The 224,009-nt window shown below is 37.6% G+C and overlaps 3 protein-coding genes and 1 pseudogene across 9 annotated transcripts; 2 read left to right on the top strand and 2 right to left on the bottom strand.

Moving 5' to 3' along the window:
• Positions 1-35,037: 35,037 nt before the first annotated feature.
• On the bottom strand, positions 35,038-62,300 carry LOC102521229 (cytochrome b reductase 1). Of its 2 annotated transcripts, XM_006195334.3 has the most exons (4): positions 61,978-62,292; positions 49,887-50,095; positions 39,005-39,159; positions 35,038-38,447 (listed from the first exon to the last, which is right to left on the bottom strand). In XM_006195334.3, the coding sequence occupies exons 1-4, from the start codon at positions 62,168-62,170 to the stop codon at positions 38,147-38,149; spliced, it is 858 nt and encodes a 285-aa protein (XP_006195396.1). In that variant the 5' UTR covers positions 62,171-62,292; the 3' UTR covers positions 35,038-38,146. The 2 variants fall into 2 exon arrangements, with proteins under 2 accessions (XP_006195396.1, XP_014423747.1); XM_014568261.2 differs by lacking the exon at positions 49,887-50,095 and having other exon boundaries at positions 38,181-38,447; positions 61,978-62,300.
• Positions 62,301-83,795: 21,495 nt separating this feature from the next.
• LOC106730178 lies at positions 83,796-87,110 on the top strand (annotated as a pseudogene).
• Positions 87,111-95,692: 8,582 nt separating this feature from the next.
• Positions 95,693-130,770, bottom strand: DCAF17 (DDB1 and CUL4 associated factor 17). Of its 3 annotated transcripts, none has more exons than XM_032479675.1 (14): positions 130,676-130,770; positions 129,728-129,831; positions 123,844-123,934; positions 121,070-121,206; positions 120,211-120,289; positions 119,516-119,605; positions 117,229-117,333; positions 116,821-116,926; positions 109,646-109,788; positions 105,736-105,845; positions 103,084-103,174; positions 102,285-102,368; positions 100,224-100,379; positions 95,693-99,453 (listed from the first exon to the last, which is right to left on the bottom strand). In XM_032479675.1, the coding sequence occupies exons 3-14, from the start codon at positions 123,901-123,903 to the stop codon at positions 99,286-99,288; spliced, it is 1,329 nt and encodes a 442-aa protein (XP_032335566.1). In that variant the 5' UTR covers positions 123,904-123,934; positions 129,728-129,831; positions 130,676-130,770; the 3' UTR covers positions 95,693-99,285. The 3 variants fall into 3 exon arrangements, with proteins under 3 accessions (XP_032335566.1, XP_032335564.1, XP_032335565.1); XM_032479673.1 differs by lacking the exon at positions 130,676-130,770 and adding an exon at positions 130,248-130,508; XM_032479674.1 differs by lacking the exons at positions 109,646-109,788; positions 116,821-116,926; positions 130,676-130,770 and adding an exon at positions 130,248-130,508.
• A 352-nt stretch (positions 130,771-131,122) lies between these two features.
• Positions 131,123-207,270, top strand: METTL8 (methyltransferase like 8). Of its 4 annotated transcripts, XM_032479678.1 has the most exons (16): positions 131,123-131,402; positions 157,154-157,320; positions 160,084-160,238; positions 166,343-166,480; positions 170,079-170,170; positions 179,058-179,428; positions 180,812-180,861; positions 185,487-185,550; positions 186,775-186,914; positions 190,737-190,843; positions 190,990-191,055; positions 191,843-192,480; positions 198,631-198,886; positions 199,756-200,104; positions 205,883-206,000; positions 206,312-207,263. In XM_032479678.1, exons 2-12 carry the CDS (start codon positions 157,309-157,311, stop codon positions 191,977-191,979), a joined length of 1,332 nt encoding a protein of 443 aa, XP_032335569.1. In that variant the 5' UTR covers positions 131,123-131,402; positions 157,154-157,308; the 3' UTR covers positions 191,980-192,480; positions 198,631-198,886; positions 199,756-200,104; positions 205,883-206,000; positions 206,312-207,263. The 4 variants fall into 4 exon arrangements, with proteins under 4 accessions (XP_032335569.1, XP_032335568.1, XP_032335567.1 ...); XM_032479677.1 differs by having other exon boundaries at positions 205,883-207,270; XM_032479676.1 differs by lacking the exons at positions 199,756-200,104; positions 205,883-206,000; positions 206,312-207,263 and having other exon boundaries at positions 198,631-199,009.
• The last annotated feature ends 16,739 nt before the right edge of the window (positions 207,271-224,009 follow it).

The following is a 224,009-nucleotide window of genomic DNA, read 5'->3' as shown; positions in this document are numbered from 1 at the left end:
GAGTCACATCACTTATTCGGCCTCCCTCACTGAGTTGTTGTGAGGATTAAAGTAACATGGAACCTTATACTTGGAAAATGAGTTTTATTGTCCCTATATTATCAGTCATACTGGAATGGTTACTACTGTCATTTTTGGTGTGGAAGAACTTCTATGCACTATTCAACAAAATACATCTCCTGAAGTTATACTGGGTATACTGAAATGTGGACACATAAATATGACGTAAATAAGTGCCTTCACAGGTTTTTCATTGGTCTAATGAGAATAATCGTTTATATAGCATTTGCTAGTTTTCCACCAATGTGGGGTTGACAGGGTTAATGGGCTTAGAGCTTTTTGAAAGTAGGTTGCTTCCTAAACACAAATATAAATCTCAGTTGTTATTATTACTATCATTATAGCCGATGTTTCTCTTTTAACACATTAACTTCCCTCCACTGAGCAAACTGCTCAATTGTTGGGAGGACGTGTCGTCATTTGTCTCTTCTCGATGTGTCTCGCTGCTGTTGAGCTAAACAATTCTTTAGCTCCCAGGGTGCTTATTTAATAAATGATGCTGTGAAGTTCCCAAAGAAAGACTTTCAATTTTCCTCTTGTGTGATGGCTGTGATCAAGCGCCAACACCCCATGGTCTGGTTCAATGAGAATGTATACTTGAAACTCATTCACTAACTTGCTTGTTGTATTTAATCTGTTAAGTTCTTCAAACTGTAGAAGTACCTAATGCTTTTCTTCTTCTCTTGACAATTTTCTCCTTTACTTTCCCCCAAACTTGGGGGTCAAAAAAAGGTTAATTGCTCTGTATTTTTGAGCTAACTTTCTTTGACTTTTATAAGCCACTGCGAAATAAGAAGGTTATCAATATTTTATGCATCTCTTAAAATGCATACACACGCACACACAGACACACAATACATCCTGGCTAGAAGTTGATTGGAAATAATGGTTGATGCACTGAAATTGCAGAATCATGGAGTTATCAGAGACTTTGAGATCAGGTTCAAATTCTTCATTTCACAGATGAAGGAACCAAGGTTCAGAGAGTTTACATGATGAAGCCAAGATCTTATGACAAAGGCAGCACTGAAAGGTGACCTGAGGACCAAATCCAGCCTACCACTGCCTGTTCCTGGAAATAAAGTTTGATTCCAGCACAACCACACCCATTCATTATATTGCCCGTGGCTGCATTTGTGCTACAATGAGATGAGTAGTTTCTTTTTATTGTTGTTGTTTTGTTTCTAATTTTATTTAGTAATAGATTATTTTTTACTGAGGTATGATTGACATTCAACATTGTATTAGTTTCAGGTGTACAACATAATGTTATGATATTTGTATATATTGCAGAGTTGAGTGCTTTCAACAAAGACTTCCTGGCTTGCAAAATCTAAAATATTTACTGTCTGGTTCTTCACATAAAAGACCATCCACCTCTGTCTAGACCTTCGGGAGTCGTCTGCCTCCAGCTGGCAGAAGGGGAGTAAGCATGAAGTACATATGAAGTAGGGGCTGGGGAAGAGGCGGGGACAGCCAGGCCTGGGGGTGGGGCACGTCATTCCTGCTCACATCCCGTTGGCAAGCACTCCTCGTACGGTCCCACACAGATACAAGGAGGGCTGGGAAACGTAGTCCTGAGTAGCCAAATCCCATTGCAGATGCTGCCCTAAGGAAGTGGGATCATGACTTTTGATGGCTAGCCAGCTGTCTGTGCCACAAGTGGTCAGAACCTGCTGGTCTCCTGTAGCGAGCATAGCAGACACAGTTGGTGGATATCTGCTCAACACATGGCCCCACCTCTGAGAACTTTAGCCTCCCAGAGGGTGCGCCTCTTTGGCCATGTCTTCAGTAACTAATCTCACCATTTATCATATATTATAATTGAATTAAAGGATAACACTTGGCCCAAAACAGACTTCTAGAGATTTTGATCAGATATTGAAAAATGGTAGTCTCTGTGGGTTTTTTTTTTTTAATGTTTTTATTTACTAAACATTTTAACTAAAGTGATATATGCAGACTCTCAGTAGGGGCCACGTTTTGTTTTAAATCTATTCTGAATGTTATATATTTCTGGACCTATAAAAATAATACATGTAGGTTTTTTGACTAAGATAGGAGTACAGCATCACAAAGATAAAAATTGCTAATTAGTTATATAAAATGCACAAAGTGGAAAGGCATAAGGTTTCACATTAATTAGGAACTGGGAGCCTTAGCCATGGATACCTTAGTTTGCAGGACAAACATCTGACTACGGTCAATAATCTAGAGAGACCCATTCTCATTCTAGGATGTTAAGGTCCCAAGAGAAGCCCTGACATGTTTTCTCACAGTGACACAGGTGCCTACAGAGGTGGCCTAGGGAGAGGGGATCAAAGGAATCAGGGAAACTCTGGGGAATCTGACAGAGGCAACTCAAGTCCCTGGGAAAGTTCTGTGTTGTGTTGTCTCTCCTCTCAGAATGTTAGCTATAAACCAACACAAGTGGGTGTATGTGTCCTAAATATGTAACCACTCCACCTCCCACTTTGATTTTCTCTAGCCAAGATTTATTCAAAGGTTAAGGTACATGGGCTGTACATAGGAATATTGGGAAAGATGTTTGCCAAAGTAGAAACCGTGGCTATTTCTAGGCAGTGGGAATTCAGGTGGTTCTTATCTTCATAATTTTTTAATTTGATTTTTTTTCAGTGAGCATGTATTAGTTACAAAATCAAAAACTACCTCACTATAATTTAAAAATAGTTGTGCATATGAATACTTTAAAAGTGCATGTGAGATGGTAAACAAAATAATAACAAATGTTTGAGATGGTGTTGAATAGCAGCCCAGTCCATTAATTAAGATTCCTTTGTTCTCTGTAGCTGACTATTCTACAGTGAAGTAAGTCAAGAATAAAGACAGGGGAAAGGGGGGCCTGTGGCTCTCCAACAAGAAGTTTTATTTTCTCTCTCTTCCCTTCCTACCTCTCAAATCTGAGGATGAGGAGGAAGGGAGAGAGGAGGTGAGTCAGAGGAGGAGAAGAAGTGGGAGGCAGCCCGCTGGGTTCAGGGTGTGGCTGAGATCCTGGGCAGCCAGCAGAGGGATTTGTTGGAAGACAGATGGAGAGCTGGAATACTCCAAGTCTATAAAGGGGTTTGCTGAGATTTTTATTTACTCATCAAGTGTGGTTAAAACAAAGGGTATTGTATTAATAAATAAATGATTTGATTATACGATATCACTTATATGTGGAATCTAAAGAAAATGATACAAAGGAACTTATTTACAAGACAGAAAGAGACTCACAGACGTAGAAAACAAACTATGGTTACCAAAGGGGGAGGGGGAGATAAATTAGGAATTTGGAATTAACAGATACACACTACTCTATATAAAATAGCAAACAATAAGGACCTACTGTATGACACAGGGAACTAGATCCAATTTCTTGTAATAACATACAATGGGAAAAAATCTGAAAAGAAAATACATATATGTATATATGTATAACTGAATCACTTTGCTGTACATCTGAAACTAACACTGTGACTGTAAATCAACTAGACTTCAATAAAATATTAAAAATAAAATAAAATGCTGTGGTGGATTTCAGAGCACATCGGTCACTGGGGCCCTCCAATCAGTTGCACTCCCTGTAGTTACAGACCTACGAGGTCCATTTTCATGGCTACCACACATGAAGTTCAACCACAAGTGTATTCTTGGTGCCAACCATGTTAATAGTTACCTAAAATGCATTACATGCAGCCCTGAGCAGAGTAATGGACTAACTTATTTCCCCCAAATGATTTCTTTTCCCAGGATTCAGTACATGCATGGTCCTGAATTTCTCACTGAAAATATATGAGTTTTGATGTTCCTATTTCACTACTGCAATCATCTGGATTCAGAGAGAGCAAAGGATATATCAGCAGAAAGTATAAAACAGTTTCAGATCTACTTTGTGATCCTAAAAAAAATAAAAAGAAGTACGAAACAACTTGGCATTTTCAACTGCTGACCAGACCCACACTTACGTGAACTGTCATTGGGACGTTACTGCCATCATCCTCACTTTGGGCAAATCAAAGGGAAAAAAGGAAGGATGGGACAAGTCCTGCCAAAATAAGATGGGAGTGCTTGTGACTCAAGCTAAAGGGTAATTTTTTTTAATTCCAGATTTACTAGACGAAGTGGAAGATAAGCCAAAATCTAATTCTGAAAGATTTCGCAGAGAGATAGAAGGGACAAAAGGAGAGACTAGTGAAAGAAGCCAGACATTTCTGAAATTTCTTTACTCAGATGCTTGACTTTGGAAAGATGTAAACGTTTTATATAACTAAAATAAAATAACTGAAAATAAAAAATGAAATCAATAAGCCCAATTGTGGATTGAGTGCATGGTTTAACTACACAGAGAACTGTTTCAAGGTATTTTAAAACATAATAATTTGACTGAGATGTACCCTAAGACAAAAAGAAATGCAAAAACAAACCTGAATTTTTTCCAGTAGTCATATTCCTAGTAATGAGCTTGGTAGAGTTATTCTAAACTGTTATATACATAATAGGATAAAGCAAATAAGCAATTCTGTTAATTCATTAGGAACCAGGATTTTCAACATAAAAGAGTTACAAACATAAAACCAGAGACGTTAAGTAAAAAACATGTAATCCTAAATTTGAATTAGAAGTATAAATACATGATGCATTTTCTATGAAAAAATATTTCCTAGTTCTATCTACTGGAAAGGCCTAGGAACAATGGTGAACCCAGTCTCACTGATCCACCCTAGCGCCTAAACTGGGGTCTCTAAGTACAACTTCCCACCAAAAGGAACCAGGGCCTCTTGGGGAAATAATTAACTGGGGCAGGAAATGACTATGACAAGCTTGGAACTTGTCCAAGTTGTCCAACTATCCCACGCTCATTACTAGCAATATGACCACTGCAAGAAAATACCTTGTCATATTAGAAAATAATGAAGCGATGAAAAACTACTGAAGTCATGACCAAAGGATTCAGAAGCCAATTTGAAGAGGCTCCCATGGGCCAAAAACTGGGACAATTCAAGCATCAAGATTAATAACTGCAATGAAATGAAACGCACCAAAACCAATGAGCTTCATGTTTGGAGAATGTTAAGGAATCAAATCATTTTTCTGAAAAAGAAAGAAGCATTTATTCTACTTCTCCTGTATAAATTTTACTTCAGGACAAACTGTTGATGAGAGGAAGTTTCTCTTGATAGATTTAGGCTAATAAATGAAGAAGGAATGATGTAAGTAGAATACGATCATTTTGCGATCCTCTAATGAATTAATGGATATAGACAAGGATCATCAATGGGAGGGCTGCGAACATTACAGAGACCAGCAGACATTTTTCGCCCCCTAGTGGAAGCTCACCATTATAACATATTCTTGACAAACAAGCAAATCTGAATCCAATACAGTAGCAACATGTGCCTATTTCACTTTCAATTGACATAATTCAAATTTAAATTGATCTCTATATGTTGTCCAGTATGGTAGGCACTAGCCACTTGTGGCTACGCAAATTTAAAGAAATTAAAACAAAATAAAATAATTCAGTCCTTCAGTCACACTCATGCAACAGCCACATGTGCAGATACAGAACTTCCTATCATTACAGAAAATTCTGCTGGACCTGGGTGAAAATGTAACTACTGGTTTACAGGAAGTACAGGGAGCTGAAGAACATGATTCACACAGTGAATCACCAAATCCAGGATGTGGGAAACTCTATTGGACAAATGATCCAGGTTTTTCAACAAATAAATTACAAGGGGAAAAAAGGAGGGAGTGAGAACCTATGGTTTTAAAGAAATTTAAGAAAAACAATAACCAAATTCAAAGTATGGATCTCGTCTGAATACTGACTGGATATTTGATGATACTATGAAAGTAGTAGTACTTTTTAGTGATAGTGATGCTATGGTTAAATCATATATGTGTATATAAAATTATCTTTTAGAGATATATCCTGAAATGTTCCCAGAAGGAATGACATGATGTCTAGATTTAGCCTTAAAGTAATCCACTAGGGAGAGAAAGGTAGACAAGGGTATAAATGACAGAAGATTTGCCATATGTTGATAACTCTTGAAGTTAGAGATTCCATTAAAGCACTGTCTCTATTTTTTTGTATAGGTCTGAAGTCTTCCATTAAAAAAAGTTTAAAAAGTAACTGGCTTAACTTTTAGGTTCATGAAGCAAGCCTGAAACCATCTGGTATCTTATGCTGTCATATCTTTTTTATTCTCCACATCAGAATGTTTGGAACATAGAAATGGTGGCATCACATAGTGCCACTGTGTTCTCTGACAAACTCTCTCACCCTTTGATAAGCTACGTGAACTTGCTTTCTCATTACTTTAGCGGTAAGACCACTCGGGTAGGTGTCCAGTAGCCATGTAATATTCAATGTACACTACGAAGTAACCATGGCATCCAAAGAACCATGGAAGATGCTAGATGTACAATGATGGATAAAGTACAGTCTTAACTTCAGGGAGCTTCTACTCTCATGAGGAGGTGATCCTATAACTTGTAATAAATAAATTACTAAAATAAAATAGTCACAAAGTTTAGAGAAGCCTGAAGAAAAGACTGGTCTATTATATCTCGGGCTGGTGTTGAAGAAAGGCTTCCTATTATAGAAGGTAGACTTTGCACAACATTTTGGAAACATGAAAATGTGCTTTTCAAGTTAACAGCATGAGCAAAGACAGACAGGCATGGAAGAGGATGGCATGTTTAAGAGATTGCATGCAGTGAGCCTCACTGCTCCGGGGTGTTCATTAGTAAAATTCCTGTGCATTTCAAGTAATTATGGTCTTATTAATTGGAAATTTCAATTTAATTCAGTAAATTCAATTCAGTAAACTTGCAGTTCAATTTAATGAATACGTAGCAAAGCAAATGAATAACTGAAAATATTCTGTCATTTAAGTAGTTTCTGTGCATTTAACACTTCCCCAGAGTCTGTGGAGGGTCCAAAATAAAAATAGGAAAAACTTCTAAAGGATTTTCTGGCCTTGGTAGAGAAGTAGGGTTATATGTGTGGAATAATTACAGAGAATGATTAGAGAATTCCTGAGGAAGGAAAAAAAGCAGAGTTTCAAAGAGACTTAGGAAAAAAAAATAGGCCAGGGTTTGGCTAATTTTGTTGGTAATGACAGCCAATACTGAGGGCTCCAGTACATGTCAGGTCCTGTGTGAAGCACTCACACACCACCTCGTTAAAGCTCATATTCATGAACATAAAAATCTAGGTCCCAGTGTCTTGTATAATGGATATTTTTCTTCCATTAAAATTTTTTATTGAAGTATAATTGATTTGCAATGTTTCAGCTGTACAGCAAAGTGATTCACATATATGCATATGCATGTATGTGTGTGCGCACGCGCGCACACACACACACACTCTTTTTCAGATTCTTTTCCATTATAGGTTACTACAAGATATTGAATATAGTTCCCTCTGCTACATGTCTCCCGTATTTTAACTGTAGATACTGGGAACATCATCCCCCAAGTATGCCCCACTCAGCTTTAACTGGTCTTCACGTGTACCTGTGCGCCTGCACGAGGGTCAGGGAATGCGGTGGGTTGGGAGGTGTCCCATGGGATGAGACTAATACAGGGAAGTCTTTGGGCTGCGTAACTATGATGAGCGTTGGTGTGAACAGATGAGCTCTGCCAATGTGATTCCTTCTCTAGGCAAACTGGTCTGCAAACAGAAAGAATCGGCTAGTTGGAAGAAGAGAGAAGGGAGAAGGGAGCAAATACATGAAGAGCAAGACGGTGAGTCACATTAATGGCCAAACACCAATGAGGGCCCAGGCACTGCCCTTTCTGTCCAGGGAGCCCCCCACCCCACAAAATGCTAGCTTTCATGTAACAATGTGCACTCTGCCACATATGATTTGGCCAGGCTGAATGAAACCCAAGTCCGCGATGAGTTCTTCTAGAATCATCTTTTCCATCCCCTGCTCAAAATTCACCTTTGAAAGACAAGCAACCTGCTCTGTGTGTTCACGCATGCTTCTCCTCTCTGGGGGTTGTTGCATCATGTTCTCAGTACTGAGCCCTTTCAGGGAACACAATCTCTCTTGATCGGTCTGGCTCCTGCATTAGAAAATTTACTTCCAAGACTAGTTTTATTTCTTGTCTTAATTTTAAGAATCTAAGTTGGAACTCAAAGGTGAACAATGATTTCTTTGTTCTTGCCTTCATATAGTCTCTTCCTAAAGACAGTGAGCATACAAAGTTGCCTGCCATCTGAAAGGGAGAAGGAATATAACAGTTACAAGAAAGCTTAAGGAGAAAACCTTAATGGATATTACAAAACGTTATGTGCTATATAATAATACTTAAGTATCTTGGAATTTCTTACAACCTGTGCAACACAACACCAGAATCTTCTTTAAAATGCTGATATTTGCACTCCAGGATAATTTAGGGTATAGATTTTCTGAGTTACAGTGCTAGATTTACATGACATCATCCTGTCCACAAGAAACAAGCCAACCCACCATACAACCAATCCTTGAAATAGCTCCATTACTAGATTTTTCTACATAACTAATTCTTTCAATTTTACATGTAAGATACACAAAATCCACAATAATCTACTCACCTCATTTTTTTCACCATTATCTCCAACATCAATCTAAACACATTTTTTTTTAAGGGCATGAGTAATTATATCTAGTAAAATACTTAGAACACTAGTTTGGAGTTTTTATTTCTTTTCCAACCCTTGAGGAAGATACTAAGGAAAAGAGAAAAGGAAAAAAGGCAGGATATGATAAAACGGTAGGGATTTAAAAAACCCAGTCCATTTGGAAGAATTATTATTATTATGACCATACTACATAAAGCAATCTACAGATTAAATGTAGTCCCTATCAAAATACCCAGGACATGTTTCATAAAACTAGAACAATCCTAAGATTTTATATGGAACCACAAAAGACCCCAAATTGTCAAAGTAATCCTGAGAAAAAAGAACAAAAATGGAGGTATAAACCTCCCAGACTTCAGACTACACTACTAAGTTACAGTAATCCAAACAGTGTGGTATTGTCACCCAAAAAGACACATAGATCAATGGAACAGAATGGAGAGCCCAGAAATAAACTCACACACATACCGTCAATTAATCTGTGACAAAGGAGGCAACAATATACAATGGAGAAAAGCTAATCTGTTCAACAAGTGGTTGGGAAAACTGGACAGCTACATGTAAAACAATGAGATTAGAACATTCCTTCACATCATACAAAAATAAGCTCAAAATGGTTTAAAAACCTAAACATAAACCTGAAACCATAAAACTCCTGGAGAGAACAGAGATGGAACACTCTTCAACATAAATCATAGCAATATTTTCTAGGTTCAATCTCCTAAAGTGAAAGAAATAAGAGCAAAAATAAACAAATGGGACCAAATTAAACTTAAAAGCTTTTGCACAGCAAAGGGAACCATTGACAAAATGAGAAGACAATCTATAGACTAGGGAAAAATATTTGCGAATGATGCAACCGACAAGGGGTTAATATCTAAAATATACGAACAGTTCATACAACTCAATATTGAAAAAACAAAAAATCCAATTAAAAAAATGGGCAGATCTGAATAGACATTTTTCCAAAGAAGACATACAGATGACTAGTAGGCACACGAAAAGATGCTCAACATTGCTAATTATTAGAGAAATGCAAGTCAAAACTACAATGAGTTATCACCTCACACTGGGCAGAATGGCTATCATTAAACAGTCTACAAATAACATACACTGGAGAGGATGTGGAGAAAAGGGAACCCTTGTACACCACTGGTGGGAATGTAAATTGATACAGCCACCATAGAAAACAGTATAGAAGTTCCTTAAAAAACTGAAAATAGAACTACCATATTATCCAGAACTAGCATATGAGCAATTCCATTCTTGGGTATATATATAAAAAATGAAAGCACTAATTTGAAAAGTTACAGGCACCCCAACGTTCACAGCAGCACTATTATGATAGCCAAAACATGGAAGCAACCCAAGGGCCCATCAACAGACAATTGGATTAAAAAGATGTGGTATATATACATATACAGTGGAATACTACTCAGACATAAAAAAGGACACAGTGCCATTTGCAGCAATGTGGATGGACCTAGAGAATATTATGCTTAGTGAAATAAGTCAGACAGGGAAAGACAAATACTACGTGATATCACTTATATGTGGAATCTAAAAATAATACAAATGAATCTGTATGCAAAACAGAAACAGACTCAGACATAGAAAACAAATTTGTGGTTACCAAAGGGGAGAAGGGAAGGGGAGAGGGACAAAGTAAAGGTATGGGGTTAACAAACTACTCTGTATGAAATACATAAGCAATAAGGATATACGTATGGTACAGGGAACGATACCCAGTATCTTGTAATAACCTACTGAAATATAATCTGCAAAAATACTAAACTACTATGCTGTACACCTGAAACCAACACAATACTGTAAATCAACTATATGTCAATAAATACAATACAAATTTCAAAAACTCAAACCATGCTAGGATTACAACTATGTGAAATGAATGCATATAAATTCAGTGCATAAAGGAAACCTGGAAATGGAAACCAGCTGACTTTTTAATGAGTCGGGATTGTGATTTTTTTAAATCTTTAAAAAAATTTAGGAAATATTGTGTTAAGTAGAGGAAACATTCTAAAGCACACAGTGCTTTCACCAGAAAGATCACTGTTAAAGGTTGAGAGGAAATGGGAGAGAGAGTAGAAAAATAAGGTCTAAATAATCTTTAAACCTTGGTGAATTCTAATTAACCAATTCTCTTTGCCTGGGAAGAAATGACAAGAAATCTATGAAATTTAAAAATCACATTAAAACAAAGCTAGTCCATCTCTGACATGTAGGCTTTGGGTAATTCATTTCGTTAAATGGGTGTGCAGAAAGGAGACAGTTTCCCTCAAACTGAACAATTTAGATGTCTAATTTGAGGTCAGATCCCTTTTTGCAGAAGACGTTTTTCTGTCTGGTGAATACAGCAAACGCCCAGCCTCTCCTACTTGTCCTCTCTCTAGATTATTTGCTTACTCTGGGAAATGAAAGGATGGCATGGTGTGTGAATCAGGAGCTGTTATTCTTTGCCAGTGTATCATGTTGGCTTTTTTTTTTTGTAAGAAAAATCACAAGAATATATAAAAGTTTTTTGATGAATAGAACCCTTTATTTTTAGGAGAAAATGGATGGAACAGTTTGGGCTTTGGGGCCGCCTGTTGCTCTTGTGTGAGCACCTCCCACTGCCTTGACTTTTTATTCTGCCGTGTACTTGTGCCAAGATTTACATGGCCGCGGTGGGGAAGAACTGGGTTTAGCATAAGTAAGAATAACTGCTTTTCCCCTGGGGAGAGACAACAAGGATAAGTGCACAAGGTGCAGAGACAATATTATCGGGAGTTCTATTCCTGTTCAGCTCTTTATTCACTCTGAATCTTGGATTCTGTTGCAAATAATAAAAGCAAGAAGCCAGTTGGCTTGGAGCCAAGGTCTGGGATAAGCAGAACAGACTATTTTATTTGAGGCTAAAAATATGTTTGCCAGTGATGGTTCTATACATTACAAATATGGCCATTTGGATTAAAAATTGTGGGTCCCTCCCCCCACAAATTGAGGTATTGCCAGGAAAGCACAAGTTATTCACGACTTGAATTAGACAGGGGAAGACAGGTTTCTATGAGTGCCTGGGTTCGTGCACACCTGTTAACAGTTTGCCACACTTGCTCAGCTTGCACCACGTTCTCTCAGTTTGGGTTGGATTGTTGTTATTCTCTTAATAACCTGTGTCTTGTTCTCTCCCTTCATTCAAATTGTGAGATACTTTTTACTCTAATACTCTAAAATCAAATGATGTTAATTTTTCCTTTTCACCCTCATTTCAAATATCTCCCCTTCTTCCCCCATAAAATACATCAAATGAATTGCAAAAACTTATTTTGAATTCAGGCAAACCTGGGTGAGAATCCTAGTTTCCCTGCATGCTACTTGACTTTGTGGTCCTAGGGAAATTAATTTTTCTCCACCTTCAGTTTCCTCATTGATAAAATGAGGAATAATAATAGTACACATCTCCTTGGGCTTTGTGAAGATCAATGAAATAATACATAAAGAGCATTTCACATCCCACCTCTGCAGTAGTAATGCTGCTAGTAATGGTGAACACTTACCATTTTATTGTTTATTGTGGGGTAAAGTGGTATTCAGAGGGAAATTTATAGCTTAAAAATATAAAAAATAAGAAAGCCTCAAAAAATGAGATAAGCATTCAACTTTAAAAGTTAGGAAAAGACAAAGAAAATGTTTATGGTACAAATACGATGACTTCCGTTTCTGGTTATCTGGAAGATCATGTCCAGAGAAGTCTTCCAGCATGGAATTAAAATTTTTGGATAAAACATAATTTAAAAAATCTTTTTAAAATACTTGGCTGGCCTACTGGGAAAAGAAGGCATATCCTTGCCATAGATAATAAGACAGTAAAAATTCAGAGATGGGGGTGTTTGCCATGGAGGTGTCTGGCTATGTCAGTCAGCCATACTCTGGGAAGACAGACAAAAACATGAAGCTTGTAACAGTGAGAAAACATCTGCATGAAGCCAGAATTCCAGAGAGGTTATACCAGGTACATTTAAGAGCACTGACCTGGTGAGGGTGGGGTGCCCCAGAGAGAGACAAGGAGGCATTTACCTATTGTCCTCAGATCTAAATGAAAAGTAACAGTGGGGGAAAATACTTGGAGAAGAACCACAATTTTGTTATCACATGTGTTTGGGGCCAGAATTTATACTATCTGTGTTACCCATCCCCCCCAATCAATCTGAGCCGATTATTTGGTTAAAATTGTTCCCACGTATTTGGTTAACAAGAACAGAATATCACAAATAAATAAAGATTAAGAAAGTAGAAGGATGGAAATCATGACAGAAAAAATTAATGAAATAGAAAGTAAAGGAACAGTAAAGGACATCTTTTGAAAAGATTAATAGTAGTGACAAACCTTCAGACAGCTTGACCAAGAAAAATACAAACAATATTAACAACGTTAAGAGGATATAATTTGCCAATAAATTTGAAAATAGGTGAAATGCACAAACTCCTACAACAGTTTCTCAAACTTCAGCGTGTATCAGAATCACCTGGAAGCCTTTTAAGGACACAGATTGCTGGGATTCACCCCTAGCGTACCTGACTTAGTCGGTCTGAGATGGAATCTGAAAATTTGCATTTTTAGTTAAGTTTCCAGGTGATGGAAGTTTTGAGACCACCGTCCTAGGAAATATAAATTACCAAAACACTCTAGAGGAAATAAAGTTATTTTGTAATCCAGTGCCTTCCTACCTTTTTTCACATCATGATACATACACACAAAACGCAATTATCTTGTGTAGCACACTGGGGTAAACAGATGAGCCTGCTCTTGGCTGAGGATAACATGCTCTTGAATTCTGCTTATTCCGGCCCGCCTTGACCTTACCTGTTCTTGGCAGCCCCAGTGATCCAAGGAGCAACATCTGGGTTCACCTGTAATCCATACTCCGCATACCAGTGTGCTATGGTTCACCTGCTGGGAAGCACTGTGCCAGGATTCACACTCAAATGTAATAATGACCGATTGCAGCATTAAAAATTATCCCCAATATAAACAGCTTAAAACAACATACATTTATTATCTCACAGTTTCTATGGGTCAGGAATCCAGACGTGGCTTAGCTGGGCCCTCTGGCTCTGGGCTCCAATGAGGTTGCTATCACGACGTGGCTAGGTGCTGCAGTCATCTTCTGGGGAAGAATCCGCTTCCAAGCCCACTCACTTTGTGGCTGGGAGGAGTCGTTTCCTCCTGCGCTGTTTGGCTGCAGGCTCAGCTCCTCCCTGCGTGTTGACTGCAGCCCGCAGTTCCGCGCCACGCAGGTCCGCGTAGGTGCAGCGGGCCTTAACAGCTTGCTTCTCGCGAGAAAGCAAGAAGCGACAGAGAACGAGAGCTGGGCGGGTGGAAGTCAGATTTCGGAAACCTACTCCCAGAGGAGGAGCCCCATCATTTTTGCTGTATTCTATTAGAAGCAAGGTGCAGGCCCCCCTTCGGGGGAGGGAATTACACAGGGGCATGAAAACTAGGAGGTGGAGATCTTTGGGAGCCATCTTAGAAGTCTGCTTACTACACGGGAGGAGGTCACGGGTGGCAGGGTTAGTGCGCATGTCCAGCGGTACCGGATTGCTCCCCAACACTGTATGATAGTCGCCGTTATTGCAGATTCTCACCAACACTCGCAATTGTTAAGCTTGTTAATTTTTGTCAATCTGGTGCGTATAAAACAGGGATTCGTGTTTCCCTAGTAACTAATGAGGCGGAGCATATTCTCATGTTTATTTACCACGCAAATGCGATCTCCTGTACACAGATGTTCCTACTGACCCATTTTTATATTAGAATTTTATCTTTTTCTTATTGATTTTAAGGAGCTCCTCTGTCTGGTTACCAACCCCGTGTCTACTATATGTGTAATAAGGATCTTCCTCCAGTTTTTGGCTTCTGTTCTCACTCTCTTATACCTTGATATCCTTTGAGGACCAGCAGTTTTATTATTTTAATGCAGTTGAATTTATGTTTCCAGTTTTATATTAAGAAATCCTTTGTTAACTCAAAACTAGAAAGATAATATTCTACATATTCTTCTAAAGTGTTAAAGTTTTGTCTTTAAGCTCTCTGTCTAGAATTGATATTTATGTACGGTGTGAGGCAAGAGTTCACTCAAGTTTTTCTATCATATGGCTAATCAGTTAACACTTACAGAAGAGTCTGTCTCCCTCTTCCTAACCTGCAATGCCAGAGATAAGTTTTCCTTACACTCATCTATTCATGGTTCTTATCCTGGCCTCTGTTTTGGTCCATTGATCTGTCTCTGAACGGATCACATATTCTTAAATTAAAGAATATTATTCTGATAGTCTGTTCTTGTTAACCAAATATTTGGGAGCACTTTTAACCAAATAATTGACTCAGATTGATTGAGGGGTGGGTAACACAGATGGTATAAATTCTGGTCCCAAACACATACTTCTGCAAAACGGGATTGAAAAAGAATCTGATTCATAAAATTGTTATGAGGATTAAATGAGTTAATCAAAGTTAGGCAACAGAACGATACCAGGTAAACAGTAAGTGTTTAATTACTGCTAGTTGGTTTCCTTCCTCTTCCTTATACTTAAGACTTTGTATTCCCCTTCTGCAGGCTCACCCTGAGGCCCTAGGCTATCAGCAATAGTTTTGACCTTTTTTGGGTCTTACACTCATTTTAGATCATGAGAGAAGCTTTGGATCATTACCCCAGGAAAATGCAAAAATGCCTGATTTTGCATCTAATTTGAGGAAGGCCAAGATCCCCTTGTCTATGTGCTTGGATCTTCCCCTGCCTCCAAAAGATTTATAGAACCAGGTTGAAAATCCTGCTGTAGAACAATCCTCCTGGTTTCCTAGGGGGCTTTAAACTGTTCTAGTGGGATGCCCTGTGGATTTGGAATTCATTTACTTTGTTCCTAGTCTGACTCTGATACTGTGCCCCCGTTCTGATAAATGGGATTCAGTCCTGCTCCTCTGACCTGCAGCCCAGCTTTGGTAATCAGGGCCAGGTCTTTCCTTCTTGAGCCTGTGCCCTGGCAGACAGCTCGGGACCCCTGACATCTCTGAAATAGGGGGCCCTGCCCTGTTAATGTTAGTCTCTAAGGCAGGGTTTGTCCACATTGGCACTATTGACATTTTATGCAAGACAATTTTCTATTGCATATGTCTGTGTGGAGTGGCTGCTCTGTGCATTGTAGAATGTTGAGTGGCATCCTTGGCCTCTCCTCGTTAGATGCCATTAGCATCTCCCAATTATAACAATTAAAAATGTCTCCACACATTGCCACATGTCCCTTAGAGAAATAAAATCGCCTCCAGGTGAGAATCACTATTCTAGGGCCCAAAGTCCTGTCCTTAAACTTCTGCCTGTTGCTTGGAGACCTGCTGACAGACCTCCCTAATACCAGCTACAAGCCGAGTTCTCCAAATACAGCTTGCTCCTGGATTTCCCAGTGCCATGTTCTGCCTTCCTATAAAGAGGCGCCTGGTGCCAACAGCTTGTCTGGACTACCAGTTGTTCTGTTTCAAGATATAATTTTCTTTGACTTGAGTGAATGCCTCTCCACCCCCTACACCTGCTAGTTTTCCTGCAGGCCTGGGGTGGGGCTGATTTCAGCCTTTGGATCCAGTTGAGATCCGTTTAGATTCTTCCAAGAGTGGCTGTATCATGAGATACGGCAGTGAGAATTTGTTTGTTTTCCTTACGGAAGTAATCTTCCCAGTGGTTTTATGTGAGAGAGTCTGTCCTTTTCCCATGTAAGTGGAGATAGAGTTTTCTGAAGGCAATAAATTGCCCCATTCTACTCTGCAACAAGTCAGCCGACAATGAGCAGCAAAACTACAGAATTGCAGCCTTAATAGATGCCAGCAGCAAAAGGTGGTGAGCTTAATAACAGAGCCTTGGAGAGAGTGAGAAAGATTGATTGATTGACCGAACGCCTAGAGGAGAGAACAGAATGAGACAAAGAACATTGTGTAATGCTTTTCAAAGAGAACTTATCTAAGAACCACAGGAGAGAGAGAGAGCAGAGAAAGAAAGTACAGAACAAATTGTACCTGGCAGTACCCTAAACCTGCCCTCGTTAATGACAGTGGGGCAGGGGGCACTGGGAGGGCTCAGAGCCTCGCAGGTACTCCAAGGGCTGACACAGATATTGACATTGGGAGAAAATCCGCTCAAGAGGGAAGAAATGGTATCCAATGGCTTTAACAAGTTAGGTGATATCTCTCTCTTGTCAAAGGATGGTGGCTTTCCTGTGCAAAGTAATCACGGGCCCAGGTATTTTTCCCTCTTGATGCTCTGTCATCTTTTGGATGTTGCCCTCTTCTTGATGATCAGGATGGTGCATTCCCCGCCCATATTCCTGCTAGCAGAAAGAGGGAAAGAAGGGAAAACACACCCCTTCCTCTTAAAGGCTTCACCCAGAAGTTGCACACATTATTTTGGCTCACAACCCATTTGCCAGAACTTAGTCATATGGCCACACCATATGGTCACACCTAGCTGCAAAGGAAGCTAGAAATTCTGGAAGGTCATGTGCCCAGATAAAAATCAGGGGTTCTCTCTGAGCAATTTCTCTACCACCACTACCCTGGGTGCTTCTTGGACTCAGTCTTTTCTCCAAGTTCTGTTTCCCAAATGCCCCATGAACCTGTCTGGCAGGTCCATCCTTAGAAGACAGAGGTTGGAAAGGAAAAACGTGGACAAAGATGGAGTCCTCTTTAACTCAAAGGGTTTGCTAAGCACTGAGATTTTGTTTAACTCCTAAAAGAAAAGCAACTTTTAAGTTTAATGCCATCAGGCAGGCAAAGTGATCTTATCTGGTGCTAGGGCCCCACGTCTACCAGAAGAGTTGCTGGCTGGTAGTCGTTGTGAAATTCCAGAGAGGACTGAGGCAATGCTGTGGGCTCTTGGACAGTGAGGGGCCCATGCTTATTGAATTGGGATCTGAAAAACACCCAGTGTTCTAAGGCAATCATCCCCAGTCATGCTCATCTTCCCAAGGAGAGAAATTTTAAGTTGTGGATGCCAGCACATTTCTGAGACTGACAGAGTTAGAAACCTAGAGCAGAAACGTGCCTTTGGCACTCTGGCAAAGATGCCTCAATATACTGAGAGACTCTGGATTACGTGGGATGTGGTCTGTTGGCTGGAAAATCCCAGCCCTCTTGTCTTCAACATCAGGAGGACTGGAGGCCTGTGGTTATAGGACATCACAGGATTGTAAAGTGGTCAAGGCAGAAACAGAAATTAGGAAAGAACTATATATACAAAAGGTATTTTGATATGATGTGTGTAATTTTATGAGATTGTCTTTTAACATTTAAATAAACTTTTTTCAAAACAGTTTTAGATTTACAGAAAAACTGAAAAGATAGTACAGAGTCCTCATACATATCTTATACTTTAATTTTATTTTATTTTCAGAGATAAAGGAATTTATTATAACACAGCAAGAAGCGTGAACAGCTGCATATTTATATCATATTTTTACATGAAAGCTTTTTTATCCTGCATATTTTAACAAGGAAATTAAGAACAAAAATTGGTCAGTAATAAAAAATCAAAAAAGGTACCGTTTTCTCTGTTTGGCTACTCCCTGAATGTGAGATTTTTTTTTTTAGCAAATCAATATCTTTGAGCCTCAGTTTTGCCACTTATAAAACAAATAAAACTAACGTTTCATAGAGTTGCTATGGTGACAACATAATGAAGTACATTTGAAATGTCTGTATGTGGACCTATTGTAAAATCTGAAACACTCACCAAATCATAGTCCTAGTAATTGTTCTGCAGTACCCTATGATATTTTAAATGATTGAACACAGTATGTGAGCTGACACACAGGGGTTAATGTATTTAATTAACTTGTCATGGTGTGGGCTGCTGACTCAAGGAAGGGTTGCTAAACTGATGTTGGAAAAAAGTTAAAATCATTCTACAATTAAATTTCCACTTGTGAAAGTTTTCACTATGAAAATAAATATAATATTTTAGATGAGCTAATAATAATTTTCCCCAAATAAAACATATTTAATATGACTGATGAAGGATGTGAAGAAGAAACAGTTCTTAAGTGTCTCAGATTTACTGTGCCTACCTCCTAGGATAAGGAGCAGGAAAAATGGACAGGATTTGTGTCCTAAGTGGTTGTATGAACCAGAGAGGAAGTGACGATTTTCCTAACTTACTGAGGTTTTACCAAGTACAAGCTCATTCTGCTCACCTCTGGAAGGCCAGTAAATTGAGAGATGAGTTGTTGGGGCAAGGAATAGCGACTTCATTCAGAATGCCAGCTCACCAAGAAGATGGTGGGTTACTGTCCCTAAGAATTCTTACTCAAGTCAGAATTCAGGCTCCTTTTATAAAACCAAAAAGGGGAGGAAGTATGGTTGGTTGTTGCAAACATCTTGGTGTCAGGAACCTTTGTTCTTGCAGCTGTCCATGTAGGTCAGGTCAGGACATTCCTGTAAACCTCCAACAGAACAATGCTGTTTTCTGTTCTGAAGCTTTTTATCTCCATATGAATGAGAAGGTGTTACACCTTAAAAGGTCAGAGCTTTGAGAGTGAGCTATCCTGTATATTTCAAGCTATAGGCAATATTCTTTTACAAAAGGTGCAGAACCAGCACGACTAAGCACAGAAAACAGAGCACAGAGTTAAAGGAACAGATCTAATATCGAGTCAGATTTGTTCTTCCCAACTACAGAGGTATTTGGGGATGTTTATAATGGATTATTATCAATGGCTATATCTAGGTGATTGGATTTAGGGGTAAATTTTTTTCCTGCCTTTTAATCTGTCCAAATTTCCTACAATATTCAAAGTAGATGGTGGGTTACCTTACCTTGTCAAAACCAAAACTGTGAACCGTTTATTTAGTTATTTCTGGTTAAAAAACAGTGTTTCCTGGAAAACCCAACCAACTACTAAGCATGTTCTTTACACTTTGCGTTTCCAAGATAAGCCACACATGAAGGTGGAAAGATTCCTATAATGCGTGGACGACAGGGTAGGTTACCTTATTCACTTTAGGATCTGTGGTATCTCATCAGTCTCAGCTATAAAACCTTGAATTATCTCTTTAATATAATTATTAATATTGAAAGAAAAGCTGCCTAACATTCACCTGGAAATTAGAGACAGCACTGAAAATAAAGAGCAAAAAAATTTTTGTTTCTTTCAAAAGCAAGGTCCAAATGAACTGGCTTGAATAAACACAGTATTGAAAGTAGATATTCACTTCAACCCTGCCCTTTATTTGTGAAGTCATTGTGTTTTGTATAACTGGGAAGCTCCAAGAGGAGACACAAGTGTACTCAGTAATGGGGATGTAATTTTGGTCTTTGCTACTATGCAAGTGTGGTCCACGGACCAGCAGTTATCAGCTTAATCTGGGAGCCTGTTCAATAGAATCTCAGCCTTCACCTGAGATCTGCATTTTGACAACCTCTACATTTGACACCTGATTCATATGCACATTAAGCTCTGAGAACCACTGGTCTATTGACTGCTTGGTTAATTTTGAGCTGCTCTACCTGACAGTATTGGCTAGGAGGTCCAGCTGTTCCAGAGGTACTTGGGGAATGTGGCTGTAGGTCATTGGTGTCAGCACTTCCAAGAAGCTCATCTTGTTCATTGATTGGTCTAGAAACCTGCCCAAACTGGTCAGGAGTAAAGTTGAAAGGTGGAGTAATTATTCAAAGAAATTATCAGAGCTTTGTGAAAAAAAAAATTACAAGCATTCATTGTAATATTTTTAATAATAATTGAATAATTGAAAACAGTCTAATGTTAAACAATAAGAGATTAAAGAAATTATGGGGCAAATAATAGCCACAGAGTAGCCATTAAACACTATGTCACAGAAGAAAGTTTATTGGCATGGGAAAATGTCCACACTGTATTCTTGAGTGAACAAAGTTGACTACAAAACACAGCCTGATTCCATTTTCTTTTTTTTCCCCACCCTTTAATGGAGACACTGCGGATTGAACCCAGAATCCTGTGCACAGCAAGCACATGGTCTACCACTGAGCTATACCACCACCCTCCCCCTCCTTTTTCTTTTTCTTTTTCTTTTTTGTGAGGAGGTAATTAGATCTCTTCTTTTCTTTTCTTTTCTTTTCTTTTCTTTTCTTTTCTTTTCTTTTCTTTCTTTTTTTCTTTCAGTGTTGGTACTGGGGATTGAACCCAGTTGCTCATGCATGCTAAGCATGCACTCTACCACTGAGCTATACCCTCCCCCTAGCCTGACTCCATTTTCATATTTCAAACATACAAAAATGAACAAGAAGAAAACCTGCAAGAACATGCTTTACAGATTTAGAGTGACTTTTTTTTTGTTTTATTTTCACTGTGCTTTTCACATTTTCTGCATCAAAGCAATATTTATTTTGTACAAAGAGAAAGAGTACGTGTTATAACAAAAGAAAGTGATCAAGACCCAACCTTGTATTTCTGGCCATAAATGGTAGCAATTTTTTTCAACTAGAAACTCATTTCTTCTCTGATTCAATTATAGCCAATATTCAATAATGACACTAAGTTACTTTTCACCAGAGCCATGGATTTCAATCCTGGCTTCATGTTATTATCACCTACGGAGCGTCAAACAACCAAACAATAACACAAAACCAATAGCTGGTTTCTACCCCAAAAAGCCTAGGCACTGGGAATTTGAAAAAGCTTCTCAGAGTTAAGAACTACTGCTGAGTATGGATAGAAGGATATTCATAGTTCATTTCTGAAAACCATGACTACACTATCTGTGTTAGTTATAAAACCCTATGTGTACATATTTTGGGTTGTTTATTGAAGTACAGTTTTTAAAATCCTCCTACATCATTTTATTTAACACTATTCAACAGACATTTATTGAGTATCTTGATATTTTGTCCCATTTGAGCCTCACAGTAACCCAAGAGGTGAGTAGGAGAAGTATTAAGTCCATTCCACGGAAGAGATAGCTCAGATCCCACAGTTCTTCAAGGAAAGGGCTCAAATCTGTGTTCCCAGATGCCAAAGCCAATGTACTTTCTGTCACCACATTGTTCCTAGTGTTCCACAATGTTTAGTTTGGAGAAGGCACTTTTCTAGGTAATGGTTCTTTTCCTTTATACACCTCAAGCATACTTAGCATGTTTACATCTGAGAAATTGCACGAGTTTTCCTTTACACTGAACATTAGGCAGTGTCAGCTCAGAAATTTCTGAGAACCACCGTATAATCATTTTGTTGGGATCCTTGCTCAAAACCCACCAACTATCACCTTTAACAGGAGTTAACATAAATCTTTAGGTCACAAAGTCTGGAGATAAGACAGGAAGCTATAGAAGAGAAAAACAAAAACCAAACTGAACCAGCTAGAACCAAGATGGGGACGAATCTGACCTCCAACAGACCCTGAGTCTCATTACACACTGATTTTACTACATTGATATATTAAATGACACACCTACCAGTGGCCATGACTGGAAGTCAAGGACCAGAAAAGGATAAAAAGAAGGTGGCACCCACTCCCTCGGAAAGCCCTGCCCCTTCCCCAGCACACTGAAGTATATGCCTCCCCATCGTTAGCCTCGCTCCTCCTCCCTTTGTCTTTACTCTTTAAAATCAAATCCCTCTTCCAACATGGGTGAGAAGTTGATCTGTGAACTAAGTTCCCACTTCTCCATTCTCTGGCCATTGAATAAGGCTTGTGATGTTTCAATTTCGGCTTTAGTTTCATTTTTGGTTGCACAAACCCAAATGGAAAAAGAACCTTCTCTACTGAGGCAGAGGGCCTTGGCTGGGTTAAGGCCTGAGCAGAGTCAATACGACTTAATTTGGTAGCACTTTAGGGGGCTCAGGTACGCAGGAGTTCAGAGATTCCAAATCTGGGTACTGTAAGATCGAATAAGAAAACTAGAGACTTGATGTGAATTTCCCAGATGAATCTGGATTTTAGCAAAAGTGTCCTACAAGAAGAGGCCACTGGAACCAGCTGTAATTTACCAGCTGTCAATAAATCATTCTGCCCTTTATAAAATGCAAACTGTTTGAAAGATGGTTTCTCTGAATATTGTAGCTATTGACTTGCACTGTACCTTCACAATAGATACGTATGTCTAATTATTTAAAATTATTCACATGGCCACTACACTTTGGGAAACAGGTTTTAAAATAATAAAGCATATCACCAAGTATATTGAAAAAAGGGGGAAAGAAAAGGAAAGAAGAGAATGTGCGGCTGTTTTTACCAGATATCAAACTATTGTTTGTTAGTTGCGATTAAACCTGAATAATTTTTAATTGAAAATGATCACAAGGTTTTTCTAAATCCCAGCATAAAAAGAAACAACCAAATCTGACTTTGAAACCATGACTGCCCTGTTGGTGATGATGAAGTCAAGGGGGGGGGGGGTGTCTCAGCTGCCCTTGGAGGCCACTGGTTGACAGCCGTGATGTTGCTGCCACCTTGTGGTTAGTCCAGATAGCGCAGCCAGGGAGGCGGCCTGGCCACGCAAGGGAGCAAGTGCGCCACAGCCCAGCTAGTCAGTCACACTTTGATAATGCTTCAGCTGAGCTCACTTATTGCCTGGGAAGACGGAGGGCCTATGCGGCTTATTACGGGCTTGTGGTATTTATTAATCCACAACAGTATTGTTTTTGATAGACAACCTAAGATTAAGGCTAATAAAGGACTCTGGGAATGTGGACTCAATAATTTTGTTGGCTTGAGAACAAAGAAGAAAGTCAGTAAATAGTACCTGGATCCTCCAGTAATTACTCCATCTTGTAAATTACTGTTTTCTCTTATTCCAGCCCACCACCTGTCATTCTAAAAAGTATGATATATTAATTTTTAGCTAAGCAATAACCACAGGGAGTAATCAGAGTTGGCCCCGTACAGGTGTTTTTCCAATGAAAAAGGTTACTATTGGAATTATTTATAAACGACATCAGAACACTGAATATTAACAAAGTGATTTTCATCTGCTTATTAAATACCCGGAGATACGTATGCACTAAATCATGTTGTTCTGGCTGACATTTGAAAGGTCGTGCGTCATCTGGGAAAGAAAAGCCCCAACTTCAGGTTGTCCTTGACCTTCTTTCTTGTCCTTTTTCTTTTTCCTTGTACATTTTATTTTAAATTTAATTATTATTAAATAGCTAAGCCCTCCACAACGATATAAAAATATGATATTGATCATGCTTGACCTCACCACTCAGCTTAAGAAACACAACGATGGGGGGAGCGTATAGCTTAGTGGTAGAGCACATGCTTAGCATGCCCCAGGTCCTGGGTTCCATCCCTAGTACCTCCATTAAAAAATAAATAAATAAACCTAATTACCTTCCCCTACAAAAAAAAAAAAAAAAAAGAGAAACAAACAAACAAAATGTTATCAACACAGGTGAGGCCCTCTGTGAACCCCCATTGTGGCCCCTTCCTTCCCACTGAGTCATGGTTTCCACTGCCCTAAATTTGGTGTTTCATTCTCACTGTCTCTTTATGCTTTTATCAATATAGATGTATCTATAAATAATATAAAGTATCACTGTTCATGTTTTTAAGAACTTTATTTAAATCTTTTTTTCCTATAACTTGAATTTTTTCCTCCAATGTTATGATATGTGAGATTCATCTGTTGCATTACTTTCTGAGGGCTGCCATAACATATTACCACAAAGTTGGTGGCTTAAACAACAGAAAGGTAGTCTCTCACTTGTTCTGAGTGCTAGAAGCTATAATCAGGGTGTCCTCAGGGCTGTCCTCCCTCTGGGGCTCTAAGGGAGGATCTGTTCTCTGCCTCTTCCAGCTTCTCGTGGCTCCAGACAGTCCTTGGTTGGTGGCTGCATAGCTCCAGTCTCTGCCCCATCTTCACATGGCCTTCTGCTCTCTGTCTGTGCCATTGGATTTAGGGTCCATGTGTGTAATCCAGGAGGATCTCCTCTTAAGATCATTACTTACATCTGCAAAGAGCCTAGATAATACATGGGGGAGGCGGGTTTCCAACCCATGCATTTTGACCGACTGCCCTGATCACTGGATTACATGCCTGTAAGCTCAGATATCTGCGACTTCCGATTATTCAAATGAAGGGCATTTCATGTGGCCTTAGTTCTAATGCTTAGCCCATGTAGGTGAAAACTAACTGGTATTGAGAGGTTACAGGTGGAAGAGATGGTGCACTTGCTGGGGAGGCAAGAAATCTGGGTGCTGGAGTCAATCTTCTGTTGGCCCCAAACTCCAATGGACAGGATGCTGTTTTGTCCCTGTTCCTCTTCCAAATCATTTACCTGATTTAACCAGCTGGGAGGTTGACAAGAAATAACAACTAACTCACTCCCTGAGTTTGGGCTGGGAGTGCACAATGGGATTTTTGAAAATACATTCTTCTATTACTAAAGTAAATAATCCTATAGAAATTTGGAAAATGGAAGGAAAAAATTAATTTTAAGGCCACTAATCCATCTATTTCTCATGTGCACATTTTTACAGTTGTAATCATTGAATCTAGTTTTATAATCTACAATATATCATTATTTTCCTTGTTGCTCTATAATCTTCATAAATGAATTTTTTTTTAAGACAAGTATTTTCATCTCCATTTTACAGTTGCAGAAACTGAAGCTCAGGAGACTGACTTGCTAAAGGTTCCAGAGCTAGTAAGTGATAAAGCTGAGGACCATGAAGAAATTGTCATTTGTAATGCTTATCATGTTGTGAGTGTTACCAGGTTGTATTTACATATGTGGCTTTTTCCTTGTAACCGTTTGCACATCAGCATCCAGTTATCTGTTGCCACATAACAAATCACCCTGAAATATAGTGCCTTAAAGCAGTGATTGCATTTATTTTGTCATTTGGGCAGGGCTCGCAAGGACAGTTTATTTTTGCTCCCTGTGGCATATCTGGGGTGGCTTGAAACTGGTGGCTGGGACCATCTGAATACTCGCTGACTCACAGGTTGCCGGGTGCTGCTGGCTGGGAGCCAGGACCTCAGCTGCGCTGTGGCCAGAACACCTACACACGGCCCTTCCCCGTGGCTGCTTGGCTGCCTCCCACAATGGTGGCTGGGTTCCAAAGGCAAACATGCCAGGAGAAGAGAAACAAGGCAAAAGCTGCCTCCCCTTTTGTGATCTTGTCTGAAATCACAGGATCGCTTCTGCCGTATTCTACTTGTTAGAAGCAAGTCACGGAGGCCAGTCATTTTCAAAGGGAGGGGAATTAGGCTCTATCTTTTGTAAGGGAAGAATATTAAAGAATTTGTGAACATATTTTAAGACCATCACAATTGGCCCATTGGACATGAATTATTTACATTTCCCCCTACGTGTAAGATATACTCACTCCCCTCCTCCATGTCCCTCAAACATTGTACCTCTGGTAGCATCAGGGTGAAGGTCCATGATCTGGACATGTAAATCAGGTCCAGGAGTGCCTGAGGCTCCTTGGGTACTGCCCTCTGAGTGCATCTCCTCCCAATCTGAAGGCCTGTGAATCAAGAGACAAGCCATCTGCCCACCACACCCAATACCCACTTGTGGGACAAGCTGTAGACACTTATGTTCAAAAGGAGAAAAACAGGAAGCACACAGCACCCCCTGTCCACAGCAGTTCTGAAATCCGCCTGAGTGCGTGCTGCTGCTTCCCTGATCAGGACTCTATCCTCCTTCCTGGAAGCCATTCACCATAGCTGGACCTTTGATTTCACCCTTTGAGTCATTTTTTTCTTTTCCACTAACAGTAGCCTCTCTTTCCAACTGAGTAGTTCTCTTAGATCGCTTCCTGCACTTTGGGAATTCAAAGGCCTGAATGTCTCTTGTTTTAGGTTGATTATAATGCTTTAAAAAAACCCCCAAAACTTCGTAGGCTTCTCATGAATCAGTTTATAACCAACTCCGTGAGGCAAAAGCCACACCCACAGATCTCATTTAGCCTTTCTCTGTCTTAGTCTCTCCAAAACTGCTGGCTGAGAATGTCTTTATGGGTTGCAGGTCTTTTGTAAGAAAGAGTCTATGCAGCAATACCTTAAAACTTCCTGGAGTCTTAACAAAGAGTTTTATACTCACGAGCCTGGCTTCACCTTCGGGCCGTGTCTCATGACCACTCTGGATTGGAGCTTCACCTGGAAGCCACTTCTTTTGCTATATAGAGAGTTGAGGAAGGGAAACCATTACAGGGTCCAAACTCTTTCTCCTTGCTGCACGACAGGCCAAGAAATCCGGAGACAAGGTGTTGGGGCAAGGAATAACGACTTTATTTGGAAACCAGTAGACTGAGAAGATGACAGGCTAATGTCCTGGAGAACCATCTTCCCCAAGTCAGCGTTCAGGCTCCTTTTATACTAAAAGGGGAGGAGATGTGGTTGGTTGTTGCAACTTCTTGGTGTCAGAAGCCTTTGTTCTTGCAGCTGTCCAGGGAGGTCAGGTCAGGATGCTCCTGTAAACCTCCAACAAGACCAATGTTATTCTCTGTTCTACAACTTTTTATCTTTGTATGAATGGAAAAGTGTTGTTATACCCTTAAAGTCAAAGCCTTGAGAATGGGCCATCCTGTATATTTCAGGCTCTAGGTGACATTCTTTTGCAAAAGGTGCAGAACCAGCATGACTAAGCACAGGAAACAGAGCACAGGGTTAGAGCAAAAGGAACAGATCTAGTATGGACTCAGATTTGTTCTTCTCTGTTAGAGAATTGTTACTTCAAACCTAGCAACGCCTGTGTATTTAACAGTGCTTTCTTTAGTTTCTCTCTCTTGCATTTTACTGTAGACGATGAGAATAACCAGGCAGCACCAGCAATGATCTCCCCAAAAATCTCCTTCGATAGGTCTTTCAGGTAATTTGGTATATTTCCTTTCTTCCATGTTACCATCGGTCACACACGCAACTTCCTACCACTGTGTGACAGCTCCCAGTAACACTGCCTCACATTCCTGTCAGCCTGAACCAATCACTTCTTTAAGAACTATGAGGTTTCCTTCAACAGTCCCTTGAAGCCCCTGCCTATTTCTGCCTGCTGGCCAGTTCTGAAGTCACTGCCACATGTTTTCATTTTTTTGTTATGGTACCAAAATCTGTTCCAGTTAGCTGTTGCTGCATAACCAATCACCCACAAACTTAATGGCTTAAAATAGTAATGACAGCTATTTGCTCATTAATCTACACTTTTTGGGAAGAATTTAGAGAAGACAATTTCTGCTGCACTCAGAGTCAGCTGGGCTGGCTCAAAGATTGGGGGCTAGAATATTCTGAAATCTCACCCACTCACATGTCTGGTGGCTGATGTTGGCTGTCCCCAGGAGCTCATCCCTCACTGTTGTTGGAATATCTACACGTGACCTTTCTGTGAAACAGCTTGATTTTTTCATCAAATGGTGAAGTGATTAGGCTCCGAGAGTAAGCATTCCAAGAGAGAGAGAGTCAGGGGGAAACTCATCTCCCAGGCCACACAGTATTATTTCTGTCACATTCCATTCTTTAGATGTGAGTCACTGAGTTTGGCTCACACATAAAGGGAGAGGAATTGGAAGCTACCATTTAATGGGAGGAGTGTCAAAGAATTTGAGGACCTGTTTTTAAACCACCAGTAAAAAGGCATTCTTACCCCCATTTTTTACAGATGTAGAAGCTGTAATTCAGAGAGACTGACCTGCTGACGATCTTACAATTAGTCAGTGATAAGATGTGGAACCACAGAGCTTACTTTCCATATTTAATAACATAATATGTAAGGTACAATCTGTAAAGCACTACAATGCCACAACATTTGACTAGGAAAGCCAAGCTCTAGACATGTGAGGGAGAGGGAGGCAAAGGCAGAAGCTTTAGTAGGTCTTGGCACACATAAAATTGTCCAGTAATGTTAGAATATACACAGAGCATGTGTCTATCCTTGTAATATCTGGAAAAATCCTCAAATGGCACATTTCTGGATTAATATGATCCCAGTTATTAATTGAGTGACATTAAGATGATCTTAATTGAGCTTTTCTAGCTTCTTAACATGAGGAGGAGAACCCATCAGCCATGTGTGATATGAATTGAAGAACTTTATTATTTGTATGTGGAATGAAACTTGAGCTTACTTTGATGCTCATGGTCTTTTAATGAATTAAACTGTCAAAATAGCCAGAAACATCTTCAGTCCCGACTTCAGAGCACCTAACTAGGGTCTACATCCCCATCAACCACCCTCTAGTTCGACACACAATGCACTTTTACCTGACGGGCCCCAGATTTGGCTAAGGCAACTGAGCAGAGGGGAGTCCTTTAAAGCTGCATGACACTGGACTCTTTGAATTCTCCTAAAGAAGGAATGCATCCATCAACTTTTGCCCAAAGGTATTTTTGGTCTCACAGTTAAAATTCTTAGATAGCATTTTTCCATGTCTGTTTGTGTGTGTTTGAACACAAGCGCATGTCTTTATGTGAGTGTGTTCCAACTAGTTTGTTTTCCCATTGTTTAATGCTGATAGGCCTTTGAATTTTCTTGGTATGCATGCTGTTGTGCAATAACGAAAAACAATCCAGTTATAATATACCAAAACCAAAATATAATGCTGTGTCTAGTAATGTGTCTAAATACCTTCTGAGAAGGGTAAAAAGAACTTTTCCCGACGCTATTCTGTCCTTTGTGATCATGTTTAGTCTGTGTAGTTTTTCTAGAACAAAACACCAGTGTCTATTGATGTGGGCGCATGGTCCCTATAGTTGTGAAAACCAGTGATCTTAACCATTAGGTTCAGTATTAAATCTCCAAGGACAAAGATGTTTAGCTTAATCTCTCCCTCTCCTGCCATAACAGCAAACAAATCAGCATTGTTTGGTTCAGGCTGTGGTTGCCTGAAAAGACTAGTGAGTTGTACATTGAGGAAAATAAGGCATTTAGACAATCAGGCTTAGGAACTTGCCACCATGATCTGCACCTTTCCCCACCACTTTTGCTCAGAGGCTCTCCACGTTGCCTGCTTCCTCCAAGCTGTTCTCAGCCACGTGGATTCGGTTCTGGTCCATCCCTCTTTCCTTTGTTTAGCCCTTACCCCAGTCTTGCCTCTTACATCATCTTTACAAGGACCACTAACTTTCTCTTATTTCTAGAGCCTTCAATACCTAGATCACAAAAGGTTTACTCCATTCTTAAATCTTGAGAATTCTAGATAATTCTCTGCTGTAAGATGGGAATGGTGGTGTAAATTAAATTGGGTAAGATTCTGTGAAATAACAGGCTCAAAGCATCCCAGCCTGAACCTCGGGCAGTGCCTGTGCACACAGGAGCGCCTCAGTGAGTGAGTGGTGAGTGAATAAGAAAGGCCTGTTTTTGTAGAGGATACTAGATCAAGTGACCTGTTTGAAGTTACACTCCTGGATGGTGGCAGAGTTCTTACCAGAATCTAGATCTTCCTGTGTTATCCAGTGCTCTGGATTCCACTTGGCTCGGTTTCCAGGACTCTGCATTACATTTGGAAGACTTGCGCAAGTCTATGCCTCCAGAGATGGGGATCCACAGTGCTGCAAAGCAAGCGGTTCCTGGGGCCACCTGGGTGACTGACCAAGTTGGGTTCTTGGCAGATGCTCTGGTCTCTCATTCCTGGTGTTAAGAAAGTATTTATTTTGGTTTTTAAAATATTGTCTTTGAGTTCTTGTTAATTTAAACTGAACAAGGTTTTGGACACTTTCAACTAGGCAGAGTTCTTGGGTTCTTTAATCAATGGAGATTGATAAGGGGCCAGACGAGAAATTCAGGCGAGGCTTTATTGCAACTTCTGCTGCAGCAGGAGGGAGTGAAAACAAGCAACAGCTGCTCTTGCTCGCTCTCCGAAGCGGTGGGACCTGAGCCGGCCCCTTAAATGGGGTGAGGGTAGGGGTGGGTCCGTGGGTCTGGGCAGAGGAGTTGTTTAGATGATCTGCCCACAGCCTTGGTGGTGCTGTGAGCAAGGATCCTCCATAGTACCCTGCTTTTGCTCCCAGCACTTCCGAAGTGGCAGTTGGACTTTGGCCTTTTTATATTTTTTTGTTCATAATTCACCCCAACTGTGCATGCATGCAGTTAAGTTTTAGTCCTTTATAGTTTCTTTTTATTCTGTTGCTGGAGGAGACATTTGTCCAGGTGCAAGCACTCCAGTAAATAGTCCCAGGTCTCAGGTCCCAGCCTGTCTCAATAACATATAATTTTAAGTACTTGTAAATGTTTATGTTAGTACAAATTAATACATATTAATTATAGGAAATACAGATAAAACAAAAAGAGGGAAATTTAAAATGTCCATTATCCTACTCTGCCCCAAAGAGAAACACTATTAACTAATTAACTATATGATACATTATGTTTCCAGTTATGTGTATATGCATATGTATTATATATATTCACATCCACAATTACAAATTGTTTTATACATTGTTTATTTTACTTACTAATATTTTATGAACATATTTCCATATTGCTAACTACCTATAACATAATTTTTGACAACATAAGTTTTTAGTAGTATGACATTGTATTTGTCCACTCTCTTTCTACTGGACATTTTTTCCAAAGACAAGAAATCTTTAAAGATAATTTGCAGAGGGAAAGTATAGCTCAGTGGTAGAGTGCATGCTTAGCATGCATGAGGCCCTGGGTTCAATCCCCAGTACCTCCATTAAAATAAATTAATAAATAAAAACTTAATTACCCCCCAAAATTAATAAAGATGATTTTCCATACAGCCAATTATTTCCAAATTAAAAGCTTTTTCTTCTTTTTTTAGGTAGAAGAGGGACTATAGAAATGTAAAATGATTTGAACTCTTGTTAACTAAAAAATGTATATAATTTTAAAAAATGAACAGAGCCTCAGTGATCTGGGAACAATATTATAAGCTCAAACACATTGTACACAGAGTTTTAGTATGAGAAGAGAGAATGGGGCAGAAAAATATTTTATGATACAATGGCTAAAAATTTCCCAAATTTGATAAAGAATACATTCAAGAAGCTCAGAAAACCCAAAGCACGATTTTTTTTTTTAAAAAAAGCTTACACCCAGGTATATTTTAATTAAACTGCTAAAAACCAAAGCTAAAAAGAAAATCTTGAAAGCAGCCAGAAGCAAAGGACACATTACACACAAGGGAACAATAAACAACTGATTACTGTCTTAACATTAGAAATTATTAAGGCCAAAACACAATAGAATGACATCTTTAAGGTGCCAGAATTAAAAATCTGTCAGCCCAGAATTCTACCTCCAGTGAACATATCCTTCAAAACTGAAAATTATATACGTATTTCAGGAAAATGAAAGTAAGAAGAATCTATCATTAGCAGACCTGCTGTAATGAACTGTCAAGGGAAGTTGTTCAGGATGAGGGTAAATAATGCCAGATGGAAACTTAGACTTCAGGAGGGGATGAGGAACACCGGGAAAGTAAATATGTGGGTAAATTTTAATAAAAGGCTATTTTTTAACTTCTGCATTTCCTTTGTCTTCCCTTCTTTTTTCACTTACTTGGTAAGAAGATTTTTTAATTTACAATATGGGCTGAGTATGTCTTCATTTCTTTAAAATACATATGACTATATAAAGCAAAATTTTTAACACTATATTTTGGTTTATAACATATGTAGTTGTAATACAGATGACAGAGTGCAAATTTGGTTCAATATTCATAAACCAATCAATATATTCTACCATATTAACAGAATTAAGGAGAAAAACAATATGATTGTTTTGGTAGATACAGAAGTCATTAGACACAATTTAATAATTCAATTCATGACTCTTTAAAAAACTCAACAAATTAAAGTTCCTCAGTCTGATGAAGGTTGTATATGATACATGTAATGATAAAATATTGAATATTTTCCCTCTGTGACAGTGAACAAACTAAGAATGTCCACCTGTACTAATTTACTATTGTTTGTAATGTATAAAAATTTTTGAAATGTATAAAAATTTAAGATTGAATATTTGATGAATAAAGGGGTGGATACATGGATAGAAATGTGATAAAGCAAATGTAGCAAATTGTTAATTATAGACTCTATGGGGTAGGTATGTGCATGTTTACTCTGTAATTCTTCCCATTTCTCTGTATGCTTGAAAATGTTCATAACGAGATGTTGGAGGGAAAAGTTTGCAAAGTTCTACATTAGAGAAACCTGTTTAACTTTCTTTAACCCTGTTTCCAAAATTTCTTTTTTCATCAAAACAAAATAAAACCCCTAAGGAAAATGTAATAAACCCTGCAGAACATACTCTGGAAAACACTTTATATTTAGATTGAGTCTACACCCATTTAGATTTTTAAAGTAAGAATGATGTATCACATCCACCGCTGTGTAACAAACTACCACAAAACACAGTGACTTAAGGACAATGTTCTATTTCTCATGATTCTGTAGGCTGACTGGAACTCAGCTGGGTAGTTCTGCTGATCTCACTTGGAATCTCTCATACATGTGAGCTCATCTGAAGCTTGAACATCCAAGGGGACTTCTCACCCTCCAGGGTCTCTCTCCAGGTAGCCTTCAGGTGTTCTGGTCTAGCTTTCCTCACCAGCATGATGGCTCAGCTCCACTGTCCACTGTGTTTCCTGTCATCAACTACCAATTCTTCCTCTTTCCCATCAGCATTTTCTCTTTATTACATAATTCTTGATTTCTCACCATTTCAGCCTACCATGAACTATCACGGCCCTACCTCACGGTCTAGACCAGGGACTGGCAAAATTTGGCCTGTGGGCCCAATGTGGTCTGCAGTGCCTTTGTAAATAAAACTTTTTTGGGACATAGTCATACTCATTCATTTACTATTATCTGTGGCATCTACTGGCTACAAGGGCAGAGCTGAGTAGTTGCAACAGAAACTGTGATCCACAAAATCTATTTGGCTCTTTATAGACTTTTTCCTGATCCCTTATGGCTTGTGTCTCCAGACGTTCATTTAGCTTCTGTTCTCACTGACTTATGCTTGAAGTATTTTCCAGTCTGAGTTCCTAGAAGAGAGAGAACCAAAATCCTCTGAAATCCTTATTCATCAATCTGGAATGAAATGAAAGAGGACATTCTCATTTCATGCCAGGCCACTGCACGGTGTGTTGGCCAGCTATGAAGAGGCGGAATGTGGGCGATGTGTTCTCTCCCCACCTTATCCGACTAGCTGTGGCTGAGGAAATGTGGGTAATGCACAGGCAGTAAAACGGAGCTGCCTGGATGGGTCGGGGCATCGTGGGCACTATATGTCTAGCGCAATTGCAAATCAAACTGAATGAGCTAATATATTTAAAATTACATGATACTGTGTGTGAGCCATATATTACAAAATGTCGAAAGTACTTGTCATCATCTTTTGAGACTCCAGTGAAGTCTGTTAAGTGTCCATTCACTGGTCATAAACAAGAATCTAATGTATTAAGGACGTTTCCATCTATGCTTTTCATTCACAATAATGCTTTTAGAAGTACTTAAGCTTGCTTAGGTATTGTTCAATCTATGAATGCATTAATTATATCGCTCTGTCTAATCAACCTCACAGAACTGAAAACCAACCTTTAAAAGAATTTTTTTTGTAGGAAGATGTGAAAATTAATATAGCATGTAGGTGCTGTTTGTTCTAATTAAAATCAATATCTGTCCTTAAAAAAAAGGACTTATCAATTAAGATCAATTTGAAGTTAAATACAGTACCCTTGAAATTAATAATATAAATCAGTGACAAAGTATGATGTAACTTATACAAATCCAGTTCGCATAAAATATTATAGCTCTATTGCATAATAGGACATATAATATTATAGTGTTATTATGCCTGCACAACATAATATACCACTAACCCTTCCCAGGAGACAAAAAGTAGGTGAAAAAAAGACTACATGAGCAATTAAACTAAGACTGGGTGAGTACTACTTAGATACTAATTGTTCTTCTTATTTGAAAAAAATCCAATAGTTCATCCAGTATGAATTACGCACTTTCTCAAGGATAAGTTACTGTAATCACAGAGTTGTAATAAGCAGCACTTTTAACAGGTTCTTCTTCCGTGCTTTTCCAACTTAAACTTCATCAGCTTTGGTTGCCTACATCTTGCCTCCCTTCCACACTACAGATGGCTCCAGTTCAGATCTTATATGGAGGAGAACACCCTGACAATCCTGAAACTGTCCTCAGATCCTTCTAGCAGTGTAAAAGGTATGGTACTAGAGTACACTTTATGGAGAGATCTGACAGCATTTTCAATAAACAAACTTCAAAAAAAATTTTCCCCACTGAAAAACAAACAAACAAAACATGGGAAAGAGACTTTCAGAACAATGCCTACAAATTCTTGCCTGGACAAATTGTAACACACACAAATAGCTTCCAAAATAACTTTTATTACTATATAAAAACAAGCCAAGAAAAAAAAATAGATGTATATTTTTTCTACAAAATTATAAAATATTCAGGCTATTTAATATTTTTCCATAAATGTGTTGAGACAAAAAGGCAAATTTAAACATAGAAATCTTTTCCACTTAAAAGTTTTCAGGTACCTTGTAAGGGATAAATAGTTTTCGTTCTTCTATACTTTCCTATGCAGCTCTAAGCAGTTACAGTTTTCTGTCAGTTATCTAAAAAAGGACATACAAAGATAAAAATGCCACCATGTTGCAATAAAATTAGCAAAAAGCTTTATTTTTTCCTTTGGGCTTTCAGATTCGGCAGTTGTAGTCAACTGGTATTGCACTGGAATTTCCAACCCAGCAGGGAAAAGAGCCTAATTAAAAGTGAGACATCTTTATTTTGTCCTTTAGAAAACAGGAGCCACTTGTCAGTATTTCTTAAAAAGGGCAATTACCTTCTTTGTCATTTGATTGTAAGATCTAAGATACTGTTTCTAACCCACACAACTTAAATGAGACCACGCAAAGAAAGGGAAGAAGGACTTGGGAGGGTGGATTTAGTTGGACACGAGGCAAACGGGAAGCTGTACACATTTGATAACATTAATTTAAAAAGGATATTCCTTTGAGTTTCTCAATAAACCCTTTGAGACAAAAGGCTTTAGTGTTGATTTAGACAAGTGTTAAAATAAGGCTTTTTTTCTTCTGAAATTAGATTATGGGGTAAGCCAAGCCAGGCTATCTCTGCAGATGATATAAGCTATAATTATTTGGGAAGATTTCAATCACTGTTTTGGAATTGATACTTAAGGCTTTCTTCTCTCCTATTCTTTTTGTGGGCTTTTTAATGAGATATTTTTGGGGGAGATACTTTAGGTAGGAAATCTCAGCTTTTGAAAGATAAAGGTACAATTATCATTAGAATAAAAAAAGCCCATTAAAAGAAAAGTCTCAAGCAGAAAGGTTTCCTAGATATATTTTACTATGCATTGTTTTCATAAAGGTTGAGAAAGAAAGAGAAGTTCCTATAATATCTGTAAGATTACCCTCACATTAGCCCACAAGAAGGATAAAATAAAGGGCTGAGGTGAGGGGTGCTCAAAGTCTTCTCAATGGAGCAGAAAAGTCTAGAGCCAAATCCAGAATTAACTGTTCACTAATAACCTCCTTCTTGGCCTACATGAAATGGAATGGCAGCTTCTATCCTTGGGGCTGTCACCAATCCCTTCCCCTCAGAAAACTCTGGAATTTTGTGCACCTCTATGTAATGAAACATCCATTTACCAAAATACATCTGTGTGTGATGATACAATTACTCCTTCCACTTAACACCAAAATTGCAGCATGCTCCACTTATACTGAATTTACTTCCTACTGCATGCCAGGCACTGGGCTGGACACTGGGAATCATTACGACACTACTGACAATTTGGGAAATAGAATTAAATAAGAAGAAAACAGTATTTTGGCCAGAGACTCTTCAATGGTTATCCATGAAGCTTAAGGGACCTTATGGAGTGTAGCTCATACTCAGTCTATGGAAGTAATTACCAGTTACCCTAAAAGGAAATTCACTAAGCACCAAAAATGTTAAGTTTATTTGGTATAAACTGTAAGGTTTTTAATCAACATTAAAATGCTCCAGTATAAAATTGCAGGGAAACCAAAAATCAACCCCAAAATGAAAAGCATCATTTCAGCATAGGCACTGTTCTAGGTTTTAATTTAAGTCAGTCCAGAGCCTAGACAGAGGTCTCCATGCAGGAAAGTTGTCATCTCTAAGTCTCCATCCAAAACTCAAGATATCCCCTAAAATTCCACCAAAATCAGGAAAGACCCTAGCTCTTGCCCCTAGGGAAAGGCAGACTATGAAGTCAGTCTTTCCTATCTCGAAACCCAAAGCTGTTCAGCAGCTAAGATCCTGAAGAACAAAAATTGAAATTGAGGAATCTTGGATGCTATGGATATTCTTGCCTAATCCTTTCTTTGTCACCAAGACACAACTTAAAGATCAAAGAGGCATCAAGGTAGACACTTTGGCAGTGGCAGGGTGCCCATGATGAATTTCCTGGCCAAGCTCATAAGTGGTGGAACTGAATCTCAGTTCCACCACTTATGAGCTGTGTGACCTTCAGGCAAGTGACAGCTCTCCAAGCCTCACATCTCTCATCTGTAAAACAGATTTTAACAGTACATACTGCATAAGTTTTGTCTGGGGATTTAATGAGCTAAGGTTTACAAAGTGCTTAGAACAGTGTCTGGCACATAGTAAGTTCCATGTATAAACAAAACCCCAGAAACTTGGAGTAAAGTACTCTTTGAGATTTGTTAAGTGGTTTATACTGCTTAAGCATTCATGCATATTCTCATTCTAATTAAGTTTGGAATCTGGATCATAAAGTACACTGAACCCAAGTAAGCCTTGAGACTAAGTCGGTTTTGGAAAAACTTCCAGGACCAGCTGGAGATTTCTTCAGCTACCTACAACCCAGTCACTGCTCCAAAATACCCTAATACAAACCCTGGTCCCCAGGGCCAACCTAAGGCCAAACCGGCCAGGGAGGGAGCAGAGGGCAGGCACAGGGTAAAGGGAACCAGTTACTTTCCTACATTTTTTTCTGTACTCTAGTCATGATATCTGTGGAGCATAAACCCTGTCCCAGATATTCATGACCTCATTCTAAAACTTCAAGACTGGACTCCCAGAATTAACAGAAAATGACTGCAAGACAAGAGGCCAGGGATAGTTTAGTTTATCAAATTTACCAACCAACAGACACATTTTGATTGTATGTTCTATCATATGTTCAAGGCACTGTGCTAAATGCTTTGGTCCTCAACCAGGGAGAGGTAACATCACCACAATTTATATCCACTATTATTTACTTTGATCATCTCCTTTCTAATTCAGGTAAGTTCATAGGCCTCAATCAATACAAATGCATTCAAGATATTCTGCTTTATGATTAGAATAAATATGGACTCAGTGGAGCCCAACCATCTTAGGGCTAAATACGAGAAGCTAAACTGTAGAGCTGGTTTTTTAAAGTGAAGTTACGTGGCTATATCTCTACCCCGTTTTACATGGTGGATCTCTGTCCAGCCTCGTCAAGGGTGAAGTTCCTTTTCCTCGCTGCTGCTTCACTGTTTAACTCTGAATCTGATTTGTCCACATTGCCAAAGTTCATTGCCATGGAACTTTCCACTCCCTCTGGAGCACCTCCATTTGGCTGAAGAAGGACAGAATTTGGTTCTTTAGGGCGTTTCCACTGTGGTCTGGTGACTATCCAAAAAATGAGAGCCCCATACAGTAGAATCAGAAGGCTGAGGGTATTTGTGAAAACACCTTCTGGCGGGAATGTACTGTATGCAGGATCTTTCCTACAAAAAAGGAGAGAGTGTGTCCAGTTACAAATAGGGTGATAACAGCGACATGGCAAACTGTCTTGAATTTATCTGCTCAAAACACACATTGGCAGAACTTCAGTGTAAATTCCCTTAAAGCTTGATATTAAGGAGAAATTTAAGTAATGTTTATAATTCACTCAAAGGAATTGTATGAAATACTGTAAGTATGAAAACAATATAGCATCTGGAACACCCGTATCACTTAAAAATTGAAAAAAGGATAACACAAAATGTACGTACACTACAATTATAGTTACTATAAAAATATGCACATCAACATGGCTGAAAGGGCATGTATAACTTCAAGAGTTGTTTTGTAAGAGTGGTACAATTTGTTGGACTTTTTGGTTCTTCTTCCAAGCATTATTAATGGTACATTACATGTATAATAGTCTTCATTTGCAAAAATAAATATCCAAACTTTTTATTTTCAACATTTAAAAAATGTTATTACATTTTCCCAATGGAACAAGTATTTAACATTATACAGTTTAAGAATTGAAAAGTATTAGGAAAACTATGCAACTTACAGGGCAAAAATCAGTTTCTCGGTCACTCCCATAAGTACTGTCGCAATCACTGTCCCAAAGATGAGAAGCCCAGAATAAACATGCAGGGGTATGAGAAGTGCTCGGAGAGAGAGTGGAGCCCAAGGAAGCAGAAAGACGAAAAAACCTAGGAGAAGCTAAACATCAAAAAGTTCAAAGGTTATCATTTAATTTTAAGTTTTAACTGATTTTAAAATTATTATTATAAAAGCAATATGTACAAAATGAGAAAACATGTCATATAGATCCAAAGGCATAAAATGAAGTTTCCCCACTTCGGTTCCACTCAAAAGTAACACCTATTATCACTTTCTCAAGTCCTTCCAGAAAATTTCTATGATGAAATAGGTATAGGTGCATGTGTGTGTAAAGAGAGAGAGGAGGAGAGGTTTTAAAAGCAGTAGTGGGTTTTACTATACGTATTTGTTCTGCATATTGCTTTTTTTCCCCTGAATAGTGTATCTTGGAGATCTCTGCATGTCAACACATGCTTACCTAGTTTATCCTTTTTCATGGCTAATATTCTAATTTAAGATGGTAACATAAATTATTCAGTTCCCTATTAATGAATGCTTCTGTGTCCAGTTTTTTGCTATTGTTAACAAGGCTACAGTGAACATTCTGATACATACTTGTTTGTTTTTATCAATGTCCCCAAGGTTGCCAAGTAGGAAGGGAAGTAAAAGATTCTTAAGTCACTACATCCAAAAACAATAGGACACATTTAGTCAGTTCACCCTAAAAAATTATGTGGAAAAAAGTTGGCAATTTTGTTTTAGGAGGAAGAAGTGAGTTCTGCAGAAAAGTTCTCTCCATTTCCTTGATAATTAAATCCCTAGTGGGATAATTCTCTGCAGAGAAGACAAGATTCCTAGGTAAACTATTCCGCTAATGATTTCGCAGTTTTGTTTTTATTACCCCACACCCGCTGCCTGTTAAGTAGTCTGTTCTCCTCAAGAAAATGAAGATGACTTAGTGACCATTAAGTTACTGAGTTTAAAGGGACTTTTTTTTAGGTATCTCTTTGGGATCTACCACCCTAACAAAGCAACTAGGAGCAGATAGGAGAATGAAGAGAAAACGCTAACATCATGTTCACTATTCCTGGTTGAGAACAAAGGCTTAACGGGGGATAGAGAAGAATGAAGGCTGAAGGGGAGTGATGCCCTAAAACACATTTAGAATCAGCTTACAGGCAATGGTGATGAATGGAAAGTAATTGAAAATGCATTCGATAGGCAGGTTTGCATGTTTTATCGTCCTTTAATACCACAAATACCTGAATAGATTAGAAATGGTTCAGAGAGTCCCCCCTGGTGTTTCAGAATGTTCCTAATTCTCCTTCAGTGAACTTTGGTGATTCTATTAGTATCCACGGGCCAGCATCCTCATGTACAGGCTGTGCTTTCTATACAAAAATGGGGCTCAGGTGAGTGGCTGCCTAGGATTTAGCACAAATATATTTCTATGAGTAAGTCACCATATCTTTTCTGTGACTTACCTATCGAAAAATATATTTTCCTTATTTCTGTTCTCCTGCCTCTTTTCATTGCTAAGAGTCTTACTGTTCTGAATGATTCTTGTTTTCTCTTCTTTCAGGATTTATCATGTGTGTCTCTTGTAATCCTGTAGAGTTCAATGATCTAAGCAGATGGGACATCAGAAATTTGCTTATAGGAGCAACCTACTTAATTTGCCTAAATGTCACTTTCACAATTAAAAAATTTTCTTCAAAAAATTAAAAATAAATAAATTTTTTTTCAACAAAGGAAAATCACTTTAAAAGGAAAGGAAAAAACTATAGAATGCTTAACTTTGATTGTAAGTGTTCCAAATGATGCAAACTTATAATTTATAAAACTTTATAGTTTATAATAATCACTCTTTATTTCCTTTTAATCATCTTAACCTTACCATCTTAGAAGTAATATGTCAACTTAAAATCTAGTGGACTGAATATTACAAAATCCCTTAGCCCCTTTAAGTTAGTGGTTCCTGAAGTATTGTTCATAGAAAACCTGCACCAGAAACACAAGATTTTATTTAAAGAGACCCCTGGGCCACATCCAAATCTGCTAACTCAGAATTTCTGGAAGCAGGGTCCAGGAATCTGCATTTTGACAGAATGTCAGGGTGATTCTTAACACATACTGAAGTCTAAAGACCACTGCTTTTGAGTCATTCAAATTATTTTGGAGATACAGGTTAACTGCAGTCTGGAAAATACCTAAAAGTGAAGGCAGTAGAATCTTCCATTCTGTTCAATCTAAAACACTAAGTGCCAACTATGTGCAAAGTGCTCCAGTGTTTAGGAACCATCACCTACAGAAAACTGTTCTTCATCAAAATGGAGTTCTTATGAGAGCTAAAGAAAAGTAAAATCTCATTTAAAAAGTTATTTTTTAGATATGAAAGTGAAAATGTAGTATGATCCTATTATACTTAAAATTTTCTAAAACTATGTATTCATAAACATAGTAAAAACCTGAAGGAAATAAACAAAATACTATGACATCTCTAGATAATGGCATTATCAATGTTTTGCAGGGTTTTCTTTATATTTTTCAGATTTTGTGAATTTTTCAATAAATGTATATTACTTTTATAATTAAAAACAGACAATAAAAGTTTAGTCTTAAAGTTCCCGTGTTAAATACCTGGGCTTTTCTGAGTTAATTATTATTGTCTTTTAAAGATACAAATGTACTTTACTTTGACAATTTTATCTTACTTTATGAAACTGATGAGTTAAAAAAAGATATGTGTAAATTTTTAGACATAACAAAAAGTTTTCTTTGCAAAAGTCATTAATGAGATCAGGAAACATGCCTAGCTAGCTTTTGTTTTGGGTATGATATGCTTTTTTTTTTTTAAAAGATAGAGGTGGTTTTAATGAGCAATCAAGGGATTTACAGATTATTATATGAAGGCTCCTCCCAGCTCCTCTTCATTTTTCTGCGATGTATACACAGTCAGCATGGATTCAAACAACTGCAGACTGAAAATATTTTTTAAAATTCCAAAAATTTCCAAAAAACAAGACTTGAATGTCAGGCAATTATTTACATAGCATTTACATTGTATTTACAACTGTTTACATAGCATTTACATTGTGTTAGGTATTGTAAGTAACCTAGACATGACAAAGTATACAGGAGGATGTGAACAGAATATATGCAAATACTACACCATTTTATATAAGGGACTTGAACATCCTTGGATACTATGGGGGGTCCTGGAAGATATCCCTCGCAGGTACTGTACTCACTCATCCCTTCATTAAATCACATATTTCTGGTCCCCATCTGTAGAGTTTCTGACTCAGTAGCTCTAGAGTAGAACCTATCTGAGGCTCTGTATTTCTAACACCCCTGATGATGCTAATGTTACTGTTCTAGGAACCACACTTTGAGAAGCTCTGTCTTAGGTCATTTGCAAGTTGTGTTCTTCAAACATGGCTGGTCGGAACCAGCTAGAATATGTCCATAGTTTTTTATAAAAAGAAATGACAGACATTCAAATTGGACACTGTCTCCAATATCCTACATCTTCTTGCTGCACTGTCTTTCATCAAGTGCACCTGGGAATACCTCAGCCTGGCTTAGCCACCCTCAGGACTACCCCTGGTCTGCTAGGCACCAGTGGAGTAGATCATGCAATCAAGGAGATTAGCACTGCTATAAATGGGTGGTTATGATGCTCACGGTTACAAGCACTTCAGCGCTGATCAACAATCCTTCTATTGTCTGATTTATCAACTGGTCCTCCATGCTACCCCATACTCACAATTCTGGCTCTCCTGGGTGCCTCCCCACTATTGGCAGATGACCCTACAACCACTGCATGGGAAAAACAGAGGCAACTTCAGAGAACAGCCTCAATTATCTGCCACCAAACAAACCAAAAAATCATCCCAAGCCAATAATTCTTTGCCTTCTTGGATTCCAATGGAGTTGGTGGCCTCCAATTTTCTAGCAGTCTCAGAAACCTGCTTCTCGAAGACACAGCTATGATTATTGCACCTCTCCAGGATTCACAACCTTTCCTTCTCTACTGATGCAAAGTCAAAAAAAAAAAAAAAAAATTGCACCCAAACATCTGCCATGACTCTTGTCTCTGACCAGTACTACCCACTTTATCCTCCCCTTCTTACCCAAACCTCTTGATTGAATTGTCTCTATTTTCTCACTGTAAGCAAAGGAGCATTTTTTCTCAACATCCAATTCTGCAAGGATTAACCTGCTGTGGTCACTGACCAACAGTGCACTCTGTGCTTCAGACAGAGGAAATGAAGACAAAAACAGGATGCTCTGTGCTTTGGACAAATAGTCCCCTTAGATATTTAGATGTGTGTCTCAAGGATTCTAGTCAACCCAGATTCTCGCATCTTCTCATATATTAGAAAAACACTAAAATCATAAACTTGAAATATATGTTCTTTGTGACTAGCAGTAATCTTTTACCAAGATGAATACTTGACTGCAGTTATTTTCTGGCCCCAAATGACATATATACTGGCTTCTTCCCTACTTTGTCAGAGCAGTTTACTCAGAGCTACTGAGTGGATGTCTCTCAGGCTACAGTTCTTAGTAAGACCCAGAATAAAACCTAAATTTACAGCCCTCACGTTGTGCATTTTTCTATCAGTCGACAGTTTTGGCAACCATGAAGGGACCCAGAGCAGACTTCTCTCCTTCACCTGAATGCTGCAAGGATCCAGAGCCTTGGTACCAGCAAGGGACCAGACCCTTGTGCCCGCTGTCTCTTTGGAGAGTCCAGATGACCAAGTGAGTCTCTTCAGGGTCTTGGATCTCCCATCTTGGTTGAGAATCAGGAGTTTTATTGGTGATGGATAAACTCACTATGAGGTACAGGTTTTCCTTGAACTTAAGGCAGTTCAGGAAGAGGTACCTGAATTCTCAGTTGAAAGTCACTAAGAAGGTTTGGACTGGGCAATTAGGTAAGGAAGGGGCTGACCTGGCATCTTTTCTTGAATTGGCTACTTTAACAGAGTTTGTTGGACTAAAAGTGAAGATACCATATGAGAGCTGTTAGCTCTGAAGATAAGGGACAATAGCTCCTGGCCAGCTAAGACTCTGTCAAGCAACTGAGAAACTTGTGGAAGTCCTCTTATCACGCAGCAGTCCCACAGAAAAACCCATGCACGGATTAAACACCATTTGTCCAGGGTTGCACATCGAAAGATTAGCCAGTGCTCTGTGTGCCAGAGGTGGTGTTAGACTGCTGAAAGGGAAGCTGAGACACATAAAAGGACTAAAACTACTCTAGGGTGACACCTAAAGGAATTAAGCTCACAAACAGCACACTGACCTAACACAGTTTTCAATAGCAATTTTATCCTTACAAACAGACTTTAAAATAGGGGGAAAGCCTCCCAAACAGAAGAAGGAGTACCAGATGATCAACCTCTGACTAACACACCGGCCAGGTTTATGTACATATGAAGCTTATACTTGCAAGTACTAACTGAGATGGGAAAACTATGCTAAAGAAGATCTCACCCTGAAATGGCCAAGATGGAGCTCTTTTGACATCCCCAGATTGGCTTTGTGTACACAACTAGTAAAGCTGGTTTGGAACACACACACACACACACACACCTTTTCAAAATTCTGACTTTAAGGGAACAAAAGTCTATCTTAGGAGGAGCTTACATTTATCTCCCTGTGCCTCTGAGACGTAAACGTTTTACCAGGTCTTCTCAGGAAACTCTTATCTAGACTATTTTTTAACTGAGACTGATGGGGGAACAAATGGGAAAAGAAACCTTTTTAAACTCAGGTGAGTAAACTTAATTTATTCCAACTGTTATAAACTAGTGAGTTTTATATTGTAATATCTGATTCATGACTAAGTTTTAAAATGAAGCTATGAGATCTCTGGTAGTGTCTGCCTATATGCCCATCTGTACATTATAGTATGATGTGTTTCTGCTTTTGGATGATATTATCAAAATTAGTTTGTAAAAAAGCTCTTTAATTGGCTTAAAAGTAATTGCTTATAAATTAAATATTTCTAAATGTAATAGAAACTAACCCCAATTTTTCCAAGATCATGTGATCTAGGATTAAAACAAGTTTAAGTTTGTTAGTTTAACAGGACTATCTTTAAAGTTAACAGCATTAAATGTAAAACTTTTATTGTATCTAGGTTTATTAAAAGTCAAATAAGTTCATGTTATCTCTGTTACAAAATCTGTCAGTAAGAAAAATAATTGGCATGATGATATTTTCATAAGTAAATTATCTGTAAGAGATAAGAGTGTGTAGGTGAACTCTTTAAGAGTAACTATGTTTTACGATATGTCCACTTAAAAATAGTTTCTTCAAATCTTTTTGGTAACTTGAAACTTTAGAATTTTGCTATGTTAAGTTAAATGATGGGAATTCATTGACTGTCGAGATCATTTCCAAATAAGATAAAATACTGAAAAATTAATTATTAAGCAAGTCTAAATTTACCTACTTTTGTCTTCTTATTAGAGACAAATGAAAGATGTTTGGATTTTTTACACACATATCTTGTACCACATTGAGGAAAGAAATTATGCTATGGGGAAATGTATGTTTCTAGAAATTATACAATGCGTCCCTAAGTTTGCCAATCTGGAAATGCTGGTGCAACAGGCAGTTCATAATTGCGCATATCACATCATGAACTAAACTTGCATCCAGATGAATTAAGTACTTAAATAACAAAGACAAAACTTTAATACTCTTAATAGAAACCATAGGAGAAATTAGGATTTCCAGTAGTATGACTGTAGTGTAACCTGTTGGCTATTTACAGGCTTTTCTCTTAGGCCAATTGTTCTCAAACATCAGAGTGTATCTGAATCACCTGCAGGGCCTGGGAAAGCACTTACTGCTGGGCCCCACCCTCAGGGTTTCTGATCCTGCTGGTCTGGAGTACAACTGAGAATCTGGTTTGTTTTGACCTCAGGGTAGGGGAGGATTTCATAAACAAGTCATCAAAACAAAACAAAAAATAATAACCTTAAAGGAAAAGATGATTAATTTGTTTCATTAAAATTAAGAATTTCTATTTATCAAGAAATACTAACAAAAGAGAGAAAATACAAGCTCCAAAATGGAAAATGTAAGCAATATATATAAATGAGAAGGAATTTAACACAACTCCCACAAATCTTGAAGAAAAAGAAAAACAAACTCATTTCTTACACGGACAAGAGACATGAATGCAGTGCCAACAGGTGCCTGCTAAGGCCCTGTGGCCCCCAAACTTCCACCCTTAGGCATCTGCCTGCTCCTCTTCCAGAGATAAACTCCCGACACGTGTTCGCCTTCACAGAATGAACAGCCCTGGGAAATGACAGCCTCACTGCAGCTCAGGCTGACTTGTCTCAGCCCACATCTCCTCCTTATCAGGGTCATAAATTCCACTGCCTTACTTGTGTCAGCCCATGTCTCCATCTTACTGGAGTCCTAAATCCACTATCCTCCCACATACCGAAGCCCCTTACCTCACTTACAGCCAATCAGAAATCTGTTCCCCCATCCCTTTGTGTTCACAGCGCCTTTCTCAATAAACGACCCTGCACATTCCCACTCGGTGGACATGCAGCCACCTCTGGTCTGTGTGGCCTGCTGTTGCCGGTGGCAACGTACCTATTAAACTTTTCTTTGTTCTTAAACTTCTCCCTTTCTGGTAAATTCTTCTTACCAACCCATGTCACTGGCCCTGCCAAGTGTCCCCCAATCCTCTGCAGATACAGAAAGATGACTAACTTTTTAAAAATTTTATGTAGGCAAATACGTCTTTCTCTTCCTTTCTTGTTAACTTTATGGTCTCCCCTACTTCTGATTATACACTTCTTAACATTCTTTTTCTCTTCATTGACTTAGAGATTTTTATACTCATATCTTTAATCTATCCGGAATCTTCTTTCTTCCTTTGTGTGATGTACAGAGTCTTTTTGTTTGTTTGGTTTCTTCCAAACAGATAGTCAATTATGATGGTAACATTTGTTAAATAAACATTCTTTCCCCAGTGAATTGAAATACCATAGTGTCACAGAAAAAGCTTTCAGACACACCTGTGCTTTTTCTGTACTCTCTATTCTTTCCATGAATGTATTTTGTTTATTCCTGTGTTAATAACTTGTTTTGAATAAAGCAGGGCTCCCTTCACTACTTTGTTCAAAATTTTCTTGGTTATCCTTGGGCAGTTGTTTCTCTGCATAAAGTTTAAGACTCCCGTTGGGTTTAAAGTGAGAATTATATTAAACATAAATATTAGTTGAAGAGGGAAGGATGTCTCCATATGAGATTTTCTTTCAGTAACGTGGTATCGCTCTAATCATACCATGTTGTCTGTTTTTCAGTAAGATTTTATAGTACTGTACTCTAAGATTTATAGGATTCTACTTTCTATGGGCAAAAGATACTGAATGGCTATCTTATATCCAGCCACTTTTCCAAGTTCTCTCTTTATTCTAGTCATCTCTTGGGTTTCTAGACATACATTATATGATCTGCAAACAGAAAAAAAAAACTCACAAATTTTCTATTATTTATACAGATTTCTTCATTATCTTGTATATTAGCTAAAACTGCTAAAACAAATTTGAAAGACAAATGGTAGCAAGCATCAATATCTTACTTATTGAATGGAAAGGTCCTCAGTATTTTAGAGTTTAGGCTGATGTTTGTTGCTGGATGTTGGTAGAGATGTTTACCATCAGAGCCGCCACCTTAGATGTGAAGTATGGTACACATTGGGCCACATCTCAGAGGAGTTTGTTTCCTCCCAGTGTATTGGAACAGCTTAAAGCATCTGTTCCTAAAGGTTAAAACAATCTGGACTTGATGCCTTTTTTAGTGATAGACTTCAAATGACCTTACCAATTTCTTCTAATGTTATTGGTCTTTTTAGGTTTTCTAATTCCTCTTGGATCAAATTTTGTAGTTTATATTCAGCAAGAAAATAATCCTTTTTCTTTCTTTAAGATTTTTTTAAAGAATATTATCATATTAAAATCTAATAATCTGTCCTTACTTTAAAATATTATTTGTATTTATGATTATATTTCTTTCTTATTCTGAATGTTGTATATTTAATTTTTTCTCAGTCAGGTTTGCAAGGGTTTACCTATTGTAGTCTATTTTTTTTTAAAGTTTTTTTGGGGGGTGGGTAATTATGTTTGTTTATTTGTTTGTTTGTTTATAGAAGAGGTATTGGGGATTGAAACATGTGCTAAGCACGTGCTCTACCACTTGAGCTATACCTTCCTCCCCCTTTTTTTAAAAAAAAAGAATCAACTTTTCATTTTACTTATAGTTTTGATTTATAGTTGTGATAGGTTAAATTATCCAACCCTAGAATCTGGCCCTAGAATCCCACATTCTGGAGCGGTGCAGAGGAAGTGAGGCAAAGTGAGGGTAACAGACCAATGAAAGCAGAACAGTGGGCTGAGAAAAAGTCCCCAAGAGATGCCAGTAGGCCAAGGGGATCCCCAAAGCAACTGGCAGCATCTCAACAGCCCCTGCTCTTACCATCTGACTCTCTGAAGGGGGAGGGTCCATCAGCGGGCAGTGGAGGAGGAAGCTGCCTCCCAGATGAGAACACCGAGGGAAAGTCAACTTTGAGGACAGGAGAGCTGAGCTCGGCTCAGACACCCAATATGAGATAGTCTTCTTGTTCATTCTTGATCAGGAAGATCATGTTTGACACAGGATCTGCCCTGTGCTCCCCTCATGTCTGGCACCTTTCAACTCCCCAGTCCCTACCTCCAGGCATGCTAAGGCAAACTTAAATAATCAATCATATCTAGATATAAACTTTTATTTGATTAAAATTCAAAGAGACTTAAGGCTTTAAAAGTCTTACTTTAAGAAGAAAAATCACAAATTAATGTCTGCTAAGAGGTCCTTTTTTAAAGAGGTCGTACACTCATATATTGTAAGCTATGCCTTGGGGTTTTGTGGATTCACTCCAGTTTCTTACTCTCCTATGACTACAGAAAAGTAAAGTTAAGTGATGTCCTGATCAGGAGTTTGTATATGTACTGACTAAAGAAAGGAAGTGAATCGACATAGTTTACAGATTTTTCAACAAAGTGGTTAACACCAAAAACTTTAAAAATTAACCTTAGATAAATAACAAGGGATATCCCACTGTACAGCACAGGGAGCTATATTCCATGTCTTGCAATAACACATATTGAAAAAGACTATGAAAAGGAATATACATATATATATAACTGAATCACTATACTGTACATCAGAAACTAACACAACATCGTAAATCGACTATACTTCAATTAAAAAAAATTTTTTTAATTAAAAAGTTAATGAAAATACAAAATTAACTTTACTCTAGTGACCTAGAACAGCCAAACTCCTATCTCACTCCATTAATTTACATTCAAAGACAGTGCTCTCAAGAGTATGTGTTTTTAATAAATGAAGACGGGAGGAAAATAAAATAAATACCAATTCTTCAAAATCTAACAAAGAGATAAAAAGTCACCTCCTTACTCATAAAGTTAAACTTAGGAAATAGAAGTGTCAGAAAATATGGGGAAGAAACCTAGAGCTCTTGCCTGTGTTAGTTTATCCAGCACATGGAATGTAAAGTCCAATCAATGGCAGCTTAGATGTTATGAGATGGCAATTTCCCTCCACCCATGTGTCTATATTTAAAACCTCACATTCAAGCAAATTCTGCAGTTCCAGGGCCCCCTCAGGGGAAAATACAAATAATGGAAACAAATGGAACAATGACCAGTGGGAATGAAATGATTTCTAAGAAACTACGAATGAATAGTATCTAAATTGTTTCACTTTTTACATCTCACTTATAAATACGCTGAGATACTGACCTGTAAGATGTAGAAAATGACAGCTATCAGACCAACCCAGCTGTGCAGACTGTACATATTGGGGATGTTCCTGGAATTGTGGAAATCAAAAACGGCCACCAGAGCAATAATGGCGAGAATGGTAGCAACCGTGTGTAAGCCCGCGTGGATGGATTTCATCAGGAGCTTGCTGCATTTCCAGGTCCATGGCAGTCTGTATACAATGATGGCTAGAGAGACAAGAGGGGACAGAACATTTGGGGTTTTTCTGAATCAACATAAGATGAACAGTGTGACACACTGAACACTCCCTATCGTGAAATCCTTTTCTCCTGGCTTCTCCTTCTCCCTTCTTCCCTGCCTCTCAGTGGTTCCATCTTGGGCTGTTTGCTGGCATCTCATTTACTCCCAACTTATGAACAAATCTTGGTGCCCCTCAGGCTCAGTCCTAGGACTTTTCCCTCCCTCTGCATGCTCTATGGGTGATCTCATTCACTATTTCACTGAAATGCAACCCACATGGCAGGGACTCCAAAATTCTCATCTCCAGCCCAGAACTTTCTTCTAAACTCCAGACTCACATAATCCAATGGCTTCTCAACATCTCCATATAGATGCCTCTCAAATATCTCAAACTGAACACATCCAAAACTAAATTCTGAATCTTACAATCTGGTTTCTTCATCTAAGTGTCTTTGTTTGATAAGAAAAAGACTAAAGAATAGAAAAATATGCACAAAGATTTAAATAGACGAAAGAGTATGTCCAAGTTTTTCACAAAAGAGAATATCCAAGTGGCTAATAGACATAACAAAGATATCAACTTCATGAGTCAACAGAGAAATGAGAATAACTCAGCCACATATGTGAGTGGCTAAACATGGAAAAATACTGAGTACTGGAGAGGTTGTGAAGCAATCAGAACCCATGTTTTGCTGGTAAGAGTTTAAATGACAACAAACACCTTGGAAAACTAGCAGTATCTACTTAAGCTAAACTTATGTATACCTTATGATCCAGCAATTCTACTCCTGGGTATATAACTCAAAGAAATATGTACTTATGTTCACCATAAGAATATTATTAGCAGCACCATTTGTTGTGACCAAAACCTGGAAATTTCCCAAATGACCATCATTAATAGAATGAATTAAATAAATTGTGATATATTGATAGTATGTTATAATATATAGCAAAGAGAACGAATGATCTAAAAGTAGAACTTCACCCAAAGATATGGACCAAGCTATAATGTCAGTGCCAAGAACCCAGACATATACAAGTATATACTGTATGATTCAATTGACATGAAGTATAAAAACAGGCAAGACTCTTCAATAAGAAGTCAGGATAGTGGATGCCCTTGTGAGCGTACAGCAACTGGAAAGGAATGTACAAGAGATTTTTAGGCTTCTGCTAATATTCTGATTTTCAATCTACGTGCTGGTTACGTGGGAGATCACTGAAGGAAGAGTCATCAAGCTATATATTTATATGTACGCTTTTCTGCGTGTACATTAAGCTTCAACAAAAAGATTTTTGAAAATCTTTTCTTTTCATTTTTTTTAAGTGTCCTGGTTTAGGTAGTAGATTATATGGCCACCCTAACCAGCATGCAATTAGTTTTGGTTCTGAAAACAGTCTCCTGCCCCATCCACCTTCATCCTACTCCTTCAGTCCATGTCAGGGAAAATTCAGATAGCTGGAAATGTATGGCAGATGGTAAAAGTTTAAAGGCTGCTTTCTTGGAAGATGGATTCCATTATATCAGCAGTGAATCATCTGTATTTCTTAGTGCCAGAAAAGAAGGAGAGGAGGATGAAGCAGCAGCAGCAGCCTCTCCCCACTAAAGACATAATTTGGATGTATGAAATTTCATTGGATCATAAAAATATAGATTACCTAGTCCATTTTCAGGCAGAAACACAAAAAACCTACAAAGACAAATGTGAATTCAGCCTCTTTAAAGCTTTCAGTGCAAGATGTCAGCCTTCCTGTTCCTTGGCTTCATTCCAACACTAGAGATCCCTCACCATGAGGACAGAATTCCTTTTATCTAATCCAAATTCTAAACGATCACTACTTACTAATTTTAGTGCACAAATAGGTGTCTTATAAATGTTGATTGATTATATTTCCTTGAGGACATGGAGACTTTGTAGATAATCATTTCTATATTCAGTAAATCTTTTCAAACCATTTAATGCAATACCTTAATAGGTATATTTTTAAAAGCTAATTCAAGGGCCCTTCTCATCCCTACTTCATCCTCTCTGAGGGCAGGAAAGTGTCTTGCTGTTTCTCCTTGTATCTCCAGGGCCCAGGACAGCCCTGGGCTCAAAATATGTATGAAGCTCCGTAAGTATTTTTTAAGTCTTATTTTGAGATAACTGTAGATTTCTATACAGTTGTAAGAAATAATGCAGAGAGATCCCACATACTCTTCACATAGTTTCCCCCAATGGCAACACGTTACATAACTACAGTACAGTACTACTACAGGAAATTGACATCAATGTAATCCACTGACCTCATTCAGATTTCATTAGTTTTATCTGTGTTCATGAGATCCTTAAGTATTTTTTAAATAAATAAATGTAAAAGCACTTTCTGCAGACTGATCGAAGTTCAGAAATCAAATTGATGGCAACTCCAACTTTACAGTTTCCCCTCCTCATGCTTTTTCTCCTCTGATGATTCAGAGGCACACCCTCCTTGTGTCTCTAGTGGGTTTTTTGCTCTGTTTTTTGCATTTTAAAATTATTTTTATGCTTAAACTTATATCACAAACATTGCACACATCGTTAAATTATCTTTGAAAACATGAATTCAGAGTGTTACTATATTCTCATACACATTTGATTTTCTAGGTAATAGACTAAACAATAGTATATTATTGAAATGTAATTGACATATAGATTATTTCCAATATTTACTAAAATAAATTTCATTGTCATAACTATATCATTCTCTAGTTTTTAAAGAAAGCAAATGTATCTTCACCCAATGGCTTAGTGATCTTTTATCCAAACAGTCAAGCCTTTTACAATCTGTGTGATCAGGCAGCAGTAAAATAAAAATGGGCAAAATATTAAAACCTAATGATACATCTCCCTTTCTCCTGGTTTAGCCTCATTTAACACATGCGCGCGCAAACACACACACACACACACACACACACACACACAAATACCTGAGTCCTTGCAAGGTGTAGGTACCATGCTAAATGCTCTACATGTTTACATAATTCTCAAGTCTGTGAGGAAGGTGTGATTATTATCACCATTATACCAAGGAGGGAGCTGAGGCACAGAGAGGAGAAGTACCTTGTTCAATCTCAATTAGTGTTTTAAAATCAGTACCATTGTTGTTATCATCACCATCACCATATCATCCAGGCACTGCCCCAGGGGAAGGACTCTTAGACGGGGAACTTGAACATCTACATGTGAAAAGGAAATACTCAGGATGTGCGCTTGAAAAGCAAATCATGAACAGTAAGTCCCAACAGCTTTTCCTCCTCAATCTGGACTGTATTATACCAAAAGTTTCCAAAATCAAAACTAATCTCAGATGTTAGAACTCAGGAATAGTCATCGTGACTGAGGAGAGTTACAGGTGTTACCAGGGGGTTCCGGGGTGCCTGGAATGTTGTTTCATGATTGGTACATGAGTGTTCATGTGATGAAAACACATCACTTATAATTTAGGTACTTTTCCGCATGTATGTGGTTCTTCAATAAAAAGTTTACCTAAAAAAGTGTTGCCCAAAATGCAAAGACAACTATGTTCCCAGTAAAGAATTTTCACTCTTGTCAGTACTATGGGCACCACAGAGAAATGTGTTAAACTTCTCATAAAACTGCAGTCTACCCACTGTGAGTGTCAAAATTTGACTTTTAAGCCTTTCACATTTACTCAAATGTTTTTCAGATTGGTTGCACACTAGCTTTCCTTCTCCAACAGTAGCATGAATGGAACACAATTTAATTTTTTATTGACGATTTTGGGTTATCAATAAAACATACTATCCTATTACAATAAGGGAAAGCCCCTAGGGACTTCTGAAGCAGGAGAGGTCCCTGCCTCTGATCCCAAGGGGCCCAGACAATTGTGAGTTTTTAGTCCCCGGGTCTAATTTAGAGTTTTTCTATTTCTCTTTTAGTTTCTTGCTCACATTAGGGTGCCTGCCTCCAACCTCTCCCCTCCATCATCCTGCATTATCTTTTATTCCTATCAGCTTGGCTTGTCAATTTTTATGATGGCAAAAATCTTACCATCTGTTAAACCTGGGTGGTGAGTACGTGGGTATCTGTTATATTACTTTCTGTATGGTTGAAAGAGTTCATAATAGCCTTAAAGTTAGAACAATGTTTTTGTAAGCTTGCAAACCCCAGAGCCAATTAGTCTCAACTCTTAAGCAGGCAGCTTGTGGAAATCTGAGGGGCTCTCACATGAGTGAGGCAGTTTTCAGCCCATACCCTGGCGACAGAGAAATCCTGCTGGATAGCTGAACAGGCTTCAGAACACTCTCTGGATAAACGAAGGAAAACCGCAAAATGGTGCATTTGCATAAGGTGTTTACATGCTTTTAAAAATGTATAAATAACCAAAATATGGTGGACTTCAGGAGAAAGGGGCAACCTTAACAAATCAACCGCATTTCTTAAACAAGAAGCTCTTCTCAACAGTTGTAAAAACCGCCTGGAGAGCGGAATTTAAGTAATTCCTGCTTCTTTGGCTTGGCACTCACCTAGACATCATTCCTGAGGCTCAGTGAGAAGGAAGAAAAAGGTCCCACGAGCCCATGAGGAGGGGAAATGGTATCAAACAGCTGCTTGGGATGGAAACAAGGGTTTTCTGTTAGATGCGCTAGTTGGCAAGACCATTTTTGCCCAGAAAATGAGTGGAAACATCAACACATATATGGGAAAAATACATTTTAAAACTTTTTAAATGAAAAATTATTGGTGGTGAAACATGCTACTGTTGATAAACTTAGAAAGAAAGGGAGGAAGGAAAGAAAAAGAAATCCACACCTGTGTACAGTTATTCTTTCGACAATGAAGGGAAATATGAAGTCACTTGAATTGAATTGAATTATTAGAAAATTTCTTGGGGGAAGAGTGTAGCTCAAGTGGCAGAGTGTGCGCTTAGCATGCATAGATCCTGGGTTCAATCCCAGTACCTCCATTAATAAGTAAAAATAAATAAAAACTTAATTACCTACCCCACAAAAAAAGTTAAAAATACATAAATAAATTAAAAAATTTTTTAAATTACCTCCTCTCCAAAAGTATAAAAATTTAAAAAAAGAAAGAAAATCTCTCCCTTCCTAGCAGCATAATCAACTCAGGAATATGTGAAATACATATTCTCTAAGATGTAATCTCAGGGTTGACACCAGCCTTGTATCCACATACGATTACAAAACTATCCACAGACACCAGTTTGTCTCACAGCAGGCAATGCAAATACAGAATTTGTCAAAGTGTATGTGGGGAGAAGGGCATTTGCAGGGAATGACATAGAAAACAATTTGACTCTAGTTCTGTGTTTAAATCTTGTGCTTCAAGAAGGTAGCAGCATGTCTGTCTTGCCTATTGTCACCTCCCAGCATTTAGCACGGAGCCTGACACATACTAGGAATTCAGTATGTGTTGAATAAATAAATCTTAATAAAGTACAGTAATTCATTCAGTATTTCCCAGCAAACGAGCAGATCCTCTTTTAGAATACATGAACTAAAAAATAAGATAATTTGTAGCGCTGACCCAAGTGTTAGCTCACATAGAACCAAATGGTCTCCTTCACATAAGTAAAAAGTATTCTGCACTTGGATCCATGTAACAGCTTTAGGGAAGCTTTAAATGAACCCCCAAATAAAATAAGAGTAAGTTTCTGAGTTTGAAGTATATTAGAATTTTAAGACACTTATAATCTACTGAACTATGGTGTGCCCATTACACTTTTCTTCACTCTTTGAAAAAGGTATTATTTTGATCTCCTTGGTAGAGTGTTCAGAGCAGGATGATCAAGATTTATAACTAATTTCCCTGTGCACCTGAGAATCTACCAGACTCAATCCAGAGGACCTCAAGTTTAAATGGAAAAGCAGAGAACCCTCTTTAAATACACTCCTTGAAAAGATTCCTGCAGTGGCTATCAATGGGAATCTGAGCTTTGAAACACGCCTGTGAGGTCAGACTGTCTCATGGAGAAGTATCATGAAACTGAAAACCTTTGGAGAATTGAAATGAGGGAAGTGATTTGGGTGGTTTGGAAGATTTGTTTTAGCATCTTGGCTATAGAAGCATCTCTTTGAAGTGACTGAAATCCTCACAAAGGCAGCTACTTGGTAACAAATAGTGTATGAAAAGAGAAAGATTCAATTAATTGACTAGATGTTTACAAATACCAAGAAATGTTGTGTTGTTAGAGACACTGGCTATATTTTCTTGTGCTGCATATCAGTATTATGACAGATTAGAAATACTATTGGCTCTGACATCATCTGATGGTCTAATCCTGGTCAGGCATTTGATCTCTAAAATTAGGAGGTGAACTTCAAATCCTAGACAGCTCTGAATATTTAGGGCTCCGGTTTCCTAGAAGAAACCATAGCTCAGCTCTAACAAACTCTGATGGGAACAGCTTGTAGACAGGGCTATAGATTACTCACTTGTTTTACAGTGTCTGGCATATAGTAAGTGCTTAATAAATGTATGTTAGTTTCCTTGTAGGTAGGGCCCCTGGCTTAAAGGACTGGCCAAGCTTTCACTAATTTAGTAAATATTTATTAAATGCCGACTATGTGTTAGGTAATTTTCTATACGCCATGAATACAATACAGCAGTGAAGAAACAGACAAGGGAGCCTACACTCTAGTAGAAGACAGACAATGAATGAATAAATAATGAAAATAGTCAGTGGTCAGAATTTGGATAATACTATATTTTGAATCTGGAGTCTATATGATTTTCTGATGGGTTGGATGAGAAACATGGAAGAGGAGGAGGAATGAAAGACAACTGTACAGACGACTATTCTGTCATGATCCAGAAGGATGAAGTTGCCATTTACAGAAACAGGGAAACCTGGGGGAGGAGTGGTTTTGGGGATGTGAGGAAGATGGAGAGCTGAAATTTGGACATGCCTATTTGACGCCCAAGTAAAGAGTCTGAGTAGACAGATGGGTCTGGAGTTTAGGGGAGAAGTCCAGGCTGAAGATATAAATATAGGAGGATTCAGTGAATACATGGTGTTTAAAGCCACGAGACTGGATGAGATCACCAAGGGGATGAGTGCATCGGGAAAGGAGAAGTGGTCAGAAGACTGGCCCTTGGGCTGTCTGTCTTAAGCAATCAAGGAAATGAGGAAGAACCGGCAAGGGATACTGAAAGGAGTAGGCAATGAGGAGAAAAGAGCCAAGAGTGTCCAGTGTCCTGGAAGCCAAGTGAAGAAGCATCCCAGGGAGGAGTAAGGGGTCGGTTACACCAAAAGCTGCTTTCTGGTCCAGCAAGGTAAGGACTGAGAATTGATGAGGACTGGAATTAGCCATGTGGAGGCCATTGATACTATGTTAAGAGCAATTTTGGAGGAGTAGTGGAGTAAAGCCTGACTGCAGTGGGTTCAAGAGAGAACAGGAGGAGAGGAATTGGAGACAGCAAGTACTGACAAAAATTTCTAAAAGTTTTCTGGTATAGCAAGCAGAGAATTGAAGGAGGAGCTGAAGGGGGAATATGGGGTCAAGAGTGTGGTTGTTTTTAAGATGATATAAATTATAACATATTGGACATAATCCAATTGGGGAGAAACTTGATGCACAAGGAGAAAGGGAGAGTTGATGACATGATGTCCTTAGGTAGGCAAAAGGGGACACAAAGAGTAGTCAGGCAAGTAGCATTCTAATGAGCTTGAGGCCTTAAGAATAAAGATGCATTTCCAATATAGTATCATCATGCCCTTTCTTCCCTGAGGTTGATGGAATCAGTGCTTTCAAACTGGCTCTCAACAGGAGAATCACTGAGGGCAGAGGAGGGCGCTTTTACTTTAGATCCTTACCATTGTCACCACAAATGAACGGCTGTAAAATTGCATTTTGTTAACTCACAATTAACGATGGTACCGGAATAAGCACTCATTCATTCAACAACTATTTACTGGATGACTTTATGCCAGTGCTAGGTGTTATTCCAGATGCTGTGGATATAATCGTGAGCAAAACAATCATGCCTAAAACATTTTTAATAGTTACATTAAAAAGAGATCTGCACGTACTTACTTATAACAAAAAAATGTGTTTCGGGTCGCCTTGAACGCTGTCTTTATGCTTTGTAAAAAACCCTTGTTTCTTTTAGATTAATAGGTTTCATTATCTATGGTGTCCCAAAGGATGGTTTTGGAGTAGGTATTTGGGGCACCTTGTCCATTATCTTCTTTGCCAGGTTTTACCCCAATAGCCTTTTAAAATATATTCTTGAAATTTGGTCACTTTTAGAGACATTAATAGGATCTCGCATTTGGCTTTCATGAACCATTCTTAATTTCTTTTAAATGTTACTTAAATGAAGTTATATTCTCTCACAAAACCAACCTGAGATCATTATACTATTGAATTTCTCCTCCTTCAGTTTATACAGTGACGAGTTCTACGTGTGGAAAAGTAAGGAGTACAGAATTGCCGAGACTTCTTTTCACTAAATTTATATCCTTGAATTTCCTACTTTTTACTAAAGAACACATTCCACCTTGCTGAACCTTTTAAAAGGTCAACAGCCACTTTGAGAGCCTTTATTTGTTTCAGTCTTTTCTGTGGCCTTTTCAAGTTCTGTTTCTCTGATTTCCTGGCAGTATACTTATTTCATGGGAAACATTCCTTCTAGAGAAGCACAAAGCCTCTTCTAAAGTTCTCTTTGGAACTTCCTCATTCATGTTTGCTAGATTTCCGACTAGCTTAAAGTTTTATTTCACTTTTAGATATCCTATAGTCTGTTAGATGTTATTTTAGAATATTTATGTTTTCCAAAATACAGACACAGATACTTACTTTATTCCTTCTATGTCAGCCTTGCTTTCTTCAGCGCTTACTTCTGAAAGGTGTTTCAAGGGGCACATACTTGTTCTCATTTAGTTTTAAATATTGTTTACTGTTTGCATTTGTAAAGCATTTTATGCTTAGGGTAATAACTAAAGGTACTTTAGCCTTCCCTTCTCATCTCTAAACAGTTGTGTATCACAGAAGAACTCAATTACATCATGTTCATTATTAGAGATCTGAAACAGCATAGCCTAAAAATTTGCAATTGAAGCAATTACACACAGGAAAAAAGCTTTTATAACATGGCTAGTCTGTAACATGTGTGTTTTCCACATGGTCTATAAAGTCAAATATTTACTCCTAGTCCTTCTGGAGGCTTCAGTACTGCTGGATGTGAGGGGGTGCAGGTGGGCCAAGACTTGCAAGAACTCATAAGTGCTATGTATCTGTATCTATGTATGAAAACATTTATAATCATGCCTATTAAATGTATTATCTGATTAAATCTGGAATCCAAACAGGATGAGTAATGTTGACAGGACAAACATTCCAAAATTAATACAAACACAGTAGCTAAGCTTAAATAAAAGCAGCAGATGAAAATTTCCAAAATACCCATTTACACATTTTTGCCGCAAAGTGAATATAAGCAGATTAGGAACAGTCTAAAGTTCAGAGAAATCAGAAATTCTTTTAGGAAAACTATAATGGACTCTAAGTTTCAAAGTGTATTTTAGATGGCTTTTGCTTCTCTAAAAAGGATATTTTGCAGAAAATCAGCATATTGCCATAAAAGCAGAGAAATGAACCTCGAAAATAAAGCCACTGAAAACATTTCTACTACTTGTGTGGGTAAGTTGCTGACCTGCTCCGGTCCTCAGTTTACTCTTAAATATCTGTGAAATGATGAATTTAGTGGGCACACCAAAGGCACTCAATAAATGGTAGACTGTCTCCTCATAACAAGGATTATCATCTATGTTTCCCTTACCCTCAGTCATGAGAAGGTATTCCAGTCCCTCTGCAGTTTCTTAGTATTAGGAGCTGCTCTGAAGAATTGGTAGAGAGATGAAGAGACTGTTCCTACCGCTTTGAGCAAACAGAAAGTGTTGACAGCTCTGGCCAATCTTAAGAGCCCCACCTCGAAGGAAAGAGTGCTTCTGCTGACAGTGACTTTGGAACTTGAGTATGTTTTTCTCATTTTAGTGGTGAAATAACTGGGACTTACGCAACAAAATAACTCAGCTGGCCAGTGGTACTCACACCCGGGTGCCAATCTCACAACCAGGAAGCCTCCCAACCACAGCTGGACATTAGCAAAGGCTTCCACTACCTCCCAGAGTGTGAGGATGCTGGCCAGGCCAGCCAAGGCGGCTGCCCAAGGTTTGAACGGAAACAAAAATCTTTTCTTTAGGAATGAGGTCGGCGCTTTTTTGTTCTCATTTGTTTGTGGAAAGTTAAATGCTGGTGGAGAAAAGGCAGCCTTGCTTAGAGGCAAGGCCAGAAGTTTCAGCCTATGGGCACCTCTACCCTAGCCGTTTCCACTCTTCTTTATTTTCTGCGACATTAACCCCAGTCCACCACTTTCTACCTTTACCTAATTACTTTCTCCGCCAAGCCCTTGAGTTCACTTTTTGGAAAGCGGTTACAAAGAAATGGTGTTTGCACCACTAACCAGAGGTTCCTCCAGCCCAATAGCAGCTGAAGGAAAGGAAACTGTGAGGACATTGTGAGCAGCACTACACAATGACAACAAAAACTGCCATTGTGTGGCCGGGGGAAGGGGGCAGGTGAAATGGGTGAAGGTGGTCGGAAGGTGCAGCCTTCCAGTTATAAGTCCTGGGGATGTGATGTACAGCATGGTGATTACAGTTAATAATAGTATATCCCGTATCTGAACGGATCTTAAAAATTCTCATCCCAAGGGGGAAATTTTTTTTAAGTCTGTGAGGTGATGGATGTTAACTAAACATTGAGGTGATTATTTCCATATATAATCATGTCACACACCTGAAATTAATGTCAATTATATCTCCAAAAACAAACTTTCATCGACTGAGTCCTCCTCCCTCCGTGCCAATCTCATCCCAGAGAATGCAGGCCCGCAGCTGGCTCACCCGAGCCAAACGCCGACACGGCAAACCCGAAAGATGTCCTAAGTAGAAGCATCTCTTGGATCCAGGCAGCCGCGGGTCCCCTGCGGGCATCTCTGGCCCTGCGTTCCGGGCCAGCGCCCAACAGGAAGCCCCGCAGGGGAACTCTGGCCAGTTCGCAGCCACAAAAACAAGTCGGGCTCAAGACTGTCCAATGACCAGGCAAGGCAGCGAAACACCCTTTTGAGTCCTGGCAGCTTCTCGGGCTCTACTGCGTTTAACGCTCTAGGAGTGAAACCAGGGCTGATGCTGCCTTCATTCACCCCGGCCACCGGCAGCCTGGCCCCTTCACTCAGGGGTGTGGATAAGACAAGAAGCAAATTGTTGCCCCTCCATTTTCCCTTGCTGCCTTCTCCTAACCGGTAGCTTCAAGCAAGTTTCATGAAAGGCCTCCCCTAAAGAGATCTCTGCGCCCCTGATTGCATAAGATCGGCCCACTGGGGGCGATTTTCGGGGGCTCGTGGTCTGCCGAGGTACACCGCGCTCCCGCATCTCTCCTCCACTCCCGCGTCCGGCGTCGCTGGCGCGCCTCAAGTGGCGTCCCAGCCACTCGCACCAAAGAGTTAACCAAGTGGGGCCGTAGCGCCCAGGCTGGCCCTCCCCGCCGTAGCAGTGCCTAACCGACCCCGCTACGCGTCTCGCTGCGAACCCCGGCCCCGCGCGCCCCTCCGCCCCGCCCCAGCGCCGCGGCTCCCCCGCTCGCCCACGACCGCCCTGCCCGCGGCCCGCGGCCCGCGGCCCGGGGAGCCCGCCCTCCTCCCCTTCCCGCGCCGTGCCGCGCCCCGCCGACTCGACTCCCAGGCTCCGCCGCCCGCGCTCTGCTCCCTCACCCCCTCCCTCGCCCAGCCCCACTCGGTTGGAACTGAGTCGGGAACCCCTGGCCCCTCCCTCCCCGCCGCCTCCCAGGAGGTGCCAGTACCTATGCCCTGGATGAAGACGAAGCCGGTGACCATGAGCACCGGGTGCCAGTTAAACTCGAGCGCGGTCCCGTCCCAGCCAAGCCCCTCCCGGTAGTGGAGGACCCAGATGAGGGTGAAGATCACGGACAGGAAGCCGACGAGCAGCGCCGACACCAGCAGCCCCAGGAAGCCCCTGTAGCCCTCCATGGCCATCTGCGCCCATACTCCGCGCGATGGCAGCCGCAGGAACTCGGCGAGGCGGCGGCAGCCTCTGGGTACTACTCGGGCCCGCGGCGGGACGCGGCGTCTACTTCTAGGAGTCGTCTCCGCCCGGGGGAGGGGCTTTCTCGCGGGCCTGTCCCGGACGTGGGGCCTCCACGGGGTGGGCAGCTGGCCCTTGTTCAGAGACGAGCCCCACCCTCGGGATCTCGTGGTCGCCTAGAGCTCTTGCTCCGCGGTGGCCGCCCCTGGCCCGCATCTGAGCTTGCAGAGAGCTCGAGATACCGATCCGGTTAGTTGTTCAGAATGACAGCCCGGAATAGTCCATACCCACCATTTTCTTTTAACTCTTCCCGTGTCTCTTATTTGTGCACACTCTCGGTCAACAGAAGAGGGGGGTCCTTTGGGTGGCGACGTGTGAGTGATTTTGACTCACGGACCCTCCTGAGCCGCAGTCCTAGAGGACTGGCGGTCTTTGATGCCAAGGATGTGCCAAGGAGGAACTTGGGGGACAGTATGGGCTTGGCCTTACCTAGCAAGGAAACTGCTTGCAGTTTGCGCTTTAGAGGGAAGGCAGACACATCCTGAACCCTGGGCTGGCCATATAGTGTGATAAAAATGGATCTTAAAAGAGCCCACCTGCCCAAACCTATTTGGACTAAAGCCCCACCTTGGTGGAGTGAAGCTCTCTCACTCCCTGCCCTCTTTCCAACATTAATTTCACCCTTCTCCATTGGACTTTGAAAAGTGTCAGTGTTATCTGTCGCTGTTAGAGAAAACAGTCCTCTGGCTCTTAGGGTTCCTAAAATGCATTTGGGAAGGTTCACTTCTAGCCCTCTCCTGTAGCTTATCTCCAAGGACTAGTTTATTATATTGTCTTGTTGCCATTTTGAAACACCTGAGAATGTGCAGGAAGTATACGTACCAGTGTCAAGCACTGGTAGTGGGGCAAGATTAAGGCTTAAGGGTAAGAGGCTGCAGACTTTACTGGTGTCATTTTTCACTTGATAGGGAAAAAGAAAGGGAGAGAAAACAAATGGAAAATTAGGACCCCTCCCCACAGTATAAGGCTTTCTATGGTCTGGCCCAGCCTCGGCCCCTACTCTAATCCTCTACCACAACCTGACTGGCCCTGATGTCCATTGCTTCTCTCCCAGCTCCTGAATAACTCCCTACTCATGTGTCTGCATCTACATTTGACTGACCCCATCTCCACTAAGAAACCTCCCTGAGCCTGCCTATGCCCCTGGCTATTTCACATCTCTACCCACCTCACTTCCAGTGCCTCTCTGCATCACTTACCAGGATGTGATATAACCATCTGTCCCTGTGGCTATCTCCACTTCCCAGATAGGGTGGTAACCGTCTAATTTATCACTTTATTCTTCCTTGACATATAGTAGTTACTCAGTGAGTGTTTGTTGGGAGAAAAATGAGATCGAGTGTGTCAGTCAGGATCCTGACAGGAAACAGATGGCTCATTCCAGCTGGGCAATTTAATAACGAACTGAACTATTTACAAAGTTGTGGGAAGGGTGTGGGGAACCACAAGGGTTTTGCAGTGCCCAGGCCTGAATGGGAGAGGGTCACTGAAATCCAGAGAGAGAGAGTGAGCAAGCAAGCTGTGTAGAGAGGGCAGTCAACTGGGGCTGTGACCTTGAGTTGAGGGATGCAGCCAGACTGCAGGGACCCCACAGGGAAGAAGAGTGGGAGGCTGCATGAATATTCTAGCCTTTCTCTCTTCCCCTCCAATCTCTTGCCTGCCTGGTCCCACATGGCTGAACATAATCTGAAACCCATAGGAAAGATGATATAGCTCGTATAGGTCCCTCCAGGACACAGCAGAGTGGAGAAGGGTAAGAGTAGATCCCTAGGAATAAACCAAAACTATCACTGACTCTTCCAGTTATATTTTTTCAGACTTTTAGGTTCCTGAGTGCTACAAAGTTTCCCTGTTTAAATTTATGCTGTTTCTCTTCCTCTTCGACCTTTAGCTAGTAATTCTTTAACAACAATGTCATTGTGTCCCTAATCTTCTCCCTAAAAGTATCTAGTCCTTGTCCCCAGTTACCTTCTTCACCCCCTTAATCCAACACCTTCACTCTGCTCTTGGTTGATTTTGCTCTGCAGCAGCAGCAAAGAAGAATCTTGGGGATTCCAGACTCCATTTAACAAAACACCTCAGGAGAATGAAAACACAGCCAAATAGTATGGATGGTGTCGAATCATCCTGAAGTTATAAGCTAAACTGAGAGAATTTCAACATTTAAGCTGTCCTCTAAGGACCTAACTTTGATAAAACGTGTCACTTGAAAGAGGAAATTTTTAAATAAATATTGTTGTTATTAAGAACTTTTGAAAACGGAGTTGTTAAATAATATTAGTTTCCCTTGGGGTGGTAAACAGTTTGTCACTGAAGTAGTTACTAAAGTACTTGGTATAGTAATCAAGTACTTTACTCAAGTACTTGTTACTTCAGTGCTATCAAAGGGCTTCCTGATGTGTGAGGGGAGGACAGGGGCCAGGGTGGAGGCATTGAACGATAGCCTTCCTAAAGACCTTTGATTCTAGAAACATGTACATATTGACACAGAATTTTTTTGAGATTTTTCTTTTTTTTTGAGGAAGGCCTGGATCACTATGAACTTCCATCTTAGTACTGCTTTTGCTGCATCGCATAGATTTTGTGTGGTTGTGTTTTCATTGGTATTTGTCTCAAGGTATTTTTTAATTTCCTGTTTGATTTCATCATTGACCCATTGTTTTTTAGTAGCATGTTGTTTAGCCTATGCAGTCATTCTTTTCTCATTTCTCTTTGTGTGGCTGATGTCTAGTTTCATGCCATTATGGTCAGAAAAGATGCTTGAAATAATTTCTATCCTCTTAAATTTGTTGAGGATGGTTTTGTGACTGAGTACATGGTCTATCCTGAGAATGCTCTGACACAGATATTTTTTGTCCCTGATAGACACAAGATGCAGAGTAAGGAGATAGGGTGTGAAGCGATGTGGAGAAAAAAGTCCAAACCCCACCCATCATGGGATCAGGAACCAGGTACCCAGTATACTATTTATCTATTAAACTTGCATGAGGCAGTGTCGCCTTTCTTTTGGTGCATAGGGTCCAGTATTCTAATGTAAAATATAATAAGTTGTACATAGCGGTTTGCTTTATGGGATGAGTGGACCATGTTTTCAATTTTCTAATGCTGACTGTGTGTTGGTTACTCTACATTTGCCCCTCCATTCTCCACCCTGCTTGGCCTCGTCCTGTGCCCTGGCAAGCTCCTTGTCTTCCGGCTTCCAATTGACTCTGGCCAGTAGGTGGCGCTGGAAAGAGATCAGAGGAGTCATGGACCTATTTACAACCCTGCACCCTCTTGCCAGACCACCGTCTTTACAATGGTTGTGTTCCTGTTTGTCATGGTGACTTTCAAGTGTCCCTTCTTCTATTGCTTCTCAGCCTTTTGACCAAGATCAAGTGTAGAGTGTCCCTTCTTCCCCAGCTACAACTCTCCCTGGGTCCAGTAACACCATGGCCCCTCACTTCTGCAGGCCTGCATGTGGCATCGGCTACCTGCTCCTGCTTGTCCCTGGTCTTCATTCCTTGATGGGTTCTTAACTCAAACAGACTTAAGAAACTGTTTGCACCCATGTAAAAAGTCCCTTTATTAGACTCCCTTAATTAAAGCCTTTGTGTAGACCAGCTGTTTCCTGACGGAGTTAAGTAGAAAAATACTCTTGCCTAATACTGCCCTTTCCCCAGCCCCCTCCAGTCATCTATGCCTTCTTAGGACGTACCGTGAAGGAAGAATATATGAAGCAAGAAGAAGTCACAGGCAGGAGGAGTAGCTCACACATCTTCCTGTCCTCTCTCCCACTAGACAAGAGGGTTGGGGATCAGAAAGCTGTTTCAGGTGACTAAGATAAAGCGCCTCACAGCTGACACCCTGACTCACACTGTGAGCCAAGCCCAGGCCGTGGTCAAAGGACCTTAGCAGACCAAAGCAAGGGTTACGGTTTTGAAAAGAATAAAATCAAACCTATGTTAATAAGAGGAATATACTTTCCTCATGTGAGGGTAGACTGTGTGGTGTCCTCAGGGCAAAAAGCACATGTCTGCTTTGCTGAGGTGCTTCTCCTCGGAGGAGATGAGCCCCAGCTCTGGCTGTGGGGAGCCCGGCTGTGGAGCCTCCCTGACCCCAGGCTCTCAGAGTCCCGCTGCCCTAACAGGGCAGTGAGGAAAGATTTCATTTGTATCTGGCACAGCCTGAGGAACCCCAGGGTGGCCAGAGGTGGGAAGTAACCCTCTTCCTGAGGAGGCAGGCCCAGGAGAGGAGGAAGGTGTCTGGGGAGAGCCTAGGGAGCGAGGAGAGTGTGTTGAGGGGTACCTAGGCGAAAGGCCTAAGGCCTAACTCGACAGAACTTCTTCCCCATGTCGGGGGAGGGGAGAGTTCAGACCAAGGCATTGCTTTTGTTCCTGCCCCCCTCCGCTGCTTTGTAAAATCTACCTCACCTTTTGTGGAATGTTTGAAATTGCTTACATTATCATCTCATCCCAGTTTGGTGGAGCAGGAAGCACTTAGGAAAGAGACTGGTGACTCTTCCTAATTGTCTGGCAAGATAAAATCAGAATGACCCTGTCCTGGCCCTGTTTCCTCAGCCCAGATATTAGTAGGTGGCATCTAGTCCAAGCAGAGTCTGGCCCTCACCCACGTGGACAAAAAATTAATCAGTCGATCTAAAAAGAAATGGAAAATTTTATTCGAGCAAAATTTGAGGATTATAACCCATGAAGAGCATCTCAGAAAGCTCTGAGAATTGTTCCACTGGTTAGAAATCAAGGCACAGTTTTATAAGTTTTTTTGAGACACAGTGTTGTACGTAAAATGTACTGACAGTTTATGTATTCCAGATCTAAGTGTCATCCTGGCAGGTCATTTGACCCCTTACAAGATCTAGAAGGAATGTGATCTTTTAAGGAGCTGTCTTGATGCTAGGAGAATGCTGCTCTTTATGGTTGAGCAGGTGTCCCTGCTGATGGGGGAGGCTTGATCGCTGCACAGTGCAGATGCACAATGCACAGTAGGGGGAGAGAGGAGGTCAAAGGGCAGAGAAGAATTTTTTATGTTTAAATTTGTTCTTGTCTGGCCATAAAATAGAAATTTTATTTCACACCCAGGCAGAAGAGAAATAGGATAAATTCCTCGACAGTCCAATTTTCTTTTAGTACCTTTACCCCGTAGGTTAGCAGGAAATACCCAGGTGAAGAAGAAAAGAATGGGACTTGACTGCACACAGGTTCTGTTTATTCCAGAGCCCTCCTCCCCATGCAAATGTATAAGCCCTGGATTGCAATATAAACTCTGTCAGGGTGAGGATTTGGTCTGTCTCATTTGCTGCTGTTCTTCCAAGGCCAATGTTCTAAAAATGTGCTGGGATTTGTTTTGAGCAAGTGTAGCATGACACACAGACACAAAAACGATTGCCATGAAGAAAGCTCTTTTTTTTTTTTTTTGGTAGTCACAGTTCCCTAGGAGCAGGAGGCAGGGCTCACCCTGCAGGGCTGGCTTCACAGGGAAGCACCAAAATGGGATGAGCAAAGAGAGAGGGCAACTGCATTGTGGTTTCTGAGCAGAGGAATGGGCCAAGCAAGTTAAGCAGGTGGAACGAATTTACAATTGGTTCGTTTGGGTAATGTCGGCCGCCCTGGTTATAGGGGTGTCCTCGGTTGTCCGGCACCTGGCCCTGTAGTGATGGGGTAGGGGTTGGTGTCCTAGACTAGGAAAGTCTCGTAAAAGAAGCCCAGTGGGGGAGATAGACTTCAAAGTGGTCGGTCTGAATATCAAAGGCGTGCTGGCGGGCAAATTATCTCTAGGAATCAGTTAACCCTGGAAGGGTGGGTCCTGGTCAACAAGGCCCCAAAGGCCAGAGCATGAAGAATACTGAAAAGAATGCAAACTTGCAACTGTAAGATAAATAAAGACTAGAGATGTATGTACAACATGATAAATAGAATGAACACTGCTGTGTGTTATCTATGAAAGTTAAGAGAGCAAATCCTAGGAGTTCTCATCACAAGAAAAAAAACTTTTTTCTATTTAATTTGGTATCTATATGACATGATCAATGCTCACTAGACTTATTGTGTTAATCATTTCATGATGTATGTAAGTCAAATCATTGTGCTGCACACCTTAAACTTATACAGGCTGTGTGTTAATTATATCTCAATGAAACTGGAGGAAAAATATGGAAAGGAAGAAAATATAGTTAATACAGCCTAGAACAGACCTTGACGAGAAAAGGCATTTAAAAAAGCATTCCTAGACTGACTACCTGACTGACCAGAAGCCTAAAATCAAGTCAGAGAACTAGCAAGTGAAGGAATGCTCTGGAACATTTTTCTTAAGACCAAGCTTTCTTCTACATAAATCAAATTTTATAAGCACTTTGGACTATTTGGATGAGACATCATAGTGTGAGACGAACTGGGTTATACTATCATTAATGGGTAGCCAAAAACATCATTTACTTTTGGAGAATTTTTAGTGGATGCTTCCTTGTACGGCTTTGTAGTAACAGGAATAAGTGGTCTAATTACAGTCCTCTTTGTCATTGTGCATTTTTTAAAGGGTGTTCACAGACAGAGTGTCTCAGAAATACATTTCCAGAATTTTGGCTCACAGATGTCAAGATTGTATTAAAGTACAAAGGAATTGTGGATTTCCAAAAAAGAACTCTGAAGGTAGACCAGAGAGGCTTTCTTAATTGGCCAGATATTTGACTAAATAAATTTTATCTGCAAACAGCTTAGACAGATCTCATGGAATCTTGGGAAGCCTTGATAATTTCTGTTAGCAGGTAAAACTCTTTTTTAAAGAGAAAACCAAATGGTGTTAAGTCCAAATTTTACTTTTGGTCCAAATTTTACTTTTGTTCCAAAATAATTTAGCATGGCTCCTGTCATTTATATGTTTCTCCAAGCCTAGATCCCTGAGATTCCGGTCAACAGGAAGCAGTCTGGAATAAAAAAACATACATTGTTCCAAGATTTCAATCTGCTACCAGCTCGCTGTATAACCAGACAGTTTATAGGAGCCAAAAACCAAGAGGCAGTTTGATAATCTGTGACAGGACAGCTTCAGACTAGATCAGGGTATTTTTTTTTTTTTTAATTAAAGAATAGTTGGTTTACAATATGTTAGTTTCTGGTGTACAGATAGTGATTCAATTATACTGTATATTTCATATTCTTTTTCATTATAGGTTATTACAAGATATTGAAGGAGAAGATGGAGAAGATGGCGGAGTAGAAGGACGCTCGCAGGTCACCCTCTCCCACAAATACACCAAGACCCACATCTACAGACCCACTCAGCCAACCAGAGCACCTGTGGAACTCCGACAGAACATTGCCCTCTTCAAAAGACAAAGACGCCAAAAATCTGGTAGGAGAAAAGGAAAAAAGAAAGAAGGAGGGAGCGGCAAAGGAGGACTGGCGCTCGCTCGCTGGGTCTCTCCTCTCCAACTGAGAGGCCAGCGGGACGGATGGGGAGCCTCCGAGGCTCGGATCTGTACAGAGCAGCCCTTGACTAACAGAACTAAGTTAAACGGGCACAGAGCGTCCCCCCGACACCCAGCCTGAGACGCGGGCCGGCAGCGGCGGGCAGGGCCGGGCTGCACAAGCCGGGCGGAGGACGGAAGTGTCTGCACGGAGGCAGCCCTGGGGGAACGCAAGGGGCTGCGCGCCGTGGCTGTGGGTGCACAGGGCAGAACAACCTGGGCCCTCCATAAAACAGCAAGGTTGATGTGCTCTCGGGGGAAGGGTGCACACCCCCATCTCTGAAAACCCGCGGAAAGTTTTCGGGGGAAGAGAGGCGGGGCTCAGGCACAGCCGCCGTATCCTCCGCGCTTAGCACTCAGGCGGGGGCGGGCGCGAAACCTGCATCCGCACGGAAGGGCTTAGCAGCCTCAAAGGCCAGACTGAGACTGGCCTGCAGCCCGGGGCAGATAGGATCCTTCCATCCTGGTCCCTCAGAGAACTTGCTCCACAAAGACAAACAAGGAGCTGGGTTTTGGCTCGGAGCAGGGACAGGGCTGTCCCTCGGTCTTCCCTGAGCCAACCTGCGGAGCGCCGACCAGGGCGGAGCGCGCAGCCGCACAGAGAGCGGAACTACCCGCAGCGCAGGTAGAGCGAGAGCGGCTCCCCGCCTTTCGGGCAGGAACACAGCACCTGACCGAGGTGCTGGGAGGGGGCACGACCCGCCCTCCTACCCGGCCAGTCTGCAACATCTGACTGCGGCATCTGGAGGGGCAGCGAACCGCCCGCCCACAGCAGAGAGCTGCACCTGACCCAGTGTTAGGAGGAGGCGCGATCTGCTTGCCGACAGGTGCTGGGAGCAGCACAGAAGAGGGCGCCAACGGAGGGCCTCTGAAAACAGCAAGCTGAGCTTCCAAAACAGGACGAAGACAGAAAGACTTCACATTAAAAGCACACAGACTCCAGGAGAACACCGACAAACCGCCCCCCCCCCTTTTTTAAAATCTATTTTTATCTGTTCTATTTTCTATTACTCTTTAATCTTTACTTCTTAATTCATTTCTATTTCTCTTGGGTTTTGATGTCCTGCTATTGATTAGACACAGGTTTCAAATACATCTATTCATCTCCCCCCCCCCTTTTTTTGTAAAGGTTTTAAAAGGACGTCTCAACCCGATTAATACTCTGCTTCAACTCACTCTTCTATTATTCATTATACACTGTTTTCAAACCCTCTTTCTCCCTTCTTTTAAAATTCTTTCTCTCTCTCTCTCATTTTTTTTTTCTTTTTTTCCTAAGTTCTATTCCTAAATAGGCATCAGATAGATAAAATCCTTAAGGACCAAAATAAACAACTGATACTCCATAAACCACAGTGCCAAAGAGGTATGAGCAAGATGAAGAAGCAGAAAAACCTTTCCCAATTAAAAGAACAAGAGAAATCCCCTGAAAGAAAGATCAACGAAATAGACATCGATAGCCTACTAGATCAAGATTTCAAAAAAGGGGTGATCGAATTGCTGAAGGAATTAAAAGAGATAGTGTTTAGAGATATAAAATATGTCAAAAATGAAATTGAAGCTAGAAAGAAGAGCCAAGTAGAATGGGTAAACTCATTGACAGAGATGAGGAATGATCTAATAGCTGTGCAAAGCTGACTAGATAATGCAGAGGAACGAATTAGTGATCTAGAAGACAGGGCAATAGAAAGCACCCATTCAGAAGAACTACAAGAGAAGCAAATAAAAAATAATGAAAATAGCATAAGGGACCTATGGGATAATATAAAGCGTCCCAATCTTCGCATAATAGGGGTCCCAGAAGGAGAAGAAAGATCAAAGGGGATTGAAAAGGTTTTTGAAGAAATCATGACTGAAAACTTCCCAAACTTAAAGAAGGAATCAGATATCCAAGTACAGGAAGCTCAGAGGGTCCCAAACAGGAAGAACCCAAATAGACCCACACCAAGACATATCATAATCAAGATGGCCAGAGTCAAGGATAAAGAAATGATTCTAAAGGCAGCAAGAGAAAAGCAAAGAGTAAGTTACAAGGGAACCCCCATAAGGCTCTCAGCTGATTTCTCTACACAAACACTACAGGCCAGAAGGGAGTGGCAAGATATATTCAAAGCCCTGAATGAAAAAAAGATGCAGCCTAGGATCCTTTATCCAGCAAGGCTATCCTTGAGGATAGAAGGAGAAATAAAGAGTTTCACAGACAAAAAAAAGCTGCAGGAGTTTAGCAACACTAAACCCATGCTAAAAGAAATATTGAAAGGGCTATTCTAAATAGAAAAGCAGCAGGATGCTACAGAAATGAGAAACACACAACTGGAAAGGTGATAACTCATGAATTACAAATAAAGTAAACATGAAATTATAAAAGAAGACATACAAATCACTGAGAGTGGGAGAGGGAGGCAGGGAAATATAGAATATTTTTTTCTTTCTTTTTTAATTTTTTTTAACAGTAGGATGGGTTTGAGATCATGTTACTATCAGTTTAATAAAAACGGTTATAGTAATGGGTTGATAGATTTACAAAAAAGGATAACCACAAGCCAAAAATTTACAAAGGAGTCACAAAAATTAAATAAAATCCATGATAATACAAAGGAAAATTACCAAACCACAAAAGGAAGAAGAAAGGAACAAAGAGGATATACCAATTCAACTGCAAAGATAAGTTCAAAATGGCAATAAACACACATCTATCATTAATTACTGTAAATGTTAATGGACTAAAAGCTCCAGTCAAAAGAGACAGAGTGGCAAACTGGATAATAAAGCAAGAACCTTCAATATGCTGCATACAAGAGACCCACTTTAGGGAGAAGGACACATATAGATTGAGAGTGAAAGGATGGAAAAGGATAGTCCATGCAAATGGAAAAGCCAAAAAAGCAGGAGTTGCAGTACTGATTTCAGACAAAATAGACTTTAAAACAAAGGCCATAAAGAAAGATAAAGAAGGACATTTTATAATGATTAAAGGAGTGATACGAGATGAGGATATTACACTCGTTAATATATATGCACCCAATATAGGAGCACCTAAGTACATACAAGAATTACTAACAGAGATAAAGGAGATATTGATGGGAATACAATCATAGTTGGAGATTTTAACACTGCATTAACATCACTAGACAGATCTTCCAGACAGAAAATAAACAAGGCAACAGAGAAATTAAATACTACAATAGAAAAACTAGATTTGGTGGATATTTTCAGAGCATTACACCCCCCAAAAATAGGATATACATTCTTTTCAAGTGCACATGGAACATTTTCCAGGATCGATCATGTACTTGGGCACAAAAGAAACCTCAACAATTTTAAGAAGATAGAAATTATCTCAAGCATCTTTACTGACCACAATGCCATGAAACTGGAAATCAACAACAGAGAAACAAAGGAGAAAAAAAGGAAAGCATGGAGATTAAACAATATGCTATTGAAAAAACAATGGATCAATGAGGAAATCAAAGCTGAAATTAAAAAATACCTTGAGACAAATGAGAATGAAAGCACAACCACTCAAAACCTATGGGACACAGCAAAGGCAGTGCTAAGAGGGAAGTTTATAGCGATACAGGCCTTCCTCAAAAAAGAAGAACAATCTCAAATAAACAATTTAACCCACCACCTGAATGAATTAGAAAAAGAAGAACAAAAAGCCCCAAAAAGCAGCAGAAGGAAGGAAATAATAAAGATCAGAGAGGAATTAAATACAATAGAGATTAACTAGACCATAGAAAAAAATCAACCAAACCAATAGCTGGTTTTTTGAAAAAGTAAATAAAATCGACAAACCTCTGGCCAAACTCACAAAGAAGAAAAAAGAGAGAGCACAAATTAGCAAAATAAGAAAGGAAAATGGAGAAATTACAACAAACAAAATAGAAATACAGAATATCATATGAGAATATTATGAAAAACTATATGGAACCAAACCGGATAACCTAGAGGAGATGGACAAGTTTCTGGAAACATACTGTCCACCAAAACTGAATCAAGAAGAATCTGAACACTTGAACAATCAGATCACTAGAAAGGAAATAGAAATAGCAATTAGAAACCTCCCTACAAATAAAAGTCCAGGACCGGACGGCTTCACCGGGGAATTCTACCAAACATACAAAGAAGAACTCATACCAGTCCTTCTCAAACTCTTCCAGATGATCGAAAAGGAGGGAATACTCCCAAACTCATTCTATGAAGCCACCATCACCCTGATACCAAAACCAGGCAAAGACACTACAAAAAAAGAGAATTATAGGCCAATATCACTGATGAACATAGACGCCAAAATCCTCACCAAAATTTTAGCAAATAGAATCCAACAACACATAAAAAAGATTATACATCATGACCAAGTGGGGTTCATCCCAGGGACACAAGGCTGGTTCAACATACGCAAATCAATCAGTGTAATACATCACATCAACAAGAGAAAGGACAAAAACCACATGATCATCTCAATCGATGCAGAAAAAGCATTTGATAAAATTCAACACCCATTTATGACAAAAACTCTCGCCAAAGTGGGTATAGAGGGAACATATCTCAAGATAATAAAAGCTATATATGACAAACCTACAGCCAGCATAGTACTCAACGGTGAAAAACTCAAAAGCTTCCCACTAAAATCTGGGACAAGACAAGGATGCCCACTATCACCACTCCTATTCAACATAGTCCTGGAAGTCCTAGCCACAGCAGTCAGGCAAGAGAAAGAAATAAAAGGGATCCAAATTGGAAAAGAAGAGGTAAAAGTGTCATTATATGCTGATGACATGTTACTATATATAGAAAACCCTAAAAGGTCCACACAAAAGCTACTAGAGCTGATTGAAGAATTCAGCAAGGTAGCAGGTTACAAAATTAACGTTCAAAAATCAGTTGCATTTCTTTACACTAACGATAAATCAACAGAAGAAGAAAGTAAAGAAACAATCCCCTTTAAAATAGCACCCAAAGTAATAAAATATCTGGGAATAAATCTAACCGAGGAGGTGAAAGAATTATACATAGACAACTATAAACCATGGATGAAGGAAATTAAAGAAGACTTTAAAAAATGGAAAGATATTCCATGCTCTTGGATTGGAAGAATCAATATTGTTAAAATGGTCACACTGCCCAAGGCAATCTACAGATTTAATGCAATCCCTATCCAATTACCCAGGACATATTTCACAGAACTAGAAAAAATCATAATAAAATTCATATGGAACCATCAAAGACCTAGAATTGCCAAAGCATTACTGAAGAGAAAGAAAGAGGCTGGAGGAATAACTCTCCCAGACTTCAGACAATACTATAGAGCTACAGTCATCAAGACAGCATGGTATTGGTACCAAAACAGACATATAGACCAATGGAACAGAATAGAGAGTCCAGAAATGAACCCACAAAATTTTGGTCAACTCATCTTCGACAAAGGAGGCAAGAATATACATTGGAATAAAGACAGTCTCTTCAGCAAATGGTGTTGGGAAAACTGGACAGCAGCATGTAAAACAATGAAGCTAGAACACTCCATTACACCATATACAAAAATCAACTCAAAATGGATTAAAGACTTAAACATAAGACAAGATACAATAAACCTCCTAGAGGAAAACATAGGGAAAACATTATCTGACATACATTTAAAAAATTTTCTCCTAGAAGAAATAAAAGCAAGAATAAACAAATGGGACCTAATGAAACTTACAAGCTTCTGCACAGCAAAGGAAACCAGAAATAAAACAAGAAGAAAACCTACGGAATGGGAGAAAATTTTTGCAAGTGAAACCGACAAAGGCTTGATCTCCAGAATATATAAGCAGCTCATACGACTCAATAAGAAAAAAATAAACAACCCAATCCAAAAATGGGCAGAAGACCTAAACAAGCAATTCTCCAAGGAAGACATACAAATGATCAAAAAGCACATGAAAAAATGCTCAATATCACTAATTATCAGAGAAATGCAAATCAAAACTACAATGAGGTATCACCTCACACCAGTCAGAATGGCCGTCATTCAAAAGTCCACAAATGACAAATGCTGGAGAGGCTGTGGAGAAAGGGGAACCCTCCTACACTGCTGGTGGGAATGCAGTTTGGTGCAGCCACTATGGAAAACAGTGTGGAGATTCCTCAAAAGACTAGGAATAGACTTACCATATGACCCAGGAATCCCACTCCTGGGCTTGTATCCAGAAGGAAATCTACTTCAGGATGACACCTGCACCCCAATGTTCATAGCAGCACTATTTACAATAGCCAAAACATGGAAACAGCCTAAATGTCCATCAACAGGTGACTGGATAAAGAAGAGGTGGTATATTTATACAATGGAATACTACTCAGCCATAAAAACCGACAACGTAATGCCATTTGCAGCAACATGGATGCTCCTGGAGAATGTCATTCTAAGTGAAGTAAGCCAGAAAGAGAAAGAAAAATACCATATGAGATGCCTCATATGTGGAATCTAAAAAACAAAAACAGAAACAAAAACAAACAAACAAACAAAAACAAAGCGTAAATAAAGGACAGAAATAGACTCACAGACAGAGAATACAGACTTGTGGTTACCAGGGGGGTGGAGGGTGGGAAGGGATAGACTGGGATTTCAAAATTGTAGAATAGACTACACTGTATAGCACAGGGAAATATACACAAAATGTTATGATAACTCACAGAGAAAAAAATGTGACAATGAGTGTGTATATGTCCATGAATAACTGAAAAATTGTGCTGAACACTGGAATTTGACACAACATTGTAAAATGATTATAAATCAATAAAAAAAGTTAAAAAAAAGATATTGAATATAGGTCCCTGTGCTATACAGTAGGACCTTGTTGTTTATCTGTTTTACATTTAGTAGTTTTTATCTGCTAATCCCAAACTCCAAGTTTATCCCTCCCCGCTTTCCCCTTTGATAACCATAAGTTTGTTTTCTATGTCTGTGAATCTGTTTTTATTTTATAAATAAGTTCATTTGTATCATTTTCTAGAATCCACTTATAAGTGACATCATATGATATTTGTCTTTGTCTTGACTTAGGTCACTTGTATGATAACCTCTAGGTCCCTCTATGTTGCTGCAAATGGCATTATTTCATTCTTTTTTATGGCTGAGTAATATTCCAGCCATAAAAAAGATTTTATATATATATATATATATATATATGCCACATCTTTTGAAGTCCAGTTTTCTGTCAGTGGACATTTAGGTTGCTTCCATGTCTTGGTTATTGTAAATAGTGCTGCTATGAATGTTGGGGTGCATGTATCTTTTCAAATTAGAGTTTTTTCCAGATATATGCCCAGGAATGGGATTGCTGGATCGTACGGTAACTCTATTTTTAGTTTTTTAAGGAACCTCCATACTGTTTTTGATAATGGCTGCACCAAACTACATTCCCACCAACAGTGTAGGAGGGTTCCTTTTTCTCCACACCCTCTCCAACATTTATTGTTTGTGGATGTTTTTATCATGGATATTCTGACCATTGTGAGGCATAGATCAGGGTTCTTAACCTGATGTCTATGGATAGAACCTGAATAGGAGTAAAATTGCACCCTTATTTTCATTAACTTCTAACTGAAATCTCACAACTTCATTAATCATGAATGCAGACAAGCAGCTCCACTGGTGTTTGCAGTGGTTATGATTTTGTCACCAGTAGAAATCAGTGATATGCTCACGTCCCATGGAGAGTTCTTGCAGATATCTTAACTTATCATTTGTGCTCAGCACCTCTTCAGAGTCACAACAGTTAGTAAGCCTGCAGCTGGATCCTATAATGCATCAATAATGAAGCACAAATACTGTTGTATCACAATTTAAAAAAATTTTTGATAACTCCTCTTTGGTGTAATTGGTTTCCTTTTTAATCCCATGTTTTAAAAAAATTGTATGCATTTTAAAGCAATATTTGGAGAAGTCCATAGACCTTATTAGCCTGTGAAAGGAGTCCATGACACACAGAGGTTGAGAATCCCTGAGCTCAGTGACCTCTAAGGCTTATCCCTTACCTTTAAATCTATCCTTTGAACAGCTGAATCCAGAAATCCAGGAGAAGGCTGTCAACTAAATTAACCTCACATCGTACAAAGTGCAGTCACCATCCTACCTCGATAGGAATGTAAACACTTGAAGTTGATAGGTCTCTTGGAAAACCAACCTAGAAAAACCTTATTATCTTAATCCAGAGTCATTGTTAAATGCTGAGTTGTCCTGAGTGTCATACTTCCTCAAGAATAAAAAGCCTGTCTCCTGATTGCTTAATCTTTGTCTACTGATGGTCTGATAGATGTGTTCTCTAAGCACAGCCAGGTGAGGCAAGACTGTCAGACCCTGCTTATCGTGAATATATTGCTGCCCCTCTTTCTACACCTCTCTCCCCTACCTTGGCTCTTCTCCCTCCCAGCAGCCACATTTTGGACAAGAACCCCCAACACTCAGACCTGCCTATCACCACCAAGGTCCCAGATGGAGACTTAACCTCCTTCACCCTCTATCAATACAGAGTGATTACAGGTCTCTTTTGTGCTAAGTATTATGGTCAATGGTTATACTAAGCATGAAAATTATTAATACTATGATCACTTAGTATATGCCAGGCACAGTTCTGTGAACTCTCCAGGTATTTATTAATTTAATTCTTACAACAACCCCATTTTATAGATAGGAAAACTGAGCCACACAGAAGGTACAAAGTTCCCAGGGCATGGAAGGAGTAGGACTGGGTTTCAAACTCAAGTACTCTGGCTCTGGAGCCCTCACTCATAGATACTGTGCTAAACTGACATGATTTCTTTAATAAATTCTCTATCTGTTGGTATTGGCATTTATGTTTATGGTTTTTCACTACTAGAAAATTGCCTTCATGAATGTCTTTATACGTAAATAATTTTACACATTTCTGGTTGTTTCTTTAAGGCAAATTTCTACAAGTTAAACTGCTAGGTTAAAATTTTTTAAATAATTTACTAAATTACCGCACAAAAGATTGTAGCAATTTGACCAGAACTGTATGATCCTGCCTCTTCACACCATTGCCAATAAAGGGTATTATTGTTCTGTATTTTAAAAATGTTTGCCAACCTGGTAGACATCACATGATGTCTCACTATAATTTGCATCATAGGATGCAACGTTTTTCGTGTATCAATTGGTCATTTGTATTTCTTCTTTTGACATTGCTTATTCTTTCTTTTGACTATTTTCTTATTTCTTTTGTAATAAATTCTTAACATAGTGCTTTGGAAAGATTTAACCAAAAATAATAAATGCTTGTTCTGTGGATGGACCTAGAGAATATTAATGCTTAGTGAAATAAGTCAGGGAAAGACAAATATCGTATGGTATCACTTAGATGTGGAATCTAGGAAATAATACAAATAAGTGTATATGCAAAACAGATACAGACTCACAGACATAGAAAGCAAGCCAGTGGTTACCAAAGGGGAGAGGAAAGTGGGAGGGGCAAATTAGGGGTATGGAATTAAGAGATACAAACTACTACATATAAAATAGATAAGCACTGGTTTGAGGACTATGATTTGGCTGGTAATTTCCACTATAACAGCAGATAGAACCTGCCAACTATAAAATGAGCTAGGGTATTTTCCATGTTTCCCATCTTTGTTCTGACTCACGTCTTGCCCATACTTGTCTGTGTGGCAATAGTCTTTATTTGGGGGCACTGATGACTTTTTTTTTTTTTTTAATTTGCATGATTCTCCCAGGTTAAACTCATGGGAAGGTGTTCTGTGGAAATGTATAATGATCTAAAGTCCAGCCTTAGTGTTCTGGTTTGACATAGACATTGAAACCGAGAAGAATACATTCCTATACGCTGCCCTTAAATAGTTTTCCAAGATTAAATTTAGAATACTTTACATTGATTCTAGAGTGGTGTGGCTTCAGGAGCAAGGATATTTGCCATCATCCTTAAATTTTTAGTGGGAGCCTTTGATTTGATACTTCTCCATAAGCACTAGAATGACTACTTTAGTTGTTCAGAATGTCCTCTTTATTACTAAAATCCAGCTGTAAAGAATGAGAGGTTATTTTCTTTGGATGGTCTCCTTTCATACATCAAAAGTGAAACTTAGAATGGAATGATAATTCTATTAATATCCTGGAAGCAGACTTAATCAAAAAGTTTTGTATATTTGAGCTACTTTTATCTGTTGGGCAAACCACAATCTCTCTGTGCCTCACTTTTTACTTAGGGTGAATTAGGGGAATAATCGAGGTATTCAAAATTCCTCTAATCCTAAAATAACTTAATCTTTTAAAATCGGTATTTACTTGTGGCTCAAATGTTTAAAATGGTTATTAGTATTTTCCAAGGGCAAGTGCTAAAGAGCACATATGTTGCAAGATTAATAACTTGAGATTAACCGTCAAACTTTCTAACCACAGGGTTAAGGCTATATGCTTAGTTTGGATATATTCTGAAGTAGAATTGTCAAATTCTTTTGCAGTTTAATCAAATATAATTTAATCAGTGGCTCAAACATAGGAAGTATAAGAATATATTCTGTTGGTCAAATACACAAAATTATTGGGCCCCCAAAGACTTAAAACTCTTTAAAGTGATGTGAGTATGAACTAGCTTTACTTTGAAAACAGTCTACCTTAGATACTCTAGGGTCCTAAATTGAAAAACCTGGATGACATAAAAATCTTTTGCCCTTGTTTGCTTTCAAAGGAATTTACTACTATAATTCTAAAACAAGAACAGAGTTCAGTTCAATTAACAATGTACTAAGTTAATGATTAGTGTTTATATTCTTAAGGTTTAGCTATATTTAAGTTTATGAATGCTGAAGAAACTGGGCTAATTGTCTATCATCAAAGTATCACTGGAAAGTGCTATTAGCTTTAAGGGCAGAGGAAATAAGATAATGGATCTGTTACCCATTTTAGCTGCATACCTTCAAGTCCATGACATCTAATCTATTATAGGACTTCAGACTTGTATGCTTATTTAAATTAATTTAACTAAATGATTCACAAGGTAATTGACTAGATTAAAAGTTCGACAGTAATAAATCTTTGTAAAGTTTGGTTCTTTATAGAGAAAGAAAAAGAAAGCCTTTCATATGTAAAGAATAACACTTGGGACACTTGAGAGTTGCTTTATGGTAAGCATTTGACCAGTTTTGCTTAATATTCTATGTGTACTTTTAAAACTCTACTTTTTATCCAAACTCCATAAAATCTCCTTTTTTAATGGCTCACTAAAATATTTAAATTGCAATCACTGCATCTATTCTTTGTCAAAAAACCACTGTGGTATATTTCTTTAAAACTGCATAAAGCAAATATTCTATCTTTATTTCAGATTTATAAACAATATTCTTTGAACAGAAATACGGCAGTAAGGCAACAAGACCTTGCAAACTTTAGGATTTTTAAAAAATTACACGGAAAATACAATAGAAAAAAAAAGACAAAGACTAGGAATATAACAGTTCACAGAAAAGGGAATATAAATTTATCTTAGATGTATAAAAAGGCATTCAATCTCACCCATGGTGAAAAAATACAAAATGAAATTAACAAAATATCAATTTCAACTATTAGATGGATAAACATAAAAGTTCTATAATGCACTTAGTGACAATGTGGAAATTTAGGCATTCTCCTACATTTCTGGAATTTCAACTGATACAAACTCTAGGCTGGGAGTGGGGGGTGGGGCATGTAATCCAGTAATTCTATTTCTAGGAATTTATAATATAGACAAACTCACATAGATGTGAAATGGCCCTGCAACATTGTAATAATAAATAATTGGATAGAATCTAAAGGTCCACCATTGGGACTGGTTAAATTTTATATAATAGATTATCATTTTTCATTATAAAAGAATGAAAGTCTCTGTATGTACTGATCTGAAGCAATATGCAAAATATATTGTTAAAGACTTCCAAATTATATTATGGCTGATTAGGTGCACAGAGGGACCCTTCTGCTAAGGAACTAGACCTTGGATAGAACACATCTGTTTGAGGCATTGTTGGTCTCTCAAGAGATAGGGGAGGTCTCTGAAGACCCTTTCCCTTCAAAAACTGAAATAAAACCAGAGTTATTCTAAGGGAAATAATAGTGACACTGCTATCAGGGTACTTAGGTTTTGGCCAACACAGGCTTGGGAAGGATGAACTGAGCCAAGACCTGGAAGTCGTCCCAGAATGATGGCATCTTTGGTTATAGACAGAAGGAGAAATAAATCCTGTCTGGAGGAGAGCTTTCCCAGTTTGGGACTATGGGACTCTCACAGATTAAGATCAAGAAATGGCTCATAATCAAGATCATCAAGCTTATGAAAAGGCAAGGCAAGGTACCATCAGTGAGAATCTGCACAAACAATAAACAAAATATAGAAAAACAATGATTAAGGTGTTTAAGAACACAAAATCCAGTCCTAGGTAGATTAAAGCCTAGATAAGAAAGGCAAAACTATACTGCTCTTAGAAAAGAATGGAGGAGAGTATCTTCATGGCCCCAGGACAGTAATGAATTTACAAAAGGAGATACAAACAATAACAACTATAAAATAAAAGACTGATAAGTTTAACCACATTAAAATTAAGAACTTCTGTTCCTCAAAAGACTCCATTATTATTAGGTATTATTAGAGTTAAAAAAGAAAGAAAAAAGACAGGAGAAGGTATTTGCAATACATATACTATGTATTTGCAATACATATTAGGAAAGCCTAATAAGCATTACTATTACAAACTGATGGCAAAACAGCCAAAAAGGAAAATGGGTAAGAGACTTTAATAGGTACTACACAAAAGGTGATATCCAAATGACCAGTAAACAGACATTCCCTTTAGTAGTTAGGGACGTACACATTAAAACCAAAACAGGGATGCACACCTATCAGACTGGAAAATAAATTACAAGTCTGACAATATTAAGTGTTGGAGAGAAAATGGAGAAGGAGGAACATCCAAACAAAGCTGGTGAGATGGCAAATTGGTATAATATTTCTGAAAGATCAGGTGGCATCCAGGAAAGTTGAACATATATGTAACCTTTGACCCAACACTTTAAATCCAAGATCTATATGTTAAAGAAGTACTTGCAGATGTGTATCTGGATGTATGTATAAGAACATTCAACCGTGGTATTGTTAGTAATTGGCCCAAACGGGAAACAACCCAAATGCCCACCAACAGTAGAATGGATAAATATATTTTGATACAACTGAGTATTATACAGTAATAAAAATCAGCTGAAATGCAACAAAAGGAACAAGCTGCAGATACATACAACAACACAAATGAATCTTACTTATCTAATGTTGAATGAAAAACAGGACACAAAACAATATGTACAATGTGATTATATCTTTAAAGTTCAAAAAGAGGCAAAGTAAGCCCTTTTGTTTAGAGATGCATACGGAGGTAGTACATTTATAGAGGAAAACAGGGAAGTTACTATATGTTAGGGCAATAGTTACATCTTAGGGGAGAGATAGACTTGTGATCAGAAAGGCATACACATGTGGCTTTTCCAGTGCTAATAATATTCTATTTCTTGACCTAGAAGATGGGTTATGTGGTTGTTTTGTGGTTATTTTTTGAATTATGTTTTTTTCCACAATGCATGTTATATTTCACAGTTTAATTTTTTAAAAAAGGAAATCACCACTAAGATAAACAAGCCACAAGAGAGTACCAGGAATGAACAGGAAAATTTGGGGGAAAAGTAGAACTTTTCAAGTGTACATGGAGAATTAAGCAAAATTAACCAAATACTGGACCACAAAGCAAGTCTCAACAAATTTCAAAGAACTAACATGATATGGAGCATATTCTCTGACCATAGGAGAATCAAGCCAGAAATAAATAAAATTAGAAGTAGAAAATTCACACGTTTGTAAATTAAGAAGTATATTTCTAAATAGTCCATTTTTCAAACAAGAAATCATTAAGGATATTAGAAAATTTTTATAACAGATCAATATTAAAAATACAACCTGTCACCACTTGTGAGATGCAATAAAAGCCATGCTGAGAGGGAAATTTATAGCATAAAATACACGTATTAGGAAAGAAGGAAGACTGAAAAACTTATGATCTAAAAATCTATCTCATGAAATTAGAAAAACTGCAGAGGCAAGCGTGGAGCATGGGGGGTCAGGGGACAAGCACATCATTCCCAGAGGCCAGTGGCAGCCAGGAGAGGTCAAGATGCCCCCAAGAGGTCCTCAGCATAGGGTGACACTGAGGAGACTTCAACTTGTTCAAGGCCTGATGGGCAAAAGAAAGGAAGATTTCTTCTTTCCAGAAAAAGCCAAAGACCAAAACAAGGGTTGGAGGATCTTGACAAAGATGGTGATGTAATGCAGTTTCTTTCACTAATGGTACTTCTAACTTTGCACAGAAGTTGGAATAATTGAGAATTTTCAGCTAAGAAACTGCATGGGTCCTTCAATGCTTGGATCCCTTAAATTTGGCTCCAATGCCAATCTGCTTGTTGGCAACAGTGAAACTCAGCAGACACCTCAGTAACATTAAGGAACAGCAGAGGTGATGTCTATAGAATAAATGTGTCCAATGACTCTATAACTGTGCAACATCCCACCAGCATGGATGAAGTTGATGTTATACACTAAAACATGAAACGGGAGCCATGGTTTCTAGTAAGAGAGAAGAGCTGATAGCAGTTCTCCATCATTTTAGCAGATGGATACACGGTCCCTGTTTTAACACAAGAGATGAACAACCAGCTCTTGCTGCTTAAAACTGAGGGAGACAAATACAAATTCTCCATGAAAACAACCCAACTTGAACAGTTGAAGGAAGATTATTTATACATTATGGAAACAAAAGAAAAAACAAAGGAGTAGATAAGTCAAGGAGAAGAACAACTTACTGAACTAAAGCACCACTGTTTAGAGAAAAAAGAATGTTTTCAAAGTATTGCTGGTTTAAATACGATGAAAGTTAATTTAGAATACTTGAAACGTGAAATGGCTTGGGCAGTGGTCAATGAAATTGAAAAACAATTGAATACTATCAGAGATAATATAAAAATTGGAGAAGATCATGCTGCTAGACTTAAGTGGAAGAACAGCAGGTCAAGCGTAATGAAGCAGAAAAAAATACAAGGATATTCAAGATAAAATAGAAAAGATAAGTCAAGAGACAAATGCATGAACACCAGAATGTATGGGATTGAAAGCAGATGTTACTCCTAAGAAAAGGGCCTGTAATGAAGCTAAAGTTTTATATAAACATTTCCTAAAGGCGTAGAGAGCATTAAAGAAAGGTGATGAGCAGCAGCTTTGCAAAAGAATTGAAGAATTAAAGAAATAAGTACCAATCAATCTTTGGAACCTGAGCATCTGGAAAGGAAAAAAAAAAAACAAACCTTAAAAAAAGATGGTTAAAAGAGGGTATAAAGGCCTTACATGATCAAGAAAATTGTCAATCAAGAGATGGAACAGTTTTAGCAAGCCATAAAAAGGGACAAAGAAGAACATACCAGAATTAAGAGAGAAGACTTAGATGTGAAGCACATGCTGAACTATAATCAGAGGCAACTGAAAGATAACTAATACTGATGGACAAAACAGATTTGGCCCTCGTGTTCCAGCTCTTCTTGAAGCCATAGAGGATGCTTGTAGATATGGACATTTAACTCACAGACCTGTAGGCCCTCCAGGAGCTTGCATTCATCTTCGGGACCCTGAGCTTGCTTCGGCTGCTGAATTTTGCTTGAAACGACTTCTGCAAACCTATTGTTGCCAACAGTCATGCTGATGAACAAATACTTCAGGCACTGATGAAAAGGTTTTATCCACCAAGGACCTCACAGCCACAGATAATAGTTTCTGAGTTTTGGAATAAGATGTCTGATGTTAGACACAGAGCTGCTTATCATCCAGAGTTTCCAACAGTTCTGACAGCTTTAGAAATAGAAAATGCAGAGGTTGCAAAGAGCCTAACTGATATGCAAGGCATGGAGACAGTGCTACTAATCAAAAACAATTGTGTAGCTCATGCAGTAATGAAGTCCCAAAGCCATCCAAGAAGCTTTTACTGCTGATGGTGATCAAGTTTTTGCAGGATGTTATTATTCATCTGAAAATACAAGACTTAAGTTTCTAAGCAGAGATGTGGATTTATTTCAAAGTGACTTGGAGAAGGAGATTGAAAATAAACCCAGATATTAAATCTTTAGCAACATTTGTCTGTCCTTGAAAAGGATATTAAATACAATGAAAATTTTCTTAGAAGGAGCCAACTACATTATAAGGAGTTAAAAGTGAAAATTAAAAAAAAAGTAATTCTAAAATTTGGGAACTTGAGAATGTAGAAGAATATAAGTTTATAGATATTGCAACCTTGGAAGATGAGGCTCAGGAAAATAAGATAAAAATGAAAATGGTTGAGAAAAATATGGAACGTCTTAAACATCTGAAAATAGAAGCAGAAAACAAGTATGATGCATTTAAAATGAAAAATAATCAGCTAGCAGATCCACTTAAGGATGAATTAAACCTTGCTGATTTTGAACTGGATAACCAAAACAAGGGAAATGGCATTATAAAGAAGAACAAAAAGAACACTTGGATACTTTAAATAAAAAGAAATGAGAACTAGGTATGGAAGAAAAAGAACTAGAGGATAAAATGTCACAAGAAAGGAAGACAAATCTGCCCAGAGCGGACAGAAGAAAAAAGTTTAGCATCAATTCTAGATAAAGACATTAATAGATTAAGACAAAAGATGAAGGTAGACTATGCTGATCATGGAGATCAAGAGGAAATGATGAGACAGTACTAGGGAGTAAGAGAAACCTATCTTGACCTGGATAATTAAGGGCTTTTAAAAGGTTTATTAAATTACTGGAAGACGTAAGGACACATCAGCAATGTAGGTGTTTGACTTTACAATACAGATTGTACTTGGACAAGTTACTGTCTTAGCAGGCCTATTGTGGAAAAATAAATTTTGATCACAAGAATGAAACCTTTATTATATCAGTTCAGTCTGGAGAGGGAAACAAAGCTGCTTTCAATGGCACGAGGGCCTTATCTGGAGGTGAGTGTTCTTTTTCCATGGTTTGCTTCATTCTTCCTCTGTGGCCTATTGCTGAATTTTCTTTCAGATGCTGGCTGAGTTGGATGTCCACATGATATGCTTAACCAAAGAACTGTAATGGACATGATACTCAAGATGGCAGATTCCCAATGTTTCAGACAGTTTATCTTGCTTACTCCACCAAAGCATAAGCTCACTTCCGTCAAGAACTGATTAGAAGTCTTCAAATGTCTGATCCTGAAATAGGACAAATCACATTGCCTTTCTGACCTGTGACTTGAGAGGAAGAAGACTGGAGTTGATTTGTAACTTAAATGCCATGTCCTCAATGAAAGATTTGTAAAGGGAAAAAAATTCAGGACTATTCAATGAAATAAAATGAAACTGAAGATATTCTAAAATAAAAGGAACGCCTTTATATATCTGACCACAATAAAATATGTAAATAAGCCTAGAAAACTAACTACAATCAGCAATTTTAAATTACTATTTCTTTACTTCGAGGAAATCAATTTCATAGTACCAATTTTAAACCTTTTTTTAACTGTCTACTTTCATAGATTCTTTTTCAGAAGTAAAATTTTGTAAATATGTACATATATGTATCTGTTTAGTTTGGGTTTATTTCTATCGTATTTTGTGGGAATTAAAAGTTTGAACACCTAAAAAAAAGAAAAAAGAAAAATAGCAGAAATAAAACCCAAAGAAAGTGGAAGAAAGGAGAACATAAAGATAAAAGGAGAAATTAATGCAATAAAAACATACATATGATGGAGAAAATCAAAGATACATCTTTGAAAAAAGCTAATGAACATAATAAACTTCCTATGAGACTAATCAAGGGAAAAAGTAAAAATATCTCATATTACCACAGCCTGGACCACCTGTGAACTGAACTTCCAGGTGCTTCACATGTGCTTGCCTTTATTATAAATCCTTTAGATGTTAAACGATCACAAAAGGATATTATAAAACAACTTTGTAACTTTAAAATTTTAGAGGAGAGGGACAGATTTCTAGCAAGGCCTAACTCTCCAAAATTGACACAAGAAGAGAGAGAAAACCAGATAATTCAAAAATTCTTAAGCAAATTGAATCTGTAATTTAAAACCTTCTCAATGAAAGGATGAGTTTGCTTCTATTATTAGTATTTTCTCTTGGTCATTGGTCACCTTTTTCTTCTTTACATGTCTAATAATCTTTTATTATATGACAGACTGTGTGTGTAAAAGAAGAAAGCTCCTGCTGATATCTCCCATAGTGAAGGGTCCCCCTTTCCTCAGTTAGGCAGATAGAGTGACAGACAGATCGGCTCAATCCAGTCAGTGATTGAACTGGGTTAGGGTTTTTGAGTTTGTAAGGTCTGTTTCCTTAGCCCTGTAGCTCCATCCTTTAGAGGTTTGAGTTATCTTTTTAGCATCCAACCCCATTATCATGGCCTAAATTGTGTGTCCCCCCCTCTATTTATATGTTGATGTCCTAACCCCCGGTATCTCAGAATGTGACTGTAGCTGGAAATAGGGTTTTTAAAGAGAGGTAATTAAGTTAAAATGAGTTCATTAGCATGAGCCCTATCCAACATGAAGGGTGTCCTTATAAGAGATTAGGACACAAATGCACACAGAGGGAAGACCATGTGAAGACACAGGGAGAAGACCACCATCCAAGGAAAGAGACCTCAGAAAAAAGACCACCATCCAAGGAAAGAGACCTTAGAAAAAAACAACCCTGCTGACACCTTGATCTTGGACGTCTGTCCTCCAGAACTGTGAGAAAACAAACTTTTTTTCTAGGCTGCCCAGTCTGTGGTACTTGGTTATGGCAGCCCTAGCAAACTTGTACACCCACATACATACACCTGAGGAGGAGACTAGCTGTGAATTTGTGAAAGGCTTCTTTCCCCTAGTAGGATTTTTTCCTTTGAGTACCACAAGACAGTGGGTGATCACAATCTACCTTTCTGGCCCAGCACCCAGCTTCAGACATCACTCTCAGGCAATATCTCACAGGGAAAACCAGCCTTGCATTTGGGCTCCTCGAGTTTCTAATAGGTCACACCAGCCCTGTATTATTATTAAAAGTTCTGCTGGCTTCTTTTTCTTCTAGTATGGTCTCTGCCTAAGTCAAGCCCACCAGGGAAGAAAACAAAGACAATTATTAGTTCACCTAGGAAGGATTCTTACTGTTCTGGAATTTCAGTTCACCTGAAATTTGATTTCTTCTGTATAGCACAGGGAACTATATTCAATGTCTTATAATAACCTTTCATGAAAAAGAATATGAAAAAGAATATGTGTGTGTGTGTGTGTGTGTGTGTATACACACATGACTGGGACATTATGTTGTACACCAGAAATTGACACATTGTAACTGACTATATACTTCAATTAAAAAAATGAAATTTGAAAAATACCATTTATAATAACACCAAAACATATCAAACATCTAGTAATTAATTGAAAGAAAGATAAGCAATGCATCTATACAGGAAACTTGAAAACATTTTTAGAGAAATTGAAAATGACCTAAATAAATGGCAGGATTTATTCTGTCAATATTTTAGAAGACTCAAAAATAGTGAAGATGTCATTCTTCCCTAGATTTCTCTATATAGAATCAATGTAATCCTAATCAAAATTGCAGCGAATTAATTTTTTGTGGAATTGACAAGTGGATTCTAAACTGTAAGAGTAAAGAATACGTCAAGGGTCAAGAATGACTTTGTAAGCCCCCTTTGCCTGCCCACACCACCCCTTACCATCTCACGCTATAAACGAAATTCAAGTTCAGGTGGATTGTAGCTCTAAATGTAAAAGATTAGGATCAGAAAATGATTGCCCAGAAAAGACCCAGGAAAGGAGTGAGAGAGGGATTTACTTCTCACTGTTGAACATTTAAAATTTTGTACCTGAAATGGAAATGTGAGGAGTCCAGTTACAATATATCGAAGTGACACTGAAGATATAGTGGCTAACAGTAACTGGTGTTTTAAAGAGATCTAGACTCCTTTCTTGAAATGCAGACCCAAACTTGGGAGGGACACCATCAGAAATCATTTCAAACTAAGTTTCTCCCTTTGTGATAAGGACCTTGAGGTCCTTAGCTTTGATTCCCAGGTTTCCTATCCTCAGTAATATCCCAAATGGGACATTTCCATCTGCCTTCCAACACCCTGGATACATTAAGGACATCCTCATAGTCCTTTATGAGACTGGGCTGTTCTGCTGCTAAAAAAAACAACTTGGCAAATTCCCCTCCATTGTGATTAATCTGTTAATTCTCCTTGGATCACCAATATATTTTTCAAAACTTCAAAGATGAGTAAATGTCCTAGGTATTAAAAAACACACTAACTGTAGCACTATACCCCAAATGACATTGTTTATTAGAATGACTGTCAGAGACCATGCACTTTTGAATTCACCTACATGTAGCATTATCACTCATCAGAATTTTAGAATAACATCAGCAGACACACAAATTCTTCAGGATTTTTTTTTTAATTTTCGTTTGTTTTGGGGGGTAATTAGGTTTATTTATTTATTCTTAATGGAGGTACTAGGGATTGAACCCAGGACCTTGTACGTGCTAGGCAGGCACTCTACCACTGCACTGTACTCTCCCCTTAAAGTGTTACTTCATTAATCTGTATGTAATTTTAGTATTCATTAACACGGACATTTTATTACTAGTTGCACTTCCTTGCATAACATACGTTTCTTCTAGCAGGCATCAATAGTTATTAAAATGCATCTTGTTTTATTCCTGTGTCATTAAAGGCACAATTAGCAGTGCTGTTCTTTGAAGACAGAGCACCTAATGAGTTCAATGATCAAACGCATGAGCCGGTCACAGAGGTTGCTGTGTCTAAATGTTTCAGTCTTTATAGGCAGGAACGTCCCTACAATGACTCAAAAGCATTCTTGGGCATTTCTGTGTAGTCTATTAAGTTCAAAATGGGCAACAAATATTTATTATAGCACATTATCAAAATTCTAAGATAGATTCTGAGACAGAAAAAGTGAGTACTTGCTCAGAAAGTCATACAAGCTTGTAACAGGGCACTTGTGTAGTGTTTTAAAATCAGAATTAAGGGCCACCATTTAAAAATTAGAATACTTAACATAAGTTAAGATTTGTACCCTTAAAAACATCGTAAGACCTGGCAACACTGATTCTTGTAGAAACATCTCAGATATGTATGAAATCTGGGCCTGCTGAGGGATGTCAAACCCAGGGAACTGACCTTCTCTTTACCTCGTCTCACAGTAGAAACCAAGGAATATGCTGGGTCTGCTTTGTACTGGTTGTACCTGGTTAACAGGAGGCACAGAGCCAGAGTCTCCAGAATCAGGAAAGTATAAAATTCCCCATGACAAGGCAAAATTGAGTGGCTCATGCCTGGAGGAAACTCACGTGCATAAGTGGTATCTTCATCAGCTGTACATCCTTGTGAAAATTTGTAAAGCCTGTACCTTCAGCATGCTTTGTGGTCCCCTGCATTTTGGAGGTAATCTCTGTAAATTTTCACACACTTTTCTATTACAAAACTTTTGTATCCTCTAACTCTCTCTGTTGGTATCTTTGTATCACTTTTCTGTCTGATGATACAGCTTGATGTCAGAAATGGGACTGACAGAAAGACCCTAGACCTTAAAATGGCTGGGTTGATTTGAGGGAGACATAGGCAAATTGGAACACAAAATACCCTGGAATACAAGGGAACAACAGGACCATCTTTGGCATAGGGAACTGTAAATGGTTTGTAGATGAAAATGAGAAAATGTTTCAACGGAGTGTGTCTATTACCTCCTTGATTATGAGAAGCTGGCGTTCTAGTTGAAAAGAAAATACAATATAGAAACAGGCAGATTTATAATTTCCTGGTTACTTCTATTAGATCTGGGTAGGGGGACCATGCTCCCAAGAGGTTTATGCCTGTTGTCCAGGAATGATTAGTAATGTTTCCTTTCACTCTCAAAAGTGTCTGTGTTTGGACAATAGGCTATATGATCACTCTAACTCCAGATAAAGTGGCAGAGGCACCTGAGACTTTCCAGAAGAAACAGAAATGGAAACCAGTGGACCAGGAATCTAGCTGGTAAGAGAGACCAAGAAAAACTCTGGGAATGGGACATATGGGATGTTATATTAGATGAGGTAGTGGGCCCAAGGACCTCTTCAGGTTCACACCAGATTCTCAGTCAGCTCATCTTCAAGGAGCTATTCTATAATACGTGAGATTTTAAATGTGGGGAGGGGCCTGGCTGGGAAATGCTTTAACTCTTACTGGCTTTGCTCTCTAAAGAGAGAAAGACAAATTACAGACTGTAAAGTTAAGTGTTAGAATAGCTTTTAAACGAATTCTTCAACATGCTTTAACCAGTCTTGTTGCTCTTACAGATAAAACTTGAAAAATTATGCCCTTGAAGCCTGTGATTTTCAAAGAAAAAAAAAGGTGTTTAAAATAGAAGGATTCAGAAATGACAGTCTGTTGAGCACATGCCCTTCTAAGAAAAAAGACTTTAATTGAGCTATAAAACTTATTGGTAAAAGAATTAGTAAAGAAATTATTCGTAAATAATTTTCTTTTAAAAATTTCATTTGAGACATCAATTTAGGGATGCTGATTACCTGAGCAGGTAGAGTGACTTCAATATGAATCCTTTCACTGATTTTCTCTTTATGGATTCAGTTAACTGCAAATTTTTATCACTTCTGTAGTGGACCTAAGTTTCAAATTGACCTAAAATGGGTTCAAAACAACAACTGAGGTCACAGCAGCAGGTATTAACTGACTTTTCTACTCCAGATATAATTTTATTTAGTGTATGAACTTTCTAGACTGAGATAAGACAGGAAGAGTTTGGCAACATGCCCAGAGCGTCTCCAAATTAGGTTAAGTCTTAACTTGCTAATAAATTCTGTTTATGTGAGAATAAAACCTCTAGCAAAGGGCCAAAAAAAATCTGGAAATTATTTGTAAAAGCAGAATGTCATCTAAATGTAAAGAACTTGAAATCATTCATGTGTACCATAGTACAAATGTGATGGTCAATTTTATGAATTCATTATTTTTCACATAATATGAAACAATGGAACTGCAGATATTGTCTGACTTAAAATATGGTTAGAAATTTAGAGGTCTCTGGTGGGTTTATCCCAAGAATTCAAGGTTTGTTTTAACATTCACAATCAACCAAGGCAACTTACCATATTAATAGACTGAAATAGGAAAACCATTTGATCATCTCACTAGATGCAGAAAAAGTATTTAAGACTCCAACATCTATATCCAATAAAAAAATCAGAAAATAAGGACTAAAAGGGAACTTCCTCAAGTTGCTAAAGGCCATCTATGAACCACCTACAGCTAATATCATACTTAATGGTGAAAGACCGAACGCTATCCCTCATGCATTCAGTACCCATATGCAGAAAAGACCACTGGCCCACACCTTGTGCCATATACAAAAATGAACAAAAATTGGGTCACAGGTCTAAACGCAAAACCTAAACTTAATGGCTAAGATTAAAAAACTGACCATATTAAGTGTTGCCAAAGATATGGGGCAACTGGAACTCTCCCATACTGATGATAGAAATTTAAAATGGTACAGCCATTTTGGAAAAACAGTTTGGAAGCTTCTTAACAAGTTAAGCTTATACCTAACATATGACTCAGCCATTCCCTCCTTGGTATTTACGAAGCAGAAATAATGCATATGTCCATACAAATTGGTCCACATATATTCATAGTAGTTTTATTTGTAGTAGCCAAATGTACATTAACCAGTAAATGTATTAACAAATTGTGATTATATACATATAATGAAGTACTACTCAGCAATAAAAAGAAATGAGCTATTGACACATGCAACACAGATGGACCTAAAAATAACAACACCAAGTGAAAGGAGTCAGAAAAAAAAGTACTTGCCATGTGACTCCATTTAAATAAAATTCTAGAAAATTCAAACTAATCTTAAGTGACAGAAACAGATTAGTGGTTGCCTTGGGAAATGGGATGAGAGACAGGCAGGAGGAAGGGATTACAAAGGAGCAAGAGGAAACTTTTTGGGGTGATGGATGTATTCATTATCTTGATTGTGGTGATGGTTTCGTGGGTGCATACATGTCACAATTATCAAACTGTACAGTTTAAATATGTGTAGTTTATTGTATGTACATTATACCTCAATAAATTTAAGAAAATTAAAAATTTACACATAGCAAGTAAACACATGAAAATGTGCTTACTATCATTAGTTAATAAGGAAATATAAATTAAAACCACAGGGAGATCTAATATAGTTCTTGGGGAAAGCAGAAAGCTTGTTTAATATGCTTTCATATTAGCATAAAAAATTCACCTGGTTTAGAAATAACATTAACTCATCATCTTTATAGGAAGTCATGTTCTGCTTTTATTGCAGTGTTTTACGTAGCCTCTTGTCTGGGGCCATCCTGTCCAGCTCTAGCACTCATGTGGATCAGACTAACATGTCCCCTTAGCAACCCCGGTTTTTTCTTAGATGCTGATCTCCATTAAAGGAAATAGGGTTCCTTGGTGAGCAATGCACTCCATGTTTGAGAAAGAATAACTCAAGCTGAGTTTTGAGTTATCTTAACTATTATTACAAAGAAAGAATGTTTTCAGCAGTTCCTGGTGGGAGATGGTGTTAAAAAGGAGAAGGGGTCGACCTGACAAGAGGGCTTGAGAGGCACAAGTAGAAACAATCAAAGTATCAACTGGAAATGATTACACACCCACCGTAAGTACTAAGACAAAAAAGATCAACAACCACAAATGTTGGAGAAAATGTGGAACAACTGGAAGTCCCCATTGTTGCAGGCATGTAAAATGGTACAATCCTCTGGAAAAAAGGTCTGGCAGTTTTTTTATTAAACTAAATATATACCTCCCCGAGGACCCTATGATTCCATCCTTAAATGTTTACCCAGGGGAAACAGAGACATGTGTTCAATTAAAAAAAATTTGTACAAGAATGTTCACAGCAGCTTTATTCATAATAGTAAAAAAAAAAAAAAAAAAAGGAAACAGCCCAGTCCATCAACATGAAAATGGAAAAAACAAACTGTGATATTCATGTAAGAGAATATTTAGCAATAAGAGGAATAAATCACTGATACAGGAAACATGAATTAATCTCAAAAACATGTTGAGTGAAAGAAGCATTATGCTTTGTATTATTTCATATATGAAGTTTTAGAATAGGTAGATTTAATCTTTGGCAAAATAGAACAGTAGCTACATCTGAGAGGTGGGGTGGAGATGACTGGGAAGGGCATGAGGAAACACTCTGGGATGGTTGCAATCTTCTAAATTTTGAGAAGGGTTTGGGTTACACAGGTGTGTGGATTTATGAAAAATCAGCAAATTTACACTTAACATTTATGCATTACAGTGCATATAAATACACACTAAAAATTAAAAAACTAAACCATAATAAACTTTATAAACAATATGCATTTTAAAGTATTAGGGGGATGTATACTGACGCCTGCAATTTATTTTGAAATGAGTCAAAAAATAACATGGATAGATAAGTAATAAAACTTGTAGACTAAAATGTAGAATCCACGTGGTTGGTATTTGGGCATTTACTGTAAAGTTCTGTCAACTTTGCTGTATGCTTGAAAATTTTCATAATAAAATGATGGGGAAAAGTTCCCAGTTGGTCTTATCTATTTTATATCCTTTGCCTGAAATAAACTATTCTTTCTGTAGAAACACAGGGACCAGAAATTAGCCCCTGCGTTCTCTCTGGGATTCTAAAAGGTAGATGATACATGTAAACATTGTAAGAAAGATAAGAAAATAAAAGTTATTGAAAAGGAAGCCAAGTTACATTAAGAGTAATTACTAATACTGGTGTTTATTATCACCACAACAAGATGAGAGTACCTTTGTTGTACCTTTTTAAAAAATGACTTTTTTAAACCATTGATTGAAGAACCATCTTTTATGTCAAGATATATACATGAATAAGTCAACTGTGTCTCATCCAAACTTCGTCCAAAATTTAGACATCCCATCATCATTTAAAAAACAATTCTAAGCATTTTCCTACATATCCAATATTATCATTGTTAATATTCTATATATGGGATAAAATAACATCCTTTGCCTTTTGAGAACTTTAGAAGAAATGTGGCATAAGTTTGTGTCAAACGCTGTACTTCAATTAAAAAAAAGTTTGTGTCAAATGAATCTGAGTATCTCTGCACTTATTAGTTGTAGGACCTTGGGCAAATGAACTTCTGTAAGCCCACTTTCCTCACTGGTAAATGAGGAAGGATGATGGTAGTTCATACCTCATACTTGGTAATTTTTAAACATTAAGTGAGATAATTCATTTTACATGTATGACAATAATTAGCAGATAGAAAGCAATTAATAAACATGTTATCATTAAGAAAAAGTATGTACAAGAAATGAAACATTCAATTAATGGAAGAATGTGTAATACCTTAATTTGTTTAAATAGAACCGTATCATCCTCACAAGGTAGCACAGATAGCAGCTATGATAGGATTTGTCCTGTATTCTCTCAGAGTTGTGAGAAATGTTCTAGGAAGTCAAAGAACAATAATCTAGCTGGACTGATACTGTGAGAATACGGAATCTTAGATCAAGGAGCGAAATACAGAAACACACCTCTTGTCAGCTTACTATCGGGACCTGCTGAAAGAAGCTGCCCTGCTTCACCCAAACCTGCATTAAACACTCAGAAACGTTACCCATGATGTTTTATGCCTGTCACTAGCACCTGTTAAGTAGGTGGGCACACAAAGCTCTAAAATAGTCAGGGGGTGGGGGTAAGGTGGGCAGGAGGATATTAACTACCACTTCCCTCCACATTAAGAGAGCGGCAGTCTCTTGGCCGGCAGGTGGCAGAATGAGGAGTGCATGCCACTGTGGGGAACTGGGGAGCCCATTATTTGGGGGGAAGCACGCTGCACTATCTCCTGCAATGTGTGTTATTTATACATCTCCCACACTCTTTGCCGCCTTCTTTATCTTTTGGCATCTTTTGATTAACCTTTCTATTAACAACCATGCAGACCACATTCCCATATCATTTTATAATTGGCGGAAGCTAAGTAGTAAGCAGCTTGTCCTTTTACTAGGGACGCAGCTCTCCGGATAGTTTATATTGCCCGCAACTCCCTATTGTCTTTCACACGAGGTGCATTTCCTGCCTGACCCATATGGCACGTGGATCCTGGTCCAGTCTGATTTTGGCAGCGGTGAGACATTAGGAGTTTCTTAGTGGTCAGTTTCCATCCAGACTAGAAGTATTCCACCCACCCTGCCCCCACCAAAAAAGCAGCTAGGAATCTCATATAGTTCTCAGGTGCCTTTCTGAATAGATGAGTTCCTTTCTATCATTTCATCAAAAGAAGGCAATGACTTAGAGGAGAAGAGGAAGCTCAGTAAACCTCTTTTTAAAAAAATCTGACAGGATTAAAGTCTTAACACATCTTTTTCTGAAAGATGTTTGGAAATGGAGAGCAGGCTTATACACAGCACTACATCTGCTTTGAAATCCACACACACTGGGTTCTTTTCTCTGGTATTTTTGATCTGTTCCCTCTTACTGGACTTGTTTTTCAAGATATAAATTCCCTGGGCAGGATTGTTTAGATATAGCTAGGGTCCAGTTGGAAGTTTGGTGCAATATCCAGAAAATCACAACTACTGAACTGCTTTTTAATCACAATCATGTCTCCAAAATATCTGAAAGCTTCAAATATTAAATATTATATTAAATAATACTATTAAATGTGCATAAAACAAGAATGGATTTTTCAATTAGTAGATATAAAAGTATTAGAATTTAATGTATGAAGGTAGTCTTATCATCCTGCTCATAAGGTAATCACATTTATTACTTTCCCAAATGGTTAGTATACATAGGAACAGATTCAGATTTATTTTAAGCCCACATATAAATATTTTCCCTTATTCTAAAATGTTAGCAATCTTTTCTATTGTACAAAAGACAGTTTTAGGTTTGTTCCCTTTATTTCTTTTAAATTTATGGACTCAGCTACTAATTTCTTGACTTAGAATAGCTAACACCTTTCTCTCATCAGCCTTGTTGAACATAATAAGGTTGAAATTTATCTGCAAACTTCCAGGGCAGAACAGGCAGAATTCACATTGTACTTAACATAGCATCAAGCAAAAACTGAAGGAAAAACTGGAGGATTTTAATGTAAATCATCCAGGCTAAAATCCCATATTTTAACCTTGAATTTGAATCAGCAATGATTTTTATTGCTGTTTCCTCCCCTTTTATTTTTACTAGGTGTTCTTTTGAGCCCGATTCTGAGAAATGTGCTAAACATGTGGATTGTAAGCAACTGGATTTCTCGAATAGGAAGCACAAAGAAACATTTTCTCCCTTTACTTAGGCTGCTTTTATTTAACATTCTGAAGAATGATTATCTGAGTTCAAGGATCATATTTAGATTGGTTCTAACAAAGAAGAAAAAAACTACTCATTTCACAACTAAGATAGAGCCAAAAGGTTTTTCCAGCCAAGCAGTTTCCAAGTTAGTAAGAACTCCTGGGACTTTATCTACTCTTCCACAGGGAGCAGAGCTGGTGCAACCCAGGATACATTTATCTTATTGCTTAGGTATGAAAACACTGCCTAAGCAGAAATGGAAGACTCACCAAATAAACAGAATAGTGAAGTGAGTACAACATTCTTAGAGGTATTAACAGGGAAACAGGCTACATATCAGAAAAACAAAATTCACTTAAAGTTTGCCTGGGATCTTTCATATTAGACTAATAGAAACACAAAAAAAACCAATGGAACCATCAAGCCAAAAGAATAAAACTAAGGGAGAAAAGATAATTTAGAAACGATACAGCCAATTCCCGATACTACACGCAAATACAAAACATATATACATATAAAAGATTTTTTAAAAACTGTGATGACACATTTTTGGGTGAAAGTATGCTTTCATATTATAGATCTCATTTTCCATCCTTAAGCAAAGTTTGGTTTAGAGGATATAGGATTTCTGTCTGTATCTTTTGTATCTTTCTTTTTGCCTCTCCCTCCTAGTTTTACTAATCAAAATTCCATGCCATTCTTTAACAACCATGTTAAACACCTTCTTGTCAATGACCCTCTCCCAATGATTGGAACTAACCTGTCCTTCTCCGTCCAATCTTTTATATTTGGATCACCACCCACCTAAAAGCTTCAAAATGTTAGACTTCTTGGGATGTCATTCTAAAAACCTTGGCATAAAATGAAAGTCCTTACCCTGTTGTATGGCAAGAATTTTAAAAAAGGAATCATAGTCATCTGAAGTCAACACAAGACCCTTTCTGGAAAACATCAGAGATATGCTATACAGATAATAAAAAAGGAGGACTGGACATGAACACTGGGATGTTTGGCTAGAAGTCTCTTAAGTTACATCTCAATATTTAATATTATCTCCATCTTTCTTATAACTTCTGTTTATGGTTTCTTCTTCTTCCCCAGGGTCACATACCATTTGGTAAACATAGCAGCTGAAGACCCTGCTGGGTTTCTGTTCTATGTGTAGTACCAAGTCTCTGTCAAAGTAGACTTCATGGCTATATGTCTGTAATGAAAACACAGGCAAATGAAATCTCTTCACAAAAACATATTCACTATTGTGTCATTAAAATGTCACAGCATGCTAGGGATGTTCAAATATACACTTGGAGGCAAAATAATTCCCAGAAATAGTTTATTTTTCATTATTTGTGGATATGTGGGTTACTTATGAAAAAGAAGCATTACACAAACTGTTGAGAATGAAAAGAGCCCTGGACTTAGGGGTCTGAACACCCAGATTCTACTGCCAGCACTGCCACTATTTCACTTGTGACCATGGTCAAGTTGCTAAACCTTTCAGGTTCTCTATTGATAAAACAATGATTGGATAAAATAATGCCTACTGTTATAAATTTTATATTCCATAATACTCAGAAGAGCAGACAAACACTTCCAAGAGTGCTTGAAAATCCTACATGTTTAGCTTTGTCATTATTAAATAACTTTGGGGATCCAAATAGTATATTTTATTTTTAAAAACATTATCAAACATAAAATGGGAGAAAACCAGACTACAGTAAGGAAATGGACAGCATGACTCAGGAAGAAATACAAAGCTTGATCTTCAAGGTCATTGCAAGGAGGCATCCTCTACTGCCTAGTGGAGGGAGGCTAAAGAAGTACTCATTTTGTCCTGCATGTAGGATGATTCCCTCTTTCACGTGGTCACTGGTGTAGGTGAACCTGGACTGACCTGAACACAATAACAACTGTTCCAATAAATGTCACCTATAAAGAAACCTCTTACAACTTGGTATTCTATGGACTACTCACCACATCCCATGACTCCACAAGTGGAATGCTTTTAAGTAAAGTTCCATATTCATTACAGTGGAAATCCAGGTGAGCTTTTCCTTCGGCATCTATTTGAGTAACAGCTACCACAGAAAGCAAATCCAACTCATCTTCATAGTCCACAATTTTGAAAGTCTTGGGGAATACAGGGATAAAGCAGAGGAAAAGACAGGGCAAAATCCAGTTAGGATTATTTTCACATTTGCTGCTTACCTGTTCTATTACTTATAAAAATATATAGAAAGGAAAACAAATGGGTAGGAGCATAGATGGAAATGTGCCTCTACTTACATGTCTAATTAAACATCAGTCCCAAGATTTTCAAGACTCAAGCAGTATCCTACAGATTTTGATGAACAGAATCAAGTCTATGCAGATCTCAGCTGAAGTATAACTGAAATTCTCTATTATGCCAGCAAACTAGAGCTTCTCCAAGTTCAAAAGAGGTTTTCACTGCTGCTGCTGACCTGTGTGTTCACTGGTTTCCAGACAGGACTAAACAGATGAGGCTCAGTTCTGAAACACGAAGCTGCCCACTGTGCTCAGAAGCTTCTTACACCAGAAAACAGAAGTCATTTCAAGACGAACTGATAGCCCATCATACACTATACATGACTCTATCTGCCATCCTTTTTTTTTTTTTTTTAAACCCTTTTTGGTTCCCTAAAGAAACTAAAAATGGCTGCTTATACTTGAGGGAGAATATTAGGAACTGAAATCCAACCCACAGAACAGGACTGGGATAAGAGACGTTAGCCAGGAATGATTAATGATGGTAGACGTAAGACAGAAAATTCTAACCCCAGAACTCTGTCTCAAGAAGAAAATCTGGGACTTCAACAGCCTCATGGGCAAGCAGATCTGTGCACACCCACCCAGGGATGGCACGTCTTGGCAGGCATAGGAGGTTTCTCTTAATCACCAAACACTCAGCTTTCACTCACATTTGGTCAAACTGCTTTTTAATCTACATATATTTTCTGCTTTTACCACCTATGACATAAAAATTTACATAAATTTATTATCAGTGATTTCTTTTTATTTACTCTTTTGCCTTAATCTTACCTTGGTCAAACTTCAAAGGGTGACTTCTTGCCTGAATGTCAATGATTTTACAGATTTTAGTCATAACCCCTTTCAACTTTTCCTTTACAGGTGAAAAGTTATTGTTTTCCAATCTCACAATGTAGAGTATCTTTCTCTTTACTATTACCTTTTCCCTTCTTAATTATTCTTACTACCATTTAGTAATTTTGGTATGTTTTTTCTGAATACAGTTTTATATACACAGTAGGAAGCTTTCTGCTTCATTCTGAATAAATTTCTATGGTCCAAAAGAATATATATACTTTTTTTTTTTGAGAGTAGCTATATATTGGGCCACCTCCAACCTACTTTAGAAGATTTCAAAAACCGTCCTTAGAGGGCTACTCTAATATTTCTACTTAGAAATGGTCACACAAACAATTCAGGCTTACAAATGGATTTAGTATTTCTGCAATGGCTATATATTTGAAGCACAATCACTTTCAGCTGATTTCCTAAGTACTGTTAATGCTTTTTTTTAAAAGAAAAGGCTAAAAATGTATTGCTCAGGGACTGGCAAGGTCAAGTTGAGGCCAAAGGCTGAACTGATTTACCACACCCTCGTACCTTCTTCCTCTGGCTCATGAAAATTAACAAATATATTTATATCTAGTAAGTGAAAAATAAGGCAAAAGCCACAGTCATCAGGATATAACTCAAGAATTTTCTAATAAAAGATTTCTCTAGGAAGTGTGGACATCAACAAAACAATAAGCCAATAATAGTATTTTCAAATTATTTCAGTACTCTGAACTCTCCTGCAAACAAAATTTTATGAACAATTTCAATATGAAAAGAGAGGATAATGGGGATGCACTGGTTCAAAAAGCATGCACAATTCTTCAAAGGCTGCATGGAGCTCCCAACCTCTACTCCAGGGTCTGGGAAACATAATTTAAAAACCACAGGCAAGTTCACACTAGCTTGGTTTATTATTTCTGGCTTAAATAATACCTCTTGTTCCGGGTCATCATCCAGAAGGTTAAAACTCTTTTTTACCACCCGTCCAGAAGCTGTAACAGTGGGTAAGTTTTCATTCTATCATATGGAGAGAAATAAAAAGATGTGACAAGTCCTATTACATGCAGTCAATGGCAAAATTGTACTAACAAATTCGTTAAAACTATCCAACCTTTCTCTAACATTCACAATTCTTTCCTTACCTGAGAAAATTCTGGCTCAGATTTCAAATCCTCCAATTAGTAAAAATATTTTATTAAAAGTTTTAAATGGATAAAATAGCAAAAAGGCAAAAATAAATGCAAAGGTTACAAATTTGCTACTTCACTCGCCTTTCTGATTTTTGCCTTAGTATTGGACAGCAAATAAAGAGTGGATCTGCTTTTGGAAATTTCCCTCTGTATGATTTTCTTCATGTTCTTAATTTGTATGCTAAAGAACCTTTTGAAATTAAAGAATGGAGTGTGATTTTTTAAAAGTTTGTATATACCCCAACTTACCATAAGTTTGCATAATTAATTAAACTCAAAGGTTGATAATTCATCAATAAAAACTTAAAAAGAAACCCAGAGAGGAAACAGAAATAAGCAAAAGATAAATTCAACATAATCTACTCTCTCAAATTTCATAGGTACATGGGGCTAAGACCGGCTGCCATGTAGACAAAATGAACAGACTTCTTAGGACTGTGCTGTTCTTTTCAGACACACTAAAAGGCAAAAACATTTGGATATTATATTCTTACACAGAAATACAGTGATATACAAAGAATTTTAAAGGACTCCCGACTTACTTTGTTCTTCTCCCTGTTGGCCAAAATGACAAAATCTTCAGAGATCTGATGCTGGGCACTATTATTTTCTATTTCACTTAGCTTTAAAACTCTGAAAAGGTAAAAAGGATTCTAAAAACCTAAGACCTCAACACACCATCAAAGTGTCAAAGTTGAACTACTGAAAAGAAACTCAACAAAGAAATATTATAGTAACAATACAGAGTTAGTTCTCTTTTCCCAATTAGTCCAAAATATTAATGTCTGATAATCTAAAGTGTCCATAAATTTCTTCAAATTTAGAGATTCTGTTAAACAGAAAAACATAGGAAAGGTGATAACAGGTGCTGCTGAAGCAGGCACTGCAGCAGCTTGCTGAGGCTCACGCCGCTATCCCCTAGGGCGGCTTAGTCAAAGTTACTCTAAAGCGCCTCCTCTCTGCCATGCTGCGGCAGGTCTTCAATGCTTTCGCTTTGACAATGGTATTGATATCCGCATTTTCACTTCTGAAGATCGAATGAGGTATCAATGAACAACACTTAGAGTTAACTATAATACAGATTGGATTAGAAACGAAGCCTAGACTAAGAGTTTCCATGATAGAGCAATATTTAAAAACTGCAAATAACTTAACACTTTTCTTTTTCTTAGGATTGTATTTAAAGATTTGGGTTTTTCTGAGTGCAAATGGCCTCAGGGATCAAGCTTATTAAGAAAGAGAAAATAATTTGCTCACTAGCCACACAAATCTGTTCAAAGTCTTAACAAGCATCAAAAGTACAATGTCCTCAAAGCTTAAAGTCTCAAATGCAGGCCAAGAGGACAGCAGAGAGAAGCAGCCACTGTGGCCAGGGAGAGCTGGAGGCCTTAGAGTTTGCCAGAGACAAAGAAATCAGATTATATTTTAATCTTAATTAGTTATCTTCATTAGTACCAATATTTAAAAGTGCCTACCTTTTAAAACCTGGCTAAAAGGCACATTCTGTTTGTGGACCTTATTTCCTTAAACTCAAATGGATATAAAAGATGGTGAGTAACAAACATTAAGAATAAGATTAACTAGAGCTGAACCACAGTTTTCATGAATTTCTGTAAATCATTCAGTCCTTTCATCCTCCTTATAATCCATTCAGAGTAGACTAATTATCATGAAGCATACAAAATAAAGAAGGCAGGCAACGCCCTTCTTATTCAACAAATACTGAGTTCCTATTCTGTGCTAAGCCCTGTGCTCAGTGCCAGGGTTATAGTGTCAGCAAACAGACTCTTTCCCAGTCATTATGGAGCTCATGATTCTAAAGCTAGATATTTAAACAGATAATCACTCAGATAATTTAAACTGCTGTAAGTACTATAAAAGATTACACAGTGGGTGCAATGAAAATACGATAGGGGAGCTAATCTAATGAGGGGTATCAGGGAAGGACTCTGTGAAAAGGGACATTTAAGGGGGCATAAAATATGAATAGAAATTAGGCAGGAGAACAGATAGGGAAAACACTAAACAGAGAGAATAGGTCCTCAGCTTTCTGAACAGATAGCATGACTGAACTAAATAAATTGAGTGGGAGGAGTCTTTCAGACCAGCTAAGTATGCCTTTCTTTATGTTAGGTGCAATAGGAAGTCATAAAAAGATTAAAGCAGATTTCACTAGGTTTTTGTGTTTGTTACTGTTTCAAAAAATCACTCTAGCTGCTGGGAAGAAAACAGACTTAAAGAGTAAAAGTGGATTCTTGGAGTCCTATAAGTAGGCTATTACTATAGTCCAGGCTACTGATGACAATGGCTTGACTAAGATGGTGACAGTGGCCAAGAGCAGAAAGAAGGAAGATGTAAGAGATATTTAGTAGTAAAATAAATTGGATTGACAGGATATACGGGGGGTGTGTGTCTGTGTGTGAGAAAAGAGAGAGAGAATGCAAGTGAGTGTTTAAGTACACATACACTGATGAAAGACAAGATGGTAAGAAAGTGTCGAGAATGATTCCAGATTTCTGACATAAACTTAGATTAGAGGAGTGGGCTACAAAACAACTTTTGGAGTTTGGGTGCACACATGATCTTTTTGAAGCCAAGGGCATTAATAGAAGAATCATGCAGAAAGGGAATGAAGAATGAGGAAAGAGGTCTAAGTTCTAAGAGCATTCAGTCAGGAAAGAAGAGGAAGAGCATGAAAAGATACTAAGAAAGACTGCTCAGAAAGGGAGGAAACTGTTCAGGAGCACTGTGGTGTCAGGGAAGCCAAATGAAGTATGTTTCAAGGAAGGAGAGGTCAATTGTGTGGAAGACGTGGCTAAACTACATAAAACAAGGTTTACATCAAACAACCTGCTACTTCTCTGGTAGTAAGGCTGCCTTTTGGAACAAAGATAAATCAATCTCTCTCATTAATCCTGGAGAATGAATTATAACCTGACAAATCAATGTGTAATCTCCTTTCACTCATACATCATCTATCATCCACCAAAGAATTTATACAAGTGTAATGTTTCAAACAGTAATGATGAGCTTGAAAGAATAAAGTCAGGTTTTCTAAATGCCAGTCTGAGGAAGCACCCTACAAGCTGATTATCTCCACAATTGGCTCAGTAGTTAGCTGGCAAAAATAAAGATGCCCCAAAGTACCACCAAAAGCTACTTTTAACTTTAAAGTAACTAAGGAAAATACTCACTTGACCTGATTTGGACCAACGTGTATTATTCTACCAGAAGCATCAGGATGAAAATAGATCCAGTCAGATTCTAGAGAACAACACTCCATTTCTTGGATCCCATTTTTTGCCTGAAATTGGGAAAAAATATTGAAAATAAACATTAAGGGAAAACAAAATAGTTTTTTCAAACCTAACATCAGTGATAGATCAGTAAGTCAAAAGTAAAGGGAAGAGAAAATATTAACCAGCTGAACTGGGGTGTGTATTAACGCTGAATTAGGACACTCAAACTTGAGATATCCGGAACACTTAAATTCAGAAATTTCATAGATTTACCATGTACCATATATTATAGTTCACAGGTAATAACTTAAGTCACCATATCTCAAGCACCTAATTTGTGTCTGGCACTGCAGTAGATGTTTTTATTTATTATTTCTTTTGGTCTTAGCAAATATCAAAGCATACATGGTTATCTCCATTTTATGGATAAGGAAACTGATATGCAAAGAGGATAAATCATTTGCTCAATGTTCTGCACCTACTAAGCAGCAGTTTAGACTCCAAAGTCCATAGACTTTCCATTATTTAACTCTGCCATAATTATGTAATGTAATCCCCTACAATTTCTTCCTCCCTCCCCCATCTCCAACAAACTGTCAATCAGAACAGGGATGGATTCATACTAAGTGAAGCAAGTCAAAAAGAAAAAGACAAATACCATATGAAATCACTTATATGTGGAATCTAAAAAAATGACACAAATGAACTTACTTATAAAACAGAAATAGACACAGACATAAGAAACAAACTTATAGTTACCAAAGTGAGAGGGATAAATTGGGAGTTTGGGATTTGCAGATACTAACTACTATATATAAAATAGATAAACAATGAAGTCCTACTGTACAGTACAGTCAACTATATTCAATGTCTTATAATAGTCTATAGTGAAAAAGAATGTGAAAAGGAATATATATATATATATAAATAAAACTAAATCACTATGCTGTACACCAGAAACTAACACAACATTGTAAATCGACTACACTTCAATTAAAAAAAAAAAAAAGAGTGGATAGCTCAAAAATAAACATGCAACCAAACAGGTCACATAATCTCCTTGGATAAATCAGATATTAAACTCTAATGCTGAGGAAATGGTCTAATATTGCTTAGTATTTAAGGTAAGTAGAGATTTATTTCACAGTAGTATATTTAGACATTAAAATAAAGAAAAAGATACTTCCATATGTGATTATATATGTAATAAATGTTTTACCTTATACACAGGGGCACTGGGGACTAATACAGCACAGATACATTAACTTCGCTTTATCCAAGTCATTTAATTTCTCCAATGTAAAAGGAAATGATACCATCTTTCCTATTGGATATTCATTAAAGTTTCTGACATACAAAATTATTAATTTCATTAGCATATACTGACAGGACACTATGTTTAAGGTATCACACTAGGTGTCCATACCTGACATGCATTAAATATAATACTTGTCATTGAGGAGCTCATATTCAAGAAGGGATACAGAAACAGAAACAGAGAATAAGGCAGTGTAGAAAACAAGGTGGTCAAGCCATGCACAGGATATTATCAAGCATCCAACCCCAGTAAGCAGAATTTCAGGAAGAAAAAAAGCTCGAGTTCAGCCTTGAAAAGAGAAGAAAATGGCTAGAAAGAAGAAACAAAATCAAAAGCACAGAAGTGTTAATCCATATAGCATGTATGTGTGTAAACATGAGTAGCCCACACAATTAAACTGAGAACTGGAGTGTCCATCCACGAGACTAGAGAGGTAGGCTGGGGCTGTATCACAAGTGCTTTGTATGACGTGCTTTTTTTAAAAATTGGAATTTAACATATTTTATGTATCAAGTTAATGTATGAGTTTTAATTTTTCAAGGATTTTAATAAGTATCCTAATAATTTCTAATAGAAATGGTGGTATTACTACATTCTACATATAAGAAAATCAATGCAATGAAACATCTTGTTGCAACCATTGAAAATAATGTGTCCATTTTGGCATTAGCTCCAAAAGCTCCTTTGTTTAATATAAAACTTTTTTTATACTCTTGTGTGTGTGTGTGTGTGTGTGTGTGTGTGTGTGCGTGCGCACGTGTGTGTATACACACACAAGAGATCTTTCTTTAGGAGACTATTCTCTTTATTATGATATCTAAACATATCTGCAAAAGAAACATCTCTTTTTGTGTTAAGCACTAGGCAGCATTATTAGCAGCTTCTGTAGTTTCTATTATTTGCTCAAATGCTAGTTTAAAGCTCAGTTTAAGAGAAAGCTATGAGTCATTTTCTGAATTCTTCAGTGTGGCTGCATATGTGTTTTGGGGTTACCTACTCTTCTGACCGACAGGTGAGGAGGTAATGGGCATACGCATCATTATGGTAGTATCACAGCAAGAGGTGTCCAGCAAAAGGACTGAAAACTTCCCCTGGATTTAGCAGTTATTTATAAATATGTTGAATTACAGACCTGACTAAATGTTACAGTCAGTAATTACAGAAGGCCAGCACTTGACAGGCATGCTTGATGTAGATGTTGAAGGCCATTTTATATACACACACAGGAAAGAATATGTATTATCAGTTCTTATAAGAATATACACTAAATGTCCAGAATGTGAACTGTGCAGGGTTTGGATGGAAAAGTTCAGCGAAAAAGAGATGTGACAGGTCCTGGTGGCTGAAGATGTCCACTGGCTGGGAGGTGAAAAATCAAAACACAGACTTGTCACAGTCAGGAACAGTCCCTAGGGAGTCCCTTGTAAAAGAGGATGTCACTGGCCTCAGCCAAACAGGAGCTGCCACATGTGATAGGTTAATGAGAAAATGGAAGGGAACAATGCTCCTACAAAAGAAGAACTAGAAGACACTATACACCACGTCCCCCAGTGGCCATGACATCACGAGAAATGGACAAATGGACCCAAGACTGTGCAGATCTTCAGTGTGGTGGAAGGTGACCTGTGACTCTAAAAGCCACTCGGTGCAACAATGATTAACAGAGCAAGATCCTGGAAAAGAAGGGTGTGGAATAAGCTGAATTTGTCTCAGAAAAAGTAAGTTCATTTGACATATCAAGAGGTTCCAGAAATAAACTAAACTACATCAGCAATACAAAACAAAGACAGAATGCCCCTTCTCTGTGAACTCACTTTTCTGTACTTCTCTCAATCACTGTACTTAATGGACTCCATCTTATTTATCGACATGTTTGCTTTCTTTTGAGAGTATAAGTAACCTGTAGGAAGGGAATGTGTCCCCAGCCAACTGTGACACACAGTAGGCCCTCAATAATGTTTATTAAATGACAGATCAATGCCTAGATCTTTTTAAAAAGAAAAAAAGAGAAAAATTAATTTAAGAGGTAGAAATTTCTACTGTCTTACCATGTACCCTTTCTTTCTATTTTGCCATATATAACTTAAAAATGTCCTGGAAAATTAGAAGTGTTTCAATGCTTATACTGTGACCAAAAGAGTTCTATCTGGTTCTGCTCTGGAAAGCAAGGAGCAACAAAACCATGAAGAAGCAGAACCAACAACACATTCCACCAGTAATTTCAGACGCAGCCTGAATATATTCCATCAACAATTCTCACTATGGGGCTTCAGAGATGTCTTACATGGGATCAAGGAGATTGGTAGGGAAAAAACTAATAAATCTTTAGTGCCCTGAGAATTTTCAAATGTTAATGTTTTAAAATTCTGGATAGTATACACAAGTGTTGCTATATTCTTTGTACTCGTCTGTACTTTACATTGTTCATAAATTATTAATACAAAGAAATAAAAAAGTAATTCTTAGAAATGTTGACCTATTAGAGAAGTAGAGAATAAAGGATTTCTGATATAAATTTACTACTAAAGTCTGATTATTATGATTTACCAAGGAATTGTCCTTTAAGGCACAAATATGGAAAACTCCTCTCTGTTTCTTCTTATTAGGTGTGATGATGTAGTGCCAAGGATGGCCTCCAATCTGAAAAGCATTCTCCAGTGAGGACACCTCAAAGAGCAGTGGTGGTGTGTCTGCAGAGATGGGTAACAAGAATTTATTAGTTTCTTTGTTCTGGTAGTTTCGGAACATTCTTTAACTGAATTCAACCTTTCTTTGCATGCATCACCTATAAATTTCCACTAATGAAAAATTGCTATGTTCAAGGAAATAAAATACAATCAAGAAGGAGGCTTATTACTAAGAAAAGAAAAAGCTGGTAGGAAACAACTGTTAGGCTATGAGTCAATTTTCTAGACATCTGTTTTCAAGGCATATGTGACATGCAGCTGGATGGAGGTAAAAAGTGGGCTGAAGGTGCTGATGATGGCAAAAAATGCCAAAGTACTCCTAATAAAAGCAGCTGCCATTTCCTAGGCACCTGCTTGTCTACAAGACTCTGGGTTAGATACTATTTCCAATTCTCGTAATAACTCAGTAAGGTAATTAGGTCTAATAGTTCCCTCAAACATGAGGAAGAGATCTTTCATATTCTAAGCTACACTTAGCAAACTTTACAAGAGAAGTCTTGCTTAAGATCTCCACTTTAGAAGTGGTATTAGTTATAATGAAAGTAGCCAATTAGGATGGGTCCTATCACAGTGGAGCTTTATCAAAGGATAGCCACTACTACTAGGATAATCATTAGACAACTTAACTTTAAGGTAGTTTAGATACATCCAGTCACTCATTGTCTTTTGGAGACTGACACCATAAAAGAACTATCTGTTGTTTGTGTTTCCTAGTCGTCTTTTTGACGACAATTTTAGGTAGAGTGCAGCAGATTTACTTTTGAACAAATGCATAAATGGAAGGTACTGCTGCTTCAGAAGACCGGAGCTCTTTGGGGCAGCCCTTATTAAACACCACATAGCCTGTGCAGGAAGGTGGCTAATTTATGAGCCCCCTGTTCACCCTCTAACTTGAGAGTTTAATCTCTGGTTTATGAGGCGACCACTGTCAATAAAGGGACTTGTTTTTGGGAGACCATTCACTGAAGAGTCACATGTTTCATATTGAAATGTGAGCCTCATTAGGCCTCTCCATAAGGGCAATTTACTACTTAAAGCCATGTAAAGGAGAAAAACAAGTAATGAAAAGTGAGTTCACAAATTGACAATCTTAAGGAGAAAGAAGAGATAGATGTAAACATATCAAATGTATTTAAAGTGTTTTTTTTTAAACTTTTAAGAAAAGGGTAATATTCTTAATATATAAAGAAGTCTTTTTTAAGTAATAAGAAAACTATGAACACTCCAGTAGAAAAATAAGCAAAGGACATCAGTGGGTAAATTATGAAAGAAATACAAACATCATATGTGATAATATGGTGGCAATGACAGTGGATGAGGAAAAGAAGGATTATAAAAAGAAAAAAATACTGTTAGAGTTTGAATTGGGGGTTAATATTTTAAGGAGGTATGCTGCAGAGCATATAGAATAGGAATTCAAAATAGAAAAAAAAATCAATGTAAAAAGATGTATTTAAAAAGAAGTATTTTTCCCAGAAGTTGCTACAAATGGCCCAAAAGCAGCATCAGGACTCTGCTTACCACAAATCTGATGGGTTCTTGTTAGTCCCAAGATCCCAAATTCTATCTATAATACCATTCTCAATTAAAAAGGCCCAGGAGTTCTCAGAGAATAGCTGATTCCATGTCTTGTGGTAAGGAAACTCTAGGATAGGTCTAGACCATTCAGTTGTTGCTATAAAGAAAGGATATTTAACAAAAATGCCAGAGTAGTGTGAAAAGAGTAAGAGAGCCAGCAAAAGGGGTTCCTACTCGCTAGACTGTGGAGAGACATTAAAAAGAAGGTAATAATAATAATATTAATTATAATGCTTTGAGTCTATGAAAGGTCAATGACACTTCAAAGGAGAGTTTTAATATAAAGTGTACAAAATGAGTGTTATATGGTTTATAAAAGATGAATGGCTAGAATAGGATGATTTTTCTGTGATTTTCAAATATAGAGGATACTTCACCTTATCTATTTCTTCTAGTAAATAAATATTTAAAAACATAGATATATGTTAAGTGAAAATACAAGGTACAGAACAGAGTATATAATATACTACCTTTGATATAAGAAGGGAGGTAATATATAAAGGATACATACATGTATTTGCTTATTTTTACAAAAAGAAACAAGAGAAAGATAACCTAGAAACTAAAAATAATGGTTACTTATGGGGACAGGATGGAATGGTGGGGAGGGAAGTAAAAGAATGGAAGGACCACGTATGGAAGCAGAATTTCTCAGAATATCTTTTTTACATAGTTATGACTTTTGAAATATACACATTTCTCAACTTCAAGGATAAAGTCAAAGGGGAAAAGAAAACCAAAAATTGAAAACAAATTAAAACAATGAACTTAATTGTATAAAAGTGGTAACAAATAACCCTTTGAACACATTACTCTGATAGTACATTTACTGGGCTGTACACTAAGGACAAAAGGAACTGCGGAGAAATCTCAACCTTCACTCCATACTTCACTTTTTAGTAGTAACACTGATGTGACAATTTTAAGACTATCATATACATATTATAGGATAAAGTTTTATTAGGAATCAAGAAGTTCCATGGGAGCTAAAAGAAAAATAAATAAATCAAAGAACAGTTAAATTTAGAAATACGAAAATGAACTAATTGATTTTTGTTTTTATGTATTTCCTAGCTCTGTTCATTGAAAGGGTTTAAAAGGAAAGACTCCCGACTTCAACGTGCATAACTATATCTTGATCTTTGTTCTGGGTTGAACGGTGTCCCTCAAAAAGATATGTTGAAGTCCTAACTCCCAGTATCCGTGAATGTGACTTTATTTGGAAATAGGGTCTCTGCCGATATAATAAATTAAAGTGAGGTCATACTGGATAAGGATGGGCCCTAAATCCAGTAATTGGTGTCCTCATAAGAAGAGAGAAATCTGAAGACACAGAGGGAAGAAGGCCATGTGAAGACAGAGACAGAGATTGGAATTATACTATCACACGCCAAGGGATGCCAAGGATTGCCAGCAACAATCAGAAGCAAGAAGAGGCAAAGAAGGATTCTTTCAGGGTCTTCAGAGGGAGGCTGTTCCTGCCAACACCTGGATTGTGAACTTCTAGCTTCCAAATCTGTGAGAGAATAAATTTCTGTTGTTTAAAGCTACCCAGCTTGTAGTGTTACAGCAGCCCGAGGAAATTAACAGTCGATGAAGACATTCTCTAGTAAAATGGCTCGTTGTCAGATCCAGGACAAGGAAAGTAAATGGTAAGCTTGGGACATAGCATTGTTCCAGAAAGCAAGGAATTTCTCCAAGTCTACTGGGTATGTCAAAATGGAGTTCTCATTGGTCAAATTTGGAACAATTTGAACATCACTAAGAATAATGACTGTAACTATATAATTTTGGATAAATAAAAATCCTTAAGTCAGTTGTGTTTGTATATGTGTGTTTACTTATAAAGTATTTTGCCACTTTTTACTCTGAATATTGGTAATTAAAGGGAAGGAATAAGTATTTACTTTGACTTTTTAGGAGGAATTATAATTCATCCCTAGGTGATTAGTGAAAGCTTTTATTTACAGAAAAATGTCAGTCGTTAAAGGTAGAAGGAATGACAGAATTTTTAAAAATTGCCATCCTGCAACCCATAATGACTTAAGTGAGTCAAGCAAGGATCAATTATAGTTACAGGATATTCTTGTACTATTTATAGTCACAAAAAATTAAAAACAACCTAAGTGTCCAGAGTAGGCTGCTTCAATAAATTTATAGTTCATGCATAAAATGCTACGTAAGTCAAGTTTTAAAACCTCAAGGAGCTTACTGTGTGTGCACATACATACAGGACCAGTTTTTGGCAAAGGTAAGGCAAAGGTAATACAAGCACTGCATTCAAAAAGTATCAGAAGAAATATAATGAAAACCAAGTCTTCCTTTCATCTGTATCCCTCAGAAGTAGCTACTATTATCAGGTTTTTGGGTGTCCAGATATTTCAAGCAATCCCCAAAGCATATGCTCATATATATATACATTTTTAAGATATGAATATGAATACTTAACACAAATGAGGTTTCTTTTATATACATAGTTTTTGCACTCTTTTTTTTTCCACTTACTAATATATATTGGAAATTGGTCTATACCAGTAAAAGAAGAATTCCTGTTTCTTTTTAACAATTAAGTTTATGATATAGCCAAACAATTAAATAATACTGTCGGCACCTATCAATGTACACACTGTTTCCCATTTTTTGCTATTAGAAACAATATTGTAATTGTACATTTGCCATTCTGCACACATGCGAATACATCTGGGAAAAATTCCTAGAAATGGAATTGCTCAAAGAGTATATGCACTTAAAAATTTGATACATATTGACAAGTTGTCCTCCATAAAGGACCCCAACGAGAAATGAAAGTGCCTCTTCTATACTTTTATCAACTTTGTTACCTAACTTTTTATTTAAGAATCTGAAAAGACGTATCTTATGATAATGTTAACTTGTGCTTCTCTTATCAGTGACATTGGGTGTTGTCCTCCCCTAATTAAAAGCCATTTATATTTCCTCTTCTCTTGAACAGTATCCTATGCTCATTCTGTTGCTGTTGTTGTGTTGTCCTTTTTCTCATTGATCTGTATGTAATCATATAATGAGGAAATTACCCCTTTATATGTTGCAAATATGTTCCATGTTTCATTTTTTAGTTGGTTCATGTGTTTTTTGCTCTTTTAATATGTAGCACTTAATTTTTATGTAACCAAATTTAATCAATCCTTTATTTAAAGGCTCTGGGTTTTGTGTCAGAAAAGGTCTTCCCAACTCTGAGATAAAAACATTTTCCAAGTTTTCTTACAGAATTAAAAATCTTTGATCCATCTATTATTTATATTGATGTAAAGTGTGAGACAGGACGCCAATTTTATTGTTTTCACAAGACCACCAATTAAATAATCTAGATGGAAATTAACACTTGTGATGTGTTAACATTTAAAAGTGGGTTAGGCTACAAGTATATGCAACAATATGCAATGAATCTCAAAAATAATATGGTGAGTGAAAGATGCCAGACAAAAGAGTACATATCACATGATTCCATGTAGACTAAACTCTAGAAATGTAGAGTAAAAGGAAGCAGGTTCATTGCTTGCCTAAGTCTGGGGATAGGGAGAGAACTGACTGGGAAGGGCACAGGGGACCATTTTGGAAAGATGAAAAGATTCTAAATCTTGATTGCAGTGGTGGTTTCATGGATAAATATGGCAAAACTCAAACTGTACAGTTAAAATGTGTACATTTAAATGCATGTAAATTATACCTCAACAGAGTTGACATTTTAAAAAGCAAGTTATGAAAGATGACTGTTCTTTAGTTTTAGATACAGAAATACATACATTATAAGATTATGAAAAAAAAAACCAAGGTGATAACTGCTAACTCCTTGCAGGACTATGAGTGTTTTAAACTTTATTTCATTTATCATTATTTCCTAAATTTTCTGTAATGAAAATGAACTGTTTTGCATTAAGGAAAGTTATTTAAAGTTAAAATAAATATTATTTTGCATAGACGTTAATGATCTTAAAAAACAAATCTGGAGAAATAAACAGGATTTCAGTCAATACAGCTTGAAAAAATACTCAAAGTTTCTAATATAATATGCTCCTTTTCTTAGCCAAATGTCCAACAATCATTGCATTGTTTACAGTGGCAAATGATTTCACAGATCATATTTTGAGACATTATTTTGAAGTTGATAAAAGTGAGGCCCACAGAGGTCAAGTAGTTGGTCTATTCTCCATACCACCAGTTAACAGTGGAATTTCACTCTTACTAGTAGAAGCCAAGACTGTGATCCCAAACCCGGTCTTCTCTCTACAAACAAGGATCAAAATAACAGCACAAAGGTTCTATAAGCTTTCTTTATTACTCTGTTCTTTGTTTTACTCTCTTACTATTTTCATTTCAACAAGAACAAAGCTACCATTTGGGGGAATTCTCTAATTCATTTTAGTTACCCGTGGAGCTTATAGTTTTAAAATTCTTAATAGATTCCTGCTAGTGTACTTGTATCAAATACAGGAGGTATTGCTGAGGCTGAGTTTTCACAAAACTGCCTAATTCACCCTGTCCAAGATACCTAAAAACTTGAGTAATTTTTAAAATACTGATTTTGAATTTCTTGGATAACTTAATTGACTATCCTGGACTCTCTCAGTTTTTATAGTTGGTCATTTACTAATAAAAAGGATATCTCCTTTCTCACAATGAAATATTTCATTTGTTTCTTGATCTGTTGATGATATAATGTTAAATAATAATGACAGAAAAAAACCTGTCTTATTCAACCCATATTAGAAAAACTTTTGGTGTTTCAACTAAATATGTGATGTTTATTGGTTAGAAATAAAAAATAAATGTACTTAACATGATAAAGAATAATTCTTAATGAACTAAGAATAAAGATAAACAGGTATTAGGATAAGAAAACACATTTTTTAATTTACTCTTGTGATTTTTATATCTATCTGCATTAAATTAGCACTGTATTTCTGAGATGAACTCTGGTCAGTAATGGTTTATTCAACATACAATGCTCAATTTGAATAACAGTTGATTTCTTTTTTAATAAACTGCTGAATTTGATATGTCAGTTAAATACAGAACAATTTTTATTATATTTACAGAACTGTGAATAATTTTCTTTTTTGTGCCTGTTGATTGTTAAGTTGGGTAAATTTCACACAATTGTAAAATATTAAGTTATAAAGGAGCTAAGATGGTATCATGTACTGCAACTCATTATTTTGCAGATAAGGAAATCAAGACCGGAAAGGTAAAGTAACTTGCCAAAGGTCACAGATCTCTGACCCAGCATACCTAGGCCTTTATCTCAGTAAATAACAAATTTTTGTGGATACCTATTCAAAAGCAAGGAATACTCTGCATTGGAGTAAAATGAATTGAATTTATAATTAAATTATGAGAAAAACATCTGGATGATTATAGTAACTATTAATATGACCACTTGATTTTTAAGGTGAAGAAAGTACTAGATAGTAGCCATACCTGTGATTTTAATATTACAAGGAATGCCAAAAGGAGCCTCTCCTACAGTTCCAGTAGTCCCACCCCATCTGCATGCACACCCTAAGTCAAGTTCCTGTTGCATGAACTAAAAACAAAACAAAACAAAACAAAAATGGTGGCTTTAGCACCTGCTTATTTGCTGTCTGGAGAGAGAAAGAAAATCAAATTCACATGTATTTGACAGAGGAAATGTCTTTATTTATTTGAGGGCTTTTCTGTTTATCTTCCCACCCCTCTTTTAAAGGTTACTTTGTCTTTATGCACTTGTACAGTTTTGCAGAGTTGAAATCTACACAAGTGTCTTACTTTAAAAACATCTCATTAAAGAAATCAGCTCAGTCCAAATCTCAAGTTAATTATAATATGGCAAATTTCAGTTTTCTCTACCTGTTCAGTGATGGCCTCGAAGCTATAAAGTCTGACCAGTCCCGAGCTGTACATCACAATCAGTATTCCATGAGACAAGGTAGCATCTGTAACGTTCCCGAAAATCTGAGGGAAAAGGTAGATATCACCTGAGAAAAGACCAGAAGGCCAATCCTCTGAGTGCTCACAGTGGTTTGTGTATTTGTTTAATATTCAGGACACCACCACAACACGACTGCCTAACAGTATAACTTCATTATAATTTAGAAATGTGAAGCTAAGGTGTTATTACGAGTGGGTAGTAAGCCACCGGAGTCTCAAACTGAAGCACTAAAGGGAGTGTAGCACATCTCTCAAAATAATGCAGCAGCATTCATTTGCTTCATAGTTTTGTCAACATCTTTTAATAACAAATCCTCTTCCTCATGGATAGCAGTGTAAACTGAGTCCATTTAATTCTACTGTATAGGATATGCATGACAGAATAAATATAGGGACCTATTCTTTATGCCAAAACGTTATTTACAAAGAGACATTTTTAGCTAAAGGTGAAAACGTTAGGTCTAAGAAAGTAATTCTAATATGAAACAGCCAACTCCAGAATTTTATCATTACCTTGTTCTTTCAATATCTAATACTGTTTGAATTTTTTTAGTCATATAAAGACCAACTACATACAGAGACATTTAGCCTAGCTGCCCTTGAGTAAAGCTTTGGCTCACTGTTCCCTCTCTGTTTCTGTCCTACACGCTGGATCATGTCATGATTCTCCAGAGCTCTGATAAAGAACTTGATTCTGTGCCTATTTTAAAATTTAACAAAAGCCAACATAGACAAATACTCATAGTGGTGAAAGAACAAGTAGAAATTAAGTGAAAATCTATTTCTGTTTCTACTCAAGACATATGACTTAGCAAAGATTTACTATCCCAACAAATAGCTTAAAAGCACATTCTGAGTCTGGCCCCTGAGCAGTCTTATTGTGCAGGGTAAGTGAAAGATACATTTCAACTCCAAATAAACATAATCAAGATCAACTCCCTCAAACGACTATCTTGAACATGTAGAAATAAACAAAAATGAGTTATGACTTTGCTAAATGTTCATTCTTGTTATCGACTGTAATAAATGTACACAATTACTTAATCCACAAACACAAAGAGAATAGTTAAATTCATGAGTTGTGTTTTTTGTCACCTCTTAAAAGAATAATTATGGTTTGCTTTGTTCTTGACAAACCCATGACTTTTTATTCACTGATCCTCATCCACCATTTTGAAAAGAAGGACTTGTGTAATTCAAACGTATTTTCAAATAATGAGTGTTATAATAAAGTAGCCACTCTATTTTAAAATTTGGTTTAATCTTTGGAATCAAATCTAGGTTCAAATTCCAGCTTCTTCATTTACTCCCTTTAAGATTTGGGTAGCTGCTTAACCTCCTAGTTGAATACCTTATATATTACACTATTATTATATGTTGTAAAATACTCAGAGTGTTTGGCACAAAACAAACAATTAATAAATAACTGACATTATTCTTTAGCCTTTATGCAGTTTAGCATATTATGCTTGTACAATATAAATTCTTAAAACTATACTCCTCTTGTTTGCTAATGAATATTAGTGGACCCTCAGGATCTGGCCTCAAAAATAAGCACCTACCTCATGTGCTTAATTAAAGACCAGTAGAATAGATCAATAAATAACGATTCACCCAGACTAAGTAGCATTTTCTTTTTAAAGGAAAGTAGGAAACTATTGATTCTTTTACTCAAAGGCAACCTGCACTTTCTTTCCTCTCATATAACCACCCCACAAATCAGGAACAATGGCAACAACAATAAAACTCAATACTGAATGAGTTTAAAAACTTGACATTTAATTATAAGACTTGTTTACATATCATAAAACAAGTTTTAGAGCTATACCTTGCAATTTAAACCAGGCACTTTGTTGTGGCTTTCACCTTTCTTTAACGATCATTTTAACAAGCTTTAGAATATTCCCTCTGAAAAAAATACTCATTTCATAATTTTATAGAACAGTGGTTTGTTAATGACCATGGATACTCAACATTATCCACCTGAAAAGCATAAAAACATTCAGAACAGTGAAGGGATAGTTAGGCTCCCTTCCCAAGTCAAATGTTCTCATGTACTTTGATAGAATTAAACTGTATCAGAAAGCATTTTATAGTCAGGGGAACATTTCCAATTCAAACAGCTGATAAAAAATAATTAAACAATGACATTACATCTTATTGTCAAAAAATTAATATGAAAATTAAATCAGAAATAAATTCTTACCTTTTTGTTGATCTCCAGAATCCCTATGAGTGAAAAAGGTAGTACACGGAACACAGCAAGGTACAGCAAAACAGACTGTTGAATGCCTGCCTAAAAGGAAAGACCAAAATTACAGGCAGCTCTCAAGAGAGCTACAAAATGCACATACGAACATCTATAAAAGTAAACAAAACAATAAACATTTCTTAACAACAAAATATATTTTATATATTATACACTAGATTACAATGTAATATAAATTGATGTTTCTGTTATATAAATTATAATTAATATACTGTACTGTAATATATTATCATACAATATAATTTATATCATAAATTGGAATTCTAACAATGAAGGGCCTAATCAAAAGACACGCAGTTTTCATGGTCATATCATTTGAAAACAGCATTACACTGACATGTCTAAGTTAAATATAAAAAATATCAACAATTGGGGCTTGAGTGATTTCTCTGAAAAAGACAGTTCCCTTACTTTGCAGAAAAAGGTTCAGTCAATTTCTTTCCACTATGGAATATAAAATAATTGGTTGTACTTCCTCAAAGTGGACTGAAGGAAGTTTCTTAAATTTGTGGTAAACAACTTTTACAGCATGCTTTAGAAATCAAACATCATTAGTTCTTTCATAAAAAATTTGCAGACAAATTCCTCTGGAACCGAATTCTTCATTTTATTGAATGTTTAAAGATATCTACCTGTCGGGCCAATGCTGAGCCTTTGTTCTGAGCTGACTTGACTGCAATGACTTCTTGAGGAGTGTCCCAGCTCAAGTACCTTTTAAAAGAATGAAGAGAAGTTTATTCATCTGGATCAGTTTCCTTACACTTAAAATAAAAATATAATAGATATTTTATAAATGAACAATTTTTCAGTTACTTAAATTATAAAAGCAAAGTAATTTATTTTAAAAACAAATAACTAGAAGAATTCCCTCCAGATCCTTATATGCATTTATTCCTATTAAAATATAGATGTATAATTTTAATCCTTCTAGAGTTTCAATGAATAAAAACTGTGTTTGATCTAACAGTGTTCAAAATTTAGAAAAACAAAAAACAATTCCTAAAAGAAACTAAAGAAGAAAAAAAAATTCCCGCTTTAAAATGGAATTTACAAAAAGCATTAAAAATGTTACATTCACATTTTGTATGCACCTATTCACTCCAAAAATGTATATGTAATTTATAAAACTACTAGTTAAAATAACAGTTCTCAGATTATATTTGATAGTTAATTTTACTGCACCAGACTAGTCTTCATGAAAACCTACCATAAAATACATCCTACATATAAAATACTATTTGTAGAAGGAAAATTTTTTTAAAAGGGTATCTGTCAACTACTAGAGGTTGGTTACTTATGAGGAATACAAAGATAAATGATAAAGGGTCTCCATCCTCAGATCTTCTCAGGAAAGAGAAAGAAAATAGGTTTATAAATTGAGATCCAGGTATACAATGGAAAACTAAAAAAAAAAAAAACCTTGAAATATCCTGACTTACAAGTCACAAGTTTTTATAATGAAAATTTAAATAATAAAGTCATAGTTAATACCTGAATTTGCAATATGAAGCAAGATATATTTTCTCAAGGATTTCTCCTGTAGCTGCTGATATACGAAGTAGCCAATTATGAGCAGTCAGTGCAATGAGTGAGGATTTATAATCTGATGGATTAGGAAGCATTTCTCCCTAAAAAAATCAGGTATAAAACTGAAATTACTAGGTTATGAACAATCTGCAGTAATGTATGTCCAAAGAAAATAGCTAAAGACTCAAAGAAATAGTCAAGTAAGTTAATTAAAGAAGAAATAGTAAATGTACAAATAAAGAATTAAGACAAGGAAAGATTAAAATTGTGAGTAATTATTATCATCATTAATTTATTAAGTGAGTTTATTCAGAGTGCTTAAACAATACTTGAAATAATGTATTATTACTTATTATTATTTATCATTAAGTATTCAACAAATGTTAGCGAAACATCATCACCGTAACAATGTAATAGGAGTACTACTAATTGGGCTGCTGTGATAACAATGATGGCACAGTAACAGTTCTTAAAACCCTGTAAAATAGCATAAGCAATTAAGAGTCATCACTGGAATAGATGCTTCTTTATTCCAAAACTTATTTTCCTTGCCTCAGTAGGGCAAAAGAGCAAATTATCCCATTATTCACTGTGGCGCTACTCGAACCTAAATGAAAAGCTAAAATCCAGGATCAAGGCAGGCACAGAAGATCAGAGAGGGACCTGGTTTTAAAGATAATGACTGTCACCAATGAATTACTCCCAACAAAGGGAGGGGATAGCTGCTTGGACGTACCTGACACTGAGGAGCTGCCACAAGGTGGAAGTCTAAGGCAGGAAGAGAAAGAAAAGCAAAAGGTTCTACTTTGATTTGTAGAATAAACATGAAGTTACAAGGGGAAAGTTAATATGGAAGTTGAAATTCATCTAATATTCACTTAGGCTGAAAAGTGACTAGAAAAGAATGTAGATGTAGTTATTTTATTTATACTCTTTTAAGATTTGTCTTCTCTTTCAAATGTTAGTGAAAGAAACAAGAGTTTTTTTCTGTTTCTTGGTTTTGTCTGTATGCGTGTGTGTTTTAAGTTTATTAGCTACTGAAGTCTTACACTAAAATCACAGGCAATGGTGTAAATATTTTTATTCTTTGGTGTCTTATGTAAGTATCATCTCATGGAGATTTCGAAGTTTTAAAAATGTACCATTTATACCTTAACTATTTAAAAAAAAAAAGAATTTGAAGTAGCATATGTAATAGGTTTGAGGTATTTTCCTAAACCAAAAGTTGTATTTCACACATTGTCTCAGAAAAGAAGGGTGCCAGTTTTCATATAGTTTCATATCAATATGTTAATATAATGTGCTTTTTAGTTTTTCTTAATGAAAAATCTTGCTACATTTCAAAGAAGAACAAAACGTTCGAAGTGAGAAGAATTAGGTTACTAGAAACTTTATTTTTGCATGATTGCTCTTAATTTTTGTTGTTTTGTACCAGTGTCTTCAAAACTTTTCTCAAGTAAGGAATCTGTCATCCTCCTCCCTTTTCCAATGAAAATGGATTATGAGGCTTTAGATGTTGGGGGCATAACAGTTATGTTTAACTTTCAATAAGGAGCTGGGGAAGAAAATGAAGATTTAAAGCTTTCTGATTTTTAAAAAGGAGATTTCCATGAAAGAGAGTAACTGTCCAGGGAAAAAGAAAGCAGCAGCTCTAGAAAACTAAAATTTTATGTAAAAACAACAGTCTTAATAAAAAGAATTTTGACAGTAAATTCAAAGCAAAGCCTCTTATCCTTTAAACTTTATTTTTAGTCATACATTCTGAGTTCTATTTTTCCTAAAAACACAGCCACATTCAAAGAACTGATTAATTTGTTGCAGTACTTCTTTCTTTGGGGGCGTGGGGGAGGTAATTAGGTTTATTTATTTAATTTTTTTAGAGAAGATACTGGGGATTGAACCAGGACCTTGTGCATGCTAAGCATGTACTCTATCACAGAGCTATACCCTCCCCCTATCCTGTGGCAGTACTCTTAAGTGTGTTTCTTGGAACACTGATTCCATGGAAAACTAATATTTAGAAATATATCTCAAAAAAGGATGTTCCATGATCAAAAAAATCTAGGAAAATGGTTTGAAAAATCACCATGCACATTAGTATTTTCGTAAGTACTATTAGCATTAAAGGTTCTGAGAAGTAATTCTATAAATAAATTTGTTTAATCCTTTAAATAACCCAATTCTCCCAACTCCTCTAGCAAGCATAAGATGTTAAACATTTATAAATACAGTGTTCTGAAAAACACACACCATTGCTGGTCCGATGGAATGAGGTTACCTATTATTTTATTTTTATCTTATTATTTTTCTCACAAGATTCATAGAAGAAACTCTTAAGAATCCACTTTCAAAGAACCATGTTAACATAACTGTTGCCCTAAATAAATATTTTACTCTCCAAATATATTGAGTAGAATGGTTTCTTAAACACTAAGAATGACTATAAACTAGTTTTATTGCTTATAAAACTTTTAATCAGTTCATAACTTTTTCTATTTTCAAGATTTACAAATGGTATCAAAAGTTAAAAAATATTCATAAATATATAATTTTTTAGTAGAAATTATGTCATGAGGAAAAATGATTAATGAAAAGATAGATTCTCTTCTTGATTTCTTTCAAGATTTAAGAATCACTATGATAGTTAAGTTTCATTTCTTTATACAATGTATTAACAATAATCAGTTCTTCTAGGCTAAAAATGCTTTAGAAATAAATGTTCTAAAACTAAATCTTACCACTGGACATTCCCATAATAAAGCATCCTCTATTTTTTCTGATTTGGAACATTTTGGCATTTCATAAAGTTTTCTTGGCTCTGATGCGACACTGGGGAAAAAGAAAAGATTATTCTACTTGATTACTTGATAAATGAGATACTATTTGCTCAGATTTGAGTGATTTTTTTTCAATTCAGAAATCTGGAATATCAGAAATACAACTTGCTACTTTCTTTTCCTTTTCTAATTTTAAATATTTTTTCTCTGATCACACAATTCATAACACATTCATAGAAAAAATTTTAAAATATATACTAAACTAAAATGAGTTATATCACTATGAAACTATCAAAAATAACAATTATTAACATTTTGGTTCATTTCCCTCTAGTTTTTCTTTATATATGTAAACTTACTTGCAGATTATTTTCCAAAATTGGATCATATTGAATTATTTCATTACCCTTGAACATTTATTATGAATATCTCTGTTGAAGTCCATGTTCATAACAGTCATTCCAATATTGTAAAATGAAAATTAGATAAAAAGAGTCCCTTTATATTAGGGTGAAAATTAGATAAAAAAGGAAATACGCTTTAAGGTTTTTTATTCCCAGGTTGCCTTTCAGAAAGGTTGAACGAGTTTATACTCCTGTCACTACTGAGCATTTTTTGATGTGAAAAAGTCTCTTACCTTTAACTTATACTTCCCTGATTACTAGTGAGATGTGATCATAGATATTTTCAATTTTCTAAACTCATCAACTTTAAAATTAAAGTACTATTTAGAAGTAATTTTCAAGGTGACAGTTCTGTTCACCTTTGGTGTTCTCTCACTGATTCAAAGGTTTAAACCAAAATTAAACAGAATTTCACAGGAATGAAAGAAACTTCATATACAATTCTACCTAATGAATAAAATTCTCTTGAATGGCATATTAAAGAACTCCAATACTATTTACCATTGGATCACCAATCAATGCCAGAGACTCTGATTTGGTAAAAAATTTTAATTAAAACAGATACCTCTAAATTGGGAAAGTTACAAAATGGGCATTAAATGATACCAAAGAACTACTGTTAATTTTGCTAGGCATAATAATGACATTATGATCATATAAAGAAATGTCCAGATTTCCACTTCCAAGGAGCACTATGGGCATGCTCCCCAGGAAAATGGTGAAAATTATACAAGGACAACTAATTAAGGCCCTGAAGAGGTCCAGGAGACACAGCAAATAAAGAAACATTTACTCAAGAAAACGTACTAGAGCTCAGTAAGAACAGTGAGAGCCCATGGTGTTTGAAATAGGATGTGCTCCTCCCCACCATTCTTAGCTCAGCAAGATGAAAACGCCACTCCAGACTGGTACAGCCAAGAGCACAGGGTTCCCTCAACCCTTAGCTCCCAGAGGGTTACCTTCCCTGGAAGGGTAGGATGACAGCATTTTTCATCGTGGGTCAGTGCAGCCAAGAGGTAGGACTCCTTTCTTCTGCCTAACCCTTACTCATGGGACGGAGGCTCTACCTTGGGCCTTCCATGCCTAAGAATACCCAAGCCCCAGTTACCTATATCCTACCTCATAAAGCAGTGGTTCCTCACTGAGAGAGGCAAGAAAATCTGAGGCTAATGTCTGCCCCAACTCCTAGTGCTTAGCTTTTAGAGCGGGGGAGTCATTCAGCGGGAAGAGTGCCACTGACATCCCCAACATCACCATCAGCTAGAGAGCCTTGGTCAAAGATTTTGTCTATGGGGAGAAGCAGGCCATAAAGCAGATAGCCCCTTGCCTGTTCTCAGAGGAACTGACTTCATTTGCAAAAGAATGTGGAGAAGTTCTAGCCTAAGAGCACTCTCATAACCAGTGGAGGCTGTGGTGAAAGGTAAATGAGAAGAGATTTGTAGATTCACTGGCCATATAGGCTAAATTGTAGGCTGGCTAATTTGCCAGAAAGGAAAAGGGTGCTGGGAGGAGCCCTTCTGGGATCAAAAAAAATCTCAAGCAGTACCTAAAAAAACCAGTCTCTAACTTCTGGTTTCTGGTCCATCACTCATGTCCTCATGACAAGAAAAAAGCTGAACAAACTGAAAATCAACAACTCTTATTAGTTACATCAGGGAATTGTGGTCACATAGCAAACTGCTGCCCCAAAAACTAGAGTGAGAGATGGACACCAAGAATCGCAGCTTACTAGGAGCAAAAACCCAGGTGCAAGCTGCTGAAGTCGGTACTGGGGAGATAAAAATAAGGACACTAGAGAAAATTTTAGGCTCTGACACGTACAGCTATAGCCAACAACAAACAACGCCTAACTCCTAGTCATATAAACATAAAACCTTGCTCTAAAGACCTATTTACTGCAATTCCTTTTACCAAATGTATCACATACAACTTTCAACAAAAAAATTATAAGGCATGCTAAATGCAAAGTACAAACACTGAAGAGACCTAGCAAGAGTCAGAATCAGACCTTGTTATAGTGGAGATTTTGGAATTCTCAGACTGAGAATTTAAAATAACTATGATTACTACGTTAAGGGCTCTAATTGAAAAAGTGGAAAACATGTAGAAGCAGATGAGTAATTAAGCAGAGATAAAAACCCTAAGAAAAAATCAAAAGGAAATGCTAGAAATCAAAAACACCATAATGCAAATGAAGAATGTCTTTGATGGGCTCATCAGTAGACTGGACGCAGCCAAGGAAAGAATCAGTGAACATGAAGGTATCTCAATAGAAACTTTCCAAACTAGAAAGGAATAATGAATGAAAAAAGCAGATTAGAGTATCTAAGAACTGTGCGATGATTAGAAAATGTGTAATGTACACATACTGGGGATACCAGAGTAAGAACAGAACAGAAGAAATACTTGAAATAATTGGTGAGAATTTTCAAAAATTAATGAAAAACACCAAACCACACATACAGAAAACTTACAGAACACCAAGCATAGTAGATACCAAAAAAATCTATACCTGGCCATATCATATTTTAACTGTAGAAAGTCAAAAACAAAAAGAACATCTTGAAGGAATTCAGAGGGAATAAAAAAGCCCCTTACCTATAAAGGAACAGGATAAGGATTACATTGGACTTCTCTTCAGAAACCATGCAAGCACGTAGAGAGTGCAGTGAAATAGTTAAAGTGATGAAACAAAACAAAACAAAAAACCCCTACCAACCTAGCATTCTGTACCCTGAGGGGTTATCCTTCAAAAGTTGAGGAAAAATAAGACTTTCTCAGACAAACAAAAATTAAGGGAATGTGTTGCCAGTGGACCTGCCTTATAAGAAATGTTCAAGGAAGTTCTCTAAAGAGAAGAAAAATGATATAGGTCAGAAACTCAGATCTACATAAAGAAAAGAACATTGGAGAAGGAATAAATGAAAGTAAAATAAAATCCTTTATTTTTCTTATTCTTTTTTTGTTGTTGAAGTATAGTCAGTTATGAGTCAATTTCTCATATACATATTTTTCTTATTCTTAATTGATTTAGCAGATAAAAATTTGTTCATAATAATAATGATATTCACAACAAGGTATTCAGTGATTATAGCTTATGGATAAGTAAAATGAATGACTGCAATATAAAAGTCAGGAGGGAAGAATTAGAAATACTGATATAAGGTACCTGCACTACCTATGAGGAGCGGAGTGGAAAGTGATTTGAAAGTGACTTAGACTATTGTAAATGTATACTGCAAGTTCTAATGCAACCACTAAAAATTCTGAAAAAGAAATATAATTGATATGCTAAAATGGAAAGAAAATGGAATCATATAGAATGACCAATTAAAACCAGAGAAGGCAGGAAAAGAATGAAAGGGGGGGGAAGGAAACAAATAACAAATGCAATGAATAGCAAATAGTTACAAATATGGGAGGTATCCAACCAACTGTACCAATAATCACGTTTAATGTGAAAGGTCTAAATACACCAGTTAAAAACCAGAGACTGCCAGAGTGGATAAAAAACAAGACCCAAATATATGTTGTGTACAATAAAGCCACTTCAAATATAAAGACATTGGTAAATTAAAAGTGAAGGGATGGAGAAAGTATACCATGCAAATACTAATAAAAGAAAGTTGGAATAGCCATATTAATTTTAGACAAAGCAGACTTCAACAAAGAAAATTATCAGGGGGAAGGGTATAGCTCAGTGGTAGAGCATGAGCTTAGCATGCATGAGGTCCTGGGTTCAATCCCCAGTACCTCCATTAAAAATAAATTAAAAAAAAAAAGAAAATTATCAGGAATAAATAAAATTGTTAGGCATTACATAATGATAAAGGGGTCCCTTCACCAAGAAGATATAAAAATATTTAATGTGTATGTATCTAACAAAAGTGTCAAAATACGTGAGATTATAATGTACAGAACATAAGGAGAAGTAGACAAATCTACTAATAAAGTTGGAGACTTCAGCATAACTTCTTTCAGTAACTGAAAGCAGAGTCAGTACATAATTGGACTGAGCAATACCATCAATCAACTGGATCTAATTGACATCTGTAGACTACTTCATCCAACAATAGGAGAATACACCTTCTCAAGCCTACATGAAACATTCACCAAGATAGACCACACTCTGGGACATAAAATAAACTTCAACAAATTTAAAAAACTGAAATAATATAAATGTTTTCAGACCACAGTGGAATTAGATTAGAAATCAGTAACAGAAAGATAGGTAGCTGGAAAATCCCCAAATACTTGGAGATTAAATACATTAATTAATTACACATGGGTCAAAGAAAAAGTCTTAAAAAGAAATTTTAAAATATTTTTAACGAAATGAAAATATACAATATAGCAACACTTGTGGAATGCAGCAAAAACAGTGCTTACAAGGAAATGTATGGCATTAAATGTATACATTAGAAAAAAAGAGGTGCTTCTGGGTTGGTTGAACACACGGAGATTTAGGGAAAGCAGCATGCTCAGAGAACACAAAAACTCTGTGCTCCTTCCCCCATACCTTGCCCTATGCATCTCTTCCACTGGCTGTTCCTGAGTTATACCCTTTTATAATACACTGGTAATCTACTAAGAAGCCAGTCCCCCCAGAAATCACATTATGTGATTCAATTTATATGAAATGTCCAAAATAGGTAAATCTATTATAGAGACAGAAAATAGACTAGCAGTTGCTTAGGGCTGATGGGGATCAAGGTATTGTGGTGACAACTAAAGGATATAGTGTTTCTTTTGAGGTAATTTTAAGGAACTAAAAATCATTGACTTGTACACTTTAAATGGGTGAATTGTATGGTATGTGAGTTATTTCTTAATAAAGCTGTTAAAAAAAGAAAAATAAAAGGCCCATTTTTTAAGAAAAGCTAACTTAAATACGACATGATGTTTGGAATATGCTTTAAAATATTTAGCAAAGAGGTAAGGGAAAAGGGGACAATGGGATAGATAAACAAATGTGGCAAAATCTTGATCCTTTTTGAATCTAAGTAACAAGTATATGAGGGTTCATTATACTATGCTACTTCAGCAAGTTTGAAATTTTTCTTTTAAAACAAACCAAGGCAAGTACTTCCAAAACAAAACACAGAAATTCTTCTCTAAAACATCACTGAACTACTAGGTAACTGACTCTCTTGACTCTGGTATCTTTTAGGCAGAATAAAATACTACACTGCATTCAGCAATCTATCATTTTACCTGCAATATAAATTCGCTTTAAATTGGTATTTACAAAGATGAAACCTGAAGCTTTAGACTTAACAAGATTTTTAAATTATACACATCTTATCACCTACTCTGATTTTGGATCCATTTTCCATTCTCCTATTTCACTAAGCACTAACGTAGGCATGTGTTTCTATAAAAATTAGAATAAAGATCAACAGTCAAATGAATTACAGCAAAAATTTTCACCAAAAAGATACCTGCTGACACAGCACCGATAATTGTCAAAATATATTCTTCCTCTCTCATAGGCTATAGGTGACTTGGAATGAGTTGTCCAGACATTCTTAAATTTAGTACTTTCCTAAAAGACACAAGGAATTCCGGTTTAGGAAATAACTGATAAGCTCCACTAATTTTAAGTTGGATAGTTAAATTTACAGTTTTTAAAGTAATTTTCAAGTACTTAAAAAAAACATTATGTTCAATTCTTCCTCATTCTGCCCTCACACTTTGGTTTAGGTGGGGGTGACCAATTTTTATAAAAATTGTCTGCATGAAGATACAAGAAGCTTAAAACAAAAAGCATCTGGCGGTGCTATTAATAGCTATTTACTAATCCCCCAGGTTCAAGGCCTGGCTCACCCTGCCCCATCACACGTGATCTCCTTAAAAGGGGGCTGGATTTTGTAAAACTGCACCCCAGCTGGCGACTTGACCTCCCCCCACCCCGCGTCGCCCCGCTGCCCTGGGTCCCGCTCCCGGCCGGCGGGCGGTCACCTGGCACACCAGCGCCCGCAGAATGCCCAGGTTCGTCCTCTGCACCACGCCCGCGTCGCGCGAGAAGAAGCCCAGCGCCCGGCGACTCAGCCGGCGGCACACGTTGGGCCTCTGGGTTGGGCCCATGGAGGCGCGGGCCGGCGCAGAATTGTCTGGACCAAAGAGGGGCGCGCCCCTTACTCCCGCGCCGGGCAGCCGCCGCTGCCTCCGAACCTCCAGGCCCCACCGCCTGGAGGGGCCCAGGAAAAGCCAGCACGAGGAGCCGGGCAGGAGGCGCACGGCGGTGGGGCGAAGGAAGGCAGAGCCGGCGCCGCCCTGAAGCGGAGAAGTAGGAAGGAAAAGAAACCCCCTTCCTGGCTGGCCCTCAAACCCTCTCCGGCTCCGGACCTGACCCCGTTATGCGCGGTCTGTCGCAGCCGTTCCCTCACCGGGAAATGTACTTCCCAGGGCCCTCTCAGGAGCCTGGCTCGTCCCGAGAACTACAATCCCCATCAGGCCGCGGGCAGCCAGCCCTTGCTCCGGCCCCGCCTCCAGCGCGCCGCGGCCCCTCCCATCCTCCCTCCTCTGGCCGCGCGGAGGCTGCGCCGTAGGGCTGGCGCGCCGTTCCGGGTCTGCGCGCGGCGCTGTGGAGAACCCTGGGGGCGCTGTGCTGCCGCCTTTTGGTTTCCGTTCCCTGTGAGCGCCCTGCACTCAGGGATCCGTCCCTGGCCGCCCCGGTACCCCTACGCCTCTCGCTCTCCAACTTTCCCTCTCAGAGGGCCTGGCCGGGGGCAGAGAGGGGCGCTGGTCCTGTGCGACCCGCCCAAGGCAGTGTCCTGTGCTAGAGAAAGGTACGCCCGCGGCTTTCTCTTCAGTCGCATGTTGGACATGGTGGACGAGGTTGTCGGTTAAACATTTTGGGTCCGTAAACACTATGCTTTTGTATTATGAATTAGTGGTGGACGATGCTGCATTCGCACCAAACTATACTTGAATTTTTCTCTTTCCCAGAGGCCCGCCCTTCTGTGGCCTGCGGGGTCATAGGTTGGTTTTGCGATAATTGATGCATTTTTCTTCCTCACGCCTTTTATTTTCACTCCTTGTTGGGAATGAAATATGAAATGTTTACATTCTTATTGGACTGCCTGAGATACTCCACGTTGATTTCTCTAAAAGGTAACTTTATGACTAGCCCTGCCTATAGGGTCAAAATTCCCGCTACATTACATTTTCGGTAATCATGCACCAGATGTGTCTCATTGCTTTGCTTCTAAGTCCCTTGAGGGTGGTGTCTTTGCATCTCTCACGTGGCCTCTAGTTCAGACGTAGGCACGGGAGTGATTGCATCTGACTGACGGAGCAAAAAGTACAATACTGGGTTAGTGCGTTGGGATAAGTGTTTAGTAAAAATTTGTCACATCTCTTTTTAACCTTGCTGAATTTCCTTTAGGGCCTGGGCTTTTGCTGATTTTTCATGACTTATTTACAGCATACTGTGGAGTGCTTTGTATATTTTTAGAGAGCGCTATAATAGTTAATTTGGTAATTCATGAATGCAGCTGTCACTGAGAAAACCGGGACCCAGAACAGCTAACTGGATTTTCTTTGGCTGAAATGAAATTCAAATCATTGCTGAATTGAATTCATCATCTCTTTTTTTCTTTCCCTTTTACCCCGACTTGTTTGTCTTCCAGTGGTCTTTATCTCACCACCAAGTCACCCAAGGGACAGTCATCCTAGAAACACTCTTTTCCCTCACCCTCAACCAAGTACTTTTAATTCTGTTATCCATCCCCTCTTCATATACCCTGGAGTAATTTAGAGCCTCACCATTTTATCACATTATTATGTTAAGTAGCCTCCTTTCTGCCTTACTTAAATACTTTCAATTCCAACCCTCCACACTGCTGCCAGAGTGATTTTTCTAAAGCACAAATCTGTCATTTCTCTATTAAATCTTTCAGTGGCTCCCAGTCACCCAGAGCAGAATTTCTCAAACCTAAGTAGATACCCAGGATTCTCTATTGTTAACTTAAAATATGCTCAGTATGTTAAATATATGCAATGTAAAACCATATATAAACTTATAATATTGTATCTTTTATACAACTATAACACTCAAACAGTTATATGTTAAATGAAGCAAAACTATAAAACAAATTCCGATGAATGCTTATTTGTTGTTCCAACGAGACTGTTTTTGCTGAACCTGTCATGCTCCTAAAAAGTGAACCTTCACTGTTTTCCGGGACATAAATTCCTTATAGAAAGGCCTGTCTATATTACCCTTGTGTTGAGAGATTATTCAGTGACTTCACCTCTTTATTTAAACCACTGTAAAACCTTCCTTTGTTCAATGTGTCATGATTTCACTTGACCCTCACTTCGCAAACATCTGTTACATCTGTTACATCGTCTCTATGTCCCTCATTAACCTGCACCAATGACAAATGGTACCACTTGTTTGCCAGTGCAGCCCTAAGCACAAATATGTGAACTGAAGTCTTGTGACAGTGGTCCATTAAAAGGTGGTCATCCAGATGATCCAGAGTATCCTCTGTTCAAAAAAAGTTTTTGTTTAGATTTTTATCAAATTGAAAGTAACAGGTTTCTCTAGAGAACTCTCATAGCCTTGAGGCTACATTCACAAATCCCAAGAGGTCTGTATAGATATCACATAGGACAAAATCTGAATGCCTTAGTGTAGTATACAGGGCAGTCTATTGTCTGCATTTTGCCCTCTTTTTCAGCCTCATTTTTGCCCAACCTTCACATTTGCTCTTGTGTTTCTGACATGTTGCCTACTTGCTCAAGCCACAGTACCTTTACATTTTAAACTTTCTTTGTCTGGAGCTCCCTTTCTCTCCTCTTATCTGTCTCAAGACTCATCCCAGGTATCTGAGCTCCACTCAGACATTTTTCCTAACCCCTCCATCTTAGTTATAGCTTTGCCTCTTCTCACTTTTACTCTGCATACATTGGTTATGGCACTATATTAGAATTGTTTGTCTGTCTTCCCAAATGTATTGTATTTAGATTAGTCCGTTCATTCATTCAACATACATATGCATTAACTACATTTTAGGTAGTATACCAAGGATGCATATGATGTTTAATGAATGGACTACTCTAAAAACAATGTTCATATAGATTCTGTTATCAGCAACTAAGTACTTTAGACATAGAATCAAATTTAGGCTCCCTTTATTTTTTAAATAAGTAGGAAACCACAATATTAATAAGAAGAAATAACTTAAAAAAATTTCATCCCTAATAGTTCTACCTCTAAAGTAGGTATTTTCTTGTTAAAGGTAAAATGGCATGAACAGCTATCCCTAGCTTAGGATTTGAAAATGACTTCCCTTAATTTCAGGAATAGAACAGACATTGTTTTTTGTTTTTTTTTTTTTTTCATTCTGCGTCTATGTGCTGTTTACAGAGTACTTAACCATTTTTGCCATGATACTTTAAAGACAAGATAGAGGAGATATGACTTCAGATGTTAATAAAATGCTTTTTTGTTAATATACTTTGTTTAAAGAGACATAGTATAACCGAATACATATATAAAACACTCGTTATTAAACCTGAACATTTGTTCAGAGACAAGGAAATCTGAACTAAGGCCACAAGAGGTCATTCATTCAACATGTAACTATTTTATCTACATTTGTGCTAGGAACTATTTGGGCATAGAGTATAACAGTAAACAGGGATTAAGGTCCTCACATGTCGGGGGAGATAGACAATAAACAGATTTTAAAAATATGGTTTTCAGGTAGTGATAAGTGCTGTGAAGAAGGTAAAACAGGGTGATGTGGTTGACAGTGAGTGGTTGGGAGCTGTGCTTTTAGCCAGAACGGTCAGGGAAGGCCTCTCTGAAGAGTGGCCTTTTGAGCTGAGCCCTGAGTGATGAGGATGAGCTGATCTGCACATAACTAAGGTTACAGTAGTTCAGGCAGAGGGTTGCTCCGTACAGGGTCCCCAAGGCAATAACAACCTTGGCTTATTCTAAAGCCATCAGAAGGCTAGTGTGATCCTTTAGTGTGCATGAGGGAGGTGAACCTGGAGAGGTAGGCTGGGACCAAGTCATGTCAGGTGTAAGGAATTTTGGATTTTACTCTGTTGTGCCATAGGACACTTTGAAGAAGGAGAGTGACATGGCCTGATTTGTTATAAGATCATTGTGCCTGTAGGGTGGAGAATGTACTGCAGTGGGGCAAGAATGGAAGCAAGGAGACAGGTGGCTGTTGCATTGGTCCAGGTAAGAGATGATAGTGGACTAGAGTAGTAGCAGAAGAGATGGAAAGAAGGGAGCAGATTCAGGATATACATATTTTGAAAGTAGAGTTGACAGGACTTCTGATGTAGTGGATATTAAAGATGAAGAGAAGAGTCAAGTGAAATCATAATAAAGCAGAACCATGAACAAACATCCCCAAACTCCCCAGAACAAAGGGAAAACAGGGAAATACTCATGATGTGATGTCAGTGAAATGATGCCTAGATTTTATTAAATGTACACATTAGCATTATAAACATTAATGCTGGAGAATGTTAGGATCTGCTCTGAGACTGGATCATGTGGGAAGACAGGAATAAAATCAAGTCACAGAAGTAGGCAGGGGTCAGAGCATGTGGGACCATGGCAATATGATTGAAAAATCTCTAGAGTGATTCGACATTCCCTCTAAGAGATAGTTGGATCAGGAACAAGAGTGAAGTAGAGGGATCAATTAGCAGGTAGTTGCAGTAGTCCAAGTGAGAATAAGTCATTTTTAGAAATATATTTTGAAATTATTGAAGCTTTTGACTATAAATTTGATTCTGCTATTTCCTATTCTTTGTATATTTTAATGATACTGCCTGAATATGTAGCACATTCATTCGTATACAAAATCCAGGAAGATTTAGGTTTAAAGGATTGATAGTAAAGTTTGCAAACTATTTCTCTTATTTAACAAAGTATGTTATTTATTCAAAAGAATATGTATAGATAATATAGCATAATGTGTAAATAATAATTATAAAATGAATACCCAGATCAACTTTAACAAAACAGAACCTTCTTAAACTTTGATGTCTCCTATGTACCCCTCCTGGTTCCTGGCTCTCTCTTTCCTCTCTATATAAATAAAATATTAAGTTTTGAGTGCTTTTGAATGTGGTATAAATTGAATCATATGTATATATGTACTCTCCTACAACTTGTCTAATTTTTCTTCAACATTACACTTGACAAAGTACCTGTAGTTCATTTCATTTATTTTCACTAATATATAGTATTTCATTGTGTGAATTTACTAAAGTTTATTTATCCACTTTCTACTGTCTAGGCTTTTGTTTCTTTTGGACTTTTTATTCCTAGAAAAGTGCTGCTGCAGACCTTAAATTTGTCTTTTTGGTACACATATTAAAGAAGGTGTTCGTTTTCTATTGCTGTGTAACAAATTACCACAAACTAAGCTGCTTAAACTGACACCCATTTATCGTCCGTTATTTTTTTTCTTCACCGACAACTGCTTGTCCCAGGACCATTTATTGAAAGGTCTCTCATTCCTCCACAGATCTGCAGTGCTAACTCTGTTATATACCAAGTTTATATTCATAGTCTATGTTTCAGCTCTGTTTTCTGTTCTGTTGCCCTATTTTTCCATTCCTGGGTTAATGAATACCTCACTACTTCTATGATAAGTCTTGTGAGCTGGTAGAACAAGTCCTCTACCTTATTCCTTTTCTTCAGCAATGTCTTATTTCTCTTTTGCTATTTGCTCTTTCATATACATTTTAAAGTCAGCTTAAGTTCTACGAAAACCTTTTTGGAATTTTGATTGGTATGACATTAAATCTACATATCAATTTGAAGTGAACTGACATCTTTACCATATCAAATTAGCCTATCTCTGAAGACAAAATGTCTCTCCATTTATTTAGATCTTCTCTAGTGTCTTTAAATGAAGCTTTGTAATTATTAATGAATTGCATATTTTGTAACTTCCTAAGTACATTGTATTTCTAGTCAGTGTTGTAAATGGTATATTTTTAAATTAGATTTTCTAGCTATATTTTTGCTAGGATATAAACATGTAATTGTCTTTTCATATGTTGATCTTTTGTTTAGCAATGTTGCCAAACTTTATCTTTAATAGCAATAATTGTCATTTCTAAGGCTTGTGGAATTTTTCTACATAGATAATCATGTCTCAGGAAACTCTGACAGTTTTGTTACTTCCTTCTTGACTCTTCTACCTTTTTTTCTTTCTTTTCTTACTGTACTGGCCAGGACCTCCAGTGCAGTGTTGAATAGAACCAGTGATAGTGGACATCCTTGTCTTATTCATGTTTATAAATGGAATACTTCTAATATTTCACCATTTAGGATGATGTTATAGATTTTTTGATAGGTACCTTTTATCAGGTTAATGAAATTCTCTTCCATTCCTTCTTGTTAATCTTATTTTTTATCATGAATGGGTGGTGAATTTTATCAAGTACTTTCTCTGTATCTGCTGAGGTGATGATATAATTTTTTTCCTGTAATCTAATAATCTGGTAATTATGTAGATATATTTTCTAGTATGTTAAACTAAACTTGAGTTTATTTAGATAAGTTTTTGTGATGTGTTTTGTTTTTTATACACTGTAGGATTTGGGCAGCTGCTGGCTTTGCTCTCTCTGCTCTTTGGACCTTTGCTAGTTTTTGGTCTGTGAGGATTTCTTTCTTGCTTTCTGGCTCACTGATGTATTTACCAAGATATATTTTTTAATATATTTTTCTAGCCTTTTGGGAATATTTTATAGCAGAATGGTTTTGGGGGTATCAGGTTCACCAAATTACCAGAACTATAATTCCACTTCCCATATTTTAAATGTAAAAGCTTCCGTTCATGTAAGATAGGATCAGTTACCACCATTTCTGTTTTCTCTTCTTGTCTCTGTGCACAACCATGCTCCTCCCTGCTGAAAACACAGAAACAGAGTTGTGTGGTAGAAAGAACATCACACCAGGGGTCAAAAGGCACAAGTTGTAGCACTAGCACCACCGCTTAGTGAGATGTTAACCAAGCCACTTATTCTGTCTGAGTTTCAGTCAGTCATCTGCTAAGTGGAAACAGGATTGAAGTGAGAACCACGTGAATTTATAAATGTGAACACTTTGCTGTAGGGAGTTTGGAGAGGAGAGAGGGTTGATTAGGTAGCACAGAGGATTTTTTTTTAGAGTGGAAGAACGATTTCCTGTGATACTGTAATGGTGGGCACATAACACTATACATTTATTAAAACCCACATAGCTTTACAGCACAAATAGTAAGCCTTAATGTACACAAAATTTAAAAAACAAGGGCAAGTAGGGATTCCAAGGTGGAATGCCAAGGGTGACAAAAGACTCTAACTGAATTACAAATGTATGCAGTAACCTCACTGAGAGGGGCCAGGGATAAGATGTTGACCTAAGTAATTTTGAAAATGAGACCGTAAGACTAAAGGCAACAGGAACTATACAAAAGCACAGTACTCAAGTTGATAAAAGTCCCACGGAGGTATGGGTTGACAGTTCTGAAACTACTACACATGTGTGCTGGAATTGAACAGTGAATACTTGCACGGTGGATGATAGGAACCAGGTTTCTTACTATTGGAGTAGGAGGCTATAGACAACCAAGTGGGGAAGGCTAGAATGAGCCATGTGGTAATGGGTTAGTATTAACTCTAGCTTACTATAGATACAGATGGATACCTATGGAAACATTTATAAATATGCTTATATACGTGGTTTAGTATACACGCAAATATTTCCTTGCTTTGTCAGTTGAGAGGGCCTAGAAGCAAGGGCAGCTTGGTAGCAAGGAGCACACCCAGAGCCCAGACCATTCTCCAGTAAAAGGAACAAATACTTTTTAGAGAAATGGCTAATTCTAGAACTGGGTCAAGGAATATACAAGAGCCTACAACATCTTGTAGTGCCGAAAAGTAAGGAGGTGCTCCAGCACACAAGGATAGGAGTATGTGAAAAGGATACAGAAGCCAACCGAAAGAGCTCTTAATGGCCAGCGCAGGAACAATTTGAACAATAAAATAAAGTAGTATTAGGTTATAACCCAAAATTAAAAATATATATATATGAGTCCATACTGATATAAACAAATGATTGAATAAATAAATGGAGGAGAAGAGACAAATCTCTCATGCAAAAAAATTCCAGATAATTTATGCAGATATTCTACCCTTAAAGAAATGGCACATAACTCCCTGCTCGTTAAGTGTTGACCGTGCATAGTGACTTCCTTCTGAAGAATACGGTATGGAAAGCAGGGAGATAACTTTACAGTGGAGAAACCTGTCAGTCACTATGTCAGCCAGTTTATCAAGGTTAACATCAGCAGTGATAAGTCATGTTCATGTCATGTACCCCTGATATGAGGTGGTAAGAATGATACTTTACCTCTGTGGTTTTCCTCCCTAAACTCCAGTCTAATTGTGAGGAAAATATCTGATACATATTTTTTTGAGAGGCATTCTAAAGATACCTTATCAGTACTCCTCAAAACTGTCAAGGTCTTCTGGGAAAACTGGACAGCAGCATGTAAAACAATGAAGCTAGAACACTCCCTTACACCATATACAAAAATCAACTCAAAATGGATTAAAGACTTAAACATAAGACAAGATACAATAAACCTCCTAGAGGAAAACATAGGCAAAACATTATCTGACATACATTTAAAAAATTTTCTCCTAGAAGAAATAAAAGCAAGAATAAACAAATGGGACCTAATGAAACTTACAAGCTTCTGCACAGCAAAGGAAACCAGAAATAAAACAAGAAGAAAACCTACGGAATGGGAGAAAATTTTTGCAAGTGAAACCGACAAAGGCTTGATCTCCAGAATATATAAGCAGCTCATACGACTCAATAAGAAAAAAATAAACAACCCAATCCAAAAATGGGCAGAAGACCTAAACAAGCAATTCTCCAAGGAAGACATACAAATGATCAAAAAGCACATGAAAAAATGCTCAATATCACTAATTATCAGAGAAATGCAAATCAAAACTACAATGAGGTATCACCTCACACCAGTCAGAATGGCCGTCATTCAAAAGTCCACAAATGACAAATGCTGGAGAGGCTGTGGAGAAAGGGGAACCCTCCTACACTGCTGGTGGGAATGCAGTTTGGTGCAGCCACTATGGAAAACAGTGTGGAGATTCCTCAAAAGACTAGGAATAGACTTACCATATGACCCAGGAATCCCACTCCTGGGCTTGTATCCAGAAGGAAATCTACTTCAGGATGACACCTGCACCCCAATGTTCATAGCAGCACTATTTACAATAGCCAAAACATGGAAACAGCCTAAATGTCCATCAACAGGTGACTGGATAAAGAAGAGGTGGTATATTTATACAATGGAATACTACTCAGCCATAAAAACCGACAACGTAATGCCATTTGCAGCAACATGGATGCTCCTGGAGAATGTCATTCTAAGTGAAGTAAGCCAGAAAGAGAAAGAAAAATACCATATGAGATGGCTCATATGTGGAATCTAAAAAACAAAAACAAAAAACAAAAACAAACAAACAAACAAAAACAAAGCGTAAATAAAGGACAGAAATAGACTCACAGACAGAGAATACAGACTTGTGGTTACCAGGGGGGTGGAGGGTGGGAAGGGATAGACTGGGATTTCAAAATTGTAGAATAGACTACACTGTATAGCACAGGGAAATATACACAAAATGTTATGATAACTCACAGAGAAAAAAATGTGACAATGAGTGTGTATATGTCCATGAATAACTGAAAAATTGTGCTGAACACTGGAATTTGACACAACATTGTAAAATGATTATAAATCAATAAAAAATGTTAAAAAAAAAACTGTCAAGGTCTTCAAAAACAAAGGAAGTCTGAGAAACTGTTAGAGCCAAAGAGGAGCCGAAGGAGAGCTGGTAACAGAATGTAATGTGGTGTCCTGGATGGAATCCTGGCAGAGAGAAAGGACATTAGGGAAAAATGAAGGAAATCTGAATAAAGTACAGATGTAAGTTTACAATAATGTATTAATATTGGCTTATTAATTGTGACAAAGATACCATACTTATGTAAGATTTTAATAGTAGGGGAAACTATTGTCAGATGTGGGAGAATTCTCTATACTGTCGGCAACTTTTCTGTAAATCTAAAACCATTCTAAAATTAAAAGTTTTAATTTAAAAACTTTAAAAATGCAACAGGAATATGGTAGATATTACTATTAGAGGCAGCATGGCTTTAGTGCTTAAGAAGATGAACTCAGGTTCATCTGCTTGGGTTCAGATCTCAGCCTCACTACTTACTAGCTGTGTGACTAGTTACCCTAAATAATTAGAATCACAACCTCTGTGTGCCTCAATTTAGGTATCTGTTAAATGGGTTCTTGGGAGGACTAAATGAGTTACTATATATAAAGCACTCAGAGTGATACCTAGCACATAGCCACCCCTACATAATTGTTTGAGTCTATTTATCATTATCTGCTTTGCTTTGCTCTTCAGTTCTGGGGAATCTCTGTGATCACAGCTGGATTTCACTGACTCTCTCTCCTTCAGCACACTGATTTTTAGCTTGGCACTGTGACAAACCAGTATTCATAATGTTTTGTTCATAATGGAGAAGTCATTAAGGTTGTAAAGATTCAAGAGAAAGCAGGACCAGGACTTGAGTATCTCCAACCCCAGTTTCCTGCTACCTATATATAATAGTGGCTAAGTGAATGCAGAAACCACAAAACCCGACAGGATCTACTTTTTATGGGCATAGACGTGTCACACATAGAAGTTCTGAAGTTAACTTTGGTTTTCAGTAGATTCCTTATTAAAATGCCCTTATCCCTTGTTAAACTGTTGTTCTTTTAGGACAAGGCAGTGCAAACCCCTCAGATTTAGAGTTTAGCACGTAAAATCTTGGGGATATTTGAAACAAAATGGAATGAATGTATCATAGAAACATATGTCTTAGGCCTTTTACTTCTCTGCCTAGAATACATACCAACTCTTCAGAAAACCTTTTCTAGATCAGCAGCTTGGATAGAATAGTGTTCTGAGTAGAACGTAGAATTTGGAGTCAGGAGACCTGCTGGGAGCGTGGGCTTTTGCAGCTGTGTGATCGAGACAGCTCATGTGACCCCTCTGAGCCTCAGCTCCCATCTGTAAAATGGTGATAACAAATGCTTGTCCTGCCTTCCTCCCTCGTTTATAGGATTGTGGTTAAGGATTAGGTGTGGAAATGAATATCAGAATTCTTTGTAAGTTGTAAAACCTATACAAATATTATTTGTTATAATAATCTCAGATTTTCAACCAGAGTAAAATTCAAATAGAGCTTTATAGTCATATTAAGTGTTGCAGTCATCTGCACACCTTATTTATTATGTAATAAGCTGAAATCATTTGAATCTAAAATGCTTTTGATGGTGTATTTTCTCACAGGACTTTGGTTTTTACGATGTTTTACTTCGGTATAACAAAGGAAGGCATTGTTTGAATCTGGAAATGTCTCTTTCAGGTGGCAGTTTGAGGAAATGGTTTCCAAACTCTTCACTGAAATTGGCTCAGTAGAGAACACAAGTGTATGCCTGTGACTGGGTAGGCTGTCTCCTGCAGACACAGACCACCTTGTGGTGGTGTGGGGCTGACCAGCAGAGGGTGCACGAGCTTTCCCGGAAGTTAGGCTGGGCTGACCTGGGCTGGTGCCATCTGTGTTTGCTGCCAATGATTAACAAATACTATAAATGAAAAGGTTCTGGCACATCAGAAACACAGTTACCAAATGGAAAGAGAGAGCAGCCATAGCGTCACACAGCAGTGTAGCAAGTACCTGCCCTAGTTAATGAATAGAAAGTTTCTGGATAACTGGAATTTGACATTCTAACATGTCTGTTTTTTACCTCCTCCTGCTACTCTGCCTTTTCCACTAATTTCTCTTTCAGGGTTCTTTGCCCCACCTTCTCAGCATCTGCAATTGTCTGCCTCACCTGGTCTAACAAATTGGGGTCTTTTGAAAACAGCCTTTCTCTGGACTTCTTTGTCACTAAGGTATTTGGGTCCTGAATCCAGCTGGCCACAGCACCCTGTCTGGGTCCCATTAACCAGGCTCTCACAAGCTCCATGGCATCTTTTCCTCCATGGATATGGGGGACCATCAGAAACATTTTGTAACCTTTTAGTGTTACTGTCACTATTGCCCATGTATATCTTTCCCCCTTCCTTCCCAAGCATGGATCCTCTACCCATGAGTATTATATAGAATTATATACTTAGTGGTTTAAAAAATACTTTTATGTTTTCTGATTATAAAGGTAATTTGAATTTACTTGAAAAGAACATTTTGAGACATATTGAGAAAATATAAGGATCTCCTTGAGCCTTTCAATCAGAGGTAACTATTGCAAACTCTTTCAGACTTTCTATGCATACATGTATGTATTGGTATATATATTAATTTTTTTAAATGAGATCATACCATAGGTGCTCTTTTGTACCTTTTTATCCTTACCTAGTAAGTCATAGACTCCATTCCATATCAATAAGTTTAGGTTTTTAACAAATTTTAAGTAGCTACATAATTTTCCTCAATTTGGGTATACAATAATTTAATCAGTCCTCTAAAGATAAGTATTTGGATCGTTTGCAGATTTTCAGTATAATGCTATGGCAAATCCTTAATATATTCTTCTGATTATATTCTTAGGATATATTTCTAGAAGTGCAATTTTCCATCAAATTTCTGATTTAAAAATTTTCATATGTGTTGCCAAATTTCCTCAGGAAAGGTCTCTCAGTACAATCTCCCTGACAATGTGTGAGGATGTTTGTTCCTGCACACCACTGATCGCAACGTTTCACTTTTGCCAAAATGATAGTAAGTAAGTCATTGCGCTGTTTTTTAAAAAATAGGTGGACTTTCCACTCTCCATGTCACCCCAGAAAACTAATCTAAAGCAGTGGTTCTGAAGCTTTTAAATCTCAGGACCCCTTGACACTCAGAAAAGTTACAGAAGCCTCCCAAGAGCTTTTGTTTATGTGGATCATAGTTACTATTACTATATTAGAAATTAAACCTAAGAAAAAATTTGAACATTTACTTAAGTTGTCTTAAAATAACAATAACAAACATATTGCGTATGTTAGCATGAATACCCTTTTTATTAAAAGTATTTTCCAAAAGAAAAAAATTAGAAGAGTGGCATGGTTTTTTACATTTTTGCAAATCCTCCTTAATGTCCGGCCTAAGAGAAGATGACTAGATTCTTGTATTTGCTTGTTATGATATGTTGTTGTGGTTGAAATATATGAAGAAAATCTGATTGTCTGTTATGATATGTTGTTCTGGTTGAAATATATGAAGAAAATCTGATCTCACACAGATATATAAGTAGTTAGAAAGCGGGGGAGTTCTTCAGTAGTCTCTTCATACGAGTGTGAAGAGTCTCCTTTGATACTATGCCAAATCCCAGTAAGTGGTAGTTTCTTAAAGGTTAATTGCAATATAATATTTAGAATCATATCTGTGAACTTTTTATACTCTCTTACATTAAAATCCATTGGTCTGTCTGCACCTTGAGTGGATCTTTTACCCATACATGATTTTGTGATAACCTGTGTTGGCCGTCTGGAAAATATTGGCTCACTGAGTTGTACAGGTCTTCCAAATGTTGACACATTTCATTATACAATATCAAACATACTTGATTCTCATCAGAACAGTCCTTAAGTGTCAGTAAGCTGTTAAGCTCACAATGGAGTACACAGGTTTTCCAAAATTCTGATTTTTGCTTGAAAGCTTGAATTTTATCAATGGCAACAAATACTGTCAGTTATTTTCTTGACAGGTGTACTTTGTTTTTGAGAAAATGCCAAAGTAAAAATGGTGTTCCATGAAAACAGTTTCATTGCTTCATCAAGGATATGCTTAAGTGAAACTGGCTTTTTCTTTTTTTTTCTCCTTCAAATGCGTGGTTGGTGAAGAAGGTAGTGACCTCCTCCTGTAGAGTTTGGTGCCACTGCCCTGATTCAGATCAAGGTGCCAGCAACTTTATCCGCCACTGCCTGTGCACCATCAGTGCAAATGTCACCACAGTAAAAAAAAAAAGAAAAGAAAAGAAAAGAAAAGAAAGCATATAACATGTTGATGGTATTATGAAAATAATTCTGACTTTTTGCAGACCCCCTTAACGTGTGTTAGGAGGTCTCTAGGGATCTGTGGACCACAGTCTGAGAATCTGGTCTAAGGTAATCATAGGAACCCATTCTCTTACCAGAGACTGGTTTAGGAATCATTTGTGATCCAATTCTGGCCGGTGAAATCTGAGAGCAAGTCTATTGAGAAGCTTGTGAGAAAGTTTCCTCCTCTCTGAAAAGAGACATAAGAAACAGATGGTCCTTTTCTTCCTCTGGGTGTTGCCATGTCAGTATGATGCCTGGAACTGCTGCAGCCATTTTGTAACTGGCAAAGTGAACCAACCTTAGAATGAAGGTGATGCTGTGAAGAGCAAGATGGAGAAATGGCATGCAGCTGGGTCCTTGGTAACATAGAACTGAAACCACACCTGGGACTTGCCCAACCTCTGGACTCCCTGTTATGAGAGATAATATTCTCTTATTATTTGAGCCAGTTTGAATAGTGTCTTCTGTTACTTAAAGTCAAAGCATCCCCAAAAGATATTTATTATTAGTGTGATAAACATTTTTAAGTGTTTAGTGGCCATTTGCGTTTCTTTTGTGAATGCTTATTGATGGTATTAACACATTTTCTTCTGAGGTCATTTCTAATTATTTTCTAAACATTCCTTATATATTAATAATATTAACACATTGTAGTATTTTGCATTTATTTCCACAAATGTCTTTTATAATGTATTATCCCATATGTTCTTATAAGCAATCAGTCTTTCTTTTTTCTTTTACACTGTACGGCTTTGGTATTGTGTTTAAAAGAGTCTTTTCAAATTAAAAACTTTAATTCATCTGGAATTTACTTTGGTGTTAGGTGGAGTAGGGATATAACTTTATTTTTTCCAAATAGGTGGCCCCTTTTCTTAAGTCACTTCTTTGAATAGATCAGACTTAATCTACTGATTTGAAATACTAGCTGTATTACAAATGGAATTCTTACATATATTTTTTGACTAGTTTCTGGACTTCCTATTCTGTTCTACTGCTTTGAGTGTATATCCTGGTACTATAGACATGGCTATACTTGTTTTATAGAGTATTATAACGTCTGGAAGAGCCAACACTCCCCGCTCTCCTTAACCCTACTCCACCACAATCAACAACACTCATTTCTCCTCCAGTATTTTCCTGGTACTTACTGCGTGTTTATTCTTCTAGATGAACCTCAAAATTATTTGTTCAGGTTCCCCCAAAACATTTTTGTAACTTTGATTGGTATTACTTTAATTTTATAGATGATTTTGGTGGGAATTAACATTTTTTACAATATTGGATCTTCAGCTCTAGAAACCCATGTAACGTCTTCCTATTTATTGAATTATCTTCTGTGCCCCTCTTAGAGTTGTATAGCTTTCTTCAGATCAGTCCTATACATCTCTGGCTAACTTTACTACTAGGCATTTCATAATTTTTTTGTTATAGTCATAAGAAAGATCTTTCCCCCCTGTATATTTTCTATTTTTGTTATCAATATTAAAAAAACTTAAAAAATTTAGCTCATATTTCCAGATAGTATTGGCTTCTCAAAAAAAAAAAAAAGAATAAACACAAAGGATACTGTCATTATTTGTGGTCATACAGTGTGTACTATGTGGACTTGATTTGTGAGGTATGACTGCTAAAGACTGTTTAAGGAAACAGAACATACCAGAAGCTATCTCTCAATGGATATGATCCTTCCAAGCTGGTTATGTTGAGAATCTATATGTTTATGGCAACAAGAACAACAGCTTACTCTCAAAACCACAGAAGGCATATATCCTAAAGCAAAAAATTTTCCACCACTGAGGATATGAAAAAGAATCAGTTAGCTTGCTAGGAGGACATTATCTGAAAATAATGTTTTCAAGGATACTTTACTATTATTGGAATAAATAGTAGTCTCTTTAGTTGATTTATTTGAAAGGGCAATGCTTATTTTGATGTAAAGGTGTAGGTTTTAGTTAGACATTACTTTATAGACATACCGTATGTTATCAGGTGGCAAAGAGATGGCTGACAGGTTTTACATTTGTTGTTGTTGTTGTTGTTGTTGTTGCTTTAAAAGAATCATTTAATCAGATTGTTTTTGTATTAAATAAGATTCAAGTTGCCCCAGGCATTATGGTGTGGCAGTGTTTCAGCTGTTTGGGAAAATGGAATTTGCCAGTTTTCTAAGATCATTTAAAATAAACAAGCACATTTCTTTTCATCCACATTATGGATTTTAAAAACATGTGTAGACTAGCCTGGTATCTTAATCACCAATTAAAATGTTCCTGTAGAAAATGTGGTTCTGAGCTCTTAGAACTGACTTACACATGGTCTTAGAAATTAGGCTTTTTATAGACTGAAGATTACTAAGATTTCTCTACATAGTGTGGTTCTTGGAAGTTAAGAATATAATCAATATTCTCAATTATTCTAGGTTAGTTTTCTTTAAATGATATTCTACAGGGCAACATATGTCCCTTCTAAAATAAAAAGCAGAACTTAAAAAAAATTCTCAATTATTCTTAGCAACTTGCTGTGACATTATTATTCACGGACTTTTAAAAAAATCATTCTTAAATTTATTGATTTTTTTTAGTTTATATAATTTCTTGGAATAGGTTTATTATATGTTAAGTAAAGAATGCTTGTATTTTTTTTTTTTTTCCTTTGGGTAAGGAGTCAGAATCATATATGTGATCTTTCAGGCCTGACCATAGAAGTTATAAGACTTTTTCTGCAAGGCCTCATCAGGAGAAGCTGCCTTCCACACACTAGAATTGGTGCACAACTAGGGCATTGCAATTTTGGGGAGGAATTGCACCTTCTCCCCCGACCCCCGTGTAGCCATGCTTATGTGTATATCTTGCACTCTGATAAAGTTAATCTGTATATGGGAACCCACAAAATGGATGTCGCCCCAGTGGCCTGGTCCAGGTCACTTTTCTAAACCTTAGATAGCCTGCACTTACGGGAAGCACCTGTCAAGGAAACTACCATACTCCAATCACAATCCTCCAGTCCATTTTTAGCTAGCTCACCTTACACCAGAAACCAGAACCTGCTTGCCCTATAAGGAAGTCCCTGAACACCCAGCCAATCATGTGCTGTTTCCATGTTGCCTCTTCTAATACTCTGTAAAACTTGCTTTTGCCCAAAATCCCTCGGGAAGAGTGCTCCACTGCTTGTGAGTCACTGTACTCTCCCAATCCAAGGGTGGTTTTCCCTTGCGTAAAGGACATCAATGTCATTGCTGAATTGTTTTAGCCTCTTTATCTGACAATTCTAGACCAGATGACTGCATCCAGAGGACTCCTTATTGGGGGCCTCTGCAGAGACACTTTCTCCACTTTGGCTCAGTACCATTCCACTCTTAGCTCTTTCCACCCCCATTACTGCACCCATGAGCCCACAAAAAGACACCAGCCTCTTTGTCAGGGGTCCTGGGCAGTGAGGCAGTTTCCTCCATCTGTATTGCATCCACTTGATCTTGGCCTGGTGACATTCCACAGGGGGAAACAGAACACTGGGGAGCTGGTGCCTCTTTTTGCCTTTTGCTTGCACTGTTTGTTACAGGAAGTAAAAGACTTGATTGTTACTTTCAGTTTGCCTTTTTGTCCTAATCAGCCACCTCAATATCTGATTACTTGACAGTGGGAAGTGGGAATGGTGTTCCTACTTATTTATTTTGTGTGATTTTTTTTTTCCTTTCAAGCTTTAAGGGGGCTCTTTAGAAATGTTTCTGGAATTCACTGAATAATAATTTGACTTTACATTTGTGAAACACTGTGTAGTTTATGCTCTTTGTAAGAACTTTGTGACTTAGGAATTATCTTCATTTTACAAACGAGCCTCAGGGGAAGTAAGTGACTTTTCCAAAAATCATGATTAATAGATCTGGCTGGGACCATAATCTGAACTTGAGTCTTACTGTGTTCTCAGTTCAGCACTGTCTACTAGTCCAGCCCACTTCATTGGTAAATTAGTCTTTAACCTTCTTGGGAAGTTGCGGCTACTTTAGGAGTGTTTAAACTGATAAGCATAGTGGAAGGCTTGATCCTGTGGATTCATGAAGCCCTATGGAAGTTGTAAGAAGAACCAGACTGACTAGTGGTAACAACAAAAATATTAACTAAAGTTTATTGAGCACCTGTGTATCTACCACTGTGCAACATATATGCTAGACAGATGCTAAATAGATCACCTACAGCCTTCCCATATTTTGAAATAATTTTTTTAGTCACATTTTATTGAGGAAAAGTTGAGATTAACAAACAAGTATTATGACAGAGGCTGTGTGGTAGTAAGTGGTAGAGCCTGGATTCAACTCAATTCAAACCCTTTGCCTCTTCACCTGCAATTGTTTTCCAAGGAGAATTGAGGTGATTTTGCCCTTGGAGTATTTCTGCTGCTAAGAAGGAGTGGGAGAAGAATTCTCTGGAACAGAATCTTTTAATAATGTATGTCTTGGAGGGTGGGTAGAGATCAGTGGCAGAGCATCTGCTTGGCATGCACAAGGTCCTGGGTTCAATCCCCAGTACCTCCATTAAAAAAGTAATATTAGAAAAAATATATACTGTATGTCTCAATGTTGAAAAATATATAAACCTCTGTTTAAAGGGAAAAAAATCCTCAGACCCCTGAGTTGACTTAGAATATTTTTCCTATATTATTACACAAATCTAGGTATATTCTTATTTTACATAGAGCTCTTGTTCAACTATAAAATCAAAGTAGGTACAAATACAATCACAAAGCCAATGAAATTTGAATTAACATTATAATGTGACTGCTGATGCTTTACCAAAACTAAATCGCAGCTCTCATTATAAATAAGGTACTGATCACCACCCCACATTTCTTTTGACTGTAGCTCATCTGTACTGTGTGTGCTGTGTGTCTTCTCAATTCCCTCACTGCTTTCTCAATTCACAATGCTGCAGAATCTTTTACAGTGTGTTGTACATTCAGATGCATCATTTCCATCTTATATCTGTGCTGCTTGTTGCCAAGAAGATCATAAATGCACCTACAGGCACTGAAATTAAGTGGTAGTTATACTTTTCCTCTTACTGATTTTATTTTTAAGATGATCATAATAAATATACAATTTAAAAAATTGTCATAGGGCCTGAGATGTGTCCAGTGGGGGGTTGTTCCTGAAGAGCAAAGGATGGAGATTTATTATAATGACCTTCTGAAGGTTACAATGAGGTGGTGGATGGGAGTCCATGTTTCAGCTTTTTGTCCGTGCTGAAAAGTTTTTCATGTCAGGGAGGGTATAACTCAGTGGTAGAGTACATGCTTAGCATGCATGAAGTCCTGGGTTCAATCCCCTGTACCTCAGTTATAAATAAATAAACAAACAAATAAACCTAATTACCTCCCCACCCCATCAAAAAAAATTTTTTTTAAGTTTCTCTTTTCGAGGTGTTAATGGCTTTGTGGTTCTCCTATACTGTAAGAGTCTGTCATTCAAAGTAGGATTTGCTTCTCATTGTTACAGTATTGTTTTTGTTACTGAGTGACATGAGTTAACAAACTCAGAAGGCCTGATTACTAACCAGTACCTTCTGCCTGTCTTTCCTTCCCCTTATTTCTGTTAAGCCCAGACTTTAGCCACATCAAGTCCATCAACCTTCCCCCAACCCCTCCTTCTCGTCTCTCTTCTTTATTTTTTAATTTCTAGCCATTTGGGGCTTACTACTGTGGTCATCAGTTACATTCTCCCTCAGTTCTCAATTCCACATCATAAGTCACTACGACTTCCTATACTACCAGCCTGGACAGGCCTTATCTAGATAAAACCAAATATTTTCCCCCAGACTGCCAAGTGGTAGAGGAAGTCACATAACTGCCATATCAGTTGGTTACTTTTGGTTGGAGATAGCAGGAAACTCAGGCTGGCTTAAACAGTAAAAGGAACATATTGGCTCAGTAGACTGAAAAAGCCAGAGGTGGGACAGACTTCAAATGAGCCTTAATCTAACAGTTAATGGTGGGAGTGAACTTTTTATTTTCCCAATTTTCCTTCTTCAGAGTTGGTTTCATCCTGCCATCATCCGAAGGCCAGACCAGCTCATGACTTCAGGATGGTTTTTGCTATGGACCAGATTGTGTCCCCCCACCAGATTCATATGTTGAAGCCCCAACCCTACCATATGACTGTCTTTGGAGACAGGGCCTTTATGGAGGTAATAAAAGTTAAGTGAGGTCATAAGGGTAGAGCCCTAATCCAACAGAACTGTGTCCTTATCCGAAGAGAAAGAGATACCAGAGATCCCTCTCTCTGCACAGGCATGCAAAATGGAAGGCCATGTGAGGTCACAGGAAGAAGGCAGCAAGAAGGGCCTCAGCAGAAGCCAACCCTGATGTCACCTTGATCTTGGACTTCTAGCTTCCAGAACTATGAGAAAATAAATTTCTATTATTTAAGCCCCACCCCAGCCCAGTCTGTGGTATTTTGTTAAGGCAGCCTGAGCTGACTAATACAGCTTTCAGCAGCTCCAGAGTTTCATGCTTCCTCTTTCATGTGTAGCAGGTATGAGAAATCATCCTTGTCCCCAGATCTCTAGCACTAGACCTAAACATATGCTGTTGGCCAGGTTTAGTCTCATGCCCACCTCTGAAGCAGTCACTCTGCCCACAGGTTTGGAATATGCTGATTGGCTTTGCGTAGATTATGCAGTCCATCTTTGGCTTCAGCCAGGTTCACGTTGCTTCTCTGCAAACTCACCTTGTTTGTTCTCATGTAGAAATTGTATCATTCCTTTGAATTTTGCTTTTCATTTTCTAGTGCCTTTTCTGACTGTGTTGTGCCTCCTGTAGTGTGGTATCAGAATTTTACTTGTTAGTCCATGGTGCAGTTTGCCTTGCTTTTTTGCAAGTTATAACTGATGGTAGTTCTTTAAAATCAAATTTACACACTGCTATAATCTCTGCCTACCTAATCCCACATTCTTGTGAAATTATGGAAATACATTCATTTGGACGCTTTTATTCACTAGTGTTATATTTCAAATTTTTTAATATATAATTGCCATTTATGACTTGAATTTTTTTGTAATATTCCATTTTGTGCCAGGACAGCCTTATTGATACATTAGTCCAAACATCACTGGATAAATCCTTCATACAGGTACAAACATCTACCATCTAGTGTACCTAGGGATAGAGACATTTGCAGTGAACCAGAGAGCAGAAGTCTCATTAAGGGTAGAACTCCATTAACCTTGGCCATGTGAGTTTTTTACTAGAACTTGTAAGGACTGGTAACACGTAAAGTTTGCACGTAACTGAATACCTTTTCTCGGCTCACCAAATCTGATTAATACTTCCAGAAGTTACTACAGTGCACACAAATGTGAAATGCCAAGTGGATGAGTTAAAACAGATTTCATTCTGGTCCAGCATGATGTTTTTGGAGACAACTTCCAGAGCAGTTAGAATAGTATACCCTTCAGATATTTAGGATTAAGGCAGCTTTGCGACGGGTTTACATGAAATCCCTGATGTAATGTGTGAGTCCCAGTAACGTCTTTGTGTGTAAGTACACTGTGACGCCTTTCAGGGTGGTCATAGAGAGCAAATGCAGCATGAGATTCCCATTTCAAAGCTGCAGAGTGGACTGACGTCATAGTGTGATCAAAGAGCTCTGCAAATACTTACTGTAATTATTGTTGTTGTTCTGTTCTTGCTAATAACCTTCTTTATACCCTGAAATTATAATCATCCAAAGAAAGATTAAAACAAGATGTATGAGTTGCCTGAGCTGTTTGCCTTGCAGATGGTCACCCTCGGAGTTCTCTGAAATTGCCAGGGTTAATTGAAGCTTCAGTTTTCACCACGGTGTAGTTGATACTTAAGTGTTTTCTTACCTGTCGGTTTTCACCATCCAGAACAGTACCACAATAGCACTTTAATTTGCTCTCATTAATGGTAGCCTCTCAGGTAATGTTAGTGCGGCTTTATGTAGATGATGTTTGTTCCTCTGAATGAAACCTTTGTACCAGCTTCCCAGCCGAGCAGAAAAGCTAAACAGTTACAAAGGTAAAAACATGAATGTCTCACTAATTTATTTTTTTAAAGGATGCTCAGAACCCAGGAAACATCGAAGGGAAGTTAACTTTTAAACGAAAGGCAGGCACTTAGTGTATGATTAATGACGGTGTCTTTCCCTGAGATTTCAGTGAACTGAGACAACTGGGAATCATTCTTAGGGAGGCAGCTCAGAGCCAGCAAAGTGCTCCAAGGATAATCATTACAGATTCACACAAACAGTACTCTTTGCTCTAGTTCTTTGGTGCTCCTCCAGTAGAATTGAGATGTGAGAAAGCAATCGTAGGCTCAAGCGTAAATGGCAAGGGAAATAAGTCCTTCTGTGCCTCTACTCCTCGGCTGTGTAAAAGTAGACCAGTGGAAAGAACTGTGTGTTCAAATGTTATGTTATTTAGGTGATGCAAGAGCACTTTGCCTGTATCTTGAGATTTGAGTATTGAAAAGAGAATAACTCTGCTCTCCTATGTCTGGGGACTGGTTCCTCCCAGTGGCTTCGCTTGCTTTTTGATTAAAGCCCAAGAGAAAAAAACAGGATTGAGAAAGATGAAGGGAGAGAAGAAATTCTGGGCCTCCTTAAATCAAGTACAACAATTAGCAACCCCAGTAAAGACTGGGGAATCAGTACCATGATCCTTCTTGCATGTGTGGTTTACAAAAGTAGAATGCAAGTTCTATGTAAACGAATAGCAAAGGTGTTAAAAACAAACAAAAAAATACAGCGTGTAGGCTCTCCAGTTAAACTACTTGGGTTCAAACTGAAGCCCCATCAGTTGTTGGTTGGGTAACTTTAAGCGTGCTACTTTACTTCATTCTGTGTGGGGTTTTACTCTGCAATATGGGTATAAAAATAGGACCTTTTGATTGAGAAATAGAGGTTAAATAAGATAATACATGTAAAGTGCTTAGAACAGGGCCTCAAGTATGGTAAATACTTAACTTTTTTAAAATTAAGATTTATGTGACAGATAAGTTGGGATTGGTGCTTTACTTCCTCAAAGATTTTTTTCAAATTACAAAATATAGTATGGAGTATTTCCTTTAACTAAAATCATTAGAAAATACTTAAAACTATTACTTTACAAAAATAAACTGTGCAATTACTTAAGAAATACTTTTTCATGTTTGTAATATGAAATAGCCTGTATACATCTTTTCTATTCTGGTAGAATATGATATAGTTTGTTGGTATGGTAAGGGCTGTGAGTCATTGTGTAAAGGACTGCATTTGAGTGGAAAACAAAGTAGTTGGCCAAAATTTGGAGGTAGGGCAGAGATCTCTTCCATACAAGGCATCCCTCTACACTAAGGCTGCTGCTTTTGCTGCGAGCATAATGGGGTGGTAGTGGTGGGCTCAGAAAACTTTTAAGTGTTAAAACCACCTTCTCCTTGACTTAATATACTACATATATGTGGAACTCAAGTCATTTCGTACATTTGTTCATTTGCTTACATTCTTAAATGGGTACACACTTACTTACATCTAACAGCTGGAAGGAAGTTTGTCAGCTCTTCATGGCAGACCTCTGTGTACTTATAGCATAATAAAAGCTGTGGATAATGAAATTCTGGCCCTCTAACCCTATATAAGCTTCAGTTCCCTTCTGGATCTGTACTTCGGTGATTGCTTTAGCCAATTGACTATTCGTGACTAAGTCTTGGCTTTGAGTTAGTTCTCAGAGGCCATGACCCTAAAGTCATGCTCATTCTTCATTGTTTCATTTTGATCTTGGTAGGACTTGAGGGGAAGAACCTCCATAGGATGGTGAGCTGAAAGTGAGAACCGATAGACAAAGTAAGCAGCAGAAATGCCTCTTGATTATATGGACTAGAATTTGATAGGGCAGAATTAGTGTGAGCTAAGTTAAGTGAAAGGTCAGGACCACAGACCTTTTCAGGTTCTTCCAAGAGTAAATAAAAACTCTCTCCAACACCTAGCAAGGAATTGTGGATGGAGGTCCTTATTGCCTTCATATTCCTCTGCTCTGGACTGGTGTAACTCAAACTAAATATAAGCCTTAGCAATTAAAACACACTGAGACATGCCTGGAAAACTCTTACCTTTTTAGATTTCTTCAAGTTTTATTCCTGACAAACACTTGATAACTCAGAGCTATAATGAGAAACACCAAGTCTGTGGGAAAACTCCACTATAACAATGTGACCAATATTCAAACCTTTATTTCATGCACATGTACTACTGTTTCAGGTTATGCTGGCCTCATAAAATAAATCAAGAAATGTTCTCTATTTTCTGAAAGAGGCTGTGTATGATTGGTGTTATTTCTTTCTCAAACATTTGACATTCACTAATGAGGCCCTTAGGGCTTCGAGTTTTCTTTGAAGGAAGGTTTTTTTGGTTTGTTTTTTATTGGGGTAAAATATATATAAAATTTACCATTTTAACCTTTTTTAGGTGTACAGTTCAGTGATATTAAGTATTGTCACATTGTTGTGCAAACATCACAACCATCTCCAGACTTCTTCATCCTCCCCCAACTGAAGCTCTATATCCATTAAATACTTAAAGCCCCATTCTCCCCTACTCTCCAGCCCCTGACAACCCTATTGTACTTGGTCTCTATGAACTTCTGATCACTCCAGGAACTTCGTATGAGAGGGATAATATAGCATTTATCTTATTTCAATTGGCTTATTTCACTTAGCATAATGCCTTGAAGGCTTATCCATGTTGTAGCATAGCCAAAGTTTCCTTCTTTTTAAAGTCTGAATAATATTCCATTTTATGCATGTATCACATTTTGTTTACCCATTCATCTTTCAGTGGTTCCACCTTTCATGTGTTGTGAATAATGCTGCTGTAAACATGGTGTGCAAATATCTCTTAGAGCCCTTGCTTTCATTGCTTTTGGTTATATATCCAGAAGTAGAATTGTTGGATTGTGTGGTCATTCCATGTTTAATATATTGAGGAATGACCTTACTATTTTCCACAGTGACTGTACCATTTTATATTCCCACCAGCAATGCACAAAGATTCCTATTTCTCTGTTTCCTCAGCAACACTTGTTATTTTCTGTGTGTTTTAAAATAATACCCATCCTAATAGATGTGATGTTTATTTTGCTTTTAATTACAAATTTGATTTATGTGATAAATTTAGGGCTATTTAGATCTTTTCTTGTGCTCTTTTGGTAAGTTATTATTGGTAAACTGTATTTTTCAAGGTATTTATCCCTTCTAATAAATGGAATAACATTGTTCATGATATCTCCTTATTAGCATTTTTAAGGTCTGGAGGGTCTGTGATAATGTCTCCTTTTTCATTCCTGTCATTAGAAATTTGTATTTTCTGAAACACAAATGTTTATCAATCTTGCCAGAGGTTTATCAGTTTTAGTAATATTTTCAAAGAACCAGTTTTTGACTTTGATCTTCCCTGTTTTGTCCATTTTCTATTTCATTGATTCCTGCTTTTTAAAAATTATTTCCTTCTTTCTACCTACTTTGCATCAAATTTACTATTTTTCTAGCTTCTTGAGATTGAAGCTAGGATCATTAACTTCAGATCTTTCTTCCTAAAACTGTATTTTTCTCTAAACATTACCTTAGCTACATCCCATAAAATTTGATATTTTAAGATTTCGTTATTATTCAATTCAACATATTTTCTAATTTATCTTAAGATTTACTAACTCCTGTATATCTTTGACCCATAGGTTATTTAGAAGTGTGGTGCTTAATTTCTAAATATTGGGGAATTTTTCTAAATATCATAATGTTAAGTTTGGATAAAAAAATCAAGAATCAACAATATGCTCCTTCTGTTTTAAATATAAACACATAAATATATTTTTTAAAGAGACATACCATACACAACACTGCATAAGCAGCTGGTAGGTTATATTAATATTAGACAAAAATAAACTTCAAGAAAATGACTATTATCAGAGATGAGGGATATTTATTAATAAGACAGTTCATCAAAATATTAACAACTAATGTTGTTATTATGATCAGAAAATATTCTCTGTATGATTTTAATACCTTGTAATTTATTAAGACTTGTTTTATAGCTTAGCATATATGGTTTACGTTGGCAAATGTTCTAGGTTCACATGAAAAGAATGTATTTTCTGCTATTGTTAGGTATAGTGCTCTTTTTATAAATGTTATTTAGGTCAAGTTGATAATATTTAAATTTTCTGTGTCCTTATTGATTTTTTGATAGTTTATTTCTGAATGTTGTTCTGTTTATTACTGACAGAAGGGTATTAAAATCTCCAAGTATTACTGTGAATTTGTTCATTTTTCCTTTTAAAAAATTTTGCCCATTTTTGCTTCATGTATTTTGAAGCTCTGTTACTAGGTACATACATATTTAGGATTGTTATGTCTTGATGAATTGGCTTATCATTATTAAATGTAATCATCTTTTTTTTTTAAGTCTAGTTTCTCTCTCCTTATACCTCCACCAGTTTTTGCTTGCAGCATTTGCACAGTGTCTCATGTTAATTGTAATCTCTTTGTATCTTTAAAACACTTCTCTTATAAACAGTATGGGCAGGCCCTGCTTTTCAGAAGTTTGCTTTACCTACTTCAGTTTCTTGAAAGACCTGCATTGGTACCTGTTTTCATTAAATGAAAGAAATCTGAAGAGGATTTTCACTTTTGTGAAAAAAGGCAAAAAACGAAAGTATCATTCAGCATTTGTTTTGCAGCGAGTCCCTATAGAGGCAGCACGTACCCTGAGCATCGAGAGTGGCACCTCCAAGCTCCTTCCCTGTGAACTACACTCAGCATCTCAGCGTCGAGCCGCCATAGGTTTGAGCATCTGTGCTTTACCCTTGGTTTATTTTGTGCATCTATTAGCAAAATGTGTCCTAAGGTAATTGCTTTTTTGCTTTATGCCATTTTGGCTTATGAAAAGTTTCATAGGAGTGCTCTACTTTTGGATAGTGGGGGGAACCTATAGATGGTTAGTCTTGCTTTTTCATACAAATTGACAATCTGTGTCTTTTAACTGGAGTCCCTTTATATTTAATGTAATTACTGATACGATTGGGTTTAAATATGTCATCTTGGTATTCGTTTTCTAATTGTCTCATCTGTTTTTAGTTTCTCTTTCTTCCTTTCCTGCCCTCTTTTGGGTGAATGGAATATTTTTAGCTCTGCTCCTTTGTGTTATTTCAAATAAAAATACTGCTTATCCATACAGTTTCATTAAGCAGATAATATCTTAGTTAAATCTGTATTCAAATTAGCATATGCCAAAAGAGAGTGAATAGAGGGTACATAAAGAGAGTGGGACTCCCTGGTGGCAGAAACCAGCTTTCTCTACCAGCCTTCTGAATGGGGCTGACCCTGCCCTTCTCTTCTTTTCCCATCACAAAATGGAACCATGACCTGGTAAATATTAAGCTAACATGGTAGTCATAAGGTAAAGCACACATTTGTTCATCATTGCAGTGACCATAACTGGATAGCTGTCTGTATACCGTCACACTCTTCTGTCACTTCCTTCTTCCATACTGCAAGAGTCTAAGGAGCCGTTTTGGGAAATATGAAGTAACTTCCCTCCAGTTAAATTTATGTCAGACAAGTATCATTTTTGTGCAGTCAGTCAAGCAGTTAATTCACGAGCAGCTTGGTGCTTCCCTTAGAAGTTTGCAATTTGGTTGAGAAAGCAAAAGCATGTATATAATTTTATTACATATTTATCTATATTATATTTATTATATAAATTTACTATGCATGTATATAATAAAAAGATAAAGAGCAATGCAAGGCTATGTGTGCCTGTTACAGATGATACATAAATGAAATAGATAAAGATGTTTGTGTGGTTAATTAGAAAAACAGCTGCCTAAGCAGGACAAATTGCCACATGTTTAGGCCCTGGGTTTAGCACGCTCTCTCTGTGGGCTAGCAGCCTGCAGGGCACACACTTCTCTGACATTTTTCTGAATTGTGTAATATCCAGTCTGGTTATGACTTTTTGTCTCCCAGCTGTCTATAGAGGTTCTTGGTCATTTATAGTGAGAGAAACTCACATCTTTTTTTACCCTCTTCCTCTTCTATATATAGATAGATATAGATAAGTATCACATGATTATTTGAAGGATTGAAATTTCATTTTGATTTGGCTTTCCTGGGTGGAAAACATTTACATCATTTTACACTTTTGAGCATGAATTGCTTCTTTTTCTAGGTGTAATCTGTTTCTACTCTTCAGCATACAGAAGATTTTATGAATAATATTCAGTGCAGAAAGAGAGCTCTAAAAATAAGTGTGCTGGTAGGGTTTTGTTAGTCTTATGCGGAACAGTTGCAGGAGAAAAGAACAAAGGCACATCAGAGGAATGGTAGTGGTAGGCAGAGCATTTGATTTCATTTTCCTCCACCAAAGAGCTTGTATTTAGTGAAGAAAGAAAAACAAATAAGAAACAGGAGACCCGCACTAGCTATTAAATGTTTCATTTCTCATTGCTGTTAGTCACAATTGAATGGAACCACTACAGTCTTTTCGGTGTGTATGACTAAGCCTTTTTTTTTTCCCCAAAAGGAAAATCTTGAATTTTATGTTTAAAAGCACAATGAGATATTTTTGACATTCTACCATTTGTTTTGGAATTCATAGTCTTAAAACCCATTGACTTTCAGTAAGCTGGTAAAAGGTGTATAATACATATCATTTTTATGCCTAGTAGCAACTTGGATAGTCTCTAATGCATATTATATATACACACCTTTTAGCGTCTGTTTCTACCTGACAGCTTATAGCGTTAGACTGAATGTTATGATGAACAACTGAATGGGGATGAAATGCCGAGCAGCATCACTGTAGATTCTTATTGGAAAAAACAAGCTCTTTAGAGCTTCTTTTTGATACTTTTCTGTAAAGATTTTAAGCCAACATACACACCAATACATAATTAAAATAACATACTCTTTAAATGTTTAAGTTATTCTTCCAGAAATGGAGTTAGATTTGGCTAATCAACTGATGATTTTCCTCTTGGGGCTAGGATTTAAGCATGCGGAAACCTATTTTGCAAATGTATTACTGACGGTTCTTAAAAATGTATGTATACAGGGTTGTTAGATTTTAAGAATTGCTGGGATCATATCTTAACACAGTATTTACTTATTTATTTGACTAGTTTTCATATTATTCAGCTCAGTCCAGGAAATGAGATTTAATAGATTTGTTTACTTAATTCTGCTCCTCTACTTGGATTTTTGGTATAGTGGTCATCAGATATTCCCTAGAAATACATTTGCCTAGAATTCCCAGAACAAAATAATAAAATCACTTTAAAAACTTTTTAATATACAAAATCCAGATTCTGGGCTTACATGCTTTGGCCATGTGCTAAAAATTACATAAGCAAATACCAAACACAGCAAAGTTGGTCAAGGCTGTGACTTATAAAGAATGCCAGCCAATGTTGCACATTCCAAATATTCTTTTCACTTCTTTTGGCCTGAAAAATACTTCAGGATAGAAGCTATCATGCCCATCTTTCATTTAAAAATTTTTAGTTTTTGTATCCTTTCTTAGTTTGTAAGCCTTTTAGATTAGTTTTTGACTATTAGATAAGCAATACACTGTTTAATCCATATTGACTAATCATTTGTAACTTTCCAGGTGCTGATTAGAATGAATGTGATTTGGAGAAATTCTATTGCCTGTCTAAGGATCAGAGAGGTGCCACACAGATACCAAAGTAGTTGTCACCCAGTGGCTCCTCTGGGATCAAGGATTTTAACTGACCCAGCCAAAGTTTTTGAACACAACATGTGGTGAGTTATCTTTTTAGGTCTGATATTACGTGTGTACATTAAGCATCATCAGTGTTATTATTGTGATTTAGTGCCAAAAAAGGATTTTTAAAACTGAATATATAAGTTGTTGAGGTCCAAAAGCCGAGGTAACTCATCCTAACTTAAGTGTTGCCAATTCTGAATTTCTTTGCAAATAGAATTGGAAGAGTGAATTTTCCCATGTGCTTTCCTCAGCTTTGGGCTTCTTGCAGGCCCTCCCTGCTCACCTCTGATCTGGATTTGAAAGCGTATCACTGAGGGGGACCTCTTTTTTAGGTAGAGCCCTTTACTTGCCCCACAGGCCCTTCCCTCTTTTACAAGTACTTGTCAATTAGCAAATGTGTACTCAGTACCTGCTGCTTACTGAGCACCAGGGAGAACACACTGGGTTGACCTTAGTCCATGCTTTTAGGAAATCCACTCTCTATTTGTGAAGATAAATGGATATTTATAAGAAAAATTGAGAATTAGCGATAGAAGATCGTAAATGGTAAGGGCCCAGTGTGTTCTTATAAGGCATATAGACTTATAAAGACTTATGCCTTATAAGAAGAACTCAACAGTGCAAAACCACTTCTGTTTTGACATAGGAAGACTCTTTTTTCTTTTTAGTTTCAGCTTTATTGAGGTATAATTGACATATGAAGGAAGATTTCTTCAAGTGGGGAAACTGAGGTATTTATTCCATCTCCAGTGCCTAGTACAGTGCCTGACACATAAGTATTTGTGGTATAATGACTTGGATAGGTAAAGGGCATTCTAGATGGGTAGAAAATCATACCCACCTAGATAGGGGTGTATGGGGCATATTCAGGAGAACAGAACAGTTTGTCTAAAATAAAGGCTCTCTAAGGGATTGGTAAATGGTAAGGCTGGAATGCTAGGCCAAGTGTGGGGGTGGAAGTGAAAGGTATTACAAAGTCACTGAAGAGAGATGGCATTCATTATACATGGTATATTAAGAATAAGCATTTGGATAACAGTACACTGGACAATCAGCAGGTAGAACAAGAAGCAGGAAAGGGCCAATGAGAGAGAGACTGCAAGGGAAGAAAAAAATAGAACTTGGTGCTTTAGTAGAATAAAGGAAAAGAAAACATTTGACTCTGAAGGTTTGATCCTAAATGACCAATAGAAATAGGAAAATCAAGAGATTAATTGATTTTTTTTTATTTTGGAATAAAGATGGTGAATTTAGTTTTAGATATTTTGAATAGGTTTTGGGAGCAGGACATTCTGATAAAAATGTCCGGAACATAGATTCTGCTTGCAGGAAGAGGGAGAGAGGTCAGGGCTGAAGATGTGAGGTTGGGTACGATATCTGCAGACTAAATTGTTATCTGACTAGCCTTGGGAGCAGGGCCTCAAGGGCTGGGAAAGAAATGCATGGACTGTTTGTGTTTTTACTGCAACAGAACATCAATTTAAAAGGAAATAGATTGACTTTTTGTTAATTAGTCCACATGATACAATATGGTGGCCACTAGCCACATGTGGTTATTGAACACTTGAAACCTGGTTAGTCTGAATCAAGATGTGCTGTAACATTTTGAAGACTTAATACAAATAAAAGGTAAAATATATCATTAATAATTTTTGACTTAAATATTGAATGATATTATTTTGGATATATTCAATTTAATAAAATATATTATTAAAATTAATTCCATTTCTTTTCACTTGTTTTTAATGTGACTACTAGAAAATTTTAAGTTACATATGTGACTGACATTATACTTTCTTGGATAGTTGCTAAATTAAATCATTTTGACTACCACCACCAGTATGGACAGTTGTAACAGGCTGTGAGATAATTGCCAGGCAGTAAATCTCCAGAGGAACTTCTGGTCCTAGGCAAATTCCTCGTTTGCCAGTTTTTTGGTTTTTTTTTTTTCTTCATTAGACTCTAGTGATTTAGTTGTCTCCGTCTCTTTTTCCATCTGCTACCACCAGCTCTTTTGCCCAAGATTCCTGCCTGCCCATGTAAGTTCTGTTTTGTCGTAGGCACTCAGGGAAGTAAGGGTCATCTGGTTCAGTGCCTGCCAACACTGTGGGCTAGCTTAGGGCTACTGCATAAGAATCCCTTGGGGAGTTATTATTTCACTAGGACTAGTGGTGTGGCCCAGGAATTTGTGATTTGAAAAAGCTCTTTTAGTTATTTTTGTTGAACAGCCAGGTTTAGGTATCCTTGATCCAGTCCATGATTTTCAGACTTTTCTTTAGCAGTAGAGTTTTTTTTCCAAGTGAAGTCTTAACAAAGAATCCCAATATTTAAAAGATAAAAACAAACATACTCCGAATTAAGTGAGCACAGAGGCTTGGGGGATCAACAGCTCCACCTCCCTTTTCCTCTCCCACACCTCCCTCACTCCAGCAGCCTGGGGACCTTTAGGGTCTGGTTGATCAAAGTTTGAAAAGCCTTGATCTTGTCTCTACAGCCATCCTCCTTCACAGCATACCCCCCAAGAGGTTATTCTTCCTTTGCCAGGATAAGTAGTGAATGCTCTCCAAAGGCAGATAGATATATACTGTAATAATAATAAAAAAATAATTTCCTCCAAGGGAAGAGGAAAGTAATTGTTTCACATCACCTCCTCATGGTTCCCCCCTCCTTTTTTCTTTGGTTTGGCAAGAAGATATGTAAGTTAAATGGAAAACCAAAAGACTTGTCTACATTCCCCTTACTTCAAGTCCAAAGTTCTGTCCAAAAGTTCTTCCTTCCTTCCTTATTTCCTCCGTGATATTTAAAAATAATGTTTCCTCAGGCTAAATCTTGATTTTTTAAAGATGTTTCTTAAAAAATACATGTCAATTTTCTCTGAGATGTTGATCAGAATTGACTACAATTCATTTTTCCCTTTGGCCTCTAGTTTAGTTAGTAAGAACTATTTGTTCTATATATGAACCTCTTTTAAAAAATTCTTTGAGAAAAAATTAAAATACCCTTTTTTTTTTTCAGTTTCCAATGTCCTTCGTAATATTTGCCCTCTAGATTCTAGATTTCTGTATTACTGGTATTCACATCTGCCTGTAAGCTATAATTTTTAATAGTTTAGTGAAATGAATTTTATATAACATAAAATTAACCATTTTAAAATAAACAATTCAGTGGCATTAATTACCTTCATGAATTTGTAAATTATGTGTGGTCTTAAATTCACAGCTGAAGTGAAAGGTATTACAAAGTCACTGAAGAGAGATGGTGTCTCTACCTAGTTCTGAAACATTTCCATCATTCTAAAATTGTTTATCTGTTAAACAGTTTATACTTATGCTGCAGTTTCCAGCGCTTGGCAACCACTGATCTGTGTTTTGTGTCTATGGATTTACCTCTTCTGGATATTTTGTAAAAATGAGATCATTCAATATGTGACCTTTTGTGTCTGGCTTCTTTCACTTAGCCTAATGTCTTGGAGGTTCAGCCACATTGTAGCATGGTAGCAATCAGTACTTCATTCCTTTTGATGACAGAATAATATTCCATTGTGTGTACATAGCACAGTTGGTTTATTCATTCATTGTCTGGACTGATGTTTAAGCTGTTTCCACATATTGGCTCTTGTGAATAGAGCCACTGTGAACAGTGTGCACATGTACTTGTTTAAGTCCTTGTTTTCAACTCTTTGAAATATATACCTAGGAATGGGATTGTGAGGTCATCTGGTAATTCCATATTTAACTTTTGGAGGAACCACCAAACTGTTTCCCACAGTGACTAAACCATCTTATATTCTACTTACAGTCTTTTCATTACATTTAGTATATTTATCAACTTGGGGGACACTGACCTCAAACTATATTCAGAATGTTTGTGAGACATGGCCTAGACATCTGTGTATTTTGAGCAACTTACGTGGCTACTCGGAAAAATCATTCCTTATTCCACACTGTTCCTGGTTTAAGTATATAGGAACTTTTCAGGGCATCCCTGAAATTTATAAGGAAGCAGTAAGCACTTGTATTATCATATGACTAAATCAGCTAGGCCAGTGACTTTCAAACTTTTTGGCATGATCCACACAAAGAAGTACAGTTTGCATCATGGACCAGTACATGTACTACACATAACACATACACGTATATGAAACAGGAACAGAAGTTTCCTATCCAGTTTTACCATGTGAGACATATACTGATAGTTTCCATTTACTCTTTTCTACTCAATTTCCATTCATTTCTCTTTTTAAGTGTAGGTTAGACTAACTAAATTGATTTCATGACTCACTAAAAGGGTCATGGCCTTTAGTTTAAAAACACTGAGCTAAGCAATTCTCTGTAGTTCCAAGGTAAGACCTGTATCTTGCAAAATAACTTTCTATTATATAACCCATTTAAGTAATAAACTGTTTCCAGAATCCCAGTAGAGTTCAGATATCAAGAATTCTTTCTTGGGAGGAGGGTATAGCTCAGTGGTAGAGCACCTGCTTAGCATGCACAAGGTCCTATGTTCAATCCCCAGTGCCTCCATATAAATAAAATAAATAAACCTACTTACCTTTCCCCAAAAAAGAAAAAAAATTTTTTTTAAAGAATTCTTTCTTATTATATATAGTCTGAATTCTCCTTATATAATCATTTGTTTTGAGAGGCAGTCCATATGTCTAACCTTGGGAAGTTACTTAATCGCTCTGTGCCTCAGTTTCCTCATCTCTAAGATGGGATAATAATAGTTATATTTACCTCACAGCATTGTTGTGAGGACTGAATTAGTATATATTATAATATAAATTGTATGTGCATGATAAATAAGCAACACATAAGAGTTAGCTATATTACTTTTATTATTATTACCATTTCCTAGGATGTACTTTAGTTACTTAAGTGTCTGTTTTATCTTCATTATTAGATTGTATAATTCTTCACAGAAGAGCTTAACTTTTATTTGTTTCATCAGTATATTCCCTATATTTTAGGTATCCAGTAAGTATGTTTGAATATCTGAGTCAATATAGAGAAATATGAGATCCAGTTCATGTCTACTAGAAGCTTACAGCTAGACTGAGAGTTAATATAGTGGGTAAACATGGACTTTAGAATCCAAAAAATCTGAATTTAAGTCCTGACTCTGCCCTTTTCCAGGTGTATGAATTTGAGCAAGTTTTTTTCATGGGGTGTTGGGAGTATTAAAGGAAATAAATATGTAAGTTTTCTTGCCTGGGGTTTACTGTACTTACTGGATTTATTGATTGTACTTTTATAAAAAATCAAATTTGGAGAAGTTTCAACTAGTATTTCTTCAGTTTTTCCTCTCTCTCTCTCTCTCTCTCTCTCTCACTCTCACTCTCTCCTCTATTTCTGGGACTTCAATTTATGTGTTTCTTAGACCAATTTGTGTTATCCTATAGATTACCAAGACTAATACATTTTTTCCAGTCTTCTCTTTCTCTCTTCTTCAGTTTGGATACTTTCTACATCTTTAAATTCACTGACCCTTTTCTTCCTGCAGCATCCGTCAACTTTTAAGCCTACACAATGAATTTTTATTTCAGATATTGATGTGGGTTAGTTCTAGAATGTCCTTTTAATAGTTTCCATTTCTTTGCTGAGGTGTCCTACCTATTCATTCATTCTATTCATCTTTTTCTTTAAATCTTTGCACTTTTTTTTAAAAAGCTGTTTTGAAGTGTGTACCTAATTTCAGCATTCGGATTTTCTTAGTCTGTATAGAGACTTAGTCTGTAAAAGAGAATACCTTTTCTCTTGTTTAGGGATTACACTTTCCTGTTTCTTCACATGCTAATAGTTTTGATTGTATGGTGGACATTATGGATATCTTATATGGAATCTGGATTATGTTGTCTTCCTTCGAAGGTGTTGGGTTTTTTCTGGCAGGTCAGTAAATTATTGCCAAATCTTCTTGGTCAGGTCAGATTTAATTTTAGGTGTTGTTAGGGTGAAAATACTTCGGTACTGTTCTGAATCTAGTATCATTATTATTCCTATAGCCTGGCATTTCTGGGCTCTTAACTGAATACCTGAGATGTTCAGAGAGGTCTCTCCACTCTGGCTTAGTACTGCCTATGCAGACTTCAGGGGCCCTCAGTTTTGTCCAGCGCCTTCTTATTCAGTATTTTGCTGCACAGCCTCACCATCTCAGCAGCTCTGAACACTGATACCTGCCTTCTCAACACACGAAACTGTCACTCAGTGAGACAGCCGGTTTCTCCTTGGGCTCCACCTCTGCACCACGGTCTAGAACATGTCCCAGGCAGAAAGCCAGGGTAAGTGTGAGCACTGGCTTTTTGTGTTTCTCTTAAGAATCACAGTCCTACACTGTCTGAGGTGTAGTCCAATGCCTAAAAACAGTTGCTTTATATACTATTTTATCTGGTTTTATTACTGTTTATGTCATGAGGGTAAGCCTATTACCAGGTACTCATGACCCAAATCACAAGTCCTATTCAGCAGTTTTAAATCATAATTATGAAGATTTTGTACCTATATAGGAGAGTGTTTGTATATGTGTGTGTATCCACAAATACAGGAAGGGAACTTGAAAAATTATGAACTGTTAATAGATGAGGATGTTTAAACAAAAGATAAGACTTTTCTCTTTAAATGTTTCTGTTATTACTGTAATTGTAACTATGTAATAAAAATGACTTTGTTTTGGAATTAAAGATTATTGAAATAGTTTTAAGCTGAAACTAATAAACTCCACTTCTTCCTTTTACCTAAGAATATTTTATTTTTAATTCACTAGGCACCCAATACGTCTATTAAATTTGTCTTTAAATTTTGTTCTATAATGACACTTTTACATGCACAGTAAATGACAAAGACAGAAAAACATTTTCTCCACATAGCTTACACTGAGTGGTTTGGTTTATATATGATTGTTAAAATTATAATAGGAAGTGGGACCACATTTAGCAGAGTTTTCTATAGGTAGGATCCTCAAAAACATTTTTACTCAAGCTAAACAGTTGGGGAGTGTGTGTGTGTGTGTGTGTGCTTTAACTTTTCCAAACCAAACTAAATACACAATTATTTAGACAAAGCATCATCATTCAATTGCTCTGTACATGTAGAAGTCATACGAGATACACACACACATGCACACATATGAACTGAAGTCATAGGACTTATGACTACTCCAAAATTATGACTTAATTCTACTAGCCATGTTGTGAAAATTTCTTACTAAAAATCGTTTTATTTTTGAGATTTCTTTTTCTCAAATTCAAATTTTTTAGGAAAAATAGTATATTTTGTATTTTTTTGTCAATTCTCTTTTTTTAGGAAAACATACCTTCTTTTTTATTGTAAAGATGACTGGGTTTTCCCCCAAGAAGAACTATATGAAGTTTTAATGAGCATTGTTATATGTCTTAAACATATAGTATAGTTTTTTTTTGTAAATATAGTTTTTAAAAAAATTACCTCTAGTTGAAGCAGCTTTATAATATTAAGGAAATTTTAAGACAGTTACCTCTTAATTCCACTATTCTAATATAATTGTTTTTTATTTCACCCAGTGTGTATATAATTTTACATAGTTATGATTATAATACATATATAATTTGGGGATCTGCTTTTTTAACCTCATGCTATTCATATACACCTTTTCATGTTGTTACGTAACCTTCATATCTCTCCTATTAAATGTTGGCATAATATTCGTTTATTGTCATAATATTACTTATAATAGTTTTGTTATCCTACCACTGAGGTTGTTTCTAATTTTTTGATAATATATTTGGTATTCCAGTGAATATTGTTGTACAGATACTGCTCAGTACAGAACTTTTCTGTTCTTTCTAGTTGTTCTGTTACAATAAATTCCCAGAAGTACAATTTGCAAGTCAAACAGTATAAGCCATTTTCTTCCTTCAGTGGTTGTAGTGGTGCTGCTGGTGGTGGTTGTTAAATACTTGATTATTTTGTTTTGTTAGTTAGTTGTCTCTATGCCTAAATTCTGTTATAATTGTATTTATTACTCATAAACCCAAATGATTCTTATTGCTGTCTGCTGGGTTTTGGTATACATGAATTAGACTCTTCTAATATAAAGAACTGCCATAAAGCAGCAGGTCTAGAGGAAGTCCCCATAAATACAGTAGAAACATTTTATGGGTTTCTATGGGAATACTGTAACTGTACAGTGGAAAATCTGTTCTGTAGGGGCCTAGGGTATAATATTCCCCTCACTGAGCAGTTAAGAAAATGAAGCAACATAAAAAACAGTGTAAGGAAGTTAGAGTAATTTAAGAAATAACTAAATCTATTAAATACTCAGGAAGAAACAAGTTAAACTAATAGTTTAAAAGAAATGCTTAAAGCTAAAAACCACATACACTCTCATTGTCTCAGAGCTTTTTTTTTTTACAGGGACTGTTCTATTTTCTTTCTTATGTTTTATAGAAATTCATAGATGAGAAGCTTGTCCTCAGCCTTAGTAATACTGTTTTTTTCAAGAAATGACTTACTGTCTTTAATGTCATAGCTATCATGTAATAATATTCTCTATTTATGTGTACAGAATATAAAATGTAGTTACCAGCTCCAAGTTATGTGATTGCTTAAAGTAAGTCAAAGCAAAAATTTGTTTGAATCTCATTCGTTAAAACAAGTGACAAAGCTGTTTAATGATTATTTGGGTTGTAAGTGATTGGGTTTTGTTTGCAATAATAGTGGTTAAATTTTGATCTGCAGAACACTGATTTTTACATTATCATATACTTTTTCTGGGAACTTCAGTGTACCGGTTTTGATCCTTCTTGAAAGAAAGCAATTTCTCACCTTTCAGTGGTGTATTTATAGCCAGGTCACTGGAATATACCCTCTCATATCTGATTGCATAAACTTGACTTAAAATAGTACGAAGTTTGTCTTCATTCCACCCAAAGATACTCCTTATTCTGTTATTATTACCCCCCCTACTTTCCTCAATACTATTTTGAGACCTAAGAATCATTCTGACTCTCATTCTTCTCTCCTTAACATATAGTTAATCTTCAGGTCATAACGCTCATTCTCTTTCACAGTGTCTCTCTCTCCATTCTGCCTTTTTGCTTTTTATTGCTGCCACCTTAGCCCTGGGACTCATTACTCCTAGATGACTACAACAGGCTTGAATTTTGGCTGTGTGATTTCTTTATTGTTTAGAAAAATGGTTTATTCCAGGAAACGACATCACTCACTTATAGTCTTACCCATTGCAAAAAAAGAAATGCGCGATTTATAAAAACAAAACCAAAGGAAAAAAAAATCACCTTTTTTATATAAAGATGTTGCTTCTATTCAAAGAAAGACATCTTTGCAGCAGAAAATAATATCCTCTCATATAGAGTAAATTCTGAAACTGAAAATACTTATAGAAAGTGCCAGATCTTAGAAAGATGACCTTCTTATATGCTCTATCAAGTAGTCTGTCATTTAAATGTAAATGAATTCATAAACAGGAATTAAGGCAGCTAATAAGAAAAGTGTAAAAGGAGTATTAAAAACTGTTAAAGAATGCCCTGTTCATAAATTAACAAAAAAGCAAGTAAATTTAGCTTAGAGTGAAACACAGCAAACCATACCAGCACCCAGACAGACACGTAACATAGTACTCCTGGGACGTTACTTCAGCAGTCATTTCCAGAAAGTGGCTGGGGCTTGCAATATAACCAGATTTAAATAGAAGAACTGTAGGAGTTCCAGGGTTGTACCAGCACTATCAGAAGGAACATCTGACACAAAATATATTCATTTGACTTGAAATTTGTTTGTGTCATTTGTCTGACTAATCTAGAATGAAAGATGTATCTCTTGTCACCCTTTTTCTGCCTTCTTCAATTATAAAGCATGTTTTATATCTTCATTTTTTAAAAGGGATCACATGCAGTGGTCAAAAGAAGAAGAAGAAGCAGCCAGAAGAAAAGTAGAGGAAAACTCAGCTGTGCGGGTCCTTCTGGAAGAGCAAGGTAGGCAACTGCTTGTAGCTCCTGCAGCCTGGCTTCTCTGTTTGATCATCCACTGATTTAGTTCACACCTTAGACCCTTTCCCTCCTAATTGTGTCATTAGTTTGGAGAATTCTTAGCTTCCACCCATGCCAATCTACTTGTTCCTTTGGGAGAGTTCCCAGTTACTCCAGTGTAGTGGAGCCAAAGTTAATGAAATAAATTATGTATTCACCCTATACTTGCTCTTTTAATAGTCATATTATTGCTTTCTCTGAGAGATACGAAAGATGGCATTTCAAACAAGATATGAAAACATAATTCTGAAATTTTCCTCTTGCTCTGCATCCTGTATTATGCTGTTGTGCATTTCACCTGCTAGGAACCTTCAATGAATTAAAAAACTTTGAGCAAAGAAGGTGGAGTCATATCAAAATGTTGCTGGTCTTTTGGGATGAACATAAAGTTTTAATAAGGATTTAAGGTACCTTTCTTGGAGGCCTTTAATTTAGAGTTTAATTTAGGTAAGGCCTTGCCAGTCTTCAAAAAAGGCTTCCAAAGAATTGGGCTATGCTACAATCACAAAACCAGAAAATAACAAGTGTGGGTTAAGATGTGGAAAAATGGAATCCTTATGCACTGTTGGTGTAATTATAAAATAGTGCAATGTCTATAGGAAACAGTATGAAAGTGCCTCAAAAAATTAAAAATGGAACTACCATATGATCTAGCAACCTCACCTCTGGATCTATAGCCAATAGAATTGAAAGGGTCTTGAAGAGATATTTGCACACTCTTGTTCATAGCAACACTATTCACAATAGGCAAAATGTAGAAGCAACCCAAATGTCCAACAGATAAATTGATAAACAAAATGTGGTCTATTCATATGGAATATTATCCAGCCATAAAATGAAATGGAATCCCTGTTACATGGTATAATCTGGATGAACTTTGAGGACATTATTATGTTAAGTGAAGTAAGCCAATCACTAAAAGGCAAATACTATATGATTCCACTGATGTGAGGTACCTAAAGTAGTCAAATTCATAGAAACAGAAAGTAGACTGGTGGTTAGTAAGGTCTGAGGGGAGGGGAAACACACAGTTGTTGTTTAATGGGTGTAGAGTTTCGGATCTGCAAGATAAAAAAGTTCTGGACATCTGTTTCACAATAATGTGAATATACTTAACACTACTACACTGTTCACTTTAAAAATGGTTAAGATGGTAAATTTTATGTTATGTGTTTTTTTACCATAATTTTTTTTTAAAGCACACTAAAAATGTGGCCTCTGTCCTTCTCACTGCATAGCTAGGAACCCACAGACAGTTGGCCCAAACTCTACACTCTCTAGAGAGGATTTTCTACCTTATTTTTCTTGAATGACTTCTCCTTTAAAACAGGTTGGGTTTTTTTCTTTAAAAAAAAGTTTATTGAATTTCCAAATACACACAGAAATTAACACAACTCATAAATAAGTTCTCTCAAAACTCAGTGAATTTTCCCAACACCCACATTAAGAAACAGTATTACCAGTAACCGAGAAACTTCCTTCTTCTCCATCCCAATTACTTTCCCAAACCCCTCCAGACTCCACAAAGAGCAACCACTATTCTGGCTTCTAATACCATAGATTAGTTTTGCCAGAACAACTTGATTCTGATTGTCATCATTTTCGATTACTCTTGTAGCAACATCAGTGTACCTGTTAGAATAAGAGGTAGCACACTATGGCCATGGGCCAAACCGAGCCCACTGCCTGTTTTTATACATAAAGTTTTATTGGAACACATACTCATTTGTTAACATACTGTCTATAGCTGCTTTTGAGCTGTATCTTCAGAATTGAATTGTTGCAACAGAGGCTTTATGTAGCACACACAGACTACTTACTATCTGGCCCCTTATGGAAAATGTTTGCCAATCCCTGAGATACAATTTTGTTTCCAGATTGATCAGCTGTCCTGAAACTTCCCAGGGAAAGATGTTTGCATTCCTCTGTGCAAGCCAGGCATAGGGAAAATCACTGATCCTACTGGTAGTTAACTATTGTTCAAGTGACTTTGTCCATAGTTAAGGCTAAAGGTAACTATTGAAACTGAGCCAATAAGACAGCCCTCATTAGCTGCCCTTAACCAGTGAGGGGGGCAGTGTGGCCTGATCTGTCTTCTGGCATCACTAATAACCTATCTTATCCTCTGGCATCATTTGTTCTTCCTCAGAGCTAGTTTTCCTTCCTTACCCTAAGCATGCATGTGTCCTGGAGGACAGACAGGAAAGAAGAGCACCTGATCCACAGTGGAACCATTCTATTTTTATGAGCTTCAGCCATGCCATTCCAGAATGGGATGTGGCCAGGGAGTGTTGGGATTGAATTGGAGAATGCATACCAGTGGCAATTCTGCTTGCAAATCAGCCAACATTGCATTCCTTTGCAGGAACTCTGTCACACTGTTTCTGAGGAAGTATAATTTTGCTTCTTCGCCAGCAGCTGCACAGACATATTTTCCACATTACTCAAGCTTCTGCTAGTGGCCACCTGGATGTGACAGAGAGAGTAAAGCCTAAACAGAATTAAAAGATATCAGTCATCTTAATTCGTTTCCAGGAAGTTAAAAATTATCCACAGTGTATTTCCTGAGAATATGAAAAACCAAGGATTTTTTTTTTCATGCTCTTTTGAATATTTCTACTGAGACCATAAATAGATGAGCAGTACTGATAATGTTCCCTTAAAGTGCTCTGTACGTGGCTGCCTATTTTGGCCTATTTATGTTAACAATGAACTTGAGTGAAGCTAATGAGAAGGTTATTTTCGGGCCTTGGAAACCGCAGTAAAGGAAAATGACAGTTCCCACAGAACCATAATGTGACTGAAATAGAAAGGTGGTGACTGGCCTCTCTCTATAGAAGCAGGAAAAGCAGGCTGGAGAGAACTGATGATACTGCTTTGAAGCATTTGGTTTGCTTATTAGCATGTCCAGTCTCTTTCTGAGCAGGCTTTCTGTCTGCCCTGGAGACACAGAACAAAAGAGTCCATTTTAAAGTGACTCAAAATGATCGAGGTTTCTGCTGGGTCCCCTCTGCGTCCGCCCGTAACACTGCTTAGTGCGGTGGACTTCACAGATGTCAGAGAACTGCTACAAGGAGAGGAACATACTGTGAGGGTGACCGTTTCATCACACTTAAGCAAGGCTGCACAGAGCAGCAGCTAAGGCTGCTGTGAGGGTGGCAAAGAAAGAAAACTTTTGTTCTGAGGAACTATGTTGGGTGACAGGACGTTACAGTGAAAGTAAATACGTACCCAGCCACCCAATCCAGTCTCCACCAGGGATCACCTACCTGCTAGTCCGCAGAAGCCCCAGGTGAGGCTTCTAATTTGATATTCAGTGTCTCCGATGAATATGGGTCAAGGTGAATAGATCTGTTTAAAAGCTCTCCTCCCAAACGTGAAAACCCGAAGGAAGCTCTGACCCGGTTCTTCTCCCAGTGCCCCTGTTAACTATCATCTCTTCTTATCCAGGAGGGTCCTAAGTCTTTGGAAGAGCCAGTTTTCTCCCATCACAGAGTATTCCATTTGCAGATGATTATACGGCATGAGCACTGTTTATTAATTTTCTCTTACTTTAATGCCACTGGGAGGAAATACTGGTTGTTCTCCCATGCTGGCCAACTCCCTGGCATTTTTTCTTTTGGTCTGTGTGTGTGTCAGTCTCTCCTGTCACTCCCATTTCCCATTTCTCACCTATTGTCTCAGCTGTTGGTGAGAACTGAAGTCCGGAAACACCCGCACAATTCTGAATATAAGAGCTTATCCATCACAGATAGTACAGTCTTTTGCCGTATGATGGTCAACTTTTTGTTCCTGCGATTAAAATGTATATCCCCTAGGCTCTCATTAGCAGTATTTCTTTCAACTAGATACCCAAATTAATGATTTTTAATTCCACATTTCCTTTTGGTAATTTATTTCAAATTTTATAATAGCTCAGATTTCTTTTTAAAGCAGGTTAATTCAGAGAGACCATTTGGCAGTTTTTGAGTTAACATGATTATATTTTATAATTTCCTAAAAATCCCCAAATATGTTATATCTCAGCTAGTTATTTAGCAAATGTAATGAGTTTTTAAAACTTAATAACAAAAGCAGCTGCTACTAAAATATCTTTGTAAATAACTATCTACCTAGGATGCATTATCTTGTCAAGCAAAATAGAATACCTTATCACTTAAGAGTGTCCTGTGTGGGGAAAACAAAAATAGAGTAGCTGAAAGTTTTGTGTGCTGATAAATTTAGGGTACTTCTTCATAAGTCAACTTCAGTTGTTTAAAATTTCATACAGTGCTCTTAGAAATATACTTTAAATTTCATAACTTTGAGAATTTTCTTTTATTAGACAATTAACTTTGTCAGTGACATGTGGAAATTTCCAACTTTGAGAGCTCAGGTGTTTGCGTAATTGATGTGCAAAAATAACTTTAAATTTCTTTTTGTTACATTGCAACTTAGAATAGATTTTCATAATTCATATTAATCATATCATACATGTCAGATACATAAATGGTTTAATTCAGTTTCTTAGTTGCGATATTCAGTGTGATTCAGGGTGAATTCTGAATATGTAAGTATGGTTCATGTGTCATATTCTTTCTTCCCCTCAGCAGTATTGAATTTAATAAGTGAATAATTGAGAAGTTGCTTCATCTGGCTGTGGTTAAACAGAGCACTCCATCCCTTTTACTGCCCTTGGCACAGAGCAATTAACTCTGAACTGGCAGCCTAGGAAAGGAAAGGGAAAAAGACTCCTCCAAGAAAAACTGATCATTAGTATACCTGTTTAGAAAGTCAGTTGGACAAGATGAAAACAGGGCAGATTTCTCCACACTATATTCTTTTATCATTATTGGCCTGAACTTGAGATGACTTAACAGCAGGTTTAAACTAAATTTTTCATTCGTGGTCGGGAAAGTCACTCTTCCAATCCCCCTGTTATCACAGATACTCTTGCAGTTCAGGAAATTAAATTATATGCTGAAGGTTTTTACCTTGTCTCATAACCGTAATTATGAGTTTGATTGAGCTTCTGTGGGGTCTCAGAAGCTATCACACACTACTGGGAAATGTGGAGTCGCCAGCATTGATTGGAGGTACTGCTGAAAAGCACAACTTTAAAAAGCAAAAAAAAAGTTCCAGCCCATTAGCCTTTATCCCAGCCCATCCTGTTTTGTTTATGTTTTGTTGCTGCCCTACAAACCCATCTATTTTCGTAGAGCATTTTATGTTCCCATTGCTCATCATAATTTCATATCACATTGCATAGTTTATATTTTATATAATTTGAATGAGGTTTAACTAATTCTGTATTTCTGATCTGTTTTTATGTAGGTTCATTCCAATTGGCATTATTTTTACTATTTAGTTATACTGATTATAAGTCATACTGAAGTTTTAATTTCAACTTGATGCTTCATAATGAGAGGAAAGTACAGACTCAGAAAAACATAATTTGCAGGGGGAGGGTATAGCTCAGTGGTAGAGTGCATGACTAGCATGCAGGAAGTCCTGGGTTCAATCCCCAGTACCTCCAATAAATAACAAATAAATCTAGTTACTCCTCCCCCCAGAAAAAGAAAAACATAATTTGGAGGGAGTTAATCTTGACTTTGTGTTAGGAAAGCAATATAGTGTAATGGTCCTAACAGCATGAAATCTGATAGACTTGGTTCAAGTCCTGGCTCTGCTGGGTGACCATGGGCAAATTTTTTATCCCCTCTGACCTTGACCTTTTGCCTGTAAATTGAATTATAATATGTTTGTCTGAGAGTTATTAGGATTAAATGGGAAAAAAAATCCAAGTAAAGCATCTGATGTAGTGCCTGGCACATAATAAACACTCAGTGTATGCTATTGTTGTTATTTTTAATGCTGCTGTTGCTGGTATCATGACTTATATAATTGGTTTTTTTCCCCTCCTGATTCCTGAGTGGGAAATACTTGAAAAAGGCTGGAAAGTGTATATATTGGCAGACCTTGACCATCGTCTTCTAATCCTAATCAAATCTTTTTTAAAGATTGAATAAAATAGGGTTGAATTTAGGAGCTTGATATATTTGGTATCTGAACCAGATTCTAGTCACCTCACTGCAGATTCATTTTCTTTATAAACTGTAGAAATTAAAACAGTAGTACAGGCTCATATTTATGAAAGCAATCTGATCCAAGATTTTGCAGTCTGTAGAACTGGTAATGTTTAATGTTCTCCATAAATTCATGGGATTAAATAAGAAAGTACATAGACTTTTTAGAGCTTGAACATAGAGATACTGTAATTCAATCCCTCATCAAATGAGGAAACTTTTTAGCCAAGTGGAATGAAGAATTCAACCAAGATTTTTTATCTTTTTGTGAGATGTAGATAAAACTTTGCAAAAGGAAGAACTACCTAATTGTCATTAAATTGTTACTATCACTCCAAATTTTCATCTGACTGTTATAAATGAATATAAAATAAATTTTAGAGTTACAGTCAGTGTATAGACCATTGTGTGAGAATGCTTTCTCTTAATATTATTATCCTTTAAATTTTAATTGCTACATAAGATTACTCTTTTTTGACATGAATGGTTTGCTTGGTCATTCCTATGCTGTTGGCAATTTGAGTTATTTCCCACTTTTTCTTACTGTAAATAGGACTGCTATGAACATCTTTTCTTTCAGGTTACTCCCCTGCTGTCTACCCCTTCCTTCCCCTCACCCCTATTAATTCCTAGGGGACTATTCCCACAAATTAATCAAGGTATGGTGTTACATTCTAGTTTCTGATAGTTAGGTTCAAACTCACTTCACAAGTAGCTTGGTATTGGAAACTCAGATACTAGAGATTTGACTAAATATAGGTCTTCTTAGGTGGTTGCTTTTTATTAAGCAGAAAAGTCTCTTACCAGCATAGAGTTACAAAGCGAGCTTTTAAGGTAAAAGGAAGAGAAGGTTTGAGAAGACCCTGGGGAAATCTGACAGTTTCCTAATTCCTCCTGAGTCTAATTTTCAGAGTGTTGTTTTGTTTTCTTACACAGTGTATCAGTAACACTCCAATTTTTTAAAGTAGAGACAGAACTATTTTAAAGATATATAACATTTTTAGATTAATCATAAATAGGCTTTCTCCCATTAGTGCAGATGTGAGCGCGTTTTGTACTCCAACATAACATAATTCTTTCGTTACACAGATATACTTTCATTTCTCAGACCTTAAATACAGACGGGAGTTTCCGTCTTTATAGCAGTCCTGCTGCCAGATACAATTCAGTCTTGATGGGAAGGAAGTCTTGTGGCCAGTTGGGTGGAGATACGCGGTACAAGGCCATAAAGATAAAAGTAGAAAGAAAAGGAAGACTGTAAGGGCTTCAGGACAGGGCTCTGTAACAAAGATGAACCTGACTACAGGCTTGTTCTGAGGGTAGGGGCATCTTCAAAATTGTAGAAGGAATGAGTCTGTTATTTTTAGTTTTAGCTTAATTTATTTTTGGAATAGATGGTAATTTCACATAGATCAAAATTCAAATGAAAATTCTTCCTTAAACCCTAGTCCCCAGCCACTCAGTTCTACTCCTTAGAGGCAACCAGTATTAATAATTATGTGATTATCCTTCCAGAAGTATTCTGTTTATATACCAATGTATGTATATATATGTGACTGTTTTTCTGTGTCTGTACACATATGTATTCTTTTTCTTCTTTTTTTTCCTGACAAATGGTTGCATCATATACATACCGTTCTACATTTTGCTTTTTCACGTAACATTAAGTCTTGGAAATTATTCTGTATCAGTGGAAGAGTTTGTTTTTTTGTTTTTCTTTTTTCTTTTTTTGAAGGCATTTAAAAAGTGTCATGTGTCTACACTGGGTGAAAGTAATTCTTAACCCAGGGATTAGGCCTGGTATGTAGTAGTATCCAAGAAATGTTTGTTGAATGAATAAATGAGAGTGAGTGAATTAATGATTTTATTCATTTAAGCTACAGGTAGAAAGAAGCAGAAAGCTAAATATTGCCTGAAGTTCTGAGACTGTTGACCTAACCCTAACCCTGGGACCCGGGGCAATCTAAGGGATGACATTGCAAAATGCGTATCTCTTTTAAAATTGCATCAGAAATTCTCTTTAAGGCTTCATATTCAGAGATGTCAATAATATGAGATGCCTCTGGAGGTAGGGGAAAAATGGAGTTACAGGAAGGCCCCGAGACTCCAGCAGTCAGGATACATGGTCCTGGTTCTCCTATGACAGGGCTCCGGGACCTGGAACAAGTGGGTCCATCTCTCTATGATGTCCATTCTTCAAATGCAAAACAAAGGGATTGGAATAGATTATTTCAATGGACCATTCTAGCTCTAAGATTATGTCATTTATAATTCCAGCTTCCTGTCTGATTACCCATTTACACAGACATTTGTTGTGTTGAAACTGCATTTACAGAGACATAAAAAATGAGGTGTCCTTTCTCCAAGATAATAAAGAGCCTTACGGGTTACTGGTGAAAATGTGATTATTAAGATTCCAAGATTAGACTGTAGAAAGTTTGCAATGATTATATTCTTCACAAAAATGTATTGGCTAAACTATGAAGACAGAAGTAGATTTACAGGGATAGGCCTAAATATCCCACACATGAACACCTTTTGAGAGGGTTAATACCCCTGTACTTTCAACCTTTAAGAGGTTAAAAAAACAGACAAGTAAAAATTATTGTAATATTAAGGTTATTCAATAATAAATATAATTGTTATATATGATAAATAGTACACATAGTATATTTAACAGTATTTAATTATTATATTTAGTTATTAAAACAGTAACTAATAGTAAATATAATTCATAATAAAATAAATCTTTTTTCTCTTTATTTTAGTTAAGTATGAGAGTGAAGCTAGTAAATATTGGGACACATTTTACAAGATTCATAAGAATAAGTTTTTCAAAGATCGTAATTGGCTGTTAAGGGAATTTCCTGAAATTCTCCCAGTTGATCAAAAAACGGAAGAGAAAGCAAAAGAATTATCATGGGATCGTGTAAAAATTAATGCTGCAAATTGTTTCTCAAGAATGCACTGCCCTACTATACCTGAAGAAAAAAATCATTATAAAAAAAGTTCTGACTCGTCAGATGGTCAAAGCAAAGCAGGATCTGACGTTGACAACCTAGACTCTAAAGAACATGGAAAACGACCCCTGAAGACTGAACTGTTTCCTGGTAGCAATGCCACTTTCAGAATCCTAGAGGTATGGTACTGCAGAGGCAAAGACGGGAGGTAGCAAATCATTTTAAAGTATACATTTCATATTACTTTATTAACGACCCAGATGTTTTAGGGGGAAAAATGATCAAGTCTAACTAAATAAGTGTTCATATACTTTTTGTGCATAAAAAATATCTAAGGGACTCATATCTTTTATCAGTCAGGTTTTAAGTTTGTAGTTTTAATTTTTTTAATTTGTCTGTTTTAGTTTCTACCATAAAGGCAGTTTTAAATACCAATATAGTTTTGGCCTTAATTTCTATCTCTTTCTGTTATTACCCCTTTTTTAGGTGAAATAAAAATGAGTGAAGTATGTAATTTGCTATATAAGCTGATGTAAACCTTGATTTTCTATTTTAGAGATAAACCTTTTCCTTCTTATTATAAAGGTAGTATATATTGATTACAGAGAATTTGCTTAAGAGTAGGTAAGGGAAATAATAAAATTATGTACAATCCCATAAACAAGGGATTTAAGCATTATTAACATTTAACTGGCTTTTTTCTCCTTTTGTTTATACTGTTTTATATAGTTGAGCTATACTGTACTTGCATTTTAGGGTTTTCCTTTGTTTCTATTTACATAGCAGTTTTCCCTGTCTTTAAAAATTCTCTATAAATATTTTCATGGCTGCAAAATGCTTTACTATGTTTAGCACTGTAAGTCTACTTATCTATTTTCATTTGATTAGGCATTTAAATTGTTTTCAGGTTTTCTACAGCAAATATCTTCAGGTATAAATTTTTCTGCATTTTCTTTTATCATTTGGGCTAGATTTACCAGTTCATAATTTATAAAAAATTTTAATACTGTTAAAATATATTGCCAAATTGCTTTCTAAGAAGTTGTACTGATGCCAGTTCACAGCAATGTAGTTCTGTTTCATCACCTCCTCATTGATTGGAATATTCTTATTTTAGTCCTTTCCACTTTGTTAGACAAAAATTATACCTTGTTTTAATTTGCATTTCTTTGATGTTAAATAGGTCACATAGTTCTTCAAATATTCAGAAGTCATTTGTACTTCTTTTGTCTTCTATTTATTTCCTTTATTTATCTGTTGTTTTTTTTAAATGAGCTCTGCCTGTTATCATATTTAATGCAAATGCTTTTTTCACAGTGTGTTAGTCACCTTTTCATTTCGTTTATTTTGGGTTTTGGTGTGTAAAAATTTTAAATGTTTCCATAGTCAAGTTTCTCAGTACATATTATTCTTGTGATTTATTCCATTGCTTTTGAGTTTAGAAAACTCCTATACCCGGAGACCCAGTAAATTTCTTTTAGTAATTTTTTTAGTAAAAAATCTCACATTGTTGAGGAAAATTTAACTTTATTTTCATGATATTGTTTATTCTTTGATTTTAGGTTGGCTGTGGTGCTGGGAATAGTGTTTTTCCAATTCTGAACACTTTGCAGTGAGTTTTAGAATCTTCTCCTACAAAATTTTACATGTGTATGGGATGTTGAGAAATTCTGGGAAAAAGTTGTCATGTATATGCCAGTAGTGTTCTTGTTCCCATATAAACAATGACTAAAGCAAACTTCAAAAGAAGTGTCTTAGTCCCAGTGTCTAATTTCATGTGAACTGGGAATTACTCTGAAAATAATGTTTCACAGGCATGGATTGTCCACCATGAGTTGAAGTAATTTTTTAAGCTTGTGTTGTGGATGAGGGAATAAGAAAAGAGCGAGATTTGATTCTTCTGCTAAACTGGGAATTGCTAAACTTCAGAGATGTATTTGCTTCTCCAGGATACTTAGGTGTCATTTTACACTTAGAGAATTGAGTTTAAAGCTTACAGTTTATTTTGTCGTCACTTCTGGAGCCACACCTAGTATAAAACCTTCCTGTGTCAAATGCCTGCTACTAGATTTGAAATTGTTTGGAGTTACAGCACCCAACCCTAAGATTCAAAAAAGCAGAAGGAGACGATGAGAGCAGAGTTGTTCTCCTGACCTTCCCTTCCTGTTCACCACCTCACCTTACGTGTTTTAGCAGGTGACGAAGAAGACACACTTCACAAAACTTTCTGTTAACATCTTTTACCTACAGCTGGTCTATCAAGTCTTGTTCTTTTTTTTTTTTTTAAGTTCACACAATACATTTCCCATTATTTTTCCTTTAAAAAAATCAACATAAGCACATTGCAGAACATTTCCATTAGATGAAAAGTGGGGAACCACCTATTATTCCCAGCATCATAACATAGTTGCTGACAGAATTTTTGTTATGTCCTTTCAGTCCTTTCACTATGCATATTTATAAGTTTAAGAATGCCTGCCATTTTTTAAGTTTTAATTGTGAAAATGTAAAAGGATTCAGCAAAGGAGAGTAATAAAATGAATTCTTATATCCACTGCCTTGATTCAACAATTATTAACATAATGCCAACATCATGACACTTTATTTCAAATACTTAAGATGGATCTCCAAAAAATCAGAACATTCTTCATTACTATTATAAACTTAACCTAATAATTCCCTGGTATCATCAAATTACCAGTTAAAGTGGCCAGGCAGACGTGATGCTGGGCAGTGTGCTGTTCTGAATAGCCTTTCTCTTTTGGGATTTATTTTCTTGGTTTTTCCTTTTCCAATTTCTGGGCCACAACTTCCTGTTCTTCTATACCATTTGGCCAGATTCCTTCACCCCAGTGATCTCGGAACCTATAATACACATAAATCTACTACATCGGCAGTTGATTGTGTTACTTTATGACTCATCTCAAGTTGTTATTTAGCATGTCATTTCTTTATGCCTTGTCTCTCCAACCACTGTTTATATATTCCTTGCGGTAGAGAGCACATTTTACTCTAATCTGATTTTCCAGGTAGCCTTATAGACAGAGCACAATACCTACTGACTGATTAATATCTCTGACTCCCTAGTTGTTAGTTGTATTTTTCCCTCTCTACTTCTCCCTCTAGCTAATAATTGCAAGCCCTTGCCTCCTCACCACCTGACTCTTTGTGGCTGTGTCCTTGTTGCCTCTTATCCATATTTTAGAAATCACTGTAGTCCAATAACCTGAGATAATTAATTCATCTTTAAAAAGAAATCAGTGATTAGTCTTCCAAAGGAAGGATTAGACTTTTTTTTTCCCACCGAAGAAATTATGTTTTATTACTTTTGGAGAGTACAGGATTAATGTTTTACATTTTCAGAATATTTTACCATAATTAGACCTCTGGAATTGAGAGGTCATATAATTCTCCAAGGATCATTTAATTCTTAAGCCCCCTGCCAAGAGAGCGATTGGTGGTATGGTGGTAGTTGTGATATTTACACCTGTTTGCTGGGTGAAGGGCCAAGCCAGTCAGCTGATTTTACAGAAAAGCTCTGGAAAGTTATTGGGTGGTCACAAGACTTCAACTTGGGCTGCTGACGCAGTGGGAATTCAGTCTCGGGGAATTCTGCTGCCATCTGGTAGGACACGTGGCAAATGGCACATGCTTTCCTTTAGCTGCTAGACTGTTCAGTATCTTGCGGGTATTTTGTAACCACTGCCCAAAGGTAGACTGCATACCTTTCGTAATGAACTAGATGTGCCAGTTCTCCAGAGAAGCATTTGAAGCTATATGGAAATTTTTACAGAACAATGCTACATCCTTAAATTTTTAAGTTCCCAGAAGGCAGAGGCAGATCTTCCTTTGATGATGATGATGGTGGTGGTGGTGGTGGTGGTAATAAGTAATAACAGTAATAAGTAAAAAATAGTAATGAGAATGACTAGCACTTATTAGGTGCTAACTCTAAGTCGGGCACCTTTCTAGAAACTTGACCTATTTGAGTCCATTCAGTCCTCACAACCACCTTAGATGCCATATTTATCTCTGCTTTATAGATGAGGAAACCACTTACAGAGAGAGATTAGGTAAGTAATTCCATGGTCACCCAACTAAGTGGGAGAGCTGCAATTCATCCATAGGCAGTCTGGTTTCAGAGCCCTTGCCCTGGTTTCAGAGCCATCCTACCACATAGTGTTATATGTGTATCTGAGTGTTTACTGAGAACATTTCGAACACATGTGACCACCTAACAAATTACAAGTCACAAATACATGGATTTCATAGAAAACAATAAGGGTATATGCTGCAATAAAGCACTATTTTTATATGGGATGGACGAATACAAGTTTTAACTTTGTTTCAGTACTGGTTAGCTTTTCATAACCAAGTGCTATTCATCACACCTTTATTTCTTTGGACAATCTTAATTTGAATGCAAATCTCTAGTGCCACAGAATGAATGAGTTATACATGAATGTTGTATTATTCATCAATGAGTAGCATTTAAGAATGTAATATGAGCCTGGGTGAGATTTTGCTGAATGCATATTGTGCTTGTCTTCCATGTTTGTTTAGAAGTCTTCCTTGCTTGAAATGCCTCTGGAATCAATTAGAAGTTCTAATTATGTGCTTCAAATCCTGTCTGTATATGCTGCCACATACTAGTCTTGGGATCAACTCTGCTTCTCATCCCTAGCATGTGACTCCCACCTCTAAACCCTTTCCCCTTCTTCTCCCCACCTTGCAATGCCATCTCCTTCCTTCAGAATTCTTAAAAGACTGTCACCTCAGGGTGCCTGCCCTATTCACTCTTCTACAGAAATTGTATCTGTCCCCAACTAGGCTATGAAATCCACAAGAGCCAGGACCATACTTATAATTACTGTTTAAGGACTTACTGATCTCTTTCCATGATTCAGATACAGTACTAAGCAAGATGATGCGAGAATTCTTTGAGAATAGCATGTAGGATATGATCAGGAAGGGTACTGACCCACAAAATTCAAAGTACAGTTGACCCTTGAACAATGTGAGGGGGTTAATCCACAAATAAATTATAGATGACCCTTCATATTTGTGGTTCCTCTGTATCCGCAAATTGAACCAACCACAGACCATGTAGTACCGTGGTATTTACTACTGAAAAATATCTGTATGTAAGTGGACCTGTGAAGTTCAAACCTGCATTGTTCAACAGACGACTGTAAGTCCCTGCCCATTAGTAACCATGGTTCAGCCATTGTTACTGAATTTCAGATGAAGGCCAAATAGAACTTGTCTAAGTTCAGTGGAGGCCAATTAATATTAGTCAGGATTTTCATATGGATAAATACCCCTCAAAAAAAAAAAAAAAGCCCTGAGTTTGCTTACTTTATTTACATATTGTAAATAAAGCCACTGAGTCTGGGAGAAGTCAGAGTTAAAAAGTGGCAAATCCAGGATTTAAACACAAGTGTAATTGCCTCCCAAATCCATACTCTTACTATTTTATTAGACAGTTTCATTTACTACTTTGTATTCTAATGCTTGGTACATATATGAGGCTCAATAAAAGTTTGAAAATAACTTGAAAAGATAACAAAGAATTAATGTCAGTTTTATTTTTTTAGAAGTTGTATTTACCTGCTATTAATATATATTTTATATATATACAGCACATAAATACAACTGCTAAAAATATACACACACATACACACACACAAACACACCAGCCTCAGTGCATCAGAACCTCTGTGAGAGATTCAGGAGCAAATGAGTTGTACACACAGGAAGAGGGATGAAACACCAAGGGACACAGGGGTCTTCGGATCCTTGGAGAGAGTAGAACTTTGTTACACCAAGAGAAGTTACAGGCCACACTGGCTGGAGGCAGAGAAGAAAGAGTGTCTGTGGAGGTTGGAGGAAGATTGAGCAATGCTGGTGGGTGGTTTTGGAGGTTTCCCATGTGAGAGGATGGTGGGATATGAGGCAGGTGGGCCCAAGTAATGGAGGGCCCTACAACCAGGACAGGAATTTGAAAGTTACCCTGTAATTGACAAGTATTTGAGACAGTGCTGGTTCAGAAGCAACATGAAGGCACCCACACACCACTGTAGAGAACGGCATCTAAAAAGAAGAAATACCAAGCCAAGTGTTGTCCAAAATTCTACTAAAGAAATAGTTATTAACAAGTTCAAACCTACAGTTTCCTTTCTTCTGTGACTTCAGCATATCTGGACTCTAGATTTAAATGTTTCTTCCATTTCATAGGAATGCTCCAGAGTTCTTTCTTTATTGTTGTGATTTTGCTTCTGGAGCTGTGGAGCTAGTAAAGGTATGCCTTATATTTTCTGTAAAGTGCTATATAAAAAGTCTAATTTATATGATGTTGAAGTGACTTTTTTTTAATGTTACTGAGTCAGATGTTATCTGTGACCATTTATAACTGAGCTTTTACTATTTCTGTGAATCATATCATCAACTGATTTCTAAGCTGTTGTCCTAAAACAGTAGAAGTTGTTTTGGATTCGACATAGATTTGAGCTAGAAAAGCCGATAGCTCCTATAAGGTCATATTCCTGTTTGTGCCCCTAGAGCTTTACACACAGTCTGGCAGATAGTAGGCACTCATTAAATTAAAATTTTTGGAAAAAATGTCTGAAAAGACATAATTACAAATCTAAAACGTCCTAGACTGTAAGGAAAACAGTAATGGAAACCTGGCCTTATTTGACCTGTCCCCAAATGCTAGTAAGCATTATCATAGTGAAAAGAGGTAATTTTAGCAAATGGAAAAGGAAAGGAAATGCTACTAACAAAAATATATAGTAAACACATGGAACATAATTTCTGATAATGAGTTAACTGTGTTTTATTATAGGCATTTTCTAAAATACTGAAAAGCCTGAAGGGGAAGATAAAATTCACCTATAACCTTGCTTCGTAGAGTCCCAGGGTGAATCAGTGCTACTATTTTGTTATATATCCTTCCAGTGTTGTTTTTGTAGGCAAATTGTGTGTGTGTGTGTGCACTCTAATGCAGTTTTTTTAAAATAGCAGCTTTATCAACATGTATAGTTCACATACCATAAAATTCACTATTTTAAAGAAATCACAGTCCAGTGATTTCTAGTGTATTTACAGAGTTGTGCAATCATCACCATTACCTGATGTTGATTATACTGTAGAATATTTATATTTCAGCCATAGGAGGCCTGGAACAGGCAGTGGGACAGAGCACCGAGGACCATGTCAGTGCCTCTGCCTTAACACAGGGTGGGCTTCCAACAACGCTGCCTACTAACCCCGAAAGACTGCCCTCCTCCACGTTTAAAACTAAAGAGGGACTGCAGAGAATATTTATTATCAAGTCCAAATGCTAGACTTAATTTCTTACAGCAGCTGGAAATAAGCTAGCAGAACACCTGATCAGAAAATCAGATTTATAGAGGAAAGGCACTTAGGAGAAGTAAAAATAAAAGATCTTTTTAATTTAAGAAAAATACTAGAAGTCTTCTGACAACTTTTTTTTTCTCTTTTCATTCCGTTATCACGACAGTCACACTCATCTTACAGAGCAGCCCAGTGCTGTGCCTTTGTTCATGACGTTTGCGATGATGGCTTACCCTACCCTTTTCCAGATGGGATCCTGGATGTCATTCTCCTCGTCTTTGTGCTCTCTTCTATTCATCCTGACAGGTAAATGAAGACGAAAGGGCAAGGCAGATGTGTACAGCCCATCATCAGGAGTGGCTTTCAGAGCTATCAAAGCAAAAATGACAATTCTTGAATTTATAATGTAGTGAACTACATTATGTATAATATGCAGCCTTTTAAATGCAGTTTTTCCTTTCTTCAGACTTTTAGAAAGAAACTGGTCAAACTACTTCATTAGTGAGCTTTCTGTCACTGTCAGAATGAAGCGAGCATCTTCTGGCAAGACACATACCTATTAAAAGTGACAGTGCTTCAAGGAAATTACAAATTCAGAACAGCCTAATAGACTCCCAAGAGGGAAATTGTACTTGGTGATCAGAAACAAACATCTTTGATTTAGCATCTTGTTGAATGTTTGTGAAGAGGTGGGCTGTGAATCTGTTTGGCTTCACACAGGTCTGTCGATGGGCTTTAAAATATTTGTTTTAAAGAAGCCCAGTAGGGAATTAGGGGTTATTATTAACATTTACCAGATTAACCTTGGACCTTTGTAATCTAAGGTTGGCCTAGTGGCATTATTTAAATATTTATGACTTAAATCTTTTTGTTCACATAATATTTTGAAATAATAAATAACAGCTTTTTCTCCAAAGAAGAAGCACAAAGAGATATTACCAGCAATTAAAGTGATCACTTTTCTTAAAATTTGCCACCTCTTTTGTATTAAGACACATGTGTGGTACATGTCAGGAATTGTATGGCTTCTTAAAATTGGGTTTTCATAATCTTTTGATGGTAGATACAGACTTGGCAGCAACCACTTTTTGTTTAGTGAGTGTGACTCTTTCCCAAAGAAATCATGTTATCTTGTGCTTCTTTCTTTGCTACTACAAGGTCACTAGGGCCCTTACTGCCCTTTCACTTCTCATTCAGAGATGAGCACTTCGAATGCTTGTAGAAAAGCAAATTACATTTCCAAATAATGAATGAAATACATAATTGCACCTGGTGAAATATATCAAGTTCCATGAAGCTACTTTTTCCTCCCAGTTTCTATAACCTGTTTCTTTCTGCTAACCTGTTTAGACTATTGACATTATTCAGGTACTGGTAGAAAGATGTCAGCTATGTATTTTGTTTCATAGTTAAAAGGATGGAGTAGGTGGATAGCGAACAAGATTTTCTATCTGACACCCATAACAGGAAATGTTTAAATTCAAAATAAGACCTCAAAACAACTATTTGAAATTAGTTTAGATACTGTATTTTTTTGCATGATTTGAATTAAATGTTAAAGAGAAGGGGAAGCAGGTATCTTAGGAAGATTGTTTTTATAGTACATATATTCATTCTGCTTATTTTTTATAAAATAAATTCAGTTGTGTCATGTCAGTAGCCACTTCCTTACCTACTTGGAAATGATCTGAAAATAAGGTGAAGGCGTAGAAACTGGTAAGAGTAAGTGAAAGGTAAGGCAGTATGTTTAGGGTCATCTAGCACTGTGATAGTAGATTCAGCCCCAGGAAAATTCTAGAAAAGTAGCTTCTCGCTAGCTTGGAAAATCCACGCACAAATGAATGGCAAGCAGTTCAGCTAGACCTTGGGTCTTGGGGTCACAGCATAAATGGGAATAAATCATAGGAGCCTACAAAAGAAGAGGTAACTGTCCTTCTTGTTAGTGAAATAAAAGTATGATATGTTTTCCTAAGGTCCAAGTATAGAAGAGATAGTAGACACTCATCTTTTTATCTCTTCTTTTTCTCCTCCTCTCCCTCCATCCAGAGATGGGTGAGGATAGCAGAGTTGGCCCAAGTCAGATTTAAAAAAAAAAAAAAAAAAAAGAATTTCTCCTACTCTTGTCTTATTCTTCTCACCCAGCTCCCTGCCACCTGCAGTTCTCGGGAACTGGCTCTGGAATTGCATTATGAGCCAAGGATGGGATGAGAAGAGAAGCAGCTCCCCCGACCCCTTGCCTGTTCTCACAACCTAGACCTTAAAGGATAGTTGGGAGGAAAGGATTTGTGGGAGGAGGCTACATTTTGGAGTATTTGGTTCTTTGTTTTTCTGTATTTTCTTTTCATGCTTGTTTTGCTGATAATTGGAAAAAGAGATTTTTCTCTGTATATAGAACATTTATCCTTAAAGTGAATATTTTAAGGTTTAGATATAGTTTTCTTCCATTGCCAAATCCTAAGGATGTAAGCACGGTATGAAAATAACCTGTAATCAAATAAACAAGGGAAAATACTCTTTTTTTCCCTTTCTCGTACTTATGTTCCAGTTTTTAAAAGTGCTTTTCTTCTCGTCATGCCACCTTTTTCTGTAGTAGTTCTCTCCTGTTTTCAGTTACTTTCACTTTCTCACTACCTGCTTCCTCCATAACCTGACATGCTCTTTCACCCCATTATTCCACTGAACAGTGTTTTAATTGGAAGGAATGTACAGACTATCTGATCCAAACTCCTCGTTTTTAAAATATGAAAGGCTCAGAGGCTTTAAGTAGCTTGATGAGGCAGAGATGGCAAGGACTTAGCATGCAGGCTGCCGTTTGCCATACTCTCCCCAGGGCAGACACTGATAGCTGATTTTGTAGATTGTCATTCCCAGTGAGTCTTAAGAGTCCTTCTCAGTGGATCTCTGTAAGCAGCCAGTCAGTCACTTGGCTTGATATGAGATCTGAAACCTTTGCCGTCTCTGTCCCATGTGCACATAAGGCCTTGAATTTTTAACCAATGACATTAAGTCAAGAGTAGTCACAGGGGTCATACTTGATTGGGAACCAGATGGGTAGGAAAAACAGTAAGAGAAAGAAAGAAAAGAGTTCCCAGTATGGAGCTGGGGCTTGGAGTGTGAATAGAATTTAAACAGGCAGAGAGTAAGGAGGAGAGAATTCTTTGAGAGGAAACCATGTAGGCAAAAGCATGGTCTGTTCAGAGCCAAATGTATAACAGTTTGGCTAAAGATGCTTTAGATTAGGATGTAGTGGGAAGGATGTTGGAAAGATTAATTGAGGCCAGTTGTAGGTGATCTTTAGGATTCAACTAGGAAACTAAGATTTTTACTCTATGGATTAAAATCATGAAAATTTGAGCAAAGGGATGATTTGACAAAACCAACATTTCAAGCAGAATAATTCATCAATAATATGCAGGTAGGATTGACAGGGAGAATAATAAAGCCTGTTAGGCAGTGATTCTGTTTCTAGCCGGAGGAGGTTGGAGTTCATACTAAAGGAGTACCAGTGGGAAACAAAAGAGGGAGAAAGTATCCAATATGTCAAAAAAAAAAAAAAAGAAAAGAAAAGTAAAAAAAAAAAGACATGCAATTTAATGACCAGATGGTTGTGGAAGAGAAAAATAAAAGAGGTCAAAAATTTCTCTGAGGTGTTACACTTTGGTGAATGATGGTACCTTTGAACTGAATAAAGAAGTCAGGAGGAAAAGCAGCCAGAAAAAGATGATCCCTGTTAGGGGTGTACAGTTTGGGACAGCTCTGGCGTATTTTTATGTCTTGCAAGGAAAATGACATGATTGCAGTGTTTTCTGGCTTGGAAGTACCTTAATTTGCTATAAATACCAGGAATGTCTATGGTTTTGCAGTTCAGCTTTGACATCACACATAAAGCTCTGTGAAGTTACTCTTGTCATTTGGGTGATTTCTTGATGTTTCAGGCTTTTTGGATCTGATTATTTAGCACGTCCTTTTTTCTTTCTATACAAAATATTTTTGTTTTTGTTGCCCTTATGTCTGTGGCTTAGATTTCCTTGGCCTTATTGAGCTTTGCTTATTTTATCTTTAAGAAGGTTAGATGTGGCTTATGAAACAAGACTTGTGCAAACAGAGTCTCCTGCTTTGTTTTCAAAGGATGCAAGGTGTTGTAAACCGACTGTCCAAGTTACTGAAACCTGGGGGGATGCTGTTATTTCGGGACTATGGAAGATATGATAAGACTCAGCTTCGCTTTAAAAGGGGTAATGCTATATTCAGTTCAGAGTTATTTTCGTGTGTTTTAAAGAACGCTGTGTTTATATTTCATATCAGTTTTGTTGGTGGTGGTGGTAGTGGTGGTGGATTTTTTTAAGGAATACTAAGTTTCTCTTGTCATAATTTTTTTTAGGGCATTGTTTATCTGAAAATTTTTATGTTCGAGGAGATGGTACCAGAGCATATTTCTTTACAAAAGGTATGCTTGAATATAAGACAAAATAATTAAGTATAAAACCTCTTCTTGGGTGTTATTTGCAAGGAAAAACTCAAAAGCTCTAAAAATGAGGCTTTAATAGTTGATTTAATATTAGATGTTTTCACACTTTGGTGACTATGTAAAAGTTCTCTGTAAAAGCTTGAAAATGGCCTTTTTGCCTTTTAATCTTTTTCCAGTTGAAACTGCTTTAAAGAATCACTTGTTTCATCCTCATACTCAAATGAAGTTTCTGTTTTGGAGGTACTGTTAGCCCAGATATGAAAAAAACTAATGACATGCCACAACCAAAAGAGGGAATTTGATTTTAAGAGTCCTTAGAAAATTACTTATCTCTTGTCAATTTCTCATTTTAAAAAAGCATTAGAAAAAAAAAAGCACTTAAAATGAATCCTGCATTCAAGGACTTTCCCCCAAACTTATGTGAGTACTTACTTTTATAATATGCCATTTGGGGTCTCTGCAAACCAACAAAAAACTCAGATGGGGGGAAGGGCACTTTTCTAAGTATTGAAGACTGCAACCTGTTGTGTTGTGTATCTTTTTACACCTGCTGTGCTCAACTGTTTATACTTGGTGTGTTTGTGTAAAGTAGAAGAAACCCACTTGGTGTCACAGGTTTCCTTCACCAATGTATACTAGAAGGTGTTTCTTGGTATAAATGAAATTTAGCTGGCCCATCATTCCATTAATGTTCCATTGTTCTTGACTGCCCCCACCCCCGCCCCAGTCACATACCATATGTTTGATTGCCATTTTTGTCTCACAGGGGAAGTCCACGATATGTTCTGCAAGGCTGGGTTAGACGAAAAGCAGAATCTGGTTGATCGTCGCTTACAAGTTAATAGGAAAAAACAAGTGAAAATGCACCGAGTGTGGGTTCAAGGCAAATTCCAGAAACCATGACACTTGACTCAAAAAAAGCTCCAAATTGGTATTTTCACTCCTTTCTCATGGCTGAACTATGTATCATGTTAAGATACAAACCAGAGGATTATACTATTCAAAGTCTTTTGTAAATCTTTCATTTTTGAAAAGGCAGAAGAGAATTTGTATATCCTGCTATTTATGATGAATAGGCTCTTGTGAGCATTTTAAGCACATCTGAGTGATTTGGAAGAATGCACAATATTCTGTGTTTTCAAAACTTAATATGCTCAAGCTTTTGGATTTATTGTGTCTTAACCATTTTGTTTGTTCTTTGAGTCTTATAAGCATTCAGTTAAATTACTGACACAAGTCATATCATTTCTGAGAAACCATAACCTGCCATTTTTTAGAAGTGAAAAACATCATCTGCTTTAGTTATGTATTAGTTGAACACAGTTGAACTCTCCTCCCTTGTTAACTGTTAGCAGAGAGGCAGCTCACCCTGTTTCCAAGGAAAGTCACAAGACCAAGACAAAGGTATATTGTTTTCATTTTGTTGTTGTTGTCTGTTGTCTGTCCCAAAACTTTTTTTTTTAATTTAGAGACTAATATCTGAAATAGAATTTGAGTTTCTCTTTCCTTTCCTAAAATTGTGGAAGTATGACCAATGCTAACATTATTTTCAGGCTATTCTTAGGTATACAAGTTGTAAGCTCTAAGACAACTGTTTCATCTAGGAAAATTCTTAAATTATAGTGGTTACAAATTTATTTACCACTTTGCCTCAAAAAGAATATAAGTTGGTTTGCAAATTGCACTTGGTAAAAATGGAATTTCTGACTCCTCTTTTCATTTGTTGTACGACATTTACTGAGTACTCACATTGTGCTGAATTATATGGAATAATACAATAAATAAAGACCCAGCCCTGTCTTCTGAGAGCATAAACAGGCTCTAGCTGGCAAAGCAAAATGTGCACATCCCAAGCCTCTAAATCATGGCCTAAGATAATATACGAGGAGGTACTCAAATAGGGAGCTTATCAGTTAACAGACTTTGATAATGAGCCACAGAAATCTAGGCAAAATGGACTATCTCTTGATAGGACCACCAGCATAATAATCAGTTCCAACTTTTTTTTTTTTAATTCACTTAAAATTCAACTTCCTAGAAGAATGTGATTGGTCCGATTTGAATCATGGATGCACCTCTTGAGAGGCTGGGGCAGAGCTGCTTAATTGCTAGCACCACCAGACTGTATGGAATGGGGGAAAGTTCCTCAAAGGAAAATCAAGACAGTGTTATCAAAAAAGAGGGGAGGGATGCTGCCTAGTCACAAACAACATGTCACATAGTGGTGGTGGCAGTAGTAGTAATGGTTCTGAAGTGAGAGAAGGATCAGCTGTGGGAAGGGAGGGAAGAATCAGGGTTCTGGGAGGAGGTGGGTCTCAGGCTAGTCCTTGAATGTATGCTCTCAGAAGATAGTGAGAAGACAGGTATGTTTGGTTGGGACATTCATGATTCAAAATGGTGGGAAAAAGGTGAATGGAGCATCAACTTGTAGGCAGCCTAGAGTTAAGAGTGCATTGAGTTCTTATCTCTGGACTGGAGCCATCTGAGGTTGGTTTGCTTCTGTTTCATCCTAGCCATGGCATGTTATAAACAGATTTAGAGAGACTGATTGAGGAGTTGTCTATAGAATGGAATGCAGTGAGGTCAGAGATCGGGGCAAGGAAGACCATGTAAGGGTTTTTACACATACTTGCCTTGGTAGCAAGTCCTCAGAACTTCAGTATCATAGTTTCTGTTTAAACATGAATCGATCAGTAAATGTAAAAGTTAAAATTTGCCTGAGACTCTTCACTCAGTTATATTTCCTAATTAACGTGTACATTTTAAAAGCCAGACTAGTAACAAAAGTATTACATACAACAAGGGCAGTTAGATAAGTTAATGTTGCTATGGGAACCCCCAGCAGATCTTCTTGTGTCTCCATTTAAAAATCATGGCCCAAGGTGGTTTTAAAAACAACAGAAGGTAAAATTATTCTCACATTCTCACACATGTAAATTGTACTGTCTCTCTCGGTCCTAAATAGCAGATTCAAGCCAGCTTCTTGACTGGCACAGTAAAATTCTGCTTCGTGTCTTTCTATAATGTATTACAGCATGCAGTTAACCTTTAGAAACTTCAAAAATACATCAACCAAATTTGGACTGTGAGACACAGACTGGGCTCTTTTGGGCTCTGTCTAGCGTAGACCTCCTATTCCGCATGACTGCTCAGCGGGCCATTTCTATCGGTGTCTTCTGCTTGTCTGGTCAGTCTTCTCTCCTTTAGCCTACCTGAATCAACCCCCTACTTAGAGTTTGCTGCCAGACAAAAGATAGATTTTTGGCAGGGGAAAAAAAAGAGAAAGACTGGATTTGGAATATTGCCTACAGATATTAAGAAATGATGAAATGTAGCAAATGTATCTGCTTGGGTATTAGTTTAAAATATTTGAAAACTGCATGAAATTCTCATTTCTCCCTCATATCCAGAAAGCTAGGACTAGTTAGACAGAGTTAGATATTTAAAAATTCATCTTCTGAGGGAGCTGAATTTCAAAAGGATCATTTTCTTTCTAACGGAAGAAGGTATATTCTTTCATCTTACAATACAGAAACAATGAAATATGCTGTATTAAAAAGGCACCTTCCATTTTCCTCCATTCTAAAAACTCACTTTTGAGCATTTTCCAAATGTAAAAATTCTCACACACATGAAGTATTGTTTCAGAAGGTTGTGAGAAAGCCAAGGTAGCAGTTTCTATTATTAAAAGTTTGGCATTTCGTTATGACACATTTGTCAAATTGAAACACCCAGTTAATGTTGACTTCTGAGAACTTATTTGCTTTGCTTGTCTCAGTTCCATATGCTCTGACTCTAAATTGTGAACACATCGAGGTTTCTACCATTATGCAGTCTACATCGATGCTATACTCTAGTTTGTACATGAAAATTATTCACTCATTTGCAAAGAGCTGCCCTCCTGGGCATCCAAACCATTTACACTGTTAAACGTCAGATAACTTAAATCCTGGCCCCCAAACTCCTATGCTGTGTTCCTCTGGTTTTCCAGCTCATCAAAGCCAAGTTCTGAAGCCTGAATATATCACACACTGTTACTTCTAATTGGTTTTAATGTTTATTATGCTCCTCACAAGAGCAGATAACTTCACATTTGCATCACTAATAGACCTCTTTTAGGGCCTCTGCTCTTTCTGCCTCCTGCCTCTGTTAGTCATCAGTAGAAATGTTGGCGAGGGTATTTTCCCCCTGCTTGTGAAAGTGCATTGTAAAATCTAAAGCACTGAATATATGAGAGGTATTGTTATTAATAACAGCATAGTTTACAGTTTGCAAGGCAGTGTAAAAACTAGTCCAGCAACAGAAGCTTTTTCAATGGCTTTATAAGACCTTGTGACAAAGACAATAAGATGGGTGTAAAAATTACTGCCTCGGAGTCAGGCAGGAAGCATGGGTCTTGGTTCCTATTGGACCGCTTAGCTGCTCTTAACTTAGTTCTGGGTGCTAAGTCTTTCATATACTACACTTTTATATACTACATTATTCCTTCTTTTAATCCTCAAACTCCTATGAATTATTTTTTATTATAATCATATAACAGATGAGCCTGGGGCTCTGAGGTATTGGGTAACTTGCCTAGGATATTACCACTAGTCTGTGGCAGAAACACATTTGGACCCAGAACTGTCTGATTCCAAAACCTCTACTCTCATCAGTGCACTTTTAGTTGATAGATTCAAATGCAGCTCAGGAAAGCTGCTGGAAGAGAAAAAGAGGTCCTGAATCAAGCAGAGAACTATAGCCATGGGTGGGAGTTTGGATCAGATGATCTTCAAGGTGACAGCTCATTCTAGATCCAGTGATATTATGAAATAAGTAGGTCACACTTGTCCACAGTTACAAACTGGGAAGGAAGAGAAGGAAAGAAACTGAGAGAAATGACAAAGCAAAACCTTGCCAACAGTCCTTTTCTGCATTCTGCATGTGCTTACTTCTGTTCTCGCCCCACCCCCTTGGGCTTCAGCCTTCCCCTTGGCCCCCCTCCTCCACCGAGCATGCAAAGCACCCATCACTTGCATACTCCCTACTTAAAGAAAGAAAAAATCAATCCGAAATGCAAGGGGGTAAAAAACCTTTAAGATGTCCTCAGGGATCTGCTCCAGCATAATTTAAAATATGTGATCAGGGAGTGTCAATAAGCAGGTATGAGTGAAAACGTCTTTATTTAAAACATTGTATGTACATTAATGCCACATTAATGCCAATTCAAGCATAAAATGTTGAGCATTCCTTGGAATATGGTTTGGGATTTGAGAGGCACAAAGGTACCTGCAAGATGGCTTTGGAACAGTTATAAGTATAAATAGAAGTAAAATAACAGTTGCATCTTCATTTATAGTGAATATGTACTGTGGCCTCAAAGCTATAGAGGAGAGTGGATGCTAAAATCTGTCTTTCATTAGCATATGCCTTAAATGACAGGGAAGAGGTGTTAAGACAAAATTACTTTTTCCTCTGAGTATGAATCAGCAACATGCAGTAACAAGCAAGTAACAATAGTTCCACGGGTGAGTGCCTACAGAGGGTCAGAAAAACAGCATCAAATTGAAAATGTAAGTTCACCTGCAGGAGGGGCCCAGGAGGCTGCAGAGCACAGCTCCCTTGGGCACCATCCTGAAGTGTCTCAGGGCAAGCAACCCCACCTCTAGTAAGCCAGGTTGGCCTGAGCTGGATGGAGCACATTAAAACCTCCACATGGTGGGGGGAGAACCTAGCTCAGTGATAAGAGTGCATGCTTAGCATGCATGAGGTCCTGGGTTCAAAACCCAGCAGTCCCATCAAATAAATGAATAAATAAACATAAACTCAATTGCCTCCCCAAACCCCCAATTTGTTTTTAAACTCTCTAGATAGTAAAAGACAGCCCACCCTCAGCTACCCCCGAAGCTTACTAAAGGCAAGCTACAAGGCACCACCACTGTCCAAGAGTTTAGAACAGCTGCTTTGGATTTTACAGTGCGTGTGGCTTCACAACCACTTAACCCTTAGTCAGGAACAACTAGAGGCAGGTGAATGGATAAGTACACCTTAACATTACATAAGGAGAAAAAAAAGTATTTAGGAGCACATGGATTTCAAATAGTTACGGTGTTCAGTTAGCTGTGTCTCTCCTAGGGTTTAGTGCAGGAAAACTATGAGTTTTGTTATCCTTATGCAAATTATTTGGCAGTGTTTTCAACCCATTGCTCCTTTATATGACACTTCCTAGTTCACTGCAGAAAAAGCAGAAATTAATTTTTTTCTGAGTTAATCTTTATATCTCATCATGAGTTGTTTCAAAAAAAAAAAAAAAAAACTTTGGGGAAGGGCAATCACCCTTCAGGTCTTTAAGCCTTTCTCATTGGGAAAAAGACCCTAAAACTGTGAGACTTCCTAAAATTAAGGATGAGTTGCTGTTTAGCCACTCACACTAGCTTGTTATTTTTGTTGTTGTTTTTAATGTTGTCTTCTTAACACAAGCAACACTATGCAGTTGCTGCCTCATTTCTCTCACCTCCCAAGAGTAACTTGGCTTTCTCCTGAGGCTGTCCTGCTGAACAGAATGTGATGGCTCTCTATGCATCTTTAGTTACAGCCCCCTCCCTCAGGTGAGCTGAGACAGCGTCCTCTTAAGCAGCACTGGGATCTCGCGCTGAAAATCACCTGAAAGAGAAGGGCTGAAATTGCCAATGTCACAGGCTGCATTGAAGCAAGGATATTTGTCTCCGCGGATAATAGCTTTTCTTTTTGCTCATACTTCTTCCTTCACAGCTCTCATTTATTTTAATGTATATATTTCCACTTTGACTCTCTAGAAGACATTTTTAAAGGTTTTTTTTTTTTTTTAAGTTTTTAGGGGAAGAGGTAATTAGATTTATTTTTAGAGGAGGCACTGGGGTTTGAACCCAGGACCTTGTGCATGCTAAGCATGCACTCTACCACTTGAGCTATACCCTCCCCAACTAAAGGTTTTTTTTTTTTTTTTTAAATCCAAATGAAGATGAAATTCAGGATCCAGAAAAGCATCTTTTCTATTTATCCTCCTCATGAATGTATTCTTAATCAAGCAGGCCTTCTGAGTGTCTCATCACTTGAAGCTTTGTTTTGGAAGAGAATACTGGGGCTCTGGAGATTAGTGAGACAGAGCTTCATTATAACCATCCTGGTTTTACTCCATGTCTTATATGCTTTCTCTTTCTAACTCACTCTCCAGGTGCTTCTTTCTCTTGCCAAATAAGCACAAGGAAATACTTTTGCAGATCTTTTGTTTACTTTAGAAAAAACAATGATCCGGGCTTCCCCATTCGGGAGTGCTGCTCATTTCCTGACTGGCCTTTAAAGTTTGGCTCGGTAGCAACTTGAGGATTTGTTTTCTACCCGAAGTGAAAGGATCTGGGTGCCCAGCAGCCCCATGCTGGAATGAGAATTCATTCTGCTCGTTCCCTGGATAAGCAGACTGACTCTTTCCCCATAGGTTTCTTTTTCCCCCCATTCCTCAAAAGTTAATGTTTAGTCATTTAGCTTTGGCTTTTTAAAAAGTCATTTTAATAGCATTCTTTCTCCTTGTGCTTGCAGAAGCTGGTCATGAGCACAGGGAAACTCCCAAGAGTAAAGAATTCCCTGTTTGGTGGATCTTATCTACAATGAAAACGACGCACAACACTTGCAGGGCTGACCCCTACTCCCATTGCATTGCCAACTGTCAGGCCTGGTACCAGAGGAACTGTAACACTCAAGGAATTTGGCTTGAACTTCCTCATTTCTAAGTCCCAAAGACTGTCAAGTTAATGAAGCTGTGGTTATTACTCAGTTGAACATTTTCTTATTTCATGTAAGTTTTGTAAATCTTGTGCGTTCTTCTCTTTGACACATTTACATTAAATTTTATTCAAATTTTGCAACTGTTATCTATACTATAATTATGTTTATATATGAATATAAGTTACTCTTGGTTCATCCTGCCTTGGTGAATTTATTCATAGTCTGTTATCGGGTGTCAGTAACTTTCCAAAGAGACAGGCCTTCTAAGCCTGGAGACTGTACTTTTGTATATTAATGCATTTTTACATTAAAAGATGATTGAGGTGGGAAAGTTGAATGATAAAAATAGAAAACATTGACTGACAGATCTTAACTACATTGGAGTGGGCATTGTCTTTAGCTAATCTGTAATATAAAATAATAAGGCAAATAAAATACCATATGCGGGGAGGTACAAGTTACTGGCTTAGATGAGGTCCAAGTGAGGAAGTTTCCCATATTAATATGGTGACAAGGAATCTCAGGTCATTCCTCTAGAGCTCAGCCAGGCACAGAGAGTCACCACTGGGAAAGGCTACCAGCAAAAGCAGCTGGTAGTCTGACTTAGAGAAAGCAGGCAATGTTCACAGGCAGAATAGCCAAATACTGTTTCAGTGACCCAAAGAAAAATGCAAGGTCAGGGAAGATTGTAGCAAGGGTGACTTGTAACTGAACCTCAGAGAACTAAACTATAGACTTAAATGCCCCCTGGCCTGGCTCAGGAAGAGCCAAAGAAAGAGCCCTCACTGAGCCTTGGGAATAGGAAGGCGGCAGAGGCCATGAGCTCTTTTTCTGTTTACCTGAATTATATCACAGAAATGGCTAGTAAGACATTTTGTTCTTGATACTTTTTAGAAGAGGAAAGACATGTCTTTATCTGATTCTTACTTTTGATTCCAGAGCCCTTGTGTTTGTTTTCTACTATGACTTGTTACAAAGTATGAATTTATTCATCTTTGCAAACCTGGAAGGATGGGCTACAGCTTTAGGATAAACACACCCAGAGGGATGCAGGCAGAAGGGGACATTGACCGAGCCAGAAGATCATCCTCATTCCCCACTGTGACAGAGGAAGGTCTAGCTCCTACTTTGCAGAAAGGAGCAGATTAGGTATTGGTATAATAGAGTCACCAAGTGATTCAAGATCTGCTGACCCTCTGCAAGGAAATAAGTGGAGGACAAGTGAAGAATAAGGCCAGAAGAGCCTACGAGACAGTATCACAATGTGCAATCACCACCATCTGTTGAGGTATGAAAGACCCTCGAAATACTATCCCTGTGTTCCCTGCCCACATGTTAAACCAAATGAGAAAGACTGCAGTGTCAACAGATGAAGATTAAAACATGAACTTAATTACTGATGAATCTGATGGTGGAGAGAATGGCTCAGTATGTATGGAAACAATTGCCCTCCTGGTCCTAAACCCCAGAATCAAGACCTGCACTGGACAGCCACAGGGCTCTATTCGTGGGGTCTGCTGCTGTGGAACCTTTTACGGAGTAGCTGCTGGCTACCAAGAAAGAGCAAAAAAGGAGTGGGTTAAACATGCCTCATTCATCTCCCAAATCCACTTATTAGCTAAGTCACTTCACCACTCCCAGGACTGAGAAAGACAGGACCAAAGAGACCAGGAGTCACACCAGTTGCTGTCCCTCCACATGGCAAGAAACAACAGAAGTGGGAATTACCTAAACCTTTCCCAAGTGCTGGATAAAACACACCCCACATAAACTGAGGCTAGAGCAGTGTGGAGTGGACTCTACTCTGTCCTTTTGTCACTTGCTGAGTAGTCTGGTTAGAGAGACACACCAGCATTAACTGTAAGCTGGTGGCAGCTTACCTGGTCTGTAAGCCTCAGCCTTGGTGATGGGTGGGATGTACAGGCTATGCACTGACACTTGTACATGGTTAGAATACTGGGAACTGCAAACAGAATGAACCTCCAAAGTTATAACCAGTGACTTATTCTGGGAACCATACTACACTTAAATCTTTACTAGGTAGCTGATGAATAGCCAGGAGGTCTAGCAGCTCTGCCCAGCACCACTTCTGTATTGACTCACGGTAGACCAGCACTTCTCACTCATCACTCAGCTCTCACCAGAGTTCTCGGTGATTATTGTTCCTTTTATTTGCTCACTTTTTCAAAAATTTGACTTTTTGTGAGGATGTGAATAGGTGCAAAACAGCTTCTATGCTGACGTAAAATGAAAAGAGAGGTGATTCAATTCTTTTGTCGAAGGCAAGACTTGTGATTTTTTTTTAAGTGCTAGGTTGATGCCAAACTCAAAGAATTTGGAGAACTTGGGGAAATGCCAGAGACAGGTAAAAGATTATTAATAGTTTGTTTATAAGAGCCATGATTAAAGGTTGAAGAAAATGTGTCTATTAACCCTAGGAGAAGAGCACACTAGAAGATCAGAGTGATAGCTTGCGGGTAGAAACAAGTAAAAAGGGTTCTCAGAGAAGAAACATGGAACCCCTTTGAATATAAAGCCTAGCTTCACTCCTGCTGGTTGTGTAACCTTAAACAAGACACTTTACATCTCTGAGCATCAGTAATTGGAGATGATATTGCTTATCTGAAGATTGTTGCAAGGGTTAAATATAATGCATGTCAAGTGCAAGGCATGATGCCTAGAGATAATTGTGCTCAATAAGTGGTAATTAATAGATTTTTTTTTTTTTACGAAGGATAGTGATCAAGTCTCTCTTTCTTGAAGAAGGGAGGAGAAATGCACTCTTCCTGCAATATAAATAATTCAAGTTAGCCGCAAGAAACTTCTCTTAACTATGGAGAGTTGAGTTTTCTTATTTCAAATTATTGCTATTTCTTTGGCTTACATTCAATTCTATTCAAACATATATTAAGCATTCGTCCACTATGAGCCCAAAACTGCCAGACTCAGAATATTGAAATGAGTAAGACTTTGTTCTTGCTCTTTAGATGCCTACAATGTAGGATGAGTGTCCATTTGTCCGAAATGTGGTATCTTCTACTTAAATCTCTTGGCTTCAGCTGGCCACCACCATTTGACCACCATAGTCTACCCAACCCATCATGTCAGTTGGCATCCTAACTTTGGAGACCCTTTTCAGAGCCCTCCATGAATAAATCTAGACACGTGCCACCCAGCAAAAGCCAAACAAAGCATGTGAAACAAGTCCTCAAGGTATAGCCCCTTTGGTGTCTAAGGTCACTTTTAGTAATGCTGCCCATACCTCCACACAGATCACCTCCTGCCACAGAATTTAGAACTTCTGCTTACGGTACCTCTCAGTACCACCCAGCGTTACCACAACCCATCCAATCTGTCAAAATTGAGATGAGATCCAGGCTGTCTTCAAGAGATTTGCGAGACCTTCCCCACCCCTGACATTAGTGCTACAAAATCCCATCTCAGTCACCATTCACCTGAGCTGGTCATCCCAGCAAGGAACCTGATCTGACTCATCTCTTGCCACAATCATCACCTGATCACATAAACTCAAAAACTAGCCCCTGTGGAGGCCAGAAATAAGCCCTTGCATACGTGCTCAAATGATTTTTGAAAAGTGTGCCAAGACCATTCAATGGAGGAAAGAACAGTCTTTCCAACAAATTATTTTGGGAAAACAGTTTTTCCACACGCAGAAGAATTGAGTTGGACCCTTACTTTACACCACATACAAAAATTAATTCAAAATGGATCAAAAAACCCAAATGTAACACCTAAAACTGTAATTCTTAGAAGAAAACATAGAGGAAGAGCTTCATGACGTTGGATTTAGCAATGATTTCTTGGAATATGACACCAAAAGTGCAGGCAATAAGAACAACCAAAATAGACCAATTGGAATCAAATGTAAAACTTTGTATATCTAGATACAATCAACAGAGTGAAAAGGCAACCCACAGAGCAGGAGAAAATATTTGCAAATCATATATTTGATAAGAGGTTAATATCCAGAATATATACAACTCAACAACAAAAAGCCAACCTGATTAAAAAATGAGCATAGGACTTAAAAAGACACTTCTCCAGAGGAGAATTACAAATGGCCAGTGAGCATATGAAAAGATGTTCAATGTCACTAATCAAACCCACAATGGCATAGCACCTCACACCCATTAGGATGGCTACTATCAAAAAACAGAAAATAACAAGTGTTGACAAGGATACGGAGTAATTGGAACCCTTGTGCACTTTTGGTGGGAATGTAAAATGGTGCAGTGTCTATGGAAGGCAGTATGGTAGTTCCTCAAAAAATTAAAAATAGAATTACCATGTGATCCAGCAACCCCACTTCTGGATATATATCCAAAAGAATTAAAAGCAAGGACCCAAAGAGGTATTTGTACATATACATTCATAGCGGCGTTATTCATAATAACCAAAAGGTGGAAGCATCCCAAGCATTCATCAGCAGATGAATGGGTAAACGAAACATGGTATGTACATACAAAGTGATGTTATTTGGCCTTAAAAAGAAAGGAAATTCTGACACATGCTATACCATGGATGAACCTTGAGGACATTATGCTAGTTGAAATAAGCCAGTCACAAAAGGACAAGGTATGATTCCACTTATATGAGGTACATGTAATTCACAGAGACAGAAAGCTTCATGACATTGGATTTAGCAATGATTTCTTGGACTATGACACCATATTCAAATTATAGAGACAGAAAGCAGACTAAGGTTGCCAAGGTTTTAGTTTTTTCAAGATGTAAAGAGTTCTGTGGATGGATCTTAGTGATGGTAGCACAATGTGAATATACTTAATGGCAATGAACTATACACTAAAAATAGCTGAGACAGCAAATTTTGTGTTATGTGTAATTTACCACAGTTAAAAATAATAAAATAATGCCATTTGCAGCAACCTGGATGGACCTGGAGATCATTATTCTAAGTAAGCCAGAAAAGAGAAAAATTCCATGTGTGGAATCTAAAAAAAAGAAAGGAAAAAGAGGACACTAATGAACTTTTCTACAAAACAGAAATAGACTCACAGACATAGTAAACAATCTTATGGTTACCGGGGGAAAATGGAGTGGGAAGGGATAAATTGGGAGTTTGAGATTTGCAAATATCAGCTAGTATATATAAAATTGATAAACAAGTTTCTTCTGTATAGCATAGGGAACTATATTCAATATCTTGTAGTAACCTATAATGAAAAATAATATGAAAATGAATATATGTATGTATATGTGTGACTGAAACATTATGCTGTACACCAGAAATTGACACATTGTAACTGACTATACTTCAAAAAACGAACAAAAACTAGTTCCTGTGTTCAACCTGACCTTCCCAAATCATGTACTTGCTATGTTCTGTCTCTAGCTCTCTGCCCTTCCCATCCACTTTCCACCCACACCACCCTTTCTCCCACCGTTCTTCACTATGCCCAGCGCACTCGGACTCAGCCTAGAACATTACACACACTCTCATCACTCAGTCCCCGGAAAGAAGGCTTAAGTACGAGTGATCCTGGGCTCCCACCACCACAGTACTTTCTCATAACATCCACCACTAAGAATGCTCTAGGATCATCAAACCCTTCACTAAGACTGGAAAGGTTTCAGACTTCTCACCAACTCTTGTGGTTGGAACTGATGCATAAATGGAGAGGGCCTCAAGCAAAGGTGTTAAGTTGACTCCCTGCACAGTGTGCTGACGCAACAGGAAAGAATCACTCCGGCATTTGTTGAGGTCCTTTGTTGAAATTTTAGGCACTGCATTTATTCCAGCTCTCCAGCCTCCTGCCTTCTGACAAAAGTGTTCATTTCTATTTTTCTGATCTTGCATCTGCCTTCAGAGTTCATGCTCATCTTTTTACCTGTGACCTTGGCTTCCCTGCTATGTCAATCCAAATGTTCCCTCCAGATGTGCTCCCTAAGGCTTGGTCCTAAGAATTGTCACAAGTATGACACATGCAGCAAACCCAGGAGGTAGGAGGCAATACGGAAAGGTCCGTGCTACCAATTTCAGTATTTCCTTGTCTCTAAAGAATATTTAGATCAGGTGACCAAGTTAGAAGTTTGGGTTATATAAAATGAGGCTGTATACACTTTCTGTTCTGCCCTTTTTATTAAAAAATAAAATTTTATTTATTGCTGTCTTGTTAGTTGCTTATCTCTGCTCATTCTGTTCTGGAATTGAGATCTAATTCACCTGAGTCACCTGATCTAATTATCCTAGATCCTCTCTGTATTCAAAGGTGGTTTGCAGCATCAGCATTGCCAGGAGAGGTTGTTAGAAATTCAGAATCTCAGGCCCTGCCTCAGACCAATCAAATCAGGATCTGCATTTTAACAAGATCCCCAGGTAATCCACAGGCGCATTAAAACTAGAATTGTTCTAGAAGGATTTTAACTGCTTCTGTTGGAACACTGGATCTTTACCTTGGCTACCTTCCAAAGAAGCACCTGGGAAGCTCTTAAAATATTGATGGCTGGGTCCCACCACCTGATTCTGATTTTATCTGTCTACAGGGACGCAGGGCACTGCTGTTCTGTGTGTGTGTGTGTGTGTGTGTGTGTGTGTGTTTCTTTTTTTAAACAACTTTGTTGTGGTATAGTTTCTGTACAGTAAACTACACATATTTCAGATGTACAATTTGGATGAGTCTTGATAGATGTATACATCTATGAAACCACTGCCACAGTCAAGATAGCTAACATTTCCATCACTCCCCAAGAGGTGCAAATTTTGAACTCCCAATTTATCCCTTCCCACTCCCTTTACCCCCTGGTAACCATGGTTTTTATTTTTTATTCTTTCAGAGATTTTGATGGTTAGCCAGGGTGGAGAACCACGCAGAGTGTGACTGAAAGGAAAATATCACAGGGAATTCCATGAGTTCTGAACTGATTTGGAGTTGTAAAAATGTGGAGTGAGATTGCTAAATCTGAATAGGTTTCTAACCTAAATATATGAATAGTAACTTGAAACTACTGATTGTGTGTATAAGCAATTTCTCCTTAAAAGTCTTCCTCTCTTATTCCTTATTTGTCTCTATTTCCTCACTTTTAGAGTGTCTCAACGGCTCTCTTCTATTAAATGGCGCCCAGAGCTTTCCACCAAGCCCAGTGAGAGGGCCAAGCTCCTGTCCCAGTACCAATGCTGGTGCTGCTTCCTGCTGCTGCTGAAGGTCAAGTACAGGGCATTGGTGGGAGCAGCCAACACTATCACTTTGGCTGCTGGTGCTGTTTGGTTGATGTCCCCAGAAACTCACTGTACCAGTGCACTCTGCCCAGGCATGCTTGAATCCCAGCAGTTAGCACAGCATGGCCTCAAGTTGTCCTATACACACTTCTTGCAAATCAGTCTTGGGGGCTCAACATAACTGCTGCCCCCAACCCCCCTACACTGGAACAACTTTGCTACCACAACTCAAATCTGCCACTTCCAAAATTTTTTTTGCCTCATTTCCATGTTTTTGTTTTTCATCTGTCCTTTCAGAGAGCCCAGCCAGAATCAAATGATCTAAATGGGTTTAAGAGTAGAGCACTTCACCTGCCAGTTGGGTCTTATTTTTCTGAAGACATGCTTTTCTTTTGTGATCACGGGTGAGTAGATGAGGGCCTCTTTGCAAGATCTATGTAAACATTTATATAATACTCATATTCTTCTTTTCTATCCCAGAAATTAGTTTTTAAGAGGTTTAAATATATTTTTTAGTCAGTGTTAGAAAACATTTTTAAAATGCTTTAAAGTTTTAAATTCAAAATTGATTTATCAAATCTTAATTGAATGCCTGCTGTTACCGTCAGAGGAAAATGACTAACAGCTTGCCCATTGTTATTGAAGTACTCATCTTGATAAATATTTTGACATTCTTTGAAATGCCAAAAATATGCACGATGTGTACCATACAGTCAAGAGTTAGAGCTCTTGCTTTGGCGTAAAGCTTATGTTCAGGTGGGGAAAGGAGGCAGTTGATAATGCAGATAAGAAAGTAGAATTAGGCTAAAATAGTCATTTTTATGGCTATGATCTATTTCAAGGTACAGTCCTAACAAGTTAATTTCTCTGCAAAAAATGTACCCTAAATGATTGTGAGTCATTTTGGAGTTCTAATTTCTGGCTCCTAATTAAATATAAGCAACTGAGCAAGTCATTCTTTTTCTGCCTGAGTATTTATTTATAAAATCAGGAAGTTGAACCAAGAGTCCGATAAGGTCCCTTTCAGCTCTAAAAGTCAATGATTCCGTAAATTGTCAGTAAAATTATGTATTATCAAAAGGCAAAAACAGATCTTCTGTTTTTTCCCAATTCCTGGTTTTGCCATCATATGGGAAACAACAGAAATAAAGGCAATTAAAAGTAGAGGAAAAATTCTGCTATCCTGACATCTCAAGTGTTTCTATTTTATGTTCCATTCTGGTCCTTGAACGTATTTATACATAATTTTATATAATTGCAAATAGGTAACATTTTATATTTGACTTACCTTAGTTGACATTATCCAACATTTTTATATTATCATTATCACTCATAATTATAGTTTAAATGGCTACATACTATTCCATTTCATTGATATACCATAGTTTACTTAGGTATTTCTATATTTGGGAGTTTAGATTGCTTTCAATATTTGATAATATAAAGAATGCTGCAGCAAATTTTTTATTCATATGACTCTTCTTTTGAATAACTTTCTAAGAATAAATTCTTGGAGTGTGATTACTCTGTTTAAGAGAGCCTCTTTACAGTTATTTATACGTATTGACAAATGGCTTTCCTAAAAACTTACTATGATTTGCATAGTTTCCACCGTATCGGAGAGTGACAGTTTAACCATCGCCTCAACAAAGGTGTGGTATGAAATGATACTTAATGGGAATCTACATTTCTTTGATTACTGGCAATCTTGAACATTTTTCCATGGGTGATTAGATTTTATCTTCTGTGAATTGTCTCATTGTGCCCTTTTCCATTTATCTGGCTGTGTAACCATGGATGAGTCACTTAACCTCTCTGTGGCTCCGTTTCCTCAACTGTAAACAGACTAATAATAGTACCTATCTATAGAGTTGCTGTGGGATTAAATGGATTTCTAAATGTAAAGCATGTAAAATAGTACCTGACACACGGAGGACCTTAAAAATAATGTTAGACTTAGAGCTAGTAGGAGCATTGGTATTAGTTATGTCATAAGATATTAGTGATTTTCTTTATAATTTTAAATTTTCTTCTAGTCCTTGTGTCAACACATGTCTATTTTGATTTATAAGAGACTTCTTTATATAATATAGATGTAATTCCTCTGGTCTGCTGGGTTTGGTAAAGTATTTTCCCATTTCTTGTTTTAATTTCTGTGTTAGCTTTGCATATGTATGTGTACACACTTACACAGTGGTGTATCGGTACATATTTTCTCTCACACGTCCAGAAACATAGTGTCTCTGCAAAAGGGGCAGCTGATAAAAATGTTGATTGTGGACAGTGCTTAGAATGGCACACCCAGCTCAGCTGAAGAATTGTTCAACCAAGTCATTTAGAAAAATAACAAATAAACAAAACCAAAAGCAAACCACATACATATATTCACTTATAAAACCCAAACCAAAAACAAACCATGTACACACATGCACATTATAAATAAACTAAACAGTGGAAGTTTTAAGCCAGAGAGATGAAATATAGCCAGATGTAAACCATGGAAATTTCTCTTTAAGAGCAACTGATTCTCTGTGTGCGATCGTTGTCTGATTCCTGGCACACTGAGAGCTGACTCGAGACCACTCAGAAGGAAAAAAAAAAAGGTGGCATCAGTAACAGTAAGTTGCCTTTGGGAGTAAAAGAACTCAGAGTTCACAACCTAATGGGTAGAAGAAATCCTTGGGGTGGGAATGAAGCACAGCTCAGAAGGGCAAAGTTAGCCACGTTCAGGACCCAAGTTAATTGTCTCTACGCTGAATGAATGGAAAGAAAAGGAGAAAGAGAAATTTAAAAATGGTAATATGAGTAGTGGGAGGAACTGAAGAAACCCTCTGCCCAGATGAGGATTGGAAACTATTTAAACTGGATAATACAGTATGTGTTTTGGCTCTGAGAAAATAGAAGTTGAACTTTTGAGTAGTAATCAAGCACTTGGTCTCAAAGTATTTGCAAATAGTGCTGGTATGGAGAACAGATGCTGACATTATTGCCAACGGGAATCGCAATGTGGTAGCTGGACTACGAGACCACAAGAAACCACAGGGAATTTTTGTGGAAAGCTCGGCATTGAAAATGATTTATGGTTGATTTAAGAAGGAGACAAGGAAAATCAGGCTACAGTGTATATACCATCTGACTGCCGCAGACAAAGGCCATAAACAGCCATCGCTCTCCAACCTCCTGGAAATCAGAGCTCTGCTCATCCAGAAAGGCACCAGAATGTTTGTCTGAGTTAAGTGCATACTTCTTTTTTCGTATCTAAGAATAGTTATCCTCCTTTCCTCTCTCATTACTGTTTGGGTATCCTTAAAAATCCTCACCAGCCATTAAGCACAATGGAATTACCCAGAGATACTTTAGGATACTTTATTATTTCCCAAAGAGGATCAGAGGAACCTCGCATGAAGGACTCAGCTTGCAAGGTGAGCCCCTCTGTTTTGTTATTGTTAGATGTGTGAGGTACTTCAATGCTTGAAAACAAGTTGGGGATTCGGGAGAGTCCTGTGAATCTTCCAAAATATCTGATGAAGTATGCTGAGAAGGTAAGTTGAGGCAGGAAAGATGTGACCATTCCCTACTGCCACTTGTCATATCCTCTCTTCAAAGGGCAGAAAACCAGCAGTGCTTCTCAGACAGGAAATAAGAACTTCTTGAGCTGCCCTATAAGGAGTCTGTATTTTGAAATGGGAAAAGTCAGGCATTTTTTTGGCTAAAGGCAGTAGGATTTTCATCTGAGACAGACTTTGGGGATGTTGATATTGGGCGTTAAGTCCTCAGAACCACTAGAGAAATGAGATTCATAAAAGGACAAAAGATGAAAACAGCAACAAAAGAAGCATTTCTGAAGGATAGGAATAATGAGGGGTTTTGGTGGGGAGTAATTAGGTTTATTTATTAATTTGTAATTGGAGGTGCTGGGGATTGAACCCAGGACCTCATGCATGCTAAGCATGCGCTCTACCACTGAACTATACCCTCCCTCCTGGAACAATGAGTTTTAGTGTCTGTCTCGTGACAACACTTATTCAATAGCAAAGGAAACAGATGAGATAAGATGAGGAAAATAAAACTGGGCTTTTTGTACCCAGGAACCTAAGCCAACTAACCCAATCAGTGGCCAGATTAACATTGCTTTGGAAAATGGATCTAGGTTCTCTCAAGGTGTCTCAGGGTGTTTATAGGCCTTCTCCCCACACACGCATTTCACCAGCACCCTCCCCATTATTGCCTTGTTGAGTTCCCTTTGAAAACTTTTCACCCCAGAGCCTGTGCTAAGACTTCAGATATCTAGCCAGATCTGTACCAGATAAGTAGGAGGATTCAAGTGCCCTTAGGTGGTCGGGATATCCATTTCAAGTGTATTCAGAAAAGACCTGATGAGCTAGGGCAGGTGGCAATGTGAGGACTCTCTATCTGCTTGCATTACTCTCTCTGCTCTCCTTTCCTTGGTGGAAACCTAATCAGTGTTCAGGATTCACTTAAGTGTTACCTATTATCTCTTCTCTCTAAACCCCAGTGGTAGAAAGAGCTCTTTTTCCATAGCACCTTGTGCATAGCTCCAGTTATGCCTGTACCACATTGTTTTGTAATGGTTTACTTGTCGGTCTTTCTTACTGGAACATCCACTCTGTGATGGTATGGATATTACCTTTCATTTCTGTATCTCCAGCCCCAAGACAGTATCTAGAACTGCACTGTCCAGGATGGTAACTACCAGCCCCATGTAGCTATTGAGCATTTGAAAGGTGGCTGGTTCAAATTGAGACATGCTGCAAGTGTAAGATACCTGTCAAGTTTTGACATGTGAATAAGGGAATGTAAAATAGGAATCTCATTAATAAGTTTTTATATTGATTACATATTAAAATGATAGTACTTGGGATATGTGTTCAGATATATTAAAATTACTTCTGTTTCTTTTTACTACTAGAAAGTTTTTTGTGTGTGTGTGACTCCCATTATAATTTTATTGAACAAGACTGGTCTAGAAAATACACTGTTCAAGTCAGGGTCTTAGCAGGAAAAAGATGTACACGGCTTGGATTTTGAAGAGATGTTAATGAAGGGACAATTTACAGAAGTGCGGGCAGGTGAGAGAAATCCACAAGGGAGGCTGACGCACTAAGAGCCTGCCTAGCAACAGAGGGGAGTGGTTAACACTCAGCCTGAAGAAGAGGGGGAGGAATGATGTTACTGGAGTTGGTGAGCACTGGAGATGCCGTAGAGGGTCACCGAGCAGCAGCTCTAGTTACAGAGGGACCCAGTCACTGCCAGAACCAGGAACCAAGCAGGAAGAGAAGTTGCTTCCCACCAGCTGGAGGGAACCAAACGCCTGAGGGCAGGCGATCCTAGGCAGTGCAGAGAAAAGTGGAGGATAAGTAGATCAGGGCAGGAAGAGGGCAAGGGCTGAAGAATAACCAGCACAGAGCTCAATAAATGTGTTCAGTGAATGAAAGAAATAAAACTAGCCAATGAGGAGAGAATGGAGGGGAGGGATAAATTAATTTTTTCCCACTTGTGATCTTTTTGTAACAGTGCTTTTCAAACTGTCCTGTGACACTAAGAGTTTAGTGAAATTGGGGATTCCACAGACATTTCTTCTGTTTTAAATACATATACGTATATATATTTTCCTAACTATTTAAGACTGTAAAACAGCATGCACATACACACGTGTTACAGATCAGTATTGTGAACACACTGCAAACAAGTCATCATCAGCTGTGCTGCCAGGTAAGTTTGTTTTGTGATAGCCTACAAATAAGAATCCTCCTGCTGCTTCTGTACTTTTATTTGAATGTCTTAAATGTTATCATTATTTAGGCAGGCTTAGGTCTGCGTTATCTTTCAGAGAAATTCAGACTTACACATGTCCGTTTATATAAATTGTACACTTTAGTACAATACTAGAGCCCAGGTGCACAGACAGTTCAAGGAGTGCCAGGCAGAGTTCAAGCATGTGTGTTTGGCACCTGTTGTCATGTCTCAGCATGTTATATCATGTTTCTGTAGCATGATGTATTTCTGTTAAAGAATGTTACAATTGCAGATATTATTAGGAATTCAATTTGAAATACACTTCTGGCATTGCATCTTCTGTTCTCTATGCCTGGAAGGCTTTTCCTTCAGTTCTTGGCGAGGTTGACAGTAGGATGTTACTCAGTCCTTTTCATCCTTTTCTCCTTTAATTCTCCACTCAAATGTTTACTCCTCCAAAAAGGCTTCCCTGACTACGTCATATCTTAATTAGGTGTCCCTCCCCATTCTCTATTTCAGCCTTATTTTACTGCCTTCCTAGCACTTACTGGAATTTGTAACTGTTTTAAGTGTCTCTTTATTGGTTTTTGTTTTGTTAACAAAGACTTAAATCTCATCATTGCAGGGACTGGCTACTTAGCGTAGGTAGGGCACTACTGTAAGAGCTTTACCTTTAAGAATTTATCTACTCACAACAACCTCGTGAGGGTCTTTTGAGCCCACTTTTAGAAATGAGGACACTGAGACCCAGGGAGGTTAAGTAATCTGACCAAGGTCACATAGCTCTTACATGGGAGAGCCAGGATCCAAACCCAGGAAGTCTGGCTCCGGTTCTTTAGCTTAGTGGGGGCCCAGGAGTACAGCAGCACATTTGATATTAAAAGCTACAGACTCCAGGCCCCAAAGTGCTAACAATAGTACTGGCTAACATTTATTGAAAGCCTCCTGTGGTGCTGTGTTTCATGTGAATTATTTTTATTATTACAGTAAACTTATGGGTTAGGTGCTATTATCACCCCCATTTTACAGAGGAGGAAATTGCAACCTAAAGAAATTAAGTACCTTTCCAAAGATCATACAGCCAAAACCATGGCAGAATAGGACTTTGAACGTAAACTCCTAACTGTGATGCTCTATAGCCTGCCCAGAACCCCGGTTCTCCTGCATGCCACACCCTCCATGTCTGAGACCGTGTGTGATTGGATGTGTATTTCTCATCTGTAATTTGGAAGAATATGCACTTGCTGACCACATCTGTGTTCTCTGGGTGGAGAGCTGGAAGGCAGGTTTGTAGAGATGAGTTCATCCTGAGCAGAGGTCACCAGGAAACCTTGTGCTTTTCCTAATCTCTCCACTCACGTCCTCCCCAAGTTGTGTTCTTCTTGGGCCTCCCAGACTAAGGAAGGTTAACATGATCATTTCCCTATGGAAAATCTGGGAAACTCACAAATATGTGGAAATTAAACAATGCGTGCCTACATAGCCAGCCAGGTCAAGGAAGAAATCAGAAACTACTTTGAGATGGATGAAAGTGGACATACAACACACCAAAGCATATGGGATGTGGCTAAAGCCTCCTAGGCACAGAATACATGTGCAAGTTGACTTTATTTCTGTCCTGTCCTTTACTTGACTCACCTTCCTATCTGTTTAACCAACACTTACTGAAGGCCAACTTTGGGCCAGGCACCGTGCTGAGGTTTGGAGATATGGATGACCAGAATGTGGGCACAGCCCCCTAGAGATTCGCTAAGCAGACGGAGCACATAAACTGATTACACCAATTGATTAAGTGCTTACACCGAGATTCTAGTCAGCAAGGCTGGAAGGAGGGTGCTATTCTTTTAGTCTGTTACTATCTGATTTTTGATTTTCTCTTATTTTATTCTCCTCCAGCTCGCCTTTTCTCTTGAGGACTTGCTTTCCTGGCTATTCTATGTCCCCTTTCTTTCCCTACTTTTTATTATTTGTACAGCCAATTCCAGATGATCTCTTTTGCAGGATTTTGTACAATTAGTGTTTGAAACCCGACTACTGGAATCTGGATTTAATCTTCGCCACCAAACCCCTGCCCCCAGTTGATGAATCCTCAGGGAACAGGGATTAGCTGTAACATTAGCCTAAGGAAAGTTGAATTTGACAGTCATTAGTTCTTCACCACTCCCTATTCCCCTGCTCACCACAAAATTTAGGATCTCTTCCAAAGCTATGTAGGTATGATTTTTTTTTTTAATCTTCTGAATTCTCTGCTTCACCTCCTTTGGCCCAGATATTACAAATAGAGGTCTTCTAACTTCTTTCTTGCTGTCTGTTGAATTGTGGAATGTTGTTTTGAAATTCTTCTTTGGATTTTTATATCCAAATTTATATCCCCAATTCCTAGCATACTGCCTGCCACATAATAGATGTACAATGAATACATGTGAAAGTAAAACCAAAGTGAAAAGAGAGAAAATAAATTAGTAGATCATTTTTGCATGAACAATCTTGCTTTATTTAAATTTCGGGGGTTACATGTCAGCTCCATCCCTGAATTATGTGGTCCTCAAGGCTATAGACTAGTCTTTATTCTTCTTTGTATCTATCCTCCCCTGCCCTGTGCCTAACACAAGAACTGTACAGAGAAGAATCCATATTTATTGAATTAAGAGTGAATCAATGTCATTAAATAAATATCTGTGGATGAGGATTTACATCAGTAATGTTACCTTAAATATTTTCTGGAACAAGGTATAAATAACTTAGGTAAATAAACTATAAATAGAATTAGAAGAACGTCTGTGGACAAAAAGGGACTACGTAACTCCTGCTCTGGGAACCCATCCCTTAAAATGGATGCGCTTACTTCTGTCTTATTCCCCTCGAGAAAAACTGGAGCCGAACTTTGGAGATGGCTCTGCACATGAAATAGGAATACAAAAGTGTGAACATGTGGCTGTGGGACTTTTGTTAATGAAGTCATTTCCCTCCAAACACTTGAAAAATATTTTTCTTTTGTATTTTCCCTTCTGTCGCCATTGCCTGTGTGCTTTCTCCTGATTTCATATTTAAATTCTATAAACCATCCAGTTAATGTGGATATGCATAATAAGTGGACCCAGATCTTACTCTACATGGAAGCCAGAGCCAGTGTCCAGACACTCAGAAATCATAATTACGTTGAGAACAGAGTTGTGTTTTCTGGAAGGGCTTATATCAGTGTCTGTGAAGTCCCAGATGTATGTTTCAGCATTAGACAAGGAAAAAGATTTATGAAACACATAACTCTTCTTTCCAGGGGAAAAAAAAAATCTTTTCTTTTGTAAAAAGACAGTGTGTGTGAGTACATCCTGGCCGTTAAGGGAAAGAAAGAAAATTATATCAGAAATCTATGCCTGCTAAAATAATATTCACTCAAAGTGGGGAATGATTGATTCTTTCCATATGTTCTTACCCTTTTTCAATTTAAATTAATTTTGCAGGAGTCATTAACCATCTCCACAAAATTTGCTGGGTTTGTTCCTAATGCAGGCTTTGGCACACCTGCAGCCAGTGCATGTCTTTATGGTTAATCTGCAGGAACCAAAATTAATTTCAGTGAAACAGCCAAATGGTCCTCAGGAGTCCTTGCTCATATGTCTGGTTAGCATTCACCAGGGGCAGAAAACACAGCCTGACCAGGGTGATAGAAATGTTTTAAAGGATCTTTTCTAAGTTCTCTCTCTCTCTCTTGTTTTTAATTTGCAGGTGCAAAAATTCCATTTGTAATTCTTTAATTCCAAAGGCAATGAGCAACTTGGGGTCTCAGAATTCAGGACAAGTGGCCAGCTGGGACACGATATTATGCTTGCAAGTCATGGCAGGTGCAGAAGGAGGGCAAGCAGTTAAAAGTTTGGCCCGCTCCCCTTTTTTCTCTTTTTGTGCTTCCTTTTGCTCTTCTAGACGGGTGTACAATTACATGAGCTGAATTCGTTATCTCCCAAAGCTGTGCTGTTGTACATCCAGGAAAAGGACTTGATTACTCAATCCATGTTTCCAGGAGCCTTATTTGGGTTCTTTTGTGCAGCAGAAGCAAAAGTGCTGAGTGTACCCTCTATTTGTTTTGCGATTTGCCTGCTGGGCACATTACTCGCTATCACTCTGGTTTCAATAGATGGTCTTTCCACAGAGGTTTTAGCAAGTCTATATTTAGAAAACAATAAAGGATGTATAAGATAGAAGAATTAGGGGAGAGCAAAAGTGCACTGAGACGGAGAGAGAAGGGCAAGAGACAATCACGGATCCCTTCCAGTGACAGCAGCCGTCCCTGGCTTCCAGGCTTCATTTCTTTCTCACCTTGCCAAGGATTTCACTGTGCAGTGTGGAGTTATTAAGTGTGGAGATGAGGAAGGAACAATAGCCAAGGAAGACATGGCCCAGCACTCCATGGTGTCCTCAGAGGGAGCTTTGCCAGGGCACAGAGCAGACACAGTGTGGGAATCCAAGGACTCATGTCAGCTGCAGAAGGTGTATCCGTGTGGCTGTTATGACCACATATAATCTCCTTTGCTGGGGCTTTGTCAGCACATGAGCTGCTGGTAGGTCGATGACTTCTTTCCCCACCAGGAGTAGTTTCGTATGGCGCTTCTGCAGGCTGTTGCCAGAAACTTAGGTTCGGGGGATTCCTGAGGTGGCTATCCTGATGTAACCACGATAGGCTCCGGTTGGTCTCCACTGATTTTGATGCTTTGAAAAGAATAACTGACCAAATACTCAGAAGTGTTTTTCTTTCTTTCTTTCTTTTTAATGAAAAAGAAAGGGGATGGATAGCCTGAAAGCAAAAAAAAAAAAAAAAAAAAAGGAATAACAATTGAGATGGGCTAGTCCCTTGACCTGTATAGCTATAAATACTTCATTCTTCATTATATCAGATAATAACAGGTTTATTTGATTGTCTGTAGGTTTGGTATAAGTTAATCTATTTTTACATGGCCCCTTTAATGCCGTATGGAATACTGTAAACTTTTACCCCTTTATCTATATATTTACTTACTTGTTTTACACTATACCTAGCATAGGGGCAGGCACACTCAGTTGAGTAATTAACAAATCGATATAGGAGTTGCCATAGCTACTAACTTATAATAACAGTAAGGTATACATAGACATTTTATTTGGTATTAAAAAATAAAATGAAAAAAGAGAAAAAGTATTTGGAAATATATATATATATTTGATGTTTAATTGAACACATATCTCTTCCTTGAAAAATCCAAGGCCCATGACCATGAGGAAAAAAAACAACTGTATAATGAAGTAGTTACTGTCAGGTTGCTGCATCACCACAAGACTAGCCCAATCTCAAAACATCAAATTCTGGTATAATAAGAAAGTTACCCCCAAATGTCCACTCATCTATTGGAGGACATAATATTCTTCCAGCATACACTTGCTTTTTATTTCTAGGCAGAAAGTCTTGGATGTAACTTTCTCAACTGTTTTTCTTCAGACCAGGCTCCCTGGATTTTTCTGGGGAAAGAAAGTAGGCTACAGCCTCATGGCATCCATGCAGACTAGCCAACAGAAAGTACTGCTAGCAGTCTGGAACCCTGGGTTCCAGTCCTGACCCAGCCATCCTCGCTAACTGTAGGCAAATTAACTTCATCTCGCAGGGCCTTGGTTCCTCATGGGTGTAAAGAGGGTGCTACTTTCTCTGGATGCTTCAAGAGACCATTTTACAGAGTAGCAGGTGACATTATGGAGAGACTTTGGTGTCAGCCAACCAGGTTAATTCTTCAACAGATACTTATTTAACATCTACTATATGCCAAGTACTATTCTAGGTACTAGAGATACTGCTGTTATGAAGCTCACATTTTAGTTGGGGGTGAGGGTGATCAATATTAGTCTGTGGCCTTGGGCAAATCATTTAGCTGGTCTAAGCTTGTTTTTTCCAACTATAAAATGGGCACTATCAACATTTCAAGGTTTGTTGTCAGGATAGACACAATGGTATTTAAATGGTATTTAAATTACCTATTATACAGTAAGGGTTCAATTAATGCCATGTAACTAGTACTATATAACATGTGGGAAAATGCTTTTACAGTTGTGTAATGTTATCCAGATACATGAATTATTATTTTTTCATCTCTCTGTACTGTTTGTCTTTAAACCCACAGACTGTCACAAAACTACACTGTAGAGTTCATCTCTTTCTTTCTATCTCCCTGAAAGGGACATCATTTATTAAAGAAACACTTTTTGAGTATCTCCAAGGCTGGCATTGGGGAGATGGAAATGAATGAGATTTTTCCAGGCCTTACTTAGGATCATAACAGTAAACACTTGGATTTCATCAGGGTTTTCACTTTGGAGGACTTATTCTTCTAGAGTTTATATTGGCTATTAACTATTTAGAAAGAGGGAAAGGAAACAGTCGTCTCCTTGGCAAGTGGGTTAAGTTAAAGTTTTACTGGCAAGACCAGAAGCTCTGTCTATAAGACCTCTGGCAATCTCACTCTATTCAAGATGAAACAGACAATAGAAAACATGTTTCCTGTACTTGCCCCAGAAGTAAATGTTCAATCTATCAATGTCCTTTACAAGGAGAGAAGGTCAAGCAAGTTATGTACTATGCCCGGTCATGTGACCAGTGATGTTACAGATATTTCAGAGGATATGAATAAAAGGAAGAAGATATTCCAGGAGATATAGATCGCTGTAAGATGTGACAGTTGCCCTGGAGGCAAGAGGTGGAATGCATTTGTTAGTTTATTCATTCATTTATTCAAGAAAAATATGTTTAGTAGCCATGACCTTGAAAGAGTTGCACTGAGAGCTGGGACTACAAGTGATAGAACCAGCAAAGTTGGAGAACATTTATTGAGCACCTATTGGGTACCAGACACTATTACTTTACTCACATCAGCTCAATTTATTCTCCCATCAACCTTAAAAAAAAAAGTTGTATTCTTTGACCTCAGAGGGTTAAGTGGGGTTGTGACAGGACAGGGAACAATACACAGTGTAAGACGCAATGTCATGAAGGAACAGGCCCAGACTTGTGAGCTCAGTAGGGAGGAAAGGACTAGCTGTTCCCAGAGCGTAGGGGCAGATGACACAGAGGTGGTGGCATTCTAGGTTTTTAGGCAGGAACAAGACTTGTGAAAGAGATTACTATGAGGCAGTAGAGACACAGTCAACAGATGACAGACAGGGACTGATTGCACAGACCGTAAGTGCTGCAGGGGCCAGGGAAACTGAGCACCAAATTTCCCCTCCCTTCTCAGTTGCCTCAACTGAGATGGATTTCCCTGAGTTAATGGCACTGGGACACAGATTTCTAGTCCAGTTCATGGAGCACAGGGGGCCTCTTTTATAACTCATTCTGTTTTTTGAGGAAACTAGATCCCTTCTCTCTTGTGCTCTGTTTTAGAGTCAGGAGCTGATCTTTGAATTAATGCCATGCTACATCTTGATTTGTTTTATGTTGACGATATTTAGGAATGAGAAGTGGGAAACAAACTGATCTTCTGTCTGTCCCACTATTGGGTCTTGACGCATAAAGTGGCTTTCTTGAAGCTTTTCGTCTTTCAGTTGGAAGATATTATGAGATACAAATTAAACAGTAACATATGACACCAGATAGACCTAAGTTAAAATCCCAGATCTGCCCCTTATTAGCTGAGTGACCTTAGGCATGGAATCTCTTCACCCAGATTCGGATCCTGGGATTGAACCAAGCTCGGAGAGATGGAAATGCAGCTCTAAATTTGGAGCCCACCAGAGAAAAGTTCAGAGAAGGGCTCCTTTACCCTTTTGCTCTTTGAATAAATGGGTATAACTCAGTGATCCCACCTGCAGCATTAAAGCCGTAGAAAAGGGAAAAAGGAGTCCAGGCTCCTGTCCAGCTGGTTTACTCTCCATTGCCTAATTTAGCTGCTAAATACCTGATCCTCAAGGACACTGTTAGGGTTTTTTGCAGTAAATATTGTATGTGGGCCCCTTGGTCTTGGAGGTCTATGAGTATACTCAGAAAGTAGCCTTTATTGAAATAACTAAACTTGTAAATAGGTAAGAGGCTGAAACTTTCAACTAATAATAATAATAATAATAATAATAATAATAATAATAATAATAATAATAATAATAATAATAATAGAAGATTAATTGAGGGGTGCTTACTGCCAGGCATTATGTTAAGTACTTTATCATAAATTAACTCATTCACTCTTCCAGCCACCCTTTTGTGTAGGTGCTGTCTTTATCTCTTTTTTAAGACAAGGAAGTTGAGGCACAGACAGGGACAGTGGCTTGCAGACCTGGCCAAACTGGAATTCACACCCAGGCTGTCTGCTTCAGAGCCGGTGCCACGAACCACTCTTCAGTTCTATAAGCCAACTTCTTTAAAAATAATTAAAATAATAATATTGTGTGTGTTCTAATTAGAAAAGTAAGTCACAGTAGGAATTTTTGAAAATAGAGAAAGGGTAAAGAAACCAAAATTATTCATATTTTTAATCACACAGGGTTAATGTTTATTAATATTTGGGCCTGTTTCCTTTTGGAAATTAAATTACACATATAATTCTCCTTTCAAGTAGCATAACACTGCGTATAACTTTTTAGAGTTTAATGGTGAAAATCTGAGCATTTTCCCATGTTATTAAATATTCTTATAAACCATAACTTTTAATGGCTGCAAAAATTCCAATTATCTAGAGGTACCATAATTTACTTTTAGAAGCCCATAATGTTGGACCATTAAGTTATTTCCAATGTTTCTGAGGCTTCTGTGTCGGTTCCTTGAAGATCCCTTAGCCTTGATCTTTCAAGAGCTGCCTGGGTGTTTGAAGAGCAACTTACCTTCCACTGAAGGGAATCTTCCCACGTCTCCCTCCCCAGGAACTGAAGACAGGTGAGATTTTTGAAAAGTGTCCTGAGTGTCCATATTCTTAATGAGAATCCAGAATTTCATTCAATTAAAAAAAATACATGCACAATTTTTCCCTACATATGTAAATAAAATATTATTACAAGGGAAAAAATTCTTGTAAGAAACTAGAACACACAAATAAGCTAACAAAAACAATCTCAAATCACACCACTCACTTGATAAATACTTATCTTGCCACACACTATACACTGTCTTATTACCTACTTGTTTTACGCAACATCCTTTTGCAATGCATACATATATCAAATCATCACAACATACACTTTAAATATCTTATAATTTTGTCTGTCAATTATACTTCAACAAAGCTGAGAAAAACCCAGACAGTTACCAAATGGTAACTGATTTCTTCCTAACCCCTCTCCAACCTGCAGGCCTGACCCCTACAAACAATCACTTTTTATCTTATTTGCATTTACATAAATACAAAGCACTTTTCCTCCTTATTAATTTTGCCACACCTACCATGGACTCATTCCTGTGCTTTCAGAGAGGCCAAAGTGCGGTCCCTGCTGTCAAGGATTCTGCCCTCTTCTTGGGGAAGCAAGACCCATATTCCTGGGAGAAAGACAGGTAAGTTAAGACCCAACCTGGTGCTTCCAATAAGGGTGTATGTGAGAATAAGGAAATATTCAGACCATTTTCCTAACCCAAACCGTCTATCCCTTCTTTAGCCCAGCCTATTGTGTCAATTTTTTTCCCTCTGTTTCTCTTCCTCGATTTAGTTGAGAAGGGGCATAGAGTTAGAGATGCCTATATATGATCTCCTTCATCAAATGTCTGCCTCTAACTTTTAAGCAGATACTTCTACCTCACCTCTTCCTAATTTATCCAAAAAGGAGAGTCCCATCAAGTTGTAGCAGAGGCTAAGCCTAAGTTGATTTTAAACGACTGTGTTTGAAATCAGTCAAGACAGGATGTATCTAAATATAGTTAACGCAGATCAAGTGAACTGTTCTATGCCATTTTTAATTCATTTTGATGTTAGAAAGAAACACACAACTAAAGACTTTAGTTGTGAATTAAGAGTGTTAGAACTTTTTACCAAGGACAAAAAATCCTAAATTTAGTTTATTGTTTTACTTTAGGATCCAATCAATAAAATTATATGTTTATACGTATTGCTATAACAAATAACAAAATCTTTTTAAATGTTAATGATAAGCCTAACTCTTTTTTTCACTTACATATTTGATACGTGTAATTTTTTCAGATTTACAGCTTATAAATTTTAGAAGAAAACAGTTCTTTAAATTGTATACTATTCATTCTTTTTTTAGTTTATGTTGTCTTTAATATAATAACAACATCAATATCAATTTATATATATATACAATATCTTTTATATATATATATGTATATATATATAAAAGACAAGACGTGAGCCCCTCTAGTCCTCCAGCCAGACTTTATTAAAAACGGAGTCTTCCTCCCGGAGGAATTGTGAGCCTCACTATACTAAGGTTATATAGCATGTGGTAAAAAGATCAGATGAAGCACGATTATCTTGCTTTGTGATCAAACTAATACAAAAAGAGTTTGTTTTGCTAAAAATGGTTTGTTTTGTAAGCTTTCTCTGAGGGAATAAGCAGTTTTGGTTAAAACTGCAGCTCTGCCTATTTCATAGCTTCAGGTTATTCCCATAGCTTCACTCCAAACTTACTTTTATAGTTAATTACTATCACCCCAGAATATATTATTATTTTTACTTTAAATGATCAATTATATCTTATTTATTTTTATTGAAGGATAGTGGACTTACAACATTATATTAGTTTCAGGTGTACAACATAGTGACTCAATATGTTTATAAACTACACTCCATTTAAATTTATTACAAAACAATGGCTATATTTCCCTGTGCTGTACAATGTCTCCTTGTTGCTTATCTATGTTATGCATAGTAGTTTGTATCTCTTAATCACAGCAATCACTTATATTTTAAAGAAGTGTTTAAAAATAACAACCCCCACAAAAAAAGAAGTCTTTTATATCTATCCACATAGTTACATTTCTGGTGCTCTTCTCTCCTTTGTGCGATCAGATTTCCACCTGGTATCATTTTCCTTGTGCCTGAAGGACTTTTTATCTTAACAATTCTGGTAGTGCAGATCTGCTGGTGAAAATCTTTTCAGTGTCTCTACATCTGAAGGAGTCTTTATTTAGCCTTTCATGCGGAAAGATGTTTTTGCTGGGTATAAAATTCTAGGATGGTGGGGTTTTTTGGTTTTGTTTTTCTGTCAGCACTTTAAAGCCTCTTCACTGGCATCTGGCTTGCATTTTTTCTGACAAGAAGTTTGCTGGTCTACTGCCATTCTGATTTTTGTTTGCTCTCTGCATAGCCTTTTTTTTTTTTTTTTTCTCTCTGTCTTCTTATAAGATTTTTCTCTTTTCACTGATTTCGAATAATTTGGTTGTGATGTGTTTTGGTGTTCTTTTCTTGTGCTTGGGTTTGTTGAGCGTCTTGGATCTGTGGGTTTAGAATTCTTATCAAATTTGGAAAATTTTCAGCCATTATCTCTTCAAAAACCTTTTTTTTTTTTTTTGTCCTCTCTCTTTCTTCTCTGTTGTGGACTGATTTGTGTCTCCCCCAGCACCACCCCCAAATTCATATGTTGAAACTCTAACCATCAAAGTGACCATATTAAGGTTTAATGAGGTCACATGGGTGGGGCTCTAATCCAACCACATGGTGTCCTTATAAGAAGAGCAAGAGACACCAGAGATCTGTCTCTTTCCAGTACATATATACAGAGGAAAGGCCAAGTGAGGACACAGTGAGAAGGCAGCTGTCTACAAACCAGGAAAAGTGATCTCACTTGAAACCAGCCCTGAGGATACCTTGATCTTGGACTTCACACCTCCTGAACTGTGAGAAAATAAATTTCTGTGGCTTGAGCCACTAGATCTATGGTATTTTATTATAACAGCTGTAGAAGAGTAATATAGTAGTACAGAGAGTTCCCTTATTGCCCACTCCACTCACCCCTACCCTGCACCCAGTGTCCCCTATCATAAACATCCTATATTAGTGTAGTATATTTATTACAGTTAATGAACCAATATTGATGCATTATAATTAGCTAAAGTTTATAATTTATTCAGATTTCTTTAGTCTTTCCCTAATACCATTTTCCTGTTTCAGGATCCCATTCAGTACACTAAGTACATGCAGTACTTAGCTGTCATGCCTCCCTCTTGGCTACGACAGTTTCTCAGATTTTCCTTGTTTTTAATGATCTTGAGAGTTTTAGGAGTACTGATTAGATATATTGTAGGATGCCCTCTATTGGATTTTATTTGATGTGTTTTCATGATTAG

This window comes from Camelus ferus, chromosome 5 (assembly GCF_009834535.1).
Source record: "Camelus ferus isolate YT-003-E chromosome 5, BCGSAC_Cfer_1.0, whole genome shotgun sequence".
NCBI classification, from domain to species: domain Eukaryota; kingdom Metazoa; phylum Chordata; class Mammalia; order Artiodactyla; family Camelidae; genus Camelus; species Camelus ferus.
The sequence above is the reverse complement of the archived record's forward strand: the minus strand, read 5'-3'. Positions and strand labels throughout refer to the sequence as shown.

Excerpts from the sequence above, each read along its gene's own strand:
- LOC102521229 (XM_006195334.3), bottom strand. The coding sequence starts at position 62,170 with ATGGCCATGGAGGGCTACAGGGGCTTCCTGGGGCTGCTGGTGTCGGCG. Across the intron at positions 50,096-61,977 it reads CGTCTTCATCCAGGGCATAG|CCATCATTGTATACAGACTG; the intron begins GTACTGGCACCT and ends TTGTCTCTCTAG. Across the intron at positions 38,448-39,004 it reads GAGAAACTGATTTTTGCCCT|GAAAGATCCTGCATACAGTA; the intron begins GTAAGTTGCATA and ends CCTTTTTTGTAG.
- DCAF17 (XM_032479673.1), bottom strand. The coding sequence starts at position 130,373 with ATGGGCCCAACCCAGAGGCCCAACGTGTGCCGCCGGCTGAGTCGCCGG. Across the intron at positions 116,927-117,228 it reads TCGAGGCCATCACTGAACAG|TTCATGCAACAGGAACTTGA; the intron begins GTAGAGAAAACT and ends TTTTGTTTTTAG. Across the intron at positions 105,846-109,645 it reads CCTTAAAGGACAATTCCTTG|GCAAAAAATGGGATCCAAGA; the intron begins GTAAATCATAAT and ends TCCCAATTTCAG.
- METTL8 (XM_032479677.1), top strand. Across the intron at positions 186,915-190,736 it reads TCTTCTATTCATCCTGACAG|GATGCAAGGTGTTGTAAACC; the intron begins GTAAATGAAGAC and ends TTGTTTTCAAAG. Across the intron at positions 190,844-190,989 it reads TCAGCTTCGCTTTAAAAGGG|GGCATTGTTTATCTGAAAAT; the intron begins GTAATGCTATAT and ends AATTTTTTTTAG.